At 45.5% G+C, this 288,358-nt stretch overlaps 2 protein-coding genes across 5 annotated transcripts; one reads left to right on the top strand and one right to left on the bottom strand.

Moving 5' to 3' along the window:
• Nucleotides 1–76,819: 76,819 nt before the first annotated feature.
• Nucleotides 76,820–137,382, bottom strand: RABEPK (Rab9 effector protein with kelch motifs). 4 transcript variants are annotated; one of them, XM_086920584.1, is made up of 8 exons: nt 137,125–137,382; nt 131,298–131,356; nt 130,911–131,068; nt 129,907–130,059; nt 124,385–124,546; nt 102,727–102,876; nt 94,126–94,275; nt 76,820–77,220 (listed from the first exon to the last, which is right to left on the bottom strand). In XM_086920584.1, exons 1-8 carry the CDS (start codon nt 137,125–137,127, stop codon nt 76,907–76,909), a joined length of 1,149 nt encoding a protein of 382 aa, XP_086776710.1. In that variant the 5' UTR covers nt 137,128–137,382; the 3' UTR covers nt 76,820–76,906. The 4 variants fall into 4 exon arrangements, with proteins under 4 accessions (XP_086776710.1, XP_086776711.1, XP_086776713.1 ...); XM_086920585.1 differs by having other exon boundaries at nt 137,189–137,337; XM_086920586.1 differs by lacking the exon at nt 102,727–102,876 and having other exon boundaries at nt 76,867–77,220; nt 137,125–137,337.
• A 234-nt stretch (nt 137,383–137,616) lies between these two features.
• Nucleotides 137,617–266,215, top strand: PPP6C (protein phosphatase 6 catalytic subunit). Its single transcript, XM_086924675.1, has 7 exons — nt 137,617–137,800; nt 196,594–196,689; nt 217,326–217,391; nt 238,018–238,159; nt 243,514–243,593; nt 250,880–251,089; nt 265,269–266,215. Exons 1-7 carry the CDS (start codon nt 137,726–137,728, stop codon nt 265,515–265,517), a joined length of 918 nt encoding a protein of 305 aa, XP_086780801.1. The 5' UTR covers nt 137,617–137,725; the 3' UTR covers nt 265,518–266,215.
• The last annotated feature ends 22,143 nt before the right edge of the window (nt 266,216–288,358 follow it).

The raw sequence follows: 288,358 nt of genomic DNA, 5'->3' as shown, positions 1-288,358 counted from the left end.
AAGATCCTCCTGCAATTTGCCAAATGAAATAAACCATTCGCCAGAGGCTGCTGTACACGTCTCGAGGCAAATCAAGCAACAAACTTCATTAAATATACATTGTCTCATGTCAAGCTACCATAAGGGCTGCCCATGTCTGACTATGGAATATGTTCAAGTCTCGCGATCCTGCTTTAGTCCTAGAAACCTGAAGCAATTCAGACTGAGGCCCACACCATTGTGCTGGCAGACCGTACCACCATTCCAACCATATACTCGCCAAGCCAGCCCACATAGACCAACCACAACCTGTGAAAATTGCCTGACAACCCTTCCAGAAGGGTCCAACATATAACATGGAACCAGCACCTTTCTCGCTCAAATACCTCCTCTGCACAAGAATGACACTGGGGCAGTGAATCTGCCATGAACTTGGAAACCACCAGCGAACAGAGGCCCTAAAATCCAGAACGATAACCAGATCACTCCAACTTATAGAATGAAAGCCTCTTTAATTACTTTGTCCAAATGCTGTGTTCCAAATGCTCTTTTGGTATTGCAATCCAGTAAGCAAGGAGGTGTGCAAACGTTTCAACTTTCTTCCTCCACTCCTACATTCAAGTAAAAACCAGCATTTGCAATGCAATTGGTCTCCAATTTGTGAGAGTTGGAGCTATTGGGGGCGTAAATGGGGGGGGGGGGGAGGGGAGGGGTGCCGCTACTGCTCGAACAGCCAGGTCTTCAGCTTCTTCCTGAAGGAGAGGTGGTCTTGGGTCAGGCGCAGGTCGGTCGGGAGGGAGTTCCAGGTCTTGGCGGCCAGGTAGGAGAAGGACCTTCCTCCTGTAGTCGCTCTTCGGATGCGGGGGACGGCGGCGAGGGCGTGGTTGGCTGATCGGAGGTGGCGTTTGGGAGCGTAGAAGTTGACTCGGCTGTTGAGGTAGCTCGGGCCTTGGTCGTGTAGGGCTTTGTGTGCGTGGGTGAGGAGGCGGAAGGTGATTCTCTTGTTGACGGGGAGCCAGTGAAGGTCTCTCAGATGTCCGGAGATGTGGCTGGTTCGTGGGATGTCGAGGATGAGTCTGGCTGAGGCGATTTGGATCCGCTGGAGTCTCTTCTGGAGCTTGGCGGTGGTACCGGCGTAGAGGGCGTTGCCGTAGTCCAGTCGGCTGGTGACGAGGGCCTGGGTGACGGTCTTCCTGGTCTCTGTGGGGATCCACCGGAAGATCTTCCGTAGCATGCGTAGGATGTTGAAGCACGCCGAGGAGACGTTGTTGACTTGCCTGGTCATGGAGAGGGAGGAGTCCAGGATGAAGCCCAGGTTTCGTGCATGGTCTGTCGGTTTGGGTGCGGTGCCCAGGGCGGGAGGCCACCAGGAATCGTCCCAGGCGGAGGGTGAGGAGCCCAGGATGAGGACCTCCGTCTTGTCCGAGTTCAGTTTCAGGCGGCTGGTTGTCATCCACTCGGCTACCTCTTTCATCCCTTACAGAATGTAAGCAGTATGGCTTAAAAAGACTACATCTCCGCACATTTTATAAACTAAAATAAGGAAAACTGCTGGTAAGGATTACATTAAACGTTTTCCAATCTACGCATCAACCAGGTATTGAAGTACCTCCAGGAATGGTGTACTCTACTCCCCTCCACCCACCACCAAACTTTGTAAAGTGGTGCTAATGTGTTTGGTTGTGAATAAAACCAATCGGGCCACTTTTTGTATTTTGAACCTTTTCTCCTTTCCGAGGCTGCACCTTGGAATAGAAACATTTCAGAAAAAGATGTCATTTGCAGCCAAAGTGCTCATCTTTTTTGGATCCATTTCTTGGGGGAACAAGTCAAGGACAGGAAAGAGGTTAAGAGCAGTTTGCTGAAGTCATGGTTTTCAGCAAGTAAGCTGAGGAGCAAATCTAATGTCGTTCGATATCCTCGTTGAAAAATGTTAGCACGCGAATTGCCACTTAAGAACTGGTGCTCACGTAAAGCGCTCCAGTACCTTCCAGTCATGTTTGCACTACAATTGCAAAAAAAAAAATAGCAGGAAAGCGGTGCACAGAACAGTTGTGCTGATTATAATACAAATGTCCTCGTAAGAAAATGTTTGCGTGGCGAGCTGCCACTTTGCAACTGGAGAACTGGTGCTCATTTAACGCATTCTAGTACCTTCAGGTCGGGTTCACGCTACAACTTCAAAAAATAATAACAGGAAATCGGTGCCTCGGTAAGTGAGCGTAGACATCGTAGTGCACTCAACTTTGCACGCCTGCCTGATTGCAAAGTGAAATTAAACACTGCTTCATATTAGTGCACAGAGAAGTCGCACTGATTATAATACAAATGTCCTCGTTGGAAAATGTTAGCGCCGCCAGCTGTCACTTTGGAAGTGGAGAACTGGTGCTCAACTAAAGCACTCTAATACCTTCAGGTCCAGTTCGAGCTACAACTGCAAAAAGAAAATGCTGATAGGGTGCAGTACCACAGGCTGTCACGAGGTGTCCCTTGGGACCTTTTTTCGCTCCACATAGTACTGCACTGTGCAACATGGCTAGGCAAAGGATATGGTGCAGCGGTGAGAGCTAGGGATCCGGTTTGAATCTGCTGTTGGCTGAATATCTTATGATAATGGACAGATTATTGAATGTCCCCAAGCCCATGGCTAGGTGCGCTATATAAATAAAAGCCTTTAATGTAAAATAACATAAGAATTCAATGCAGTGTTCGGGGGGAGGTGAGATGGAGGGCCTCAGCAGTATTAAACCAGGGCACTGCAGTGCAAATTAATTGTAAAGTAACCAAAAAAACTAGCAAAACAGTAGTGACCTCAGAAGGCTGGCGGGGGCCTGCGAGAAGTGTTGTGGGAGAGGTATGTAGAGCTAAAACTACGACAAGCAAATTATGCGACCCAAGTTTTATTGCACAAATAAAACCGTAATGAGCAGAGTCAGGACAGCTGAAAAAAGGAGTTCTCTCGAAGTATAAAAACCTGAACAGTAAGAACACATGTAAGAGGGCCAGTCCTCCTGGTAGGATCAAAAATTCTAAAAGGTGGGACTTTTAAGTGTATTCACCAATGAAAAGTCAGCATTTGTAAAGACAGCAACAGGAACCAATGGAAAAGGTGGGCATTTGTAAGCAACCAAGAAAGGGGGCCATAGCTATCCGCAGAGCCAATTGAAGAAAAGATGGCAAACTGCATTTTATACATGTTGGTAGATCTGGATATAGTTATAACAAACTTGTTTTTGTGAGTTTGTTGACAGTTTATAGGCTAAAGGTAGCAACATTATAGATTTTCTGTATTTGCCAAATAATCCGACACCTGCTGTATAATTTGCAGATTTTAACAAAGTGTATTTCTAGCTGAAGTGGTTCAAAAGTTTCTAAAGTAGTGCATCTGGTTGCAGTGCAATGAAAAGCCCTTTGCAAAGGTTGACTGGTCACCTTTCTTTTGCTTATTTTTTATATTTAGATGTTAAACTGGTACTAATGAGGTACAACCAAAGCCCAGACGGTGTTATCAGGTGTAAAAATTACATAATGCAAAAGTAATACTATTACAAAATGTGCTGCATATTGTCCCACATTTTCTTGCCTGGAACTAACTTTGCAAAGAATGGTTTTCGAACATTCAAAACACATAGAATATTTCATATGTGAGCTGTTGTGCAATGTCCGGCAAAGAGGTCACTCTGGAAACGGAAATAGTGCCTCTTAAAAGCATATAGTAGAACAATAATTCAATCCTGTTCTGATGCACATCAGCTCCCTGTGTAAGTTCCAACTGATGTTTTCATTCTATTACTATGTGTAGCATTCGCAGGAAACTTTTTAGTTTGATGGTAAGTATTATCTGTAAATCAAGGGCATGTCTAAGGAGCAAAGCATGCTCCTACATGTTGCCATTCTGTACCTAGATAACTTTGACAAAAAACTATCTTTAATGAAGAGCACACCTATTCTATGATTAGATTATTTCATGGGAAAGATGTATAGGCAATATATTGATATACTGAAGTAGTGTGGCTCACTGGTTAGAGGCGGCAGACCCGAGTGCAGAGGACGGCCCGGGACCAGGGTTCGATTCCCGGCGCGGCAGGTTTCTGGACCAGGGTCAGCGGACTCGATAATTCTCTCGCCTCGGTGCCCACTCTGATCAGCGATCACACTCGGCAACTCTGGGCATTAGCTTGCCTCATCTTCACTAACGGCCCCACCAGACCGCTGGGGATGCCTGGTCTCACCCTGGAGATACCCATTAAGGGACCATCTCTCAGGGAAGCCGGGAAGGGTTTCGCAGCGGTCGAAGCGCCTTGGGACCCTACGGGTAAGTAGTGCGCTATATAAAAAAAAAATGCCTATACATGATCTGGATGGGAGAATGCAAATTTCTTCAACCACTTTCCTTATGGTTCAATTGTGTCAGTGATGGAGATTGCCTGAGGTGCACAGGCAGGGAGTTCCAGGTCTTCGCACGGAGATAGGAGAAGGATTTTCCTCCAGACGTGGTCTTGCAGATGGTGACCAGGGCCAGTTGGGTCGAGCAGAGATGTCTGGTGGTAGTGTAGAAGGAGGTATGCTGGTCCGGCCTTATGGAGGGTTTTATAGGCATGCATAAGTCGCTTGAACAGGATGCTTTTGTTGACAGATAGCCATTGTAGGTCTTTCAGGTGGCCAGTGATGTGGTTGAGGCATGCAATGTTCAGAATAAATCCGGCGGAGGCGTTCTGGACAGTCTGCAGTTTCTGGGTAGTGCCGGCATTGAATACAATGCTATAAATGAGACTGCTGCTGACGAGCGCTTAGGTGACCATTTTCCTAGACACAGTGGGGATCCACTTGAAGATCTTACGAAGGAAGCGGATCGTGTGGAGCAGGAGGATAAAAAGGCAATGATTTGGTGGTTCATCGAGAGCGATGAGTCCAGGATGATGTAGAGGTTTCGTGCGTATTCCGTGGGTGTGGGGGGATAGAGTGCTGCTGGCCAGCAAGAGTCATCCCAGGCAGAGAGGGAGGAGCCCAGGAAGACTACAGTCATGTTTGAGTTAAGCTTGAGGCAGCTGTTCTTCATCCAGGTGACAACTGCCATCTTCCTGTTGTGGAAATTGCTCTTGGCGGCTGTGGGTTAGTCTGTGAGTGAAAGAATCAGCTGGGCGTCATCGGCATTGGAAAAGATGTTGAGTCCTTGGCTTATGATGGCTGCAAGCGGGGCAATGTTGATGTTGAAGAGGGTGAGGATCAGGGAGGATCCATGAGGCACTCCGCAGCTGATCTCTGTGGATTCTGAGTTGAACGGTGGAAGTCTGACTATGCGTTCGACCGGTAAGGAAGAAGCGGATCCATTCTAGGGCTTTGTTGGGGATGCAGGCGTTGTGAAGATTTGCGTAGAGGGTGTGGTGGGAGACTGTTGCAAAGATGGTTGAGAGGTCCAGGATAATGAAGGCTGCAGTCTTGCCTCGTGCAAGGAGATCTCCTTAATCTTGTGGTCGAAGCAGGTGGCAACTTTGTCGCAGAGGTCTTGATATAGGGAGATGTCTGCTGTCTGTGCTGGGTGTGGGTTTGAGCAGAACGAAGAGTTCTTTGCTGTTGTGTGCATTGGCGTTGGTGGGTTCCTCGAAGGCTGCTTTCTTTGTTCTTCTGATGAGGTGGTGGTGTGCGGTGATGGTGGATTTGAAAGCCGCGTGATCTTGCTGCTCCTCCATCTTTTCTCGAACCACCTGCAGGTGCGCCAGGACTCTTGAAGGGCGGGGGAGAACCAGCTCGTTTTCTTGGTGGGCTACTTCCCTGAGGGTTTCCTGAGGGGGCCAGTGTGTTGGCACAGTTGGAGATCCAATTGCGGAGATCGCATGGTGAGGTGTTGGTGTCTGTGGATTTCTGTGGTGGGGTCTTGCTGAGGGAGGTAGTGAGCTGGTCTTCGGTGACCTTGTTCCAGCTTCTGCGAGGATTGTATTGGGCGTGGTGGGTTTGATGAAGAAGTGGACGCAGTGGTGGTCAGTCCAGTGTGGCTTGCAGGTATGGCTGATGGAGATGTTGTTGCTTGCAGAGAAGATGGGGTTGAGCGTGTGTTATGCTGAGTGGGTTGACATTGTGACCAGGTGCTTGAGTCCGATGGTGGTGAGGTTCTCCAGTAGGGATGAGGTATTGTCTTCAAGGTTGTCCAGGTGGAAGTCGAGGTCGCCGAGGATAATGTAGTCTGAGTCGAGTGGGTGGTCGTCAGAGCTGGTTGTGAGGCAGAAGGTCTCTTTGTGTATAATTGCAATGCCTCCTCCCGGTTGGTTGGCACAGTCCTTGTGGATGATTTTGTATCCGTCGGGATGGTGATTGCGATTGCAATGTCTGGGGCTGAGCTGAAGTTCACCCAGGTTTTTGTGAAGGTGATATCGGGGGAGATGGAGTCGAACAGGTCCCTGATCTCCACGGAGTGTCTATTGAAGGAGCGGTGTTGAGTAGGATGCATCTGATGTGGTCAGGTCTGGTTCGTGAGGGTTGTGCGGTCGGTGGGTATTGTGGTTGACCAAGGTGCAGTCGGGTGTTGTTCGGCGGTATGAGTTGGCAGTCAGAGTGACATCGGTGTTGAGGGAGTGGAGGGTGCTGGTGTCGTAACAGTGGATGGTCCGAGCACCATTAGTGATGGGGCAGTCCAGGCACAAACGGGTTTGCCTTTGGTGTGCCTTTGACGCACCCACTGCACACTGCCGCACAGCAGCTGCCATTAAGTAGTGTGAGGGGTAGCCGGAAGGCAGAGAGGCGGGAAAGCGGCGCTGGAGGAGGGCGGGGCTACTGGGGGCAAGCAGCAGCAGGGACAAGGAAAGAAAAAAGGCGCAAAAAGAGAAAAAGTGAAAGAAAGTGACAAAATAGAAAGAAAGGTGAAAAGGAGATCAGAGGAGAAAAAGACAGAGGGCAGAGAAGCAGGAGAGCACTGGACCACCAGGGATGAGGCAAAGGTGGGTGCCTGCAGGTGGAGGAGGGCCTTGAACACACAGACCTGCAAGGGTCAGAGGCAGCAGCAGCTACCAGGCAGAGCTGTGCAGGAAAGGAAGCAGTTCACTGACAAGGTCAAAACGCATGAAAGTTATAAATCCACAAAAAATGCCAAAGCGGTCTTAAAAGTGCCATGTGTGTTATAGAAATGCAGCACTTGTTACTCATTTTCCTAAACCGGATTTGCCCACAATAGCTGAATTCTCTGCACTAGTCTATTTCTAAGTATCTAAACCTATTCTGTTTTGGGGACCAGACTCACGCTTCCACTGTCCGCTTTCTGTGAATTGTATTTGTGGTGTGTATGCAGTCAGCCGCTTAGACATATGTTGTCTTCTGATTAATAATTGTGAGTGTCATAAAGAACACTCACAATTATTATTGGTATGGCCCTGCAGAGTTTTCAGTACCTGGTAGGTGTATATACTCAGCAGGGGGGAAGACACACATTTATAAAAAGAGAGGTGGGGAGTGACAGGAAGGCAGGGAGACAGAATCTGGGTGTTGGACTTGGCCTTTTTCCCCCCAAAATTTTTCGCTTTTGACCCCCTTACCTAGGATGTCTCCCCCATGGGATTAAACCTGTAAAGGCCATGAGTGGTGTGAGACACTTGGTGAAAATGTAAAATTACATGTTGTTAAATGGTGTACAGAAAATATCCCCCATTTTAAAACTGCACCTGACTGAAATGTATTGTGTTTTAAAATGGATGCCATGGCCTGGGTAGTGCCACCTGACTGCGTTAGGTTGGCGGTCTAGTCATTAATACCCAGCAACCCCTAGCTTTTGGAGGGAAAGCCTGGCACCCAGGGTGCTCACCCCCTCCCCTAGAACCAGTTTAGGCTAGATGTGCCAACATTCTAGAAGGTCCTGGCACTGCCTGGGAGAAGGGTATAAATAGGGGGAAGTGTCACCAGAGAGTCAGTCAGCGCTGGGACAAGGAAGAGAGGGGACCTGCTGCGAGGTGCTACCGCCACATGGGCCTGTGAGCTGGGCCCTGCACCCCTAGAACCCCCCCCCCTCTGCTGTCCCCCGGGCCCCTGAGGAAGGAAGGGCCCCTACCCAGGACACTGACGCTGTTGGGACCTGGAACTGCGCCAGCGCAGCGCAACCAAAGCCCCAGGAGGTGAGGAGTATGCCCCTGGGCTGCTTGGAGGTACTGCCTATCAAGCCCTATTCTGGGGAGGTTGGTGCCCCCAGGAAGTTGTGGCCCCTCTGGAGGCAGTGGGCTGGGAGGATTGCGCCCTGCTGGAGGAACTGTGCCCTTTGTGTCTCAGGACCCTGGAAGTGGAGAAGCCCTGAGCGCTAGAAGATCGCAAAGTGCCCCTGCCAGTGATAGCGCTGTGCCTGCTGTGTGGCCTGAGGAAGTATCTCACTGAACAGCGCTGAGGGAGCTTACCCCTCGTTTTTGGTGCGCTTCCAGATGAATAAATACTTAGATAAAGGGAGCCTACCCCTTATCATGGCCTGATGCTGAGGGAGCTTACCCCTCGTTGTGGCGCGCGTTCTGCGTGAGGAGACACTGACCAGAAGGGAGCTTACCCCTTTATTGCTGTCCCGTGAAGTAAATAATTAATTAAAAAGGGAGCCTACCCCTTGTGACACCAAAATCACCGCCACAACCCGGCGCTGTGAGGAGACCTTCCCCGCTGGACGGCGCATCGTTGCAGCGATCCCCGGTGTCAGGAGGGGGCCGCCGAGGTGGAAAGAGGGCCGCGCCAGGCTCTGAGGCCGCTGTCTCCCGCATCACGTGACGGGGGCCTGACCGCGTCATCGGCCCGCCCCCGCCACCGCCGCGAGCGGATTGGCCTGCGCGGCCGTGACCCCTGGAGGCCGCGCAGGGATTGGCTGCCGACCGGCAGCCCGAGAAGAGGAGCGTCCTGAAGCCCTGGGTCCCCGTGAGGAAAGGGGGGAACCCAGGTGAAGCCCCGGTTGTCGAGGGAGAGGAGGGGGCATCGAGGCACACTGTCGGTGCCTGCCCCCCCCCCCCTTTTCGCGGAAGAGAGCCTAGCGCCGTGCCGGACTGAGGAGACAGAAGGGAGGGGGCCGCGAGGCACACTGTAGGTGCCTGGCCCCTCCGCTGTGGAGATCCGTGTTTGCCTGGGTGAAGAGCAGGGAGGCCCCGAGAAGAGCGCCAGAGCGGCGCAGGCCTCCCCTGACCGGCCCCCTCTCAGACGAGGGGCCGGCATTGAAGTAAAGAGCCCCCCGCCAAGGAGCACGAGACAGGGGGTGGTGTGGCAAAGCCCCGCAGGGAAGCCGAGAGAGAGAGTCCCACGACGCAAGTTCTGTGGGGCAAGGGCCTCGAGGCACATTGCCGGTGCCTGCCCTTACCTCCAAGGAGATCCAGAGGAGCCGGAGCCCCTTCACCCATCGCAGGTCTACCGGTGAGTGGGGACTCAGCCACATCGTGGGTTGGGGGTGTGTCGGGGCATATGGTCGGTGCCCGCCCCAAGGACCAGACTAATTTCCCAGGTGCCCCGTCTGGCAGTGGGCACCTGCAACGTTGGGTCCCAACAGACTGTGCCAGTTGTAGGGGGACCTAGGACCTATATCCAGCCCATAGGGTCACCCTAGGAGCTATGGAGGCTTAGAGGGTGACTTAACTGTTGTGCCTAGGGGATTAGTCAGGTGTGTTCTGCCCCTTGATACCTGTGTAGGCCTGATACTCCCCCTGCATGGGTACGCCCGAGGTTCATAGGCCTAGAGTCAGGTCCATGTTAAATGCATAAGTGCCCCCGGGTTCAATGTGATTCGGGCCTAGTGTTTATGTGACTGCTACCTGCCTGACCTCCCAAGTTAGGGCCAAGCCTTATGCTAAAGCAGGGTGCCGAGCGTACTGCGTCCCCTGCCCAGGATTGGGAATGTCTGGTGGCTAATGTGAATATGCTAATGTTATGCCTACACTAAAGTGATGCCCAGGTGCAGTGGGATTCAAGCCTGGTTTATATGTTGTTGATACCAATGCACTGCTTAATGTTTGTGTTGCACGTTGCAGGGGGGCTGAGGATTCATGTTCCTGTCTGGTATTATATGATGTTTTTCCCTTACAGGGGTTGGGTTGGCGTTGTCACGCATGAGGTGTAGTTACGCTAATATGCAACTTACAATTTCAGCCAACCTCCCAAGGATGAAGGCCTGAGTAGGCCCTGCCTGATGTGTAGTTCCCTAGGTGGAGGGGGGAAGAAACCTAGTGTTTTATTACAGGTGTTCCTGCCTGATGTTAATGCCGGGTGATTCCTATTCTTTTTGCAGGAGTCGCCAATGCCAGCTATTTTGGGTTCTTACCCCTAATGTTTGATTGCATGTTTAATGGGCGAGCACGCCAAATGAATTTGTCCCTTACATGGACGTCATTGATGATATGTGCCAAGTGCTAACCTTTTTATATTTCAGCTAGACACTATGGACTATGGACTCAACCCTTTTTGTCCCATGTAAATAATCCCCCACTGAAATACTTGGCTTGGGTGCCAGTTGGCGCCATGTTATGATTACCCGTGTATTTTTCCTTTTACCTTACAGGTTGGAGATATCACTAAACTACTTCTTTTCCAACCAAAGGTGGAGTTGCGTCTCTTTTGTAGTGTGCCTGGTGTGTCGTCTGTGGATACTGCGTGAATGCTTCACATGTCCTTGGAGTTTGGCCTGCCCGCTTGATGCCATGCTACCCCCTTGAAGATTTGGGTAAACCCCATTTCTTACACTGGGGTACAGAGAGAGCGAGAGAAAAGGAGCTATAGAAAAGACAGGCAAAGACAAGAAGAGAGGCAGAGAAAGACAGAGTGCAAAAGGAAGAGATGCGTGAGATTTTGTGTAGTAATTGGATGCAGTGGCGAACACAATACATCTCGTGATGTCAGAGAAGGTGATCTACAGAGCATGTCTGCCATGAGTGTCCTATATTTTGGACTCTACTTCTCTGGGCCCTGACGATCTTAGAAATGGTGGGAAAGCAGGGACTGAGGAGGCTCCCTTCAGGTGTAGCTTCATGGAGCCACTCTTTAGCATGCTGCGAAAATACATATCGACTCTGCAGGCTGAAGTGACGAAGGAGGTTAAAGAGCTGCCCCACCTCAAACTTGATGCCTACCTCACTCACCCGATTATGCCTGAACCCGAAATGTCATCATGAATTAACACCTTGTGACCCTGTCCCCCGATTGCTGTACTGAGGGTCAAATATCACACCTTGATGCTGCAGTAATAGTGGACCAGTTACTTTTGCCTGCTAACCCTGACCCCTAATGACCTCACAATAATCGTAAAATTCACTTGATCACTGGAATATGTACCATCTCCTTCTAGTATTTCTATACGCTACCCTAGTGGCGCCTTCCTCTTCCCCCAACACCCTCCCCCTCATTCTCCAACTATGGCAACTAATCGAGTTAAGACTGGCGTTAACTGTTTCAAGATCATTTATCCCCCTAATTTTCTCAAAGCTTCATCAAAATGGTTCAAACATAACACCCATGAACAATTTCCTGATTCCCTCTTTGTTGACCAATTCCATAGTAGTTGTTATGGGAGACTCAAAATGTACTTCATTTTCTTCACTCACGACATCCCTTCCTGGTCCAGCCACTTCTATAACTCCTTCAACGTCACCTCCTCCTCCTCTATCTGTGGGCAACAGCTGAAAATCTCTTCCACTACTTGTTTTAATTGCTCACTCACTATCTCACTTATTAACAATGGTTGGCCAGCAAAATGGGATCGCCCCCATCCCCCTACCTCTAAAACGTCCATAAAAAACCTGGTGGTCTGGCAGAACCAGAATCTAATGATGGAGATCCAAGCAAAAAAACGTTCAAGCACCTGTTTTGGGATACTCCGAATGATCAGGAAAATAATTAGCCTGCCCCAAGAAAGCTCAAGGAAGATGATGGTTCAAGCCTTGGTGGTGGTGAGGTTTGACTACGGCAATGCCTTATACCTGGGCTCCCCCAAATATGTCACAGACAGACTACAGGTAGTACAGAATGCAGTAGCCCGACTGCTCCAGATGATACCCAGGTATCAATCAGTAAGAGCCTCCCTTAAGGAGCTACACTGGCTCCTGGTCCAGTCCAGGATCAAATTTAAGTCCCTCTGTTTGGCCCATAGAGCTATGACCGGAACAGACCCTCGCTGGTACGAGATCTGATCTCCCAGTACTCACCTCGTCGTCATCTCAGATCAGGATTAAAGTTTCTGATGAACAACACCAGAATTCAAAGTCGTTCAAACACCTGGTACCCAAGCTGTGGAACAGTATGGACCCAGAGCTGCGAACGATTGAGAATGAAATGACATGAAAAGAGACTAAAAACATGGCTGTTCCCCTAAGCGATGTGCAGGATATCTCCCTGTCTTGTTTCATACTGGTGCTGGGATGCCTATGGGTAGCCATGCGCTTTACAAATCCCTAAACTTAAACCATAATCTGTCTTCTGCAGACATTGCTAATTTACTGGCTAGTTACAAGACTTCTAACACCATCCCCCGCTCCTCTCCAATTACGTCTACTCTTTCCCGACCATCTCCTCTGCCAGATCTAAACATCAGCCTGATTCTACCCTGGCACCCTCATACAGGAACATTATCCCTATCACCCCTATAAGCCCAAACGCCCCTTCACCAAAACAGTTCTGTCAGAGTCGGGCTGCTTGCAACACAACTGCAGATCTGCATTAAACACAAGCTGGAAATTTCTAACTTCATTACTCTTCACAATCTTGACATTCTCTTCCTCACTGAGACCTGGTTAAACGACACCTCTCATACTACTTTTCATCTTCTGCTACCCATCGACTACTCCCTCTTTAGAAACAATAGAACAGATAAAGTTGGGGGAGGCATTGCAATCATCTTCAGAAACTCCCTTCAAGTCAAGGTTCTTCCTAACAGCTCCTTTCATACATTCGATGCCTTTCTCTGGAGCTTCAAGTGCAACACTGCTCGCCTTTCAGATTTCTTGCCATTTATCACCCGCCCGGTGACTGCGCCTCTTTCCTGGAGGAACTCACTGACTGCGACAGCGACCAATACTCTCAAAGTAACAGACAGATTTTTCTGGGAGATTTTACTCTCCACTGGGGCTCATTGGAAGACTCAGCTGCCAATTGGCTTGCCATTTTTCTCTCAGTAAATGATTGTATCCAACATTGCACGGAACCAACATACTTGAAGGGCTCAATTCTTGACCTTGTTATATCCAAAGCAGATATGCTAACTGTTGCTGTCCTTATTCCAGTAGACTGGTCCGACCACTTCCTCATCCTCTTCTCTCTTCAGCTAACTCACTCTGTAACTCTTGGCCAACCTAAAAGGACTACTACATGGTTCCGTAACACCAAAAACATTGACCTTGACATTCTTTGCGATTCTGCCATGCTATCACTTCCAATATCCACTTCGATGCTGGTGACGGAACCATTCCGTCATCAGTCACGGTTGAGCTGTGCTGATGACGGAATGGTTCCGTCACGACCGCACCCTGTTCTGGAATGTCCAGCACAGGGGAAGAATCTGCACCGCACGGAAGCGGTTAATAGACCCTAATTTGGATGTCAACGATCTTACCGCCCAATGCCTCTCCAGCCATGCAGTTGAAATTGATAATGTTACTCCACTTCAAAGCAAAAAGAAAAGGCCTATTCCTTCTGCTCCACGGTTCAATAAATCCCTTTATACAGAAAGGAAGAACCTGAGACTCCTGGAGAAACAATGGAGACAATCACCATCCACCACTAATCTCTCTATTCTGCACTCAGCAAGATCAAAATACTACAAACACATCTTCCAAGAAAAAGCGTCACATTTCAGAACCCTCCTGGACTCAGCCTAAAACAGACCCAAAAAAACAATTTGATCTCATCAAAAATACAAACATCTCTCCCTCAACCTTCAAGCATGATAATCCTCCAAAGAAAGCAGCAGAATTCGCCAAATTCTTTGATGAAAAAGTGAAATCACTGGCGGATCATGTCATTCACCCTACCCCCTTAGAGGAGCTCAAATCCTTAGTCACTTGGCAGAACTTTGACGTCATCTCTGAGAGGTCCCCATCAAATGTGTTATTGAAACTAAACCCTCCAACCATTCTTCCAACCCTATCCCAAGTGACATCGCCATTAACGTTTACACCCACACTCTTTCCTATTGGACCAGTCTGGTTAACCTCTTCCTCAGCCAAGCCTCCCTTCCTGTAGCCCTTAAAACAGGACAGGTTACCCCACTTTTTATAAAATCCCTCCACTGGTGCGAATGACCTCAACAACTTCTACTCCATCACCAACCTCTCTTTTCTTGTGAAAATCACAGAAAGATGTGTAGCGAAACAACTTTCCTTACATATTAAGGATAATAATCTTCTCGACGAATTCCAATCTGGTTTCATGCAGGACTGGAGCACTGAAGCAGCCGTGCTGCAAGTGATCGACTATGCCCTGCGTGTACTTGAATCGGGGGAATCTTGTCTTCCAATTCTTCTAGACCTTTCTGCACCCTTTGACACTGTAAATCAAAACACTCTCCATAACACCTTAAAAGAGAGAATAGGCCTTGAAGGCACAGTACTTAAATGGTTTGCTTCATTCCTCTCGGACAGATTTCAAGTGATCGTCTTCAATGGCAGTAGGTCAAGGCGTCCCTCAAGGATCTATACTCGCACCCACTCTGTTTAATCTTTATTTGGAATCATTGGGTAATCGCTTAAGGCAATCTGGGATACTTTACCACCTCTATGCTTATGACACCCAAATCTACCTTAAGCTGTCTTCCTCACACGACATCTCAATCCTCAATTCTCCTCTCAACTCTATTCAAAACTGAATGTAAGCTCATCAACTCATTCTGAATCCATTCAAAACTAAATTCCTCCTCTCTACCTCACTCTTTCCTCCTCCTGTACATTCTTGGATGAATAAACTGAACTTTCTGAACAACAAACCTATCATAGTCAACACGGCCAAATCCCTTGATGTCGTTCTTGACAAAAGGCTCAATCTACACTCCCACATCAATTCCATTGCAAAGAATGCACGTTACCAACTGCACCTTCTCTGTGGGATTCGATGTTTATTTCCAGAACAAGACATTAAAACTTTGGTCCAATCTCTGGTCCTCTCTAGATTGGACTATCGCAATTCTCTTCTTGCTGGCCTCTCCAAATCTCACCTTTCCCCTCTCAAATCCGTTCTCCATTCAGCGACTCATTTTGTCTTTGGGGCCAAAAGAAGTGACCACACCACACCCAAACGTTTTTCTCTCCGATGGCTTCCCATCGAATCAAGATCAATCTACAAGACTACCTGTATCACCCACAAAACCTTGCACACTTCCTCCCCTCAATACCTGGCAAATAAACTTAAAATCTCTGGAGGCTCGAGAACTTCACTTAATGCAGAAAAATTACTGCTTGAGCTTCCCACCTTCAAAAGGGAAAGATCAATGGTTCAATCCTTCTCAGGCTATGCGGTCAGGATCTGGAAGTCGCTTACTCCAGTACTCCGTACCACCACCGCTACCCGTACCTTAAAAACTGACCTCAAATCTCTTGTCTTCCAAAGATACTTCCATAATTAATACATCCCTTCTCATGTCCCTCATGGAAGTTCTTACAATGTTGTAAATATGTAATCTTTGGCTGTATGATCCTAATCCTATTTTGTTTTTGATTTTTGTGTGACTGCCATCTATTGTTTTATTTCACTTTTTCATCTTTCTCGATGGTATCTGTAACGTGCAAGTATGTAAATTTCCTCATGTAATGTAATTGGTTCTATTGTGAAGCACTCTGACACCTTTGGATAAAGTCTGCGCTATATAAAATTGAATTACATAAATACAAAAATTCAATGTAGCGCTTGGAAAGGTGTATGAGCGCTTTATTTGCGCTGGTTTCTGCCAGTGTCCAGCTCTTACTAACCAATAATAAGAGCGTTGAGCCAGGTCCCTACTGCGCCATTTCGTCACAGTTTCTCCACTTAGAATAGAAATCCAGACACCAGCTAAAAAGAACAAGCATTAGCAAAGCCAATAGGTCTCGTTCTTATGAACCCCTGACATTGCCATTGTTCTAGCTGTGCTATAAAGCACTCCAGATGCTGTGCTATACAGCATGGCTTAAAAAATAAGCATTGGCATGGCCAATAGGTCTCGCCTTTTCGATCTTATAAGTGTTTAGCCATGCATTCCATTATCCTGCGTACTGTACCCCCAGGGATTGAAGAGCTATAGCAAAGCTGTACTGGTCACCTGTTTGCTTTTTATTGCTATATTTGGGTGTTAAACTGGTGCTAATGAGGTGCAACCAATGTCCATTCACTGTTACCAAGTTTAAAAAGGACAAAATAATGAATACTATTAAAAGATGTGCCAAATTATGCTTAATAAATTGACTTTTCTTGCCACATAATTTACTCAACATTGCCGCATATTTTGGCCCTCTCCTGCCGCATAATTCCAGTGGCCCTGCTCATACACGACTGCAAACCTGCTATTGACAGACCTATGCGTTTTTGCTTGGAGTGCAATTATGTAGCTGGGCGTTCACTGGAAAAGTATCATGGTAATAACAGATGCTGGGAGACACAGATAGTATGAGTGTTAAAACTAAAGAGAGAGAGCATCAAAGGAAAAGGAATTTGGATATAGCTCTACCAAGTTTGAGCATTTGAGAAGTTTAGAGAACACCTGAATGTTTTGTATGTAAACAGGACTCCGTATAAGAGTAAACTGACTACAGTTTAAACAGTGGAGTAATGCAAAACAACCTCCCCCTTACAAAATATGATGCGGGCTTGGTGGCGCCTGAATCTCCCATAGCTTTCAGATATTCATTGGCCTTGGGATGAGTGGAGGCCATTAGAAGGATGGGGGGTCCCCTGAAGAGTTTGGGGGACCCTGTCCACCACATGGGCTGTATGGCCCTGCGTTACACCTCTTGCTTTAAAAGAGTTACTTACATAGAGCATTGACAGCCCATTGGCCGCTTTAATTTAATGTGTACTTCATCAGTTTTTGAATTGCGTTCTGCTATAGATCTCTGTAAAGTAAAGTCATGGATGTAACTCCTGACTGAATCCAAGACCCTAAGGATTGCGCCTGCATAATGGAAGAGGTACAAAAGGGGGTGGTGGTGGTAGTAGTGAAAAGGGGGTGGTGATGGATTGAGCATCTGAATCAATCAAACACTCACACCCAGTCAAAAGATCTGGGTTTAATCCATCACCGTTCTTTAGCCCACTCTGCCACCCCAGTTCAGACATGGCTATATGCAAATCAGTCTGACCCTGTGCCTCATGGGAACAGTACAGCCCGAACTGCCAAGCCATGTCTTCCCTGGACCGGAAACAAGCTTCCGAGGACCGGTTTCTGGCATTCCAGCCGTCTTCAGCCCGGCTTGCTTGAATCCAGTGGCAAAGTGAGCAAGGGACTCACGTCTGAGTATACCCTGCCACACTTATGGCGGCCAAAAGCGGTACAAAAGGGGGTGGTGATGGACGGAGCATCTGAATCAATCAAACACTCACACCCAGTCAAAAGATCTGGGTTTAATCCATCAACAACCACATGCACCTGATAAAAACAGGGGAAGAAGCGGATAATCTAATTCTGAAGATTAGGAAAGAACAGGGATCAAAAGGTAGCGAATAGATGGGGATTAGGTGTATAGGATCCCCTCCATTATTTGCAATTTGCTGCTCGACTGATAAATATATGCTAAAATGCTGCAATATTGAGATTGAGATTGTTTAATGATAGAGCATCCGCAGAATAATTTGGAAATAAAAATTGCATCCAGGCAATGGAGCCTAGCCAAATAGGCTTAGCCTATTGGAAGGGTGGGTTCCTCGGGGGGGCAGGGCACGGGGGAGGTGGGTAGGGGTGGGGCTACAGGGGGAGCACTTGGGTGGGGAGCATAGGGATAAAAATAAAAAAAAATACTAATCTCGCTAGAGTCAAGGAATCAAGCCTGTTAGGGAATTGGATGAACAATGGGAGATCAAAGTTCAGGGAATAACCAGACCATTTTAACCACCTGGAATGTGAATGGTTTGCGGTGTCCTCGTAGGCAGAGGCTTATCCTAAAAAATTTGGAGATGTCAAGCGCCCAGATCTGTCTACTACAGGAGACCCATTTGAGTTTTGATGAAAGTCGATCTGTTTTTTCTAAAACCAAATGGGTAAAAGAGTTTGAGGTATCCCAGCAGACAACGCACAATAGAGGAGTGGCCATACTAGTGAAACAGGGTGTCTCCGCAACAATTAGGGGGGCTCATACGTTTACATCTGGAAGGTGGATAGTCGTGAAAATGGTGCTGAATAATATCGACATAGTATGTGCCTCTTTCTATGGACCAAATGTGGATGATGCTTCCTATCTTTTGAAGTTGCAATCTATATTGATGTTAGAGACACCACCCTATATCCTGGGAGGGGATTTCAATGTACTATTAGACCCCATCAAAGATAGGAGTAATGTGAGTAAATATGTAGGCGCACCAAAGATGCGACGTGCATTGCGGAATATGATGCATGATCTGGACTTGGAAGATGTATGGAGAGCCAAACAGGGTCCAGTTCAGGGGTATACTATTTATAGTAAGAAGTCAAAACACGCCTCTAGGATTGACTATATTTTCACGGATAGGCACTCAATTAAGGGTATCAAGAAAATAGAAGTGAAGCCCAGCCTCCTTTCAGACCATGCTCCCCTGCAGTTGGTATACGTGAATAGTGTCACACAGATGCAGTCCAGATGGACGTTAAAGAGGGCTATTCTTTCCAGTCCGGAGACAATACAATCTATCCGGGCCTTTACCACAGAATTTTTCTTATCTAATATGGGGTCTACCACCATAGACTATATTTGGGATGCTTATAAGGCTGGGCTAAGAGGAAAGCTTCATGCAATCAGTTGTACTAAGAACAGAATAGAGGCAGGAGAATTAAAGAAAATTGAGAACAGAATAGGGCAGTTGGAGCAAGATAGGATTAATGTGTCCAGTAGGGAGCATGAAAGACTTCACCAGATTGAGCAGGAGCTAGAGGTGGCGAAACAATCATATAGAGGGCATCTAGATGCTAAATGTAAAGCTCAATGGGACTCAAGTAGGATGGATAATTTCGAGTACGGTGAAAAGGCAGGAGCTCTATTAGCATGGAAGTCTAGAACTGATCGGGCTAGGAATTATATCATGGACTTAATATTTAACAACAATGGGGAAACATCAAGGAATATAGAGGATATGCAAAGCTGTCTCCTCTCCTTATTCACTGATCTGTATAGAAAAGATGTAAATCCGCCCACTGAAGCCCTACGTACATGGCTAAGTAATAAGAATCTGCCAAAATTAACTGAGGAGTGAAGAGATAGCCTCGATGCCCCCATAACAAAAGAAGAGATAGTAGCACATATTAAAAAATAAAAAAGCTGCTGGCACTGATGCACTGCCTAGTGAGGTATATAAACACCTAATAGATGAGCTATGTCCCTTTCTAGAAATCTTCTTTAACTCTATCTATTCATCTACAGGAAGGATCCCAAACTCCTGGAGGGAAGCTATAATTGTGCTGATTTTGAAGCCCGGGAAGGACCCCCAAAAAGCAGACTCATACAGACTAATCTCCCTGCTAAATGCAGACTATAAATTTTTGTGGGTATTTTGGCAGGGAGATTGGCCAAATTGACAACAGAGGGTCTCCAAACAAAAAATAAGGCAAATTGGGACACATTTGAATTATATGACCAGGAAAAGATCGCCAAAACGCTAGCGGAACTCAGACCGAACAACCATTACCAAGACCCTCTACCGGCAAAGTGCGTAAGAGAAATCAGCCACACTCTAGTTCCGATCTAGCTTAGGACACCCCCCGCGCCGCACGGCCACCAGCTGCTGCGTGTGCCTCCCGCCTGCCTCGCTGCCCCTGCCGCCGCCGGGTAACCACGCCCCCTGCCACCGAGCGGCGTGGTCTCCTGAGGTCTAGCGCTGTGCTCGCCTGATACTGCAGGCTCCTGTACCCCGTTTTCATTGCTGTGTGCCCCTCTGCCTGTTTAACTTTTATTTTGTATATTTGTATTATGCTTGCTGTATTTTTTCTCGCCTGTCCCCCTGTTTTCGCTCCCCCCGGTCTCCTCCCTCCCCGCTTCCTGCCTCCATCGCTTACCACGCCCCCTTTTCTTTCTGTGCCCTCCCCGCTCCCGCCTCCCAGCTGCTCCGCCCTCCCTCGCACTTCGCCATATATGGCAGCGGTCACGCGCAGCGGTCACGCGCAGCGGGCGCGCCGATTGTGCGCCAAAGGCGCGCCAAAGGTAAGCCCGTCTGCGCCCGTCCGCGCCTGGATCGCGCCCAGCGCCCGAACCCCTGGCTCCCGCAGAGGCCAGCCCACCCGCCTGACGTACACCGCCGCCACCCTCAACACGCTCAACACCGGCCGAGTCCCGGGATGCCACCGAGCCACCCCGAGACGCACCCACGGACCCTTCAGCTGCCACGCCTGCAAGTTCTCCTGCATCCGGACCTGCCTCGCACCAGCACCCGCCAAGCCGAACACCAGCAGCAACCACCTCAAGTGCATCCTGCTCAACACCGCTCCGTCCACAGACACGCCATCGAACTCTGGAACCTCCTCGACACCACAGCTCCTGACCTTGCCTTCCTCACGGAAACCTGGATGAACGACTCCTCAGCACCCGACATCGCCATCGCCATCCCAGAAGGATACAAGATCACCCGAAGAGACCGCGTCAAACAGACGGGAGGAGGCATCGCCATCATCCACAGGGACACCATCCACATCACGACCAACACCGACGACACCCTGACTACCGCCGAACACCTACACTTCCAGATCCGCACCGACCCGAAGACCACCCTCAGAGGCACCCTGATCTACCGACCCCCGGGACCACGCACACAATTCAGCGAGGACATCGCCGACTTAGTCAGCCCGCATGCCCTCCCCTCCGCTGACTACATCCTCCTGGGGTACCTCAACTTCCACCTGGAGAACAACAACGACCGCAACACCATCACCCTGCTCGACAACCTCGCCAACCTCGGACTCAAGCAGCTGGTGTCCACCCCCACCCACCTCGCCGGACACACACTCGACGCCGTCTTCTCATCCAGCAAAGACATCGCCTTCAGCCACGCCACTGGACTCCACTGGACGGACCACAGCTGCGTCCACTTCACCTTCAGAAAAACGACGATCCACCACCACCAGCAACAGGTTGCTCGAAGAAGCTGGAACAAGATCACAGCCGACCAGCTCGCCGCCTCCCTGAGCCAGCACCCTCCCGCCAGCTCAGCGAACCCCAGCCAGGCCGCCGACAACCTCACGAAGTGGATCAGCAACTGCGTGGACGAACTCGCCCCACTGAGGACCCCGCCCAGCAGACCCGGCAGCAAGAAGGCCCCATGGTTCACCGACGAACTCAAGAGCTCCAAGAAGAACTGCCGAGCCCTCGAGAAAGCCTGGAGAAGGGAACCAACACCGGACAACATGACCGCCCTCAAGCTTGCCACCCGGAAGCACCACCAACTGATCCGCGCCACCAAGAAAACTGCATTCAAGGACCGGCTGGACAACAACGCACACAACGCAAGGAACTCTTCAACATCGTGAAAGAGCTCTCCAACCCCAACGCCGGAAACAACGACATCACCCCTTCGCAAGACCTCTGCAATTCCCTCGCCTCCTACTTCCACAACAAGATCGCGGACATACACAACAGCTTCAGCACTCAACCGACGCACGCCACGACCGAACCACCGCCCCCCACCACCACCCTCCGCGCCTGGACTCCGATCAGCACCGAAGACACCGTCCGCATGATGAACTCCATCCACTCCGGATCTCCGACCGACCCCTGCCCTCACCACGTCTTCAACAAGGCCGACGCTGTCATCGCACCCCACCTGCGGGACATCATCAACACCTCCTTCGACACCGCCACCTTCCCGGAGAGCTGGAAGCACGCCGAACTCAGCGCCCTACTAAAGAAACCTACAGCGGACCCCACCGAACTCAAGAATTACCGCCCCATCTCGCTCCTCCCGTTTCCAGCCAAAGTCATCGAGAAGACCGTCAACAAACAGCTGGCCACCTTCCTCGAGACGAATGGATCCCTCGACCCCTCGACCCCTCACAGTCTGGCTTCCGAGCCAACCACAGCACCGAGACCGCCCTCATCGCTGCCACCGATGACATCCGAGCCCTGATGGACAATGGAGAAACAGCGGCCCTCATCCTCCTAGACCTCTCCGCGGCATTCGACACTGTCTGCCACCGCACCCTAGTGCAGCGCCTCAGCAACGTCGGAATCCAGGAGAAGGCACTGGAATGGATCATCTCCTTCCTCGACGGAAGAACACAGAGAGTCCGTCTACCACCGTACAAGTCAGAGGCCACCGAAGTCATCTGCGGCGTCCCTCAAGGATCCTCGCTGAGCCCCCACCCTCTTCAACGTCTACATGAGCCCCCTCGCGGCCATCGCACGCCAACACAACCTCTACATCATCTCCTACGCTGACGACACCCAGCTGATCCTCTCCCTGACCAACGACCCTGACGCCGCCAGAGCCAACCTTCACGAAGGGATGAAAGACGTAGCCGAGTGGATGACGACCAGCCGCCTGAAACTGAACTCAGACAAGACGGAAGTCCTCATCCTGGGCCCCTCGCCCTCGGCCTGGGACGACTCCTGGTGGCCCCCCGCCCTGGGCACCGCACCCAAACGGACAGACCACGCACGCAACCTGGGCTTCATCCTGGACTCCTCCCTCACCATGACCAGACAAGTCAACGCCGTCTCCTCGTCATGCTTCAACATCCTGCGCATGCGACGGAAGATCTTCCGGTGGATCGCCACCAAGACCAGGAAGACGGTCACCCAGGCCCTCGTCACCAGCCGACTGGACTATGGCAACGCCCTCTATGCCGGAACCACCGCCAAGCTCCAGAAGAGACTCCAGCGGATCCAGAACGCCTCAGCCAGACTCATCCTCGACATCCCACGACACAGCCACATCTCCGGACATCTGAGAGACCTGCACTGGCTCCCCGTCAACAAGAGAATCACCTTCCGTCTCCTCACCCACGCACACAAAGCCCTACACGATCAAGGCCCGAGCTACCTCAACAACCGCATCAACTTCTACGCTCCCAAACGCCATCTCCGATCAGCCAGTCACGCCCTCGCCGCCGTCCACCGCATCCGAAGAACGACAACAGGAGGAAGGTCCTTCTCCTACCTGGCCGCCAAGACCTGGAACTCCCTCCCGACCGACCTGCGCCTGACCCAAGACCACCTCTCCTTCAGGAAGAAGCTCAAGACCTGGCTGTTCGAGCAGTAGCAGCACCCCTTCCCCCCGCAAGCGCCTTGAGACCCTCCGGGTAAGTAGTGCGCTCTATAAATGTCTTTGATTGATTGATTGATTGATCTGGACCGAGATAATAAATGCTTCACTGGCACAAGGGACCCTCCCTGACTGCCTAAAAACAGGTCAGGTTGTGCCCATCATCAAAAAACCGACAGCGGATGCAACAGACCCGAACAACTACAGACCAGTGACCAACATCCCTTTACTGGCCAAACTTATTGAGAAATGCGTGCATGGCCAACTCAGTCAACACATTGCTAAGTTCTCATTACTAGATGATTGCCAGTCTGGATTCAGAACAGGGCATAGTACTGAAACTGCGATCCTGCATATTGTTGATGACGCCTTACAAGCCCTAGACCGAAATCAAGCATGCCTACTGATTCTCCTAGACCTGTCATCAGCATTTGACACAGTAAATCACGAAATGCTAATGACAAGGCTACAAGACAGGATGGGTTTGTCCGGAAACGTGCTGAAATGGTTCAATTCTTTCCTGCAGAATAGGACTCAACGATTCCTGGTCAACCAAGCAATCTCTTCCCCGCGCCCTAACGCAATCGGGGTCCCACAAGGTTCAACGTTATCCCCTGACCTATTCAACTTGTACGTGGAACCTCTCACAGAGATTCTTCGAAAATCACAGATATCCTATCACATGTATGCAGATGACACGCAAATATACATAAAGATCGCCTCCCTTGAGGACATTGACCTAATGAACGAGACACTAAAGAGAGCTCTGCAATGGTTAACCACTAACCATCTAAAACTAAATGCCCATAAAACAGAATTCCTACTAATTTCACCGTCAAGGAGCCTACCCGAGGTAAAGGAATGGACTAAATTGGTGACCGCGCTGAATTGCACCCCGACCCTAGTTAATTCAGCGAAATCACTAGGAATTACGTTAGATGAGAACCTCGACATGAAAGACCACATTAACTCAATGGCCAAGAGCGCCCGTTTCCACTTGAACTATTTAAGAAAACTGAAACCGTTTATCTCAGAGGCGGATCTAAAACTGGCTATCCAATCCCTAGTTATCTCGAGGATCGAATACGGCTGCACCACGTTAGCTGCCCTACCGAAAACATCCACAGCACCACTAAAAGCCTGTCTCAACGCAGCAGCAAGACTCATCAAGGGATCGAAGAAATTCGATCACATATCTCCTCACCTGAAAGCACTAAACTGGCTACCTTACGAGGCCAGAATTCAAATGAAGATGGCTTGTATAACCCACAAAGCGGTTCACTTCAACACGCCGAGATACCTAGCCAAGAAAATTAAGCTATCCGGAGGTAACAGACCAACTAGAAGCGTTAAGGAGTTGCTATTGAGGCCAGCCTTTTTCCGTAAGAAAAAGACCTATGACCGAGCGTTCTCTGGAGCCGCCCCTAGAGTGTGGAACTCACTACCTCCAAACATCAGGAAGATTCAAAATACTGTTACATTCAAACGGGAACTGAAGAGCCACATGATGAGTAAATACCTTACATAGAGAAGCCTATTGATCACTGATATGAACATTTACGCCAAAAAGAAGGATGGCCTCGTCAAGAATTTTCTGAAGATCAATATCTGACAAATGACTGATTCCACGTTCAAGCCTTCGGCTATACCCTTTACTACTACTTCACATCTATGTGATCTGATAACAGTATCTCACAGCCAAAACTATATAACCTCTACCTCACTTTGGTTTATCTCTGTGATCCTGGATACAGGCTAAGCCTTATTCAACACTTAATGCTAATTGCACATGTAATTGCACTGGTAATGCGATATATCCCTACCTCACCGAGCTTGGCTATATGCCTAGGACTCAAGCTAATACTTATTCACCTCGTAATGCTAACTGCACAGGTTTAGGAATATATATATCTAATCACCCCTTATAGCCTATCGCCTTCTACCTCATATATGTTTGTTGTTATAATTGCTATTATAATGTCTATTTGTAATCTACCGTCTATGTTAAGCGCTCTGATACCCACGGGTCTTGTCCGCGCTATACAAAACTCTATAAATAGATAAATAAATAAATAAATAAATACCTAAATTGATCCATGAGGACCAGAAGGGTTTCGTGGCGGGTAGACACATTGAAGGCAAAACACACCTGTTGTTGGGGAATATCGAACTAGCGGTGGAAAAATCAGAACCCTTGGCCGTGGTAGATTTATTCGATGAAGTCTGTTGGAAATATCTGTGGGAAGTCCTGGAAATAATGGGTTTTGGGCAAGTATTTATTTACACTCTAAAGAACTGCTATAAGGGTGCCTCTGCCAGGATCCTTTTAAATGGATCATTAACATCAGTATTTAATATTCAGCAGGGAACCAGACAGGGATGCCCCATCTCCCTGTTATTGTTAAACCTATACATTGAACCCCTGGCCCAGGCAATCAGGCTTGATACTATCTTAACACCTTTCCAGTTTGGATAGTATAGTTCTAAGTTAGCCCTATACGCAGACGATCTGATCCTGTATATGAGAGACCCAGCTATAGCCATCCCCAGGATTGAGGAATTAACAGCAGAGTTCGGGGCACTATCGGGTTACAAGGTAAATAGATCTAAGACCGAGGTTATTTGCTGGAACATAGATCACTGGGTGGGGACAGAGAGTTTGGAGTTTAGATACCTGGGGATTTATGCTGTGCGTGAACTGGATCGGATCCCTAAGATAAATTTAGATAGAACAACTAAAGAAATAGATCGCTTGTTTAATAGATGGAAGAACCTCCCCATATCTATTTACGGGAAAGTGAATTTGGTAAAAATGGTTATTCTCCCCCAGCTTTCATATTTATTTTCAACTAACCCTCTATCATTTCCAAAGAAAGATATAAAAAAGATACAGGGCAAAATTGGGAGCTTTGTGTGGGGGGACAAAGGGGTCCGTCTGACCTGGAAGAAACTTAGAAGGAGGAAACTAAAAGGGGGCTAGCCCTCCCTGATATTAGCCTCTACGTAGTGGCATTTCAGTTTAAGAGCCTACGTATGTTACTCGCTAGACCTGATGATTCACCCTGGGGCAGATTGTTGCAAGAAATGGTGAGAGTGGAGGGGGGAAATGATGAATTTATGTATAAATTTGGATCTCCAAGATTTTTCAAGAGGGTGCGACTGAAGATATTAAAAACAGCCCTAGAGATCTGGTACAGGGTAAGGATAGGTAGTAGGATTGAGTTCTACTCGGAATCATCTCCAATCTGGGATTCACCTGGTACTCCGGACTGTCTGAAAGATGCCCTGGCAATGCCTATTAGAAGAGCTGAAATCTTGAAATGGAAGGATTTAATGGATGAGGAAGGGATACACCCATGGGAGTATTTGAAGGTGAAGGTAGGGAATCATCTTTCAAGGTTTAAGTATCTTCAATTGGTGTCTTGGCACATAGCGGAACGGGGGGAGATGCGGAGCAACGAGGTAGTAGAAAGACTCAGTCGATCATCCATACCTATTGTAAAGGAAATTTCGGTATGGTACCAACAGCTTTTAAAGGGTGAAGATATGGAGACACCACCGGCTGAGGGGGTATGGAACAATTCTCCACTGGCATTACAGGCAGAGGGCATGTTTGAAACATCTTTGAAGATCTTATATAAATATGTTGAGCCTGCCTGCCTGAAAAAGAACCACTTCTTTGTAACTAATAGGCTCTACTATACCCCCTACAAAATAGGGAAATTTTCCCCTGTCCCTCCACCACAATGTCCGAGGTGCCATGAAGTGATGGCGGATGACATTCATATGTTTGTAGATAGTAAAGAGCTGGAGAAATATTGGAAAGAGATAGGTCAGGTATTGTCAGGTCTTATCAGCACTGTGATTAATGTAAACTCCTCTTTGATCATATTTGGGGATGATGGGGTGTTCTATCAGACAGTTACTTTGAAAGATAGAGGGCTCCTTCTCTACTTGATCCTACTAGCAAGGAGGGAAATTTGTAGGAGGTGGAAGGATCGCCTTCCCCGAGTAGAGAGGACTGGCTAAATGCATCATTCAATATGGCCCGGTTGGAATATGAGAGGGCAGAGGAGAAGCCGTCTAACATCTGGCACCCTCTAATAAGGTGGGGAAGGAACTTAAGATTGATCCGGACACTCCAAAGATTACACCATGTCCCCGGTACTAAAGGGGAGGAGGTCTGGCGACCCAAGTTAAAGTGTGGTCAGCCTGGTGGCCCATAGAGAGATAGTAAGGCTGTAAATGTTCCAAATCACCCCTTCGCGAGACCTCTGCAACTCCCTCGCCTCCTACTTCCACAACAAGATCGCGGACATACACAACAGCTTCAGCACTCAACCGACGAGCACCACGACCGAACCACCGCCCCCCACCACCACCCTCCGCTCCTGGACTCCGATCAGCACCGAAGACACCGTCCGCACGATGAACTCCATTCACTCCGGATCTCCAACCGACCCCTGCCCTCACCACGTCTTCAACAAGGACGCTATCATCGCACCCCACCTGCGGGACATCATCAACACCTCCTTCGACACCGCTACCTTCCCGGAGAGCTGGAAACACGCCGAACTCAGCGCTCTACTCAAGAAGCCATTGGCTGACCCCACCGACTTCAAGAACTACCGCCCCATCTCGCTGCTCCCGTTTCCTGCAAAAGTCATCAAGAAGACCGTCAACAAGCAGCTGGCCGCCTTCCTCGAGACGAACGGCTCCCTCGACCCCTCGCAGTCTGGCTTCCGGGCCAACCACAGCACCGAGACCGCCCTGATCGCAGTCACCGATGACATCAGACCGCTGCTCGACAACAGAGAAACAGCGGCCCTCATCCTCCTCGACCTCTCCGCGGCCTTCGATACTGTCTGCCACCGCACCCTAGAACAACGCCTCAGCAACGTCGGAGTCCAGGAGAAGGCACGGGAGCGGATCATCTCCTTCCTCGCTGGAAGGACACAGAGAGTCCGCCTCCCCCCGTTCAGATCCGAAGCCACCGAAGTCATCTGAGGCGTCCCTCAAGCCTCCTCGCTCAGTCCAACCCTCTTCAACATCCACATGAGCCCCCTCGCAGACATCGCAAGCCAGCACAACCTCAACATCATCTCCTACGCCGACGACACCCAGCTGATCCTCTCCCTTACCAACGACCCCACCACCGCCAGAGCCAACCTTCACGAAGGGATGAAAGAGGTAGCCGAATGGATGAAGAACAGCCGCCTGAAACTGAACCCGGACAAGACGGAAGTCCTCATCCTGGGATCCTCACCCTCCACCTGGGACGACTCCTGGTGGCCCCCCGCCCTAGGCAGCGCACCCAAACCAACAGACCACGCACGCAACCTGGGCTTCATCCTGGACTCCTCCCTCTCCATGACCAGACAAGTCAACGCCGTCTCCTCGTCGTGCTTCAATATCCTGCGCATGCTACGTAAGATCTTCCGGTGGATCCCCACCGAGACCAGGAAGACGGTCACCTAGGCCCTCGTCACCAGCCGTCTGGACTACGGCAACACCCTCTACGCCGGAACCACCGCCAAACTCCAGAAGAGACTCCAGCGGATCCAGAACGCCTCAGCACGACTCATCCTGGACATCCCCCGTCGCAGCCACATCTCCGGACACCTGAGAGATCTGCATTGGCTCCCAAGAGAATCACCTTCCGTCTCCTCACCCACGCACACAAAGCCCTACACAGCCAAGGCCCAGGATACCTCAACGGCCGCCTCAACTTCTACGCTCCCAAACGCCAGCTCCGTTCAACCAGCCACGCCCTCGCCGCCGTCCCCCGCATCCGCAGAGCCACTACAGGGGGACGGTCCTTCTCCTACCTCGCCGCCAAGACATGGAACTCCCTCCCCACCCACCTCCGCCTGACCCAGGACCACCTCGCCTTCAGGAGGCAACTCAAGACCTGGCTGTTCGAGCAGTAGCGGATCCCCACCTCCCCCCAGCGCCTTGAGACCCTCTGGGTAAGTAGTGCGCTATATAAATACGATGATTGATTGATTGATTGACAAAGACTTGACACAGTGAGATGAGGAGAAAAAAATAATAATAATAATAATTATGCATTTTGCGGAAATGAGTTTCCTTTGCATTGAAAAATGTGATTGGTTTATTGTATTCCATGGCTTCATTGTGATAGTCATGTTTTGTCTACTTTGCCATTTATTTGTCATTTTGAGAAAAAGTTCTGTCAAATTAAAACTATTAAACATTTTCTTACAAAACCTAGTGATAATATTGAGGTGTTTTCTACTAGATCCACAACTAAGTTAGATCTTTTAACTATATTATTGGGTTCTAGTTTTAGCAAACAATAGGATCCAAAAAGATTGCGAGCTAAACCAGAGAAGAACGAAAGGCTGAAGGTAGGCTTGAGCCTACAGTGGATCGCCCACCTCTGTTCCAAGCAACCTCCACTCTTACTACCAGAGTTTTTGTTTAGATTTTAAGTTTCAAATATTTTTTAGAGTTCCCATCTATCTTCACTCCAGTTGCAAAGTTTTCATTTAGAATCTTGTTTTTCAGTAATTCAGTCTGTTCCACTCACTCACCCTTTTTGCAGGCATGTTTCTCAAGTTTCAATATCCAACAGAGTTGCAACTGTTTTGTATTAACGCATTCTTTTTTTCTTTGAAGTGTATGCACTGTGTTATGTGCCAGGCTTCACTTTTAACAAGTTTGATAAAAAGTTGGAAAAAAAAGGTATCAATGACAAATGCACCTTGTGACCTGGTGTTGTCCTTTTACAGCACTAGTTCTGGGAACACAATCACATACAGCCGTAAATTGCAGAGGAAAAACTGCCTACGAAGGTTAAAAAAAACTGTTAACCAGAAGGCTACTTCTCCAAGGTGTTCTTTGGGCTGACCTGCTGTTGTGGTCTTGCCCGCCAGTTTTCTATCTAAATACAAGATTCCCACAAAAACTGTGACTTTAAGGTCCATCTTCAGGTTTCATTGTCAACCAGTCTCTGTGGCCTTTGTCAAAGTCCTCCAACACCAGCCACTAACTGCCTTTGTAGCATTAAATGGGTTTTATCTATTAAGAGGATTTATTACCATGCCCATTGGTGTAGACAATACACATATGGTGTCTCAAGGAGTGGCTTTACAACAAGATACCCCCACCCTCAAGGCCTGGCAATTGCCACTGGCCATAGTTTGTCTAGATGTTTAGAACAGAACAATGAAAGAACACAGGGAGGATGGACATCACACCATCCCTCCCAGGACCTTTTCCCTGGACCATACCATTTTTAGTCAATCAAATAATGGGCTTTGTCTTCAATTTTTTTAGCGTTCCCAATGTTCCTAATCTGGTATTCCTCTTGATTGCCCAATGCCCACTGTAGTTGGTGGTGTTCTTGCATTCCAGCATATTTGTGTTGTCTTAAACAAAGACGTGTGAAATACTGAGATGGACCTTTAGGGTCATCTCTCTTTTTCCTATTTGCTTGTTTTGTTTGTTTTTCTTTAGTTGCTTGGAGTTTCTTTGTCTGTCGCTGTCTGTCAAACTGCATGAAGTTGTTGTTCATAGTTTTGGGTGCTGGTACTCGTATTGTCAGTGATTCCAAGCCATTGATGGATGTTGGATGTTGACCAAAGTTCAGGTAAAAAAAACTGCAGCCCGAGGATGCACATGTAGCATTGTTGTGTTCACATTACACCATCCATTTATGGTCTGTCTATCTTGTTCTCACAGGTACAATCTCAGGTACTGTTCTAATTTCTGGTTAGTAGGTTCTGTCTGTTCAGTCCGCACGACTCGTCCTGGACGTCCCCCGACACAGCCACATCTCCGGCCACCTGAGAGACCTGCACTGGCTCCCCGTCAGCAAGAGGATCACGTTCAGGCTCCTCACCCACGCACACAAGGCACTCCACGACCTGTGCCCCAAGTACCTCAACAACCGCCTGACCTTCTACGCACCCACCCACCAGCTACGATCGACAAGCCTCGCCCGCGCCGCAGTACCACGCATCCGCAGAGCCACCGCCGGGGGAAGATCCTTCTCCTACCTGGTGGCCAAGACATAAAACTCCCTCCCCATCCACCTTTGACTGACCCAGGATCACCTTTCATTCAGGAAGCTCCTCAAGTCCTGGCTCTCCGAGCAGTAGCGGACCCCTCCCCCCCAGCGCCTTGAGACCCTACCGGGTGAGTAGCGCGCTATACAAATGTCCATGATTGATTGATTAATTTAACTATATGTTGTAAAAACGTTTGAGCTAACTTATATACTGTTGCTGTTGGTAATGAGAGGTTTAAAATGACAGAATTTCGTGAAAACATCAACTACAACAAGGATGAGGTATAGCCATGATAATATGGTAGGTAAACTACAGAGCCCATTGTCACAGTTTGCTAGGGGCGGTGTGGGAAGTGGCTTTAGACTTCACTCCTGTGTTTTTGCCCTGGCCGATGCTTCACAGATTTTGTTGGAGGCATAGGCCATCAAAATGATCTTTTGGTTAAATTAAGTCTTTTAATAATAATACCTATGTATCCAGGTGAAGAGCCACCATGATACAAAGCAATAGCCCTTGATTGTAAAACTGATGTGGGTAAATACTAAATATAAGAGCCCTTCACCATAAGGAAAGCATCTTCTTCAGCGTTGTTGTCCCTGATTTTAAAGTGCTTGCAAAAATCATAGTCAGAACAAAAACTATGGTGATCTAAGCTGACGTAGTGTCAAGGGTTGTGTTAACTTTAAACGCCTGCAACTTTTTATGAACTGTGTAAACTACAAATGTGTGCTTGGCACCTAATAAATAAGGGCACTGTTGGAAATTTGTCCGGTCTGCAGGGTCTCCCCAGACGCTGAACCCTATTTTGTTGTCATTAGGACTCTGCATACTTTAACTCTGCTAACCAGTGATAAAGTTCTTGTGCTCACCCTTCTAAACATGGTAATATTGATATACACTGGATTGGTACGTTTATTTACCTATACATTGCTATTTGATAGTACTACATGGACCCAGAATCTATAAATGTAATGATACTAGTGGGCTTCAGCACTCATTCGGCCTCGCACTACATGTAGCACAGCAAAAAAGCATGTCTCAGACCTGCAGTTTTAAAACTGCCATTTTGCCCTGGAATAATGAACTCTCAGGTACTGTTCTAATTTCTGGTTAGTACGTTCTGTCTGTTCATTTGTTTCAGGGTGATACCCCACAGATAATGTTGTGTCAGTCCCTACTTGTGATGCAAAAGCTCATCAAATGCGAAAACTTAATTGTGTTTTCTCGTCAATGATTAGTACAGCAGGAATACTATGTTGTTTAACTATATTGAATGTGGAAAAGCTGTTCCCTGCCCTACTATTATATAATTACACCATCATCTTTTGTAATGGCCCTCCAATAGCATGCATTAGAATCATATTTGGTACATTTCCAATCAATATTTTCTGTTGATGCACTTTCTTTGTTATAGGTGTAACCCATGTGGTTTAATAATTGCTTTCCATTGTGAGATGATATGTATTTGATATGCTCTGCCATTGTATTTGAATGTAGTGCGATAGTATAAATTAATATATATTTTTAAGTTTATATGCTTGTTATTTACATATAAATTTATGATAGATGAAGGATAGCTGCTTCAAGCTAATCTCAGAGAAGACTGAAGTCCTCATCCTGGGCTCCACCCCCTTCGCTTGGGACAACTCCTGTTGGCCCGCAGATCCTGGACCACCCTCCACACCGACAGACCATGCAAGAAACCTTGTCATCATCCTGGATTCAAGTAGATCTCCACTGAGTCCATAAAGGTGGTCACTCACACACTCATCAGCAGCAGACTTGACTATGGCCGGCGTCACCCAGAAACTCCTCAACAAACTGCAGAACATTCAGAATGCCTCTGCCAGACTCATCCTCAGTATCCCCTGCCACAGCCACATCATCGGCCACCTGAGAGACCTCCACTGGCTCCCAGTCAACAAAAGAATCAACTTCAAGCTCCTCACACATGCCTACAAAGCCCTAGACAATGAGGGACCTGCATACCTTAACCACGCCTCGCATTCCATGCACTCACCAGAGACCTCAGCTCTGCCCACCTGGCCCTGGCCATTGTCCCACGTATCCGCAAGACCATGGCCAGAGGAAGATCCTTCTCCTACCTCGCAGCAAAGACCTGGGGCACCCTTCCTCTCTACCTCAGACAATTATGTCAATGCCTCAATTCAGGAAGGACCTCAAGTACTGGCTCTTCGACTAAACGACAGCACCTTCGACGGATCAGCAGCGTCTTGAAACCCTTACAGGTGATTAGTCGTGCTTTACAAGTCGATTGATTTATGCATCGATAGTATGTCAATAGGCTCAGCCATCTTCTTGGACAATGAAAACTACCTCTATCCAGCAATCGCCTTTGGAAACAGGAGATGTCTGGTTGGTTTCCAAGACGATATGGGGGCCATCAAGTTTATCACAGTTCATATACACAAAATATTCAGCAAAGTATGAGCTTTGCGGTTGAGCGGAAAAGTATTGTAAGCATACAATACGGTATTGGAAGGATACAATGTGTATGTGTTCCATTATTCCGGTATAGCGCCCTGCATGTCTAGAGGGCACTTAAGGAGGGATATAGTGATTTGGATGTCCCCCTCCTGGGCCTGGCTGATTCACCCATCCAGCATTTACTCTCAATGGCAAACCCACCCAAGTATGCTCACCTTGTAGGTGAAGCTGTCCTCTAGCCTGCAGCAGTGAGTGATGGTCAGTGGTCATTCATATTCACGTCTAATACCATTGATACTTGATACGTTATACCTTTTCAAAGTGTATTATTTCAGGTGGTGCATTGACTGAGCGGATTCAAGGAGTGTTCCTCCAGTACTGGGGTTTCTCCCGTCATGTATCCAGTGCTTACTACATTATTAATATGGCACCCAGCTTTCCATTTTTACAGTAAAATACAGACTGAAAACAATATGTTTCCTGTCTGCATTTATTTTTAGAAGCGGAAAAATGCAGAAAATTGTGCTTCTTGCGAGTGACTCCCCATGACCTCAAGGCCAACAGCTGAACAGATGCACAGCATGGGGAAGCAGAAGAGAGGATGAGATATTCCTAAATACAGGGAAATGTTAACATACATTTTAATATAATGCTAATATTGACCTGTGGCTATAGTGCTTTGTAATATTTGGCTGCTTAATTTGCTAAAATGCGACAGGCATCAAAGTAGGAGTGCATGTTTTTCCCTATAAATATATGAGGAAATATACTATTATAGAACTCCATTTATTCTCAAATCGCAAAATAAATATTGATAAACTCCAATAAGACGGCTAAAAAATAAATATGGATGAATACAGATAGAAATGTTAAAAACCGTGAGCTCTAATTATTAAGCACCAGACATAAAAGCTTACAGGAGGCAGGTGGCTAGCTGCTGACATCTACCACCAAACTTTCTATCAATTTCTCCCATCACTGACCCAGATTCCACCTAATTTACTCTATTAGTATGCGAAAGCCCTTACAAGAATTGCAGGGTTGTGTGCAATGGTCATCAGCTTCCATCAAAGCTGGACTGGCCGTAATGGGCATTGGGCATTTGCCCGGGAGGCTGGAAGGTGGGGGGGGGGGGCGCTTTTGTTACTGGGGGCCGGTTTTATAGCAGTGCAGCAGTTTTAAAAACACTGCAGAGTTCCTTGTATATCCAACAGTGTTCAGGCAATCATAAATGTGCCAAGATAACTCTGGTAAATAATGTGTCTGCTGGAGAGGGATCAGAGTGTTGTCTAGTGGCAGTTTTGATTCATCTAAGATAGCGCAGAGGGTTAATATGCCTACTGCAAAGATTGTGTACATGCATATCACAGAACAGTATTTTATGTACATACCTCAGTGAGTTAATGCTTTTGTCAAAGAAAACATTTTGTTACGGTGCAGTTCATAATACTACAATCGTAATCTAGGTTAGAGAGTTATGTTTTTTTTGTCCCAGTCTTTCATTATCCTAATTTTGCTAAAAAGAAAGGGTTTGTTTTGGTAGAAATACATTCTTATTAGTAAAGTAAACCCTAACCACAGTGTTACATTCTGAATCCTGAGTTTGTGCTTTCCCAGACTAAGCACCCTCAAGAAATACCCACCAGAATACATGACATCTGAATCCTACACCTTGTATTCCCCTTTGTCTTATGTAACATTGTCTATACACTGATTTGCAGACATGTGATTTATTGTCTCTGTATGTGTTTGTGATGTAAAATTCTCCGACAGCCCACAATGGTATGAGAGGTGCTATAAAACGTATACATGTGAGAGGGGAGCTATGGAGCGATGAGAGGCACTGTTGGAGGGTGATAGTGAGGAAATCATTGAAGAGTCCCAATAAAGATTGATGTATCCTGGTCACCGTAAGGTCATCATTTACAATGCTTTAAAAACTAGTACAATTGAATATATAATGAAAAATTCACAATTTTTCCCAAATCTTCCTGTGGTCAGGCTCGCTCACTGCGCTCGATTGATATGCACCCTATGGGAACTGGTTTGACAAAATTTGCAAGGGCTGCTTTGGATTCCCAGTGCGGCCCTGGCTTCCGTGAAATGGACGCCACAAGGAAAGGGCTTAGCAGTTCTCTGCCAGCTCCACTGCCCCTTGTCATTGCGGCTTCCAGTTTTCTCCTGCTCTTCACTCCTTAGATCGACTCAGGATTTTTAGGTCATCCCAAATAAAAATCAATGCAGGTTCAGTACTTCTCCATGGACAGAAACTAGTTTCATAGCAGAAGAGTGGATATGATGTCTTTTATTCTGCTGAAAACTTCCCTGTGGTTGAAGAGCTGCTGATTATATTCCCTGTTAGAATTGCAACCAAAGTTGATAGCATTTTTTTCTTCAAATCTTTTGTGTAGTAAGGGTCTGATGAAGTGTCTGAATTTAAAAGGTTCAATTGCGGAAAGGAAGTCAGAGTATGGGGTCTTTCCTTTTTGGAGGGTTCCCCCTTTATCCTGGTGTTCAGATGAGAGCTGGTTGTTTTTCTTCAATAGATGGGCATTTGATGTTTTTGCTTTGAAACTTTATAGTTTGCGGGGAGGGTACTCTACCGCTTGATTTACAGACTGACAGACCTTCACTATGTAGAAGGAGCGAATAACCCTTTTCCACTGCCTATATAGCCCTCTGATGGCACATCAGTGGTTTGGCCATGTAACTATATGCCGTGTGTGTGTGTATATATATATATATATATATATATATATATATATATATATATATATATATATATATATCACGCTCCCTGTCCCACTGTAAATAAACAGCACAATGGAACTTAGAAATGGACAATGAATATTAACTTGAAAGCGTGATGGCAAAGTGTGCCTATTTGAAGGCAGAACAACAATATAGACATCAGCCTATTGGAAGGCGTATGATATAGTTATATTAACAAGTTGAATGAAGGACTAGTAAGATGCTCAATAATAATGAGTTTAAATTATTTTGTTTTGGTGCACTAATATGTTGGTATTTTGTTTCGAACAACTTGTAAAACTACAAGGACCAGAATCCCTAGTATAACATGTGACAGGAAGTTACATTATTTTGAAAATGAATGGTTATAAATGTACATGGGTGGGGCAAACCCGGTGATCGTGAGCAAGGTGGCGACACACTGAAACGCGTAGATCAAGTGCGCTATTTGCCCTATGTTTATTTGAAAAATAAAAGGAGATTGCTGTTAAAACTCCAGTTGGTTGTGCGACCCGTTGTTTCCCCCTTGGGAAAAGTTGTGGAGAGATTAAGCGGCGTGGTTCAGCCGCAGGATAACGCACATGCATGAGCGCTGCACAAATCCCGAGCAGGAACCGTTGTGGAGGTTATATATATATATATGTATATATATATATATATACAAAACTATCAGGTCGCCCAAATTCAAGGAAAACCACAGGAAGATACATGAAGTGTCCTTTATTTGATAACAAGACGACTTGCCAGCAGTCACTGCGCCCCCCAACTGGCATCTAATCATGCAGGCCAGACGCGTTTCAGGATCTTGTATCCTTTCTTCAGTGGCAGGCAGAAAGAGATGAAAGGATTCGCTGCGCAAGCACCTAATTTCACAACACCTGCCCTGGTAGGCGTGGCTCACCCGGAGCCTCCTGCTGTTTGTAGTCCGTGCGTAAATGTTCCCAAGTGGGTGCGCCTTCCACACTTTCAATAATGCAAAAATAAAACTCCAGTGAGACGATGCTTAGTCGAAGGGCCGTGGCTGCCTTGCTTTGCAGAAGTCCGTTGCACTTAATCAAGCTCCCGCCCTGAACGGCAACTTGAACCTTCCTCCCCATATTTCCGCTTCAGGCAAGAGGCTGGAAAGGGCCCGACTTGCAGTGGGTCTTTCTCACGGCTTAGCAAGCCGTACATATCCAAAACTATCAGGTCGCCCAACTTCAAGGAAAATGACAGGAAGATACATGAAGTGTCCTTTATTTGATAACAAGACGACTTGCCAGCAGTCACTGCGCCCCCCAACTGGCATCTAATCATGCAGGCCAGACGCGTTTCAGGATCTTGTATCCTTTCTTCAGTGGCAGGCAGAAAGAGATGAAAGGATTCGCTGCGCAAGCACCTAATTTCACAACACCTGCCCTGGTAGGCGTGGCTCACCCGGAGCCTCCTGCTGTTTGTAGTCCGTGCGTAAATGTTCCCAAGTGGGTGTGCCTTCCACACTTTCAATAATGCAAAAATAAAACTCCAGTGAGACGATGCTTAGTCGAAGGGCCGTGGCTGCCTTGCTTTGCAGAAGTCCGTTGCACTTAATCAAGCTCCCGCCCTGAACGGCAACTTGAACCTTCCTCCCCATATTTCCGCTTCAGGCAAGAGGCTGGAAAGGGCCCGACTTGCGGTGGGTCTTCCTCATGGCTTAGCAAGCCGTACATATATATATATATATATATATATATATATATATATATATATATATATATATATATATATATAAACAAATGTCCAAGTGGGCATATAAATTTGTTCAGAGAAAATGCCAAACAGGATTTAAAGGAGATTTCTTATAGTATAACCAAAAATCCTTGCCCAAGTGGGCATATTTTAAGAAACTCCGTACCATTTCCATTTTTTTTTTTTTTTTTTAAATATATTTTTATTGCAGGAATTAGTAAATCGTTACAGTATCGACCAGCTTTGTATCATAAGCAATATCAACAGAATAAGACCCACTGGTCCCCCACCGTCAGTCCCGAACACAGCCATCCGGCCCACAACCCTGGGGTCGGGCGGCGAAATGCAAAAGGGGGATCAGTAGGATGCTTGAGCTGGTCCGGATGATTCACTGTCCGTCATCTGCTTTTCTAAACAAGCCTATAAACCCAAAAGAAAACCCCCACCCACAAAGGACTACTAATCAAAAGAAAACCCACCCAACCCCACCACCAGCGCCAGGGAGCCACCTACACAGGATCTGCCATGGGACCCACGGGGAAAGCAATAGGACTTTCAGTACAAACGTTTACCGGGACTCGGGGCGAGTCGCTTCTTCACTTTCAGAGTCGCTGGGGGCACAATAATCCCTGAGGGCCTGCACCAACACTTCCCATTCCAACGCGGCCTCCTGCGCCTTCTCATTACGCTGCCTCCAAGCTAGTTGATATCTCAGCGCGCTCTCCCCCGCCGCCCATTTCAAAAGCTCACTGTGCCATCTGCTACCTGTCGGACCAACCCGAGCCTTCCAGTTCCTGGTCACCTCTCGTTTAGCCAGGAGGAGCCCTAGGTCGATGAATTTACTAGAAATTTTATTTCTGGGGGTATGGGGGAACCAGTGCAGGAGCCCCACCGCCGCATCGAGTGACAAGGCTCTCCCCGTCACCTCCTCCAGGGTCGTCTCTACTTCCCGCCAGTAAGATGACAGACCTGGACAGGCCCATAACATATGTAGGAGGTCCGCTTCCTGAGCCGGACACCTAGGGCATGCCGCCGAATTCGTGGCAAAATATCGCCTGATTTTCACCGGGGTCAGGTACGCTCTATGGAGAACGTAATAGTGGACCAGCTGAAAACGGGCGTTGCGTGTGCCCTTCCAGGCTCGTCTCACCAACTGGGACCAAGTCGTCTCCGGGATCTCCCTACCAATGTCCTCCTCCCAGCGGTTTCTGAGAGTGGTGAGAGGAGCCAACCCTTCGTTAATCAACCTGCCGTAGAGGCAAGTGACCGCCTTCACCGTGCCCGCCGACATCATCACGTACTGGCACACCTGAGATAAGGGGGGTTCCTCCTGCCCGTTCTTCCAGTGTGCCTGGATCGCTCGCATAATGGCCGAGTGTAGCAGAAAGTCACCACGGGGGATCTCGAAGCGGTCAATAAGATCTTGGAAGGACAAGAGCGCTCCGTCCTCGTACAGATCCCCAACCAGCTGTAAGCCGGCATCCTCCCAGGCCGCCAAGCGTGACCAATCCCCTCCGTGGGGGAGGGCCGTCAACATCCCCAACGGTATTTCAGGCGCATATGGAATCCTCAGTTGGCCCCGGGCGTGGGCCCGGTTCCAACACAGGCGGATAGTCCGCTCCTCCATCGACAAGTCCCGAAGGGCCAACCGCTGTCGCAGCGCTATAAAGGATAGAACATGCCTGGCCATGCCCGTCCCCCTCCCGTCTTCCGGGCCCCGGAATTCCCTGGCGATCTCCTGGGTGAAGGTCTGGAGCTGCGCCGCCAGATAATACTTTTCAAAGTCCGGCACCGCGAGCCCCCCCTCGTCTTTCGGCCTCATCAGGGTTTTGAGGGCCACCCGCCGGCGGCCCGATCCCCAGAGGAATCCGACCACCATGGAGCGTAACAGTCGAAACGTGGCCGGGGGGACCCAGATCGGTAGAGTCCGGAAGTAATATAATAGCCGGGGAAGCGCCACCATTTTAAGCAGGGCGATCCGTCCCGCCACCGAAAGCGGCAGCGTGGCCCAAAAGGCCATGCAGCCTCGGAGTGCCCGAATGCTGCGGGCAATGTTCCCATCTAGGAGGTCAGGTTGGTCGTGATAAACAAATACCCCGAGGTACTTAAAGCAGTCGGGTTCCCACCTAATCTCCCTACTGAGGGCAGGGGTGGGAGTGCCCCTGCGTATCGGAAAAAGACAGGTCTTGGGCCAATTCACACGGAGGCCCGAGACCTCCCCAAACTCTGTGAGCGCCACCGCCGCTCCACGTAAAGCGTCGAGCGGGTCCTCCAGGAAGAGCAACAGGTCGTCCGCATACAGTGAAACATAATGCGGGCCCGCAGGCGTCCACAAGCCCATATAATGGGCTCCCGATCGAAGGTGCAGCGCGAGTGGCTCCACCGCCAGCGCAAAGAGAAGTGGGGACAATGAGCACCCTTGCCGCGTGCCTCGTTCTACCGGATACCGCGAGGAAATCAGTGGTCCCGCCCGGACCCTGGCCGATGCAGAGGCATATAGAACCGTAGTCCACCTGATAAAGCCCTCCCCGAGGCCGAATCTCCGCAGCACCGTGCAGAGGTAGTCCCACTCCAGGCTGTCAAAAGCCTTCTCTAGGTCCACCGACAGAACGACCGGGGACGGGGCATCCACGAATGGTTCCCCTAGCAAACGGAACAACCTGCGGATATTCATTGTCGTGTTCCGCCGTGGGATGAAACCAGCTTGGTCTTCATGCACCAGGGAACTCATGTGTCCCAGCAGCCTCGAGGCCAAGATGCTGCTCAGTATTTTATAGTCCACCGTCAGCATCGATAGGGGACGGTAAGACCCCGGGTCGGACGAGTCACGGCCTGGTTTAAGGAGAGGAACCACCAACGCCTCACACATCGAGCTCGGGAGTCGCCCCAGCCTCTTCGCCTCCCTGTAGACCACCAATAGTCGAGGAGCTAGGAGGTCAGCGTAAGCTGCATAAAACTCCACCGGCAGGCCATCCAGGCCCGGGGTCTTGTTTCTCGCCATCCGTTTAATGGCCCCGCGGATCTCCCCCAACTCAATGTCGGATCCCAGGGCTTTCGCCACCTCCTGCTCCACCGTGCGGAGCTCCAGTGGACGTAGATAATCATCAAGTCGGTCAGAGTCTCGTGCGGAGCGACTACGGTATAAACATTCGTAATAATGCCGGAAGCAGCTAAGAATCTCCGGTTGGGTGTGTACCTCGGTGCCGTCTGCCTTTCGCATACTTGTCATCGATTGGGATTGGCGCGTAGGGTTTGCCAACCACGCCAACAGCGCGCTCGATCTGTCTCCCTCTGCGATGGATCGGACCGTGTAGGCCTTATAGTCAAAACAGCGGAGCCGTTCGACCTCTGCCGCCACCTTTTCCCTCGCCTCCGCCGTTCGTATTTGCAATTCGGGGTGTCCGGGGCGTCGAAGTTCAAGCTCGCGGAGTTTCCGATCCGCTGCATCTAAGTCAGCTAGGATAACGCGCCTCATGCCCACCTTCTTAGAAATACAGTAACCCCTCACCACTACCTTAAAAGCATCCCACTCTAACGCTCTGGTACTCGCGGTGCCGCCGTTGGATGCAAAATATTCCAACACCCTGTCCCCCAGGTCCGCCCTGAAAACACTGTCCTCAAGGGTCTCGGGTTGCAGCTTCCAAGTGGGCACCGCCGGCCTCCCGGGGAACCAGCGAAGGTCCAGCAGGAGGGGGTTATGGTCCGAAATGGTCCTGGACAAGTACTCGGAGCGGACCGCCGCCGAGACCAGCTCGGGCGATCCAAGAAAGCCATCCAGTCTGACATGTAACTCATGAAGGCTCGAGAAATATGAATAATCCCGAGATGCGGGGTGATGCGCCCTCCAGATGTCCGTCAAACCCCAGCGAGTCTGCCAATCCTGGCGACCCTTAGCTATGCGACGAACCGGAGAATCGGGAAGCGGTGGATGCGAGCGATCAATGTCTACGTCCACTACAGAATTAAAGTCTCCTCCAAGCAGAAGGGGCCCGGAGAAGAAGTGGGCCAACGAGCCCGATAACCTGGAAAGGAAGGCAGTCTGGTCCATGTTAGGAGCATACACACAGCAAATGTTCAAGTCCCTCCCTCCTAGAGTGCCCGAGATGGCCACGTATCGCCCCTCCGGATCTATCGCTGTTCTCGTGACCTGGAAGGGGACCCCTGCCCTGATCCATATTAGCGCCCCTCTGGCATAAGCGGAGTACGAGGTGGAAAAGACCTGCCCCCGCCATCTACGCTGTAGCGCCGCCCCTTCCGCCTTGTTCAGATGAGTTTCCTGCAGCAGCGCCATTTGCACTCCCCTACGCACTAAATAAGCGTGGACCTTGTGGCGCCTGGACATAGTATGAAGCCCCCTTACGTTCCAAGTGACACATTTCAAGTTAGCAACATCAGCCATTGTCCCATAACATTCTCGCACAGTCTCCCCATCCGGGTCCCCACAAAGAAAAGACATCATTCCTCCCAGCACTGATGGCGGCCATTGTCCCCAACCAAAACCAAACCACCCAAGAACGAACCAAACCCTCACCCACCCACCCCAGAACAGGACCCAAACTATACCATCTAGATCCCATCCAAACCTCGCCTTCCATCAACCCAATAACCCCTACTAATCCCACGGTCGCCACCGTGGGAAGGCCTTAAGGGCCAGGTGCGGGCCGGGCAGAGGCAGTGGGCCCTCGACGCTTAGGCCACCAGGACCATAGCAAGCCCTAAACAGTGTCGACAACCTCTCCCGGGGCAGAAACAGGGGCACCCCCCCCCTCCCTCTTTGTCAGCAGCTATGGACGGCAACCGCCTCCCCCCTGCCGGGCCCCCACCCAAAATAAGGCAGCACACCCCGTTACCCTTGTCCATCCAAAAGGTCCTCCACCGATTTCGGTGTGATCACCGGTGTATGGGCACTATCAGTCACTGAGTCCTCCGAGTCCGATGGTGCCACCTCTTCACCCAGGTTTTCCTCCTCCTCGATGGCTTCGTCCCGTGCACCCGACAACTCCGACAACACTTCCAGCACTCCCCTCCGCTCCGACGACGTCTCTGCAGTGGAGGGCCCTCCCGTGCAGCCGCGGCGATTCCTGATCCTCCTGGATCGCCGTCTCTGTTCCGGCTCATCTGCCTGTTGGGACGAGGAGCCGAAGCCATCTTTCCCTGCCCTATAAAGCTCGAGCCAGGCACAGACATCCTCCGGGGTGTCGAAGAACTGAGTTTTGTCGTCGACTATGATGCGGAGCCTTGCAGGGTAGAGGAGCGAGTACTGGATGCCCTCGCTCCTGAGCTCGCGCTTGACCGCCAGGAAGGAGAAACGCTTGCGTTGAGTCTCATAGGTGTAATCCGGAAAGATGTTCACCTGACTGTTCGCTACTTTAAATGGACCATTATGCCTGGCGGCGTTGAGGATTAAGTCCCTGTCCCGAAAGTGCAATAATCGCGCCACCACCGGCCTCGGGGTGCGTCCCTGTTGCGGTGGCCGCGCCGGGACTCTGTGGGCACGTTCCAGAGTGTAGAAGGAGGATAGCCCCTCCGGGGCCACCGTGTCACGGAGCCAGGTCTCCAAGTATGTCACCATGTCGCCATCTTCGATTTTTTCCGGGAGGCCCACTACACGAATGTTGTTCCGCCTGTTGCGGCCTTCCGCATCCTCCGCCCTCTGCTCCAGGGTCACAATTCGGGACAGGGCATCCTTCATCGTCGCAGCCAAGGTTCGCTGCGCCGGCTCCAAGGTTTTCACCGAGCTCTCCACTTCTTTGACCCGGTCCGAAAGTTTACCATGGTCCGCTCTGAGGAGGCCTAGGCTCGTCGCCACCTGGGCAATGTCCTGTTGGAGGGCCGATCTCGTGGTCGTTATCGCCTCTAGGACGCGGTCGAACTGCCGTTGCATCGACGCGCCATCAGAACTCTTTGGGTCCCCAAGCTCTTCTTTGTCCTGGGCTTCCGAGTCCGAGGCGGTCGGGGTAGGCCCCTTGGCTCCTCTAGGTTTCCCCATGTCGCCGGGGGCACTCCGTGAAGGTCCCGGAGTAGGCGTCTCCGGGTGCAGACGTCGACCACGACCCTCCCGGCTACTGGTCCTCAGGTCGAGTATGGGAGACCACCGTCTCCAGGGCCTGTGGAGACTTCTCCGCTTCGGCTCACGCCACCGCCACGGCGTCCGAGGGCACCGATGAGGGGGCGGGGACAACCGTCGTCGTGTCGGGCAGGCCCGCTCACCCGCTAGAGATCCCGGGTGAGGGTCTCCAACTCCACCGGACGATGTGTAGCGCCAAGGTGTCGCGCCTCCCATGGAAGTGGGCTGGCCGGGAAGACGTAGCTAGGTGCGGAGTCGCGAGACGGGCCACCGCCTGGATCGCAGGGCGTCCGCCCCCGGGGTCCCCTATAACGTGGGCATCCGCCCGGCCACCCAACCGAGTGCAAACTCGTTGTGAGAAATCCGATCCAATAGACAGCCAGTGTACAGAGCAGCCGGGGATGGCAAAGTCGGGCGCAAGTCGCTGCTCGCGACGCTCCTCCAAGTCAGTGGGTCCGACCAGGGGGACAAAGAAATCCGGGCGCCATGTTGGGTCGCACTCCGCGACTCCGCAAACTTCGGTTGCACTCCGGAGCAACCCTCGTCCGAGCCCCACCAAGGGCACCGGCAGGTCTTCGCCGGTCCGCTCAGCAGAATGCGGGGTCTGGGGTGCCCCGCAGCCTCCGATTTACAGGATAAATCCGGGCTCAGTCCCGGAGCCGAGCTCTCAGGCGACCATGGCCATCGGCGCCCAAGCCACGCCCCTCCGTACCATTTCCATGACCCTCAGCAACATCTATTTCATTAGTTAGAGTCCGTCAGAAGAAACCAGAAGAAGTGCCATCCAAAAAATAATGACAATAAAATCATTTTTAAAATCTAACAGATTGCAGACACTATTATCAATAACTTTTATCTTTTTACAATTACTCATGTAAATGAATTGCCAATTCTTCACTCATGTTCAACCCATCGGTTACTAAACAATTCAGATCTATAATGTATGGGGATTCAAGTTTCCTTAGAGATAATTCCCGATTACCACCTCTGACACCTAAATCAACACACAGTCAATTACAACCATTTGGATCAAAGTATCATCTTGTATGTGTTTCTCATGGCAATGTCGTGCTATTGGATACTGTTTATTGTGTTTACAAATTGCGCGCAGATGTTCCAACACGCGTTTCTTCGCCTCATGCTTCGTACTTCCAACATACCACTTATTGCACGAACAGATTAGAATACATACACTGTAAGGTGTATTGCATGTCAGTTTTTTTCTGATGGTAAACTCTCTCAATGATTTGGGTACTTTCAATTTTTTGCAATCTTTACTGTTCTTACACGCCTTGCAATTGAGACAACATCTGAACCCAGGTGTACTGTTGTTATAACTCCCTTCTTCTGTGGTTACATAGTTGTGGCTCAGTTCATCTCTCAATGATCGTCCTTTCCTAAAAGTGATCTGAGGGTTATCGTTAAGGTAACCCTTTAGATGATCATCAGTCATAAGGACATGCCAATGTTTTTTAAATATTCTACGTATCTCATGAGACTGTCCGGAAAAAGTGGTAATGAATCTGATGCTCTCTGACTCGTCCGTTACCTTTCTAGGATGTAATAGTTTTTCTCTTGTTTTTGACTCAACTCTCACCACAGCTGTTTCAATCACTTGTTGCTGTAGCCCCTGTTCAGAAATCTCTGACGCATTGTTACCTCCTCTTTTTTATAGGCTTCCTTGAAGCTACAGTTTCTCTTGGCGCATAGAAGTTCACCATATGGAATACTGTATACCAGGTTACGGGGATGGCAACTGGTGGTACTTAGGATGCTATTACCAGCTGTGCTTTTACGGAACAATTTGGTAGTCAGTTGGTTGTTGTCAACTTCCAACAAAACATCCAAAAATTCCATCACTTCCCTACTGATGTGTTCGGTGAAATGTAAATTCAGTGTATTCTGGTTTAATTTGTCAATGAATGCTTTTGCTGATATTGTATCGCCACACCAAATGAAAAAATATCATCAATGTACCGCAGCCACGAGGCCACGTTGTTAAATTCAGCCATTTCCATGACAACCTGCTCCTCCCACCAGCCCATGAATAAATTTGCGTAGCTGGGGGCAAAGCAGGTTCCCATGGCTGTGCCCTGTGACTGCCGGTACACGATGTCGTCAAAAATAAAAAAATTGTTTTCCAAGCAGCATTCGATCATGGATATGATCATCTGCGAGTGATGGAAAAAGGAAACAGAACAGGTTTTCAAAAAATGTTGAACAGCATCTAGACCCTGTTTGTGTTGGATGCTCGTATATAAGCTACTCACATCTAGGGTCACCAGTGTATAATGGTTTTCCCAGTGTACCCCATTGATTACTGTGAGAAAATGAGTGGTATCTCTTATGTAAGAAGGCAGGGCTACCACATAGGATCTCAAATAGTGGTCAATATACTTTGATGTATACTCCAATAGTGATCCTATAGAGGACACTATCGGACGTCCAGGGGGATTGTTTCGATCTTTGTGCAATTGGGGAAGTAGATATAAAATGGGAATTCTGGGATGAGCACAATATAGATAATGGTACTCCTCCCATTCCAGTAATCCCCTCTCTCTGCATTCTCTCAATTTGACTCTAAAAACAGTGTTCGATTTCAATATCTCATCATGATTGGTTTTACAGTAACAGGTTCTGTCATTAAGTTGTCTTAACCCTTCTTGGAGATAATTCTCTTTATCCAATACTCCGACATTACCTCCTTTGTTGGATTGTCGAATGACAATCCCATGATCCGATCTCAAATTATCTATCGCTATGATTTGATTGCTAGTGAGATTCTTCATGCTGCCCAATGTTTTTTTGTAACAAATTTTAGTCAAATCATGCAACACTCCCTTTTCAAATACTTCAATTGCTTCGCACTGTATATTAGGCAGAAATATAGATTTAGGCTTAATACTGGAGCCAGGATTCTCCCCCAACTCCCTTCCCCAAGCCCCCTAGTCCGGTGTAGAGCCCATATCCTGTGTCCATTTATCCAATGCATGTAACAATTCTACATCACACATATCAAGGTTACTTTGAGTCAATCTGTTACTCACAGTTCCAGTTTCTTTTGGTTTCATACAGAACCACTTCTTCAATTTCAACTTCCTAAAGAATAAGAACAGGTCGATTCTTGTCTGTGCAAAATTCATATTTGAGGAAGGGTAGAAGAGAGGATAAGAGCTAGGGTCACCATTTCATCAATTGAAAGAGTCCTCTTAGATAAGTTGACTACTTTCATGTTTGTTACTGTTTTTTGCTCCTTGTCTCCATTCCCACTGGATTTTTGGCGACGCTTGTTCCTCCTCTTTTTGGACTGTTGGTGCGCCTATTCCTCCTCTGATTCCTCGACCACGTCCCCTTTGGGAGACCCCCTCCTGCTGCATTTCTGTCCTGATTTGGCCATCATCTGAAATTGTAATAAAAAATTTGGTTTCTTTTTGGGATCATTTATTATCTCTTGGTTCAAGCCAGTGGTCGAGGTGTCTGACAAATTCCCATCCGATGCGTCACTCTCAATAATCTATCTCATGGCTCCTCCTGCCTTCGAAGTCGTAACAACAGCCCCTGTTTTCTTATCAAAAAGATGATCATACTTCTTTTGGAATGTGAGAGTGCGTCCCGATTGTTAGTCTTTATAGTCCCTCAGGAACTTTCTTCGTTTCTTGGCTGTTATTTCTTCATATAATTTGTCCATTTTAATCAACAATTCTTTCAGGTGTTCTTCCAGAGCCTCCTCTGACATTAGTTGACCAATTTCCGATGTAAGTTTTTCAATTTCCTGTAGTAATTTAAGTGCATATTTCACAATAATCTGCATCATGATTATTGAGCACGCAGCAGAATTGTCTGACCATTCCTCTAACATATCAGTGCTCGGGTCTTCATAAGTTGGTATGGTAAAAATGCGGAGACTTCTGGGGACACGTTTTACGTCTATATAACATTGTAGAGATTCGGCTTCCCACCACTTCGACAACTCCCTTCTGTACAATCTTTCCAAAATGTTTAACTGGGCTTGTAGGTTAATTTCAGACCCAATATTGGATGTGGGTTGTGTTTCGTCAGGGCTCAATTCTGTGTTGGCAAAAAATAATTTGTCTGCGGTCTGTTTCCGACGAGCTTCTAAACCACTTGCCATTGTATTCAATTGTGTATTCTTTTGCTGCTGAAGCTCTGCACACGTTCTCTGGCTTATAATTGTGTATTAGCTAGTCCACGCTCCCTAGGCCCCTGGGTTCATGCGTTTGAGCAGTTGACCGGTGTGCCACTGTACCACTCCACGATCCGGAGCCAGGAGTATCTCACCACCCGTCAGAGCATACTCACTGGCTTCTTCTCAAGCAGACAGTCCAGACACTCCTCCAGCCGCAACGCTCACAATCCTCGCCGGTATCAGTATGATCAGTATGATTCAGTTGCTTGGTTTCTTTTGGTTATACTATAAGAAATCTCCTTTAAATCCTGTTTGGCATTTTCTCTGAACAAATTTATATGCCAACTTGGACATTTGTTTTCTATCTGGATACGGGATTTATCTCGTTTAAGTTTGGCATGGATATGTGACTTTGAATATTGATATTATGCCCAGTAACCAAGCAACTGAATAACGGGATGTAAAGCCAATGAAATACGAAGTTGAATATTTCAGTTGCGGCCATACCAATCCAGAGTGATGTTACATTTTACTTTGATCATGTGTTTCCCAGTGAGTGCGCCTTCCACACTTTCAATAATGCAAAAATAAAACTCCAGTGAGACGATGCTCAGTCGAAGGGCCGTGGCTGCCCTGCTTTGCAGAAGTCCGTTGCACTTAATCAAGCTCCCGCCCTGAACGGCAACTTGAACCTCCCTCCCCATATTTCCGCTTCAGGCAAGAGGCTGGAAAGGGCCCGACTTGCGGTGGGTCTTCCTCATGGCTTAGCAAACCGTACATGTGTATATATATATATATATATATATATATATATATATATATATATATATATATATATATATATGCCCACTTGGACATTTGTTTATATATATATATATATATATATATATATATATATATATATATATATATATTTATATATATATATATATATATATATATATATTACCTACTGGCGGTCGCCAGTAGGTATATATAGTTAGGATTTTTTCCCTATGGGATTTCTGAAAATTCTATGTCTAATAACTTTGGCGTTTGTGGACGGAATCGGCTGAAATTTTCAGGAAAATGGCACATTTTGTTTCTGAGCAGCTCCTGGAAATTTGGGGGGGTTTCGTCAAGGGGGGGCTGAGAAAAAAGGGGGGTCCCAAAACGCGTTTTTAACATTGAGTTTTCCATAGGGCGGTTGGACTCACTTTTAGCTCGAACGGCTGAATGGATTTGCACGAAACTTGGCAAAATTGTAGGGACTGATAGCCCGATGTGCCTTTGCTAGGTCTCAATATATGTGCTTCAGTTGATTTTGAGAAATTAACGTTTAAATCAAGATATATATCTGTAACAGCGCTCCGGGCAGCGATCCGGTTCGCGTACTTTTCGCTTATCGGAACTTTGCGAAGCGAAGCTGATTGGCTCTCCGGTGTCTGTCAACATTCTAAACAGTCCGGTGCGGCCGCCATCTTGTCTCTCGGTAGGATCGAGAGACAAGAGGAGGCCAAAACAAAGGAGGAAATGAAGGAAAGGGGGCAAGGCAGACCCCTTCTGACCCCCTAGGATTGATGAGGGGATATTATAGAGCCACGCTGGGCCCGAAAAAAAAAAAAAAAAAAATCCATTTTTTTCGCCGTAGAGACGCGTCTTGGTACGCGAACCGGGCAGCTAACCGGGAAGCTAACCGGCAGTGTAACGGGAGTCTGACGAGTAGCTGATTGGCTGTCAACATTGTAAACAGTTCGGAGCGGCCGCCATCTTGTCTCTCGGTAGGATCGAGAGACAAGAGGAGGCCAAAACAAAGGGGGAAATGAAGGAAAGGGGCAAGGTAGACCCCTTCTGACCCCCTAGGATTGATGAGGGGATATTATAGAGCCACGCTGGGCCCAAAAAAAAAATTTCCGATTTTTTCGCCGTAGAGACGCGTCTTGGTACGCGAACCGGGCAGCTAACCGGCAGTGTAACGGGAGTCTGAGGAGAAGCTGATTGGCTGTTATCATTGTAAACAGTCTGGAGCGGCCGCCATCTTGTCTCTCTGTGGGATCGAGAGACAAGAGGTGGAAAAAAAAAAGGTGTAAATGAATGAAAGGGGTAAGGCAGACCCCTCCTGAACCCCTAGGATTGATGAGGGGGCTATTAAAGTTCCCTGGGGGGTGAAAAAAAAAATGCGATTTTTCGCGGTAAAGGTGCTTCCTGGTACGTTAACCGGGCAGCTAACCGGCAGCGTAACAGGAGTCCGACATATTGTGTTTTTTGAACGTTTGTGATATGTGCACGTGTGGATTTTGTCTAATTAAGGTTAAAAAAATATATATATCTTTAAGCGTGTTTTGGCGCGCTTACGTTTTGGGTTTGGTTTGCGCTGCAGAGACGATACGTCACGGTTATGCGATGCATCATGAGGCGTCTCACGGGCTACGTGATACGTCACTTAATAAAGAATATATTTTACAGCTATAGATATTAGCTTTTAAAAAACCAATGAAATTCACAGAAAAAACCATAGGTTATAGACCATATATAGTTAGGAATTTGCATTTACAAAACCTTGAAAATTCACTGAAAAAACCATAGGTTATAGACCATATATAGTTAGGGATTAGCATTTAAAAAACCTTATTTTATTTGCACAAAACCATTGAAATTCCATATATAGTTAGTTGCACTAACTATATATCGCGGACCCGCAATCCACTGCTAATGATGTCACATATTACATCATTCATGACATGGTCAGTGACATCACTGATGACATCACTGATGACATCTCAAATGACATCACTGATGACATCACTGATGACATCTCAAATGACATCACTGATGACATCACTGACATCTCATTTGACATTACTGATTACATCACTGATGATATCATTTATGTGATAATACATCTTCAGACTCTAATATAACCTTAGATACACTCAGTGTAAACAGGCACTCACAGACTGTCACACATCCATGGAGTTACTCACACACCTAGTCAGTCATGCAAAGCATCAATCACACCTCCATTTCCTCAACTATACAGTTATACACACCTTACTTATTCAAACATATACTAACACATATTTACTCTCTTATACAATCCTTGATACAAGTTCACAATGATTCATACAGCCACTCTCACATTCACTGGCTCTTATGTTCAGTTATTTATATATGTCAACTCTCACATGGAGTGTGTTTTACATATGTACTTACTTTGACATGTAGAACTGAGATATCCATTCACTCACCAATATACTCATGCACACAGTCAACTGTCCATACAGCTGTTTCTACATGCACTTTTGAAGCCATACACCTAGGGAATCAACTGCTCACACATCTATGCACAGAGTTATACACCTCCCAGCCACCCACACACATACTCAGTCTCCCATACAAATACTTGGGCAACCATTCAATAACCCATATAGTTACTGATATAGCTACTGATTTAAACATGCAGCAGTTTACAGAAGAACATAAATAATGATTGCCAAATTAAGACACTTTAATCACTAACCCATGCACTCAGTGAGACACATTTAATCATTCTCTCATACAGTCAGTCATGCACCTACTAAATCCTTCACCCAGACACTTATACATCCACTCATTCTTCAATATGTAAGACATATTTTAACTTTACAGAAACATACAGTCACTGGGTGTTGTCATCAGTGATGTCATCAGTGATGTCATTTGAGATGTCATCAGTGATGTCATCAGTGATGTCACTGACCATGTCATGAATGATGTAATATGTGACATCATTAGCAGTGGATTGCGGGTCCGCGATATATAGTTAGTGCAACTAACTATATATGGAATTTCAATGGTTTTGTGCAAATAAAATAAGGTTTTTTAAATGCTAATCCCTAACTATATATGGTCTATAACCTATGGTTTTTTCAGTGAATTTTCAAGGTTTTGTAAATGCAAATTCCTAACTATATATGGTCTATAACCTATGGTTTTTTCTGTGAATATATATATATATATATATATATATATATATATATATAAACAAATGTCCAAGTGGGCATATAAATTTGTTCAGAGAAAATGCCAAACAGGATTTAAAGGAGATTTCTTATAGTATAACCAAAAGTCCTTGCCCAAGTGGGCATATTTTAAGAAACTCCGTACCATTTCCATGACCCTCAGCAACATCTATTTCAGTTAGAGTCCATCAGAAGAAACCAGAAGAAGTGCCATCTAAAAAATAATGACAATAAAATCATATTTAAAATCTAACAGATTGCAGACACTAATATCAATAACTTTTATCTTTTTACAATTACTCATGTAAATGAATTGCCAATTCTTCACTCATGTTCAACCCATCGGTTACTAAACAATTCAGATCTATAATGTATCGGGATTCAAGTTTCCCTAGAGATAATTCCCGATTACCACCTCTGACACCTAAATCCACACACAGTCAATTACAACCATTTGGATCAAAGTATCATCTTGTATGTGTTTCTTATGGCAATGTCGTGCTATTGGATACTGTTTATTGTGTTTACAAATTGCGTGCAGATGTTCCAACACGTGTTTCTTCGCCTCATGCTTCGTACTTCCAACATACCACTTATTGCACGGACAGATTAGAACATATACACTGTAAGGTGTATTGCATGTCAGTTTTTTTCTGATGGTAAACTCTCTCGATGATTTGGGTACTTTCAATTTTTTGCAATCTTTACTGTTCTTACACGCCTTGCAATTGAGACAACATCTGAACCCAGGTGTACTGTTGTTATAACTCCCTTCTTCTGTGGTTACATAGTTGTGGCTCAGTTCATCTCTCAATGATCGTCCTTTCCTAAAAGTGATCTGAGGGTTATCGTTAAGGTAACCCTTTAGATGATCATCAGTCATAAGGACATGCCAATGTTTTTTAAATATTCTACGTATCTCATGAGACTGTCCGGAAAAAGTGGTAATGAATCTGATGCTCTCTGACTCGTCCGTTACCTTTCTAGGATGTAATAGTTTTTCTTATGTTTTTGACTCAACTCTCACCACAGCTGTTTCAATCACTCGCTTGCTGTAGCCCCTGTTCAGAAATCTCTGATGCATTGTTACCTCCTCTTTTTTATAGGCTTCCTTGGTGCTACAGTTTCTCTTGGCGCATAGAAGTTCACCATATGGAATACTGTATACCAGGTTACGGGGATGGAAACTGGTGGCACTTAGGATGCTATTACCAGCTGTGCTTTTACGGAACAATTTGGTAGTCAGTTGGTTGTTGTCAACTTCCAACAAAACATCCAAAAATTCCATCACTTCCCTACTGATGTGTTCGGTGAAATGTAAATTCAGTGTATTCTGGTTTAATTTGTCAATGAATGCTTTTGCTGATATTGTATCGCCACACCAAATGAAAAAATATCATCAATGTACCACAGCCACGAGGCCACGTTGTTAAATTCAGCCATTTCCATGACAACCTGCTCCTCCCACCAGCCCATGAATAAATTTGCGTAGCTGGGAGCGAAGCAGGTTCCCATGGCTGTGCCCTGTGACTGCTGGTACACGATGTCGTCAAAAATAAAAAAATTGTTTTCCAAGCAGCATTCGATCATGGATATGATCATCTGCGAGTGATGGAAAAAGGAAACAGAACAGGTTTTCAAAAAATGTTGAACAGCATCTAGACCCTGTTTGTGTTGGATGCTCGTATATAAGCTACTCACATCTAGGGTCACCAGAGTATAATGGTTTTCCCAGTGTACCCCATTGATTACTGTGAGAAAATGAGTGGTATCTCTTATGTAAGAAGGCAGGGCTACCACATAGGATCTCAAATAGTGGTCAATATACTTTGATGTATACTCCAATAGTGATCCTATAGAGGACACTATCGGACGTCCAGGGGAATTGTTTCGATCTTTGTGCAATTGGGGAAGTAGATATAAAATGGGAATTCTGGGATGAGCACAATATAGATAATGGTACTCCTCCCATTCCAGTAATCCCCTCTCTCTCCATTCTCTCAATTTGACTCTAAAAACAGTGTTCGATTTCAATATCTCATCATGATTGGTTTTACAGTAACAGGTTCTGTCATTAAGTTGCCTTAACCCTTCTTGGAGATAATTCTCTTTATCCAATACTCCGACATTACCTCCTTTGTCAGATTGTCGAATGACAATCCCATGATCCGATCTCAAATTATCTATCGCTATGATTTGATTGCTAGTGAGATTCTTCATACTGCCCAATGTTTTTTTGTAACAAATCTTAGTCAAATCATGCAACACTCCCTTTTCAAATACTTCAATTGCTTCGCACTGTATATTAGGCCGAAATACAGATTTAGGCTTAAAACTGGAGCCAGGATTCTCCCCCAACTCCCCTCCCCAAGCCCCCTAGTCCGGTGTAGAGCCCATATCCTGTGTCCATTTATCCAATGCATGTAACAATTCTACATCACACATATCAAGGTTACTTTGAGTCAATCTGTTACTCACAGTTCCAGTTTCTTTTGGTTTCATACAGAACCACTTCTTCAATTCCAACTTCCTAAAGAATAAGAACAGGTCGATTCTTGTCTGTGCAAAATTCATATTTGAGGAAGGGCAGAAGAGAGGATAAGAGCTAGGGTCACCATTTCATCAATTGAAAGAGTCCTCTTAGATAAGTTGACTACTGTCATGTTTGTTACTGTTTTTTGCTCCTTGTCTCCATTCCCACTGGATTTTTGGCGGCGCTTGTTCCTCCTCTTTTTGGACTGTTGGTTGCGCCTATTCCTCCTCTGATTCCTCGACCACGTCCCCTTTGGGAGACCCCCTCCTGCTGCATTTCTGTCCTGTTTTGGCGATCATCTGAAATTGTAATAAAAAATTTGGTTTCTTTTTGGGATCATTTATTATCTCTTGGTTCAAGCCAGTGGTCGAGGTGTCCGACAAATTCCCATCCGATGCGTCACTCTCAATAATCTCTCTCATGGCTCCTCCTGCCTTCGAAGTCGTAACAACAGCCCCTGTTTTCTTATCAAAAAGATGATCATACTTCTTTTGGAATGTGAGAGTGCGTCCCGATTGTTAGTCTTTATAGTCCCTCAGGAACTTTCTTTGTTTCTTGGCTGTTATTTCTTCTTCTAATTTGTCCATTTTAATCAACAATTTTTTCAGGTGTTCTTCCAGAGCCTCCTCTGACATTAGTTGACCAATTTCCGATATAAGTTTTTCAATTTCTTGTAGTAATTTAAGTGCATATTTCACAATAATCTGCATCATGATTATTGAGCACGCAGCAGAATTGTCTGACCATTCCTCTAACATATCAGTGTTCGGGTCTTCATAAGTTGGTATGGTAAAAATGCGGAGACTTCTGGGGACACGTTTTACGTCTATATAACGTTGTAGAGATTCGGCTTCCCACCACTTCGACAACTCCCTTCTGTACAATCTTTCCAAAATGTTTAACTGGGCTTGTAGGTTAATTTCAGACCCAATATTGGATGTGGGTTGTGTTTCGTCAGGGCTCAATTCTGTGTTGGCAAAAAATAATTTGTCTGCTGTCTGTTTCCGATGAGCTTCTAAACCACTTGCCATTGTATTCAATTGTGTATTCTTTTGCTGCTGAAGCTCTGCGCACGTTCTCTGGCTTATAATTGTGTATTAGCTAGTCCGCGCTCCCTAGGCCCCTGGGTTCATGCGTTTGAGCAGTTGACCGGTGTGCCACTGTACCACTCCACGATCTGGAGCCAGGAGTATCTCACCACCCGTCAGAGCATACTCACTGGCTTCTTCTCAAGCAGACAGTCCAGACACTCCTCCAGCCGCAATGCTCACAATCCTCGCCGGTATCAGTATGATCAGTATGATTCAGTTGCTTGGTTTCTTTTGGTTATACTATAAGAAATCTCCTTTAAATCCTGTTTGGCATTTTCTCTGATAAAAATGTATATGCCAACTTGGACAATTGTTTTCTATCTGGATACGGGATTTATCTCGTTTAAGTTTGGCATGGATATGTGACTTTGAATATTGATATTATGCCCAGTAACCAAGCAACTGAATAACGGGATGTAAAGCCAATGAAATACGAAGTTGAATATTTCAGTTGCGGCCATACCAATCCAGAGTGATGTTACATTTTACTTTGATCATGTGACACAGAGTTAAGAAATTGCAGAGAAAATGTATGAATTACAATTATATATTACAGGAAAAGGCTCTTGCAACTAATATTCTATTGTGACAGAGGCATATGACTATTATCTGCAATTAGGGCAAAAATGGAGTAAAAATACGATATTTGTAACACTCAGCCCATGGTGTATGACAAACAGATGCAAATTGGTTTCATATGAAAATAGTATTGTTTATTATGGAACATGCATTGCAACCATTTATTTTTATGTTCATTTGCCTATTGTAAGATGCCCGCCGTAACAATTTTCATTCACTGTGTGATTCACTCATCCACCCATACAGTCTTGCACACATGCTGTCTTCAAAACACATACAAACAGTAAGTCACTCATTCATGCATCTATACGCTAAGTAATATCTCCCACCGAACCATACAGACACTCATACTGATACTAAAAAAAACAACTAATAACCCATATAGACACTTATGTAGCTACTCACCAACCCATGCAGCCACTTATATTATTATTATTCTGAGTTTTGTATAGCGCCTGGTTACCAATAGGCATCCCCGCGCTTATCAGAACATAACACTGCTACAAGAATGCAAGGATTAAACAGAGAACAAAAAAGTTTTTAAAAGTTTACGAAACCTGAAGAGACTGGCTTCGGAGCGCAGTTGTAGGGGCAGTGAGTTCCACAAGGAGGCCACATTTATTGAAAACCTTCTGCCACCAGTTCTTGCCTTTTTCACCCTGCCAACCTGAAGGAGATGTTGGTGGTCAGAGCGGAGGGAACGAGAGGCCTTATAGGGCTGGACCATCTCCTCAAGAATAGGTGGACCCACCCCGTGCAGGACTTTGTGGGCGATGCAGAGTGACTTGAATTTCACCCGGTCCCTCACAGGGAGCCAGTGCAGTGCCCTCAACGCCGGGCGGGCAGATTGCCGCCTAGGGAGACCCGTCAAAAGCCTGGCAGCCGCGTTCTGCACTTGCTGCAGTCTGTTCAGGGTCGATTCGGGTGCGCCCAGGAATAGCGCATTGTTGAAATCCAGCCGCGAGATGATAAGTCCCTGGATGAGAAGCCTTCGAGTGGCCACTGGGAGCAAGGGCAGAATCTTCTGGGCTGAACGGAGCAGGCCAAAGCACACGCCAGCAGTCTTTTTGGCATGGGTTTTAAATGATAGACAGAGTGAGACACTGCTACAGATATTTACATATTTAAACATTACTCGCTAATACATGTATTCACTAAGATACACTTAATAAGTCAGTTATGCAATCATTTTTAAAAATAAAACCATCAATTTAGAAACTTATTTACCCATTTATTCTTCCATCAACCTTTAGAAATTCATATATAAAAAATATTTATTTTTCAGAAAGACACACATTCACTGGATGATGTCATCAGTGATGTCATTTGAGATGTCATCAGTGATGTCACTGACCTTGTCATGAGTGATGTAATATGTGACGTCATCAGCAGTGCATTGGGGGCGCGCAAGTTATAGTTAGCTGAACTAACTATAACGGGGAAATAACATGTGAGAAACCTATGTTTTTTTCAGTGAAATTCTAAGGTTTTTTAAATGCTAATTCCTAACTATAACGTGCCTGAAACCTATGGTTTTTTCAGTGAATTTCAAAGGTTTTTAAAATGCTAATTCCTAACTATAACGTGGCTGAAACCTATGGTTCTTTCAGTGAATTTCAAAGGTTTTGTAAATGATAACTTTTAAATGTATTAATTGTTATATTTTTTATACTACATTGTTTTAAAGTATTTATTTTTAGATATTTTATTTTTTAAATTACATTATATATTTGTAATATACATTGAATTATTTTTTTAAATATTGAAATTGTAATATATATTTTTTTATTTAATATTTTTTCAATTTATAAATATTTTATATAGCAGGCAATGATATCCTATGGAAGAAAATTCAAGTTACTGGTAAGTACAGTTAAATTTACTTTTCAGGAATAGAACTGAGCTGAAAGATGCAGCACTGAGGTCTCTCCTGATAACAGGTTAGTAAATTGGAATTCGTAGTTCGGCTGATTTTAAAGGAATTTTTTTAAGTTCCAGACTCCACACTTAGAAGAATTTCCAAATGAAACCAGTCAATGTTAGCCTATGGAAGGAAATTCAAGTTACTGTAAGTATGGTTAGATTTACATTTCAGGATCAGTAGTGGGCTGAAATATGCAGCACCGAGGTCTCTCCTGATAACAGGTGAGTAAATCGGAATTCGTAGTTCGGCTGATTTTAAAGGAATTTTTTAAAGTTCCAAAACTCCACACTTAGAAAAATTTCCAAGTGAAACCAGTCAATATTAGCCTACGGAAGGAAATTCAAGTTACTGTAACTACGATTAGAATTACTTTTCAGGATCAGTAGTGGGCTCAAAGATGCAGCACTGAGGTCTCTTGTGATAACAGGTGAGTAAATCGGAATTCGTAGTTCCGCTGATTTTAGAGGAATATTGTGCTCAATAGTGAAGGAAGGGGCTGGGGCCTGAGGTGACATGTGTGCAAATACGCCCTGTGGTGCGTTTTAGGTTGGGGAATTAATTCCTCTTCAATCCTGAGGTCCCACCAGGTACCTCCAGTATGCGCCAGGGAGCTGCGTTGCAGAGAGGTGTTCAGAGGGCACGCCCCCTTTTTACAACACTCTACAACGCAGCTCCGTGGCGCTTACTGGAGGTACCTGTTGGACTAGTTGGCCCCTAGGGGACCTCTGGATTGAAGAGGTACCGATGTGGTCTGTTTTTCATGTTTATCAGTACCTGCAGTGCCTGCATTAGAGGGAAGGGCTATATATACTTTTAAAATTTAGGCGCCAAATGGGATTGACAAAGCCTGCTGCGCAGGCGAAACGCGTCTCTCTATCTTTGTGGGGTCGTGGGAGACCTGAACCAATAAATTTGCCCTATTCCTACCGATCATGAGTACCTGCCATTTACTCTTCGGAGTTGGATGGATGTTTGGGATCAAATTGCAGTGCCGGCGGTTTGCGTTGCTTGCATACCACCAGTCGATTTGTGGCTCTGCTCTAGACCGCAACCTTTGTTGGATCCGCATGGTAGTGCTAATGTAGCAGAGCCCCCAAGGGATTGCACCGGGAAGTGGATTCAGGATGACTGGCGTGGATGTTCAGAGGGCGAAGCGGGGCGGTTTTCTAACTGCCAGCTCGCCTTTCTGTGTTCTGCGTCAAGAAAGCCCTTAACCAGGATACCGTGGCACTCTGGTGACTGGGCACCGTGGATGCTCACTGCTAAGCGGTGAGGTTGGTGTGGCATATTGAGGTTTATTCTTATCGGTTCTCTCCGACCCCTCATGTGCGCCCTTGACTTCAACACAGCAGCGTGTTTCTTGCACAGGAGGTTCGGAAAACGTTTTTTCACATTACTTTTGAACATTATGGTGGCAGCCCTGAAAAGGAATATTTTTTTAGGGTTTGAGCAGTGATCCGGATTCTATTCACTTTGTAAATTGATGTAAGAACTCTTGCACGGATTTTGATTGACAGTTCCGTTCTTGGGGATTCTGGACCTTGTAGTTCTACTAGCCAGTAGAGACTGCCCCGAGGCAGACATTCAGGTCGCAAGTGCACTCAGTTGGTGCAGTTCGAGCCCCATGGACTCATTACAAAACCGTTATCTCCCAAATGTGTTTCAGATGATTCATGTTAACAGCAATGACATCAGTTTTCTGCCATATTCGCCGCTTCTGTTATGTAGGGAAATGTGTTCCTTCTAATCAGTGACTAGATGTGTGTTTCCGACCTTCATGACAGCAATAACGAGCACGTCTTTTAAAGTTGCTTTAATTTTATAGATATATTGGATGGGCTGCATATTTTGAGAGCCTTGGTGCCGTATTTGTATTAATTACTAACTCGTTTAGGAATGTTATTTTTTATATGCCACTCTCCCAGTCTGATAATGCACTGACATAATGTATATGATAGGACATAATTCACATAATAGGATGGCTTTGCATTATGCGGCTTTTGTTTTTATTAACTTGCATTATGCACTTTACCTATCTAACATGATATGTATGTTTTTCCAAACAGGAATTTACCTATGTAGTCTGTTTTTCATGTTTATCAGTGCCTGCAGTGCCTGCATTAGAGGGGAGGGCTATATATACTTTTAAAATTTAGGCGCCAAATGGGATTGACAAAGCCTGCTGCGCAGGCGAAACGCGTCTCTCTATCTTTGTGGGGTCGTGGGAGACCTGAACCAATAAATTTGCCCTATTCCTACCGATCATGAGTACGTGCCATTTACTCTCCGGAGTCGGATGGATGTTTGGTCGCCAGTAGGTATATATAGTTAGAATTTTTTTTAATAGGGATTTCTGAAAATTCTATGTTGAATAACTTTGGCGTTGAAGGACGGAATTGGCTGAAATTTTCAGGAAAATGGCACATTTTGTTTCCGAGCGTCCCCTGAATGTTTGGGGGGGTTTCGTCAAGCGGGGGCCGAGAAAAAAGGGGGGTCCCAAAACGTGTTTTTAACATTGAGTTTTCCATAGGGCGGTTGGACTCACTTTTAGCCCGAACGGCTGAATGGATTTCCACCAAACTTGGCAAAATTGTAGGGACTGGTACCCCGATGTGCCTTTGCTGTGTCTCAAGATATATGCTCCAGTGGTTTTTCCAAAAATTAACTTTGAAAAATGTATATTGGGCTACATATATGTTAGAGCCCAAATGTAGCCAAATGTAGCCCAATGTAGCCCAAAGATGGCCACCAGAGACAAAAAAAAACAAATGTATCCCAAATATCAGCCAGATGTAGCCCAACTATAGCCCAATGACAGAATGTCCCAGAGTGTTCTAAAGAACAACTAGAACGCTAACAGTCTTACTTATGACAAAAGTATGGCACACCTGAAGTCATCTTGATTGGAATAAAGTGGTAACACTTAATACATTTAATTTGAAAAGGAACAAAATGAGGGGTTTCATTTTGCCATAGAAATTATATATATATATATATATATATATATATATATATATATATATATATATATATATATTCACTGAAAAACCATAGGTTATAGACCATATATAGTTAGGAATTAGCATTTACAAAACCTTGAAAATTCACTGAAAAAACCATAGGTTATAGACCATATATAGTTAGGAATTAGCATTTACAAAACCTTATTTTACTCACACAAAACCATTGAAATTCGCATATATAGTTAGTTGCACTAACTATATATCGCGCACCCGCAATCCACTGCTGATGATGTCACATATTACATCATTCATGACATGGTCAGTGAAATCACTGATGACATCACTGATGACATCTCAAATGACATCACTGATGACATCACTGATGACATCTCAAATGACATCACTGATGACATCACTGATGACAACATCCAGTGACTGTATGTTTCTGTAAAGTTAAAATATGTCTTACATATTGAAGAATGAGTGGATGTATAAGTGTCTGGATGAAGGATTTAGTAGGTGCATGACTGACTGTATGAGTGAGTGATTAAATGTGTCTCATTGAGTGCATGGGTTAGTGACTAAACTGTCTTAATTTGTGCATCATTATGTCTGTAAACTGCTGCATGTGTTGATCAGTAGCTATATGAGTAACTATATGGGTTATTGATTGGTTGCCCAAGTATTTGTATGGGAGACTGAGTGTGTGTGTGGGTGGCTGGGAGGTGTATGACTCTGTGCATAGATGTGTGAGCAGTTGATTCACTAGATGTATGGGTTAAAAAGTGCATGTGGAAACAGCTGTATGGGCGGTTGACTGTGTGCATGAGTGTATTGGTGAGTGAATGGATATCTCAGTGCTACATGTCAAAGTAAGTACATATGTAAAACACAGTACATGTGAGAGTTGACATATATAAATAACTGTGCATAAGAGCCAGTGAATGTGTGAGTGGCTGTATGGATCATTGTGAACTTGTATCAGGGATTGTATAAGAGAGTAAATATGTGTTAGTATATGTTTGAATAAGTAAGGTGTGTATAACTGTATAGTTGAGGAAATGGAGGTGTGATTGATTCTTTGCATGACTGACTAGGTGTGCGAGTAACTCCATGGATGAGTGACAGTCTGTGAGTGCCTGTTTACACTGATTGTATCTAAGGTTATGTTAGAGTCTGAAGAGGTTCATCCTATTATCACATCAATTATATCATCAGTGATGTGATCAGTAATGTCAAATGAGATGTCATCAGTGATGTCATTTGAGATGTCATCAGTGATGTCATCAGTGATGCCATTTGAGATGTCATCAGTGATGTCATCAGTGATGTCATTTGAGATGTCATCAGTGATGTCATTGACCATGTCATGAATGATGTAATATGTGACAACATCAGCAGCGGATTGCGGGTGCGCGATATATAGTTAGTGCAACTAACTATATATGCGAATTTCAATGGTTTTGTGTGAGTAAAATAAGGTTTTGTAAATGCTAATTCCTAACTACATATGGTCTATAACCTATGGTTTTTTCAGTGAATATATATATATATTTATGTTAATTAATCATGTGACCTGTTGTCCACTCAGTAGGTGGGGTGTGTGCACATTTGATTGTTAAAAAAACGTATAAAATTACAACGGTCGCAATACTCGCTGAATGTGATCAAGGGCTCTCGAAGCCCGAAACGCGTCGTTGCAGGCTGCAGAAGAAACACAAATAAAGTTTACATCTTGCCTGACTTGCTGTGGTGGTTCGAGTTCCTTCCTCGCCGCACGTCAGAAGTGGTGGAAATTGCTTGGTGCATATATATATATATATATATATATATATATACATATATATATATATATACATATATATATATATATACATATATATATATATATATATATATATATATAGAGAGAGAGAGAGAGAGAGAGAGCGCCAAGATGCTCCTTTCGGAGCGAATGTCTGCGCTCTATAAATACCCATAAATATAAAAAAATATCAAATATATATATATATATATATTTGATATTTAAAAAAATATCAAATATATATATATATATATTTGATATTTTTTTATATTTATGGGTATTTATAGAGCGCAGACATTCGCTCCGAAAGGAGCATCTTGGCGCTATATATATATATATATATATATATATATATATATATATGCACCAAGCAATTTCCACCACTTCCGACGTGCGGCGAGGGGAACTCGAACCACCACAGCAAGTCAGGCAAGATGTAAACTTTATTTGCGTTTCTTCTGCAGCCTGCAACGATGTGTTTCGGGCTTCGAGAGCCCTTGATCACATTCAGCGAGTATTGCGACCGTTGTAATTTTTTACGTTTTTTTAACAATCAAATGTGCACACCCCCCTCCTACTGAGTGGACAACAGGTCACATGATTAATTAACATAAAGAAAAGACTTCCAAATGCATGTACGTCTTATCTAGGCTGATTTACACATGTAGAAAACAATAATTCTAACTGCTTAAATGCAAGTTTAGATTCCTACGGCATAATGGTCTAATAATTGCAATCAAAAAGGCGAGTTAATATATATTATATCAATTTCAAGATAACAGGATAAATCCATGTATAAAATTGGAGAGCAAATTACCGCCGCCACCGCCGAGAGTCACTTACGGGCAGAGAAGGCAGCAGACGTTCCAGCCGCCACCGCCAAGAGTAACGAAGGCATCTGACTCCGCGCCGCCGCTCCGGGGGACTACAACACCCGGCAGGCCTCGCGGCGGCGTGTGCAGGGTGACGACAGACGTGCCAGAGAGCGCCACCGGGTCCAATAAAGAGAGGAGAATCCCGGCAGAGCGGGGGAGAGCAAATTACCGCCGCCACCGCCGAGAGTCATTTACGGGCAGAGAAGGCAGCAGACGTTCCAGCCGCCACCGCCAAAAGTCACGAAGGCATCTGACTCCGCCCCGCCGCTCCGGGGGACTACAACACCCGGCAGGCCTCGCGGCGGCGCGTGCAGGGTGACGACAGACGCGCCAGAGAGCGCCACCGGGCCCAATAAAGAGAGGAGAATCCCGGCAGAGCGGGGGAGAGCAAATTACCGCCGCCACCGCCGAGAGTCACTTACGGGCAGAGAAGGCAGCAGACGTTCCAGCCGCCACCGCCAAGAGTCACAAAGGCATCTGACTCCGCGCCGCCGCTCCGGGGGACTACAACACCCGGCAGGCCTCGCGGCGGCGCGTGCAGGGTGACGACAGACGCGCCAGAGAGCGCCACCGGGCCCAATAAAGAGAGGAGAATCCCGGCAGAGCAGGGGAGAGCAAATTACCGCCGCCACCGCCGAGAGTCACTTACGGGCAGAGAAGGCAGCAGACGTTCCAGCCGCCACCGCCAAGAGTCACGAAGGCATCTGACTCCGCGTCGCCGCTCCGGGGGACTACAACACCCGGCAGGCCTCGCGGCGGCGCGTGCAGGGTGACGACAGACGCGCCAGAGAGCGCCACCGGGCCCAATAAAGAGAGGAGAATCCCCGCGTCGCGGGACGCCCGGGGCTAAGCCCGGGCAAAGGGCGGGCCCTCTACGGCCCTCATCGGCAGGAGGAGGCAGGGGCAGGGCCAGAAACGCTGCATGAAAAAACTCCTGTGATTCATCCCTCAAGTAAGTCTTGCTTACTCAAGACTCTATTAACTTTATTTGTTTGTTTTTACAAGATTAATTTTGATCATACTCCCAAATATGCCTAAAAAACTTTATGAAGTCCCGCTAAACACTATTGACAACTACCTTGTTCAGACTGTTAAGAAGATAAATATGCAAAGGAGGGAGTCATTGGGGCTGAGCCAATCCCCTGACTTACGATGTTTGTCCCCTTCTACATCTGTATCTATCTTGAATGATGACACCCAGCTGCAAGAAGCTCACAGTGTGGTCACTATCATTGACACTACTTCCCAAGGAACACCTGGCACATCGGATAACGTAGCCCCGGCCTCTGAGGGACCTAATGTTGAGGCTGAGGGTGACACAGACATTGATACTGAATTTGAACAAGATAATCAGCCTCATGTCTCTGCGGATGAGCAGTTTCCTATAGGGCGTGCCGCCAGGCCTAAACGAATCCTCCAAAGCGGGGTGGGTTACGCTCAGGGACAAGACGGAAGAGGGCTACTACCCCAAAACCTAAACAAGCGAATAGTGCTGAGGATCAACCTAATTACACTTTTGAGGAGGCTTTTTTTGAAAAAATTGCAGATTTCCTCGAGATAAAAATCAACACTATTATCAAACCTCTAATATCCAAAATTGATAAACTGCAAGCAGAGGTTAAGAAGCTGGGTGGACTTCAGAATTTGGTTGCAGGTGGTGTTGAAAATATAAATACGATAGTCACACATCTGAGTAACAATACTGGGGGAAATGTTGTTGGAGGTGATGTGGGTGAAGGAGATGGAAATCAATTGCCTGGGGAGAACTCATCACCACATCTATCAACTTTGACTGCTACTAATGAGGGTCCTATAGTAGCTAATATTCCAACAGACCCTACCCCTTCGGTCAATATCCCCCCAGTACAAGCACAAGCTTATTCAATGGATCCCCTGCAATTCATAGTCGAAGCCACACCTGTGGTTTTAGTCCTCGCAAATGTCCCCCCGCTGGAAGGGGGAACAGTGGAAAGTCCCTCTTCTCTTTGCAGCAAAGCCCTACATTGGCTAACTAGCAACATGCGGCTTGCACCAGGGGGAAAGCATCATCTGGCAAGCGTAATTAAGTCAGCAACCAGGGTTTCCTGGCTGGGTAATCGGCCGAAAAAGTTTAAAGGGGACTGTGTGGCAGTGAGATTTGCAAATCAAGACGTTCTTCCGAATATCCTTGCGAACATTTTCCCTCCCCAACGAAGAAGGGGTACTGTGGTTCCCCTAACTTTAAAATTCTTTTATGGGGAACAGCAGAACGTTACTTACCCATGGACCCCTGCCCCAGGATGGGACAACAACTGGCACTTTAACTTCAGATGGGGGCAAGATACAAGGCACAACGTAGCAGCTCATCGTCACCAACCATTACTGCTTAACCCAGCTACACAGCCACTTGAACTGTTCAATCGCTATGCGCCGTTATCTTTTATGGATCAAAATGATTGACTTTTGCCAAGACAAAATAGTGATGTCGATGGACCCCAGCCTGTTTCTGGCACCTCAGTTCAGCATTCTGCAGGTGTTCATGAGCTGGAATATTGCTGGCCTTAGAGCCAAATTTAACGACAAGAACTGGCTGGACATAATTAGATCCTATGATATTCTTGCCTTTCAAGAAACATGGGAAACATCAGATGGATTGGCCTTGGATGGTTTTTCTTACTTTAACGTATCCGCAGACCCCAGTAAAGCAAGAAGAGCAAGGGGGGGGGGTTTGGCCATATACATTTCATTAGATGTCCAAGGAAAACCTAGACATATTAAGTCCAAAACCAAAAACTGTTTAGCGGTTGAACTAACTACATCAAATTCCCATCCCATTTTATTTGTTAATTTTTATAATTCTCCTGTCAGTCAAACTCCAATCGAGCATTTGGTAACCTTAGAGGAATTCCTGTCTACCTATAGTGAGAACAGTGACCACGAGCATGAGGTGATCCTTATGGGAGATTTTAATATTCACCCATGCCACGTGGATTGTCATGGGGAATATGAGGAATTCCCCCCCTATTCCTCCCCACCGCATTTCGAACACACACCACGCGGTGAGGCTTTGGAATTGCTCTTAGCTACCTTTAATCTTTATGAATCAAGTAGTTGCCCCACTGGTCCGAGGTTACCAACATATGTGGGCAATGACTCGGGCACAATTATAGATTATATCTTTTTATCTCCTAGTATTCTGCCTGAAGTAATTAATTATAAGGTAGAAACTACAGTTTTTAGCGACCACAATCCTGTAATTTTAGAGATTATTGCTCAGGGAGTCTTGGGAAAAAGGAAGATTGACGCTTTATGCGCGACAGAACTAGTTCTGAGAGATCAGAATCTGAGGCTGAAATGGGATCAAGTCACCCCAATCACCCCAATCACCTTCTTACAGGATACTTTGGCTAAAGTCGAGGGGGAGGTCGCCATCTGTCTAGATAATAACAACTCTAGCGCCACCATGGTTGAGGCCTTTAATGTCATTTGCCGCCAGATCAATTTAGATCTGACTGTAAAGGCAAAGCCAAGTAGGCTAAAGGGCTCCAGATGGTTTGACACAAACTGCTCCAAGGCCCACTCAATCCTCCTAAAGGCACTAAAAAATAAACCTAGAGACAGAGAGCTGATAGCGTCATTAAGGAAACAATATAACCAAGCTATCAGGACGAGGAAATCTGAAATAAAAAACGAGGCGTGGAATGATTTATTATTGCCTGAAACACAGAAAGACAGTGCAAAATTTTGGGAAGTTATAAATCACCCATACTTCGTGGGATTAGACAATCAGAGAGCAGACTGCATTATTCCAGATGAACAATGGGTGAAACATTTTAGCAACATCTATAGTTGTACTCACACTACTCTGGATCGTGAATTGCCTCCCACACAACCGATAACTCCCATCTCTATTTTTAGCCAAGATGAGGTGAAAAAAGCAATTAATGACACACTCTGTAAAAAGGCACCGGGGCCCGATGGGGTCCCCGCAGATTTTTTTAAGAGTGCTCCTGAACTAAGCTCCAAGATTCTTACTAATGTTTTTAACGCTACAAGGGAGTTTATTTTTCCCTCTAGCTGGCCAGGTCGACCATAGTACCAATTTTTAAAAAAGGACAGAGGACAGACCCGGCCTGTTACAGGCCAATTTCCCTAATCGACTCAAGTGTTAAAATCTTGGGAAGGGTCCTCCTAGGAAGACTGACCCAGATTTTAGAAAGGAAGGGTGTTCTATCCAACGCACAATATGGCTTTAGAGCCAAAAGAGGAACCTTAGATCAGTGCCTAAATCTAGAATTAATCTTAAATAAATATGTAACCGCGAAGGGGGGCTCCCTGTACATGGCCTTCATGGACCTCTCATCAGCTTTTGACCTGGTCAACAGGGCAAAGCTGTGGAGGATCCTTTTGGCCATGGGCCTCGACCCCCCATTGGTTGGATACTTAGCTGAGCTACATAAGGACCTCGTGACCTCGGTCAGAGTAACTAGGGAAGGAAGATGCACTTGTCACTTTAAGTCAGAGAGGGGGGTTAGGCAAGGGTGTATACTTCCCCCCTCCTCTTTACCCTTTATATAAATGACTTGGAGGCAGTCATGGCAACATCCCACATTGACATCCCGCGTGCGGGCGAGACAAAGATACCCGTCCTCCTGTACGCGGATGATGCTGTTCTCCTGGCACGCTCCGGAGTGGCGTTAAATAAACTCCTTCTATCCTTTGGTGACTTTATGTCCTCACTGGACATGAAAGTTAATACAGAGAAATCTCACATAATGATTGCCGGAGCCGCAGGCAGGAAAAGAAAGTCGAAAACGTTTTACTGTGCTGGTAAAGAGGTTAGGAGAGTCCCTTCCTTTCCATACTTGGGAGTGACCTTCGACGAAAAGGGCACTTGGGGTCCTCAGCATTTAGTCAAAAGCAGCGCTGTTGCAAGAGCGGCAGCAGGGCTGCTTGGATTTGCTAAAAAACTAGGCGCCCGCCCCATGGAGAGCATCATCAAAGTCTATAAAGCAAAATGTTTGTCCGTTGCCCAGTATGGCTCCGTTATTTGGGGGTATACTAGTTCTGATAAAATACAGAAAGTAGAAAACAAATTTCTGAGATCCCTGCTTTCTGTCCCCCAATCGACTTCGACCTTTGCACTGCATACAGAGCTAGGACTGGGCTACATATCTGACATTTTAAAACTAGCCCCAGTGATTGGTTGGTTGAAAACTTCGCTTAACCAGGAGCTTACTCTGAATCACACCATTTTAAAAGATTGCTTAGCCCTGGATAGAGCCCTTAACATCCCATGGGTAAGACACGTACAAACGCAGCTAATTCTAGCTGGACGTCCGGAACTCTTTTCATCTCCAGATGTGATAAGTTATGAAGACCTTAAATCAGTTAAAAATACCCTGATAAATCTATATGCCCTGGAGAGGGAAGCTATAGAGCTAAAAAAAACCATGGTGAGGAAACACTGTATGTTGTCATCTGTTCCAGGAATGGAACCATATATTTTCCTGGTAACTAATTCTTATCATCGTTTCCTCCTAACGAGATTTCGTTTTGATTTGATTCACTTTGTCCTGGGCAATTTTAGAATCTGGAATAGACCCGATGATGCTGAACCATGTGATTCTGACCATTTTTCCACACAGGACACGATGCACTTTATCATGTTTTGCGGACATTATAATGAGATTAGAAAAAGATACCTGCTTCCAATCTTACGTAATCAAAGCTTTATTCAGGTAAAACCAGCCTTGTTGTTCTTGCAACTCCTCCCTAATGTAAAAGTAGCTTTTTCTGTTGCTAGTTTCTTAGTTGCAGGAGCACGTTTAAACAAGCACCGCATAAGATTTAGGCACCCTATCCCTGAATAATGATTCTCCTCTATATCTCAGTTACTCATATGTTGTGTGTTTTAACAAGCCCCTCTTCTTTTATCTTTTTATCATTTTTAATATCTTTGTATGATTCATTGTGATTTTAGTGTTTTTAAAATAATGATTGTTTGTTTTTAACTTTGTAACAACGTGTGCTCTGATGAAATGCTGTTATGTAACTATGCTCGTTCTTTTATGATTTTTAATAATCAAATAAAGATAATTGACTGACTGACTGTTTCCAATAAAAAACCCACTATGGGTCATTTGACCAGCCTCAAGATAATACTGCGTTGGCCAACTAACTTGTGCCTTACGTAAATAATGCCTTATGATTATGTATTCGGGGTTCAAATAATGTGATTCCCGTAAAACTGTGCAAAGTTCCGAAGAGTTTCTGCATAAAGTAGTGTTACTTGTGCTTAATGGTGCAAAAAAGAAAATTAGTGTGAGGTGTTCAACATGTGATAAAAGATAACATAAACAGGTCAATTATGAGATTATTTTCTATAGCTATACATTCCTATAAACGCGCAAACATATAATTTCACATAATTCATTAGTTCAATTAGAATTAAAATTTGCCAGTGTACCTATTACATCTGGAATGAAATCACATAATATATGTTGTGCATGTAAAAAGCTAGTATAGACCATTAGAAGAACAGGAGAGAGTCATGGGAACGGTCATGGCAGAGAGAATGTGACATTGTGTAATTGGGCTAACTGCTAGGTACAGAAATAGCATAATGTTGTGCAATATACAGTCATAACAAAGATCTTATGGATTTTACATTGGCAAAAGAAATCATCATATATAGATGTTTAAAAAGGCACAATTTCTTAGAGATATGTGTACATATCTTCCGAATTATTAAGACCCCTAGGCCATTTGCTGTCTAGCTAAAGTATAAATTTTGTTTCCAACTGTCTTAATTTTCTCTCTCTGTTGCCCCCGCGTTTGGATTTAGAAACTGCGGCGATGACAAAATAAGAAAGACAGTTGATATCTTTGTTGTGACATTTGGCAAAATGCCTGGCCACAGGGTAGGCAGCATCGTTGTGAAGGATGGCCCTCAGATGTTGTAGGATCCTGACATGCACCTGTAGCTTGGTGATTCCCACATAATTCAAGCCACAGGTGCATGTCAGGATGTAGACAGCGAAGTCCGTTTTACAATTAAAACTCCCCTTGATGGGTATTGGGGATGTATTGAAAGGGGTCTCATATGAAGACTTGTTACAACCAAATTTGCACGCCCGGCATGTGGTGCATTTTTTAAAACCTTTTGTAGGTTGCAGCCATATCGTCGGTTTTCTAGTTTCTGGAGAGTTTTTGTCCATATATATATCCAAACCTCTGATGTGCTATCAGAGGGCTATATAGGCAGCGGAAAAGGGTTAGTCGCCGCCGTCTACATTGTGAAGGTCTGTCAGTCTGGAAATATATATATATATGCTGCCCATCTGGTTTAGAGTGGATGGACTCATGGACAGTTTTTATTTTGACAAACTGCCACCCAAAAAACATGGTGATAAGCAAAATACTTTTCAATGCCACCCCTCGCCATGGGAGAAAACTCTCATGGCGAGGGGAGTCATTGTTTTTTTTTTCTTCAAAAACAAAAGCTAAATCCCGCTTTGGGATTTTGTTTTTGAAAATAAAAAAATAAAAGTGTGAAGTGCGTCATATTGACGTAGCTGTACTGCACATTTTCAATACATTTACACAAACCGCAGTGATGGCGGTTCCTGTAAATGCAAGTGATGTCTGCTGGGCCAACAGACCTCTCTAAATTTGGCAGGCAGGGTACCCTGGAAACGGTACTAACACTGTCCCGCAACCTTCAAAGCAGCCCCAAAGTAAAATGCCATTATATCACCAGTCATCTGATTGAAGGGCTAACACAGATGTATGTATAGGTGTATGTGTGCATGCCCTAAAGCATGTGCACATAATGCTAGAACAAGTGAACTTTTCCAGAAGGTGGGAAGAGAGGTTGCTGTGCAAGTGAAGGGAAGGAGACTTTCCACAGCACTGAGCATATTAGGGCAGTCCTGATAGGACCAGGCATGTTGTTCCAAATCCAGGAGGAGCATCACTGGTGCCTTTTTCATTTTGTTTTGTTTCTTGATTTCCAGTCTGGTGGTGTCCCTACATCAGCGGTTGTGTTGAGAGCCACTGAAGATGCTGAGCTTGTTAGTTGTATATAAAGGGATGCGGCTTGAGAATGATTTGTAGATAATAGAGCTGGTCTTGAAGATAGTGCGAGCTGGTAAAGGGAGTGAGTCGGGATTCATCAAAATGAGGGTGTCTTGGTTGAATTTCTGCAGGCCTTTATGATGAATGCTGCAGCTAGTTGGACATATTTCAGGGAAACCAGTGCGGTGTCTAGGAGGCCATGGATCAGGACATTGCCGCTATCCTGATGCAAGACTGCGAGGGCTGGTTTGAAGTCAATTTCTGCAAGTGGGTACTAGCCTGTCGTTGGATTTCTTGGCAATGTAATCCTTGAAGGTGAAGTCAGTATTGAGGTTGAACCTGGATTATGTGTATTGATCGATAGTTGGTTCTTGACGTTGAACCATATTTGGAATAGTTGTTTGTTCTTGTTTACAAATAGGAGGAATTCAGTTGTGGTGGGGTTTCAGGGAGTTCCTGGGATTTCAGCATAGATAAGAAACAGTTCTAGAGGCATTCATTATCAGGGGGGAGAGATTCATGTACAGTTGCGTGTTGTGCGCATTTTGGTCAATTAGTATATTGCTGTCAGTGAGGAGAGTTCCATTTTGCTCCATCAGGAGCATGGGTTTTCGCAAACATTTTCCCAGGGGCCACAAATTATGATCTGTGGTGTGCCCAAGGGCTGCATTGATCCCAATAGGGTGTGGGGTCAAGTGGACTTAGTGGAAGCAAAGCATGTGCATGGTGTGGTCAGTGAGTTATGGAGTTATTTTGTGGGTTTCATTATATACTGCCCTATAAATTAATCCCCTAGTCTGTAGCAGAGTCATAGATTTGAAAATACTGTGTTAAGCCGTATTTGAATCGCTATCCTTCTACCAGCCTTCTTTTCTTGTTGTCATTACTCAGGACAGTCAAGTGTAAAAAACAGAAGTAACTTCACCATTGAACTGGAATGAAATAGAATTGCACAATGTGATAGCAAAAAACCTACAATCAATCCTAGCTTCCCGACTTGACCAAATTGTGCCATCCTAGGCAATTGTTTTAGTTCACTTTGACTCCTTTTTCGTCACTTCACATGTAAGAGCACCTTGAACTATACGTGTTCAGGATATGCACTGTACAAAAACATCTCGTTTGATTTAATAAACTATAATGTTGCCTATGTATAACAACAACCCAGGTCACCCAGAGGGTTTGATGAGACAACTGACTTGCCTCTTAGGGGCATATGTATCAAGCCCTTTTTCTGTTCGCAAACGGGAGGATTCTCAGAATCGGCCCGTTTGCGAACGGGAAAAGGCGTTTTGGGATGTATCATCCAAAAGGGCATCGCAAATTAGAAAATTGCAAAATTGGCAATGATCTATTTTGCGATTGCATTTAAGGAATCGCAAATTGTGATTCCTTGACTTAACTTGACTTGATTCCTTAAATGCAATGTAGGAAGCTCAGAAAAATTATGATTTGGCCTCAAGGAATCGCAAATTACCACCAACTTGAAGTTGGTGGTAACTTGCGATTTCTTTGAAAAATGCACTTTTGTGCATTTTGCAAAATGCCATGTGGCGCACATACATGCCCTTAGAGACATACATGCCCTCACTATCAGCATAGTAGCAATCTTCACAGTGGCCCCACCTGGCATACAGGGTAGCCAACTTGAAACCGCACACTGGTATGGCCAGATCAGCATGGCAGTAATCTTCACGGTGGCCCCACCTGGCAAAAGGGATTACCGACATAACAATGACCATGGGCGATGACCGGTTCGGTGTAGCAACGATCACAGCTCACTTCACGGCAGGCCTCTTTTGGCATGAGAGGGTCAGTGACTTATCCCCATACATGGGAAACAACCCGAGTGATACAGCAGCCATTTCCACACACCTCGCTATGAGGAACCACTTGCCAGAATTCCACTACTGGACCTCGCTCACTGCAACGCTCTCCTGCACACAGCAGCGGAACTTTAAACGAGTGAGCCTGTAGGCCTCACTCCAGTGACGTAGGCAAAAGGGACCTGCTCATCCCTACTGATTACTACACAGTAGGCTGCCACCACCACACTCATGCTGCTTAACTCCTGGAAAAGACAGTAGCGTTTCACCAATATGAGTTTAGTGCTTTGGGCGCCCCTATTGGTCCTAAAAGACTGCAATGTCATAGCATTAGGGAACGAGACATCATTACACTTAGGGCAGGGGTGCAGGTCTATCTAAATGCAAAGGACGTTTCAATCTTAACATGTGGTACTGTCAGTTTCATTTATTGTTCTGTGGACACAAGAGAAATATGTTGTAATCCGAGAGCCACACATTTCTGCGGTGTTCACTATTCCAGAATTAGATACCTGGCTGGGCTTACTGCGTTCATAGCGCCAAGACACCCCTCGGTATTTGCGCGCTCAATACATCTCACTAACATTAACATAATGCAGCATTACTGCACTAAGATACGACCAGCAAAAGACTAATGGTAATGGAGTGCAAATCATTTGGGCAAAACGTGGAAATATTTGTTCAACAGCAGCAAATGTAACACTTTTGCAAGGCTTCTATATGTATTTTTAATGGTGCACACAATATAGGTCTGGTTGTATGCGAACATGGTTATTGTTAGTGTATTACAGTGCATGATGCAAGTAAAGGGTCCTGAAAGCAGGGTTTTTTACTTAAGCAGTAATGCTCATAAAATGTGTGCTTGATTACCATTTTTTAAGACTCGTGTTAACAAGCCAGAGAAGGAAAAATGTCCATTCTGGGATGCACTTCTATTCTAAGGAGCACTGCTCACTATCCTATGTAACAAACTGGCCACACCTCTTCATTCCATAGAGCACCGTACATAGGAAATGTATGTAAAATACCTGCGAGGGGGAGGAGTTAGACACACAGACCAGTTGCTGGTGGGATGCTAAAACATGGAGTTCCTCCTCAGGCATAAGGCCACGCTGAGGTATGCAGGGAGGCTTTACATGGCTTGGCATATCATAACAGGCTGTACAATTATGTTGTAAGACAGCTAATGGTAACTGATTTAGATCTCGGCGGACGGGTTACTCGTCACAAAGGTGACCGATATCTCGTCTGCCAAAATACTAATCCCATTATATCCTATGGGATTTATATTTCAGCATTCGTGATGGAGTAACACATTTGCGAGCTCTAAATCAGGGTCATAGATATTTAGACTGTCTGGAAAGGGTCTGTCACAAACCGTGACTGGGGCTGATCTAACCCTCGCTATGTTATTTACAATCACTGTTGGGTTACTTTACTCTGAATACAGGGAGCTTACCTACCCTAGATATCTCAGAGTAACACACATTACACCACCCCACAATGTTGCACAAGTGAGCACTGTCACAACTTACTTCTTTGTGGGATTGGGATGAAAGTCCAGGAATACGCTTGCAAATGTATAGCTATAGCAGGATCTTTCAATAGAACATACTGATCGGTTGGGGCGGAGGGTAGGAGGGAAGTTGAATTGGGGTTTTGACTTGTTTTGTTATAACATAAAAATAATCTCACTGACTATGCCGCCCTTCCGGTCAGGGGTACTAGGTGGGTGTATGTCCTCCTTTTTAATTTTTTACTTTTTATATTATTTCAATAACTAGAATGCACATGTTTTGCAGAAGAATAGCGTCAAATAAATAATCACATAGAGTAGTATCCATACTGATTTCTGGATACTGGGCGGGGCTTTAAACACCTCCTACAGAGAAGAGATTCTCTGACTGGTTTCATCTGACTCCTGCCCAGGGGCTTAACACAGTCCCCTATAGCCCCAGCGGTGAGGGGCACCCCAACCTTTCAACGGGACCCCAAACCCTTTGGGGGGACCCCAAAAGCTTCTGCCAAAAACCCTTCAACAGTCTGCAGACGGGCCACTACTCCCACCACTCAGGTAAATGTAAATGTAAATGTACATGTACTTATATAGCGCAAATCACCGACCCGGTATCTAAGCGCTTGCTTAGGGAACCCATCCTGGTATTCCCCTGTGAGATAACCCCGGCAGGGTATCCACAAGGTGAAAGCCAGGCATTCCGCAGCGAGGGGCCTTTGTGGAGATTAAGCAAGCTATTGCCCAGAGTCGCAGAGTGTGAACCCGTGAATCGAGTAGGCACCGGAGCGAGAATTGTCGAGTCCGTGGAATTTTTGAGCCGAAGACCCGCCGAGGCGGGGAATTGAACCCTGGTCCCGGGCTGACATCTGCTTCCAGGTCTGCCTCCTCTAACCAGTGAGCCACACCTCTCCTTGAGCTTAACTCAATAGGAAAGAAGTGAGAGACGCATCAGTTTTCCTTTTCTCTGTAAAGGTCATCATTTCTATCTGGCGCTCGGGGAATCTCCCTGGTGTGGCCCAATAACTTGGGGCTATTCCAACAGAGGTATTTCCACCCACTGTTCTGCATGTATTACCACATTCTTTTTTCCTGAACTCTAAAGTCAGAAGAAATCCCTCCACAGTCACCGCAACAATTACATTCAAAAGAGAGATCATAAAAAAACCTAATGTAACTAGCAGGAGTAAGACATTCAGCATATTACAACATTTTTACTTTAAAACCTTAAGGATAAAATATTCTTTCAATATATTGATATTTCATTAAACAAAATGTAATTTATTTACAGAAATACTGATATTTATTGCTCCAACAAAGCGACACAACAATCGCTATAAAGTTCTCCTTCAGTGTTCATGCCACCAAATATGAGGCACAGCTGTACAGATCGTGCTTCCTTGTGTCCAGGGCCTTCTTCATTTTGGTTGTCACCGCCATCTTTCACGTAGACTGTTTTGCAGCCCTCGTCTTCGCCTTTATCGTGGTCCCCTGTTGCATGCGTAGATAACACTGCAGGATCTGTACGGACTCTCCACGGAATGATGCACATTGAGTGGTCTAACCTCCCACGTGGCAATGGGGAGTCAAACTTTAATAGGGTCCAGGACTGATCCTCTGCAATTGGGGAAAAGAAAAAAAAACGTATTTTTCAGTGACCTGCATGTTCACAGGAATAAACTGAACAAAACGTTAAAGGATCTCGAAAGGTAAGATTTCATAACTATTCACATTCCACATAACCTGTTTGATGCCCTTCTAAATGGCACTGTTTCTGAAGACTGAAAGATCAAAGTTAGTAAAGGGAAAGCCTAAAGTGATGAGCACCCACCATCCTGATCGTCAGCATTACCAACAGGATTAGGGGCTTTCAAAACTGCTGTTACTTGTTTTCTTTGGAGGAGTTGGCCCCGCTTCAATGCGCTCAGCTTCATCAAGGCACTTGAAGCAGAAGCTGCTGTAGCATCTTCCTCAGCCCAGGAGCATGCAGATGAATTAGGCCACACAGGAGCTGTAGTCAAACACCTCTTTATTCTTCAGCATACAATCACACAGTACGCATTATCTCACACTCAACATTAACCACACCCATGCACCCCCCGCATATGATGTAGCTCCTGTTCAGAGTTTGCCCCAGGTGCACCCTGATCGCACAATGGTGACATATGCCTCGGTGTTTGAGCCAGGCCTGGTAGTAGTGCTGGCTCACCCATGGTTTCAGGACTCCAAAAGTGTTGTGGTAAGTGTTTGAAATGTGGCGTTTCGCAAGTGATGGATTGTCCAGGACAATGAGCTGTAATAATATGTCCCTTGCATGCCACAACCTGTAGAGGCTCAGCGGCAAAAAGAGTCTGTTTTCCGTCTTCATTTCTGTTTACCCAATACTCAGTCTCTGTTAGACCTGTCGGCCCTTTGGGTGGTCCCTCCTATTATTTATTTATTTTGTTCCCTTTTTGCCTCCAAAGTTTTCTATTTTTTATGTCCACTGGACTTTTTAGTGTTGTCCTGGGGGTTAGGTGCTGCTTTGTCCCTATGAATTTTTGAGGCCTTAATGCTCTTGGTGGAGGTGGTGAATGCAGAAACACAAAATGGTGGCTGATAACTGCCATAATTTTTTACCTCAGGATTTGGGGCCATAGGAAACTATGGGGAAGTTCTAGAACCTTCCAGCTGGTTCTGGTAGCCAGAGCCCAGCCTATAAAAGGCCAGAACCAGGGCGGCCATTTTGTAGTGACCAGGCAGAGTCTAGAGAGAACCCGGTGCGGAGGGAGGCGATAGAAAAGGGAGAAAAGCACACTGATAGAGGCTAGATCGTCCCCCGGGCCGGCTTTCTGTACTGAGGATGTCACCCCCTAGCTATTGACTGAGCCCCACCAACAGCTGTTTGACTTTATTGCACATAACCTTTGTGGTGCCCTGGGAACAGCGTCAGTGACCCCACTGTGAGGAGCAGTTAATCGTTGCTCTGGGAATACCTCTGGGAAACCTCCGATCTGGGAGAGACTGTCTCGTTTCTTTTCCTTCTCTCTCATCGATCGCTTGAGAATAAAACCTGTATTGAGCATGACAGGTGAGCGACCGCTGACCCGGGAGGAGTGATGGATTGAAGGTAGCAGGGTTGACACAGGATATGGCTACAACCCCGGCTTGAGTACCCAGCCACTTTGCTGCTGTCCATAGAGAGGAGGTCTAGTCACTGATAAGTTCCCCTTTTTGGCCACACTCTAATTACCCAGTGGACCAAGTAGGAAGGAGAGGGGGGGGGGGGGGGGGGAGTTAGTGAAATCCCCGCCACTGGCCCAGGACTTTGTAATTTGAGGAAAGAAAATTAACCCTACCGTAAGGCGACTGGGCCACTGGGTTCTCGCCGCTGAACGGTGCTCCTGCTGCAGATCAGCGGTGTCCACGGCCCCCCTCTCCTCGCCGAGGAGATCTAGAGGTAGAGAGGTAGGGGGCCCAGGTCAAGTCAGCCGAGTGTTTGGTTCACTGAGGTGACGTTGCTAGAGAGCGTACGCCCTGTCAGGAGAGCGCCGGAAGAAGAGGGCGCGAAGCTGAGGAGGCCGGACTGCGGGCGACACCCACCCTCTCTGACATGCGAGAGAAGGGCGGAAATCGAGGTCGGGAGCAGCGTGAGGGCTGGAGTCCGACTGAAGGGTCGGAAGTGCAAGCGGAGAAGCGGACCTAGAATCAACGCCGCAGTCTCTCGGTAAGACCGAGGAGGTACTTTGGGGGCCCTCATTGCCGCCTCTGGAGATAGTAAACCCTGCTGTCAGACCCTGACAGGAAGGGTGGGGGAATTGTTTGAACCTATTACTTTCCATACAGTACTGCGAGAGAGGAGAGTTAAGCGACAGGGAAGTGCCTATGGAATGAGAACTGTTGAATACATCGGGGCTTCATCAAATGACTGAAAACAACGGTCCACCTGAGTTAGTGTCCTGGAGGGGTTGATTACCCGAGGAATTTAAACGACTATTTACCTGGAAATGGACCTATAACTGTGTGGAAAACTCGTGAATACTGATGGTAGAGGCTTAATTGGTGACAGAACATAATAGAATTGCTTAGTGCCTGTTTCTCTTTCAGAGGAGGGAGGGGGGATAGTAAATTGATTGTAACTTTTCTGCTATCCTACAGAAGTCTGATTAAGCAACATTTATCAAAGAACCAAGATTCTATAAAACTGGGGAACGTTTACACCTGCAAACACAAGACAGGCCCTCTCATCCTTAGAAACAGGATTCAGTTCTACGCTCCCACCAGGAACCTCAGCTCACAATTCTCGGCACGGGCAAGAATCCCCCGGGTAAAGAGAGCCAGGATGGGTGAGCGAGCCTTTTCCCACATCGCTGCAATCAAGTGGAACGAACTGCCCATGGCCCTCCAACTCACAGAATGCCACTTGGTATTTAGGAAACAACTAAAAACCTTCCTTTTACCTCACTTTGACTAATCCACTAAACTATGCCCACTGCATTCGCACTTTAGTAATCACAGCGCCGTGATATCCCTTTGGGATGATTGTTAGCGCTCTACAAGAAATTAAATAAAAAATAAAATAAATAAACAAGTGAATTTATGCTATGACAAAAGTGTAAATGTGACACAGTTTGCAACTAAGAGAAAAACCAAAAACTAACTAGGAAGATATAACGTTTTTCTACTTTTCTAAACATGGTGTAGAGTCCTTCTTTTTAGTGGATGGGCGCTGAGTTACTGAACGAGGTGTGATGCAAGTGTAACACAATGTGCCTCTGAGTTCAGTCTTACCTACTCTGTGTCATGCTATCCTATGTGGACTGGTAAACCCAGGTCCAACAGTCTCCTTTGTCAAAGACTGCCTCATGAGCACGATGACGCTGATCCGCATAGGTTTTCATCTTCTTTTTTCCAAATTGCATTGGTGTTGCAAACTTGGCCAGTATTCACTGATCGATCCGAGGGTCACTGAGGTTTTGTTCTGATCACTTTCCCAAATAGCAAGGTGCTGGGCTCTCACCAGTTGTGAAATGAAATGAAAAATTGCACTTATATAGCGCATATCCACCCGGAGGCCTCGTAGCGCAGTTGTGGAGTAAGGAGTTGATCGATAGGTTGGACAGTCTGACAATTGGCTTGGTTCAGATCAAATTCTTTCATGGACACTCGTTGGATGACTATCTTGAGGCTATCCATGAATCGTTCAACTACACCACTGTCTTGGGGCCAGAAAGGCGTACTCTTTTGGTGTTTGACATTGAGTTGGACACAAAACTCTTTGAACTATTTGCTGTTAAATGGAGGGCCACTGTCATATTTGAGGATTTTAAAAATGCCCTTGTTATAAAGATGTCATCAAGTCGCTCTCCGAGCTTTTCATGAAGTGTCGAAGATAGGTTTTCCACCAAAAGAAAATGTGAATATTCATCAAAGACTACCATGAGATCGTGTCCATTTCCTAAAGGTCCAAAGAAGTCAGCTGCAACTCTCTTCCAGATGAGCAGGAATATTAGAGATTGTCAGTGGGTATTTGGTTACCTTAGGAGATAAGCAATTGCAAATGTGGCACATTTTCAGCTCCTTCTCAACTTGCTCATCTAGTTGAGGGAATCACATTCGATCTTGTAGGACTTTTTGGTGGCTACAATACCATGGTGTCATTCATGGGCCACTTCGATGACCCAGCGATCTTAAGCTTTTAGGTAGGACGATTCTCAAGCCTCTCAGTATTATGTCTTCTTGAATGACAGCAAACTCATTCTCCAAATTTTTTAACTTTTGGAATTCAGCATCATCGGCAAGAGGCTGGATACTTCTCAATGACTGCGTAGAATAAGTTAACGTTGATCATGTCTTTATCAGCATTGGTGACAGCAATGATTTCTTCCACCGTAGAGCCGCTAATGAGCTGGATCTCACAATATAATTGAGATATGCTCCAGCTTTTTTGCATGTCGAACTGTGACGATGTAGCGGCACTTATGAAAAGAAATCTGCTGGGTTTTGATCCATCCCTGGTTTGTGTACAGTTTCATAGTGGTACTCTTGCAGTCTTAACCCCCACCTCTCGATGCAAGGGGGTATATTAGCCTCCAGGTTCCCAGAAATTGTAAGTAACGTCTGGCGATCTGTTGATCTGTGATGAAACTGAGTTGTTTTCCATAGAGGAATACATGAAAATGTTTGCAGGCCCACACCACAGCCAGATTCTCCTTCTTCAGGCTTCGATTGGCACAGGCCATAATGTGTCTCAGAGTATTCAGATGGCTATTGGGTTCAGCAAGGATCACCCCATGATCTACTGGGCTTGCATCAACTGTTATTTCAATATGTAACTTAGGGTCGAGGTAGGCCATTTCAGTTGCATTTTCAAACACATTATTAATGTCTCTGAAATTCCTGTAGCATTCTGGAGACCACTGCAATGGTACATTTTGCTTTGTCAAGTCTCTTAATGGGACCCTCACAGTAGCAAAGTTGTGAATGTATCTTGAGCAATAACTGGCCATACCTAGAAAGGATCGTAGCACTGTAACATCTGGGAATGGCAAGTGGATGATAGTGCTTGCATCTTGTTTGACTCTCGAGTCATTCTCACATGAGAGAATATGTGCCCAAAAAAGTTTGGTTTTGTGGACCTCGCATTTTGCAGCATTAAGAGTGAGACCAGCAACAACAAGTCACTGGCACACTTGGTTAAGGGCTTTATCATGTTCTTCTTGTGTTCTACCAACAACCACGATGTCATCACTGAAAGTGAAAGCATGTGTAACAGGTTGGATAACTTGGTGAATAACATCCTGAAATATCTCAACAGCCGAGGATACTCTAAAATTCTGTCTCTTATATTTGAACAAACCAACATGAGTTGAAAAAGCAGTAATGTACCTGCAGTTCTCCTCCAGTTCAAGTTGATGGTATCCTTCATTCAGGTCGAAACGGGAAAACACATTGGGTCCGTTCAATTGCATGATCATGTCCACTATGTGTGGACTAGGGTGTATCTCTCGCTTGATGGCTTTGTTTGCCTGGCGCATATTAACGCAGATGTGCACTGCTCCACTACTGTCCCCTTTTGGTACTACTACTATGGGCGTTACCCATGGCGTGGGGACTGTGGAACGTTCAATAATGTCATGCTAGGGAGAGGTATGGTGCAGCGGCCCAAGCGGCTGACTCCGGCGCGCGGGGATCACGGTTCGATCCTTGGCGCCGGCAGCAGCTCAGCTCAGCATCATGTGATACTGGGCAATAGCTCACTTAATCTCCCGGACTGCCCCCAGCGCCTTGAAACCCTTAAGGGGGTGATATGGTCGCGCTTTACAAATAGGAATTATTATGCTTTAAAAGCGCTTCCATCTGTTTCCCTACAGCTTTCAATAAATGGAAAGCAACTCTACTGAGTCACTGTGCAACAAGGTGAATGTCTTCATGGATATGCAGCTGTACTTTAATTTTCTATAGTTTTTCCATACCACTAAACAATGGAAATTGGCTTGTGATCTCAGACTGAGCACAGGTTGTAGTTGAGGGATATTAACCTCATGTCAGCAGTAGTGACAAAACTGAGCAAACAGGTGCTTGACAAAGTCTTTTGTAGAAATGAATAGTGGCTTGCACCGATGTCTTTTTGTGTTGCAGTGTCGTTGTGAACGACTCTTGGCTTTGCAGGGGCTCAGAAGCGGCCATACACCTTCATGCCTGGTGGAGTGTGGCGAAGAAGAGGAGATAAGTCATTGAACTTTTGCACGGATATGATATTACTTGACGAAATACTGTCTATGATAAAAGTTATTGGGTGATTGTTCACTTTCAATGTGATTTTGGGACAATGTCCAAATGAAGTTTATCGCTTTGTTTGGCGAGTTTTCTTTGAGCTGCAATCTTCTTTACAGGCAGCCAACCCCACATGTGCACGCCTTCCTTTGTCAGACATCATCAGCGCACACCCATTTTCTTCTCTGGCACACTTGATAGTGACGTTGAAGAGCCTTTGTACGCATGAGATTGATGACAATTGATTTCACCTGGTTTCCATTAGTCGTAGCTGATATTGCGTTTTGTGGCGTTGTGAGAGTGCTTCTGAAAATTATCACGTCCATCATTTCTTTCCATCATGAGGCACTTGATTTTCTTTAGCTCGACACACAGTTATGAAATTATTCTTTTTTCCACAACTTTTGCAGACCTGCACGATGGTTAGACCTTCACTTTCACGGGGCAACAAATATCCATATCAGAAGCATAATTTTGATTTCTTTAAAGATTTCGACTTAGGTGCATCTTGTTTTTGCTTGTGCTTGCTTTTCACGGACAGGGCTGATTCATTATGGGCTGTTTCTGCTTCCATGTCAGCAGCTTGCCGGTCTGCTTGTTCAGCTCTATCAATGGAATTAGCATTTTCTCTAAGCTGTGAGATTCTCTCAACATGCGCCTTCTAAACAAATATGAAAGGTAGCCATCAATGGCTCTGAGGTGCACGGCTTCTTCGATGGTGAAATCACAGAACTGGCAAAGTTTAATGAGTGTATCAAGTCATTGTTTCACCAAAGTGCTCGTTTGAAGATATATCTTTCATAGGTGAAATTCAGCCTCCAACGCTTCTTTTCCTTTTTGGTAGATGTCAGAGGGGACACGGAGGGGACTCCGTGATGATGGACCCTTTACCTGTACACACGGAGGGAATCACATGGGCCAGAGATCCACCAGGCAATAACCCGGGTAACTCTTGGTCCGGGTCCTCTCTGTTACAGGAAGCAGAAGGCGATACCTACAGGAAGAACCAATCATGGCCTGAGTGGCGAGGAGAAAAGGAGGAACCAGGCGTACAGCGAGGCGACGTCATCGAGTTCGGAAGAAGACGCCGAGAGGAGCAGCGCGGACCTGAGAAGACCGAGCCGGAGGAGACGCAAGACACCGCAACGGAGGAGCCCACTGAAGAAGTCGGAGACGCCGAGGAGTGGTCCGAAGACTGGTGGATCCCGCCTCCCCACAGGAGGGCGTAACCGCCGCCGTACCTCAGGAGAGTTAAGGCTTGGACGGTGAGTGACTCTGCATACGGGGCACAGCTGGGGAGTGCAGTGAAGCGGGAGGGACGTCGTGGGAGGAGGGAGGAAGGGTAAAACAGGGGCACTGTACATAGAGTTCCTCACACTGTTCCCGTTTAGCTCAGTCTGCATAATTCCCTGAGCACTCCTTCCCAAGACCCTCACTCGACCTCACACGACTTAGGAAACCGAGGCCACAAGAACCTGACATAAATATCTACAGTTGTCTCCATTCAAAAGGGAGTTCAGATATTCAGGGAGCCTTCCTTACCTTTTGGGACCCCACGTTATTGCACCAGGTGTGGTGAAAGGGTGCCAGCTTAATCCACATAGCCTAAAAATAGAGTAGTTACCGTCCTCTTTATCTCTTTCTTCAAGCATCCTGGGGGTCGGCAGACACTGGACAAACCAAGCTACCTGAAGAAAGAAGAAGGCTCTGCGTGCACCATCCCAAGAACCCTAAAAAACCGTCAGAAGAAGCATCCCAACCATCCTGCTTTTCTTTAATAAATCTCACAATTGACAAACTATTAAAACCTCCTAGCTTCTATTTCCGCCCACCCCACCCACAGGATGATTTTGCATCAGTCTATGAAGCTTTCCTTAGCACTTCTTTCACTCCATTGCCTGTAAGGTTTTTCAAATATTTTATCTTCTTCTTCTAGTGCTTCTAAGTAAGACATCGAATGTTTCAAACCAAGCAGCCTACCTGGCACCAACATTCTGCTTCTTAGAAGTGTCGAAGGGGGGTGCTGGTTTCAAGAACACAGCCGCATTGTACTTTGTACTCCCTTTTTCTGCCGTTGAGGGCACGTGCTGTTAAATCGGCTTTCACTGTACCCAGCAGCCCCTGCAACTTCTGCAAGCAAAAGCCCTTGCACTTAAATTTGGGTCACCATGCTCGATCTAAAGTCGTAGAATGTTTCACTTGTCTTTGACAGTGGGTAAATTCTCTGTTTCTCATACCTGTTTGTCGCTGCCATTATCTTTCTGCTTTGAGTAACTGTTCCGTATTCAAGGTGTAGAACAGTGTCTCCATTGACCGCTTTGCAGGGGTTTTGGTGGGCATTTTGAATGAGCTCCTCTACAGGGCTTTCACTTTCTTCTTTGGCCATGTATGGGCTGGAGCAGGGCTTTGATTGCACATGTACCAGTCGCAGACTGCATTGCATCGAGACACACGTGGCACGCACGAGCAGTTTGCCCTACTATTGCAAACTCTAAGGGAGTACAGCCTTATTTTCTTTAGGGCACGTATCCCACTCTCATCGTGAGATGTAGTGTCTACACCAACCCTGGAGAATGCAGATTAATTACGCCACATGCGAGCTGAAGTCAAATACCCCTTTATTCTTCAGCATAACTTCACATTATCTCATACTCAACGTTAACCACACCCTAACACCTCCACACATATGACGTAGATCCTGTTCAGAGTCTTCCCCGGAACAATAAGGGTCCTAGTGCGTATACCAACAATATGCTACAGCGGCCATGTTACAGAAAACCCTTTGTGGCTCACACATTATTACAGTTTATGTATGCATGTTGTAGTTGTGTGTGACAAAGAGCGTCCTAGGCATGGAGGCGAGCCAAAGCGCTGCACTCTTCTGCCCTACCTTCCTGACCTGTCCTTTTCCAAAACCTGTGCCAATCTTTCGAGATTGTCCTTAAAGTATTGTGTTGCAGCAGTATAGCACAGTGAATTGCTTTCAGCAGATACAGACTGCGAGGCTGCACAGGAAGCACCACTTCTGGCACCATACAGTGGCACCTCTGCCCCTCCAACACTCATGGGGCTTCATCCCCTGCCTTTGGCCTGCTCTCCGCCTGAGTCCATTCTGCACTGGTATCCAGCATCTAAAAACAAATACTGCATCTTTAATGGGTGGCACCTTCTGCCTGAAGCTCAGTGACCACCACTGACCCAGAATAATACCCCACTGATCCGTGGCACCCGGATTGGTGGACAGTTTCATTTCAAAAGCGGACTCAGAGAACTGTGGCTGCAGCAGCTTCTGATGTGACTCACAAAAGAGAGAGACCTGGCCTGTTACTGCCTCGTAAGTGCCTCACTTCCAGTGACATCTTTATATCTCCAGCCTCTGCCCCACCTTCCAAAGCACCAATACTGACTGCCTATGCCCTGCCCCCTTCATGTGCAGTAGCCGCCCTCTGCAGCACCAGTCAAGATGGTCCCTCCTAGTCTTACAGTCACCATCTCGGCTCCACACTGCCACCAGGGGCTACTAAGATCGCAGTGATTTCCACTATGTTCTATTTAGAAAGGATGTATCAGCAGTGCTTTAAACAAAATGTAGTAGTACTGGTGCTCACTGTCCAGAGTACCTGTTTGCTCTTGAAAAGCGCTCACCCTCTCCCAATAAAGTTATTTCCAACCCTGCTGAGAAGTGCAGGTACTCTCCCTTTCAAATTTAAGAAGTGCAGGTGCTTAGTACCAGAGACCGCCTGCCCATTTAAGAGCACTGAGCATGAGAAAGTGAGAATGACAGTGAGTGCGTGAGAGAGGGAAGTAAGAGGGAAGCTTGCACTGGAGAGGCTCATGTGTGATCTATTCTGTGTGTTGTATGAAGCTTGCACTGCTGACGTCTGTGTTGCACATGTTCTGCATGAGCAACAGAGGTCTGCACCTGCATTACAACATGCATTCTAGGCCTACTTTGCTGGTTGACAGCACCAATCATTCAGGCTTTTTTTATAGTGAAAAGATGATCACCAAGCATTACTACTACACAAGTGCATGAAGGGCAGCATCTGTAAACAGGACCCAGCTATGTGTGCTACATCACACACAGAGCAGCTAACAAGAGGCAGGCGTATACATCTGCAGTGTCCTGGTTGGGGAATTCAGCATGCAGCACTGTCCCTTATGGGAATCAGCTGTTTACACTATGGCTCGGAGGGTTCCTGATGGGGCATCCAGCATGCAGCCCTGCCCCTTAAAGAGAATCAGCTGCTTGCACGGTGGCTCGGAGGGTGCCGGGTGGGGCGTTCAGCATGCAGCCCTGCCTCTTATGAGAATCAGCTGCTTGCACGGTGGTTCGGAGGGTGCCTGGTGGGGCGTTCAGCATGCAGGCCTGCCCCTTATGAGAATAAGCTGCTTGCACTGCGGCTCGGCAGGTGCCTGGTGGGGCGTTCAGCATGCAGCCCTGCCCCTTATGAGAATCAACTGCTTACACTGTGGCTCAGCAGGTGCCTGGTGGGGCGTTCAGCCTCCAGCCCTGCCCCTTATGAGAGCCAACTGCTTACACTGTGGCTCGGTGGGTGCCTGGTGGGGCGATCAGCATGCATCCCTGCCCCTTATGAGAACCAGCTGCTTACATGGTGACTCTGAGGGTGTCTGGTGGGGCATCCAGCATGCAGCCCTGCCCCTTATGAGAATCAACTGCTTACACTGTGGCTCGGTGGGTGCCTGGTGTCGTGTCCAGCATGCAATCTGCCCCTTATGAGAATAAGCTGCTTACACTTCGGCTCGGCGGGTGCCTGGTGTGGCGTTCAGCAGGCAGTCCTGTCCCTTATGAGAATTAGCTGCTTATACTGTGGCTCGGCGGGTGCCTGTTGGGGCGTTCAGCATGCAGCCCTGCCCCTTATGAGAATCAGCTGCTTATACTGTGGCTCGGCGGGTCCTGGTGTCGTGTCCAGCATGCAGCCCTGCCCCTTATGAGAATAAGCTGCTTACATTGCGGCTTGGCGGTGCCTGGTGGGGCGTTCAGCAGGCAGTTCTGTCCCTTATGAGAATCAGCTGCTTATACTGTGGCTTGGCGGGTGCCTGGTGGGGCGTTCAGCCTCCAGCCCTGCCCCTTATGAGAGCCAACTGCTTACACTGCGGCTCGGCGGGTGCCTGGTGTCGTGTCCAGCATGCAGTCCTGCCCCTTATGAGAATCAGCTGCTTATACCACGGCTCGGCGGTTGCCTGGTGGGGCGTTCAGCATGCAGCCTTGCCCCTTATGAGAATCAGCTGCTTATACTGCGGCTCGGCGGTTGCCTGGTGGGGCGTTCAGCATGCAGCTCTGCCCCTTATGAGAACCAGCTGCTTACATGGTGGCTCAGAGGGTGTCTGGTGGGGCATCCAGCATGCAGCCCTGCCCCTTATGAGAATCAACTGCTTACACTGTGGCTCGGCCGGTGCCTGGTGTCGTGTCCAGCATGCAATCCTGCCCCTTATGAGAATAAGCTGCTTACACTGCGGCTCGGCGGGTGCCTGGTGGGGCGTTCAGCAGGCAGTCCTGTCCCTTATGAGAATTAGCTGCTTTTACGGTGGCTCGGCGGGTGCCTCGTGGGGGGTTCAGCATGCAGCCCTGCCCCTTATGAGAATCAGCTGCTTATACTGTGGCTCGGCGGGTGCCTGGTGTCGTTTCCAGCATGCAACCCTGCCCCTTATGAGAATAAGATGCTTACACTGCGGCTTGGCGGGTGCCTGGTGGGGCGTTCAGCAGGCAGTCCTGTCCCTTATGAGAATCAGCTGCTTGCACGGTGGCTCGGCGGGTGCCTGGTGGGGCGTTCAGCATGCAGCCCTGCCCCTTATGAGAATCAGCTGCTTATACTGTGGCTCGGTGGGTGCCTGGTGTCGCGTCCAGCATGCAGTCCTGTCCCTTATGAGAATCAACTGCTTATACTGTTTCTCGGCAGGTGCCTTGTGGGGCGTCCAGCATGCAGTCCAGTCCCTTATGAGAATAAGCTGCATACACTGTGGCTTAGAGGGTGCCTGACGGGGCGTTCAGGATGTAGCCCTGCACATTGTGAGAATCGACAGCTTACATTGTGGCTCGGCGGGTGTCTGGTGGGATGTTCAGGATGAAGCTCTGCTCCTTAGGAGAATCACTACTTACACTGTGGCTTGGAGAGAGGTACTGCACAGGACAGCTTTAGAAGCAGGTTTGCTTCTAGAAAAGCTAACAAGGAGGGAAGCTAACACCTGCAGTGAAACAATCTTACACCAGCAGGGGAGAAGCTCCCAGTCTTTAATGCAGCCGGGTGGTCCATTAATAGCAAGACTGATTTTATAATGACCTGCCCACCTTGGAGGGACCAAGTACAAGTAGCACTGCAGGATGTCAGAGGTGTGTGAAAATCATCTGCTGCGGCTACTCTTCTTCTACCTCCCCTGTGTTTTACTCAAGCTTGCAAACATTTTAAGTTTACAAAAGCCACAACTATTGGAGGTGCCAAAGCATACGCCTTTAGCCCCATGGAAATCTTTTTTCAAGACCTTATGGAGATGTAAGAGGAGTCCCAAGGACGAAAGAAAGCTATGAGCAGAGCCTGGTACCATGGAGTCTGCACTTCTGAAGGCTTCAAAAGCTGATTTATCCCCTCTCTGGGGCTGTCCTACTGAGATACTTTCTTACACCGTAGACAAGGAAGTTAACTTACAAACATGAGGCTGAAGCTGGTACCTGGCGGTGCACCCTCTCAGGTCCCCCACCACCCATGCCTGCCACATCACTTGACAGGAAATAAGGTTGAATAAGGTGACCTCACCATTACCGCGCTCATTGTCCTGTCCTCCCAGCTCCCACAGCACCATCTTGCAGTGGCCTGGACCGTCCCTCTCAAGGAGGCTCTTCTCAGCCCACCTTCTTCTCCCATTACACTGCTCAACCCTTATCTTCAGGTCCCTAAATCGGGCGATAACTACCCTCAAGTGTTTTCCACCCCTGATACTGCTTCCGACCAACAGGTAGCTCACCCTACCAATAACTGAAAGTTCAATGTGATTTTAGCCTTAATTTAATTCGTTTCCTGTCAAATGCAAAGACGAGCTATTTAGCTAGAAAAATGTGATATTGTTGCAGTGTCACATGTACTATGTTGACCGCAACATATTTAAAAATTTTTTATATCAAGGGTACTTAATTGCTAAATATAATCTGGAAGGCTGAAAGGTTGAATTAGCCCAGCCTGATAGGCCTGTATACACTCGCTGGCGACAGTGCACTTTACAAATACACATAACATGACATTAAAGCGCGGACACCCAGGATGGACATAGATCTCAGCAGCGAGTGTTTAACTCACTGAGCTATCTTACTAGTTATCCATTGCTATACTTCTTTCCTCTTGGAACATAACATTTGATTATAGCCCAGACAGAGCAGCAGGGGGTACTGTTCCAAACATGGGGAGTGTGCGGGTTAACATCTCCCTGAATAGAAAGGGGATATATGTAATTACAAATGTCAAATAGATTGCATTCCTGTGCCCCAATAGAGGATCTTCCACATTGAATCTCCTGCCTCCCTGGATGACAGACATGCCTTTTGGATATAAAGGGTGAAATGTCTCTTTAAGTATCAGGTATGGGATGTACTTTTGTACAGACTCTTGGGTCAAGGGAACCTGAATGCAGAGTATACAAACAAGTGGTAAACAACATGCAGAACAACATGTAGCACTGTTTGAAATATGGAAGTGCAGATACTCACTGTTAACAGTTCCTGTTTGCTACAGAGAAATGTCAGTCCTCTCCCATTAAATGAATTACAGCAGCGCTGATATGTGCTGGTACTCTCCCAATAAATGTACTGCAGCAGTGCTGATATGTGCTGGTTCTCTCCAAATAAATGTACTGCAGCAGCGCTGATATGTGCTGGTACTCTCCAAATAAATGTACTGCAGCAGCGCTGATATGTGCTGGTACTCTCCCAATAAATGTACTGCAGCAGTGCTGATATGTGCTGGTACTCTCCAAATAAATGTACTGTAGCAGCGCTGATATGTGCTGGTACTCTCCCAATAAATGTACTGCAGCAGTGCTGATATGTGCTGGTACTCTCCCATTCAATGAATTACAGCAGCGCTGATATGTGCTGGTACTCTCCCATTAAATGTACTGCAGCAGCGCTGATACATGCTGGTACTCTCCCAATAAATGTACTGCAGCAGCGCTGATACATGCTGGTACTCTCCCATTAAATGAATTACAGCAGCGCTGATACGTGCCAGTACCTTCCCAATAAATGTCCTTCAGCAGCGCTGATACTCTCCCAATAAATGTACTGCAGCGGCGCCGATACGTGCTGGTACTCTCCAAATAAATGTAGTGAAGCAGCGCTGATACGTGCTGGTACTCTCCCACTAAATGTACTTGGCAGCGCCAATACGTGCTGGTACTCTCCCAATAAATGTACTGCAGCAGCGCTGCTACGTGCCAGTACTCTCCCATTAAATGTACTTCAGCAGCGATGATACGTGCTGGTACTCTCCCAATAAATGTACTGCAGCAGCGCTGCTACGAGCCAGTACTCACCGATTAAATGTACTTCAGCAGCGCTGATACGTGCTAGTACTCCCCCAATAAATGTATTGCAGCAGCGCTGATACATGCTGGTACTCTCCCACTTAATGTACTTCAGCAACGCTGCTAGATGCAGGTACTCTGCAACATCACAAAATAAAATAAGGGGGGGGGGGGGGTGAGTGCTGAAACTTTTCAAACACTCAATCCCCAGCCAAGACTGATCTGCATATGGCTGGGTCCAAACTGGGGTGAAGTGGTGAGCAAAATAACTATGGATTAAGCCCAGATCGGTGACTGGGGGTGAGTGCTTGAGAAGTTTCAACACTTAGTCCATCATTTTCATTTGTGAGGTTGCTATGTGCGCCCTAAGAGGCTACGGGTATGCCTAGACGTGGGTCCCTTGCTCACTTTGCACTGAATTCAAGCTAGCCTGGCTGAGGAGGGGTGAAACTCCGAAATCCGGTCCCGGGATGCTTGTTTCCGGTCAAGGGAGTACCTGGCCTGGCAGCTTGGGCTGAACTGTTCCCATTGGGAGCAGAGTCTAGACTGATTTGCATATGGTTGGGTCCAAAATGGGGTGACGTGGTGAGCAAAATAAAGTTGGATTAAACCCAGATCTGCGACTAGGGGTGAAGGACTCAAAAGTTTCAACACTCTGTCCATCATTTTATTTTGTAACGTTGCTAAGTGACGATACGCTACCATTAATTAAATGTATTGCAGCAGTGCTGCAAAGTGCAGGCACTATCCCTTCCAAATTAAAAAGTGCTGGTACTCAGTACCGGACAGTACCTGTCCATTTAAAGCACTGATTATAGTGTGAATGTAATGGGCAAGTTGGGTTCATTTTAACCTGCCTACAGTCACTGGAGTGCGTTGAGAATGTATTACACTGCATGGATTTAACCCACTGAGGCATCAAGGTGTAATGAGATTTCCTAAATGAGGCCTGAGACGCGTATCACGTGTCCCGCTTTATCTGCGCTTCTACCAGCGCTTTCACCTGTGTGGTACCTGTATATGGTGTTCAGAGCCACCATACGTGTCCCGCTGTATCCGCGCTTCTGCCAGCACTCTCACCTGTGCGGTACCTGTATTTGGTGTTCACAGCCCCCATGCGTGTCCCGCTGTAGCTGTGCTTCTGCCAGCGCTCTCACCTGTGTGGTACCTGTATATGGTGTTCACAGCCCACATGCGTGTCCCGCTGTAGCTGCGCTTCTGCCAGCGCTCTCACCTGTGCGGTACCTGTACATGGTGTTCACAGCCCCCATGCGTGTCCAGCTGTATCTGCGCTTCTCCCAGCGCTTTCACCTGTGAGGTACCTGTACATGGTTTTCACAGCCCCCATGCGTGTCCCGCTCTAGCTGCGCTTCTGCCAGCGCTTTCACCTGTGTGGTACCTGTATATGGTGTTCACAGCCACCATGCGTGTCCCGCTGTAGCTGCGCTTCTGCCAGCGCTCTCACCTATGTGGTACCTGTATATGGTGTTCACAGCCCCCATGCGTGTCCCGCTGTAGCTGCGCTTCTGCCAGCGCTCTCACCTGTGCGGTACCTGTACATGGTGTTCAGAGCCACCATGCGTGTCCCGCTGTATCTGCGCTTCTCCCAGCGCTTTCACCTGTGAGGTACCTGTACATGGTTTTCACAGCCCCCATGCGTGTCCCGCTGTAGCTGCGCTTCTGCCAGCGCTTTCACCTGTGTGGTACCTGTATATGGTGTTCACAGCCACCATGCGTGTCCCGCTGTAGCTGCGCTTCTGCCAGCGCTCTCACCTATGTGGTACCTGTCCATGGTGTTCACAGCCCCCATGCGTGTCCCACTGTAGCCGCGCTTCTGCCAGCACTCTCACCTGTGCGGTACCTGTATATGGCGTTCACAGCCCCCATGCGTGTCCCGCTGTAGCCACGCTTCTGCCAGCACTCTCACCTGTGCGGTACCTGTATATGGTGTTCACAGCCCCCATGCGTGTCCCGCTGTAGCCACGCTTCTGCCAGCACTCTCACCTGTGCGGTACCTGTATATGGCGTTCACAGCCCCCATGCGTGTCCCGCTGTAGCCACACCTCTGCCAGCACTCTCACCTGTGCGGTACCTGTATATGGTGTTCACAGCCCCCATGCGTGTCCCGCTGTAGCCGCACCTCTGCCAGCACTCTCACCTGTGCGGTACCTGTATATGGTGTTCACAGCCCCCATGCGTGTCCCGCTGTAGCTGCGCTTCTTCCAGCGCTCTCACCTGTGTGGTACTTGTACATGGTGCTCATAGCCCCTGCTGAACCCATTCCACCGAATATATAAATGTGCTTCCTGCAACTGGCAGCGGAGTGAGCAGCGCAGCCTGCTGGAACGTCCCCTTTCACCTTTAACCTTTGCCACTTCATGTCATCTGCAGAGAAACAAAAGGTAAAAGCGTTGTTAGGTTACTGGAGCTGTGATCTAAACAGGAAATATCATATAGCGCTTTCGGCGAGAGAACTTTTTAGCTACGCGCTTCCTTTCTAAAGGATCCCTATTGATATACAGGGGTGTATGTATTTGTTTAGCTTATTCTGGTACCTACCAGGGCTGGAGACATTTCTGTTTTTTTCAGGAGACAAAACTTGTGCGACGAAAATATCTGATGAACAAATCGGGAAAACAAAACCGTTGGAGCAAAAATAAGATAGAGTCCAGGTGAATGTCAGTGTGACAGCTGCATTTACAGTAGATTCTTCTCTCATCCCAGCCTCCCCCAGGAAACAGAGAATGCTTGGGGCCGAATCTTACTGCTTGTCCCACTAGCTAAAGGATGGTGCCTGCAAATTATCAAGCACTGATGAAAGGAAAGTGAACGCCTCAGTTGTGGAAGAAGATCTGTCCAAAACAGGCATGGATTGAGCACATGTTACAGAAGTAAGTAAGTAAAATGGCTTATATAGTGCGTAAATACCCAAAGGTGTCTTAGCACTGGCTGTGACCCATCAGGTGGGGAACTATTATAGCCTAAAACTAAACTGCTACATATAAAAGAAAGATTCGGGAAAGAGCCAGTGCTTCAATTGTTTCCTGAATAGTAACAGGATTGGCAGCGTTGGGTTAAAGGTAAGAATTCCAGAGATTTCCTGCACAGTAGGAGAACATTCTTCCACCCCATATTATTTTCTTTATTCTGGGAACGATTATCATTTCAGCTGAACTAGATTTTAGATGCCTGCTGGGGGTATACCACGCAAACAGATTGTGGAAGTATACAGGGCCTGCACGGTAAAGCACTTTATGGACCAGGCAAAGTGCCTTAAAAAGGATCCTATACCTAACAGGTAGCCAATGCAGGCGTTGCAATGATGAGGAGATAGACGCAAACGTTGGAATTTTTAAGAGCATTCTGGCTGCTGCGTTCTGCAAGGATTGAAGTTTTTTTACCAGTTGCTTTGGGGCACCTAAATTTAGGACATTACAGTAGTCAATCTTGGAGGTGATAAGTGCCACCATCACTGTCTTTTGTAGGTCCTGGGGGATGAATGGAAAAAACTTCTCAAGGGTCCTAAGCAAAAAGAAACCTGAAGAGGTGATTTGATTTATTTGTTCAGAGAATCCAAGTTTAGTATCTAAGATAACTACCAGGTTACTCGCTTTTTGCAACGGCACTGGAAGCGGGCCAAGATCATCTTGCCAAGATCATCTGGCCACCAAGACGAGTTCCAGAAGGTGCTGTCCTTCCAAAGAGCAAGACCTCGATTTTTTCTGAGTTCAATTTCAGGCAGTTCCTCTGCATCCAGCAAGCTACATGGGTCATGTGGTTGCCGAAGTTGTTTGCTTCCTTTATGGTGTCAGAAGACATAGACACCACAATCTGCGTATTGTCGGCGTAGGAGAACACTGCAAGACCATAGCTTCGGATGAGATTGATCAGGGGGTACAAAGATGTTAGAAAGTGTAGGGCTGAGCGAGGAGCCCAGAGGCAGCTTACAGAGGAGGGAGAAAGGAGCGGAACTCACATCACCTATCTCTATTCGCTATTGCCGGCCATTTAGAAATGAGCTCAGCAAAGCCAGAGCTGAGTCCTGAAAGCCCAGTTGCTGAAGCCGGTTTATGAGGATCAAATGATGGGCCGTTTCAAAGGCAGTGGAAAGATCTAATAAAATCAATGCGGTGTTGCCTCCCTTATCAATCACCATCTTCAGATCTTCTGATGCAGCTACCAGAGCTGATTCTGTACAGTGGTTGGCTCTGAAACCGAACTGTGAGGGATCAAGGAGCTGGTTTGTATCTAAAATGGCAAGGATTTCCTAATTTGTTGCATTTTCTAATGTCTTTGTTGGAAAAGGAAGGCAAGATATGGGCCTGTAATTCTTTCATCGTTAGGGTCCAGCAAGGACTTTTTCATCAGAGGCAGGAGGGAGGCCTTCTCCCATATGCCCGGCAACTGCCCTACTATCAGTATTTTATTTAATACGGCTGTGAGTCGATCTGCAACTGAGCTAGAGATTGCATTGAAGACCTGTGTAGGGCAAGGGTCTGAAGGAGCTCCAGATTTAAAAAACTGACCAAGGTTGATCAGCTTTTCTTCGGTTAAAATGGTGAATCTTCCAAATTTGTAACTGTCTGTACACTTATAACTATTTAATGGGCCCGTTCTTCTGTCAGGGTTAAGGCCCCTCCTAGATCCCCTGTCGTCTGAGTTAGATTACAATCATAAAAATAGAGTTAACTTTAGGCTGGAAGAATTCTGCCAGCTTATCACAAGAAGATTGATCAGGGTTGAAAGTGTTCCTATTGCTCCAGTTTGACAAGGACTTGACAGTTTTAAATAATTCCCTAGTGGAGGTTTTTGCAGTGCCAAATGTTTCCGCAAAGTGTTTGGACTTTTGCGGCTTTGATTAGCTCCTTATACTCCACCAGTAGTTCTTTATATTTAGTCTTTTCCTGTTGGCTGTACTGCCTTCTCCACATACGCTCTTTGGATCTACGTTTCACTTGGAGGGTTTTTAGTTCTTGAGTATACAGGAGGTTCAAGGTTTTTTCCTGAAACACTTTATTGATTTTTCTGGCACATGCCTAAGGATAGCTGAATCTTGCGTAGATGTTATGTTATGTTATGTTAGTATGAATGTGTAGAGCGCACGTTCACCCTGGGGTTTCTTGGAGCTGTGTACCGCTGGGGAACCCATCCTGGCTTTCCCTGTGAGATGGTCCCTATTGGGCATCCCCAAGGTGAAGCCAGACATCCCCAGCGGTGATGGGGCAGGAGTGGAGATTAAGCAAGCTATTGCCCAGAGTTGCAGCGTGGGACCCATGGATAGAGAGGCACCGAGGCGAGATTTATCGATCCCGCTGACATTGGTTCCGTACCCTGCCGCGTCGGGAATCAAACCCTGGTCCCGGGCCGACCTCTGCTTCTGGGTCTGCCGCCTCTAACCGGTGAGCCACACTTCTCCACTCTGGGATGGATGCTGCAATGTCCACATTTTTGTCTAAAATTGAGTTTGCGTTAAAAATACTATTCCTCAGCTTGACCACATTAAGCATTTTCCAGGGTTGCATCTTAGAGGAACTAAGTTTATTTGTGCCGTGGCCACTATTAGGGGGAACTTTAAGTGAGAAAAAGATGTCCCTGTATCCGACCAAACTGTGGGTAGGACCTTATTCACTCTTAGATCTGATTATTTGTAAATACTCCATCCAATGTGTGGTTTGCTATGCAAGTAGGTTCCTCTATTAACTGCTTTAGGTCAAAACACCTAAGATTGTCTATCAGGTCATTCGAATCCTGGTTATTTGTGAGTTCAAAGAGAAAATTGAAATTGCCCATGATCATGAAACTAGTATATTCAGCACATGATGCCATAAAGTCATGGATCTTTTGGATAAACGTTCCTCTAGGGCCTGGTGGTCGATACATATCAATAATCTCTGAAACGCAAATGTGTTACCCTGTTTCAAATTGAAACTGAGTGCCTCACACTCAAGGTAGAAAATGGGCTGAAAGTTTGCTTGGACCAAATTAATATAGACAATTGCAATACCCCCTCCCTTTCTGTCTCATCGATCAAATCTTTTAATATTATAACCCGTTGGAATTGCAGTATTGAAATCTGGGTCAGAGTGATTGTCCGCCCAGGTCTCTGTTAGAAGTATCATACTAGGTTTGTGTTGAGTTAGAAAGTCTGCAAACTCATATTTATGTTTAACAATGGCTCTTGTGTTAAGCACTATACAGCAGAACTCCGTCCTTAGAGTCTGTCTCTCAGTGGACTCTGCCTTGTTTGTCTTGTAGGCTGTATAGGGCCATGACGGATATAGGGGTCTTTGTTAAATATGAAATTACACCTTTGACATTTAAAACCTTCATGGTTCATGGCCTAGTCATGGGTCTGACAGAGATTCCGATTACCGGTCATGTTTAAACCGAGAAGGGCCTCTCCGAGGTAGATTTGCTCCGTGGAACAAGCAGGGGGTCTGCCGCCTGGCACCGTCCAGGCATGGACGGGCACAGAGGGCCTCCCGCGCCCGGGACGGCATCTATTTTTATATCTGTGGCGCCGTACACTAGACCGCTGACCTTGGTTATGGATGGCGGGGGAGGATGCAAGTGGAAGTAAGGTTTCCAACCTTTGGCTTTCTTCGCACAAACAGGCGAGCCGGCAGAGGACTGGAAAGCTAAAGTTTCTGGCGAGGAAATGCCTTGAGATGTCCTGCAGCACACCCGGTAAAAAAAAGAAACTCCCCTGCTCTGGGAACGCTATAAGCATGCAGCCCAACTACTGATTAAAAAATAATAAAACTGGTGTTCACCTTACTGCGGATCCGACCTGCTGCCTCTAATGAGATCACTGCTGGGTGCCCAGATCTGCCTCTATTTTTATATCTGAGGCGCGGTACACTAGACCGCTGACCTCAGTAATGGCGGCGGGGGAGGATTGCGAGTGGAAGTAAGGTTTCCAACCTTTGGCTTTCTCAGCACAAACAAAGGAGCCCGCGGCGGATGGGAAAGCCAAAGTTTCTGGCAAGAAACTGCCCCGAGAAGTCCCGCAGCACACCCGGTAAGAAAATAAACCTCCCGGCTAAGGAAGGCCATAAACGTGCAGCCCAACTACAGATTAAAATATGAAAAAAATATAAAAAATGGTGTTCGCCTTACTGCGGGTCCGACCTGCTGCCTCAAAAGAGATCACTGCTGCGTGCCCGGGTCTGCATCTATTTTTATATCTGAGGCGCGGTAAACTAGACCGCTGACCTCAGTAATGGCAGTGGGGGAGGATTACAAGCGGAAGTAAGCTTTGCAACCTTTGGCTTTCTTCGCACAAACGGGCGAGCACGTGGCGGAACGGAAAGCCGAAGGTTCTGCCGAGGAAATGCCCCAAGAAGTCCTGCAGCACAAATCCTCTTACAACCTCACAGGTCCAAATAATTATTGCCCAATTGATGGATCTGATCCACTCTACTGCTATAACAATCTAGAAATCTGGGAAATCCTTAGAGTAGGTTTCAGCTTGGAAGAGGGGTTGAGTTGGCGTTGATGGACGGGATGTGAAGGACTTTGAGGACGGTGATCAAGGCACCAGCATAACTGATAGTACTGATAAACAGTGGCTGGTGTAGCTGATGTCACAATTAACTGAGTTGCATCTTTTTTTTAGAGCATAGACTTATTCAAGTAACCAGCGACAGAGTGACCAACACTTCCAATGGGGTTCACATATGGAGTTCGACTAATGCAGACCAACGTAGAGTTTTATATAAATGCAGACAACACAAGACTGGTGTGAATCCTTATTAATAATATCAAATAGGGTACAAGTCCTAAAAAAAGAAGTGGAGGGGACTCACTAAGTTACGCAGAATGGATGTGAAGTAAAATACTGACGCAACCCCTGTGCAGGAATATACAGAGACCCTTTTTGCCAAGATGAAAAACAAACAGCCTTGGATGAGCAGGAGCGACAGGTATGCTAATAATAGTGATTTGTGATCTTCTGAGGGCAGTTTTACCGATTATACCTTATCTGACTTGGGGTAACTTTTCTGACACTCATAATAAGGCTTTCTGTCAGGGGGTACCTGTCGGCCCGGGAGGGCTTTAACGCTTGTTCATTTCCGCCCCGAGTGCAGGACGGCCACGGTCCCTTTAACGCTGCTTGGACCCTCCCGGAGCTGGGAACTCCGCCAGTGACGCCGTCGGCCGTGCTCCTATCAGGAGCGAGGGAGGAGCTGAAAACGCGATACCCGGAAGAGGGTTAGTCATCATCGACCGCCGAAGCAGCTGTGGAGAGGGAGTCGACCGTTGCAGCCACGGAAGCGTTCCACCCCGAGGAGACGGACGTTTCAGGAGTCGCACAACCTCAAGAACGGAGAAAGCCAGGAGGCCAACGAGACAACGAGCCGCCCCGCCACGCTTCAGGAGAAGTGTGGCTCCACAAGGTACGGGCCTGCACAAGGGGACTCGTGTTTGCACGGGGAGGGACTGCGGAGGGGAGGTTGAGGGAGGTCACAACACAGGTCTGCGTGGTAAGTTCCGGAAGTCGCATCCTTTCCTTTTCAATCACTAAAACCGCCTTGGTAGTTATCGTGTGTTGTGGTGGCAGACCCTGGTGATTCCTCACTCCCCGCCCCCCTTCTGTCAGAACCGGAACCCCAGTACAAGTCAGTAACCAAGGGTTTTGTTTTTCTCTTCTTTCGAGTGCCTTTTTCGGACCCCTGACGTTAAAGTACCTAAAAGACCCTGACCCTTGAAGCAAGACAGCCGTCAGCTACCATATCGACAGCATTGCTAATTCTGGGATAAAGACGATTCCCTGTTTTCTTTGTTTTGAACTGGACTTTGGAGCTGGACTTATGAGCTACTAAATAAAAGAACACTCCCTTTCAAACGTACTCGAGTGGTAGTACTTCGTTTATGGTTCCCCCACTCTGACCCAACCATCACACTTTCCTATGTTTGATCCAGAAGACAGACATGATGCATTAGAGAACTGAAGAGTAGAGACACACCATTGACTGCCTAGCATGCAAATGCATGTATTCCAGGGATGACAGACCTAGAGGTCAACAACGCCCTCAAAGATGACTGCTCGGGATTGTGGTCATGCAGACTGCAAGAAGGGCCTATTTTCATGAAGCTCAGTGAGCGACCCCGATTTTAAAAGATCCCTCGCCCGGCTGGAGATACAACTTTGTCCCATATTTCATGGAGGTATTGATGAGAGTTGACGGACACATTTCAGAATCAATGACTTAAAAGGCTTTAAGACTGCGTTTAAAGAGAGCTTAGGGCAGGTGTCCTCATATGAAGTATTCCTAATGACAAACAATTCTGACAAGGACTTTGAGGACATTGTTGATAAAGGAGCGATAATGCAAATGAGCTATCATCACAAAGGTTTTCATAGCATTTTACATTGTATGGAAGAAAATAAGATAATTAACGAGTTAATAACCTACATCTGTTTTATATGGGCGGGAGGAAATCTACCTTTTGAGAGACCTGATTCTCCTCTTAACTGGGTATCTCATCTGTCCCAAAGTGTGTCATCGAGAATCCACAGTCCGTGCTAACAGTTGCAGAGCGGTTAATAGGATTGTTTAACCAGAAGATATGTTTTTCATCTCTCATGAAGTAGGCACCCCCAGAATCAAATAAACTGGGCTACCACACTTTTCCAAGATTAAGATTTCTGATCAGTTTTATAAGTCAAGCAGACTTCACAAACTGGAATTGCTGGATTTTTCGTGGCACTGTTTCTGTATTCCTTAACTTTTCAATGAATGAGATTCCAGTGAGAATTCACTTTTATATAAAGGAAATATACAAGATGCTGTGCCACATTTATGCATCTGTCCACTACAATTCGCTACAAAATGTGAGCACCGGTCATGTAAACACAAGCTTTTTACATTACATAATCTCTTTTTCTTTCCTCTTAGGCAAGTATGGTGCTACTATGGTGGTTCAACATTGATTAGTTCGAATGGTTTGAGGGCACATTAGATATTGGTATATAGTTAATTTACAGACTACTGGATTGGGGAACAGCGTGTGCCAACATCTCCATATACAAATAAAGAACAACATGCAATAGACGCAGTCAGCATGCAGTACATGCATTTAAGCCGCAGCATGTACTTAATACTATCTGACAACATCTGTACATGCTCATTGGCAATAACCTTGATGTTCCTCTTACCCGCCCAACGCTTCTTATTTCACTAAGAAATGCATATCTGCAATGGAAACCCTTAAAATATACTAAGGACATGATACTCCATTTGAATGGTCAGAGGAGGAATTCTCTATTCACATAAATAGTAGTTAATGGCATCTCCTTTGCTGAAATGAGTCTCACACTGATCCATCATTGAATTATCTTCATGATAAATAACATTTAACGGTATGGTGTTTCAATCCTCCGCATTGATCACACCCAGAATGCTGCTGGGGTGATGTGCTAATTTGATTTCAATTTGTAATTGTGTCTGTATTTTGTATAAATGGATCTTGACATATAAAGATCCTGCTTTGTAAAAATGGCTCCAGGCAGGTGGTAAATGCCTGTGAGGACTCCTGTGCGGGGTGGGAGGAGAGGTTAGTGAAGGTGGACATGGTGGGGAAAGCAGCCGGGGCGATTTTATTGTTTAATATTTTATCCTTTGATTCTGGGAAATGCAATTAATTTTTGATTAGCTTTGGCTGACATTTTTAAACACACAACAATAATGATAACACCAGAACGACCCATTGCAACAATTAAGAACATTTTGGTTCTTTGAAACTAAAAAAATAAAGCTAAATCCCACTCAGCAAACCTCAAAGTCCTTTCACATTGAGTGTGTACACATTCCATAAACTCCTCGTACCTACTTGTGTCAATGCAGCTCATATCACTATAGAATTCATCCCCCGACATTCCGCCGTGCACGAAAAGCGTGGTCCCCACTGCAACCATCACATGGCCATGTCTCGGTGCTGGAGGTTTTCCGGATACTTCTGGTTGTGTCCACGTCAGTGTTGCTAAAACAAACAGACACATTTCCTTATATATACATAGGATGAACGATTCCCAGCACTGCTTTTGCAACAAAGGCACAGAGGTCCAGGCCATAGGCTTATGTTTCTGACACTCTACCACTGGTCTACACCAAGCTAGTTTGAGGAAATCATGACAGTTGCTCTGATGTCGTTGTCCTAGCTTCTAGAGACAGTCTGCAGCATTTTAAATGGTAACTGGTTTGTAAGTCCTATGAGAAGAAGCTCAGCAATGGACACTGGGGAAAAGAGGGGCCATACCAATTTCCAGCGAGGGAAAAGAAGGGCTTACAAAACAGGAGTGCCAATTGGAGACTGAAATAAAATCTTTGGCCAGAAAATTAATAATTAATTGTTTGGAATATGTTACGCACAGAACATATGGATATGGCATTCTGTTAACGAAGGAAGGCATAGCCTGGCAGCTCCCAATGCAGAATTTCTATAATGTGACAACCTAACGTGTATTTGTAAAGCGCACGTTCACCCTTGGGTATCTTGGCGCTGAATAACAGATGTTCCTTGTTACCCAACTCAATGGCCCACGCCCGTACGGCCCCAGTTTACATAAACTCCATGATTACCCCTTATCTCCCTTGCCGCAACCTCCGTACCTCAACCCAGGCGCTCCTCAGTGTCCCCCGCTTTTGAAAGTCCAGAGTGGGTGGCACTAGGTTCTCCACTCTTGACCCCCGCTTCTGGAACAGTCTCCCTTTGACCATTAGGTCTATCACCGTTTACCAGCACTTTCGTAAAGCACTCAAAACCCACCTGATTGCCCAAGCCTTTTTTCCTACAGTAATTTCCTGGTGCTTCCCTCTTCCCCGTCTGTCAATCTCTCAGCGCCAGGAAACCGCTTGGTAACAGAGCACTTTACAAATCCTTTCAACTTTCAATGGTACTCATTTTATCGACCTCAGATGGATAAAAGGCTGAGGATTTGAACCTGTGACCATGAGGTCGAACACAGGCCCCGGCAGTGGATGCCTTAGTCCACTGAGCTGCCCACCACACCACTGCAGTCATAGGAGCTAGCGGACACATGTATACACCTGGAAAGTTACAGAAGCCTTAGCTCTGCTCAGATTAGAATTGAGGCTGTTGTGAATAGGTGTGTGCTTGTACTTCTTGGCATGAGTTGGAATGATGTCACGAATGCTGAGATTTCTGTTGTGTATGTGGATCAGTGCAATCTGTCAATGTAGAATTTCACTTACACGTTATCAGACAGTACAGATTGGCAGCCAAGGAGATATTGCAGTTAAAGTGGCTGATACGGTTCGGGAATGATCTTATTCGGTACAGAAATAAACATGTTAGCTAGCAATCTGGGATCCGGTCATAGTTTTCTTTCTTTTTCTGTCAGCCTTAATCTTTTTTAATAACCTCAACAAATATGATAGATTTACCCAACCAGATTTCCCAATACAATTTCTACAGTACTACTCAATAAATACCATGTGCAATAAGGAGACATTTTTTTTTGTGTCATAATTTTATTGAAAACGTCTGGTGAAAATCTGCCAGATACCCATCCGCGCCAGGGGGGTTCTTACTTTTCATATACCTAACTGCACATCTTTTGTCATCCTAATTAATATGAAATTCAACACGTTAAATTTCTACAAAAGTTAGCTTTTGTAGGATAGCTTGATAAAACAAATACAGCTCTTGCCTGGAGGGACCAGCTCCTCGGCATGTGAATTACTGTGAAATATCTGTAACGCCCACTTTATTGGAAAATCGAAAGCCGCGTGGACCTCAAATGCAGTGGCGGCTGGCTCGCGGGTGGGGAGGCTAGTGCGGGGGTCGCAAAGGAGAATGGGGGTGGCGGGTGGTGTTACATGGGGGCATCCCTGCTCCTGCTTTCCTGTCTCCGACTACAGTAACAGGAAGCAGGCAGCCAGGCTCCCTCCCCTAAGCCAATCACAACGCTGCAATGCAGCGTTGTGATTGGTCTGAGCAATGTGACACAGCGCTCTGCCAGGGGCTGGAGGGGTGGGCACGTTTCCATGCAGGCTGTAATGCAGCCTGCATGGAGAACAAGGAAGTTCGCATGAGTGGTTTGGGCGGCCCGAGAGGGTCGACCAAACAGTCACTGGGCACTTAGGAGTGGGCAAACCATTCCTCCCCTGCCCAGCTCCGAGAGCAGAGCAGCTACGCCCACTCACCCGCCCGCAAAGCAGCAGGACAGGTCAAGAAGCATAAAATGATAATAGCTTAAAATTATTATCATTTTATATTTCTATTCTTCACACTGCTTAAAAGCAGTGGGGCGTAGCTTCTCAGCCATAGCAGAGGATGATGAGAGTACCACTGGATTCAAGATAGCCTGGCTGATGAGGATTATGAATCCGAAAACGGTCCCAGGATGCTTGTTTCCGGTCCAGGGAAGACATGGCTTGGCAGTTCTGGCTGGACTGTTCCCATGAGGCACAGGGTCAGACTGATTTGCATATGGCCATGTCTGAACTGGGGTGGCTGAGTGAGCTAAAGAATGGTGATGGATTAAACCCAGATCAGTTGACTGGGGTGAGTGTTTCATTTGCTCAAGTGCTCCGTCCATCATCCCCTTTGGTATCGCAAATAAGAGTATATTCTTTTTCTTGAGAATGAGTTGTTCTACACACATCTACTAACACCAGTACTTCAACTACAGCAGTCAACTCATTAATTTGATGATTAGACTTCCAACTAAAAGCTAGACAAATGTGAATGAATGAATGAAATATTATTTATAATGCGCAACTATGCCCAGTGGGCGTCAAGGCGCCTAAACCAAAATAAAAAGCTGATCGCAGACAGAAACAGAGCCTACTGGTATGCCTTAATAAAGAGCCAGGTTTTCAATGACTTCCTAAAGAGGTCGAGGGAAGGAAGAAGTTTGATTTCAAGGGGGAGTGAATTCCACATCAGAGGTGCCAATATGGAGAAAGCTTTGGACCCCCATCTAGCCTTCTTGGCTCTGGGAATTACCAGTTGGTGTTGCTCGCTGGATCGTAGACATCTGCTCGGGACATATCTGGTGAGTAATGAACCAAGGGCATCAGCCGAGCCTGCAGTTAAAGCCTTATATGTAAGGCAAAGGAGTTTAAAAGTGATCCTTGAAGGAATGGGGAGCCAATGGAGGTTCTTCCTCGCTAGGGTCATAGAAGCCAACCAGGGCAAAGCGAGAGCAAACCGCGCTGCAGCGTTCTGTATGACCTGCAAACGCTGAAGCAGGCCCTTGTTGGCCCCGGCGTATACTGAGTTACAGTAATCAAGCCTTGAGCCAACAAGGGCAATAACCACCTGTTTCCGCGCCTGTGGGGACAGATAGTGCACAATCCTTTTCAGGGTCTTGATGACACCCCAACAGGTCGCCACCGTTCTGTTAACCTGTAGCTCAATGGAGAGCTGGGTGTCAAAGATGACGCCTAGGTTCCTGGCAGATTTGGTAGGTATAGGGCAGCTACCTAAAGAAGGAGGCCACCAGTCACCCGACCATATGTCCTGGTCCTTGCCAAAGACCAGGACCTCTGTCTTGTCCCCGTTCAACTTTAGGGAGTTGGAGACCATCCACTCTGCAACAAGTTGCATGCAGGCCCTAAAGTTAGAAGCAGTTTCACTAACAGAGTGGGTCAGGGATACCATAATCTGCGTGTCGTCAGCATACGACACTACCTCCATCCCCTGAGATCTTACAAGTCTTGCAAGGGGGGCCACGTAGATGTTGAACAGGGTCGGACTCAATGCCGACCCCTGTGGCACCCCACATTGCAAAGACTTGGCAGGGGAGAGGTATTCACCTAGCATGACACGCTGCTCTCGATGTTGTAAAAAGGAGCTCAGGAGGCTAAGCGCCGGACCAACTACCCCTGCCTCCCTTAACCTAGATGTTAAAGTCAGGGGAGACAGGGTGTCGAAAGCTGCTGAAAGATCAAGCAGCACCAGTACGGTGGTGAGACCCAAATCTACTTTTCTGCGGATGTTGTCCATGACTTTCGTCAAGGCAGACTCCGTGCTATGTAGCTTTCTAAAGCCATGTTGGGACCCATCCAAGAAGCCAGAGGTATCAAGGAAGTTTGAAAGATGGAAATTCAAATGGGTCTCCAACATCTTAGCAGGGGCTGGCAGCAGAGAGATGGGTCTAAAGTTCTTCAGCACTCCAGGGTCTAAGGTGGTCTTTTTCAGAAGCGGCTTTACGATGGCTCTCTTCCAGAGTGACGGAAAGATGCCCTGTTCCAAGGCTCCATTCATTACCTCAAGCATCGGGGGAAGAATAATCTCTCTGCAGTTCTTAAGTACCTTAAGGGGCACTGGATCAAGGGGGGATGAAGATTTTGTTTTATCCAGCAGGCTATTGAGATCTTCTAGCGTAAGAGCCGGGAAGTGTTCAAGGGACTGAGGGGAGTCTTCATTCCAGGCTTCCAGTCGTGTAATTTGCGAGGAGTCCTCCGAACTGAGCAAGTTCCTCTGCGACTTTAGGGCTATGTAAATATCGTCTATCTTTTTATAGAAAAAGTTCGATATGTCATCACATAGCTCCTGGGAAGCAACTACTGGGTCAGGAACCTGAAGAGAGCAGAGGGAGTCTACAATTTTAAAAAGCTCTTTGGAGGATGTTAAAAAACAGGTTAGGTTGGAAAAATAGTCCTGTTTTTCCTTAATGACTCTCTTTTTATACTCCCGTGGTAGACTCTTATAGCCTTCTCTATCTTTGTGATCCCAAGATTTACGCCAACCACGTTCCTTCTGTCTACATTTTTGTCTGAGCAGCCTCAGATCGGCAGAGAACCAGGGGGCAGATGGCTTCTGTCTAGCTGCAGATTTCAAGGAGGGGGGGGCTAATTCATCAACGGCTCTAATAATGGCATCAGTGAGATCTTGGGCCGATTCATCCACCTTCTGCTTAGTTGAAATACTGATGTTGCAAATAAAAGGGGCAAGAGCCTCCTTGGTGAAATTTTTGAAGCTCCTTTTAGATTGTTTTTTGCCAATGTCCATCGCAACATCAGGACAGGGAATGTCTAAAGACAGCGGGACTGCTAGATGGTCAGACCAGGTAATTGGTAACGGTAAACCGACTTCTAGTCTGGAATCGTTGGAAAAAATCCCGTCAAGGATGTGCCCCGCCTGGTGGGTCGGGTGGAGAACGAGTTGGACAAAATCACATGCCTCCAAGGAATTAAGCAGAGAGGAAGTGTCTTTTGAAGCAGAATCCTCTAAATGGAAATTAATATCGCCCAGAATGGTAAAGTGAGGCCTACCAAAATAAGGTTCTAAAATTCTAAAAAGTTCTGGGCAAAAGTTGGCTCTAGACCCAGGGGGCCTGTAGAGTAATATGCCGGAAAAGGAACTCACCGGAGTGTGCGTAATACAAAAGTATAGCGCCTCAAAGGGATCCGTAGAGACTGATAAAGGTTTTATTGTGCAGGAGAGAGTAGATTTAAAAAGAATGGCTATTCCACCTCCTCTACAACGTTCTCTATCTAACCTTAGGAAGGTGTATCCTTCAGGTATGGCCAAGAGCAAATCATGGCCAGCGGACTCAGAAGCCCAAGTTTCTGTAACAAAGACCCAGTCAGGATTCCTCAGACTGACAAAGTCATGAAATTCGATCCCATGTTTAATCAGAGAACGAGCATTGACCAAAAAACCCTGTTTGGGTTGAGAGATATGGCTGGTGGAATGAGGAGGGATAGCATGAATACGGGCCTGAGTAGGACGAGTAAAAGAACTGTTGCAAGAGGGACATAAACGGGCCCGGCTCAGAACTTCAGGTCTAAGCCGATGATGGCAACAGAGCGCACGGGGTCTCAGGGAAAGAAGAGTACCGTAAAGGTTCTCCAGTGAAGGGGGAGGATGTGCGCCGGAAAGCCCAGGGTCCAGCCCGTCCTGCAGCGCGTCCTCAGCGCGGACGGGCGCAGACGGGCTGAACTCTGGCGTAACTCCGGCGTCAGTCTGGCGTCCCCGCAGCGCGTATCCGCTGCGCGTCTGCATGACTCTCTTAAGTATCCGCCTAGCGTCCTCCTGGCGACTAGAGCGCAATACCAGCCAATCAGCGCTAATGCTCGACCATCCCCATCCAAGATGGCGCTAAAAACGGACCTGCGCCGGGAAGCGGACCCGCCAAACAGCGGTGAGTGTCCCAAAGTTAAATGCAAGTGAGGGCCAGGCGCTGTCAGCGCTAGTTAAAAGCAGGGGATAATAACTAAAATCTAAAATAAATGAAAAACAAGGTAGTATTAAAAGCGAGCAGCAGCTCGGTTCCTGAGGTGCAATAGGCGCATGCACAGATCAACTGCCAGCTGTAGAGGAAGAGCAAGAGATTTACCTCTCTTAAGTATCCGCCTAGCGTCCTCCTGGCGACTAGAGCGCAATACCAGCCAATCAGCGCTAATGCTCGACCATCCCCATCCAAGATGGCGCTAAAAACGGACCTGCGCCGGGAAGCGGACCCGCCAAACAGCGGTGAGTGTGTTGTTGTTAAACCTCAAATCAATAATGCATTGTAGCAATCCTTCAAAAAATAATCAGTCTGCACACTTGGCACACAGGCGCTCCTCGAAGTTGGATTTTAGTATTTTTAAAAATACTCTTTTGTTATATATATTTGCAAGTACATCCTGAACCGCTGGATTAAAATGTAAGTCCTCATATCAGAGCTTAAATCTTAAAACGTATAGTTACTCCTATTGAAGCAAAAGGAGTGGATACTTTTTTGTTGTCGGCTTTGTTTAAAATTTAGACTTTTTATGACTTTATTATTCATGATTATATTTATTATTTGTTTACAGGAAAATCATTTTTCTTTTTTCCACTTTTTTTTCTAATATGAAGGAATTGTTTTATGTGGAACCTAGCAATTCAAGGTCATTGAAATCCATTTCATAAAAATGAATGGTCCAATACTCGCAACCCATAGAACAGTACACAGAAGCAGCTTCAATCTACCAAGTTTCAGTTTTATAACCTACAGGGCTGCACAATAATATTTTAGTGCAACTGTCTCTTCTTGAATTCAGCTAGTCTTCTCATTCAGCTGACTATATATAATATTTGTAATATTCTGGACTATCCAATGAGGGGAGAGCAAACTATAAAATCCCACAAGTTTAGTAAATAAGCACTTAGGCCCCCATTAGGATGGCGGGCGGACTTTGCCCGCCCGCCATCCTGACGGTACTAGGGTCCGCCCACTATAATCGCGGGGGACATTAGAATGTGCCCGCCACAGTAGCGGTCGCATCCTGCATTCCTACCATTGTGGTGGGCGGTGCACTCAGTACAGCCCGCCACAATCGCAGGAACGCATGCAGTGCATTTCCATGCACAGTATGGCAGGTAGCGCGCGGTGCCTGCCATGCTGTGCATGGAATTGCTGGGGGGGGGGGGGTACTATAGGTACCCCCCCATGTGCACCCACCACCTCCCCCAGAGTCCATGGGGCCCGCATCGGGCCCCCAATGCAGACTCCGCATGCCTGCCGCCATGGAAAGGCATTTAAAAAGACCCATCCTAATATGGCTGGCGGTGTCTGGTAGACACCGCCACCATAGAAACCCTTTTCCGCCCCGGGCATAAGGCGACCGGGGCGGAAAAGCGGCGGAGGTCTTTCCGTCCGCCACGGACCCCCCAGCCATATGGATGTACGTCGTTACAATGCATGCTTTTACAACGCATGCCTTTACGACGCAACTTTTACAACGCAAGTCGTTACAACAACTTGCGTTGGGGGGCGCTGGATAGTGAATAGTTTAATTTACTATTCCAACTCCAGTCCCCGTGTTTAGTAGGGAAGGTGTTGGATAGTAAATTAAAACTATTCCCTATCCTAGAGCGCCCCCCAGCGCAAGTCGTTGTAATGTAATGTAATGTAATATTGTTTTTATAAAGCGCGGCTTACACTCCACGGAGCATCTTGGCGCTAATCATTCGTGTCACAAAGAGATAGCAACCAGGGCCAATAAAAAATCAGTAGGGAAATGTCTAGTAAGTCTGGAAAAGGGGATTTAAATTAAAGCAAAACAGAAAGTGTCAGTGATTTTAAAAATCCAAGTTTTAAGCGCCTTTCGAAAAAGATTCTCTGACGGAATCTGACGCGGTTGAAGTGGGAGTTTGTTCCAAGCTCTGGCTCCTAGTACTCCAAGAGATTTTCCTCCTTTTGTGGCGAGCCTAAATTTAGGAGTCATGAGTAGATTTAGGTTGGAGGATCTAAGTGAGCGAGAGGGTGCGTATCTTCCAAACCTTTTGGACAGATAGATAGGGCCCAACTGGTGGTAGGCCCTAAAGGTGATCACTAGGATTTTAAATAATACCCTCTTGTGAATGGGCAGCCAGTGCAAGATCTTGAGTGCAGCCGAGGCAGATGACTTCCTAGGCCATCTCAGCACAAGACGGGCGGTGGCGTTCTGGACCATCTGCAGTTTATGCAGTACAGCTTTGCTGGAGCCTGCATAAAGACTATTGCAGTAGTCCAGACGAGATGTGATAAGGGCCACTGCTACCGTCTTCCTGGCTGTCAGAGGGAGAAGGTCAAAGAACCTTCTAAGGCCCTTGATTATATTAAAACAGGACCCCGCCACAGTGCCTGCTTGTTGTCTGAAGGATAAGGCATCATCAAACCGTATCCCAAGGTTCCGGGCCGTCATGATGGTATTCGGGGGGGACTTCTGCATCTTGAGGCCACCAGTGTTTGGGGGAAAATAAGTTTTGTTGGCCAAAAGAGAGGATTTCAGTCTTGCCTGAATTACATTTGAGATGGTGATTTCTCATCCATTCAAAGGTTGCGGCCAGACAGTCTCTCAGATTTTCCTCTGCCTTGGTGGTGTTATTGTCCAAGACGAGGATGAGCTGAGTATCATCAGCATAGGATATCGTGCTGATGTGGAAGGATGTAATCAGCTCTATTAAAGGGGTCATGTAAAGGTTAAAAAGTATTGGACTCAAACTGGAGCCCTGTGGTACCCCAGTTTTTAACACTTTTTCATCTGAGCGATGGCTTCCTAGTATCGTTACTTGCTTCCTGTGGCTGAGAAAGTTTTTCAGCCATTCAAGAGCAGTTCCTGCTATTCCTGATTCTGCTAGGCGGCCAATTAATACGGGGTGTGAGACTGTATCAAAGGCCGCCGATAGATCTAGCAGAACCAGGACGGCCTTTTTTCCTTGATCCATTGCTGTCTTGAGTGTCTCCACCGTGTGAAGCGATGCAGATTCCGTGGAGTGTTTAGATCTAAAACCCGCTTGATTGGGGTGTAGAATGTCGTTTTCCTCCAGATACCTAGTAAGTTGTTTGTTTACTGCTGCTTCCGTGAGTTTAAAAAGGAGTGGGAGCAGCGAAATAGGGCGGAGATTAGAGAGTGTAGTGGGATCGGCTAGGGTTTTTTTTTGTAAAGGTTTTACAGCGGCTAGTTTCCATTCAGATGGAATGGCGGCAGTGGCCAACGAAGAATTGATAATGGCATTAATGCTTGGATTTACAGTATTCACTAGAGCATGTAACAACAGAGGGGGGCAGGGATCAAAAGGGGAGCCTGACTTGCTGGAGAGGATAGCCTGACGGGTTTCATCGAGGTTAACAGGGGAAAAAGAATGTAACTGAGTTTTGCTATTCATTGAATTTGTGTTTTCAACAGACAAGGGCCCTAGGGGGTCTGGGAAGTCTTTGGTAAGGTTAAGTATTTTCTGTTCAAAATAGTTTGCTATGGAGTTGCATAGTGAAAGCGAGGGCGGGATCTCTTGTCGAAGGAATCTGGGATTCATAAAGTCATCAACTATTTTAAAAATATCTTTCTGTTTGTTGTTAGAAAGGTTGATGGCTTCTTGAAAATGATCTTTTTTAGCGTTTTTTATCATTATGTGATATTGTCTCCTAGAAGTTTTATAGGCAATGAGTTCGTCTGTTTCATAAGTACGGCTTGTAATGACTTGCGTTGTAATGGTTGCGTCGTAAAGGTATTGCGTTGTAAAAGTTGCGTTGTAAACGCTTTTCCCCCAGCCATACTAATATGGCGGGGGGGTCATTCCGGGACGAATGGCGGGCGGTTTGCCTACGCCAGGCCGGCGGTGGCTACCGCCGGCCTGGCGGGGGCGCTCCGCCCACCATCCTAATGGGCCCTTTAGTTAGGTAAATCACACTTTCAATCAAACTAGAAATTACACCAAGCAGCTGGCCTTTTACCCTGATAAACATGTGGTAAATTATTTAAGCAGCACCAATATAAAAATAAAAGTCAGAATCAAGCCACTGTTTAGTAATGGCCGACTTGAAGGCCCTTTTACTTTTTATTTTTTTTTAATGCAACCAAAAGATTTTGCAATCAACAGTGCAGGCAGCCTCAGGAGACACCAAAAAGGACCACTATATAGCCCACTCCATCACAAGCCCACACTTAAAGAACTCTATTACAGCTATGAGAGAATACAGGGATGGAGCTCACTGAACTATACGAAAGTCTCTGTCAGAGTTCATGCTTGAGAAGGAAAGTAAGGATGTCTCCCAAAGACGGAAAGGTTCTCTGATACATTGTGAAGTGCAGATGGGAAATTACCTTCAGAAAAATATTAAATCACATGCCATTTGGAGGAGGACTGAACTTCATTGAAGAGATTCACAAATTGTTCTGTTCTAAGGTGGCTATGATTAATGGTTACTGCTTTGAGGAACTGACAATCTCACAGGAGATTCCTTATATTTGAGGAGGCCCAACTGAAACCTTCAGAGAAGGGCCCTGGCTGTGAATCAACTGATACATAAGAGGTCCTGGATGATCTTGCCATCCCATAGAAGGTCTTGCAGAAATCCAAGAGTCCAAAATGACCAGTCCAACCAAATACTACAGGTTCTTTATTCTAAGATTATTTCATTGCTTCATGACAAGTTTAAAAGGCAGTGTATCTAATCTTGTATGATTTACCTTTTTGTGCTGAGCACATATATGAGCAATTTCCTTTCCACAAACATAAATCCCATATTATACATTAATACCTCATCTCTGTGTACGGAGCAGAGTACAGAAAATTATAATGGAATGCTCTTAAACACAAGTCGACACCGCTGGCATACATCCATTTAGTCATTATGTATAATTAAAACACTAATCACTATATTCACCCTTCCTGAACTTCATCTAGTTATATTTTTTGTACAGTCGATTCTGTCAAGTAATCTTTGGCAACTGCATGCAACCCTGTTATTCAAAACAATGATGCGTCACATTGCTCTTAAACATGTGTACACCGCTGGCATAAATCTATTTAGTCATTATGCATAATTAGTATAATGACATAGTAGCCACAATATACAGCCTCTTCAGAAACCCAACTTAGTTGTATTCTAAATGTTTTTTTTCGTCAATGAAGTTCTCTTTCGTAGCCATGAGCAATACTTGATGTGTTAAGACATTATTACTATTACAGAGCACTTCAATCACGGACCATGTCTGGGATGTCACCCTATGAGTAACGGACATTCTCATTGCTCCATATACATGGATTTGTCCCTCTATTACAGGGGTCTCCAAACCGGTCCTGGAGGGCCAGATCCATGCCAGATTTTTAAAATAACTACATGTATCTCAATGGGGATATGCACAAAATCTGGCATGGATCCGGCCCTCCAGGACCGGTTTGGAGACCCCTGCATAGGTCAACAATTCATCTGGATGAGAATATCTGATCTTTTGCATTAGTATGGATAGGTATGGATATCTTCTACTGTCTAACAATTGGAAATAGACATCTTAGTGATATGTTTCCTCACGCAGAAGGTATCTATAAGTTGATTTCCAATATAAAGATGATCAGTGAGTGCCCTTGAACTCTATGGTATTGGCTGATGATTTACAAATCGTCTGATGACACGGTAAAAATGATTGGCATAATGTTCCTCAATGATCATTTTCACAACACTCTGATGAGACTTATCTATCAGCCTACCAGCAGAAAGACCACAGCGTCTAGCAACAACTCCTTTGCTACACGATAGCCGAGAGGGCTTGGACAATGACTTTATAGATGGGAGATGGGAAAATGCCACATAAATGCTGGGATGGTTTTGAGCTTATTGTCCAGGAGGACGTCGAACTGAGCCATGCATCTCACTCGAACTTGCAGTAAGCAGTTCGCCCACCTCTATTGACAATAAACTGACACGTGAACCGAAGATAAAGAAATTGTACCTTAAGTATGTGGACTTCTTTCATTTGAAAACAAAGAGTATAAATTCTTCACAGCAAGAATGACATATTTTTAATGGGGAAGTGCCAAGTGATGGAACAACCTTCCAGCCCATATTCAGTTCTGCACTGATTTGTAGCTTTGAAAGCAACGAAACGTTTTAGCACTGCATTGAGAGAAATGATCGGGGTCGCACCCAATATTCCCTTCAAGACGTATTTAACTCAGCTCAGGTTTTGACCCAGCACTTTGAGACCTTCTTGGAATAACGATCAGTTCAAAATAAGCACAACGATTTGGAATTTATAGCATAAGAGAATCCCTCTCAAATGTGAAACATCAATCTAATTCACTAGTTATCTGCAAGTTCGATAGAGGAGCAGGTAGACCTACATGCACATTGATGAAGCGTGTACACCTAACGTTGAAATAATGTTTGAGTTCGTCATTCCACAAGATTTAAAGCTACACTAAATCTGAAACAAATGTCTTGTTGTCTCTATGTCTCCTCTGTGCCTCGCACACATTTCTTCACCATTGTGCCACTGTTTGTGGTCTCATGGCTCTCGTTCTGATCCGTTCCCCTCTGGATAAAGCCCAGTATTTATAAATGAAACCACCCCAAAAGGCTTCTCGACATCCCTCCACAGGACAAAGAGACCTAGCACACACTGTACAAACTCGGGGTATAACCACCAGATGAACTTCACGCACCTCCCAAAGATGAAGCCACAAAGCCACTCCAAGCAATAACCACTCCTCCTACAAGTGAGATCTAGAGCAAGAACTCGGTACAAACCGAAAAGAACTTGCTCTCAGAAAACAAACAGCGACGAAAGGCACGTCACCCGCAAGTTTCCTACGAGACCACGGGCATGAATGTTTACCTACATCAAACATGGCCACCAAAAGGACAGCAATAAGTTAAACCCGTCGTCTAGTGTTTCAGTTCAAGAGACCAGAGCTTTGTATACAGCTGCTAGGACCTGTGTGCAGGGCGGTGAAGGGCAAAAGTTCTGCCTCCTCACGTGCTGCCTGAAGAGAACTGCCGCAGGTAACGTGCAGGTAAGTGATGAAGCCGGTGTGATTGACAGATTGCGGAAGGTGCCGGGTACATAACGCAAAACTTATTTGCAGCCCAACACAACTAATATAAACGCCTGCAAACCCCGTTCAACACAGTTGTCGTTTCTGGGGCGGAGCCGGGCCTGTATGCGTCCAATCACCATAGCAACAGCAGCGCATTCCCGCTGTCACATGAGTTCAGAATCGTGTGTATGTTTCAGCATAGTTGGGAACAGCTGGACAGCAATAGAAGGAAGAATAACTTTCCAATTATGAAACAAGCCTTGATTAAATCACCCATTTTCTCATTTATTTTCAAACTCCTTTAGCTTCAGAGCGCTCGCCACTTGAGCAATAGTGCGGGTCACACGTGCCTTTTGAATAGGTACAATGTGGGCCGTAGTGGTAAATATTTCCTGATGTAAAGTGAGAGGTACACCGCATACACAACAGTAGTGCAGCTCCCCTCATGCTTTAACCAGCAAGTTCCATGTTGACTGGGAGATAAAAAATAACGATAGGCGCGAGCCATGTGGTTTCAATTATCGCACCCGAGTCTGGGCAAGATATTTGAAACCCCATGGCCGCCGTGCGGGTAACCGCCACCAATAGGCCATGGGCGGAGCAATGCGCCCGCCTTTGGCCAATTGGGTGCTGTCTTTGTTAAAAAGACGCACGCAAAGGCCAATAGCGTAGGACAAAAGAAAAGGCACACGCACAAGCGTGTGCAAGTGTGAGGGCAGGTTTCAAAAGGCCCTACATAAAGTCGTTTCCAGAACAGCACATTTGCCCTGTTACAGGCTCGACCTAAAAAGGGGTAGCGAATGTAGATCAGGTCACAGCAGACCGGCCACCAAAAGTCAGTGTCAAACAAACCGGTAGGGATCCCGTAATCAGAACAGTCAGAGCCAGCTTTCCTCACAGTGTCAGGTCACAATTGGGGAAGGAAAGGGTCCGAGGGAGGGGGTGAAAAGGGTGCCTCACCATGATCTGTAATTCGACGACATAGATTAAACACAGAATGGTTACAAAACTCCATAAAGAACTGAACAAAAGAACCACGGTCAGAGCACAATATACACAAAATTGGAGGTCAGGGTCAGTTACCTTCCAGGCTGGTACTGCCAAATATTTTCAATCTTCTGGGCGTTCTTCTGTGGGTATTCCAGCCACAAATCCAGGGTAAGACAGACCTCTTTGCCTCTCCAATTTTGGCTACAACCAAGAGCTGCAGTTTCTTCAGATGCCAGATGACTTCTTCCTGGCCACGCATGAAGCTCCCAGGCAGCTGGGTGAGCCATGAAAGGCACATGGCCACAGTCAGAAATAGATAGTAGGCAGGTGTAACCGCTCCTCCGAAAATTCCCACCTCTAACTCAGATTTCCTTTGTTGCACTTCCTATTGTTTTACTGTAAAAAATCCCAGGAAACCTTGCCCTGGGTCGGTGTGTGGAGTTCTTAATTCTCAGCCAGTGGCTGTCATATTGACATGAAGGAACTCCCTTTGAAATCCAACTATGTTTGGTACTACGGTTAGGTCCCCGCCTGTAAAGCGAAGACAGACTGACTGGGATTAAACCACAACCAAAGGCTTTCCTCGTATGTAGACCATGCTCTCTATTAACACCCCAGAGAACCAGGCCCGATCCAGGCCATTGTCATCTGCGGCTCATTATTACTATCCTGATCCACACTCCAAAATAACTGCAAGTGGATGGAAGATAATTAACTCCTGCCAACCCTCCAGGTGACAGGCCATTGTGCAATGCATTGTAACTGTGAATTCCCAGGGATTCTGTGTCACAGTGAATAAAAAAGAAGTTATCGGGGGTTCTTGGAACATCACCTACAAGAGAGGATATAGGGGTGGGAGGGGGTTGAGGGGTGCATTTTTACCACGAAAAATAAAATGTGGTATGAAGTTTTGACCAATCATTGACAGGTCTGCCCATGTATTCACAAATATCCAGTGCTGACATTTTGCATGTGTATGCTTTGTTAATCACACTCAGACTTGTAGTAATAGGAATAAGAAACCACTCATTCAACACATAGTTGCTTCAAAGAAGCGTCCTGGCGCTAAGCAGAGTTCGCAACATTGGCAGCTAGGAACTGAGGAGGAACCTATTGAAGAAGAAAGCTCTTTAATTTAGTTTAAAAACGAATATCGTAGGAGTCTTCCACAAGGCTATGGGGAGATCTTCCTAAGTTTGGATGCAAGATAGGCAAAAGATCTGCACCCTTTTTAACTTTGCGTATTTTAGGAACCTGTAACAGCAAAAGATTGTTCGATCTCAGCCACCTAGATTGATGCTAAGGCTTAAATCTATTCCTAATATAAACCGGGCTTTGTGATAAAAAGCTCTGTAGGCAAGGAATAGCGCCTTAAATTTGATGTGTTTAGAATTGGTAACCAGTGACGAAGAGGAATTCGCAGAATCAGTCTAGCTGCTGCATTCTGGATAATCTGGAGTCTGTACTTTAAGTTCACTGGGAGTATCAGGTACAGGATGTTAGGATAGTCCATCCTCGATGTGACTAGTGAATGGACAATGGTCTTCAAGGTATTATCCCGAACTAGGTGAAGCATTTTCTTTTTAAAGATTTAATTTTCATGAAACAGACAGATGAGATATTTTGCATTTGAGGACAAATGATAAATTGGAGTTGAGTTTGATGCCCAGATTTCTTGCTTGAGAAAAGGGCATGCGGCATAGGTGCATATCATAATTCTTTCTTTCACCATTTAATAGCCTCTGGGGAGGCCTTTTTTTTAACTGAATTTTATATAGCACAAACTTGACCCGATATCGGGTATCAGAGCACTTTACATAGCACCAGTTGCATTACATGAAGACACATTCATTTTTGCTAGGCACGGGGAGATAAAGTGATTTACCCAGAATCACAGGATGATCAGCGTCGTTGCCGAGATTCAAACTCAGTTCCCCAGATCCGAGGTCGACCTCCCTAGCCATTAGGCCAACTCCCCTCCCCAAGAGAGAGCCTTTGTTACAAATAACAGAATTTCATTTCTGTTGAATGTCTTTTTAGTCCATAAGAATAGCTTTTCCTGATAAACTGGAATAAATGGCCTGAACTTTTTCATTGAACTAAATAGACAAATCGTAACACAATTCCAAGGTAGAGGTAACTTTCTTTTCTAAAGCTTTGGTTAATAGTAAGGATTGGACTCATTTTGAGAGCTATCGCCAAGTATTAGAAGCTGTTGAATTATGTGCAGGGAAATAATCAGAGTATGCCTTGTGTGTAGATTTGCGAAAATTCATGAATGTGGATTTATATATAAGTTTGTCATTGGTATTATAACGTTTTCTCTTCAATTAATTGCAAAACATTTTCTTTTCCTTTAAAGATAGTGTGAATTAAGGAGGCATTGATTTACTTCTTTTTGAAAACTTAGTTTTAAGGGGTGCCATCCAGAATGTTTTACCTTGGTGGCCACTGAATCACAGTTCACACCAAGACTATGGCCTCGCTCTCCCTCACAGATTAAATAATCTTGTTTCTTACACACTTCAGAGAGGAACAGCTCAACAGTCAACAGAGTACCATGGCTACTTTAACATTCATGTAAATGTCCTGTTGCTCAGAAATCAGGCACCAGCACCCTAAAATGACATATGACACCAACACAGATTATCTCGGTTAGATGACGATCTCCAGACCCAAACTGAAGACACATATAACATATGCGAATGGGACTTGCCAATAAGTTGTAAGGGCCACCTTCCTGACTTGCCTCATGGAGCATAACTGCAGAGAGTTATGCCACTGAAATAATAGCCTCCACACTCACAGCGGACTGGGGGGGCAATCGGGTGACCGAACAACGCCATCACAGAGATTCTCCAAAAACAAACTCCACAGTCACAGATCAGCTCCTTAACCATTCAAGTGTAAAGCTGATACATAATCTGTCAGAACAGTGCTTTATAAAAAAAACATGTAGTCTAGCAAAATACAGTACATTTCTACATATGTGGTAAAATAAGAAAGTCACTTTTTATAAAATGAAACTAACTTATAATATAGAATTCTTCAGATGAGTTTGAAGATTGCTGGATAAATCTTGTAATACGTTATTTTGTATTGTCAATTCTGTTAACTTTTTAAATTATAATCTTCTAGCAACTGATCCTTTATTTAGATATATTACAATAATTATTTTGATCTTAGCTTCTCCATATGATAAGCAAATTATCTTCCTTGATTTTTGCTAATTATTTATTTGCTGAGCTTTACAATAAGGGGTTTCAGATTCTGAACTTTGGTTTGATGTTAAAAATGTATGTGCATGCTCTATCTCCAACGCTGCTCCTTGAAGAAAATGAAGCAAATTAGATGTCAGTTATAGAGAGAAATCAAAGGGAGTACCACATATAACTCCTTGACAACCTAGACCACTTTTTTTCTCCTCAAAAGCAGTGTTCATCTTTTCACACCTTACTGTTTGTTTTTCCAGTGTTTATTAGAATTCATAAATATATTCATTTTTCCAAGCCATTACAACTTTGATTGTCTTTTACCAGGACCTCAGTACCATTTTAAAAGCTAACTGTTGATATAATGCAAGGTTTTACTATTTGTCTTATCAGGAGAGACCTGTGGCATAATTTCTAATAATTATAATCTCTTTTTTTAAAAAACCATCCTCCTTCATCCCCCTTTTGTTAATTTTGCTGTTTGGTGAATAGATTCTTGTGCCATTTCGATCACCCTTACTCATTTCTACTGCTCCTTCCTTCTTCTCTAAAAACATTAAACCCCACACTAACGCCCTTGTACTAAAGAGCCTTGGAGTTTTGCAGCAATCCCTGCTGCTGGCAGTAATAAAATCACAGCATATCCTTTACAAGATAGAATCTACATGGCTGCAATTTTCATTAATCAAGGTTTTGTTTCTGATGGCCATTACATCAACCTGACAAAAATAGAAGGGGTAGAATTCTTCTCAGATGTATAACATATCTAACAATAATTCCTGAAAAGGTTGTGCAACAGACGGGAATTGATGTTCTCACAAAATGTGCTTGTAAGTGATCATGGCAGGGCACCACACTTGTCATTTTTTTCTGCCTCATTTGGAAACAGAGAAAGGTAAAGGCTAGAATATGGATGCCAGTTATGACAATTTACGAGCCTTGGCAATGCTACGTTTTACTACTTCCAGGACATTGATCATATGGATACTAATGCAACTTTGCTGCTGACATGGCACTTACACAGACCCAAAGAGGAGGTTAGTGTCAACACTGTCATTCAGGTAAATCAAGTCTGCCATGCTTACAAACTAAAATTATCAGTCGCCTGGGTTTACAGACAAAAGCCGTGGTGCTCCTCAGGAAGTGGAACATAGCCCTCTAAATGTTTTTTTATGAGACGCATACGCAGCGAGGTCACGGTGTAGTACAGAGGTCTTCAATCTGTGGGGCGCGACCCCCAGGGGGGCCCTGGAGCCCTGGGAAGGGGGTCGCGCATTTCCAGGCCTCACTTCTGCCTGGAATTTAAAACATGCTCTACTTTTTGAAAACCGGGAAGCATTGTTAAAATGCTACAGCTGAAGTTAATTGTCTCCTGTGCTGTGAAACCAAGAGGCTGGGCTGGGCCTGAAACAATCCTTCGTGCCAGGGTGCCTGCTTAGCTGAATCAAATGCAAATGTGTATTTTGAGGTAATCTACAAATGTAAATGGTGAGTGGGAGTGGTTCTGGCTTTAATTGCTTTGTGATGGCAAAGATATTTTTTTTAGTGGTAGCAAGAAGAGTTAGAAAGTGGCCTGTGAAGTGCATGCTTTTAATTGCTTAGTACCTCTGAGGTGGTGTTAAAGGGATAGTTATGCAAAAAAAATACATTACTTATGGTCTGGTATTACTAAAATCTACACTTTGAAAGCTCCATTATATCCTAAAACTATTTGCACAGTTTGTAGCAGTCTACCTTATAATGTGTGTGAAACAAGAATAAAATAATGACTTACACTTTTACAGTGCTTTCTGTCACAGTCTGTGACCTCGTAGTATTAAAATTCAACAAGTCAGTGTTCCCCAGTGCACCAACCAAATTTAGGGGCAGATTTACAAGGAACTGGCACATCTGCATAGATGCGTCAGTTTCCTTGCATCAGTGCCTAATGTCCTTGCATAACCATTGATGCGCTGTATTTACAATACAGTGCTCCATGGCACAAAGATTAACAGATGCGTCAGAAGTACTGACGCATCTGTTGGCACAAAAGTGACGCGTCGCTGGAATTGCTCATAAAAGTGACGCAACTCCAGCAATGTGCCACAACAGATAGGTGAGTCTCACACTCATCAACCATTACACCTGGTCTGAGCAGGCGTAGGGATTTTGAAGCAGTGAAGGCATATAGCGACGCAGTGGAATGTTGTAAATTTCACTGCGTTAGTTCTACATGGCTTTTTGCGTGGGAACGCCTAGCCTGCATACATTATACCTGGTGCAGGTATAATGTGATGCAGGGCTTTGCAACGTGACGCATCTCCCTAGATACATAACATTGTAAATTGCCAAATTGTTTGCGCCGCCTTTGCGTCAAAAAAAGTAATGCAATTGTGGCGCAAGAAGGCACATGGGGCTTGTAAATCTGCCCCAAAATTCTGTGGCTCTCTGGATACAGACACAGACCTCTGCAGTGCATTAACCAATAGATGTTTCCTAATGTACTACAGTGCCTTTCCTACTGAGTAACAACTTTTAAAATGTATTTTTCATTTAAGCTAGCCATAATTTTATATGTAGCTACCTGATGGTGAAAGACCTAAAAAAATAGCAAAATATTTGGGGGCTGATTTATGAGAGGCTTGAGCCGCCGGAGCATAATTTTTTTAAAGCTCCGGCAGCACAAGCCTCGCAATCATATCTATGAGGCAATACAAAGTCACCCTGCATGGCTATGAGTGCCCTCATACATATGGAGTAAGACAAAGCAGCACAAGTCGCTGCCTAGCCTTAGTCTGTCAAGTAGGAGTTCCATGGGCGCTGCGGTGGGTGTTCCCACGCAACACCCATGGATTCTGACGCTGCCCCAGATTTACCAAACCATGTACACCTGGGGCAGCTCCAAAACCTTACTTTTCCCCACAGCAGGCGTAAAGAGGAGACCTGTTTTCATGTCTCCTCTTATTTGTTCCTCTTTCCGTGTGTGCTGCATTCTGCAGCACACATGGAAAAAGGAAAACCCCTCTCGGGGCACCTTCCTGCACAAAAACAATCCTGTCTACGTTGGTGCTAGGCAGCAATTTATGCGTCAACGCAGGTGGAAAGGACAGGAATGCACCATATTTCATAACGAAGATGCATTCCTGCCCTTTCACATTGGCGATGGCCAGTGCAGCAAGAAGACTTGCGGCGCTGCCCTGGGCCAATTCCTTATAAATGAGGCCTTTTGATTTTAGCCACACCTTTGAACACGCACTCACGCTCACTGATCTTTCATTTGATAAACACTGTTTAATATTATTTCCCCACTGTAAAAATGATTCGCTGTGGGAATTTGGGGCTTACATGGTCGTCGTTAGTTGTCAATGATGAGGAGTACCTAGTTCTAGAAATTTTTGTCAGGAGGGGGTCCTTACGCCTAAAATATTTTGACAGGGGGGTCTCGGCATCAAAAAGTTTGAAGACCTCTGGTGTAGTATAAAGAGCAATTGAGTTTATATTATGCAGCATAATTTTCAAAAGGTATGATTGATTGGTCATAGGTACAGCAAGACGTTTTGAAGAGAAACAGGTGGAATAGTGAAGTACTTCAGAATGTTGAAGAGTGCACAGGAGCATTATTTATCTGCAAATCATATGTGTAGCAAGGAGACAATCGGGTGCTCCTTCAGCAGGGCTGCATTCAAAGCTGGAGAGATCAGCCATTCCAGAATACAACTCCATTGCACCCACTCAAAAGCCTCCCCCACTACATCCCACCAACCAGTCTGGCACAAGGGTTTGGGCAGGGATTCTGAAATCCATATGGCTAATCCAGTATATGATGGCCAAGACACAAGACGCCATTTTAGGAATTCAGACTAGTCAACTTACTTTGTGCTCCTGGATCTACCTTCCTATAATATTTGCAAAGGCAAAGAAATATTCAAGTGTACAACATGCTAGTAACACTTGCCAAAAGTAGAGAACTGGGAAACTAGAAAATGAATCCCAAAACAGAAACAAAATCCAGAAAGAAGTGCCACTAATAGAGTTAAACAGTTCACAAGATGTTTTCAAGTTACCTGAATTAAATACATGAAGCATTGTGTCCTCAACTGGCTCACTTCCTTTTTCTCCACCTCCAAAAACATAGAGTTTATCCCCAATAGACGACGAAGATGTGTGGAATGTCCTCGGTGATGGAGGCGAACCGCTGACCTTTGGACTTTTCCAAGCTCCAGTTTCTATTTAAAATTAAATATATTTGTTAAGTAACTTTAGCAGAAATGTAACCTTCGTGCTAGTATTAATTACACCCACCAGGTCACAATTTCATAAGTTGGAGCTGAAATTTAAAAAACAAAAAACAATCCAGTAAGAATAAATAATGCAAAAAAGACAGCAGGCTTTACAACTGAGCCAGGAGTGCATGGCTGCATAGTTAAGGGTGTGGAGGATAAACTGGCAGATGTACAAACCCTCTATTACATTACAGAGCTCTGAAGTTACTTTTTTTACGGCTGTCCACGAAAAACACTGCTGTATCTTTTGCATATTTAATTTTTTATTAATTTTCTTTTCTTTTTTCTTGTTCCCTTTGGTCTACTTTCCAAATTTTCATTCTGACTACTATTTTCCGTCTTTTATCCTCCAGCCCTTTTCTCTTTCTCTACTGCTTTTATTTTTGTTTATTTTCTTACTCACTTGTTTTCACTTTCCACGTTTCTGCCTTACAACATTATTTTGCCTTTTTTGTTTTTCTACTTTTTTTATGTATTTATTTATATTGCTCTTTTATGGTAATTTTGAATTCATTCATGTATAATTTTAATTAGCTTTTTCCTTCGGTATTTTATTTTGAAGTTTTTAATAGTGGATTGTCACTTGAAAGTGTATTCGTGATATATGCAACAACGTGAATTTAAAATCTTCCTGAAAAAGACATAACCCAACAAGCCAGTGCAAATAGGGGGTTGCTTATAGGGAAAATATGATCTGAAAAGCTGGGTCCTTAACAGTTGACAAAAAGTTATTAGATTGAAGTTTATTCTTGAGTCACCTAAAGAGAGTTTCAGAAGGTGGTGGCAATCCCTAAACGTGGCTGGTGTTGAGCATGGGAGGCACAGATTTGAAGACTTTTGAAAAGTGTACCCCCGCTTTGCAGATCTCATTTGCTGCCAGAGACTTCAAGTCAGTGCCTGAGATTTGAGAGCGAATTGAGATATAGGGCATTGTAAGAGAGAGAGATCCCAATTTGAACCTCCCTCAACAGGAAACCAGTGTAATTCGGCGGAGTCTAGCTGTGCAATGGAATGTGGCTTGTAAATGTACACATTTTGTATGATGTATGCTAAAATCGAAATATCATGTTTCAATTTCAGATCACTGTTAGAATTTGTATATGTAGAAAATGACACCGAACATTACTAAAGTGCAAGACAGTCTCTTCTGTCCTGTCTTCCATCGCTGCACCAGAAAGATAAAATCCATAAATGGGTTAATCAACTTGTGAGTACAAATGTCGGACAAAATTCAAATAAAAAAAACCTGAAAAGACAGTCATCCATTGTAGTAGGTGTATACGTGGCTGCTCTTATTGCTTTTAACTCTGTAGGCTCTGTGACATACGAGCCTGCCTATAGAAAGTCTTTTAAGATAGTATTGATGTCACTAGTGCATGTAATGGCATTTTGAACAAGGATTTACTAGAGTTCTATCACAAACACTCATACTAAGTGTGTATTATACTTTAGTATGCAGCATATGCAAATGAAAAACAAAAAACACAGACCCCGGAAAGCAGTAGACTGAAGATACAGACTCCTTGAAAATTACCTTACGCGTGCTTCTGAACTCCATTGTTTTTTATACTTTATTCACTACAGTATGCCAAAGGATACATATCAATCCCAAAGTGTAATGTAGTGTTTTTAGGTCTCGGCCTAGCGTACACTGCGCAGCAGTGTCGTGCAGCAGAGATTTTCTGATCTCCAGTAGTGGGGCTTGAACCCGCCTCTCTCTTCCATTGGCTAGCTCCATAAATGGAGGCTAGCCATTGGAAGAGATATGTGTCAATCATTCTTGGAGCAGATTCGTGGGCGTTTCTGTGTTTTTTTAAGCTCCGCCCCTTTTCCATCATGCAGCGGTGGGCGTTTATTTATTTTTTTCAAGTCATGTTTTTGTCATTCCTAACGTGTCTGTTGCAGAGGTGGGCTGCGCGATTTCTGTTGCCGGGATGGATTTATCTATTTGCGAGCCGGTAAGCAGCATTTTGTAATATTTTTTTTATTTACTTTGTACGTCTACGTGTCGTCTCCGTGTACCGTCGTCCGTGGCTTGTCTCCGTCTTCCGTTTTTTTGTTGTTTACTTTGTAGGTCTACCCCTTGTCCTAGTGTTGCCGCTCCCGGTCCTCTCTGAAGACCCCCACGTCCCAGTCCCGCGTGGTTGTATCCTGCCCCTTCCCGCTGTCCGTGTCTGCCCTCCTCCGTCGCAATCTCGACTCCCCCGCCTCCCTCTGCTGCAGCACAGTGCCCCTCCCTCCACAGTGACATGACATCCTTGCGCAAAAAAAAGGGTTTGCAGGTAGCGAATTTCTCTCGGCAATTGTCTGTGTTTTGTTTTTTGCCTTTTAGTAGCCCCTTAGGTTTGTTGTTGGTTTTTATTTTTGTACACAGCCATAACTGGTAATGGACCACCATATTACGTATTTTCTTGCAAAGAAATGACCCGCCTTATTTAGAGTAAGTTAGTAGATGTAAATCTAAAGATTTGTGAACGAAGTGCAAAATACTCCCGGGGAGATTCCACCAACATAAATGACCTTCTATCTTCCCAGAGGCTGTGTAAACCGTTGCTCTCAAGCGAGGTTCAAGTCACACACATACACTTCACTTACATTGGTTGTACTATGCCATTAGTAGGCTTGACTTCAATAGGCCATTACCTGACTTTCCCTTGTTAGGCGAGTTCTGCGAACACCTAATTCTAAATCACAAGCCCCTAGTCTTGGGAGTGGGTGGGAGGGGGAGGAGAGCTCACACCCACACTGAGTATTGTAATTGCCTTCATATAGAGTAGTAATTTTAGAGTGTTGTTCATAAAAGGAAATCAACTTGCTTAGGATCTCGGGGCTCACTTGCCTGCCTCAAGCATGGAGTATTGTGACAGGCAGTATGCAAACTTGTCTGTGGGCGTGTCAATTATGCCTTGCTCAGAGTTCTATATCCAGTGGCCTAGATCGGAAGCAGTTGGCTCTTAATGTGATTGTTTATTAAAGCCTGGCCCACAACAATATGGACGTCGAGAGTTCCCGCAGTTCAGCAGCTGTAGTTGTGTTGAGGGTCAGGTAATGTCGGGGGCTCACCACAGAGCGAATTACAAAGCGTTTAGGGTTAAAGTGGACGTTGGGCGAGTGCTAGATAAGTGGGTTGAGAGGTACTCAACCTCAGAAAGGTGCTTTCAATTCAGTATTGTAAACACGCACGCATGGCTTGTTTCAATTTATAAGCATTGTATTATTGCCTCATTTTGTATTTTGCCACACTTTTTCTACAGTAGTGTGCAGTACAGAAAGTACCTTATGATCGTGCACAGTTCTGCCTAGCGCAGTCTGAGAGTAGGGGCTCCAGGCGCTTTACCCTGGAAAGTTTTGTGCTGTGCATCCGTCTGGTTACTGTTCCCTTGCACTAGGCCTGGCTAGTGTTTGGCGTGGTGCTTCTGGTGTGGCTCTCAGTTTTGTACGGGTGGCTTGTTCACTGAGCTGCAGTGTGTGTTGGGACGGTGCGGCCCTGGGTTTGCTGGTTGTGTAGATACACCCCACACCAGTGAGATGTCCGTCCCTGGCAGGTGGCAGTACAATGGGTGCACTGCCGGTGTCTGCGTGCTGTGGATGAGGGGTGTTACACGTGTGTGTGTGTGTGGTTCTGTGTCTTTGAGATGGATGTGTGTGGTGTTGTGCCTGATGAGTTGTACGTGTTTGTGAGTCACTTGCCTCCACAGTGGTTGCTGAGGTGGGCGTGCCTTAATTTCGTGTTGAATTTATAAGATTCAGAATGTTCTGTTAAGAATTTTTCTCTGTCCTTGTTATAGAGAGAAAGAGTGTGTCACGTTGTGTTTCTGTGTTGCTTAATTTAGTGAAGAACTTCACAACTGTTCTTATAGAGTTGTGCTTGGTATGCGGCGTTTGGCTAGTGTGTGGCTCTGTCTGTGTGTGTGTGTGGCTCTGTCTGTGTGTGTGTGGCTCTGTCTGTGTGTGTGTGGCTCTGTCTGTGTGTGGCTCTGTCTGTGTGTGTGTGTGGCTCTGTCTGTGTGTGTGTGTGGCTCTGTCTGTGTGTGCGTGGCTCTGTCTGTGTGTGGCTCTGTCTGTGTGTGTCTGCCTGTGTGTGTGGCTCTGTCTGTGTGTGTGGCTCTGTCTGTGTGTGTGGCTCTGTCTGTGTGGCTCTGTGTGTGTGTGGCTCTGTGTGTGTGTGGCTCTGTATGTGTGTGGCTCTATGTGTGGCTCGCTCTGTGTGTGGCTCGTGTGTCTGTGTGTGGCTCGCTCTGTGTATGTGTGTGGCTCGCTCTGTGTGTCTGAGGCTCACTCTCTGTGTGTGTGGCTCGCTCTGTGTGTGTGTGGCTTGCTCTGTGTGTGTGTGGCTCACTCTGTGTGTGTGTGGCTGTGTGTGTGTGGCTGTGTGTGTGTGGCTTTGTGTGGCTCGGTCTGTGTGTGGCTCTCTGTGTGTGGCTCTCTAGGTGTGGCTCTCTGTGTGTGGCTCTGTCTGTGTGTGGCTCTGTCTGTGTGTGGCTCTGTCTGTGTGTGTGGCTCTGTCTGTGTGTGTGGCTCTGTCTGTGTGTGTGTGTGGCTCTGTCTGTGTATGTGTGTGGCTCTGTCTGTATGTGTGTGTGTGTGTGTGGCTCTGCGTGTGTGTGTGTGGCTCTGTCTGTGTGTGTGGCTCTGTCTGTGTGTGTGTGACTCTGTCTGTGTGTGTGTGGCTCTGTGTGTGTGTGTGTGGCTCTGTCTGTGTGTGTGTGTCTCTGTCTGTGTGTGTGTCTCTGCCTGTGTGTGTGTGTGTGTGTGTGGCTCTGCCTGTCTGTCTGTGTGTGTGTGGCTCTGCCTGTGTGTGTGTGTGTGTGTGTGTGTGTGCGTGTGTGTGTGGCTCTGTGTCTGCTAATACTCTCTACTTCTCTCTAATGCTCACCTATTGCCATTGTAAATGACAATACCATTTATTTATGTTTTTTTTAAAATGAAGAATGAAAAAAATGCCATTTACCATGCCAATAGCTCTAACTTTAATAAAGCCGAGACCATTGCATTGTAAATGCTTGTTATATCTCTAATCACTGTATTAGGATGTGTTTTCTTGCATCTATTAATATTCTCATCTACCCACTACTATTTTTCCATTCCTTCCTAATTTTAAACCTAAAATATAACACAAGAGACTTCATATAAATGTACTCCGGGAAGGAACGGTCAGGCCTATTCCCTTTGCCATTCTTCTCAGTGAAGAGGAAATATGTGGCGTTCGGATTAACCTCGATTTATTGGCAACATTGCTTCTCGAGGTGTATTCCAGCCCTCTTGCAGAACAGAGCCATTATCACAAACACTTAGGGGTTTACCTTGGTGTAAGACTTGCACGCAGTTTCTATTTCCAGACTGTTCGGCACCTCCAAACACCCAAATGTTGCCAGTCTTGCCAGCTGGAATAAAGCTAGCATGTTCGTAACGTGGCAAGAGATTGTCCCAGTCCGGTACATCCCATTCATGTAAGTCTAAAAAACAAAACAGACACCAGCTGCAGACATCGGTTTGTAATCTGATGATCGCAAGATCATTTCCCATTAGGGCGACAGAGGCTATCATAGTGCTAATGTAGAAGAATTAAGTATTATAGGGTTAGGTTAAGAAAAACTACTACTTAAATGCTAAGCGACAAATCCATTTCTGTTGAGAGGGACATAAATAGCCACTTGTATTTTCAGCTTCTCAAATACATCGTCACATTTAAAAAGAAATAGAGAAACATATTGGTTTGTATCTGTATTTATGTGTAAACAAAATCAGTAAGAACAAAAAACTGGAAGACTTATTTATTATTACTACAAGGGACTAGGCAACCACAACCTTCCATAAACAACACAGGTCACAATTGCCACGACAGAAACCTTTTCCATAAGATCCGTAACAGGTATGTCAGCATAATGGGACCATTAGAATCTAGTACCAAAGTGTATTCCAGAAATTTCAAAACAGGATTGGAGCTATTGTAGTACCAACTCAAACTCAGTATATTGCTGTTATGAAAAATGTAGTGCTTAGGCTTTCTTATGTAATCCTGCTTAACTGAGCATCAACATGATTTAGCAGGCGTTCTTGCTGATATCCACTGTGCAAAACTCTCAAGGACCAAAGAATGTCAATTCCTTAGAAGTATGAAGTGCATTTTACATTTTCTTTTGACCCATCTCAACCACAAGCAAAGGTATGGGAATGTCATTCAAACAAGCCTTTGTTAAAATAGATTTGACAACAAGTTGAGTTATGTCCAGATGCATTTTATTCAGCTAGTTTTGGCCACTAAAATGCAAGGGCCTTCAGGATAAGACTCCTTCCCTTTTCTTACCAAGGTCTATAATGTAGGCATCTGAAAAGCTTCCATTGGGATTAGCTCCGCCAACAATAACCACTTTGCCTTTTCTGCCATCTTCCGCTGGAGGCAAATACAAGCAGTTGTGTCCAACACGTGCACTTGGGCACAGTCCACTGGGAATCAAATCATACCTTGAATGCCACAAACACAAACAAAACTAATATTTAATGTATGGTCATAAATAAACAAGTAAATGAGACATTCCAGTACCTTTCATCCAGGATATGAAATCCAAAGTGGTTTCACAGTGATAAGATATAAAATACAATGAGGTCTGAAAAGAAGACAGCGGCACGCTCTGCGAGACCACGAGGACAATAAAGCATGAACCCTTTTATGTTCACGTATCCTAACACTGACCATGTTGACTTTTGTGGGTTATCTTCTGGCTCCAAAACTTGCAGGCGTTCCATACTATCCTAAGAAGACAAAAGGGATAAACTAATAAGTTATATTTTAAAAGTAATGGGATTAGGCTGCTTAAAGTTCATTTACTTTTATTTTGTTATTCTCTTTTCTTCTCTTGGCATGCCATTCCCACACAAATCTAGGTTTACCCCTCAAGCACCATGAGGTACCACTTTGCTGTCTCCCATGCTGTTGCAGATTGATCCCATTAAGGATGCAGAGATCAATTCACCTCCACATAGACCCTAATGAGGCAAATGAGTTGGAATATATCAAGACCATTCAGTTAGAATTACCTTGGCCTTGCATATCAGGTAAATTACCCACACAGCAGGGAATATAGACACATTTTCTCACTAATCACTTCACGGGTATAGTCCATAATCAAAAATCAGTACAGAAATATCTTCTGAAACTGCTAGAGGGTATCTGCTGGGTAATTTGTTTATGTAAACTTTATTGCTTGGTTTCTATGAAGTCCCAAACAACCAAAAATGGGAAAACTCTATATTTAAATAAACTCTGTAACTAGAAAATGTGCAATTATTATAATATGATATAGACCACATCACTACCATCTAAAACTAAGAATCTATGGGCCCGATGTAGGTAAATGGCATTTACCGATTCGTAAATACCAGATTTTAACGATTCGGTATTTACAAAACGGTAACTGCTATGTAGGTACTTTTACCGACTTCTTAACCGAATCTGTAACATTCGGTAATTACCGAATCTGTATTTACCGATTCGGTAAATGCCATTGAGCCAATGTCAATTACCGAATCGGTAAATACCGATTCGGTAAAATTACCAAATTTACAAGGGGGACAGGGTGTCACTTTGACACCCTGTTGCAACCCTGTTTCAGGCATGTGTGCCATGTGACACACATAGATGCCCTGAGGGCATGTATGTGTGGCACAGGTGTACATGCACAGATGTGCATGTACACAGGAATTCGTTATTTACCATGCAATTGTATTACATGGTAAATAACAAATTGTTAGGGGCCTGTGGCACTGTTTCCAGTGCCACCTACATATAGATTTACCGAATCGGTAAATTTACTGATTCGGTATTTTACAGAATCTGTAAATTTCCCGAATCAGTAAATTTACCGATTCTGTAAAATATAGGCCCCCACATCTCAATCACCAAATACTGGTCTCACTTTCAAGGAAAGACAATAATCTTCAGCATAAACAATGAGGTAGCCCTATCTAATATCAATCATCGGGGGTAGGGGGAAATGAAGGGTTTGGCTCATCTAGCTGAAGAGATTGTTTCCTGAGCAGAGATCCACCTGCTTTCTCTATAATCATTGTAGCTTCTGGGAATGGAGAATCATATGGCATATTCTTTATTCTGAGTGTTTTCTCCTTCAATATCATACCACATATTTCAGGAATCTTTTCAAATGGTGATGAGTCTATTTGGGTCTTCCTTGATTGAACCTATTCCCTTTTTAAAAACCACTCTTCTTCCGAAGTTTCCATTTGGTGACCAATTGTTCATTTTCCTCCCTGTGTCTTCCTAATGTCTTGCAAGTATACAAAATCCTCCTTCTTTGCCTTTATCTCCTGCTTCTTTATCATGACTTTCAGCTAAAGCAGTCCTAGATGCTGTTGAGAATCGAGAGATGGATTCACTTTATTCATTGTTTGTTGGACGTGCTTTACTTGGCTATTTAGATAGGACCAATACGTTCAGAAACGTTGTACCCTTTGTTGGTGCAGGTCAGGGGAAAAGCCTACTACAGCTGTCTTGCTAATTTCCAGTGCAGTCTAATAAGATAAGGTGAAGTTTAAGTGGAACTAAAATAATTTGATGTATACTTTGGCCTAGAAAACATATTTTAGGCAGATACAGGCGTAGTAGATTTTTCAAAATGTGAAAATGTCAGGTGAAAATTATTTATGACGGTTGTAATGATGCCTAGAGTTGTAAATGTTGAATTAATTATGTTGCACTTTAAAGGAGAGTACTGAGTCATAATAAAATGTATTACAATCAGTGAAATAGTTGTGCCATATTTTCTCTGGGATGCCATTTATTTTAATATCGATGCAGTTTCTGGTGTTCTGTTCATCTTGCTTCTTCTCATTCCTCCTCACAATCAGTCTCTTGTTGCAAACCATCTCTCATCTTTTTCAGTGGAGCATTAAGTAAATTAGGTCAAAGATTCAAAAATGAACTATTGTATTAGGAAGATTGTGAGTGAAGTTTCCACTGTGTACCCAAAGTATTATATTTAAAAACTTCCCCTGGAAGTTCCACTAAGACATGCTAATTCTATGACCCAGTGTTTAGAGAGCTTTGATTTTGTATTGATCATCTCCGGAGCACAGTTGCCGAGAGAGTAGGTGGAAGATTTCTCTTACCTTAAGAAATTGGTTAGTGCTAAAAACGTTTTAAGTTGCTATTTTTGATTTACCAATACCACCCTAACTATGATCATGCTATGCTAAATTTGCATAATCTATTAATAGAAAGTATGTTTTATCTATAAAAACTGTTGGGCTTTATTTTCAGATACTACTTTGACAGCTGTCACGAGGACTGCTGTTGCTAGGGGATTTTGTCATTTTTCTACGTCCATTTGACTTATATTTTCTTATGAGGATGTTGTCAGTACTCTGTGTGAGTTTTAACTTGAGTTTTCTTAAACAAGCGTAGTTAGGGCTACGTTTGATGATTTTGTATTTCTGTAATTGACACTTCATGGCATTTCATGCATTTCCTTCTGTACTGCATTTTTCTACAACTCTGTAATGCGTCTATTTCTAACCTATTTTTGATCTAGAACTCGGTTGTTGAAATTTCTTCATTTATTGAATTAAACTTTGTTGAAATGTATATTTTTGAAGATGAGTTTAATCTCTAACCACTTGATCTATTGGAGGATTTCGGAGCCAAATTAATTGGGTTAAAATCAGGATTAAACATATTAGCGGTCAGATTACTGGGGTTCAGCTCCCATGTATGGTGACAGCACATTAACAAGGAAGCGTAATATAACAGTACATGCATCTAGCAACAGCAGCCCTGCCAACTAACAAGCATATGGGGGTTAGACTAACGCATTTTAGAGTAGTGGTCAGCATCACTAACCTAAAATGAATTAGTCATGCTTTTACAGCTCCTCTGATGAATGAGCGAGGTGTGCTACAGAATGATTAACAATAAAAGTGCTTAGGGTGATTACTGTGCGGCTGCCTGCAGTGCCCTAGGCAATTTACTTAGCCTGGCTCTGCGCTCACCACTGCTGTATGGTGACCAAGTCCTACTGTTATACACTGTTTCTCCTGTGGCGGGCAGGAAGAAAAAAAAACAAGTCATGTTGATATGATGTCCCAACTTTAATCTCAAAAGAAGGCACCAACGGATCCACGTGGGCTCAGCCTAGTGAGCACTTGTCTTCTTTTGCTTTCCAAGCAATAGGGAGCGCCCCCCAACACTTGATGCCACAGGCGGCAAGAGAAGCCTGGATTAAAAAAAAAATTCCTCACCTTGGCACTGTGCAGGAACTATGGTGGATAACGTGGAGCTCTGTGCATTATGCAGCCTGGCAGGATCTGTTTGCCCATGATGCTGCCACCTCCAATCACATGGCTGCTCACTCTGGATAGCCCACCTGCTATTAACCAGCCCCCTAACATTGTACCTTTGACAGCCGCTAGTTCCTCTGGCTCTTCTGGATGGTGCTGGCGGTCTGAGCCGTGCGTACGCTCACAGTCACAAGGCAGGTCATCAGGTGCCTTGTACTCAATACAGAGGCACCAGACTTATGTTACGGGCACAATGTCAGGTGTGTGCTCAAACAAAGCATTCATTCTTCAGATACAGATTAAAATTGTTGTAAAAACATAAAAACATGACGTGCAAGTCAGCATATATTTATACACTGTTTTACTGTTATTAAATTCTATTGTTAGTAACAGCGTTGCAGCACTCCGATTTTAGCGGCACAGACCGGCCTTCACTCTTAGCAGCACTCAGCCCAGTGCAGAGGAACCGGAGCAAAACATTTTCTGGGTAACATTTTGTTTACAATTATATAAAGCGTGAACTTGACCCAAAGGTATTGGAGTGCAGTACATGAACACCAGTTACATTATATTAGCACACATTATTTTTTTTTCCCAACATTAAATTGGAAAGCAACCTCAAAGGCAAAATCAGTACCAGGCTGCAAAACTGCCTGATCAGGGGAGAAAGAAAGGTAAGAGGCACAACCTAGCAAAGACTTCCATTCCCTAATCTGAAGTTCATGTTGCTAGCATAACCAACCCCTTAAGGAACTTATCCTGTTTCTACAAAGCACACAGTTTTTTAGACGCTCCTAGGATCCGGCACCCGCCCGACCTACCATTCCTGAGTGACCTTATAATCAAGGCTACGTACCAGCATCAAATGTTGCAGAGCCTTGACCCGAGATCAGTAATGACAGCTGGCACATAAGGTACAATTGGCTTGAAAGGTAGTTCAGGCCCCATATTTGCGGCCTGCCTGAGGTATGTCTGGCTATCAGTGACTGCTACTTTTTGCAAAGAAAAATAACATGCATTTGAAACAGTTTAAAGGCTCAATAATATACTGAGTCACTCTGTTGTATTATTGGGGTTTTTTAAACATAGTGCTCCTCCCAAGATGGCATGCTTTAAAACTCATTTATGAGAATTTTAGACAACTCAAAAACACTGTTGATCTATTTGGCGCCGAGGGTTTATGTTTCAAGGGGAAAAATATGAATTCAGAAGGGTTTGCTCCATTTTTACCTGCATTGGCCTAAAAATACCTGGTGAAACACGGGTGAAATATTGGCCTCGTCTTAACCCTAACAATGACATCTTTCTGAGTAACCACTGAGAGGTTTGTCTAGCATACCATCATCACTGCAGAATAAAGGTCTGATCAGTTCTCCCAAAAAGGGACCAGGCAGCATTCAATGTGTCTAGGCTCTTTCTAGAAATCACTACAGTAATATCACTATAGAAAGGCAAAATCCGTTAGGGACCCTCCTTTTCAGGGATTTTACAGCCGTTTCTAGGTCTTCTGCATGGTTTCCCACTGCTCAAGAGGCGGCAAAGTCTGACATTTATCTCTTTAAATAAACCTTATTCCTTGGTTTCACTTGTAAGAAAGAGTCCAACAAAATATCACACACTTGGCACTACAATGTCACTCATAAACGCACGAATTCTTGGAAATATCACACATAAGCAATCTGGAAACTTAGCAACTATGCAAAGGCCATTCAGGATGTCCTTATTTTTGGAAGATGTATCTAGGTAGATAATCTATGTGAAGATACAGATGATGCGAGTTGAGTATGAGATCTCCCTTTGGTATGTAGAAAAAGATTGTGATCCAGAATGTGCAGTACTGCAAATGCAGTGTGTACTTATTGGGTGGGAAATGTTGGCTACTCACCCAAATATTGCCCTTGGTCTGCTAATTTCTCAAAGCCTTCGTGTTTCCCAGACAGTTGCCCAAAATGTGAGAATGGGATAAGAGTGCGTGGTATGTACAATATCAAATTGTGCGTGGTATGTACAATATCGTTACAGGTTTGAACTATTACAACTCATAAGACAATTATTTTACAATAACGGAGGGATGTTTAAAATGAACAATAACAGAGTTTATCATCTTCATGAGCACGACTCATAGGATCACATAAAACATGCAAATGTCACTCATATGCAAACACGAAGAATGGAAATGTCTCTTATAAGCAAACTGAGAAGTTGGTAGGTGGTAAAAACCCACTCACCATGAAGTCTTGTCAATAAGAACCTCTTCTGCCTCTTTTTCGGCTTGAGCATCAACAATCCTACCTTCTGCCAAACAACGACTGGAACCCTTCAATTGATCTTTATTATTTGATTTATTGTGCAAGCACAATGAGTATGTAATTAGAGTAAAGGTCTTTGACTGACTCCCGTTGTCACTCGGTGAAGCTCTGTACTAACATGCCGTTGCTACAGGGACAACACAGATAACCAAACACAGAAAAAGGACCAACATATCTACCGCCGCGGACAGTGACGACGGACTATCAAGAAAACAAGTGTCAAAAGGGGGGGGGTTAGGCGAGGAAAAACACAAATTCGTAGGATAGCTGGAAAGGTAGAACCAGTACACATATTTTCTAACATAAAAATTAATGTTCAAGCTTTAGCCTTTCCGTTTATTGAAAGAGATCCAAGTCCCTTTTCTTTATCCATCGCGCTGTCTTTCCTCTATGTTCATGCCCCTACTAGCTCTGGTAATTGAGCAGTTGACAGCCGGTGACCCGGTTCTGTCTGTAGCCGTCAAAGGAAGTGACGCCTGGCCGCTTCCGGCTTCGGCCTGCAACAGTCTGTTTTCATAAGATGGCGCCCCTAGACCTGGATAAATATGTGGAGATTGCGCGGCAGTGCAAGTACCTGCCCGAGAACGACCTGAAGGTGAGGTGCCCGGGAGTTCCCGTGGTGGCGTGGGTTCGCGGCGGCTGGGATTGAGCGGGTAGAACTGGGGCTAGGAGAGACACCTCTATAGGGAAGGATTTGGTGGCAGGAAAGGGACGAGTGTCTGCATGCATGACGGGCTGTGATGGGTGCTTGAGGGTCACTACAGCATATATGGAGCGGGGTTCTTCCTTTGGTATAGATCCTGTGAATGGGTGGATGCAGACGGCAGGGCATCTCTGCTACCCTGGGAGTTAACTGGACGGTGGTTAGAAGAATATCCCGGTGTCAGGTTCAAATTTACCCCTCAAGTGGCTGGCCAGATGGCTCTCCCTGCTCACTAGTCACTTGGTATATGAGGAGCAGGGTCATACTCTTCTTGAGCGGCAATCAATGAAAGGGGATTGCCCAGCCGCTCCGGTCTCCAAGAACAGAGTAGTCTGCGGTCACTGCTGACTTCACCTGGATAGTAATGGCCATCACGTGCATGAGGGTAGTAGAGTTGATCTGTTACAAGTAGATTGGCAGTAGTCTGCAGAGTATTGTAAGGAGTCTGAAACGCCCCAGTGAATGTTCTCGTATGAGTGTTATCTCCCTATTGTAGGCAGAAAGGACAGGGTTTTAAGTGGGATGGAAAAAGTGGATTCTGTAAAAGGGGTGTAATCAGAGGCGTGGTCTATGCAATTTAGTGTAGGTGTAGGTTTTAGGCTGATGTATAATTGGCGCCTTTCAAATTGTGCTCTTGAAGTTGTACACATTTACTATGATGGCATGCTATCGACAGCGCTGTTACTAATTTGTTTTGAAAGTAGTCGCATTTGATTTTTAAAAAAAAGGGTGTTTGACCTAAAACATGTGAAGTACAACCCTGTGCTTCCAGGAGAGGATGTGGCACTAGAGCTACCGATTTGGGAACCAGTTATAGTCCTTGCGTCAGCACAACATCCTGTAATTTTTGGCAAGCCTAACTGTGTCTTTAAAAGGAAAAAGTGTACTTGGGTAATGTAACTGGTGCTCATGTAAAGCACTCGGGTCACATTCATGATACATAAAACTACAAACAAAGAAAAAAATAAATGACACCTTACCAGTATTTCGAATCTCTTTTTAAGCTTTCTTTTATTGCATCCAGACCTGTCACAGTGTAACATACATGCACCTAAAACAAACTAGAACTATTAGCCTTGCCAGTGCTTGCTGGCAGCATCAGATAAATGAATAACAATAATTTTTGTTGTGCATAATTAGAATTGAAAATGTTTAACTCTGAAAATGACTGTGAACTGAACATTACCTCCTTGTCGGTCTTCCTCGCCACAGTAAACACCATTGAGCCTCCGGCTCCCACAGAAACTCCAAGTCAACTTTTACATTCTAGTCTCCCTCTCCCAATATGGCCTCAGGTGGTGACAGCCAATCCCATAAAGGGATACAGAAATAGCAAAACGCCCTGTTTTTTAGTTTCGGTGTATATTGGGGGGATTGATTCAATTTAGGAGCTCAGAGGCTGGAATCTATAACACTATTTCAAAACAAAAAATACCTCTGACACCATAAATAGCACTTTTTCTTTTTAACACAGAAGTCCCTTTTATTGACTCTGCGCTATTTCACATTTAACTTTTTCTTTGTGTTTCTTATTGTATATTGGTATCTGCATTCATTTTAAAGCTCTCCTTTATACAAATCATATATTACTGTCAACAAACGAAATACATTTAAATTCACAATACATTCAACTATACACAATACATATATACTACACAATACATATATACACTATAGATGCAACTGATTACGTCGTTATGTACATTTTCATTTGTTGATTAAATCAAGTCATGTGTAAAATGTGAAATAGCGCAGAGTCAATAAAAGGGACTTCTGTGTTAAAAAGAAAAAGTGCTATTTATGGTGTCAGAGGTATTTTTTGTTTTGAAATACTGTTTTTTAGTTTCTGCACTACTCCGAGTGCCTGCGATGCAGGTGAGTGGGGCTGGGTCCGGCGTTGGCTGGACTCTGGTTCCTGTGGGGTTTGGTGTCGGGGAATGTTGGTTATGTTTTGTGTTTCTGTCCCCCCCCCCCCCCCCCCCCCCCCCCCCCTAATCTGCCTCTTCTCTGGGTCCTGCTCTAGCGGACTCAGGGTTTCGGGAGGATTGGTTCGCTGGAGGGCCAGACTCTGTTGCGGGTAAGCACGAGTCTTGACCTGCTTTAGCGGTCTTTTTTTGTAATCATGCTGCCTTTCTCTCGGCGCGCGTCCTGCACAGCGGACATAGCGCGGTAGTGGAGTTTGCTTTTCTTCCCCCCATTGGTAGGCGGTGTTGCTGAGCTTCTTCGCCTTGCCTTACCTGTTTCTTTGGTCCTCCGCTGCATGTTTCTTTGTAGGAGGGTTCTGGCGGCTTCATAAGAGAGGCGCGTTGGACTTCCTCCGCTTTTGTATTTGTGTTGGGGGCGTGCAGTGGGAGGGTTTGTTGGTTGCCATGGCGACTTGGAGCCTTTATCTCCTGGTCATGTCTGGGTTCATTTGATTTTGCTGGTCATGGAGGGTGGTTCATCTGCTGGGTCTGCTCCTGGCTCCTTGGATGTGAATTTGAATTTACAGAAATTTGTATAGCGCACATATACCACGCGGTTTCTTGGAGCTTGTAGGATGCTAAACCCATGGCTGGGGTGACAGAGTTACTGGGGTGGGAAGGCGTGAGAAAATAAGAAGGAATTAAGTGCCCTGCAGAAATAGATCTAATATGGAGGGGAAGAGAGTTCCAGAAGGTAGGGGCAAGGACAGTGAATTTCAGGTCCCCAGATTTCTTTTTCTTGAACCGGGGGACAGAAAGAAAAAATTTAGTGGAAGAGCGAAGTTCTCTATTGGGACAGTAATTACTAGTGGCTTCTGGTTCTGGCATGACACTTCCTTCTTTGGATGTATTACGAAGGATGATTGATTCAGCGGTGGCTGCTGCTTTATAGGACAAGGTAGCTGTTCCTGCTACTAAAAAGGCGAAAGCTGATGATGCTCCTGCTCTTGACTCCGAGACAGAGGAGGATGTTGACGTCAAGGGGCGTTTTGTGCAGGGTGCCGACCTTAAGGTGGTGCTTGGTCACATTCGCAAGAATTTGGTTTTTCCTGATTCTGTTGTGCCTTTGGAGGATGATTTATTTGCGCAATATCAGCGTCCTGAGCTTGAATATTTGCTCCTTCATTCTTCTGTTTTGAAGGTTTTGGAGACGGAGGGGAAGGATGTGGACAAGGGCTCTTTTCCATGTTTTTTGAATAAACGTTAACCTTTGCAAGACTGTTCTGTGAAGTTTCCTTCCTCAGTTAAGGTTGATTCCTTGATGGCTAGTATGTCGTCTCATGGGACCATTGTTTCTGAGGATTCCTCTCCTGCTGACCCGGTGGATCGTGGATCCACCGGGATCGTGGATCGTAAGGTGGATGGTCCGGTGAAACGCACTTTTGCTGCTGCTAACTTTTTCCATCCGGGCGGCGGCCTATTCTTCTTCGCCATCCAATCTTTGCTTAAGGACTTTCAGTCGTTATCAGAATTGTTGGACCAGGGGAAAGATGTGTATTCTACGCTGGCTATGATGGAGCAACAGGTTTGTCTGCTTTCTGACGTGTCGTTTGATTCCTTGGGGGCGGCTGCTTCTGCGGCGGGGTCTTCTGTCGCTGCGAGGAGGCTGCGCTCCTGGAAGGCTGATGCTACGCAGAAGGGTCTGTTGATGAAGATCCCCTTTACTGGTGTTAAGCTGTTTGGTTCCCCGTTGGATGACATGGTTAAGAAAACGGTGGAGGACCGTAAGCTGCTTGCTCCTGAACGGGCTGGTCGCTTCCATGCCTTTGGTTCACAGAGGGCTTTTGGTCCTTCACAGAGGGGCCGTGTGAGTCAGCCCTTTCGTGGGAGGGGGCGTGGCCGGGTTGATCCTTCCTTTGACAAATCCCGGTTCTCCGGCGCTTCTGCCTCCTCCCCTCCAGCTTCAAAATCATGACTGGGTTGCTCCTGGAGTGGGTCCGGTTGGGGGTCGGCTGAGTTTCTTCCGGGACTCTTATAGCGAGACTGTTTCGGATCAGTGGGTCATTCAGGTGGTTTCCAAGGGTTTTCGTCTTGGATTTACCCAGACTCCCTCAGACTGTTTCAGGTCCACTCCTTGTCCCAGAGACGCTCTGAAGAAGGTGGCGCTTTTAGAAGGCATTGAATCCCTAGTGCGAAAGAGAGCGGTGATTCCCGTGCCAGGGGATCAATTGGGGTTGGGAGTTTATTCCATTCTGTTCCTGGTGTTCAAACGCACAGGGGATCTCAGACCTGTGATGGATTTGAAATGGGTGAATACTTTCGTTCCTCATCAGAAATTCAAGATGGTTTCTCTCCAGGTGATCCTTCCTCTTGTTTCTCAAAGGGACTTTCTGGCCTCGATAGACTTACGGGATGCATATCTCCATGTGCCTGTACACCCAGACTCTCAGAAGTTTCTGCGGGTCTGCGTCATGGGTCGGCACTATCAGTTCCAGGTATTGCCTGTTGGGCTCTGCTCTTCGCCCAGGGTTTTTACTAAGGTTCTGGCCCCTCTTGTTGGCCATTTGCATGGGGAGGGCATTAGCGTTTTTCCTTATCTGGACGATATTTTGATTTCCGCTTCTTCTCTTTCTAAGGCGGAGTTGCATGTCCGGAGGGTGTACCATGTCCTGGAGAATCACGGATTCCTGGTGAATGTCCAGAAGTCCTCCCTGGTTCCTGCACAGGAATTGACTTACATTGGCACACATGTGCAGGTCCAGACGGACAATCATGTGGTGATGTCGTGTATCAACCATCAGGGGGGTTGCAGGGTTCTTTCCCTCAGTTGCCTCAGTCGTCGGATTTGTTCTTGGGCGGAGGTACACCTGGCGTCCCTGTCTGCGATTTATCTGCCTGGTCGGGAGAACACTGGCGGACTGTCTGTGCCGTGTGTTTCCCTCCATGGGTTCGTTGTTCCTGACGCACTTGATGTTCAGGAGATTGGGGCGGATGTTTGGGTCTCCGGTTGTGGACCTCTTTGTGTCCCAGTCCAATGCCAAGGTCCGCTGCTTTGCACAATTATGCCTTGCCGGGATGCTTGGAGGGGGGATGCTCTGTCATTCCGTTGGCCGCGGGGCCTCTTGTATGCCTTTCCCCCTGTTCCCCTGATAATAGCTGTCTTGCAGAAAATCAAGAGGGAGGGGTCCTTCGTCCTTCTTATTGTCCCGGGGTGGTGTCGTCGCCCTTGGTATCCCCTATGGTTGGAATTGGCTGTGACACCGGGGTGGGCGCTCCCATTCGTGCCTTTCCCTCTGTTGGGCCCTCTACTTCTGCTTCCTGTGTTCCGATCCCTGGGTTTGCGGGCCTGGCTCGTGAGAGGGAATCCCTGACTGTGATGGTTGTTCGATGGCTGTTGCTGGTGTTATTCAGCAGTCCCGGAGGCCTTCTATGTTGAAATCCTATACTAAGCATTGGGACAACTTTGCTTCTTGGTGTCTTCGTCATGATCTTTCTGTGGCTTCTTTAGACCCGGCTTGCATTCTTGATTTTCTGAATGACGGTTTTGAGTTGGGTTTAGCCATTTCTACTATTCGGGCTCAGTGGGCGGCCATTAGGGCATTTCATGTCCTTCCTTTGGTTTCGGTGGCTCCTTTGGTGGTGCGTCTTTTTAAGTCTCTGTCTTTCCAGCGGCTCCGTCCTATCCTGTGTCCTCCTCCTTGGGACCTTCCTTTGATATTGCGTTTGTTGCAATCTGCTCCTTTCGAACCTTTGGAGACGGTTGATTTGACATTTTTGACGCTTACGGTCGTCTTTCTTGTAGCTATTGCTTCTGCCAGGCATATTGGGGAGTTGGGGGCTTTCCTGCGGTCTGCTCCGTTTTTGGTTGTTGTGATGGATCGTGTGGTCTTGCGCCCTCATCCTACGTTTGTGCCGAAGGTTGATTCCTTCTTTCATCGGTCCACTGAGGTGATCCTTCCTGTTCTTTGCCCGGATCCTTCCTCGGATGAGGAGTGTCTTTTGCATCTGTTGGATGTTCGACGTGCCTTGTTGGTTTATTTATCCCGCACGTCTTACTTCTGTAAGGTGGACAATTTATTTATCAATTTTGATTTGTCCCGTCAGGGCTTGAAGCCTTCCCTTTCCACGATCAGTCGTTGGATTAAGGAGACTATTTTGTTGGCGTATGGTTCTGTTTCCGAGGTTCCCTCTCTTCCTATTCAGGGACGTTCCACCCGTTCTGTTGCTGTCTCTTGGGCAGCGTTTTAAGGGGGTCTCCATGGAAGATGTTTGCAGGGCTGCCACTTGGTCGTCCCCTCATACCTTCATGTCCCATTACTGCCTTCAGGTTGGGGGCTCGGTTTCCTTTGCCTCTTCTGTACTGACTGCTGGTGTTCCTTGAGGGGATTTCTTTTGTTTATCTGCCTCTTGTTAATAAACTTGTTGTTTCACTGCCTTAGTGGTGTAGGCTGTTTTTTTTCTTTCATGAAGCTGATATGCTTTGGTATCGGCTCAATGGTGTTTACTGTGGCGAGGAAGACAGACGAGGAGGTAATGCCCTGGTTACTTACCAGTAATCTTCATTACTCAGAGTACTTGTCTTCCTCGCCACAGTATAGTTTCCCTTCCCTCCCGGTCCTCTTGGTGGCTTCATGTCTGCGGCTTGGTTTTCAGGGCGTTTTGCTATTTCTGTATCCCTTTATGGGATTGGCTGTCACCACCAGAGGCCATGTTGGGAGAGGGAGAGTGAGACTAGATGGTAAAAGTTGACTTGGAGTTTCTGTGGGAGCCGGAGGCTCAATGGTGTTTACTGTGGCGAGGAGACAAGGACTCGGAGTAATGAGGATTTACCAGTAAGTAATCGGGGCATTACTAACACCTGTGGGAAAGTCTGTCACTCCTGTTCTTAACTTTCCACCACTTTTCTCTGCAGTCTCTGTTTAACAGCTAAAGCCCCTCTTCCCCCAAATCTTTGTGAATCCTCATGTGCATATCTCACACCTCCTCTCTTTCCTCGTCAGCAAGCTTGTTTCACTGTTCCCAGCATGTGCTTCCTTGCATCTCCTTCACTTCACCACACACAGTACACCCACTCATCTGTAATTACAGCTTTTTCTTTTACTTACTTCCTGTTAATATTTCTACAGCTGAGTATTGCTTTCACAAACTTTAACATATAATCTGAGTTAAAACTGTTACGCTTGACTTTTGCTCTGTGCAGTCTGCAGACAGGCCAACAATTGGATGAACATGTATGACCTCCAACAGTCACTGTGAGAAGCTCATAGCGTTTACCTTACTGTTTTTTACTTTCATTGTTCAGAAATAGCCAGTGTTTTTGCCTGTGAAGTTTAGGACATGAAAACTGGGACCAACGATAGTGACCCATTTCAGCATTAGTTTTTAAATACTTCTGGTTTGTAGAACTGGATGTACCTTCCCCTCTTAAAGCCCTGAGAAGCAACATCAATACATTTGATCCTCCCGAAGAAGAGGTTAGTCATCGTTGCCCAGTTTACGTTTATGGTTACCACGAACAGGGCCAGCCCTATTACCTGAACCAGAGGCAAGGTAAAGACTAGAATCCTAACAAGGGTTCAAGTAGTATATTCCATATAACGTAAATTGCGCAAAAATATAGAATATAGATTTCATAGAACAAAACAAAGTAATAAATATATACAGTATAAAACTCTTTAACAAGTAAAACTCCTACACAAATTCAAAAATATAAAAAATGTAATAGGACAGTAATGTAAAATCAGAAGACAATGGCGCTCTATAAGTTACACAAGAAACCATAAAGACGATAAACAGTGTAAACCTAAACAGTGGCTGCGGAAAATTATGACACAAACTATTTAGACAAAACAAAAACAAGAATAGCAAAGACTCTTCTACTAAAGTGGAGTGCATACTCATAAAAAATGTCCTCACTTGTATTGCGCAATTGTGCTTGGACCTCATGCCATTGAAATCTACTATTACTATTTTGGTTTCAGACTCCTCGTGACCAGTAGATTGAACCAATTTTTCTATAGGACGCTCTGTTATTGAATAATATTTGTCCTGATGAAGACCACCCAAGTTTAATGGCATTGAAAATGCCGTTGACGCCTACATGTGGCTTTGATTGAAGAGCACGCAATCTTTGCTATTTTTGTATTGTCGAAGCAGTTTGTGTAAAACATTTCCTCAGCAATTGAGAGTACTTGGCAGGTTTGTGTTACATTGTACAGTTAAAATATTTGCTCAGAATTATACAATGTTTTTTAATGATTTGCCGAAGCATCGATTTTAAAACCCAGATCTTAAGATTGCAAGGTCAGCAGTTCAGAAACTAGATTAGCTCTCCTGCCATAAAATATTCTGGGGAAAAAAACTCATTGTTTTGAAGCAATGGATTCTAGAGGTGGTGGCTTTGGGGTGAAGTCACTGAAGAGGTGGCAAAGGGCACAAACTACACGTCTAATGAGCACCTAGTAGATACTGGTAGATAACTAGTGTGAATTAATGATGTAAAAACATTGTAATTATTACCTTTATCCCACTACACTAAAAAAATAATCCCTCAAACGTCTCACCTGTGTTGGAGAGGGTGTGGAATGCTAGGCGATTTTAGACATATCGGGTGGGACTGCCCGACCATTCGCCCTTTTTGGTCTGAAATTCTAGCCCAACTGAAAGATTTTGGGGTATCTGGTCCCTAGCGACCCAGGCTTTGCACTGCTAGGGTTGAGAGAGGACTCTCTAAAACACCAAACGATTGGGGATAGGTCGGTGATATGGCTCTGTTTAGGTGCTGTGAAGATGGCGGTGGCTGCCGAATGGAAACTTAAAGAGGCACCCTCACTGACTCAGTGGCATGTAAGGTTGTCGCTAGTAGTCATGTTTGAGCGCATGGCGGACATTTTATCAGACACCTATAAACATTCTGTTTCAGTTTTAAACAGGTAGCATCCCTGGTGGCCATGGGGGAGACTGGATTTCAGGCCTCACTGTCCTCGTACTCCTTGTATGTTCCATTGGGGGAGGCGAAGAGCCTTTCTGTATTATAAAAGACGTCCCTACGTACCATTAGTTAGTGGTTTATAGTTTGGGGGAGGGTATGCATGCTAAATGGGTTGTTATATCTGTTTGTTCTCAGTGTGGGCGATTGCATGATACTGGGAACTACTCAGTGTAAAAGCTGTCTTCCTAAATGGCTGTCTGGTCACGTGAAGGAATTGTACTACACGTTTTATCCTTCTGTATGCCTGCTTACAAAAAAATCAAGACCGTCCAGACAAAAAAAAAACAGTTGGCTTGCAGAGAAAATCCACCTGGAGCGTATGGAACAAAATCAGATATTTAAGAGGACATAGAAGTAAACCGATTTCCACTCGTCAAACAAAGACCATCACTTAAGATTGTCTGTGTGAAACCATTGTACATGAGCTGATTTGTTTGCCAACCTTTCAGATTACCCAAATATCTAATATATCCAAAAATATATTAGCTTTGTATTCTATAATGTACTTTTAACTCCGCTTATCAGTCAGTGTATGTGTTGTCTGGTTTGTAAAATTATAATGCAAACAAAAATTTGAATTGCAATGTTAAGTAAAAAGTATTTATTTTAATTGATTAATATTGACCTCTTCGAATCACAGCTTCTTTCTGAGCTAAGATGATGTTTAGATCATAGCCATAAATGTGCAAAATTATAATTTACGCTGGGGTTGAAAGTCTAGGTCCTCCACTTTTCAGTGGTTGGGTAGGGTAGGCCATTTTTCTGCCACTGAAGTGAAAAGCAGGTCTTTTTATCATCTAGAATTTTTACTTTGTCCAGAAAGAGTAGCATGTCTCAAAGTCTGAGTTTACATTTGTGACGGAAAGAGCTTTTCCATTGCTGTACAACTGTAGTGTAGTTGGGAAAGATAAGTCCCTTGCTTCAAAAGGATCAACCTGTCTTTTTTGTGTGCAAGAACAAGTCATGATCTCTGTATTTAACCAGACCAGTCACTAACAGCAGAAGAGTGCCACTGGTGCTAGAGACATGGTAGCAACTCTGTGTGCTCGTTCTACCAATGTTTCTGAAATAATTTTAACTGCTTTCTCACCACATTCTCAGGCAGTCCCACTAGTTTCACATTTGTTTTCTTTATGTAGATCAATTTTCTTCTTTCTGTCTGCTATTCAGAAATCAAAGCTCCTTAGTCATTTATCAAATATTTTCCCATAACACCTAGTCTATGGCCACAACTTTTTCAATACTCATTGATTTACCATCACCCTTTCAACCAGCTTGCTTTGGTCTGTGCCCAGTAGCCCAAAATACAAATACACTGAATTAATCTTATATTCTAATACACGCCTAATGTGTTTTATTGTGTTTAATATAATGCCCAATTTATACTCTTGAGTTTGACCAACCTTAGTTTCCAGTGTTGCTGATTGTGATTTCAAATTATGTCTCTGTGCGGTTTAACTGCACATTTAGGGATAGAGAGAGGTAGGGTGCTTTTTTGTGCAGCACTGGGGAGTTCTACCTGGCTCTGCATATTTCTTTTAGCCCTCGTCCTCTCGATGTCGGGGGCCTCTGAAGCATGGAAAGTTCATTTGGAGCCAGCTGCTAGTCACCACATGCTTCTTTTTGTACCTGTTTTCTCTTGTAGCTGCAGGCAGGACGCCACCAGAGGCTTTACAATGATCTTTTCTCTCCTGTCCCACTGCAGATTTTCCTTACCTTTCCTAGTGTCAATCCTTTGGGGCAAAAGGAGTTGGGGAACCCTACTCTCATTCTCTTACCAAGCAACTGATGTTGTTCCCACCTGCCTCATTGCCACTGTTCTCTCCCTCTTACGTTTTTAGGTCTCGCCTAGGCAGCGCGCATGCGCTACTCTAGGGGATGATCTTTAGAAATTGGTCAGCTCTTTTCAAGTACTTGTGCTGGCATTTACCTTGCGGGAGCGAGCAGCGGTGCATGTGCGCTAATTGAAAACAGATGGCCTGCGGGCTGCTGCTCGCTCCCTCAAGGTGGATGCCGGCACAAGAACGAGTGCTTGAAAAGAGCAGCAGCAGCACAGCCCGCACCGCTCCTTTCTTCACTGCGGTCAGCTCTAGTCCTCGCAGGGCTCGCGCTGCCCCACGCTCCCGTCACCTAGGGCACAGCCTCCCATCTCCTCTCGCCATTCACGGGGTCTGAGAGCTGCCGCTGAATGCAAGCAGCTCACCTCTTGCCGCCGGACCTGCTCACACAATCTGCTCACTCTGCTCCGACTCGGCTAGCTTCCCTTGGCAACGAAACTGGTGCTCATGTAAAGCGCTCTGATACTTAAAGCTTGGCTTGGTTGTTGCCGCAGGTTTATGCTCAGTGAGAAATAGCGTTACGCTTCCCAATCAGTGCGCTTTCCACTAGCGTCCCTCTGTAGGTTTGTAAACACTAAAGTGAGCCTCACGCTCTTGATTGTCTCAATGCCAAGCACCCTGAATTCTTTGCTGAAGATACATCCACAGCACTTGTACTGAAAACTCATTATCAGGAAATAACCTTGAAAAATATTTGTATAAATAAAAATACATAATATAAAAATACATTTAATTTACAAGTAATAAAGTGCCTCCATCCGTTTCTTAAAAGCTTGCTATATGGACAGCAACGCCTGTTTTTATTTAGCAAACCATTCATAATGGCTTAGATACAAAGCATTATCTATATTTAGTAGTCTAGAACAATATACTTTACTTTCATATTGGGGGAGTTCCTTTAAAATGACATGATAATTATCGGTGTCTTATAATCCATAAATGAATATTCTATTCTTCAAAAAATCGTCTGAAAGACGAATCTCATTTCAGCTCTTAAAACAAGCATTGGCATAGCCAATAGGTCTCGCTTTTGGGAGCTTATAAGTGTTTAGCCATGCAACAGTTGATGTTGTTCCAAGGATATTGTGCTGCATAACTAAATACGTATAAGGTCCCAAAGGCTCGACCTATTGGCCATGCCAATGCTGGTTGTTGTTCTCTCCAAGATGCCTTACTCCCAGCCAGGTGTCATCTTGTGGTAATAGAGAAGGTGTGAGGATCACCTCCTACTTCCCTCCCATCTTCCCAACAAACTAAACTAGCCAGGAGGTCGGGTTTGGAAAGGAGGCACTGGGATTGTTCTTGCTCTCTTCTCTTCCAATCCCCACTCCCTGATACATCTTCACACTGCTCTTTCATCTCCCAATGAGAGGCATTAGGAGACAATGGAGCTGTGTGTCTGTGCCCCAGCAAAGAGCCATCCATTGTTGGAATTTTCTTTAGCCTAGGAAAAAATCAAAACCAGGTCGGACTCCTTTCTGCACTTTGTTCTAGCTGTAGCCAATCTGCTTTTCTGTACATTTTGAAACCTTCAAACGAGAATAATACCCTTTTTCCCAGTTTTTTACACAATTTGTAACACTTTTGTATTTATTTTGTGTTAATGTGTGTTAGAAATCGCCACCCTGTGACAAAAGTGAAATTGATATACATGAATACACTATAGGATCTTTCTGCACTGAAGGACTGGGTTTTCTTAAGACCCAGCGGTGCCAGGGGACAACACCTGAAACCTTCGTGGGTAACCTGTTCCGGCGTACAAATGACAGAGACACGGGACACTTCCTTCGGCGTCAAAGATTCGAGGTTTATTACTGCAGGGAACACAGAAGTCACGAGAAGTACATAACGTAGGTTCACGGAGCCTGATTCGAATTGCTACTGTGGGTCGCTCCTTTTATACACATTTCTCTCATAGGTTAACATGATACACAAAGGTTTACAACTTGGTTCCCATCATAAACACCAGAAGAGGTTGCTTTCATGTATTCAGGGCCCGGAACATAAGTACGGAAACATTTGGTGGTTCCCAACTGTAAAAACCCATCTTCCCACCATTAGTACATTCCAATTGGCAGTAAACAGATCGAAGAAGGAACAGTAACAGGTGCATAGGAAGGCAGAAACAGTGGGGAGATCGGAAAGGGTGTAAAAGGGGTGGTATCGGGAAACACGAGCTGCAGGCATCAAAGGGACGTGCTTAATGAGATGCACGGCTAAGACAACAGACCGGCACGGCAAGATGAGCCTCGAGCGGGGCCATCTGCCTTACAGTGCCATCCCCCTCATCATAAAGACACTTTCAAAGGAAACGTGTCTTCCGCGAGAGTCTTGGGAATCCCAGGGTCGCGAAGCGGACAGCGTCCGTTCGCTGGCTACTTGAGGGCAAGAGACAAAATGGATGCCGTATCTAAGATGGAACCCGTGGGTACAGATAGATAAACCCACGAAACAGACGAACGGTTTAGGTTAGTACAGCGAAACTGCGTACACCCACTAAACTCATCATTTGCGGTTCATAGATACCAGACTCGACCATATTCGTGCGAGTCGAAAACACTCCTTACGATCGTCAAGGAACCTCAGCACAACAGGATCTGGTATAATAGAAAACAACTCTTATAATTTACGCATTTTTGTTACAATCCCAACAAAACCTTTTAGTCCCAATGAGGTCCATTATTAATACTTTTTTGCAAGGTCCACAAATAAGGATCATAATGGATTTGATTTCTCTATTCACTGCTTTTCTCAGACTGAATTCAACACATTTCTCATCTATTTTGGGATGCATTTGGCTGCAAGACCTTCTTCATAAAAACAGACCCATGTGTTTTTATGTTAGTGAGGAATAATATTCCACTGAGGCTCTGTTTTAGGGAGATTGTTCATATTTTTCTCTGGACGTAAAGGTTTTTTTTGCATTTCTATAGGCATTTGTTAACGGATGATTGTAGGATGGACCATGGTTTTAGGGTAGCAATTTAATTGGAAATGTTTGCGTTTGTCTTTTCAACAGTCTGAAAAATATACATTCACGTGTTGTTTGATAGTGTACGGGCACTTTATCTGCACACTTGCATAGGGCAGAGTCCTGAATTGGTATATTATGGCTACGAAAATTTACATCAGGACAAAAACGTCATCAACTATGCTGCAAAAATGTATTAATTTACCTCCACCACCTCATATCCATGACACAAACTACGTGAAGGACATATACTGCTAGGACACATTATGGAATAGGTCTATCTGAGGCTTTGTTTGTATTATCATGGCTTCACCACTCTTTATGGGCCCCATCCATTATCATATAGTCACATTTTTTCTGGTGCACAAATACTTACTTCCTTGCCACAGCAAGGAACAGAGCACTGTTTAAAAATATATATATATATATGTGTGTGTATTTATGTATGTATATGTGCATCCATTCTCGCTCACATAGTAACTGAATATCCTGAGCTGCTAGTAAGTGCATGAATGTTTTGGTTGCATATGTATTGTTTAGCTAATCTACGGATGCATATGTGAATATCTATAATTATGCGTTCAGTTATTCTTTAATTTTATTAAGCTTTGACTGTAAGGGGCGTGGAGCTAGATTAGGCATTACAAAAAGTAGGAAATGATTAAAAGATTCGGGTATCTGCATACACATGGTACGATAGATCAAATGAGTCCATGTGAGAAACTGAAAGGTCCAAGGCAGAGTCCCAAGACATGCCCCTGGTAGTGAGGTGGGTGTTAATGAGGCTAAAAATGAGCAGTCTGACACGTGGGGGTAATCCATTATGTGCAATGCCTTGTATGTTGAGAAGAATGTATGGTAGGATTATTGCTTGCATCAAAATCAGCAGACCGATGATACATCTAGAATTATCAAGATGGAAGAATGGTGATTGTGATGAGCAAATAAAGTTAAAGTTCAAAGGGGCGCCAAAGGAATGCCCGTCTGCGCCCTGACGGGCCCCAGGGCACGCCATGCTATAGGGCGGATTACCTACTCCCGTGAAGAGCTGCTGGCCACCAACAACGGCCAGGGCCACCTGAATGAGCCATCACGCAATCGAGCCCAGAGATTAGGGCTCCTAGTCAATCGCTCTTCCATCCTCGATACCGCCATCACGACTCCTGTCGGCCCCATTAATCATACAGCGTCCGACTCTTGTCCCCATTCCATGTCTATAGCTTATCTAAACACCCGCTCCATGGTGAAACACAACCTGGACCTCTTTCTTTTACTAAATGAGGACAATCTCGACATCCTTTTACTTACCGAGACTTGGCTCAGCCAATACTCTGCCCCAGATATAATAGCAGCACTGCCACCCAACTACCGTATCATTCATGCGGATCGTGGATCCGGCAAACCTGGCGGGGGAGTGGCAGCAATCTTCCGCCATGACCTGAGCGTCACCGCCTTAACTTGCCTGAATCTCTCAGACACTGAAACCCTGGTTCTAAAAATTGATACTTCCTACATAACTAAGGCATGCGTCCTCCTTTACAGACCCCCTAACAACATGCCATCTTTCCCTTTAGCGCTCAGTGAACAAATTTCCAACCTAGCCATTGATCATGCCAGGATTCTACTGGTGGGGGACCTTAACTACTGGTTCAACGACCCTCTGGAGGGTCCTCAGTCGCGTGAACTCACTGAGCTTCTTACAAATCTAAACTTCGAACAACATGTACGATCACCAACTCACTGTAAAGGCCACATTCTGGACCAGGTCTGGACCAACTCTCTTTTAGTTACGACCCGGTCACCTTCCTGTGTCTTCCCGTGTCTATGGTCGGATCATCTTCTTCTCAAATTTAATCTCATCCATCCCCCCTTAAAAGACCATTGTTACAGCTATGGGTGGACGAGCTAGGAACTGGAACTCCCTAGACAGGCCGGAATTCCTACAAACTCTTGCCACTTCCATTCCTTCCCACCACCCTGATATCAATATAGCAGAAAACAATCTCTCTCTCTGGCTGCAATCAGCCAGCGACGTCCATGCTCCATACAAGACGATCAAACTGGCCCGGCGCGCCGATGCCCAAAAATGGTTCTCCCCTGACTTAAAAGCAAAAAAAACTGGCCCTTCGACAACTTGAGCGACGTTGGCGTCGTAACTATGACGCCCCTGACGCTAAAACTCGATACATCTCTGCCAGGCTGGAATACATGAAATACATCAAATCTATCCTAGTTACTAAAACTGCTTACTTCTCTTCCCGTATAACCAGTGCTTTAAATGGAAAATAATAAGTGCAGGTACTCATTAATGAGTTAGAGGCGACATATGATGATACATAATGCCTTGTATATCAATTGCAGCAACTAGCTGATGGAATTAAGTTTACTTATTTCAGAAATGCCTTCACAGGTAGCTGGCGAGATATATGGTAAGGCTTGTATAGGTACATGCTGACTGTCACATCCCTGCATCATATAATTAAGTGCAACAAGCTCTTTGCTGGACAGCACCAATCAAACAATAAATGCCAATAAAATAAATGTCAATAAGAAACAGGAGGTAATAAACCCTTTTCCCTCTGTATGGGAAGAAATGTTTAAAATACACATCAATGCATATTCTCAAGCAATGTACACCACTTAAGCCGGTCCTCGGTTTAAAATGTCAGTATTTTGATACGTTTTGTGGAACCACATCTTAGAGCAAAGTTTTATTACTATACGAAACGCTTGAGTAGAGCTGCTTTATTGGTCTCAACTAGGAAGAAGAGTGTACAACGAATATTTAAATTCTGTTGAGAAACGAACTTCTGTCTACATGTACCAAGACTGCAAGGTATCGCCACAGTAACTAGAATACCAACTCAGCGATCAGGACCTTCAAGACTACGGCCCTCTCCGCCATACTACACATTCACAAAACATTTCGAAATATGAGCTCCTTTGCAAAGACCGCGCTCTGTCGGACAGCATCCCTAGCAACAATCTCCTTCTGATCCTTCAAACTTTGAATTATCGAAAAGAGCACTCTCGCTATCTAACTACAGACAAATCCATTGACCCCAAGTGCTGCCTTATTCAGCTAGAGGACCAAAGAGGCAGAAGCGCCCCGGTATCTTGCGCACAATACATTCCTTGTAACCTTGGCAACTCCTAAATATGCTAAGACTGCTCGCAATCCTACAGACTTAATTAGTACTAAACACCAAACACTACCCAAAGTCTTGGACGAAATAAAGCAGCGATATGTGCCAAAACACCACGACCTTCTAGTTTATACACAACTCGCTCTACTCCGCTCGTAACCGTACATTTTCCAAGGCACAGCTCTACAAGTTTTCTCACTTTAAACTATGATCTTGCCTAAATCAGGGCCGTGAAATGACCGTCTCTGTTTCTATAAATGCACAGCTAAGGTCCTTTCAGTTGTAGATCACCCAGTGCCATCTTTACTTCCTCCTCACGTCTTACCTGAACTTCCCTCAGTTCCGGTCCCAACCATGTTTCCGGGCGACTTCGCATCCTCAACAGTGCCATGCTATACACGACCCTTCCCACTTGTGTTTTTGCTTAGACAATATCTAGTCCTGTTCGTATCCCTTTCTAAGATGACATACACATGCACTGCCATGATACACGGACACCATCTATAACGTGCAATTGTGGCGACCACCATCGCTATGCCCACGCCCCCAACTTGTAAATAAGGCAGATGTTATCAGCAGAGGGTCTCCAGGGGTCTGTCACGCCTTACATTTCTTTAAAGCGTATGCTCCGAAGAATCTTCTGATGATCTCTCACACTTTCACCTCCCTCCCTGTTTGCTGCCCTTCTGATCGATTAAAGGGTTCAACTGCCCTCACACCCGTCGCCAGACAGTTCTTTAAATACATTTTAAACAATTGCCAGGATCTTAAAGGAAACTGCCTTAACTGCATGTTCAGTTCCAGTTAAAATAATGCAAAGTACTTGCTCTGCAGCCCGAATTTTTGATGTGGGTTTTAGTCATTTAAGCCAATTATCGACCTCGTGGAAAGATAAACACCTGCACTGTTAAGCACAGCGTGAGGCACAGCAGGCCCTCTTAGACCCCTGCAGTCTGGGCCATTCACATGGACGCTGCTGAAATCTCCAACAGAGACTGCAGGAGGCTTGGCGCCCTTACAAGATCCTGAGAGACAGGGCGGCATCTAACCTGTGTTAGAGGAGATAAACAATCGGAGCCTGCAGTGCAACTATTAGGGTACCGGTACTCTCCCTTGGCTAATGAGAAGTGCCGGTACTGAGGGCCCGAAAATTTAGAAGTGCCGGTACTCAGTACCGGTGAGTTACCGGCCAATTTAAAGCACTGCGTATAACTAACTCAACCAACAAATCTAAGGATATCTTCTCTATTCTTAATGAACTAACCAACCTTGACAATGTCCGGCCCAGCTTGCCCCTGACCCAGGCTCTCTGCGATTCACTGAACGTTTTTTTTACAGAGAAAATCACGGCTTTCAAAGCCAGTATTCCACAAACCCAAAGTCCTCCCCTTTCAGTTCCTAGCCCCAATACTATCGACTTACTTAGCAGTTTCCCTCCCATCACCCCAGAACTATTTCAGGAATTACTGGTAAGAGTAAAATCTGGCGCCCCATCCGACAGATGTCCTTATATCTTGAAAGACTGCCTATCAGCTATTCCGGCTCCCGCTTGTACCCTTCTAAACAACTCATTGGCCACTGGACAAGTTCCCCTCTCATTCAAAGAAGCTATCGTAATACCCCTTCTGAAGAAACAGGGCGCAGACCCGACCTGCAAGGCAAACTATCGTCCAATCTCCCTTCTTCCCTTCCTTGCAAAGGTGTTGGAGGCTCATGTTGCCAACTGCCTGTCCAACTTCATAGAGACATCAAACTGCCTTGATCCACATCAGGCGGGCTTTCGCCCAGTCCATACAACGGAGGCGGTGGTAGTGGCAGTAATGGACACCCTTAGGGAATGTGCAGACAATCTCATTCCACAGGCTCTAGTGCTCCTGGATTTGTCAGCCGCATTTGACACGGTCGATCACACCATCTTGATCGACCGGGTCTCTCGGGCTGGCATCCGGGGCACGGCAGCCGGCTGGCTGAAGTCCTTTTTAGTAGACCGTTCCCAGGCAGTTCGCCTAGGCAACTTAGCTGGCACCAAGAAAGCCATCACGTGGTGTTCCCCAGGGCTCGTCCCTGTCACCCCACCTGTTTAACCTCTACATGTTCCCTTTAATCCAAGCTCTCAGAGACAAACCGGTAACAGTGCTGAACTATGCGGACGACCTACAGCTCCTATTCACAATCGACAACTCCGACACGTCCATCTCCTTTTTCCAATCAACAATGAGGTTCATCCAAGCTTGGATGAACCAAAATCATTTGAAATTGAACCCAGGAAAAACCGAGCTGGTCCTGACTGGGGACAGCGCTAAATACTGGGGCCCACATTATTGGCCAACAGAAATGGGTCAAGCTCCGATCTCTTCATCATCGGCGAAGACGCTTGGCATCACCTTAAACAGCGACCTCTCACTTAAAACGCAAGTAGGCCAGGTGGTTTCCAAATGTCTCTTCCAAATGAGAAAAATCCGGAAGGTTCGTCGCCTTCTGACCCACGAAGCCCTGATACAGGTGGAGATCGCAACTGTGATCTCTCACATAGACTATGCTAACTCGATATATTTGGGCCTCCCCCAGTTCCTTTTGAAACGACTTCAGATGGTGCAGAATAAGGCAGCAAGACTGATTTTAAACCAGCCTAGATGGCATTCTGCCACCCCCCTTCTTTAAACACTTTACTGGCTCCCGGTCGCCCAGCGATGCACCTTCAAAGTCAGCGGCATGATCTTTAAAGCGCTCTACTGCAAAAGCCCCAATTTCATCACAAAACTCATTATAAAGTATGCCCCGTCCCGAAGCCTACGCTCGGCCCACCAATGCCTTCTACAAATACCATCCTTTAAACGTAAACGCTCATGCGGCTTCAGATTTGGCACTTTGGCACCTCGTCTGTGGAATGCCCTCCCCCTTGAGATCCGGCTATGCCCCAATCTCATCTCATGTCATTCAGGAAATCCCTAAAGACCTGGCTTTACCAACAAGCATATTACTAAATCCGCAGGCTTCCAACTCTGACTGCCCTCTGTCTCTACAGCGCCAGGAAACCAACCGGTGTCAGTGCGCTATACAAACCATTGTTAACATAACATAACTATGCATGTTGTTTGCCACTGTATAGTTAGGTAATAGTTTCCACAGGAAGAGCGTTTCTTGTTTGGCTACAAACTTTGGTGCAGTTTGACGAATCTGAATGAAACATTAAAAAAAGATTTGCTCCCGGTCTGTGACGCAGGGTCCAAGAAAAGGTTAAATGTTAATTATCCAGGTTAATTCTCCCTCGCAAACTTTGCTCTTCGATACAGAAGAAATGGGTGAACAGAATTGCACCAAAATTTGGTAAAAAATGTAATTTAAAGTTTGATTTCTAAATATTTGGAGTAAAAAATCCTTTCAACCGTTTTCGAGAAATTCACTTCAAAGAGGTGCTTGGGTTGTGTTTGAAGGGGTTAAAAAGTTAGTGTATCTGGATGGTTGATCCTTCAGTGCCTAATTTAAATTAAAATGTTGTTCTCCCATTTGCCGTTTCAGTACTGTGGGACCGGTCCTGCATTACAGAGCGGTCTGATTGGCTTGCTGCAACCAAGGAAAATAAATGTTGTGGTAGCCATTACATCCCTTGGTGTCTCATTGCCCATGTCCTCTATATTTTAATATTTCCAGATCTCAAGAAGGAGATTACCTGTGCAGTAAGGGATTTAGTGTCCCGAAAAGCAGCTGGTGAGAAAGCAGTTTCATCAGAATTTTATAAAACATTTGCAACTGTATTGACAATTATTATATGGAAGGTGATAAAATAAATCTAACTTAAAGAATACTAAAATCAGGGCAATAGACTAATATTGTGATTACTGAACATAAGATAAGCCTGCAGATCAGTGTAGTTCATATTGGCCAATCTCTTTAATCAACACTGACACTAAAATAAACTCTAAGAGTCTTGCTAATCGAATTACTAAAATTATTGAACAATTGGCCTTCAGTATCCAACATGGCTTTGTCCCAGCTGTGATACAACAACGCATATCAGTTGTGCATTTGGCATGCTTGATGTAGCTGAATTCACAAAAACAGAGGTTGAGATGTTATGTTATGTTAAAATGCTCTTTTATAGCGCACGGCTACTCCGAGGAGTGTCCCGGCGCTTTGGCAAAGAGCCAAAGGGATAGGTGAAAAAACACAGCACAGCATACATGAAAAGAGAGAAGATAGAAACCAGTTCCTGGGTAAAAAGCCAGGTCTTAAGTCCCTTTCTAAAGGAAAGCAAATCATCGGTTTTCCTGAGTAGAACAGGGAGACCATTCCAGCCTTGAGTCGCTAGAAATCGAAAGGAACGTCCTCCGATTCTGGTCAGACGGATAGAGGGAATCGAAGCTTTGGAAAGAGACGCAGACCGTAACGTCCTACGAGGCACATAGAAAGACAGGCGTTTCTGAAGGTATTTGGGGCCTATTCGATGAAGAGACTTGTAGGCAAAAGTAAGCGCCTTGAAAACAATCCTTTTGGCAACTGGAAGCCAGTGCAATTTCTTAAGCAGCTCTGTGGCTCCAGCTCTGCACTGGAGACCAAAAATGGCTCTAGCTGCAGAGTTCTGCACGATTTGCAATCGGGCCAAAAGGTATTTCGGCAGGCCAAGATAAAGAACGTTCGCGTAATCAAGGCGCGAAGCTATCAAGGCCTGCACGATGTTCTTTCTATGCTTCAGCGAAAGCAGCGGAAGAAACTTCCGCATCATCTTTAAAAGGCCGAAGTATTTGCCAGTCAGTCCAATGATCTGGGGGCCAAATGTAAGGCCATCATCCACCACAACGCCCAAGTTTTTGGCTTTAGAGGAAGCGACATCCGGTGGGAACATGTCTGATGGCCACCAGGTCTTCCAGCCGAGATCCGGAGGACATCCAAAAAAAAGCAATTCCGACTTGTCGGAATTGCATTTTAAACTGTGGCGCTGAAACCAAGCAAAGACAGCACTCAAACAGTCTCTGATCCGTGAACCGTCGAAGTCCCTGCCCTTGGTCAGATGTGAAGAGCAACTGGGTGTCGTCAGCGTAGGTTATGATGATATTGTTGCATGTTGAAAAAGGGTTCAACAGATTTTTGTGGCATTTCTTGGGGAGTGTTATGGCACGTATGGGCTTTGGGGATATACGTTTTATACTCTAAACCGTATGCTGGGTTGTACTAGCAGGGAATGCATGTCTGGATATTCTGATTACACAAGGGACTAGACAGAGATGCCCTGTGTCCCTGCTAACTTTCACATTGTGATGTGATCAGTGGTTTGCAATTTGTTGGAACTGAAAATCTCCGCTTATGCTGACAACATTGTAGTTTACTCAACTGAGCCATATATTGCATTTAAGGTGGTAGAAGTGGATGAAATTATTGGACGATCACCTGATATAAGCTGAACAGGGACAAGGCCCAGATCGTTATGAACATGCAGCTGAGTGCAGGGCAGGCCAAGCAGTCACTTCTGCAAGATACTTTGGAGTTCAAATCAGCAGTAATTCAGAAAGTGTTTGCATTAAATAATACTACACTCTTGAAGAAATGCGTATATCTTTCATAATTGGCATCGCCTACCTATTTCACTGGTAGGGAAGTGTAATATATTTGAGATGCATACGTTTCCATATTTGTTCGGATCTATACCCCTCGTGATTTCAAACGTATTCTTTTGCAAACTTGATTTAGCAATATGTTTTATATGGGTTTTTCAAAAACCTAGAAAAGCAATCTGATTTTTAAAATTGCCTGAACAAAAAAAACAGTGGGGCCTTGCCGGACTTTAAATTCTTCTACTGGCCCGCTATGATACAACCAGTGTTGATTGATGTAAATACCAGCACACTGTTTTCTTCCCATGTTTGAAATGATTACATCTGGGGCTAGGGTGATACTCAGCAAAGTATTTTGACCCAAACTATTTTAAGAGGGTCCAATTTGAGTTGACACTTGTCGATCCATCTAGTTCATATGGTGCTGTATGTATGAATCAAACTAATTAATAAGTACACTCCATTCGAGGGTAAATTCTCTTTTCAATAAACATTCAGAGACAATGTTACTATTAGATGTGCTACTATGGGACTCCAGAGTGGAGAATTTTTTTGGAATGGGATGCTCAAAGTTTTTAATGAGCTTCAAGAGGAGTTTAATTAGGCAAGTAAAGAATTTTTCAAATACTTGCATAGCAGAGATTTTGTTCAGTAAGTTTGAAAAAAGCCAATTAGAAATTAAAAAGATAGATGCGATTTAATTAGCACAAAATATGGAGAGGTGTTAAAATCGGGGCAATAAATAACTGCTTCTTCGATAGCATAAACGGTGATATGGCTCATATGACTGAGATATGGTCTAAGAAATTGGTAGTGGAAATTCTTTGAAAAAATATTAAGATTGCCATCGATGCTTTTAAAGCGGTTTTCGAAGCAGTCAATCTGCGATTACAGCCATTTAAAGTAATTCGTAGATTGTGTTATTCACCAATGAGATTACATTGTGGGGCATTCAGGTTTATTCCAAATGTCCCCAATGCTAAATGGAGAAAGTGGATGACATTTGTACATTTCTGAGCTATAATAAATAAACAAACTTATTTCTGGGTGGAGGTAACCAAAGCAGTTTGGACAGGAATATAATGTGGTTATCTAGGCTCAGAATATTGTCTTTGGCACAGGTGCATAATCCTGTGGCAATGTTTGCTTTCACAGCAATCTGTTTTTTTTTTTATTTTGTCTTATACAACAAGAAAAAACAGATCATACGTCAGTCATGAGCACTAGTTACACATATCGTAGAGTTCCATCATGAGATCTAAAATGTAATACACAAAGTGAGCACAGTGTCATAAATATAACACAAGCATTGATCTTAACAGTCAAATCATATTTGGCGATGATAACAGATGGTGAGGTCCAGGGTTGGAGCGCGGTGTCCGAGACCGCTGTTGTCCGGTCCGGGTTGCTACGTAGATAGTCAGAGAGCGGTTCCCAGATATCTGATGGTTTAGACTAAGTTAGTAGGCAGCTCCTCAGCATATATTAGAAAGTTATCTCTACAATAAGCAGCATCAACCAACCAATCCCTAATCGCTGGAGCGCGTTTGCTGTCCCAGTGCATGGATAGTCTACGTTTCGCTAACAATAATAGTATGGAAACCAGTTTCTTTCCCTTTGCCTTTAGTGGCACATCAAGGCCAAGCAGGCACACTCTGTGTGTGCATGGGATGTCACATGACATCAATAGTGACAGAGTGGTGATCACTGCAACCCAGTACTGCCTCACCCTCTCACAGCACCAAGCAAGATGTGCGAAATCCGCCTGGTCTGTCCCACACCGCTTACATCTTGCATCATCTCGCAGCTTGAGTTTGAACAATTTTAGATGAGTGTGGTATACTTGATGAATATATTTATAATGAATAAGACGTAGATTCCCATTGTCAGAAGTGTGATCAGCGTGCAGCTCGCTGTCCAGTCATCCTCTGAGAGAGGTGCATCCAGCATAGCAGACCACTTGTTTCGTACCCGGATTGTGTCAGCTCCTATCTCCGCCTGCACCTGCTTATATGGTCTGGATATAATGTGTGCATGACTGGGTGAAGTTAGCAGCAATTGCAGTGAGTGCAGAGTGGGGAGTTCATCAGGGAAGGAGGTGTACAGTTCTCGAGCAGCCGCCTTTAGTCTATGGTACAGAAAGCGAAAGAGCAGTGTCTGGTTGCTGACATATGCTAAGTCCTCTTGTGTGATAAATGTGCCGTTCGGGTATAAGTCTCCTAGCTGCGATATGCCCACTTGCTCCAGAAGCGCCATATTGTTCTTTTCCATCGTAACCGATAATCTAGAATGATAAGCTAATGGAAGATTCGGGGCGTAGATAGGGCTCTTATGTGCCAGCTGTCCGAGCCTCTCCCATGCCTGAGATGTGGTGCGTACAGTGTTTATCTCCTGCAATGTGAGGTGAGGTCTGGTATGTGACATGATGCTTGTGAGTGGTATTGGATTAGCATCTCTATGCTCCACCGCTAAATGTGGCAGATACAGCACTGGGTGATGCCAGTAGTAAGCAAAATGTGCTTGCGCGCTGAGGTTCCGTGATAATTGTAAGTGGTGTTTTCGACTCGCACGAATATGGTCGAGTCTGGTATCTATGAACCGCAAATGACGAGTTTAGTAAGTGTGCGCAGTTTCGCTGTGCTAACTTAAACCGTTTGTTTGTTATGTGGGTTTTCCATCTGTACCCACGGGTTCCATCTTAGATACGGCATCCATTTTGTCTCTTGCCCTCAAGTAGCCAGCGAACGGACGCTGTCCGCTTCGCGACCCTGGGACTCCCAAGATATTTGCGGAAGACACATGTTCTTCGTAAGTGTCTTTATGACGAGGGGGATGCTACTGTAAAGCAGATGGCGCCGCTTGAGGCTCATCTTGCCGCGCGGACTTATTGTCTCAGCCATGCATCTCATTAGGCACGTCCCTTTGATGCCTGTATCTTGTGTTTCTTGATACCTCCCCTTTTACACCCTTTCCGATCTCCCCACTGTCTCCGTCTGCACCTGTCCTTGTTCCTATTTCGATCTGTTTTACTGCCGATTGGAATGCACTAATGTTGGGAAGATGGGTTTTTACAGTTGGGTATCAGCAAATGTTTCCGCACTTATGTTCCGGACCTCATGTGTATCAAAGTGACCAAAGCGACCCCTCTGGGGGATAATGGTGGGAACCGGGTTGTAAACTTTTGTGTGCCATGTTGTCCTATGGGTAAAAACTGTATAAAAGGAGCGATCCACAGAACCAATTTGAAGCAGTCTCCCCGAACTACACTCGATGTACTTCCTGTGATTTCTGTTTTCCCTGCAGCAAATAAACCTTGAATCTTTGACGCCGCAGGAAGTGTCCCGTGTCTCTGTCATTCGTACGCCGGAGCAGGTTACCCACGAAGGTTTCAGGTGTTGTGCCCTGGCACCGCTGGGTCTTATAGAACCCAGTCCTTCAGCGCATAGATAGTAGAGAGAGATATCTGGAACCGTGAAACCACCTGCATGATAAGGGAGGGCGAGTGTTTGGAGACTAATCCTAGTCTGCTTCCCTGCCCAAATCAGCCTCACAAATATTGTGCGTAGCCTGGCGAAAACTGATACAGGAGGGGTGATAGGTATATTTACGAATAAATACAATAATTTCGGAAGTATCACCATTTTTAGCAAGGAGATCTGATCAGCCAGGGATAGGGGGAGTGCTATCCACCTCTGTATCTGCCCTTCCATGCGGTCAATATTCGTCCCATAATTTTGCCTGATCACTAGTTCTGTGTCCCTGTGCACCCATATCCCCAAGTATTTAATTGGGTCAGCTTGCCACACAAGCGGAAGTCCAGTTGTGGGGCTCTGGTGCTGTCAGTCAGAGGGATCACTGCAGATTTACTCCAGTTTATATGTTGGCCTTATTGTCTACTGAATTTCACATATTCGGGTAGCACAGGGGAGAGGTTAGCCTCTGGGTCGTATGGGCATATTTGTGGCGTATTTTACAGGCAAGGGGTTCCAGAGCTATTGAGAATAGTAAGGGAGAAAGCGGACAGCCCTGTCGCGTGCCTCGCTGGATGGGTATCGGTTCCGATATATAGACATTCACTTTAATATGGGCTGTGGGGTTCGTGTATAGTAGGTTAATCCATGTCAACATTCGCAGGGGGCGGCCAATACGCCTTAAAATAGCGAACATGTAGGGCCACTCCACTGAGTCAAAGGCTTTGGCCGCATCTAGCAGCACAGCCACAGCTCTGAGTTCTGGGTTTAACTGACGTAGCAATGCAAATATCGTGCGCAAGTTATGGGTGGTGGACCTGTCTGGGATGAAGCTGATTGATGTGGCAGGATGATCGTGGACATAAGTGGCTGGAGTCTTGTGGCTATGATTTTGGCTAATATTTTAACGTCTGTGTTAATTAAGGACAAAGGTCAGTATGATTCCGCCTTTGAGTCCTTATCAGGTTTTAGAAGTGCTACTATGAGCGCTTCTCTTAGCGTTTGCTGGAGGGTGCCGTTGTTATGGGCCTCTTCATACATGCAACCTGGCCGTCCTCCTCACCTAGTCTGCGTGCTCTGTGACGCTTGGATGTGTAACGTATTTCCTCCTCCACTAAGTCATTATATCGTGTGACCGCCTCACGTATCGCCCCAGGGTAGCTGCATCATGCGTGGCATCATAATCGGCCTCTAATGTGTTGATGTCACGCTCACAGTTCTGTATTTGCGTCCTTATGTCCTTTAATATTCCTGCAGTCATGCCAATACAGACCCCACGTATCGTTGCTTTGAAGGCCTCCCAGAGTGTGCCTGCACTATCTACCGATTTACTGTTGATGGTAAAAAAATCCTCTACGGCTGTGTGTGTAGTGTTTCTTTATACAAAGGTCCAGCAGTGCCATCGCATTAAAGCGCCATATAAAGGGAGGTGGCACAAATGTGGGGATATCCAATGTCAAAAGAACTGGTTTATGGTCCGATAACGTTTTGTGGAGGTGTAATATGCCAGTAGCCCATGTGGACGCTCGGTCAGTCAGTAACCAATAATCAAGCCTCGACCAACTGTTGTGTGCAGTGGACGAGTGCGCGCTTTCACGTAGTGTGGGGTTCTCTCCAGACATCATGAAAGCCAAATTCATCAATGCCAGTGAGAAGAGCGTCTACTACTCGCTTGTGATGTTCAATCGTATCATTAGATCGGTACAAAGTGGAATTTAAAGTAACATTCAGGTCCCTGCCCCAGATCCATTCTACTGGTGGCTGATTGCGCAATTTATCAAATAAGGACATGTAAAAATCAGGGTCGTCTACATTAGGTCAACATGTATTAACAATACCCACTCTCGTGCCCCTCAGTGTGCCAGTAATAATAATAAACCTGCCCTGTGGATCCGTATCGGTATGATCTAGTTGGAATTGGACCCCCTTGCATATAAGGAGTGACACCCCTCTGGCATAGGAGTATGTGGCCGATATGGAATGTTCTGCCCATAGACGTCAGAGTGTCCTAGCTTTACTGGGAAGCAAGTGCGTTTCCTGCAGAAGCGCTATGTCTATAGCATGCCTATCTAGGTACGCAAATATCTGACGAATTTTCTGGGTACTGTTAAGTCCTCGGACATTCCACGTCAATAGTTTCAATTGCATACCCATCGCCTCTTAACATCCACCGTGCGACATAGAGACACTTTGTGCACTACAAACGGGTATAGAATCTACTAGATCTACAAGTAGTGATTTTTTTTTTTTTAACATCATTTTTATTGCATCACCAATATAAATGTACAGACAAGATATTCAGCAAAAAAATAGCACGACATGAACCGATTCGATTGAAGGCATTCGATCTTCATCCGGAGGGAGCACCCCGCTCTTGACGCGGGTGGCTTCATTTCCGTTCTGGTCTCGTACTTCTTACATTGTCTGACCGCTTCATTTTGCACATAACCCTGGAATGCTTTTGTGATTTACGCCCCTCCCCCTCCCCCAATTTCGGTACCCCAACATCCCTCCAAACCAGCTTCCTACCAGCCCTCCCCCGTGGTCGCGCTGCGCTTGAGTAACCATGTATTAGTGCCCGGTGTGTTGTAGGAGGAAGCAAACAATCGCTAAGGTGTGTTCTCCTGTATAGTGTTGGGGTCTGCTCCAGCTAGTTCGCTCTCGCCTTCCTGCCCCTCATCGTCCACTTCCCTGAGCGCCTGCACCATCACCTCCCATGCAGTCGCCCTTTCCAGTGCTTTCTCGTCATTCGACCTCCAAGCCATCTGGTAACGTAGGGTACTATCACACGCTGCCCATCTCAGACACTCCCCATACCATCTTTTATACGTGGGCCCCACTCTGGACTTCCAATTTCATGTGATCTCCCGCTTGGCCAAGATAAGCCCTAAATCTATAAATTTACTTGACATCGTATTTCTAGGTGTATGTGGGAACCAGTGAAGGATGCCAACTGCTTTAGTATACTGGATATCCCTGTCCGTCGCGCCGTTAAGGGCCCGCCCAACTTCCTGCCAATAGTCGCCTAAAGAGGGGCAATCCCACAGCATATGACATAGATCCGCCCCCGCTGTATTACATCTGGGGCAAGCAGCGTCGGTCGCCCCAAAGTACTGTTGGATTTTCCCGGGCGTGAGGTATGCCCTGTGGATAACATAAAAGTGGATCAATTGGAACCTGGCATTCCTCGAGCTCTTCCGCGCCCTCCTCAGCAGTTGGCCCCAGGTCGTGTCTGGTATCTCCACCTGATGGTCCAGCTCCCACTTGGCCTTCAGGGCTGCCAAAGGTTGCAAGGCCTCCCGCTGCATCCTCGAGTATAGGCACGTGACGGCCTTAAAGGTTCCCGCCGCCATCATGGCGTACTGGCAAGCCATCGAGGTGCCTGGTTCCTGCAGCCCTTCCCCCCAGTGGGCTCGCATGGCGCCCGTGACTGCCGCGTGCAGCAGGTAGTCACCCCTCGGTAGGTCAAATCTCTCCTGCAGGTCCCGAAACGGCAGCAACACCCCATCTTCGTAGAGGTCACCCAGCACGTGCACTCCCGCCTCCTCCCACCCTAGCAAGCGTGACCAATCGCCTCCATGTGGGAGGGCAGTGATCATTCCCAGCGGTATTTCGGGGGCATACATAAGGCGGACACCCGCCCGCTTACGGGCCCGGTCCCAACATAGCCGGAAAGTCTGTTCCTCGACCGTCAGGTCTCCCACTCGGAGTTTCTGGTGCAGCGTAATATAAGCCATAACGTGTCGCGGGGTGCCTTCGGCTCTCGCGTCCTCGGGACCTCTATAAACTCTCGCCACCTCCTGAGTAAAAGTCTGCAGCTGCGCGGCGAGGTAATATCCTTCGAAGTCCGGCACTGCCATACCTCCCTCATCTTTGGGGCGTAACAGCGTGTCGAGCGCTATGCGTCTCCTACCCGTGCCCCACAGGAACGCTATAATCAGTGACCTCAGGCGTTTGAAAACCGAACTCGGGATCCATACCGGCAGTGTCCTAAAATAATACAAAAGCCTGGGCAGAGCTATCATTTTAAGCAGGGAAATTCTACCAGCCAGGGAGAGCGGTAGAGTCGCCCAGAAGTCCATAGATCCACGCAGGGCGTTAATACAGCGAATTATGTTGCCATCCAGCAGGTCGGACGGGGCGTGGTAAACATAAACCCCTAGATAATGTAGGCAGCGCGGCTCCCACCGGAGTTCCTGAGCAGTGAGTGGGCACGGCTCTCCCGGCCTCAGGGGAAACAGACAGGATTTAGGCCAGTTGACCCTCAGGCCCGATAACCTACCGAACTGCTCCAGTAGCCTCCGCGCCCCCTGAAGTTCGGCGCCGGCATCGGCCAAAAACATCAACAAGTCATCCGCATATAGGGAGATGAGGTGTGGCCTCCCCCTAAAAGGCAAGCCTGCGTAGTGGCGGCCCAGTCTGGCTACCGCAGCGAAGGGTTCCATTGCCAACGCAAACAGTAGCGGGGATAGGGAACAACCCTGTCTAGTGCCACGCCTAATCGGGTATTGTCTTGAGATCAGTGCGCCCACCCGGACCCTTGCTACCGCCTCAGTATAGAGGACCTTGGTCCACTGTATATATCCGTCTCCCAACCCGAAGCGACGCATCACTTCATACAGGTATCCCCATTCGAGGCTGTCAAATGCCTTCTCAATGTCGATGGACAGGACAAATGGGGAGACGGTGTCTGGCCAGTCCGCACCCATCAGTCTCGTAAGTCTACGGATGTTATGAGTGGTATTGCGCGTCGGTATGAAACCGCACTGGTCACCATGAACCAGGCCCGTCATGTGCACTAGTAATCTGTTGGCCAGAATTTTACTGAGGATCTTGTAGTCCGTCGTCAGCATAGACAACGGGCGATACGAGGACAGCGCCGCACCCTCTCTGCCCGGCTTCAAAAGTGGGATCATAAGGGCCTCGCACATAGAGCCCGGGAGTCGGCCCTTCTCCTGCGCCTCATTGTATACCTCGCGCAGCAGCGGAGCAAGATGTTCTAGGTATTTGCCATAAAATTCGATCGGTAGACCGTCAAGGCCCGGGGTCTTGTTTCTAGCCATCTGTTTTATAGCACAACCTATTTCTCCTAGGGAGATGGGCCGCCCTAACTCTTCTGCCTCCGAGTCCTCCACTCGCGGCAACTCTAGCCCGTCCAAGAACTCCTCAAGCTCCTCCGTCCCTCCCGTGTCACCACTCAGATAGAGCCCTTTATAATAAGCTCGGAACTTGTTCAGGATCCCGGGTTGGGAGTGGCAAGGCTCCTCCCCTGGCTCCTGGATCCTCATGATCGGCCCTCCCCCCCGGATAGGGTTAGCAAGCCAAGCCAACATCGCCCCCGCCTTATCACCTTCCGCATGCGCCCTCGTCACGTACGCCTTGTGGTCGAAGCTACGCAGCCGCTCCAGCTCCACCGCCAGCCCCTCCCGCGCCCCGCTAAGCCCCTCCTGCAGTTCAGGGTGATTCGGGCGCCTCTTCTCAAGATCCCTCAGCCGTGTCTCAGCCTTGTCCAAGTCATCCAACAGAGTCTTCCGCGCCCCTGCCGTGTGCCCAATACAGTGTCCCCGCACCACCACCTTGAAAGCATCCCATTCAACCGCCCTCGTGGAAGCCGAGCCACTGTTCTCCTCAAAATACCTCTCAATACGTTCACTCAGGGCCTCCCTGAACAACAAGTCGTCCAGGGTGTCAGGTTGCAGGCGCCATGTTGGCACGCAGTTAAGTCACCATCCATTCCAGAGACATCAACAAGGGGTTGTGGTCCGATATCGTCCTGGCCAAGTATTCCGCCCCTCCCACCGCGGGGAGCACACATTCCGAACAAAGAAACGCATCCAGCCTCACATGTAAATCATGCAGGTGCGAGTGAAAGGAGTAGTCCCTAGTGGTGGGGTGCAACGCCCTCCATGCATCCGTGAGGGCCCAGCTCTCCTGCCATTCTAATCTACGCTTGGCGATCCTATGTGCTGGGGACGCGCGCAGCGGGGGATGGGACCTATCAAGTAGCACATCCTCAACTGAGTTGAAGTCCCCTCCCAAGAGGACCGGCCCTGCCAAATAACCCGCCAATTTGCCCGAGATGTTAGACAAGAAAGCGGGCAGATCTACATTAGGAGCATACACATTACAGAGAGAAATCATCCTGCCTCTCAGCCTTCCTTCCACCGCCACATATCTGCCCTCTGGGTCTATCGACGACTTCGAGACCTGGAAGGGGACCCCCGCCCGTATCCAAATCAATGTCCCCCTCGCAAATGCTGAAAATGTCGTGTAGAATAACTGCCCCCTCCAGCGCCTTTGTAGAGCCGCCCCTTCCTGCTTATTGAGGTGCGTCTCCTGCAAAAACGCTATGTGAACCCCCCTACGCTTGAGGTACGCTTGAACCTTATGTCTGCGCGTCATGGATTGCATACCCCGCACGTTCCAGGTCACACATTTCAACGCTCCAGTACTAGCCATTCCCCCCTACACAACCGGACCCCACAGCAAAGAACAGTGTTCGTATAAGTCCCGCGACCACGGGCCCCCCCCCCCACCCTCTCCAAACAGGAAGCCAAACCCCTCCAACAACTACAACCCCCTGAGCAACCCCAACTGCTCGCAACTCCCACCCCCCCAGGACAGGCCCCCCCGCAACTGGAAGTACCCCCATCCAAACCAACACTCCCGACCACCCCTCAAGGAAAGGTGGTAATATTCGCAGTCCCCACTGCGATGACCTTAGGGGCCAGTAAGGCGCGGCTCAATGCTATAAGACCTCCAACAAATCAGCCCCGCGCGCTCCACCCCACAATCCCCACATTACAGCTCCCCAAAACCTCAATCAATATCTTTCCACTGCTGCGGGTCCATCGCCCCGGTGTCCAACCAGCGAGTCCATTCCGCCATACCGGTTCATCACGCCTCCAGTATCTCTCCCGAGGTCTGCGGCGTCACAATAGGGCCCCGGGCTCCACCAAATTCCGATTGTCCTGTCTCTGAGCCCGTGCCCGGGGCCTCCGAATCCGTACCCTTCCCAGACTGAGTCCTGGCGGCTCTAGATAAGTCCACCACCGCCTGTAGGGCCGCCTGCCTTTCCGCCTCCGTCTGCGACATCGAAGGTTTCCCGGTCCTCTTGCGGTTCCTTCTGATCCGTTGGGACTGCCTGATCGGCTTTTCCACCTTAGCCTCTTCCTCCCTGGCCTTAGCACCGTCCGTTCCTGCCTTATAAGTGTCCCACCAGTCCCATGCGTCCGCGGAAGTCGTGAAGAATAAAGACTTCTCATCCACCACCACTCTTAGCTTGGCAGGAAACAACAGGGAGTACTTAATGCCTTCCTGGCGGAGCTCCCGTTTGAGTGACAGGAAGTTTGCCCGGAGTCGCTGAGTCTCAAACGTGTAGTCCGGGAACATGGTGACTCTGTTGTTTTCCACTTGAAAGGGCCCTGCCTCTCTCGCCCTCTGCAAAAGCCAGTCTCTGTCCCGGTAATGGAGCAACTTGAACACCACCGGGCGAGGAGGAAGGCCCAAGGCTGGCGGACGCGCCGGAACTCTATGTGCCCGCTCCAGGGAGAAGAAGGGGGACAGACCTTCTGGTGCTACCTCCGTCCGCAGCCAGTTATCCAAATAGCCCACCATGTCGTCGCCTTCAATTTTCTCCGGCAGGCCCACTAGGCGTACGTTGTTGCGCCTGTTCCTGTTTTCTGCATCCTCGGCCCTCCTTTCCAGCACCTTCAGACGGTCCATCACGTCGGCCATCTGGGCCTTCACCGTTGCCTGGGCCGGGGCTAAGTCCTTAACCGTGGACTCCACGGATTTCACCCTGTCCTTGAGTTTGTCGTGGTCGGCCTTCAGGAGGCCCAAGCCCGTTGCCACCTGAGCTATATCTTGCTGCAGGGCATCCTTTGTGGTGGCGATGGCTTCCAGGATACGATCCTGCATCCTCTGTAACGCCGCTTGGTCTCTCTCCGCTCCTTCCGCCGCCTCAGTGTCGGTCGCGCCATCTCCCTTCCCCTTCGGCTTCCCCATCTGGGCCGGGATGGGCGGTGGTCCTCAAGTGTGTACTTGGTCGCCCTCCGAGCGTCGCCGGGCACCGTCCTCCGGCCGGGTTCTCAGGCCCAGAAATGTCACCAAGAAGCAGGAAGCACCGAGCGGTCGTGGCCCGGCCAGCGCCAGTTGCGCCAGAAGTCTGGGGTCCTCGTCTCCGGGTCACTGTCGCACCGTTGTTGCCCCAATCAGAAGACGGTCCTCAACCACCGCCCAAGGGCGCGCCAAAAGTCCATCCGGCACCTGGGGAGAGGCGCGACTCGGCCGCCAACACCTCTAGCGTGTCCGGGAGTGGTCTTCAGTGGGTCTCCGGGCAGACGTCTCCGTCACAAGCTATCCCATGCCCTCGCCTCCATTTTGGGGTCCGCGACTTCTCGGCCGAGTTCAGCTTTCAAAGTTGAGACACTGCTGTGGGAAGGCTCGGTGTCGTCCTCCGTGGGTCCCGGACCCTCCGCAGTACCGTCCAGTACCGGATAGTGTCCTTTATCTCGGGGTTCAAATGAATTTTCAGGATATTTTCCGGGATCGGGCACGGAGCTCCGAGCTCACGCTGCCTACCTCCTCGGCATCCAAGCCACGCCCCTAGATCTACAAGTAGTGATGTAATAACAACGTGCAGTGACTGTTTCGATCTCAACCAACTCCCCGCCCCCTCCCCCCACCCACTTAGCCATCCCAAATATGACAAAGCCTAATCGCCCGATCTTCTGCCCAAAACTAAGAGAACTACAAGTGAGTACCCATATAATTACAAATTGTCCATACATGGGTCCCTCAAGTAGGGCAGACAACGTGGATCACACAAGGGGGGGGCGTTAGCTGCCCGCCATAAACCCCAGCATCGAAATGCTCGGGGATCAAGCCTTACTCGCATCAGCGCAAGTGAATAGTAAGTGGTTAGTATAGCGCATAAGCCTGCATGTTCAGTCAGGAGTTTTTACCGAACTATGCAGGTATGTGATCATGTCCCATAGTTCTCTAACATGCTGCCATGTTCATATACATGAGGGAATAAAGACTTTTAGCAAAGGATATACAGTGAAGAGAAAAAGATCATTCCATAGACTATCCGCAGTCTTCCTGCAATAACAATCTCAGTCTAAGGATTTAAATCCAAGGACGGTAGACCCTCATTCTACATCCGAGAGGGGGGTCCTGCTCCATCTGTTGGCCCCGCAGTGATCTGCGTCTCAGTACATGGGGGTGATTCGCCTGCAGATACTTTATCACTTCTTGAGGAGTGTTAGAGATCACGCTCTTCCCTTCCAAAATTATCCTCATTCTCTCTCAATTTCCGCTTGATATCTAAGAATGTTTTTCTCGCCTCTTGGACCTGAGAGGTAAAGTCTGGGTAGATGGAAATGTTTATGCGTGAGTGTCCCAATTTCACGGGCACGTCTTAGCGCAGCGTCCCTGTCTCTATAGTTCAAGAGTTTGGCAACAATAGGACGTGGTTTTGCCCCGACCGCCGGTCGCGGCGCCAGCGTGCAGTGCGCTCGCTCCACTATGAAGACAGGAGAAAAGGTTCCTTTACCAAGGATGGTGGTCAGGAGAGTTTCGACATAAGCCGCCATATTGCCCGTGCGGGTGGTCTCCACAACACCTAAAATGCACAGGTTGCAGCGTCTGGACCGCGCCTCCAAGTCCTCCGTCTCGGCAGCCAGGCTCTGCAAGAGTTTATCTACTTTTTTTCTGTTTTAATTCAAGCTGTTGCGCTGCATCTTCTGCGTCGAATATGCGGCTTTCCGCCATGTCGATACGTTCCGTATGCGGTCCACCCTATATGCTAAAGAGTCAATCTTACCATCAATATTGGTTAGGGTGGATTGAATAGTAGTAAACATCGCCTGCACATCCACTGCAGTCTGCGTAGTGGGGGAGGACGCGGCATCTCGGGTCGGTGTAGGCCGGTCAGCAGGCGGTGCGGTTACTTTCCGCTGGTTATCAAATGGAAGCTTCAATTGTGTTTTCTCCGGTTTACCCATTCTCTCGCCGTTTATTAGAAATATTTAAGATGGTATCTGCCAGTGTCCAGTGCTCCGCAGCGCGATCACAGTGCAGCGAGGGAAGTAGCCACAGGAGCAGCGCGTGGCAGGGGCCTAGTAGGCCTCTAAATTGTAGTAGCAGATTAGTTGCACCGTCAGCAAGTAACAGAGTGTCGCCCCATGTCGTACAAAGGTAGACTCTAGTTGGGTCAGGTGTGCACAGCTCTTTCATCTTCTCCCACGTCCCATTTTAGCAGGATGTTCATGAAGATCGGAGGATTGGTCTATCCATGCGGTTTACAATACCGGCATCTCTGGAGCCTCGCAAGCGTTCGGGCCCCGTAGTACTCCTCCACTCCTACCTCAGTGGGCCTCAGTTGTTCCGCAGCGCAGTCAGGTCAGTCAGGGGGAGCAGTCTGGTTTTTCCTTGCGGCAGCCGTCAGTAGCAGGGCTCTGGTCTCTGAGGCCCGTCGCGGCCTTGTCTCCACTGCCGCAGCCGCGGGCTTGCGTAACGGCAACGCCGTCACGCACAGCAGGGCAGGATCTCCAAAGCTCCCGGTGTGTGCTGGCGCTTTCTCTGCAAAGTCGGCTGATCCGCTCAGGAAGGTATCGGTGGAAAGCACAGACCTTCCTCTTGCAGGGCGGTCAAAAATTATCAGCAGCTAGTGGCTATTAACCCAGGATTATTGCAGGATAGGGGCTTGATCTGGAGAGCTCGCCTACGGAGCGGCCATTTCCTAGCGCGGCTAGCTCCGCCCCCCTGCTTTCACAGCAATCTGTAGTGTTAGATTATGTATTGCCCAGGAGTGGATGAGCACGATTCAGCCGAACATAGATAAGTGGTGGGGTCAGCTCTGGAATTATGATGAATTGGAAGGAACATTGCAAACTGAATAGAAACATTCTGGGGGATGCCCTATTATTGTTATTTTTTTTATACGGGGGGCACGGCATTAAAAAGTTTGAAGACCACTGCTCTAGGACGGCTCAGTCTGGTACAGCACCATCCGCAGGGGGCATGGGGCAGCGTCATCCTGTTCAGGTGCTGTATAAGCTAGATATGGTTTGGGATAGAGCCAATAATGTGCGAACTGCGCCTGTGAACTGTAACAGTAAAGGCCCATATCCGGTGCAGCCAACCCGCCCTGCTTGAAGGTGAGCGTAAGCGCCTCCCATGCAATCCTAGTTTGTTTCCTCGCACACACAATTGCCACCAAATGCGACCCGAGATTCCGCTTAAAGTAGAGCGGAAGATCCATGAACAGGTAGAGAAATTTGGGCAATGCGATCATCTTGGCCAGGGCCAATGTGCCAGACACTGAGAATCGGAGTTTCACCCAGACATCCGCCCGCCCGTACAACCAGTCCATCAGAATACCATAGGTGGATCGCCAAAGGATATCAAGCAGGCACCGCAAAATCTACCTGCCCGCTCGCAATTGCAGGTAAAATTATCTTAGGTTGAGGTATTTTTAGCACCTACCAGTCCCATCTGGAGATGAAATTTACGCTGGAAAGGAACAGGTGTTCTGTTCATTCAGAAAATGAATGAGCCAAAAAGCTGCCATTAAATCTTGTTTTTATCTTGATCCATTTGCTGTCTGTTCAAGGTAGGAAGTCCAACGTCAATTTGTCTTTTAACGAATTGCTGCTTGGAAAATGTATTTATTTTTCTCTCTTACTAGAGTAAGATGTTTTTGTCAGGTGAGCTGTCTGAAGATGTCAGTTATTTTTCTCTAACACATAACATTTAAATAAATAGCCTGTAAATCAATATTACAAATATTTCAAAATATATCGGGAATCGTAAAAGCAGTTTTTTTGTAATTACGAAGTGTGAGTCAAACAAAGAGTTAAAAATGGAGCAAAACAAACCAGAACACTTTACTTGGTGATATGCAAACGACACATATTTGCAGAAACTCTATTTCCAAACATTGCTTGTACACTATATAGTATTATCAGTAAAGATGCAGGTCAGTGGGAATGTGTGGGGGGCGTGGCCAAGCCTGCTACGATGGCGGACACGTTCTGCTGAGGCTCCGCGATCGACCCAGCATATTGCCCGTTTTCCGGCGCTGTTCTGGGCTGCTGATGCGATACCCAAACTTTGGAAGCCAAGCTGCACCCAACGGTGCTCTTAAACCTCGACAGTTGGGGCCCTTCCAAGGGAAAACTGCGGGAAACCTGACCCAGGCTCTCGGCGACAAAATGGCGCCCGCCCGCTCCTGACAGCAGACCCCGAGTGAGTGACCCTAAACCACGGGTCGAACACCAGCGACGGGACCAGCAAAACAATGGCAGGTATTGCGGCGACAGAAGACAACCCCCACATTGCCGACAACCGCAGCTAACCGCAGAATCCCGCAGGAAAACTAACATTGAACGCAGCGACGGGGTCCTACGCACCATGTTAATCGCATCGGCTGGCATATGCACTGACCCGCGACGCCTCTGTGAGGGGATCCGAGGCGCAGATCACTACCTGCTGTGCCGATGGACCGACTGTCACCCCCGCTCCAGCAAGGTTCCACGGGATCACTCTGCGCCGATGCTGCCTGGACCTAAAATGACGCTGAAAACACACGATGGTGAGACCGAACCTCAGGAGGCCTCCACGGACATCCAGCGACAGCGAAACCGAGATGAGCGGACATATCCCCCGCAGGCGGTGGCAACGCAAAGGTGGAACCCCCCCTCCTCCAACTTCGGCAGGACCTTCACGCACCTAAGAGGGACGCTGCCTGACTTTAAAATGGCGGCGCAGTAACGCTCACCCGCACCAGCCCACATACTCCGCTGAAAGCAAAGTGCGGTAACCGATCGTCAACTCACCCTTCATCCGAACCTGCAGGGGGATGAACTGGACACTGGGGCGGTCGGACTAGAAGACTTATTTTTCCCCCCCTCAGAGGCCCACCGACACCCCGCCCCCAGTCTTCTCCCCCACCAACATCACGAGCAGAACCCCAAACCTTTCCTGGAAACGCCCACCCTTCATCCAAACTTGCAGGGAGGTGGACTGGCAGCCGGAACAGGAGCTTTTTCCACCCCGTTAGAGGCCCACTGACCGCTACGACTCAGCGTCTCGCCAATCGAGGATCAGCCTCTCACTGGGACCAGTAAATCCTAAATCGGGACGTCACAAGGGAAGGTCCCACACCTCATAACACTCTACAACGCCTGGGACAAGTGGAACTCACCTTGTCACAGCCATGGGAAAACCACGAGCATCCCAGCAAACCGCAGTGCCAGAGACCGCCCCAGAAAGCATGCCCAAATCCCGGACATGGGTCGCATCTAATGCATCCCAGCATGACTCATCAATTTCGGGCAAGCTAGATCAGGTACTAACGCCTATTGAACACTCAAATATTTCCATGGAGAAACAACTGGGCACCCTTGCGACGGACATCAGCCTCATACGGGACGACCACTGCAAACTTGCCGACAAAGGGAAGGAGGGGGAGAAGGACCTAGCCGAGCTACAACCTACCGTCAAGGTGCACCAGCAGGCACTGCAAGACGTCCTGAACCGCCTGCTCACCATGGAAGAAGGTATGAACGATTTGGAAGGACGCTATGCTGCAACATTCGTGTGCTAGGCCTTCCGGAGGGAATCGAAGGTTCAACCCTGCTGGAATACATAGAAACATGGGTGAAATCCTTCACCCCCACGACGGATAGGACGGCATTTTTCTCCATTGAACGTGCCCACAGAGATCCGGCTCTCAAACCCCTGCCAGGAGCCCCCCTTAGACTGATGCTGGCGAAATTCCTACACTTTCGAGACCGGGACGCAGTACTTTGAGCAGCCAGACAAGCAGGCCCTCTGCATGTTGAAAACAAACAAATAATGATATTCCCGGACTATGCGCGAGCAGTGCAACAACAAAGATCTTCGTTTCTGGAAGTAAAACGACGACTATGCATGAACATACAATACTCCCTCCTGGCCGCCTCAAAATCCTCTACAATGGCTCCGCTTCTTTTTCACAAACGCTTAGGAGGCACATGAATGGGCAGACCACCACTGCAAACAACAATCCAAAACTGAATCCACGCGAGGCCCGACATTCAAATCGCCACATGCTAGGAGGCGCAATTCGAAGCAACAACACAGGTAGACTAATGGAAAGCTCGGACAGGCACCCAAGACTCCCTGGACCTGGAACAAATTATGAAGGCGAGACATGAGGTCTTACAGGCAGTGATTGACCTACAGATCTCACACCCCATACGGAGGACATAGACCGGGCCCCACATATCTTCTCATCAGAAGGGGAGGACAACAGTGACTGAAAACTCTCTGAAACAGATTCGATTACACCCCCCTTGGTCACCCCTCAGACAGCTGACGGTATGTTGGATGGACAAATGAACTCCCTCCCAGCATGAGATGGCCCCACCGACAATCCCACATGATTTATGCAGCCTGAACTCACTCACTCAATCAATCAATCAAAGACATTTATAGAGCGCACTACTTACCCGGAGGGTCTCTAGGCGCTTGGGGGGGGGGGGGTGCTGCTACTGCTCGAACAGCCAGGTCTTGAGCTTCTTCCTGAAGGAGAGGTGGTCTTGGGTCAGGCGCAGGTCGGGAGGGAGGGAGTTCCAGGTGTTTTGGCGGCCAGGTAGGAGAAGGACCTTCCTCCTGTAGTCGTTCTTCGGATGCGGGGGACGGCGGCGAGGGCGTGACTGGCTGATCGTAGGTGGCGTTTGGGATCGTAGAAGTTGATGCGGTTGTTGAGGTAGCTCGGGCCTTGATCGTGTAGGGCTTTGTGTGGGTGAGGAGACGGAATGTGATTCTTTTGTTGACGGGGAGCCAATGCAGGTCTCAGGTGTCCGGAGATGTGGCTGTGTCGTGGGATGTCGAGGATGAGTCTAGCCGAGGCGTTCTGGATCCGCTGGAGTCTCTTCTGGAGCTTGGCGGTGGTTCCGGCGTAGAGGGCGTTGCCGTAGTCCAGTCGGCTGGTGACGAGGGCCTGGGTGACCGTCTTCCTGGTCTCGGTGGGGATCCACCGGAAGATCTTCCGTAGCATGCGCAGGATGTTGAAGCACGACGAGGAGACGGCGTTGACCTGTCTGGTCATGGAGAGGGAGGAGTCCAGGATGAAGCCCAGGTTGCGTGCGTGGTCTGTCTGTTTGGGTGCGGTGCCCAGGGCGGGAGGGCACCATGAGTCGTCCCAGGCGGAGGGCTAGGAGCCCAGGATGAGGACTTCCGTCTTGTCCGAGTTCAGTTTCAGGTGGCTGGTCGTCATCCACTCGGCTACGTCTTTCATCCCTTCGTGAAGGTTTGCTCTGGCGGCGGCGGGGTCGTTGGTCAGGGAGAGGATCAGCTGGGTGTCGTCGGCGTAGGAGATGATGTTGAGGTTGTGTTGGCGTGCGATGGCCGCGAGGGGGCTCATGTAGACGTTGAAGAGGGTGGGGCTCAGCGAGGATCCTTGAGGGACGCCGCAGATGATTTCGGTGGCCTCTGACTTGTACGGTGGTAGGCGGACTCTCTGTGTTCTTCCGTCGAGGAAGGAGATGATCCATTCCAGTGCCCTCTCCTGGATTCCGACGTTACTGAGGCGCTACACTAGGGTGCGGTGGCAGACAGTGTCGAATGCCGCGGAGAGGTCTAGGAGGATGAGGGCCGCTGTTTCTCCGTTGTCCATCAGGGCTCGGATGTCATCGGTGGCGGCGATGAGGGCGGTCTCGGTGCTGTGGTTGGCTCGAAAGCCAGACTGTGAGGGGTCGAGGGCTCCATTCGTCTCGAGGAAGGCGGCCAGCTGTTTGTTGACGGTCTTCTTGATGACTTTGGCTGGAAACGGGAGGAGCGAGATGGGGCGGTCATAGAGCACACATGACATAGACATGATCCAGTACGCTCCAGATGATGCTCAATGATCCTACCAAGGCCCAATCGACGGAACGCCTTGCATGCTCGCACTGCCACCCCCACCATGTATTGTTGTACTCTTCCCTTTTTGAAAGTGTAGGTTTGGATGCATCATGGACAGCGATGGATCCTCAGCATTGGGAATGTTTCCCGACCCCAGTTTCACAGTTTATTGCCCTGTTCAGAAACACCCCACCCCCTCATGGAACCTCACATAACCGGGTGCTTGAAACATGTATATGGGAAACCGGGGGTATCATATGTGTCCCTCACACAATGGGTATCCTATCAGTCGCTATACTCCGGTTGTCACAATCCATTCAGGCAAACACTGACATCATCTCATGGCTACGACGACACAGAATGCTGACATCGGCCCCCTAACGCTCCATGCCCGGGGCATCCATACACCGAGCAAACGTTATGCCGTATACAAAACGCCCGAATTGTGTTTTTGCAGAAAACACACCTTGCCAACACTGAGATAAGCAAGCTACATACCAAATACCAAATGGCGTGGAACCATATGCTCCACATCCTATTCTGCCTATGCCCGTGGGGCACTAATATGGGTTCGACCAGGGACCCCTTTTCAGGAGCTGAGACGGGTGGTGGACAAAGAGGGTAGATGTGCCCTACTAGAGGGACTCCTAGACGGGCACTCTGTGCTATTGGGTAGCATATACGCCCCGAACGTGGAGCAGGACACGTTTGGGATAGTCTCACTGGAGTGCTACCCCAATTTGCCTCCATCCCGTGGATTTTAGGGGGTGACTTCAATTGCACTCTAGACCTCACTTTGGACCGCTATCCCGCACCCACCCATACACTGCCGCCCCGAAGCTGACCGAATGATTCAATGCCTGGGTCACACACTGGGCGCTCACTGACGCATGGAGAATGCACCACCCACAGACTCGACTGTACTCGTTCTACTTCATCCCACACAACCTACGAGTCCGACTAGACAGATTCTTATGCTCAGCGGCGGTTCTTCCCCAAAGTGTAACACACAGACTACATGGCTAGGATCCTATCTGACCGTGACGCCCATATTATGCAACTAAATTGGAAACCCCCCAGTTTCCACATGGCGACTACCACAGGACTGCCTAATGGACCCAGTTTTCAAACATGAACAGGGGCAAAGTATACAGGACTACTTCGCTAACAACGCAGGGACCGCGTCCTCTGCATTGGTGGAGTAGGACAGATTCAAGGTATGGGGGTATAGGGGGCGGTATCAAACAAATAGTGGAGGTAAAACAGACCCTAGAACTGGCACTCACTAAAGCCGAAAAACAATTAGCTACCGCCACTTAACAGGACGATTTCTCAGAAGAAGCGGCGGCACAGATAGCCAGGGCCAAGAAGGAATATCTAGCCACATGCGTTGACCTACGTCGATATAACTTTGCAACCTGGAGGCACCTTATTGGCATGATTAGCCAAACAAGACACCGATGTAAAGCCCATTACAGAAGTGATAGACCCCCATGGCAATCTAATACGGTCCTAAGATCAGATCCTCTCCGCATTCCATCAGCACTACTCGGAAGTCTATTGTCACACAACCCCAACCGAGCAGGGCACAATAGACCAATTTCTCGATTCCGTAAGATAACGAAGGTGGATAGCACAACATTAGATGCGACGATACAATCCGCGGATATCACTCAGGACCTCCACACCTTCGCCCGCAACAAAGCACCAGGGCTAGACGGGCTCCTCTTGGAATACTACACGACCTTCTCCCCCTTACTAGTCCCCCGATTGGTGGCAATGTTTACCACCGCATTGGGAAAAGGGGACCTACCGAGATCCCTACGGAAATCCATTATCGTGACCTTCCTGAAACCTAACTGCGACTCACATCTGTTGGCCTCTTACCGCCCCATCACGCTCCTATCTACCGACTGTAAGATTCTAGGGAAGATATTAGCGGCTACGGCCTCTAATCCATCCTGACCAATGTGGTTTCGTCCCGGGTAGGAACACATCTCGGAACATACGCCGACTATTTCATGTCCAAGATCAAGTAGGGGACCCATCCTTGGGAGGCCTGCCTTATCCTGGCCTCGAGAAGGCCTTTGACACCCTCACATGGCAGTATCTGTTCTCTGTCCTGCGACAAAGAGGACTCTGCCCTACCCTCTTGGCGTATACCCGACTCTTATACACCAAACTAACCTCGCATGTTCGAATAGGACGCTACATTTCGTAGGAAATTCGCGGTGCAAAAAGGCACGAGGCAGGGCTGACCACTCTCGCCTCCACTCTTCTCTCTTGCTTTAGAACCGCTGGGCATACGGTTGGGACAGGAGGGAGAACATTGGGGCATCCCCATAGCAGATACTGTGCACAGTGTTTCCATGTATGTCGATGATCTTTTTATATACATCTGAGACGTTACCAAGGATCTCGCACCTATCTGGGCAACACTGACAGTTTGTGGAAGTCTCCCACCTACGAGTAAACTGGGATAAATCCACAGTGTATCCGTTACATCCGAACCTCACTCCTGGGATATCAGGCTGGGCAACCAGAGCATAGCCTGGAGTGCAGACGCCACTCGATACTTCTGGAGCCGCCTCTACCACACCCCGGCCGACCTATATGAAGGCAATCACTGTAGGGCACTAGCCAGCATCAGATCATCAATAGGCTTCTGGAGGAATCTCCCACTAGTCCCGATCGGCCGTGTAGCTCTCGCCAAAATGATAATAGTCCCACGGTTACTATATTACTTCACAAATCTACCAATAATTCCGCCCAGGACATTCTTCCGGGACTTAGACTTACTCCTCAGCTCACTGATATGAGGGACAAACAGACATAGGATAGAATTAACAAAGCTACAACTACCCACCGCACAAGGCGGACTGGGCGCCCCATCCTTCGAATCCTATTTCCTAGCAGCGCAACTACAGTGGCTCTCCTACTGGACGGCAGGCAGACACATAGGGGAAACATCCACCACGACTGGTCCAGTACCCATCCCTGAGCTCCGTCGTTTACTACTAACAGACACCAATCCCAGACGTACACACCCCCTACAAGTAGCAGTAGCGTGCAAATGCATGCAAAGGATACACCGTATATCATCAGGGAGACCCTCGTACTCTCCACTGTTTCCGCTGGTTGGCTGGCCCAAACGAGAAAGATCTTACACATCTAACACGCTTCATACATGGACAGAATGCGGCATCACCGAAATGGAATCACTATTTGAAGACTGACAACTGAGACCATTCCAACAACTTATAGATGACTATGAGCTCCCCCCCTGGACAGTTCCTACTCCACCGCCAACTCCTTGAAAATTACCGCCAGTACCATGACCTCTCGACAGGGGAACCTGCTACACATCCGGTCATACACATAATCTTGTACATGGGAGTGGGACGACACTTGACCACATGGCTCTATAAAGCCATCAGGAAACTCATGAACAGATCCCTATAGACCCTGCTGACCACCTGGGAAGACAAATTAGGACGGCTACTACACGAGAAAGAGGGCTCTCTCCCATTCTAACACCCCAAGAAGGTGTCTCGAAACGCACAATTCAATAATATACAAGACTACATCCTCCATAAGGCTTATTTGACACCAGCACGCCTCCAGCAATTTTATCCCAACACCCAGTTTCTATGTCCCAGATGCCACTCACAAGCAGCAGATTTTAATCATATGTTCTGGAGTTGCCCCACATTACAACCATATTGGCAGCACATTCATAAATCACTTAGGGATCTTACCGGGCTCACATAGCTAACCACCTGGGAGGCCTGCACATTCGGTATCTTTCGGAAGCGGAAACCACACAAAGTGCCCCTCAAATTTACCTCACTGGCCATTTTACTAGCCAAAAGGAATATAGCCATGCATTGGCGGTCCCCCAACAGGTCCTCCGATCGCAGCATGGTAGGGGGCGGTACACAAGTGGGAGGAAGAGTAAGAAGCACTACTAGAGGAAGAGGTGAAAGGAATGCGCAAGCATCCCATATCTATGGAATGGGCTCTAATCTTGAATCACTTCAAACAATCAATACACCACGCCGACCCAGAGGGTGACCCACCTTCCCCAAAGGACCCACAATCACAAGTGCAGGCCACAAACACATGTAGCAGATCTCCCCCCGTAACATACACCTAATGCCAATTGATACCAATACCGCACAACAGGCCCTACTCGACAGCCAGAACCCGGAGCAAGACCGATCACAGTTCACGCCCCTCCCCCCTCGTCCCCAGTAACTCAGGAATATTGTCAAACAAGGCGCATATAATCCTACTGCCCCATCTGACACCCGCACCCAGAACTCCATGAACTCATCCCCAGTTTTTACCCCAGTTCTATATAGAAATTATGGTTTAAGGCCTTATTTGTGGCAAGATATTTGTCTAATTACTGTGCGGATGGCAATGTCATATGGTTTAAATGTGAGAAATGCAAATCGACAAACTGTATTCAAATGCACTTTGATACTGTAAACTACAAATGCCAATAAAAATGTTTTTAAAAAAGTCCGTGGGAATGTTTGTGGCCATTTCAATGTAAAATCTGCTGATTACAACTAAGTGTGCTACCACTTTATGCTTTAGTTATGTATTTATCAAAAGTGAGTTTTAAACATGATTTGAGAAACATTCCTGCCTCTGCCTGACAATGCTATTAATGAACTAAGAGGTAAGTAAGGGGTCATGTGTATTCTATATGAGGCTAGATTTGTGTTGTATATGGAAAAAAGTTTAGTCTATTAAATCAAACGGAGTTTTTTTGTACAGCAGTCCAGCTGATTTCACACATTTGAAGGTGCTCTCATGTGATAATAAAGAAAATGGTGGCTCAATGAATTGCAATATTTGTCCAAAATCACATAATTTGAAACCAGTTTATGGGTCAAGAGCTTTACAAATAGGTTGAAAATATTATTTAAGTCACTAGACCTGCATGCCTAGTAAAATATTTATGATTTTTCAAGGTCTGTCCAGGTCACGGGTCAACCAGACACCCAGGTACTTATTAAGGGAAACTCCGAAGCAAACTCTTGGATCAGTGTCATAAGTGGAAATATAACTGATTTTGCAAAGTGTATGATAATTTCAGAAAGCCTACCACATTTTTCATAAGCAGCTTTATACGTGATTCATGGGAACGTGAGCTAGGCAGCAGCATGTCCAGTATGCAGTACTTTCTCTAGGTGTTTTATACACAAAAGCCTTGATACAGATCCAATCATATTACAGAGTAGATGATTTCTTCATCATACATGATGAGTTGTTGACCAAAGGAGACAAAGTTACAGAAGCATTAAACGTACAACTAATCACATTGGAATAGCATCTTGTGATAGAAGTGTTATACAAGATGGCGGCAGGTTTCATGTCCACATGCTCGACTGTTGGGACCATCCAGTGCATCAGCAGACAGTATTTGTACAATACCTGTCCAATAAAATGAAGGCACTTGACCATAGCTATATGTGGTCATCAATATGAGATGCTGTAGCTTGGTGAGTGAGGCAATGCGAGTCACATGAGGTGTACTTGAGCAAGCCTTGCATTAAAAGTTTTTCAGCAGGGTACGTTCATTTATCTATGGTCATCAGACCTCCTCGCACATTTTGCAGGCCTTGTCATCATTAAGTATCACAGGACAAGACAAAACCAAAATGGATTTCACACCCTCTTAAATGCATCACATGATCTGCAGTTTTAAGTCCATAGGTTTGCAGGTATACATTAGCCACTGAAAAAGCACTTTCTTGTCCGGTCCTGTGAAAAATCTTTCTTAGTTGAGTAAAATACACTGCACACATTTCTTGGATGAGCACTCTGGCTTACAACCTTAGAGCCATGATTACAATACCAGTGTAAGATTAACCACCTCTAAGTGAACGCACCTATAGTCCACATTATTCACCAGCCTGCAATGCCTCAAAATCTTCAGCGAAATTCTGTAAATAAACATCCACAGCCTCCTTGCAACATAGAATATATTTATAAAATGATATTTTTTATATTAGTAAATGTTTTATATATGTATCCAGGGCTTGGATCCGGCTCTTCTGTCTGCACCCGCTGCTGTGCTGCGTGCATCAACATTTGAGATCACATTGCGATATATAATTAAAAAAATATATATATATAATTTTTTTATTATTTAAAACTGAATCAAAACTATATACCCACTGGTTGATAATTTGTCAACAGATGCTTTGGCCTTCCTCGCCGATTTTCTTTTTTTGGGGGGGGGGGGGGGGAAATAGACTCTGGCTTTAAGTCTTTACCTAGTTTCAAACATACCTCCGCAAACCACATCCGGTATGCCCAGTCTTTACCTTGTTTCACATGAAGTAACCCCAAACTTTATCTTTAGTGACTTGTAAATAGTTCCCCGTATAGCTTTCAACATGCACAACTACACTAAACTACAAGACTTAAGATATTTCCATGTTATGAGACCACATTCTGTGCTGTATGTAATAGCTATCAGTAATGTCATCAATTATGTCATTTGAGACGTCACCATTGATGCATTAATAATGCCATATAACATGTTACTGTGATTTAGTATGTTAAGTAATAAGCACTGCATTGATGGGGCGCACAATCTAGTTGGTCAGTAAACTATAACTGGTGAATTTCAATGTAAATTTTTTGTTTTTAAACATTCGTTTTTATCTTACTTCAGCACCTAAGTATAATGTCACTTTAACCTTTGTGTTTTATTCAGTGAATTTCTTGGATTTTTTAAATCTCATTCCGGCAACTCCTCATCTCCCATCCCTCCGAGGGCCTTGACTCATGCTAGGCATTGCATCCAACCCATTTTTGACACCCAACCAATATTAATGTTATTTAAAAACAAAAAATCCACGTACTGCGGTACTCGGCTCTCAAGCTTCACCTCCTTGGTACAGTGCACAATTCACCTTCGGAAACTTGCATGGTATTGTGGCACTGTGGGGGTAGTGTTGTGGGGTTACAGCTTGAGCGGCGCTCTTGCAGGAGTACTGTGGTACCTCATAGGAGGTGCTGTGCTGGGTCCTGCTGTACCTTTTGGCAAAAAGGTAAATCTCATATTTTGGCCACTGCGGTGGTCCCTCTGAGTCACCCACACCCCCCAAAAGGTTCAGGGTGTCCCTACCATTTTTCTTTCTGCCCTAGTTAAACAAAAATAAAATTCAGGACAGAGTTACTGAGTCCTCTAATGGCAGCCGCAAAATCAGTTACGCAAGCTAATTGGTCTGCTCTGTACCGCAGGACTGTTCCCAGGGTACCGAAATGGCAGATAGGAGAAAAATCTCCCTCGGCCATTCGGAGGGTGCTCTCTTATTGCCAATGTTGGTGTAGATCTGTTTAGGCCTTTTTAGGTCTCGGCTAGAAGCGCGTTCTCGCAGAGAACCTATAGTCGTCTGCTCAGCCGACAAAGGAGTGGAGACAAGAGCTGGCCACGCGCCCAGCATTGTCAATGGGAGAGGGAGAGACGAGAGCTGGCCACGCGTGGATTTGGTCGCACGGGAGCCAGTCTGCTCGTAGCAGCCGATGTGCACGCTCACGGCGATGGTGTCTCGTGCGCTCCCATGGCGCTTTCAGTTTCGCCGCCGCCAGGAAGATCCTCAGCCACTGCACACGCTCCCCATGGCTTCCTCGTCATCGCAGCCGACCGTGAAGATCCTCAGCCACTGCACACGCTCCCCATGGCTTCCTCGTCATCGCCGCCGCCGTGAAGATCCTCCGCCACTGCACATACGGTCTGATATTTTCAGAAGTGCGTGTGCGCGTCTGCGTGCCAGAGCTTATGTGCTTGTCAGCGTGCGCCGCATGCAAATGCCCCGCCTGCAACATGTCACTCATGTGCTCACCTTCCCCAGGATTTGTGTATTGCCCTCATATCTCACAGAAGTGCAGGATGCCTCGAGCTCATCACTTGTTCATCCAGCACCTTTCGTTGCCTGTTTGCTTTGGCCACCGGTTCGAGGACGTGCTAAGTAAAACCGCAAAATAAATAAATAACACGCTGACCAGTGTCTATCTCTGACATGCAAGGGGTGGTAAACAGCAGAAACTAGGGTGCCCTGTCTTGTGGAGGTATTCAATGCATGGGCCGTGTGGTAGTGAAGTTATCCTAACAACCTTAACAGTACCTGCCAGTTTATTCTTCGTTCTAAAATCTGTTCACGAAGCTTTCAAAATAAAGGAAAGGGGAAAACTACAAATCCCTCAATGCCCCTGGTTGCTTTTGGACTCCAGATCTGTTTTGTAACTTACATTTGGGCTAGTGTTGTAACTCAGGTAGTTGGGCGTGGTTGAGAAATGGAGGTTGGGTTTGCACAGTTGTACCCTGCAGCGCTGCATGACCCAGACCAGTTTGTCTTCATTAATAGGGCATGCAGGGAGAATTCTTAGAAATGTGTTTTGTCTCCTCTGGACTGGGCTGGGGAGGAACTAGTACAGAGGTAAGGGCAGACACACAGAGAGGGCATTGCTCGGACACCGTGTCTTCCTGCTGTACTGGGAGATGATGGAGTACAGTAGTGCCCTGCGGGAGTGGGTGGAGTTTGCCTCCTGGCCTCCCCGTTCCCTGTCCCTTACTTATTGTTTTTGGTGGCGAGTACAGCCAGGACAGAAGTCTATTTACATCTCTGCATCCACCTCCTCAGTCCTCGCGCCTCCATTCTCCTCAGCTGCTGCCCTAGGACAGTCTAAGGGGCGGGGCACCTCCTTAACTCACACACACTACCTCCCCTGCTCGGAACTCAGTTCAGGATCTGCTCTCGGCCCCGGCAGGACCGGTGGAGAGGGGGCGTTAGCTTACACTAGGAGAGGAGGTGAAAGTGATACCTCTCCCCCTGTCTCCCCCCTCACCTCTGTCTCTCCTCACCTCTACTTCTGACTCCCTTCCACCTCTGTCTGAACTCACCCTCCACCTTGGTCTCTCCTCACCCTCCACCTTGGTCTCTCCTCACCCTCCACCTTGGTCTCTCCTCACCCTCCACCCCTGTCTCTCCTCACCCTCCACCCAAAAGCAATCGCCTCGGCTTGGCGAGTCCCGCATGAAGCACATTTTCTGCATCGAGTATTAAGCCGCCCCTCTGACGTGAATTCAAGCCCCCTTTACATACAATCGTATCTCTCGCAGAAGCAACACCTGTTTCACTTCAAGAGGCCCCACACCCCTGGAAGCGCCCTCTTCCTGCAGCCCCTGGCAATGAGAGCCTCGCCACACTGCTCTCCGTCCTCACCCAGGCCCCCAGCTGAAGAACGGGCACCTGCATCCCCGAAAGGCTCCTTCGTCCAGTGCACACCCCAGCCTCGAACCTGCTGCTTCCCCATGCAGAACAGACTACCTGTAGCAGCAGGACTCACATGACCCCTCCCGCCCCCCCCCACCACAACACACATATCAACAACCCCCCCCCCCCCCCCTCCTCCCCAGAGCCAAGAAACCACTGAGGCCCCTTCCCCTGGCAGAAACAAGAAAGGAGCAGCCGAGGTGCCCCCCACACTTAAAACAGCACCACCCCCCTTACACACATACTCACGCGCACACACACACATACAAATGCAAACATGCACGCACACACACCCACACACAAACACCCAAGCATGAACACACACTCACGCAGGCACACACACGTGCGCACACGTGCATGCATATACTCATACACACACCTCCACAAATTAAGCAGGGAAGCTTCCAGCACGAATAGGCTGACAGCACTGCAGAAGAGTACGTTTTACCACCCGCGAGAGAGTATGTGTCTGTGTGCATACCCAGAGGCGCACACTGCACCAGTGCACGCGCCTCTCCTTTTATTTAAAAGCAGTCCCAGCTCGAGGCGCACATGCACTCCTGTGATGTGAGTGCCTCCCGGGTTACATGCACTCTGACACTATGGAGTCTCAAGGCGAAAGCGGCATGTCCTGTGCCCTGCCCCGGCACAGTCAGTGTGTGTTTGTGTGTATGTGATGTGAGAGTGTGTGTGTCTGGGTGTGTGAGAGAGCGCGAGAGAGTATGTGTCTGCATACCCAGAGGCGCACACTGCACCAGTGAACGCGCCTCTCCTTTTAAATATCCCCGCACAGAGCGAGATCAGAAATCACGGAATTGTATGCAAGTTTACTTCTATTCTGGTCATGCACTGACTGCTCCGTCAGCTTTGTTCTAAAAACGCATCTGTTGTGTAGGCTGTACGACAAACCCGATTTGCTAACAAGCAATAGAGCAAAAATGCTTACCTTAGCTTACAAGATCACGACCCGCGTTTGTTTTCGGCATTCGCACATTTTAACGTGGTATTAAATTTAGAAGCAGATAGCTCCTTCCTTTCAATATACTGCTGCGTGATGCTGCTGGGTGCTAGGAGACGGCAGACAGGCGGTAAGTCTGAACAAATCATATGTAATTCCTGCTTAGCTCTAATTACTGTTAGGATGGTGTTTGAAACTTGATTCCCGAGAGACATCACAGCACCGTACACCTCCTAAGAGGCAGGCCGTGCGCTTTGACAAAACACTGCCGCTGTGTATCTTTGCGCCCATGTGATATACATTTTCCATTTTTGTCCCGTGTGGGCGTAGTTCGGAGTAGGGAGACTGCAGGAGGTTTGCCACAGTGGGAATTACTTTTAATGTATCCCCATTAAAAGAGCGTTACAATACGAAATATATTTCTGTAGTTGTGGTCGCCATTTCACCAAGAAAACAAGCTGGTCGGGTTGACTGCGTTTCTCGGAGCTAGTCCTGCTCAATGATTATTTTGACAACAATAATGGCACAACCCCTGCACGCTGCTTTCATAGAAACCGTGCTTCCCTTTGCCTGGAAAGATAATACAGTGAACATTTGGCAGCGTAGCTTAAGTAGATTTAACCATCAGTAGATTGTTTTCTCTCCTGTATTTTCCTTTATTCCTCCATAACGCTCTTTCTGCATTTATTGTGTTAAAACAGAAAATAATGTGAAATTGTGTAAAGAGAACATTATGTGAAGAGCAGATTTCCCCATCTATATCCTTCCAAGCGCTGCTGCCAGTGCTTATTTGTAAAAAAAAAAGTGCCAGAGCTCTCCTCAGGAGGCCATATCTATCTATCTATCTATCTATCTATCTATCTATCCATCTATCGCCCTCACTCTATCCATCTGTCTATCTATCGCCCTCACTCTATCCATCTGTCTATCTATCGCCCTCACTCTATCCATCTGTCTATCTATCGCCCTCACTCTATCCATCTGTCCATCTATCGCCCTCCCTCTATCCATCTGTCGCCCTCCCTCTATCTATCTATCTATCTATCTATCGCATTCACTCTATTTATCTATCGCACCACCACAGCATCACTCAGCACCACCACAGCATCAATCAGGGGCACCACAACATCACTATGCACTACCACAGCATCACTCGTCGCCACAACTACATCACTCCGTGCCACCACAGCATCAATATGTGCAACCATTGAACAACAACTGGTTCAAATATGTTCTCTCATTGTTTCACGCTTTTTTACAAATGTCACAAAAAGATGTTAATATTTCACTTCTGTTCATGGTTTTTCATCACAATAAAATACACTGAACATAATCTTCACAAAAGTTATTTACAAAAGTTTAAGCTATTGCCATTATAAATTACAATAACTTTTATTTAAGTATTAATTATTAAAAAAAATTAAAGCCATTATTTGTAATATCAATACATCTAAGTCACGTAAATACAACACATTACATTACAAATGCTATAGGTGTCACATTTGCGAAAGTTAAAACTATTGGCATTGTAAATGACAAAGATATTAATTTCATTATTTTCAAAACCAACACATAAATAAAAAAATTGCCATTTACAATACCAATAGCTCAAACTTTCCTAATGCGAGACCTATTGCATTGCAAGTGCTTGTTTTTCTAGGCCCCCACTTCACACATCGGCACAAAACGTTCCAGAAAGGAGTTCAGGTGGATGAGTACTTTTTGGGGAAAGTTTTGTGAAGATTTGTCAAACTGCACCAAAGTTATTAGCTAAACAAAAACACTCTTCCTATGGGAATTCTGATCTAACTTTAACCTAGCTAACTTTAACACTTACTTGTCGTAATCACCATACTTCCATCTTCTTACGTCTGCGAACTTCTAAGTGAACAATAATCCTACTTTACCATCTTAGCTCACAAAGCACCTGTTACAATATACTATACCAATAAATAACTGGGGACAATATCCTGACTGCACTGAAAACACCCAAAGTGATCATGTCTTCCTTTATAGTCTGTTCAAAGTCCCTCTTGCTTTGGTGGAGGTTGCAGTTTTTGAGAGCATCTCAAAGTGCATGATTATAGTACCACAATACAGCTGAAGAGCTAGCCGCTTTTAATATAGTGAAAGATGTCTGGCAGGTTTTCCTGCCCAGGGAAGGCATGTGTCTGATGTTGCTGGACTAGGCACTGTACATATTTGCAGTGGAGAGGACTATGGAGTCCAGAGTAGGATTGTCTTTCAGGAGTTTTGGATCCGATTCAGCTATTATGTATTTTTTCTGATTTCTTCTTAAGTGGCTGCACAGAGATGTGAGTGATGTATTGATTTGAGAAGATAAGGTCTGAGGTGTCTCACTTATTGGCGGGTTGTCATTTATAGAGTTAAGATTTCAAACAAAGTCCCCTAAATGTTAAGTTAACCTTATGAAAGGCTACTTCTTCATCCACTGGCAAAATCCTTATTGCGATGCAGCCTAGAGACTTAACCGAAATGTAGCACTTCTGGGAATCTGTGTTTTTGCCTGTGGTGTTATCACATCTTTGAAGTGATGTAACCAGAGTAACTTCCTTCACACTTGTGGTTTGCTACTCGTTAAGATGACCTTCAGGAGGCTCTAATACCTGGGTGGTCTTTGTCAATCAAATGCATCCAATACAGGACTTTCCTCTCTAATGCATTCTCTTCTGACAACAAAAGCCATTCAGGAGCAAGTCTCCACTTTCTCAGTCTTGAGGGCACCCTTTTCAAATACACCCATGCAAAGCCATGTTTTTCGGCATGTTTGCATGATCCTCTTCAACCACTAAATGTAATGAGTAGGTCACAGTAAAATAAATACCATCAGAGGGAAGAAAACTCACTAAACTTCCCATCTTAAACAACTCCTTCCCAAATCTCCGGCCACGTGGGACATTTCTGTCCACGCCAAACTAGTAAAACCTCTCAAACCAACAAACTTCCGTTTAGGTTGCTCCATTCTTGAAAATATGAAGGTGAACATCAACATTTTAGCTAATTTCAGGCTTTGCCTGGTTTAGGAAAAGTCATTGAACAGTGTCTCAACTAACCAAGTATCACTTTGGTTTATTACCTGATCTCTGCATGGAGATGACATCCCTGAAGGTGCACTTCATTCTAGATGGGGTGAACCAATTGTACTAGTACTGCTTGTCCTCTGTATGATGTTCAGCAGGGTCGATTCTCACAGGTTGTGTACCATGCTTGAACAAAGATTAAACTTCTATATTCAAGTTCTAACAGATCTGTCTCTGGTCTGCCCTTGCATTGCAATTAGTTGGTCAAGATTAGAAACAATTTTTCAGATAGCTCACCAATAGCAAGTGGTGTCTGTCGAGGCCTAAGTTTGACGTGGACAATGTATATAACCCATATCTCAGGACTTTCAGCCCTTCACTGATATACTCCGGTGCCCCCAGAAATACGTCTGCAGGCAAGACACCACTCTTCTCAAAGACCTTTGTCATCAAAGACGTTTCCGTCCTTGCATCTCTTTTGAAATTCGACCAGTGACTTAACAATTTTCCTTGGCTAAATTAAGTTAATTAATTTCATACACCAGTTCTTCATTCCCCCTTGATCACAACGTATATGTTTTTGCCACGTTCTCTGCCCGGTAACGATCATGATTACCATTGATCCTACCTCCCTGTTATTTTTACCATTCCATGTCAAGGTTAGCCATCGTTGTTCTTTATTCTCATAGGAAGATCAATCCCTTCACATTAGAGCTTCTTCTCTAACCAAAGTGTTCACAGTCTCCGGTGGACAGTGAGTTGTCAGGTGCCAACTGAAGTGAATCAATCCATCTCTGGTGCTCTGAACAGGTTCTAGAACTGTTTGATCTAAACCTGCTGTGCTGAATAAAAATTCTGAAAACACATCACCTCAGACTTTTCATTGTCATCTGTCTATCTCACAATGTCTCCCTTACCCAGCTGTAATTCCCTAAACCATCTTAGTTGCCCACTTTTCTGCATTTCATAGTTTGGGCTTCTACAGTAATGTGTTGTTCTCCATGTCGCTGTAGCCCTACAGAACCCTTCTGACTCACTTAACGCAAGTTAATATTCTAATTTCTTTCAGCATAGCAGGGCTAGAGAAGAACATTAAAGAAAAAAATGCATATAATTCTAAGAGGATCCTCTGTTGGTTGATCCTCTCTGGGTCTCATGTTTTTACTCCAGGAGAGCTTGCCTTTTCTTGATATTCTGGTAGAATTTATTTTGTGTCTTTCTTCTCATTTGCTGGGAAGTAGCCTGATAGATGTGTACAGGACAGCAGAGGTATGTATGTGTATGGTAGTTGCATTGCTTCTGGAGTGCCTTGCATAATGCCCAGTGAAGAGGTGCTGTGTGCTTTCTACACAATTCTAATAATCGGAGGAATGATTTAGGGTTTGTCTGACTCTTTGAGATGAGGGCTAGGGGCGACATGGTGCTTTCAAGACAGGAGGAAGAAAAGGGCCTCATTCATCCCTTTAATAACGGGGTCACTTCCTGTTTGTTTCTAAGCTAAACCTATCTGCTTCTTAGTCACCTGCAAGAGATCTCTAGAAAGAAGTTGCCTACATTAGTGGTGTAGGAATCAAGAAGGCAGACCACACAGATCTGGTATTCATCCTTTGTGGACATTACCCAACCACTGGACGGACACTTTTAAAAAGGCATAGTGTAAGAAATGTGATCATTATTTAGAGTGGCTGACTAACCACCTCAAGTTACAATCGCAACACTCAGAAGTTGTTAAATAAATCCGAGCTCAACCGACTGGTAGCCAAGGCATAGAACAGATAGGTATAAGTTAATTTTTTTTTAATGCAGTATCAAACACAGCAAATAAGAAAAAATGCCACACAATAAAAATCCCTAAGTGAATTAAAAAAATAAAATAAAAGGGCAAAAATCCAATAAGGGGATCCGAAATTATTTTTCTGGCATTAATTGTGATGTAGCCCAATACGTTCCTATGGATCATCCTGTAAAAATAGCTTTTGGGGCTTTTTCACTGTACATGTTTAGCATTAAATTCCTACTTCTAATTACCATTCACATTCCCTAATGGGCGTTAAGGCCTCCATATGGGTAACTTACAAACATTTATAAGGAAGGTGTTGACTTGCCAGAAGGGGTTATTTTAACAGGTTGAATCTGCAATTTAAAACTGCAGCAGCCAGGCTACAAATGATCGGCCTGCAATCCTATTTGCACTGTCACTGTAGTGGATGGCACACTGGGTGCTGCAGTCCAATAGGCCACGGGTACCCTTTTACCCTTTGTACCATATAATATGGATTTACTGGTAAGATAAATATGCCAACAAGTGGTATGCCAACTTCACCATGTGGAAAGGGAGAGCACAGAGTTTCACAGCTATGAAAAATATAAGGTCCACCAAAAAGCAGAACCTCTAGGTGACCCAGCCGTAAGGGCACATTTTCTACACATAATGATTTGGGGCAGATGTGAGCAAAGAAATGCCTTCATTGAATCAAAGAAACAAATACTCCTATTGGTGTGAATGTAAAAAAATTAAAAAAACATCCAGCCTCCAGAGATGTTCAATGAATGCAAGAAACTGAGCTAAAACCAGAGTTTTCACTCCAAAAAGTCTTAACAGTTGACCAATGATCCACATAAAAACAAATTGCTTAAACGATTCACTGATGTGCCTACTCTGCATTAATTAATGCTGCTTTCTTAGTTCCTGAAGTGGCAGGGTTCAGCTTTTTAATCGTGTATGGTCTAGGTACAGGAGCACCATTCCCTGCTTATTTTAAATTGATAAAATCTAGTCCCAGGGTGGTGTTTCCAGTCTTAAGTAATTTTTATTTTTTTCACAGTATGATTTTATTGTTGTCGGCCAAGACAAAGAGGATGCCTCATCTACGTAATATTATGATTATAAAAAACTATTTAAAAAAAAATGGATCTGGCATATACATGTAATTAGTCTTGTTATATATGAATATCCGAGGTACACCCATTGTAAACGATTTTTCTTTTTCTTTTTTTAAATGGCTGCATGTAATGCTGCACTGGGCATTGCAGGTAGAAGCCTTAGTAACGTTCTGTATATCTGTTTTTCTAATAGAGAGGCTTGTCTGAATATTGGAGGGTTGATGTGTTAGTGCACACCTTATTATTTAGACTGCTGGCTGATATCTGTTCATTAGGCAACAGTTATTGTGCACAATAGCTGGAATATTTTGCCCAAAACGCTAATTCTACTTATAAGCGGTGTTGTGGAGGTACGGGGGGCTAAATCTTTTTTTATTTATGGGTAAAACTGAACTTGAAACTACTAATCAAGGGAGTCATGTTTTCTTTAGCTAGTGAATCCAAACTTGGGCGGAAAATGGTTCTGTGACCTTGGGAAACATTCCTCTGCACATTGTTTCCCGTAAATATAATCAGCAGAGCTTTATGATAAAGACATGCTTTAAGTAGAACAAGAGGTTGTCACAAGAATAAAACCTTTCAAGAAACGGCCAAGAAATCCATTTAGTGTGGCTACTTCTGCTGTACATTAAGGATATCATTCCTGTCTATTTCATGTTTCTCTATTTTATGTTTTAGAAACTTGTTTTAGAAACTTAGATTTCCAGTAACCACTTCAATTTGTTTTCCCTCTAGCGATTGTGCGATTACGTTTGTGACCTCCTGTTGGAAGAATCTAATGTGCAGCCTGTTTCTACACCAGTCACAGTTTGTGGTGACATACATGGACAGGTAACACTCATTTACTACGCAACCATTGAACACAAATCATTATTCTTTTTTTTTTTTTTGGGGTCAGTGAGCTGCACTATGCTTTGAATGTTTGAGTAGTGGGAAAAGTACACTTCAATAAAAGAATGAACCCACATTGTAAAAATATAGCCAGGGCTATTGTACTGTACTGCATTGCTTTTTCAGTATTTACATTGCTCCTTATAACTCTTACCAGATCCTGAAGTACTTCTGTGCAGTTGGGTAAGAGGCTGCTACTACCTTTGTTCATGGTTCTGTGGTTAGGTGTGGTGCTCCAAGGGTCTCATGGTAAACATGTTGGTTTGCTTGGGTGTGGCATAGAGCAGAGCGATATGGTTGCAATATGCATTCACTTTACATTCTTACCATCCACCGATGAATGGGCAGGAGTGTTTCCATATCCTTCTGTTTGGTTAACAGGGTCTGGTCCAGTTGGTGGGTCTTAGAATAATGGAACATCTCTTGTATGTTGTTTAATAGGACCACCCAGGAATGGTAGAGAAGCACCCTGAGGTGTGGGTGGTGTAACCTACAGTGAATAGTAATTGCCACATGCTGCGGACTGTATTAATGCCTCCATTACCTATTGATCAAAACATAGTTGTTGCATTTTTCACTCCTTTAAAAACGCACTTCTAAGATGCACCTCACACCTTGTTAGAGGCCTTGCTCTGGTAAGGAATTTGCATCTCAAAAGATTAAAGCTTTGTACTCCAACTTTTGTTAGGACTGGGGTTCTGATGCTGAACCTAAACTTTTCTGCCTCCTGTACTGCTACTTTCTCTTTAGTCTTCTATCGCGCCAGGCACCAATTTCACTGCATTGCCAGATTTGGACACACATTGTGCCCTTAAAGCCTCCAATTTTATCTTGGTTGGGGTCCTTTATTTTTGTGTTTGTGTTCCAGTATATGTATCAGGCCAGGGACATTATCAACCTCATCTGCATTTCTCAACACTTTCACAGTCTTCTCTAAAGTCTTACAGTTTTGGTACCTGATCAGGGGTTTGTTAATTAATTCCTCACCTTTAGAATATTCCCCAAGTGCCAGAGTGTATAAACCTTTTCATAGCAGTACTCCCGCCCACCGGTAGGTGGCACTGTGCAACTCCACCTAGGTTCTTTCAGCCCTGGAAGTGATAGAACTGAGCTTCATATAAGCGCCACCTGTGCACATTGACGCCAGTATGCCATCAGATTCGGAGCACATTACAGTTGTCGGTACCAGTGTGCAGACTTCTAATTTGGAACTGTTTTAGATGGTAAAAAGAGACCACTCCACAGAACAGCAGGTGGGAGGGCTGGGGGCAATCCACCAGAAACAGTATTACTGAAGGTGAGTAACTTGTTCCTATGATGAATACTTCTAACCACAGATTTAGAATAAATACCAAATCAGGGCCTCCTGAAGATGGAGAGTCTGTGGAGTGGGTTCTAACCCGAAAACTTGCAGGACCTGATGGTCGAAATGCCCGACTCCTCAGACCTAATTGTCAAGGCAGTGGTGCTTCGCAGTTGACACAGTAGTGGCACCCTAGCCTTATTGGAATTCCAGGGACTGTTTTTTTTCCTTCTTGCCAATGTGTAGTTGATCTTAATGCAGAGGACTGTCCACCTCAAGAGTCTTTCTGCACAACATTGCCTTTCTTCACCACAGAGAACCCCCCTTTCTTTACCACAGAGAACCCCACACAGGGGTGTGGAATTTTCCAAATAATCTAGTTGTCCAAGGGACAAAATGCCACTGAGATCTACATGTCCTGTAAAATCCACTTGTCCCACCTACTCCCGCCCCACATCAAACATAAGGGCTCCGGCTGACCGAGAAATATTAATATATTTTTGCTTTATTAAAATCAGTAAAGCTGTGCAATAATAATGCTAAAGGAAAACTTGACAAGCGATATTATCCCTTTTATCCAAACATATAGAAATTGAATAGAAATACAACAATAAACGATTATGCATGGCAGGATGCTCTAATATTAGCAATACTTCAACAGTTATGATAGATGTGGCCTTTTATGTCCGCACACATGCTTTGTGCCTCCTTTTGTAAGCCAGAGATCAATAGCTCTGCTGGGGTCATAATCCTCAAAGTTGGGTCCTTCTACCTTAAGAAGCATTAGGTCTTGGAGAACATCTTGATTTAACCGTGTTCTTAGTGGGTTCTTAATGATATTCATGGCAGAAAACACACGTTCAGCTTCTGCTGTAGATACACTGAATGTGAACATCATCTCCACAAGCTTCAATATATTAGTCAACGAGTAAGGTTTTGTTGCTAGCAGGGTGGAATATGCAGGCAATACAGGAATACCTTTGTTCTGAAAGCTTTTCATATGGGTTTTAAGTCCACAAAACTCCTCTACAATTGCCAACCTCTCGTCTGTGGTGAAAAGTACCTCAAAATGTTGTACAATTGCCTCAATATCAGAGAGCCCATATGTATAGAGCTCCTCTCTACTTTCTGGCCACAGTGTATAATCGAATGCCTGAAAACCTTGAACCGGCATGCAATTAAAATTTTCAAATCTCTTATCAATGTACTTAACCATACTGTCAATGAGCTCACTGTCACTTTGGATTGTTGCTGCTGGTGGGCAGTGTCCTGATAACTTTATTTCCCAGCCATCAGTAGAAATGTGTCCAAACTTCTTTTCTTCCGGGTGGTACAGTTTTTTAAACTGCTGCATATATTCACCCAGCTCACTCTTTAGGCCTACTAGGGTCAATGCACACTTCTCTACAGCAGGTGGTACATGCAATAAAAGCAGTTCATTAGACTGAAAGAATTCTGAAAGCTGAGACACTGGCTTCAGAACATCTCTCAGACTGTAAAGGTTTTTTATGAATGTAAAACTAGTAACAACTGAGAGGTACTTTTTTGCCTTAGCAGCAGAATCATCACTACCAGCTGCGACCTGTCCCAAGTGTAGAACCACTGTCTGCAGGTTTTGTTGCATGGCTGCCAAAGCCCTGGTTTTGCTGGATAACCATCTAACCTGTTTAATATCAGTGAAATGAGCAAAGTTTTCATCAATTATTCTTGAAATTTCTTTGGCATCTCTTCGCCTCTTAGGACTATACCAATAGAATTTGAAAATCCATTTCAAAGTTTGCTCAAACTGACAAATAGAGGGATGGGATTTTACAGCATCTAGAATCCCAAGCTGAAGCTTGTGAGCTACACAGTGGAATGGGAGAAGAAAAGGAATGTCTTTCTTCAGGAGTGCTGCAACCCCTCCCTTAGATCCCATCATAACTGCAGCACCATCGAAATTGACAGCGATTAGTGATGGACCCGGATGTTCTGTAGACCTCATATCTACTAAATCCAAAGATAACCTTTTGATTCCTTTAACTATACCGTCCAGGACTCCTGGAGCATGTGCATGTTCAAGTGGAACAAGATCTGCAAATAGAGTGTAGGGTTTTCCACCATTGACTACTCTGACCAGTACAGTTTCCTGTTCAGTGATGGCACTATCTGTGCTTCCGTCTGCAATAATGCAGATGAAGCGAGAATTTGAAACAATTTTTTTGATGTCCTGTCGAAGTATATCCGCCTCACATCTAATGAACTCTGAGGCTTTTTCGCGGTTTGCATAATTTTCTCCTATATCTACACCTGCTTTCTTCATAGCCCTACATAAGGTATCCATGTCTGAGAGTGGCTTACCTTGTTTTGCAATTAGGTAAGCATTGTTAAACAAGATGGTCAGTTTCTTTCTTTCTGTTTCCTTCAGTTTTTGCAGTGCTTGCATGATGAGGGGCTGCTCTGTAGGGACACTGGATGTTGAGGTACTGGCTGTAGGAGTCTGACATTGCAAAGTGGTTTCTTTCATTTCCTGGCGGTGCCATGAAACACATGTCATATGTGCCGTACTAGTTTCATGAGCTCTGATTGGTTCAATGCGCAACTGGTCACATCCACTTAAGAATGCATTCCTACCAGAACCCGAATAGCTGACTGCTATAGTAGGATATTTTTGGCAAATAGTGCAGTACATTTTTGGTCCTTCCCCCTCTGGACTTTCCTTCAGGGCTAGCCATGGCCAGGATTCCACCCAGTGTGACTGAAAAACTTGTTTTCTTTTTTCAGCGTCATACTTTTTGTTCTTAGTTATGTTAGGATTCTGTGCAGTGGTAGGCCCAACTTCAGTTGTTGTTTTTTGGTTTCCTTCTCCTGGACTATCTTTATCACTGTCTTTATGTTTTTTGAATCCAAAGCTGAATAGACTTTGTTGAGACATATTTGCCTGTCAACTGGACAAAGTAATCAAGTATGAGACTATACTTAATTCAGTTTTAAACTCACTGTCCAGAAATGTTGAGCTTTTTATAGCAACAGACTTTTCACAGACAGGAAATTACACTAAATCTTGAATGATGCAGGTTTCCTCCTACACTTGTCCAAACTCTTCGAGAACCAAGGGTTGCGGCTGCCTGCTGCAATGAACCTCTATGCTGCCTCTACGCTTCGTAGTGATTCTGTTTCAAGCCAAGGTGTGAACGCACAGCTGGTGCTACACTGGTTGGCACTCTAGACCTAGAAGCCAAGAAAATATGTAACACTAAGAACAAGGATTTGAGCTTTGGAAAAGTACAAGCTTACATAAAGGTGATTCAAATCTACCATCCATGTTACCAATAAAAAAATCAATGAAAAACATTAGAAATCGTGTGTAACTGACTGCTCGAGAAAGATGATTGATGGATAAAATAAAGGAAATAATGAACAGAAAGGAATAAAATGAAAGGTAAAAGAAAATAAGGCTAAAGGAAAGAAAAATAAAGAATGAAGGAAGGTAATAAAGAAAGGAAAGGAAAAAGGGAAGATAAACAGGAAAGGCAGAAAAGAGAAAGAAGGAAGACAAAAAGGCAAGAAAGAAAATGGAAAAAGGGTACTTAGTATAAAGAAATATTGGATACTAAAAACCAAGTTACATACCCCACCTTTATTTCAATAAAACGACAGAAAATTAAACACCATAAAATGTGTTTTTTCCCTGGGCAAAAGTTGCAAATAACCACTGGTGAAAGAGAGTCCGGGAATGCCATGAAAGAACAGCAGTCCACTTCAAAAAGCATTTACAACAGCGCTGGAAGGAGATAGAACTGATAAAGCTGTGAAATATGCCATGGGCTCACTTCAAATGTGTCCTACGATCACATCTGGGAACACTGGTACTAAAGGAAACTCCTTGAGTGTGGATGTGCACCTTGTGAAAGAGAAAAATGCACTGCAGCTACTCAAAGTGACTTTAACCAGAGGATTAAGTAATGATGCTGACCCACTTCCCCATGCTGTATGCAGTAGTGGGCTGAAGCAAAATGGGAATGACACAACAACAGACCAATGAGTGAATAGAGGTGGCGGAAAGCACCATTAAGTAATATCATACATATTTTAGTAAAATCAAAAGGTCTTGGCTAAAGCCAGACCTAAAAGTGATGACGCAATCACACATCACACCACTTACATATTATGCATGCTTGATGATCATGTACATTTATCAGAAAGCTGCACGAGCAGAACGACTTCAGTGCCATTTATTTTTATTTACTGCTTGATCAGAGAAGGATCTTGGTTTTCTGACCTATTGGTTTTGCCAGTGCTTTTAGCCCATGCTGTGCAGAATTTGATATTATTAGTACACTGAGGCAGCTACTGTGTTCTATGGAAAACAACGTTCACTTTTCGAAATAAATGTCTTTTTCACCCACATTCAGATCTGGGTCTGAAGTCATGCCATGGCGTTTTGGGTCTGAACAAACAATGAGAATGGTGCAATTTACGCGTCGTGCCTCTGTTCCAGACTGACAGGACCCTCATCAAGAAAATCATCATAGTGAGTCCCGCAAATGCAATGCCACCTTTGCGCCTCCCTCTAGGGTACCTCCTTACCCATTATCCAGTAATGCCAGTGTCCTTTTACAATTCTTTAGCAAGCGTGGCAGCTCAGGAATGATAAATTGCAGTGCTGAGGCTGAGGCGCCGCCACAGCTTAAAAAAATGTGCACAATGGGCCAAATTAAGCTTGAAAAATAGAAGGCACTGGTCAATTGAGTATTTTCTCGCACAAATAGGAATAATATCACCTATTTGTGAGGGAAATTGCCCAATCTGGCATCTGTCACACATCTGGTGTGAAAGGGAGTCTGAATCTGCTCTGCCCACCAATGGAAAGGTGCGCTGTAGGCACTACTCCAATAGCCCGCGCTTCCTGCAGCCACAAGGGTCTCTCAGTACACACAGTCCGTCACAGCAGGCGCAGAAGTTCTATTCTATTCAGAGTGATCTGCTCGAAAAAATAACCTTTTTGAACACTCTAGCAATGCTTTAAAAAAAATATGTAATCACTGTATTAAGAACATTATTTACAAGAGGTGAGATTTACAAAGACTGTCCACGATTCTGAGAAGTTCCACAAAAGCAAAGGTCCTTACACCTGAAAATGGACATTACCAGAGATGAAAGGATTTAAAAAATGAAAGTTAAACCTCTCCCCTTCCAGTAACATCTGATAGCGACTTTGACACTTCACAAATAGGTGGTGTCCCACCTCATTGAGAACACCCCTCACACAGCTGCATGAGCCAGTCAGGAGAAATGGTATCCCTGTATGGCAGGCGCGCGGTGCAACGCTGATTGGGATCAAAGGACTTAAAGACTCCACTCCCACACACCTCCCCCCGCACCCCCCTTGTGTATGTCAGCCTGGGCTGAGACAGCTTAGCACACACGCAGCTGCAACCAAGTACTTCACAGGTCTTTCAAAGACCATTCGCTTGTTAACAAAGCTTTTTATTATGTTTTCACCCCTTCTTAGAGCCCCTGCATCGCCACTCTCTGCCTATAGTTGGAAAATTAGCCCGCCACCCCAAATGGGCCTCAGTCTAGTTGCGTCTCTGCTGTCTGGCTTATTGACTTTAAAAAACATTAATCCACTATGCAGATGATCAAGTGCGCTATACAAATATGTATTTATTTTACATGTTTTAAACATTTTACCAGTACCTAACCCTCGGTGCACAGTGTAGTCATGGTATCCCGCTGTATATATCGGTGAAAAAACAACAGCTTGCAAAATGCAACCCCAAGTTTCACACACACTAACTTTGGTCAGGCCCAGTAGATAAAAACTTGAAAACATGAAACCCGTTTTAATACAAGTGCTTAAGCATGTTACTTTTGAATATTCCTGTGTAAAACTCACTTTTTTTGCAGTTTTTCTTCAGGCCATACAGCACCCTCTCTTGCCAGATATCGGCTGTATACATTCAAACACCAACACTTTCCGGTTTGATTGTTTTGTCCATGTTGTGGCTATGCGGGCAGTATCTGCTCCATTACTTCCTTTGAGGAAGAAGGAATTCAGTCTGGGTACTTCAAATTCGAGGATGAGGTCACCCCCGCTGATTTGCGGCTTTGGGTAGCAGGAGGCCTTTGCCTGGGATTGTTTCAATTAAGTCGCCTCTCTCAGGGTGATTTTTGCTGGGTATGTCAGAGCCTTCCCTCTGAAGACTAGATTGATTACAACCTTGCCTGCAGAAAACCCGTTACTGAATGCACCGACCCCCATCCCAAAGCTGGCAAATGAGTCATCAACGTCCTTGTGTTTTTTATGCTCCGTGCACTGTAGAACGCATCAAAAGAATTTCGGCCTCTGAAGAACTTTGAAAACCTGACTCGGATCACAGTGTAACTGAATGACGCGTCCACCGAGCCCGCCACCCACGCCCTTCATATTTATCTTCACTGTACTTCTGTCGAAGAACTCTCGTTATTTGGGGTCACTAAACACTTCTGAAGCCTCTGCAATCACCATTAAGCTGTCCTAAGAGGCTGGCTCCTTATTTTTGTCACGGTGGTGGCGCAGCGCGCCTGCTTGCAATACGCTTTTTTGACGTCCTCTTCTGAGGCGCCACGGTGGGCCAGGCCTAGGCTTTTAAAGTAATTAATCTTTTTACCCATTAGTTAGAAAAAAAATCGCACCTCTGTCACAATTTCACACAATCAAGTACAGATTAGTTTAATGCGAGCATCCAACCTCACACTTTCAAATACGAGCAATGCTGAAGCGGGCAAAGCTGCTTAATTTACCTGACTGCGAGCTGCGCGACGGCCACGGACTTCTGTGCATAGGCTGAGTGACGTTTCACCCCCCCAGCCAATCACTGGCTAGAGCCCTGTGATGGACTGCTAGCCAATCAGATGCCTCCATAGACTATCTGCACGCTTCGGATTGGCTGTGAGCCCCAGAGTGCCCACAGCCTGTTGTATTAACGTGATTTAATGTCTACATGTCCGTCGGACATAATAGACAATAAATCTTCTTGCCCTGCAATAAAAACAACATGGTTCGGGCGTCGGGCGATATGATTCCCCCACCCCTGCCCACAAAACACTTATCTCCACCCCCTTCTTTTTGGTACAATCCATTGGAACTTAAAGATCTATTGTGGCCCAACCGATGAAACCTCACTTCTTGTTTTGATGCATGAGGCTTGGTAAAAACACTGGTCATGTTTTTTGCCAAGAAGCCTCCAGAGTACTCAGCACTATTTTTTTCTGGAAAAAGGGTAGTGTAGGGAGGTTGTTCCAATAGAACCTAGAGTTCTCGTACCGGAAGAGCTGAAGTGATCACAATGAAGAACACAGTCTTTAAGGTCCAAAGATGCAACAATCAGTTGCCGAGGAATTTGCAGTTACAGTGTCCACCAGAAAAAGTATTACAAAAGGTAAGAAACTCCTTCTTCTGCAACTCCATTAAGATGGTAGCCTAAAGTTTCCAGTGACAATCTCTTGACTGCATTTGGCTAGTCACCCGCACTGCCTGCTGATTTTGCTGTCAACTCCTGTCTTTTCTCAGGCTGATTGAACACCATTTTGGATTATATTACCGTCTTTCTAAGTTCGAATTCCTTTTGATCTCTGTGCACCCTGGTTCCAGGGACCTCTCAAAGATCTTAAACTTTCTACAAGAAAGCCGAACTCCACTGGCATACAGTTTCTGTAACCAATCAAGAGTTACATCTGGGCTTGAAATACATAAAAATCAGCATTTTTTTAGGGGCAGCTTATTCAGTCTTCAGGACGTCAATCAATCAAAACATCCAGTTCCTGAGAATTTTAATATTATGAACTTCTCAACTCCAGTACACATCCCTGCAAGTGAATATCTTTGTCAAAACATCTCTCAATTTTACTTTTCCAAAATTAAATTTATTCAGAATGAAGTGAGTTGTGTTGGAGTTACTTTCTTAAATTAGATTGCAATATAGACTGGCTGGGGGATAGGGAGAAGGCTTAAGCAGAAGGAGAACCAGGCCACTTATGTGATTCCCCGAAGAGCGGGAAATTCCAGTACTTCTCGAGCATACCCTATGCACTGAAAAAAGAGTTCAGTAATATATGGAGCTATATTTTGAGCAAATCTTGGGTCCAGTGCATCTCTCCTCAGAACCTGGTAACACCAGGGTCTCCAAGAATGGGCACCACCAGAAGCACACTATGTGATATGAACTCCAGCCTCCAAAGTGGAATGAATTGGGGATGTGCTGTGGTTCTTTGTGCTTGTCCATAATTCAGCACTACAAAACAGGGTCATCAAAATAGTGCGCACTGCAGGATAACGGGACCCCCCCAGTGTATGCTCGGCATCAACATTTAAAATCTCATTCATCTAATTAGGGTAGGCCCCTGGAGTCCTTAAAGAAACCGTACATGGGCATTAAAGTGCTTCTTTAGGGCAAGACACTAGCACCTCAGTACAGCAGAACTAACATGACGTTCATGTGCACAAATCATTTCAGGTAAGGTCAATTCTGACTTTTCTAATGGTTGCAGTGTCTCACATTATTATCCCATATGTATGAAGTCTGCGTCTCTCCTGGTAACATGGGTATATGTTTGTGTTGACTCTTAGTATAAGACTTCAGCCAGCTCGGTGCGAGGTAGGTGTAGTGTAAGTAATTGAAATGTGTATATTTAGGTCTCATGTTTCTTGAAACGCTCTGGGTATAGTTCATGGTGTTGACCTACTTCCTCTTTGTAAGGTTCCAACCAAGGTTCCGTTCCCACCTGTTTTTGGCCTCCCGTAGTGTGGTCCAAGTCATGTGTATTTGGGATTTGTAAAACCAAGAAACAATTTAGTGCTATCTCCGTTTGCTGGGTTTCTTGACCCTGTGTTCTACATCATCTAAGCCGCACATATCTCGAACAGTCTTTCAGAGTGGCCCATAGATTAAAAATTGTGTTTGTGGTAGTTTCATTTCATAAGCTATCTCCTCCGTTGTCGGCAAGTTCCCTTCCTTATAACCATCCCCTATGGTGAAAGGCCCTGCGCCCTTCCAAAGGTGTAAGTGATTAACCCATTCTGGTGACTTTTCCCACCCTAGGCTTGAATTGGTGATTGTAAGGGCATGTAAAGGCACCATTTTGGTTTTAAAGGCCCTTCTATGTCAACATTTGATAGCTACTTTCACCAATTTGGGTAGTTGATGGAGGCCTACGGTCCAACACAGGGCATGGGCTATCAGATCATTAATCCTCTTGCTACTCTCCATTTGCACCAGCTCCCTTCTATGTCGCCCTTCTAGCCACGGGGATAACCACTGTACTTGGCAGGCCAAGTGGTACGCCTCGAAATCAGGCACCCCTAGTCCACTCTCCTTTAAAGGGGCTTTCAAGATTTGTGTTTTTACCCTGTGTTGTTGCACGCACCAAATAATGTCTCCTAGGAAAGCGTCCCAGTATTTAGCCATTCGGGCTTAATCCACTCTGGTAAATTAACAAACCAATAAAGCAATGTAAAACGCTTTATAATTTTGGAAAGTGCCATGCTGCCAATCAGTGAGATTTGCAGGGTTTGTCAAAAGGTGATGCTACCCCTAAGGGCCCGCAGTGCCACACCCACTTTGCCCTCCGGTACATTAGTTTCGCTGTGGTAGATACGCACCCTGAAGTACTGGAACATGCAGGTGCACCACACGACGCACCTGAGAAGGCACATGTTCTCCTCCAATTAGTGTGAGGCGGTATCCCTGCTGTCACGCAACTGTATCCATATCCTTCTGTTTGGTTAACAGGGTCTGGTCCAGTTGGTGGGTGTTGGAATAATGGAACATGTCTTGTACATTGTCTAATAGGACCACCCAGGAGTGGTAGAGAAGCACCCTGAGGTGTTGGTGGTGTAACCCACAGTGAATAATCACACTTCTAAGATTCACCTTACACCCTGTTAGAGGCCTTGCTCTGGTAAGAAATTTGCATCTCAAAAGTTACCCACGCTTTGTACTCCAACATTTGTTAGGACTGAGGTTTTGATGCTGAACCTACTGCCTCCGGTACTGCTACTTTCTCTTTGGTCTTCTATCACGCCAAGCGCCAATTTCACTGCATTGACAGATTTGGACAAACTCTGTGCCCTTAAAGCCTCCAATTTTATCTTGGTTGGGGTCCTTTATTTTTGTGTTTGACTAAGGTTGTACGGAGGTACCAGTCTTCTTTATGCTTCTGCTGGAATTTGTGTAATACCGGAGTGTTCGAGTCTATGCATCAGGCCAGGGACATTATCAACCTCATCTGCATTTCTTAACACTCTCATAGTCTTCTCTGAAGTCTTACAGTTTTGGTACCTGGTCAGGGATTTGTTAATTTGGATATGCAAGTCATTGCTCAACATTCTGCAATCTGTTCTTGGAGTGCTCTCTGTGGCCGCCCGGCTGGCCACAACCAATGTCTCTTGTAGAAGTCTCAGCCTTACTTAGTTCCATTTAGTGCTGCCTCACTTATTGCAAAGTTCTACAAGTCATCCACTGAATGAAGGTGATGACAAGGTTATTGTTGCCCAACAACTGTTGTTCAGAGATGTGATTGATTCTGAATACCTCTGATGCCATTCTGTCCAAGCTTGAGGGTTTATCCTGCCCGTCTAGTAAAGTCCCTACAGACCAAGCCACTTCCTTGCTCTGTTCCTGTTATCTTGTTAGGTTCTTTGTGCGTATGCGGCAGCTTTGGGATGAGCTCCTTCGCTTTGTCCTCACTCTCTCTCGTTCGTTCTCCCACTGTCCTGAAAGCCCTGTATTTTTTTTGAGCCGAGCCAAGCTGCTACGCCTTTTGGTGAAGAAGTATAATTTGCGGCCCAGCACCACTTTCATTCTGACTGGTTATAGCATAATGTACTTCCGTTCTTCGTCCCTCAGTGCTCTTCTTAGCTTCCACAAATTACTCTCTCAACCTCTGTACCACCCGTGTGTAGCCTGGGAAGATAATTACATTGTGGTTGAGAACCACAAAGTATCCATCTTGTCTGGCCTTCTGGAGAACTATGTCTCTATCCCTAAAGTGCAGGAGGCGAGCAACTATGGGCATTGACTCCGCCCCAGGGGGCAGTGGTCACCTAGTTGGTACACAGTGTGGTCTGTCTAGTGCATAGAACTTCAACAATTCCTCAGGTGGTATTCTCTCTCGACCAGGTTTCTATGTAATGCACTATGTCTGTGCCTTCCTCTCCTTATGGTACTTCTACAACTCTGATATTGTGTCTCCTGTTGTGGTCTTCTGCATCTTCTACTGTTTACAATACACATATGGTGTCTGCAAGGGCCATCAGTCTTATCTGAGCAGTCTACTCTAAACCGCTGTAATATCAATTTTTGCTTCTAGTGCCGCTCGTGATGCAGCAATGGCCAAGTATTTTGTCTAGGCATGCCTTCTTGGAGATGGGTGGTTGAGTCTCTGCCTCCTCAATGGTTCCAGACATTGTGGCCATCCGCGCTGGGAAGTCTTGGGCAGTGTCTGGAGTTCATCTGTGCACTGATATGGTATAGTGTAGCAATGAAACCCCACTTTAGGTAGGCCTCACTATACCCTCTGAAGTTATCCCCTTCGGATACTGTATTGCAGTTTTTCCCCTTGTCGCTGACCCTGCCCCTTCTGGGTGCCTCCCATTGTCGGCTGTGCCTGTGTCGGGACAGTGGGATCAGGGTTGCAGTCTCCCGTTCTGTTCACAGGTGCCCAGGCCGCCTGTTATAGTCTTGGGAGAGGGGGGAAGCATTGGTCTAAGTCTACCAGTGTAGTCACTTATCGGTCCGGCTGACAACCTCTATCTCCAGGTGCATTAAACCCTTTGTGAGGTTCCCATCACCTAGCACCCATGTGATAAGCCTCCCGGAAAAGGGCTGGCAGACACAGCGCTCAACCCCACTCAAATCCCACCCTCTATCCCCTCCCATTCTCAGCCCCCACTACCACCCTCCAACCAACCTTGCAGAGCACACCACATCCATTAATTTAACTCCCCCTCCCTACAACAGGACCCTTACTAATCCCATTTCCCCCCCCCCACTCTCAGCCCCTACTACCCCACCTGCTCCCCCACCGCCACTAACATACACTCAACCCCCACTCGGCTCTCTCCGCCCGACACTAATGCCCTCATCCACAACACCAACCTCCTCCCTACGCCATCCACACCCATCCCTCCCAACCCCTCTCTCCGATCTAACACCAACACGCACACCGCCACCATGGAGCCTTGCGCGAACACCAACCCACCCCCTCACCCGCATGCTAACTCTCAGGTCAGTCACTCACCCATAACCTCCATCCCAAACACCAACATTTATCCCATACTGGACAATATTATTTCCACCCTCCTCGAGCTCAAAGAAGACATTCACATCATCAAAGAAGACACTCACACCATCAAAGAAGACACTCACTCCATCAAAGAACTACTCCTCACACACCCCAGACAAGCCTCACACACCACCCCCCCCCCCCCCCATCTGTGCCCCACCCTTCCGGACGACTCTCCCACTCTGCACCCCTCACACCGCCGGACCGCGATCCCTGTCCACAATCGCAACAACCGCCCCCATCGCCCATGCAACCCTCTTTCAGACCTCGACACACTCGCCCTCCTCCGCTCCTACGACCCAGTACCCCCAAACCACACCACCGCCACACACCTCTCCATTCCCACGATACTCAAATCCCCGTAGACCCCCCACTCTAAACAACAGAATTTCCGTCCCTGAGAATCTCAGAAAAGTCCCCCTCACCCTAGAACCCTCTACCTCCCCTGTCACACCCCGACTCAAGTGCACTCTCCTCAACTGCAGATCGGCCTCTAGACACTCCTCCACCATCGCTGATCTCATCTTAACATTGGACCTTGAACTAATCATCCTTACTGAAACCTGGCTTACGAATCTTCTACACCTATAATGGACATTTTGGTTCCCCCCCAATTACCACATCATTAGACTCGACAGATCTGGCAAGACAGGTGGTGAAATTGCATGCATATACAGGAACAATCTTTCCGTTCTGAAAGTCACCGCACCTTCCTTACCCTCCCCAACTTCCTATGAATACATATGCCTCGACATTATCAGTGAGGGCAAACCGATATGCTCTCTTCACAGCATCTACCACCCACCCAGGGACAACCTCACCTTCGCCCAACAAATCATGGATCTGATCTCTACCAACTCCGGATGACAGGTCACTCAAATTTACCTTGGCGACTTCAACCTCCACTGGAACGATCTCAATGATGGGGTGGTAAACAGTTTTAAAACCTTCCTCAATGCCCTTGACCTCACACAAGTATGCAACAGCCCGACCCACGAGAAAGGCTCTATCCTCAACCTTATCATCTCCAAAGAGGACGCTATCCAACTTGAGTCTATTCAACCCTGTGACTGGTCAGATCATCATATCGTTACATTCTTCATCAAGGAGAAAGTCAAATTGAGCAAGGTTCAATCCTCCAAGCCTAAAGTCTGGAAAAGAGACCTGAAAAAACTCAACCCAAACTCCCTACCCTCGAACAGTCATGACCTCCTACTCCCTCCGACTGGCGCCACGGACGTCCAATCCTTGACCGACCACTATCTCAACGCCATGACCACAATAATTGATGAGGCTGCACCCATGCAGCTAAAAAGAGTCTCCGCCAAAATCTCCTAACCATGGTATGACGGGAGTCTTAATGAGGAGAGACGAACCATGCGGTTGGCAGAGCGCACTTGGAGAATGGCCCCCTCTACACTGCACCTAAAAACTTTAAAGGAAAAGAGAAACGCCTACTTCAGGAAAATAAAGCGCTCAAAATCAGCCTTTTTCAGCCTTCAGCTCGACCAAGCAAAAAACCGCCGACAACTTTTTGAGCTAATCAGAACACAATCTAAGGAACAACCCCAACCACCCATCACTGTGCGCAAAGCACCCTCCTGTGAAGACTTCGCTGCTTTCTTTACCCAAAAAACTGACAACAATAAGAGCGATCTCCTCATTGACGCAAGCCTTTACCCCAAACCCCACTGCACTGCATCCACTGAACCAAAAAACAATGCTACATGGTCATCCTTTGACACCTACTCTGAAGAGGAAATTGGCAAACTGCTCAGCACCTTAAAGCCATCCAATCACCTCACGGACCCCCTCCCTGCTAACGCTGTCAAAGACTTCACCCCGCTGCTCCTCCCACTCTGGACTAAAATTATCAACGGCTCACTCCAACAAGGAACCATCCCTGACACCCTCAAAGTCGGACAAGTGACACCATTACTAAAGAAACCTACAGCCGACCCATCTGATCTAAACAATTACCGTCCCATTACCAATACTCCCACTCTCGCCAAACTCCTGGAAAAATGCGCACAACTACAACTGACCAAACACATTGATCAGTTTGATCTCCTCAACTCCCACCAATCCGGTTTCCGAGCAGGACACAGTACAGAAACCGCTATGACTCGCATAATTGACGACGCCCTTCAAATCCTTGACCAAAATGATACCTGCCTCCTCATCCTTCTTGATCTCTCCTCAGCATTCGACACCGTTAAACATGAGAAACTACTCGAACTATTAAACACAAGAATGGGTATATCTGGAAATGTTCTCAAGTGGTTTGCTTCCTTTCTACACAACAGGTCGCAGAAATTCAAGTGCAACAACCTTTTGTCCTCGCCAATACCGGTGTCGTTAGGCGTCCCCCAAGGATCCTCCTTATCCCCAACTTTGTTCAACCTAGTTATGGAGCCTCTCACCACCTTGTTACAAACATCCAATGTATTCTTTCACATGTACGCAGATGACACCCAACTATATCTCAAAGTGCAATCCCCCAAAGACATTGTTCGCCTGAACTCAACGATCAGAAGCACCCAATCCTGGCTGGCCGATAATCATCTCAAACTCAATGCTTTGAAAACAGAGTTCCTTCTGATCGCACTTCCCGCAAAGATCTCTACCACTCAAACTTGGCTTAAACACCTAACTGCACTCAATGTCCAACCAACCATCGTGGACTCAGCAAAATCTCTGGGCATAACACTCGACACCAATCTCGACATGCAGCAACACATCAGCAAGGCAACGAAGGGTGCGAACTATCATATCAATACACTGAGGAAACTCAAACCCTTCCTCCCAGCCAAAGACTTCCAAACTGCAGTACAAGCACTAGTCATCCCTCGAATAGAATACGGCAGCACTGCCCTCTGCGGTCTCCCTCTAACTACTACGGCACCCCTAAGAGCTTCTCTAAACGCTGCAGCGAGACTCATCACTGGGTCAAAAAAACACTCGCATATCTCCCCTGACTTGAAAGCCCTGAACTGGCTGCCTTTTGAAGCCAGAAAACATCTGAAAATCGCTTGCATGACACACAAGGCTGTTCACCTGAGCTCACCCGGTTACCTCGCCCAGAAGCTGACAATCTCTGGCGGCTCTAGAAACACTAGAGGCACAAATAATCTTCTGCTAAAACCCCGAAGATTCCGGAAGGAAAAAACTTATAAACGCTCCTTCTCAGGAATGGCACCCAGGATCTGGAACTCACTCCCTCCTGAAACTAGACTCATCCCCTCCATCACACTCTTTAGGAAAGAAGTAAAAGCTATCCTCATGGCTAAACCCACTTGATCTATTAACGTGAATTTTAAAAGTCTCTGCACCGATCTGTATTATCTATGATCCCTCGATTATTCGTATTACTTGCATTACTGAATTACCAGACTGTCTATGCTTACAACAATTTTTACTACTTGCATTATTGATGTACCTGTTCACTATGCTCCCCCATGTACATACCCCACCCCACCCCACCTATACCTACAACTGTGATGTACCCTATGGCCTGTTATTCACCCTCCTGGTGTTATTCTATGCTCTGTAAAGCGCTCGGATATCTGCAAGGATCTTGTTCGCGCTATATAAAACTTTTAAAATAAAATTTAAAAAAATAAAAATAAATAACCCAACGAGGCGCGGGTTGGCCGCGTTTCACTTCCCCAATACCTGTAGCCGTGCCCGTCTAACCTAGTGCCCCCTCTAGGTTCGGCTCCGCTGCTTCAGATTCGCTCCTCACCTCTGGAGCGAGAAAAAGTTCCTCCACTGTGGAGGCAAGTGAGCATCCCACGTCATCTCTCTTCAGGACCGAGATTGGCACTGCCGGGCTCAACACTGCATCAAAGCCCAGCGGTCGCCATTTTTGGCCCGCACCTCGCTCTCCGTGCATGGCCAGGTTGTGCCTCCGCAGCAGGCTTCCAGCGGTCCCGTGCCAGACCAGGTCAAGAACCGCAGAGTCAGCAGGTGGGCCACCATTTGCCAGCTCACTTTGAAACTTTCTGGTAGACTGGGACGTGTTGATGGCTGTAGTGATTTTGCCCACGTTGGCTAGGCAGGTGGGTTATAAGTTTTCAGCTTCTTTTGTTTATGCCTTCACCTGACACAGCTTGTTTTCCAACACCTACTTCATCGGTACAGTCTTGAATACGCATCATAGCAGTATCATGTGTGCTGGATGTTCCAGACAAAGGAGAGTTATCTTCAAAATTATCAAGAGCAGCAATTGTAAATCCTTTCCTGGTAAAGTGACTTGGTAGTGGTGTGCTGTCAAATTCACAAGATTTTACGGCATGAGTTCCTGCTCTGTCATTAATAACTTGTTGATACACCAGTCCTCTTCATTGAAATGATTAGCTCTCTACTTCTGCACTTGTCATAGATTGCATGGGTTGTTTTTTGTTGTTGTTTTTTTTGCTGTAATGTAATTCATAAAACATGATTTGGAAAAGACAGTACATTTGCACAGCCTAAGCCTGTCGGTTCATGGGATTGTCTTCCACGCCTTCACTTATATCTTCAACGCCATCATCAATATTGTCTGCTTTTGTTCCGCACTGAAGATCTTTAGTTTGTAACCGATGTGCTTTGCTGATATTAAACAATGATGTAAAAAAAATGTTAAGACCACATTAGGCATTCGTGTTGACTCCCATGATTTGCAGAGCTCTGGGGCATCACAACATTTGTCATGGATTCCTAAAGCTAAATCTGTTAGTTTGTCCCTCACAATGTTCCTGCTGATTTTACTGCATTCTGTGATCTTATTTTGGCAGCAAGAACTTCAGGAGTCAAATCAGCTGAGAACACCATAATTGGCTCATTCTTTTGTTAGACCAACAAAAACGAATTCTGTCATTGTACATTCTAAACAGAAAGGTCTTAATTTCATTATTATGATCAATGCAGTTCCCTCAATGTTGACCATCATTTCTGTGATCTCATGGAGTGTGAACCCGTAGCCTGCACTCTAGTGGCTTTAAAACTTATATTGCTTTTTCAAAAAGTGCTAACTTAACTGCAGACTGGTGTTTACGTTGCTGCTGGGAGCTCACCTTCATATTTTCAAATGTATGCACGCATGCAGTTCGTGTGGGCATACAAATCTGCTATAAATACATTCACCTCCCTGTTTAGATAAGCTACTTGGCTGAAAACTTCGTCTTGGAAGTAACTCCCTGCAGATAAAAACATGTTTGCCCTTTTAGACTCACACACTCTGTACATTGTTCTTTTTTTCAATCTCTTTGGCCCTTATTCTAGTCTAAACTACAGATAACACATTGACAATCCTCTGCTTTTCTTCAGTTGTTGGAGGTGAATCTGGGGTAGCAATCGATCTAAGTAGATGGGCATTGGGTTTGGTTTTCCTCTCTTTCTCAGAAGACTTGGATTCTTGTTGTGATTCACTGGTTTCTGCTATTTTTCCCATTTTTTTCCTCCAGCTTTTTTTCCATTGTATGTGATTGTAGCACTTGTTGTTACAATGATAAAATATCTGAGCCTCTTTACCCATCAGATTCAATCTTTTATGAACTTTGTCTTGCCATATTTCTGCAACAACTCGTACTCTCTTCGGTACGGCCGCAGTTGATGTCTTTTCTTTCGTCTTAGTTTGCATATGACACATTTTACTTTGTTGAAAGAGTCCTCAGATTTTGTAGTTGGCAACATTCTGTCGGTAGGCAAAGATCCACTCCTACCACTATCTTCGCTCACGTTTATGAATTCGAATCATTGGAAAATCTGAAATAAAAATTATTAAAATAAATTACCAACATGATGGTTAAACACATCATTATTGAGCTGCCATCTTGGAATGTGGTAAAAGGGTTGCTCTGAGGAGTTATTTTCTGTCTTGATAAGACTACTCAACCCTCAAAACCTATGCTTTGACACCAAAATAAAGTATATAGGTTTCATAGTTCCTGAAATATTTCATCATCACTGCAATAAAACTGCCATTTTTAAAAATGTCATCCAGAAATATTCGGCCTGGATTAGCAATGTCTACCAATGCTAAACTATTTATCTAATGATTCAAAAACACTAATCAAAAATGAAAATCTCTGGACAACAATTTTTTTACAGAGATATAGCAAGGGGCCAGAACTAGAATCGCGGGGAAGCGAATATTGTCCCCCTTCCAATAGTACCTTCCCCCACTGATAAGTGCTCGCGGGGCAGTTATGTCCAACAACAATCGGAGTGAAAGCACACCATATCTAATGCCACCATCGACTTTCTTATTGTTTACAGTAACGTGCAGCTGCTAACTTTACAGTAAACATACAAAAAAAACATTCTGGACACGACGAAAGATGTTCCATTGCATCCTGCCTTTTTTCCTTCTCCACTTTTTAAAAATATTTGTGAAATATCTTTCCATTCACTGTTATTTCTAGTGACTATTTTTGTACATTGAAAATCGGTTTATTTTTTAAAGTAGTCGAAAATTGGCCAAAATAGGCTTCTTAAAATACTTTAATTTTTGATAAGACAGATTTTTTCCTAATAAAAAAAGTGTATAATAATTTTGGAAATATATATATATATTTTTTAATACATGCTCTAGGATCTTGCACGTGAGTGGGACAGTTCAGTATAAGATTCCCATGAATGAGATCCAGGATTACAGGTAACTAACTATTCTTTGCTGGTGTTAGTAGTTTGCACTTCCAGTATAAATTCAGAGACTTCTTACTTCCAAAGTAAATCCATTTCTGCACTGCTGTAAACAAGTGTGAGAAGGAGCTATTGTGTCTCAGACCACCATCCATTCAGCATTAAAAAAGTAGCGTTACATAGTACCGTTCAACTACATTGTGAAAAAGTCCAATTTGTTTTCTGTTGTAACCTCACACTATAATGTACTCTTAAATGCAGGTCTTAAAGGAAACTCGTTCTAGAGGCTGAACCCAGACACTGAGTTAAACAGTTTTCTTTGTTTTTTCATTTCCAGTTTTACGACTTGTGTGAATTGTTTCGAACTGGAGGCCCAGTTCCTGACACAAACTACATATTTATGGTACGTTGTTATGTTATTTGATTACTAAAAAATCATGATTGAGCTTAAACTAGTTGAATTGTTCTGGTGAATAACAGATTGTTGGTCTAATAATGTAATCCTTTTTTGTTTTCCCCATTGCATATTCTGGTGTCCTGTTAACCTCAAGTTTTGCCACAGATAATGTCATGCTTACATAGGTGACTTTATCTCAGTCTTATCCCTAATTTTAGTCTGTTGCTGGTTTTCAAATTTAATACATAATTTGGGAGTTTTTTTTATTTATTTTTTTAACTTTTTGTTGATTGGCTTTTTAACATGTTACACACAATACTTGTCATTCAAGTTTCAATTCTTGGATACATATACTTAGATCGCTGTGATATACATTTTCTAGTTTACACATTAGGCAATGTTCGCCATATCCTTTGCAAAACCAGGTTGTCTCCACAATAGTGAGCCGTGGGCGCTCCTAAAGTTCTATCCCTCTGAGTATATTGGCACCCCCGTACAGTTTGGCGTTCGTTCCCTCCCATAGTCTCGATAGCGAGAGTGACAAAGAACTTTTATCTCCTCCACCCAGCAATTAGTTGTGCTGCCCACTAATACAATTTTACCCTGGGTAGGGCGATTCCACCATCATACCAGAATCGGATTAATTTGGAGTGCGCTATACGGGCCGGTTTACTGTCCCATAAGAGTGCAGAGATTTCTGCGTCTATTGATTTTAAAGTATGTGAGAGGGACCGGAAAGGCTGTGTTTTGTAATGCATAAAGGAATCTTGGAAGTGATAGCATCTTAAATAGTGCGGCCCTCCCCAGCAGCGTAAGCGGTAAAGAGCGCCAATGCGTTGCATCTGATTTTAGTCTCTGTAGGGGTTTCATTAAGTTTTCTTCTACGAATAGTGATTCCTGTGGTGTGACGTATATCCCCAGGTATTTAAAGCCCCTGGTGACAGTTTGTAGGGTGCAGTCCAGGGGCAACGTGGGTGTTTGGCCTCGTAGGACATTTAAGCGATTTGACCCAGTTAATGGTGTATCCTGACACCTCACCGTAGGTCTTAAGCATGTCCATCAAAGCTGTCGGGAACGGGGTAGGTGACATTAGATAAATAACACATCGTCCACGTAGCGGTAGATGTGATCCTCCCATCCCGTCCCCCACGTGATTCCCCGGATTATAGGGTCCACGCATATCTGCACCGCTAGGGGTTCCAGTATAAGCGCAAAGAGAAGCGGGGACAAAGGGCATCCCTGCCTAGTTCTGCGCCCCAGTGTGAATGTGCGGGATGTATGGCCATTGGCAACCACTTGTGCCATTGGTGCAGTGTAGAGGAGCCTAACCCAGCTACAGAATTTAGGGCCAAAACCCATCTTCCTGAGGACTGCGAACAGGAATGACCATTCTACAAGGTCGAAGGCCATCGTTGCATCAAGGGAAAGGATGGCCGCGTCTTCCCGCAGCATGGGAATGCAGTGTAGGACTCAGTTAATGCGCCTTAGGTTAAGTGATGTGTTTCTACCGGGCATAAAGCAAGATTGGTCCGGGTGTATTAGGTCTGTGAGGTGGGGCTGTAGTTGTAGTGCAAGGAGTTTCGCTAGGACTTTAGCATCCACATTCATTAGGGAGATTGGCCTATATGAAGACGTTTTGGTCAGGTGGTTTGCCAGGTTTGTGTACTACAACAATGGTGGCTAGTCTTTGGTCAGCCGTGAGTTCGCCTCTTGTCAGGCAATCGTTATACATTGGAAGCATGTAGGGGATTATCTGTCGCGCCAGTGTTTTATAAAGTTCTACGGGTAGGCCGTTAGGTCCCATTGCTTTTCCAGTATGCAGTGCTCCTAGGGCCTTCCCCAACTCCTCTCCTGTTAAGTCGCCCTCAAGCGTTTGTGCGTTCTCCTGGGATAGCGTGGGCAGGGGTATATCTTGCAGGAATTGCATGCTGTCGTCTTCCGTCCTCCCACCCCGTGCAGTGTATACGGTTTCATAATATGTGGCCAATTCTTCCACTATTTGTGGGGGAGAAGTCGTGTGTGTACCATCTGGGAGCGCTAACGTGGCAATCAATCTATTGGCCCTGTCCTTCCGTTCAAGCCACGCGAGCATTCTCCCAGTCTTGTCACCTAATTCGTATTATTATTATTATTCTATAAATTTATATATCGCGCTACTAAGCCCAAGGGGCATCAAGGCGCCTAACCAAAAAATCTAGCAAAGGCAGAAAGCGATTATTACAAGTAGGCCTTGATGAACAGCCAAGTTTTGAGCGCCTTTTTAAATAGCAACAAAGGTTGGGCTTTAATCTCTAGTGGGAGTGAGTTCCATAGTCTCGGGGCTACACTAGAGAAAGCTCTGCTGCCCCAGCGAACTTTCCTGATTCTGGGGACCACCAGTAGGTCAAGTTCGGATGATCTAAGAGTTCTGCAGAGTATATGGCGAGTTAACAGAGAGCCCAAAGGGCTAGAAGAATCATCTGAAAGAGCTCTAAAAGCCAAACACAAGATCTTAAAAGAGATCCTTTGTTGTATCGGAAGCCAATGGAGGCTTCGTAGACTCTATGCAGTGTGTCAGTCAGTCTTGTTTTGGTCATTTCCTCTACATACGCCTTGTATTCCTGTGACGCCAGTGTTAGCGTGTGGGCCGTGTCTTCCGTGTGATCTGAGGCGTGGGCTAATTCTGCGGTCTGAGCACATGAAGATTGTTCGTGAGGGTGAGACTTCTGTGTCCGCTGCCGTTCCCTCCCCTCAGAGTACTCGTGCAGTGCCAGTCTTAACTATTAGTCCTACCTGCATGGGTCTCGGCGTGCACGACCAGAGTCTCACCATAGTTTGCCAGCCGCAATTGGCGGCCCGCCGCCTCACCTTCTCCCTGCATGTCCGGCAATTTCATCCTATTGAAGAAGAGTGGGCTAATGTCGTATTCGAAAAATAAAAGGTTTAAAGGAACGGGTAACCGTGTCTGAGTTTGTAGTGCGATGATCATGTTCAGTCTGCGTCGCCGGTTAGCCGAGGGCTTCTATCTCAGTGGTTCCGTTGCATATCGTGGTTCCTCGGACCTCTCGCTGGTCGCCATCCCTCCAGCCATTCCTGGGTCGCTTGCGGTGTGTCAAAGAACCATGTTTTTCCTTCGGATTCCACGCGTAATTTTGCTGGAAAAAGCATAGAGTATTTCAGCTCCTGAGAACGCATTTCCTTCTTGACTTCCGTGAAGCCCCGGCGTTGTTGAGCCAATGCCGCTGTGTAGTCAGGATAGAAGTGGATTTCTGAGTTATCAATTTTGATCGGTGGTCGAGTGCGCGCTGTTTGTAAAATGGCGTTTGCTTTCCTCCAGGTACTCGATGGGCACGTTCCACCGAGAAATAGTTCGATAGTCCTTTGGGTTGGAGCTGCTTATTTATGAGGTCCTCAACGTAGAGGTCCAGGGCCGGGCCGCGTTCAGATTCTGGTACGCCAATCAGGCGCACATTATTACGCCTCGAGCGGCCTTCCTGGTCGTCCAGCTTTGCCCTCAGCATGAGATTGTCGTCTTCCAACCTTTGGACTCTAGGCTGTAGATCCGATGTGTCCCCCACGAGGTCAGTAGTTGTCTTTTCGACCTCCACAAGGCGGTCTGACATTTTTGCAAAGTCCGCTCTAATCAGGGAGACTTCTGTTGAGATCGCGCCCATCGAGGATTGCATTGTCTTTAGGGTCGCCATGACGTCGTGGAGAGTGATCTTTTCTGTGTTACTCGTGTCTCCTATGGACTGGGGTGGTGTCCGAGTTGGATCCCCTTTCGCATTGCCTGGTGGGTCCCTGTTATATGCGTACTTCTCCAGATTCGAGGCCTGCTGGCCCCTTGTCCCCCTGCCACTTATCACAGCAGTCGTCGTTGGTAGGGCATAAGAGTGTAGGGATTTTCTAGTGCAATGTCCCATTGAATAGGCCTGTCGAGAGTTGAGCTTCACTGTGGTTGGAAGTGTTGCGCGATGCTGTCACGATCTTTGCCAGGCTGTGGCCTTTGCCTTCCGACCAGGTCCGTGAGGTGGTGGCTGCGAATGCACCCGGGTGAGCAAGGGTGGGATCGGAGGCCTCAGGACTGGGGCCGAGCCGCGTCGCGGCTAGTGGGAAGCCGGAGAATGAGCCGCTGGCGTGCGCTGGCAGCACAGTGTTAGAGCAGTCCCCTGCGATCCGCGTCGGAAGCGTGCTATGCCCCCCTTCTTTGTGTTCTTTTCCGCCCCCCGGGTGCATAGGTAATAGGCCTGTGAAATGGAGCTGTAATGGCGCCCAGGTGAGCAAGGGCGGGACCGGAGGCCGCAGGATCGGGCTTGAGCCGCTGCGCGTCTAAAGGGGAGTCTGAGATGGAGCTGCTGGCGTGGGCTTGCTGCACAAGATCAGATCAGTCCTTCGCGATCAGCCTCAGGAGCGGCTACGTCTTCCCTTCTCTGTAGTCTTCTCTGCCCCCCGGGTACGCCGATAATTACAATTGCCTGCCTTGTTATCCTCGGAGCTTACGTGAAAGATATGGTCCGTATGGGACTCCGGTAATACCTGCAGATAGTGTGTGATTGTTCCCGTCCGTCCGTCTCAGGAGGCTACCGACAAGCAGGAGATGGCGGGTGCCGCTGTGTGTGAGACCCTTCGGATCCGTCCCGTACGCAAGTCCCAGGCTCCTGGCGCCAGAATAGGCCGCAGTTTTCAGCACGACGTAGCGTCTCCGGGGAACCTCGGACAAAGATGCGGGCAAAAGCAAAGTGCACCGGAAGGTGAGATGCTTCCGATCCTACAGTTTAGCAACTGCTAAATGGACGGATTAATTATCGGATTTCGAGAGGAGGGCTCGTCAGTCACAGAGCTCTCTCAGATTGCGGCCATCTTGGCTGGTGGTTAGCCCATAATTTGGGAGTGTTAATGAAAATCTTTTTCAAATGATTTAACATGCTTAAATACCAATTTTCCTGGCTTCCGTATGTCTTTGGAAACGGGCAATACAGAGCTCAGAGGATGCAATTCCACATGTAAATTCTACCACTAATAAGCCATGGCCGCCTAGTAATTGTTTATAACTTAATCTTAATTTGATATGTTGCAAACATCAATGATAATACAACTATATGAAATTTGACTTTGAGCTACCAGCCAAAAAGGAAATGTAAGTTTGGCAGTAAGGGATGCTCAAAATTCAGTCCACCTGTGACTGTAACGCCTACTGGAGTGAGTCTTATGCTCACTTTCCACTAGGGACGTGTTTAATGTAATCAGGATGGACCAGAGAAAGAGAGGATGACTGGTGAGTTAACTAATTGTGCAGGGTGGGTATCACTTGGTGGTTAGACAGTGCCTTTTTATCTGTGGAGGCCCCCCATTGCATTTCTTTAAGATGCACTTAAACTCTTGAAACAGTTAAACAGGGTTCATTAATTGTGATTATTTAGTGGCAGTGTTTTTGACATTGAGTGGTAATTTCTGAAGAATTGAGGTACTGGATTTAGTTAAAGATTTAAATCACTCCCTACCAAATTGCTTTTTTACTTTAAGATGTCATGGAGGAGGTTGCTGTGTGGATCACACTGCCCTGCTTGCTGAAGAGCGGTGATCTCTCGGCTTAACAAAACACCCTTGAGCAGTAAAATATAAAGTATGTGTGTTCTGCTAAAAACTGCCATGGAGAGAAATGATCTATTGTATTATACCCTTGCAAGGGAAGGATGCCCAGTCCCATGTAAAACCGACAGAGTAAGAGCTTTATTCTCTAGGTGCTAGTTTTGTGCTGATATTTCTTTGTAGTTTTTATGTTTTTCTTCGAGCTCTGAAGAGTTTTATCTTGGTAGAGAATGAAATGGAGTGCGTTGTGCAGACTTAAGTGACCAAGCTGCGATTACTTTCCAAATATTTTGGAAAGGTTGTTTTAAACCATTTGATAGGAGAATTCCAGCACCAACCATAAAGAGAAGGAATGGTATAGTCCTTAAATGGGCCAAGATAAATACAACTGTATTAATACCTAAAATCGTTGGGGTAACACAGCAGGAATAATGAACCTACCTAGATTTCTAAAGCGAACCATCAGATATAGTCCAGGCTTTTGTTCTATTGCTGAATGCAGTGGAAAGCAACTTGCGGACCTCTAAGCGGAAGCATCAAACCTCAGCCCTCCTTTGGATTGATACTAGTTGCACCAAGGCGCTCAGTAAATTAAATATGGCATTAAAGGAAAAGCAGGCATTGTTTACTTTCCTCCGTTCCCAATACATGGAAAGTAGGAGGTGTAGACTTAAAACTGTAAAGGAGGATGCATGGGATAAACTCCAACTTGCAGCATTCTTAAAAAACTCGAAAGAATTTTGGGCCATGATTAATACACCATTCCTGAACCAAGATATAGGGCCAACTCGAGATGCTCACATGGGAGAGGATGCGTGGGTTGATTATTATTCAAATATGTTTGGGTCAGTCTCGGAAACGGAAATTTTAACTGTTGATGCTCTGACCATGGACCCATACATCCCTATTATCTTTTCTATGGCAGATGTAAAAAGTGGTCTGTTGCAATTTAGCAGCTCTAAAGCCACCCGCCCAGATGGGGCCCAGATTGACTTCTTTTTTGAAAACCCTGAACTCTGGATCCCTTTTTTAACGATCGTTTTTAATGCAATCACGGTAGTGGGTCACCCAGTCTCATGGAAAAAGACAATCATTGTACCAATACATAAGAAAGAGGACAAATCCTTGCCCATAAATTATAGGCCCGTCTCACTTTTGGATGGTACAGATAAATCAAAAGGTCCGTCTGTTATTAAACAGACTACAGGACTGGGCTACTGATAAATATATACTAATACTGGTTCAATATGGTTTTAAAAAAGGGATGGGGACTTTGAACCAGTATTTAAATAAGCATTTAATTGCAACTAAGTATACCCAAGACAAGGAAGGAAATATTTTTATGGCTTTTATGGACCTCTCGGCAACGTTCGACTGTTTCTCCCATAGTAAGCTATCCTCATGAAGGATATGGGTGTGGACAAAAATATAATAATTTTAATATGCAATTATACTCCCAAGCCTCGACGTGCGTCAAATATGGTAGCCAGGGGGAATGTACCAGGTGATTTCCTATTCTTCCAGGTGTCGGGCAGGTGTGTCCTTGCTCCCCTTTTGTTCTCACTTTGTACTAATGGTGTATTAGAGCAGTGGATCAATTTGTAACTGATGTCCCCTAGGTAATTAAAAAACGCACTCCCATACTGCTATATGCAGACTACGCGGTACTGATAGCCAGGACTGGTCTACCGTTACAAAGGCTCATTGATAACTATGCGTCTTATATGGCTTCATTGGACCTTCAGGTTAACAAAGCAAAAACCTACATTTTTATTATGGGGAAACAACCTGAATGATTACCCACTTTTAATATTGCTTCTTGTAGGATCGAAATAACAAATACTTTTTTTATATTTGGGTGCTTTTGTTTAACAGTTAGGGTACATGGTCAAACATGATAATGAATAGAGGCAATGCATTAGAAAAGAGCATCGTTGTTATATTTTCTTTAATGAAAAAATTAGGTGCTAAGCCCCTGGAGCCAATCAAAAGGATATATGCTTGAAAAGCTATTGCATCAGCTATATCTGGGGCAGTGATTTGGGGATGAATGAAGGCTGATGTATTACAAAGGTTAGAAGATGGTTTTTATAAGAAACTTTTGTCTCTTCGTGAAAGCTGTTCAAATTTTAACATGCATCAAGAATTGAATGTTCCATATATCTCAGATTTGATATCCTTTGCCCTTTCACTACTATGGCATTCTATTCGGCGGAGGGGCACAGTCTGATTAACCCAAAACATTGTTATGGATTGTTTAACCCTTGAACAGGCCCATAAGGTATCATGGCTTCAATATGTTAAAGAAACCCTGTCAATATTGGGCTTTGATTCCCTCTATAGTTACCCACTCATGTGTCAGTCAATTCCTAAAGCTGAAATTAAATCTCGCTGTAGTTGGCACTGGGAAAATCAAAGACATGCACAAAATTGTGTCCAAACCATGGTAGCTATATACCTGGGGCTCCCCACAATTGCTAATGAAGTACATTGATATCTGTATTTCGTAACAAATAGCCGGCATCAATATATACTGGTGCGACTTAGGTTAAATCTTATCACGTGCATGCTGGGTTTTCCGGCGGGTGTGTATTCAATTAATGATCGTAAAAAGTATATTCGTCCCCTCTTGAGGAAATATAGCATAGAACCATATCGCCCAGCTCTGACTTTTTTTTTTTTTTTTTTTTTTTTTTTTTTTTTTTTTTTTTTACAAATGCTCTCCGGCCCTTATGTATGTTTCTCTCTTGCATCTTACTTATGTTTGTCTTTATCAACTAAGAGATCGATTGCCTTCTAACTCTATTTTAAACAGACTTGGCGTTTTTTGCACATTTTATTGTGGTCTGGATGAATTTAGTATGGTGTAACAGTTTATCTTCAGTCTTTTTACATATGGTTTTTTGTGTGTTTACCTGTTTTTAAATCAATGGGATCTGTAATGTATGAGTTAATATGTATTTTAATGATGCATTGTACTTTTAAGAACTTATTCTCGAAGATCGAAGGGAGTTAAATTGATTGATGGTAGGGAATGCTTTCACGTTTTGTTAGATTGACTAAAGTTGAGGTAAAGGTAAAAAAATAAGGGGGGAAAAAGCCATGAACTCTGCATCCTATGCCTGTCTAACAACTACCACCTCTACAGCGTCACTCATTTTTGAAGGTGCCAAAAAACTCTGAAAAGTCATAAGAGGATTAAACTCTGAGGAGGGGAACATTCCAACTTCTTATGCTGCTGCTGCGGCACCAGGGCAGAAGGAAAAGTCAAGGGGAACTTCTGCCTACACCTATGCTCTTTCTGTGATCTTATTACACTGTTATGAAATATTAAGGAAGAAACAAATTGCAGGTCTTGTCAGGATTGTCTTTCCATAGACTATAGAGGCGCTAGGTTCACAATCAAGATCAGATGTTGAGGACCCTGACTTCCACGTGTTCCGTGTCAAGGAGGCCTCAATCTTACTCCTGGACATTTTTAACATGTATGCTGTATACTTTGAAATTCTGATCATGTTGCCATCAATCTTTGTTGTCTGTGTATGGCGAAGATGGGTTTGACTTTAAGACCTGATCTGTGGCCAAAACGAAAGCTGCTTCCCTAAACACTCTCCTTTATCAGCAGCTTCAAGCATGTCTATACCGAAGAGACAACTATAGATAGTGCCAGCTAATAGGATTTTGACTACTGAGGAATCTGGGCAGCAGACCACTCTCTCACAAACACCAATTAAGCGTAAAACAACTCCTGCACAATCTGTGCTGATTATTATATCCAGTTGTTTGCCGCCCTGCCCCCATCGGTTGGCAAAGTAGTGAACCTCATAACTTGAAATTTGATAAACCGGGCCCTTGAACCTTCGGATGGGGAGTACTATGACCTCTCCATGTCCAAGTGGGGTCATTTGGAGCGGTTTCCTCAGGTATTGACACCGCGGCCTCCTCCGCAAATTCAAAATATTCTCCTATCCTGGTATACATTTTTTAAAGCCTTCTTTAGGTTCCTCCTGTAGGAACTCTGTGGTGAATCTGTTTAAATGTTACTGAAAATTAGGATGCCCCTGAATGGTGTTCTCTTATCGCCCAAAATTGCTTATTAACACAGAAGCCAAAATATTAGTTGAGTGATTGATCAAAGTAGTAGGTACTCTGGTCCAATACGGGTTAAACCCGGGATTTAGCACATACATTGTTACTTGATTTTGAGAAGGTATTTGATTCAGTGAGATGGCCATCCTAAATCAGGTTTTGGGCAGGAGGAATTTCAACCCTCACTTTTTCCAATATCTTCAGGTCCTTTATTCCTCTCCCTGGGCTCGGGTCTGTGTTAATGGTGGTTTGTTGAAGCCATTTCTCACGGAGTGTGGCACTTGACAGTAGTGCCTTCTGTCCCTTCCTTGCTATTTGTTCTGCTGATCAAGGCAGTGGTCGAATGACTATGAACGGTACCCTGCTGTGGAGTTTTTGATGGGAGGGGGGCATTAGGGAGTCACACCCTGCTGTATGGACAACACACCATTTTAATAGCAAACCCAACTTAGGTGGATCTGGATTAAAGCGCATTCTAAATGCGTGCGCAGAGGCCTCAAGACTCTGGTCAATTGATTAAAGTTTACACTGGTGCTGCTACAGGGAGGCCTGGCAACTAGCTGGCAAAATATAATGTGAACTCAGAATATTCAAATACCTAAGCATGTACGTCTTAGGTGACCCTTAAAGTGTTGGGTACTCAGTATGGTTATACTTGTAGCAACAATCCGGGGAGAAATGCAGGATGGAATACTTTGCCACTCTTGGTAATTGGAAGAGTGGCTACTAGGTTATTCAATATGATACAAGTTTACTAATATAAAATTGCATAGGGCTTCTTTCAGGAATCGCATGCGAAGGCCTCAAGTTTCTTGTTGGGAAGAGAACAGCCCAGAATATTCTTTAATACATGTGTTTAGTCAGTTTAATGTATGGTGAATAGGCTGAGAGTGACAGGTGTTCAGCTTTTATTACTGGGCTTCACAGATGTTATTCATTAGTGACTCCCTCCTTGGGGACCGAGATGACCTGGCTTAGTGACTTCAGGTCGACTTATTGACCTAGTGGCTAGTTCTGCTATGTGGTGTGGTTGCTCCTCTCTCACTCCCCTGCCTCATAAGGGTCTCCTTGCAATGATGGTGAAAAATATTGAAATGGTTTAAATATTACAGTAATTCCATAGGGAAGATCTCATTATGGGAAGGAACGCAACTTTTCCACCAGACGAGCGCTGTGGTTTCGAGCAGTGGGACCTTGACGGGATCTAAAAACTTGGTTTGTGTCGACTGGGATTCATATGAATTCTTTTTTGACGAGCTAAGTATTAATTCACACTTTAAAACTCCAAGTCCTATCTTTATTTGCAGTTGCAATATGCAGCAGAGGCACAGGAGCGGACACTTCACCCCCATTTGACTTGACACTTGAATCTGAAAGAAACAGTCAGTTATAGATTCCTTACCTTAGAATTACCCCCAGGCGTCAGACTGGATCTGGTAAGTTTTTCGTCAGCAGTACTCCTGCGCGTCTAAAGGTGACGTCGTTTGGCGCCGCATTTGTCGTTAGTGTCGTGGTCTCCGGGATGACGTTGCGGTAGCTACTTGGACGCCGTCCTATCGCGCTGACGTCAGTACTTTCTTTTTCCGCGACAGCCAGCGCAGATCCGGAGAGAGCGGTACCTCCAGTCACTTTTTGACTGAGTTTTTGCAGACTTGTCGACACAGTTTATGAATCTTCGACTCCTGGTGCCCATCGGGGATGTCCGGCTTGAAGGCTTGTGGTTCCTGATGTCGGTGTCTGATCCACACCGCGTGTGCCTGTTCTGATTGCAGCGCAACCATGACCCAAGTCGTGCTCAGACTGCCGTGCCATTAATCCGAAGTCTTTGTGGGAGCGGTCCGAAAGCTTCTTGAGGCCCAGCAGTCTGCTCCGTGCCGTTTTAGGTCCCAGTCACGTGGGAGGTCGAGGGACCGGTCGCGGAGTAATCATCCTTATCATCCTAATCATCATCCATCATCTTCCAAGTCTTTGCACTCCAGGTCAGGTAAGTCGAAGCACAAGAAGAAGTCGAAGAAGCAACTTTGCTCTTCTACTTTTCCCCCTCAGTCGGCCGACATGGCGAGGGATGCAGGTTGTGCCTCTCCCGCTGCTCTGCATGCGGAGCCCAAAGGGTCCACTACGGGCTTCCCTCCCTTCCCTGGACCTGGAGTGACCCATGCCCAGCTTCGTAAATTGTACGAATCAATGCATGCCATCTTTAGGCGGCCCAACTTCGTACCCCGCAGACTCAGTTGGGGGCCCTTGGCCTACGCCGGCGGCTCTGGCACCGCAGGGTAGCCTTGCATCCAGGCCTGATCCTGTCGACCTCATGACACCTCCCCCGGTGCCAGGTCTGCAGCAGATGCCGGTGGTGTCCCCAGCCAACGTCGAGCCCTCCGCTCCTCAATCTCGATGCAGACACTGAGACGGACCTGCGCAGGCTGGTACCTTCGTGCTCTTGTTATACCCATGCTCTTTTAGACCAGATTGGTAGCCAGGGCAGGGTGAGGAGGACTGGGAGGGGTCTGGAAACCCTTTAACTGACCAGTTGGGCTATGAACTGTACTGGCGAGAGGAACTGGGGACGCCAGTAGTTTGGATGCCTCACTAGACCTTGGCATGTTGTCTCCTCCTACCGTGGCTACGGAGGACGGAGCATCTTATGCTGTGGTGTTGCGTATGTGGCTGAGGCTCTCCACCTTGAGCTATCTACGGTGGCAGTCCGGACTAACCTCCTGACGGGTGCTTCAACCGGCAGCGAGCTCTTTGGAGCATTTGCTACTATTTCATGAGACCCTCGCTGACATCCTTTTGGGCACCTGGTCCAGGCCCAGCACAGGGGATCCAGTGGATAGGATGATTGCCAGACACCTCCGCCGGGCTCCGAGCGACTCCACCTTCCTCTCCCAACACCCCACCCCTGAGATGTCAGTGGTCCAAGCCTCCATCTCCAAAGGCTCATTCCCTAACGCACCACCTGATCGGAAATCCAAAAAGCTGGACCATCTTGGGAAGATGTTTTCTTCCTCCAGCTTGGGACTGCGGTCGGTAAACTTCTGCATCTCTGTTGGGCCGTTACACCCACTTCGTGTGGGCTACGGTAGCGCAAGTGCTGCCCCAGTGTCCGGAGGAGGCCCGAGCCGCGCTCTCCCTTTCAGTTGCCGAAGGGAGAGACGCAGCAAAGTTTACCATCCGCTGTGGGCTGGTTACCGCCAACTCACTAAGCAAGATGATTTCCACGTCTGTAGCCCTTCGACGCTACACCAGGTGGAGGTCAACTGCTTTTTCAGGGGATGTCCAATCCACCCTTATGGTCATGCCAGTTGAAGTCTTCTATACCCCTTTCCGCCTATACTACTTCTGCCCAGAGTGCTGAAGAAGATCATGCGTGACCGGGCCCAACTAATTATTTTGCCTCCGGATTGGGCACAAATAGTCTGGTATCCCGAACTGTTATACACGGCCATCGATCAGACTGCCTCTTCGGGAGGATCTTCTGTTGCAGCAGCAGGGGACGATCCTCCACCCGAAACTGTCCAGCCTCCACCTCCTTGCGTGGAGATTGAGCGGCGGCAGTTGAGGTCGTTTGATGTGCCTCCCTAAGTCAGTGATATTATCTTGGCAGCCAGGCGTCCCTCCACTAAGGCTGTATATGCCTGTAGATGAAAACAATTGTGGCTTGGTGCGCAGCAAAGGCTGTGGATCCCCTTTCTGCCCCTCTTTCTGAGGTTCTCTTGTTCCTTCTTTCTTTGGCCCAGCAGGGCGATACTCTGGACACTCTTAAGGGCTACCTCTCTGCCATTTCAGCCTTTCTTGGGCTTCCTGATCAGCCTTCTCTTTTCAAGTCCCCTGTTGTAAATCATGACTTAAGAGAATTACTCATCTATTTCCTCTTGTTCCATTCTTAATGCCTCAGTGGGTCTTGAACTTGATTCTTACATATCTTATGTGCACACCCTTTTAGCTGCTACATAACTGTCCTCTTAGGCTTCTGACCTTAAAAACTGCCTTTCTGGTGGCTATCACCTCTGCGTGCAGGGTCAGTGAGCTCGAAGCACATTCTTCCAAGCCTCCTTTTCTGACTGTTCATCCGGACAGGTTTGTCCTTTGAACTCGTCCTTCCTTCCTTCCCAAAGTGGTTAATCCTTTCCATATTGGACAGACCATCACTTTTCCCACCTTCTTTCCGCCTCTGCTTCCATCCAAAGAAGAAGAGAGGCTCCACCGTCTGGATCCAAAGTGTGCGTTTTACTTTGATTGCACAAAACCATTCCGGGTAGATGACCTGCTCTTTGTTGGCAACGTGGGCGCCAAAAAAGATCAGGCCATGCACAAACTGGCCATTTCTAGATGGGTTGTTTTGTGCATCAACATTTGTTATGTTATTCCTTGGCAAAGAAGGAGCCTCCAGTGGGTTTGCACGCCCATTCCACCTGGCCGGCGGCAGCTACCACTGCTTTGGGACGTGGAGTCCCCTTTAATGACATCTGTCAGGCAGCCACGTGGACATCGCTGCACACATTCACAAGACACTACTGCCTGGACAGCCAAGTCCGGAGAGATGGCTTCTTTGGCTGGTCTGTTCTCCAGGACTTTCTGGTGTGAGCTTAGTTCGCAGACCCACCTCCGGGGTTGGTATTGCTGGGGTATCTATTCTAAGGTAAAAAAATCTATAACTGTTTGTTTCAGATTAACAAATTACTTATCTTCAGTAACAATATATCTGTAAGAAACATAAGTTAGTTATAGATTCTTACCACCCCGCCCATTCTCCCCGTTCTGCGAACTGACTTCTAGGGTTAAGGACTTCCTTTTAGGGCCCTAGTTTTTTGCACCAGTGGTCAGTGTCTTGCATGGCTCTGCGCTTCTGGCGTGGAAAGTCGTGTAGAGAACTGACATCAGCGTATGAGGGCAGCGTCTAAGTAGCTACATGGACATCATCCAGGTGACCACGACTCCAACGACTAACGCGGAGCCGACCAACACCACATTTTGACACTCTGGGTACTGCTGAAGAAAAACTTTCCAGATCTAGTCTGATGCATGGGAGTGATTTTAAGGTAAGGAGTGTATAACTTGCCTATGTTTCCTACAGATATACAGTTGCCAAAGGTAAGTAACATGTTCTGAGAGTTCATGGGTCTGCTGTATATAATCACTAGCGATAATTACCACTTACCTACTACATGACTCCAGAGACCATTTGTATTGGGATATCGGCCCCTTTGGAAAGGAGGTCGCTGGCAATTTCAACCATTTGTTGTAGACCCAACATAAATGTTTTAACAGGGTCTGCAGTACCCTGGAGAATGTGGAAGATTAGTAAGAACTCGAACCCGAATATGTATTAGATGCTATAGCACAGAAAAAGTCATCCACATTTTCTGGGTTTGCCCAGTGAATGAAGTATTGGCTGCAAATGCTGCATATTATGGGACGGTGTTGGGACTATCAATTGACTTGGACTCTAAGCTGGGACTTTTGATACTAATGGATTAGTGGATAGTTTATTGATCTGGATGGGCTAAATCCTGGCAAGAGAGATAAATATTGGTCCTCCTTGTGAAGACAGACATGGTTTTCTCCGGAAGCAATAGATGAAGGAGAACTCGTTTTTAAACAAATAAGTGCATCAATGAATGTAGTGGATCTTTCCGCATATGGTTGCCTTGCCAGAGCTGCTCATCATTACTGTGTTTCACATTTTTAGGACCCGATGCACAGTGGTATGTTTGAGTTTACTGATTTGCCAATTACCAGCCACTCACTCATATACCCTACTTTGCTAAGCTCATCAAACAAGCAGTGGCTGCACAACTTCAGAGTCACATCAATGCCAACCATCTTGTGCACAAATATCAGCTCGGCTTCAGATCATACTGCAGCAGGGTGCCCGCTATCTTACAAATTTATAAAAGACCTTCCTGACCACAGGAAAAAGAGCACTCCTAAGTATATTACTGGACCTCTCCAGCCTCTCTATGAAACTCGTGGGGAAATACTTGCCGATGACGACATCAATGTGTCCAGTGACACCATGCAATCGTTGGTATATCGATTTTTGTTGCGAAAGCTTAGCTCACCAGACCACAAGACAAAGGGATAAAGTGCATTATGCTTAGCAACTTACACAAGTGTTTGGATAGCATTTTTCCTAAAGTGCAGAAGACCATATCCGGGAGCTTACAAACCCTGTCATACACTACACGTAGCTAATTATTGGAAAGGCCCCCAAAAACTGTAATTTTGTCTGCCAGCAGGGTGCAGCAAAATCTCAGTCCAGTGGCACTGTGCCATATCATGAGCTGATGACACACAACTGTATTTGACGGTCTCCTGTGTGGCAGACGTCCTTTGCTCCATTCTTCTGATTCGGATCCTGAACTGACATGAAGCTTAACCCAACCAAAACAGACTAGAGTTCCTGCTGTTAAGGAAGAACAATAAGAAACCACAAGACCAAGTCTTGCTCAATAGCATGAACCTGGAAGGATTCGAACCCTAACTTTTCCCAATGCCAAGCATCTTGGATTCTTCCTGGACAACGATCCCACGCTAAAGTAACTCATTAACCAGACTACTAAAACAGACTTGTTCTTTCTGCTGAAGAATGTGAAACCAGAAAGTGACTTAAGAAATGCTGTTCAAGTCCTGGTACTCTTGTATGTGGATGGTGATGTAAGCTCTTACTCCATGGCCTCACAAAGTCCATGTTCTCCCCTTACAGACTTGCCACATTCAACAGCATGCCTCGGAGGCCTTATGAAATACGACCTCATCCCCACCCTGAGGGAGCTCCATTGGCATGTTGTTTAGGAGCCCACATCAGGAACGTCTAGAGAACTAATGGGATCAGTGTTCTGGAAACTAGGATGGGCAAGTTGACCTTGTCAGTGGCAACTTTGCAATCCTTTGATAAGTTGACAAAATGCAGCAGTCTGAGAAGATATTAATACAGAAGTTACCTACATAGACGGTAGTCACTGATACTTGCTCATAAGCACACTTTGTAGAATTGCAAAATCCAAGGACCTAGTCTCACAAGTAGCCAAACCGCAATATTGACATGTTGGAGCTCTGAGAAGTGCTTTTTTCTGAAGTAGTTTGTTTTTTTTTGGATACTAAGTATGCTGATTCAGACAGACACTACAACAATTAAGTATTACCTTGGCGACGAAGGGACGGGCCCAGGGGTGCTGTCAAGGAAAGCTCATGCCATATGGCAGTGCCTGTTAAGGAATTTTCAGCAAACCAGTTAAGCAGATGTATGTCACAAGGCCACAAATGGGTCGGTCAATGAAGTTGTGCATCAAACTTCAGCAGATGGGGCTATTTGGAAGTGCATCTGTTCTCAAGTGTAGATTACTCAAAATGCTGGCCCTTTGCATTCGGTATCAAAATACAGGATTTCTGGCAATTGCAGATTTGTTAAGTTAGTGAAGGCATTTCCGTACTTTTCACCCATCCATCTCATCCCAGAAGTGAACATCAAGCTGATGTAAGCCCAAACAATATACAGGTGGTTCAAGGGAGGCCTCATCAAAGATGGTACACAAACTAAAACCGTGACTGCTGTGTAGAATAGATATCTTGATATGGTACCACAGCTTGACATTGCTGAACTTACCAGAATGGCTAATGAATTCATACAGTGTTGAAGTTTTAATATTTGTTCTTCATCTGGTGGCCATGAAAACCACTTTTTTCAGATGTTCTTTTAAAATCCCAGTAAACGAATATTTTCCAGAAGGTTTTAAAGTGTGTTCAAGAGTCAGACGTCTGTCCCCTCCATGGGTTTTAAATGTAGTGCTGGCTAAGTATATGGTTCCTCACTTCAATACTGTGTGCCATTCATCCTTGCAACGTCCATTATGGGAGTTGGCCTTTCTGTTGGAAATTAGTTTTGCTTGTAAAATGAGTGAGATTAAAGAATCTGAAAGAAAACTGGTCTCTTAGTAGCACCAGGTTCATTCAACCAGGGGAAAACCTGTGTCTGCATCCTTCTTTGTCAATATTTGCCTGTTAGAAATATGTAAACCACTTACTTGCAGGTTAGTACTAACATTTACAAGACTGCTATCAGACTTTCATTCCAGAATAGACACTCATGAAAGTTGTGCATCTTTGCACAATCTATTTGGTTCTTTCTGTTTGGGCTGCCTGTTGTTTTACGATCTGATGACTTTACATTGATCTTGGTTTTTACGGGCTCGGCGACGTCACCACGAAGTGGGGAGGAGCAGCGAGCCGTATTGTAGCGGGTTTCGCGTTCGTGCTGGATAAATTTTTCTTTGCTCGTGCATTTTCAGTGCGTTTTTTTTATTATCTGAATGGTGATTGGTCGTCCCGGTGGTGTGTTTTTAATAGTCTGGATGCGATAGGGCTATTTATTTTTGGTCCGCCATTTTTGGCATATTCTGTGCGGTTTCGCGCACTGCAGTCCATTACTTTTAATTAGGAGCTGTCAGGGTGCCCGTGTAATGCATTCCAGATGGTGTGCGCGCGTTCACCATTGAGCAGTGCGTTTGTCGGGCGCGCGTTACGAATTTCAAGCAATGAGAAGCTCAGGTGCGTTCGCGTGTTTTAGTTAAAAAAGAGATAACTGTTAGCCATTAATATTATGCCATGGTGCGCTCTCGGGCTCTGCTAATGTTAACAAACCAGATGTCCTTGGTACTTTTGTGTAACACAACGAACTCCTCAGTTGGCCTCGTAGCACAATTTCCTGAAAGTAAACTTTTCTAGTTGTGTTCGTGAGGTATTAGCATGCCCTTGGTGCCAATGTGTTTGCTTGACTATGCGTTTTATACCTTATCATTATTATTAGTTCACATTCACATCCTTATTAACAATTCGGCAATATGAAATCTGAGTGGCGGTGAGTGCAGGGTGGCGGTGAGTGCAGGGTGGCGGTGAGTGCAGGGTGGCGGTGAGTGCAGGGTGGCGGTGAGTGCAGGTGCAGAATAAACAGTGTGTGACTATGCAGGGTGACCTTGGGAGTGTGCGGGTGAGCAGTGTGTGAATGTGTAGGGACAGTGTGTGATTGAGCAGAAAACACCACACACACATACACCACACACACATACCACACACACACACCATAGACCCATACACCGCATACACACACCACACACACATAACGCACACATAACACACACACAAACCACACACCTCAGTCTCTCAACACCACACACTCGTCACCACTCAACACAACACACTCACCACCACACTCACTCCCCAGGCTCACCCCCACAGACTCACCGCCACACACTCACCAGTACACAGAAAACAACACACAGAACAACACACCCCCAGCCGTCAATGAATGCTTTCACCATGCACAAACACCAACAACTATCAGCCATCTGTGCACGCTTTTACCAAGCACACACCCACCAGCCGTCAGTGCACCCTTCCACCAGGCACACACACCTCCAGCCGGCAGTGCACTTTTCCACCAAGCAATCGCAGTATGGTACACTTTACTTTTAAACATATTCATATAAAACACAGCATGCCACCATTGGTAAAATTACAATCCAACCCACATAATTCCACTACACACCACATGCACACACTCCATAACACATGGCGAAAAGACATTGGCATTTACAATGCCATTTTAGCTCAAACTCAAATAAATCCGAGCCCGATTGCATTTCTAATGCTTGTTGAGGATTGTGATTGGTTTTCTTTTCAGTTTCATGAATATCAGCTCAGAACCAATGAAGTTAGAAAGTTAGTTGTAATCTTGGTTCTCCATCATAGAAATGTTTGTTGAATTCATGATCAATCCTTTTTCTTCGCTGGGAATCTGAACTCCGATGGAATTAAAGACTTTACATTTGAAAGCTTGTATGTGTTTCTTCTAATTTATTTTGAATTTTTAATATTATCAAAGAGAACTTATTTTCTGTTTTCTAAAATCCATTTATAAAATATTTTATGGTTTGTTTGTTATTTTTTTCACTTAAATACTATGACAAAAATAAAACAAATGTATCCGTAAGATAGTCATGATTAAGTTATACATTTGAAATGTGTTTTTAAGAAAGATTTCTCTTGTAGTATGTGTCCTGGGTTCCGAGGTAGAGGCTGCAATATGTAGTGATCACCCATGACATGAAATCAGCAAAGATTCCTATGATGGAGAACAAGCCACTTTATGCATTGAGGAAGAACAAGTCTGCTCTCTATTGCTTTTTGTTTTTTGTCATTTTATTCCTGTATTCTGAAGCTACTTGTGACATCTGTCATGTTAACGATCCAATTGTTTAAAAGAAAAGGCTGTATAACCTCATTGACAGTTTAATCATTTATTACAACTCCACCTGTACCAGGAGGATTTGATAGACCACGTTCCCTCCACTTCCAAACAACAAAAATCTGAGTTGCAGTAAAAACATCAGTAGCCTCATCTGCTGAATTAAGACTATATCACAGTCTGAAGTGGAAACCTGCCTTTCTAATCCTCAGTGCACTGTTAAACCTGTGTCGGAATTGGCGTTTTAGAAACATTCAGCCCATCTATTCTTCTTAAAGCAAAATTCCTTTTTTTTTTTTTTGCTGCATTTGTATCCATCTCTTGAACTTGAATTTCTTAGACATTTCATGATGGTTTCCAAAACCACTTTAGCTGTTCCGAATGACTCAAAGGTAGCATGAAGCACCCAAGGTATGTTAATATCGGACATCAAAGGCATACCGGGTTCGCTTTCTCCAGACCCATATCATTCTGTTGGGCATGCTAGACTACATCACGGTTTACTTGTCCTAAAGTCGTTTTATTTGCATTCTTAATAGTAAAATACTTCTGCCTCTTAAATGGGCCAAGCACACACTGTAGAAAGAGAAAATCCTGTTATTCACAGTGGCACTTGGAGTTAGTGGTATTGCTGTAACGATAATTGTATCTAACATTTTAAGTATTAAATTTAAATTGTGCTATATTCTTGAATTCTTATTTTGAGGTGTTTTTATTATTTTATTTGTCTAGGGGGATTTCGTAGACCGAGGTTATTACAGCCTTGAAACCTTCACATATCTTCTTGCACTGAAGGCTAAGTGGCCTGATCGTATAACGCTCTTAAGAGGGAATCACGAGAGTAGACAGATAACCCAAGTTTATGGGTTCTATGGTAAGAGTTTTCTTTTCATTATTTCTGATATTTGCTGTTCCTTATTAATCCAGTTATACTCTGATTGTTATTGGTTCATACAGGTTGTTTGTCATTGTGTGGTTAAATTATGCGAAAGGGTTTCCAATTATGCCCAGTCACCACACATGTCTGTGCTTGCTCTGGTATAATTTTGTTTTCCAGCATTTCTTTATTGAGTTTAATCAACTGCGCAGTAGGATTACTAAACATCACGTATGCCCATTTGAAAAGCTACAACACAGCGTCTCTGCATGCAACACTATGCCTGGCGTCTCGCCATCTGGCATGAAAAAAGAATTCACTGGGGATTTTCAAAGGTCTAGGAAAAGGAAGAACAACAATCTGGTGCGTCTAGCATCCAATCCCACAGATGGGTGGTTAGTAACATGAAGTAGGTTTCCTACACTTGATGCCGCAGGGGGTGATCCCTTTTCTGGGGGGTGGTGTGAGGGTTATAATCCTGTATCTTTCAAAGCTTGCTGTAATGTCATTATGTAAGTAAGTAAAAATGTATTGTTCCCAGTTATTTACGAACATAAAAATATATCAAGAGAAATTTAAAATAGTCTGAAAAAGAATGGAATTGTAAATGATCACTTCAAAGCATACGATTGCCCTTTATTTTGCACAATATCGTACAACCGTCTGGCAACTACTTCTACACTAATAAAATTACATATGCAGAGACCTATGCAAGATGAAAGGCATTGTCTTTCTATTTTTCCATTCAATATGAGAATCCCACTATGACTAACTTTTAGTTAGTAGAGTATTGTTCAACCAATTTTGACATTCCACAGCGACAGTTAAGAGCAACAGGACAAATTCCGTTGTACATTAAAAACGTACAAAAGTTCTAACATTTACTAAATTGACAAGAGAGGAGATGTGTCCAGTGACACCATGAAATCGTTGGTTCATAGATTTGGGGATTTCATAAATAATCACCAATTGTTATTCTTTTGTTCCGAAAGCCTAGATCACCGGACACCAGACCAAAAGACAAAGTGATAAAGTGCATTGTGAGTTAGCAGCATACACAAGTGTTTGGATAGCATTTTCCAGACGAGCTCATAGTACATAATATGATATCAGGGAGCCTACATAACTTGTCATGCACTAGACATAGCCAAATATTGAAAAGGCCCCATAAATCTGTAATTTGGTCTGCCAGCATGGTGTTACAAAATCTCAGGCCAGTTAATCAAATGCACTGTGCCATGCCATAAGCCGCTACACCAATCATCAACTGTACATGGGCTAAATTTGAGGAGGCGAAAACAACCTGCAACTTTAACCGCCCACCGTAGTCATGTTCATTATCTTGTAAACTTCGCTGAGCAATTTCCCAAACCTGTCCGAGAGCTGTACATTTATTCTTTTAAGGCACGTGGTTATGGCTTTTTTACATTGGTTTATGCCTAAATGAAGAAATACCGGTTTAAACCTTGGTGTCAAGCGACAGTTTTTGATTTTTGCATTTGCATTCATTTCTGCAGTCCTATTGAGCAAAGTAAATTATCAGCTTCATAATGTATTATTCTGGTTTGAAAAAAGTGCATTTTTTTTAGTTTATTTTCCCATCTACAAGTACACAATCAAAGTTTTGGAGCTCATTTCATTCCAGTTAAGACTTGTTAATTAGTAGTGTTTTGGGCTGCCCAGAGGCTATTTACCCAGGGTGTGAAAACCGTTTTCTAGAATGTTTGTCTGATATGCAGACCCTTCGGTCCCTGAGGACCTTTTCGGTGGCATGCTACATGCTAACTCTGGCACATGCTAACTCTGGATCATGCTAGTCCCAAACTACAGACTTATTGGGAACAAATGCATAACACACTGGGTGTCATGATGACCCACTTATTCCTCATGCAATTATTTCAGTAAAAGCAGGTTAAAAACATCAAATGGCATCACTGACCAGCACAGATGAGTTGTACTCGCTCAATAGGTACTCCCACTTACAAAACTGTTAAATAAGCTGTATATAAAAAATGTATTTTGCTGTTCATTGTCACTACATCTAAAAATCAACCTTCTAATTATTTTGTCTTCAGTTTTTGTAGAACGTGGTACGTTCTTGTCCATTTTTCAAAGCAAACAATCTGAGTTGATGAATGAACAACATTAACCCCTTTCGTGCGGGGCTGTTTCCCCCGCTGTGCTGAGGGGCGCGTACAGTGCCCCGGTGCTCATGACGAGGTCAGCTTGTCATGAGCTACGGCGCACCAGTGCTCATGACGAGCTGAGCTCGTCATGGCCACAGGGTAATCAGCCCAGCGTGCGAGCGTTCCACGGAACGGGCACGGTCATGACGAGCTCAGCTCGTCATGAGCACCTGAACGCCATAGCTCATGACGAGCTGACCTCGTCATGAGCACCCAAGGTGCTAATGAATCCACTCAGCACTAATGCACCCGACTTTAGCAGTTTCCCATTTACAAAAGATGGCTAACCATTCCCAAGCATCTCTAAAAGGATATTCATTCTACAGAAATCTTTAGCTAAATAAAATTGAACACACAAGGTCTTATATGGGTCATTGCCCATCTTTTTAAAAGTTGGTCCATGCCTGAAGAGGTTTGCATGTTCAGAGTACATCCGCATCGGAGGGGGTGAAAAAATGAATCACTGTCTTAGAATCCATGAAGCCAGTTCTCTTATTGGTGTTAATGTAATTAACAAAGGCCTCCTAGGTTCATTGTAAAACAGCATGATGTTCACAATATATTCAGTTCTTGCCAAACCACGAGGCCAAATTGCTGATGCCTTGGACTCAATTGTTTCTTTAGTTTCTTTAAATGGTGAATAGTGGATACTGTTTTAGTGCTAACCTGGTAAAGAAATGTCTGCCTGTAGCTTTGGAGTTATTTCTTAATATACGCTCTGCATGCGAAGTATGATATCTGAATACATGTCTGTATAGTACAGTGGTCTTCAAACTTTTTAATGCTGCCCCTCCAGTAAAGAATTCAAGTTAATCGGGCCCCCCCTCAGATTTTTCACAATTCTATTAAACTGTCAATGTTTAAATATGTCTCTACTTAACCACGAGATCTATTTAAACATACATACCAAATATGATGACCCCTGGTATAGTAGTATACTTGATGACTTTGATATTATTTAGGTTGAGCCTTTAGGTTAAATGGATTACCATTTGGATTAATTTGGTGTAATTTTTGCACACTTTGGATTATGCAGTGTGTCCCAGTGTTGGATCCGATGTATCCTTCAACCTTCCATCAGTATTTTCAAATACGTGGTTCCTGGGCATACCACGGTCTGGCTGCACGCTACTAATTCAAAACAAGGATAATCTATGGGAAAAAATACATAAAAAACGGAATGCACTTGTGAACCTTTCTTCACGAATTTATACATGCTAACTCTGGCACATGCTAACTCTGGATCATGCTAGTCCCAAGCTACAGACTTATTGGGAACAAATGCATAATACACTGGATGTCATGATAACCATAACACTTATTCCCCATGTCAGAGGTAGCACTACTGGGATACACTGTATATTTCCCTTAAATAATCAGGAGGTTTGCTGCCGTTTCCTGTTAGCTAAGCGGGAAATAGCACTGTTATGGGGCCAGCGCTCTGCCCCAACCCTGCAGGGGTGGTTGCGAAGTTTGGCTTACTGCAATTTTAACTGTAAGATCTACGCTATCCCTTATACCTAGTTCATCACGTCCTACGGACATTTGGGGTCCATATAAGGCATATATTGAAACCATGTGTCAAGCCGCCGCATCCCAAGTAGCAATCTGCTTAGTTCCACAAGGAGTGAGGTGAGGGGACACGACTCCAACCATTACACTACCTTCTACTTAGATGCGCATCTAGGATATCAACTCCATATTGCGCAGCTGGTTTTTGGTATCTGTGGAGTGATGTTGTACAGGGGTGAGGCAACATAGCCCAGGGAGGTAAAAACAAAAAGACGGCAGACTAAGGGTAAAGTGACAATCTGTACAATTGCTGTGATATCTTTTTACTGTTGTATCCAAGTCCTATTGGTCAAAATGTTTACATGTGATGATTGCTACGTGATATGTTCTTAAGCAGTTGACCACTCATTTTAGTTGATCGCTGTGACAGAAAATTTGAAAATAAAGATTAAAAAACAAAAAAACTCTGGATCATGCGAACTCTGGTTCATGCTGTGTTTCCATTATACAACAGCATTAGGCAGTTTGTACCTTTTTGCGATCAATTTCTCTGGCGTGCCAAGTAAGCCACAAACTGTTTCTGTTGACTGCATTAAATGCAATCTGTATGTCAATGAACACCAAACCTGGACAACCCTCTACAGCAGTGGCAAACGGTTTGCTTGGCTGCCTAAAAGAGAAATTGAACGACAGTGTGATTGGGTTAACCCTTTTCCTATTTTTAAAGACTTTTTGTATCGCATATCATAAACCAATCCTAATGTAGCTCATCTTTTTTTCTGCTACTTTGAATGTGGTCATAGTAGTGGAAGTATGTCCTTTGTGAGCACATTTTATTTTTTGGCTGTTTCATTTTACGAGACCTTATTAGAAATTTACTTTTTTTTCTTTTTACATTTTGCTGGTTTGTTCTAGCTTAGCACAATGCTTTTCGATTGTTTTACAAAATCCAGGCTTATTATTGGACTGCAAATGTGCCCATTTACTACTCTATTAATTTGCGATATGGCAAATAGAGAATTTATTATCTAGGCTTTGTTCAATGGGTTATGCTTTAGCAGATTCATTTTATTGCTCTTTTTGATGGTATTTTGCAGTGTTTTCCCAGAATACTTCAAACGTAGCATCCGTATCTCACGATGCTTTTATTTTTCTATAGCAATGTAGTTTTCCAGATCCTCAACCAAAGTTTTTCAAAAGTTGGTGTTGCAAACTCTGTATAAATTAAATATTAAAACTTGGTGTTCTTCAATTAACTTGAGCGGTCCCTGTGGCTGCGATTCTAGCTCTCCATTTTGTATTTTTATGTAAATATTTTAGTCACCCTAGGAGGCAGTTTCTCCAACCCTTTTTAAAATCTTTAAAGTTCAGGCAAGCCCAAGTGGCGCTTAAGTACGTGTAGCTCCTGCCCAACGAACATACCCTTTTTGTAGTCCCAAACGTCCAGCGGGGCTGCCTATTGATCAAGACAATCAAGACCCGGTTGGTCGTGGTGTGGTCTTATTTTCCTTTATTTTGTTTTTAGCCAAATGTAATCATGAGTCTTTATTTTTAACTATTTAGGGAATTGTAATGAATGTATTTTGTACCATGATTTTTTCTTTTATGGCTGTGACCGCATCCGAATAAAGATTAATTTAATTTACTTACTAGATGAATGCCAAACGAAATATGGAAATGCAAATGCATGGCGGTACTGCACAAAAGTGTTCGATATGCTCACAGTAGCAGCTGTAAGTACATTTTCCTTTATTCCATATACTCACCAGACTTAGTGGGCTTTATTAAGCCCTTTCTCTCTGTAATTTACTGTGTTTTGCAAAGTCTGTTTTTACTGTATGTTCTATTTTCTGTGGCACTTGTCTAGTTACACTTTATTGTCCATTCATGCCAACTGGTATTAGTCTATCCATTCGGTCTTCTACTATTTCATTTGAAGTTGTTTTCTTTTGCAAAGGTCTCTGAAATGTTTCTTCAATTTACCTTGGTACTTCACATTTGAAATTGACTTGGCCTCAGTCCCTGATGTACCTGACCCCTTCTCTGGAAGTTGGCCTGATGGGTGGTCAAGTCTGCAAAAATCACTTGTGAAGTTCACAGTACATTTTTTAAAGATAGGAGTGCAGTTAGTATCTAACTGTTGGCATCAAACCCAATGAATTCAAAAAGTGGATTTAAAATTAACTTAACCATTCTAGCTAAATGTGGGTAAATGTGGAACAGCTGACTGAGTGTTTAACTATTACAAAAAGCACACCTATTTTAAACATTTGTTTTCTGTCTGTATTCTGCTAAATCAAGAGCACATCTAAGAAAACCAAAGAATAGTGACAATCCTCTGTTGCTCCTTTTCTATAGCGTAAAATTTTGGATATGGTCCGTGGATTCCAGAAATTAATTGTTGCCACCTCACCACTACTAAAACTTGTCTACCACCAGCATCCTTTGTAATCTATATGGTTGTTTTAAAAATCACTATTGGAGTGTAGTGTATGCACTATACATTACAATTACATGTACCACATGTATTATAAGTGCACTTCAAGGCAGCAGCAATATATTCAGTAAAAAACTTTATTAGCATTTCTGTTAAAGGTATTCAGAGTATTAACTATATAATTACAGTTGTTGATCCACACTCTTCAAAACCACATGCATCTTCTACAAAACCATCATAATTGGCATTCACCCAACCTTTAGTGGCTCTAAGGACTGCTGCAACAAGGACCGTTTCAAATTGGGGTCAAAGAAGTGCAAAAAAAAAAAAGACCAAGCAAATGGCTTTTTCCGTGTATGCACCTACGATGTTAATCAGTATACTTGTATCCCACAGGACTGTCCCCAACCCCTTTCCAGTTTAGGGAACAGCAGAAAACTCACCTCATTTTAAAGAACACAAAATTTCAACGCAATAACTGTGCACTCTTAGTCTCAGGATCCAGCTCCCATCCAAACTCTCACTGACTGTATTTTTGCCTTTACCACATGCTTTTTTGTGTACCTTTCAGCTAAATCCCCCCCACACGCACACACACATATATAATTGTGTGTATGTATATATACATATATATATTTTCACTTTGAAAAGCCAAAGGTTACAGGTCATTATAGTTAGGGAATAAAATTTCAAAAATCCTGAGAAATTCACAGAAAAAAAACAAAGGTTACAGGGACGTTCTAGTTTAGCACAGAATTCACTCATACAAAACAAGTGATATTCAGCAGTTATAGGTACTTGAGCAAACTATAACAAACTCCTCCCCAATGCACTGCTTAGGCACTCACATATTACATCACGCATGACATGGTCCGTGACCTCACTGATAACATCATCCAGTGAGTTTAAGTCATTTGTAAGAGTATGGGTGTTAAATATGTATACAAACTTACTTACAAAAGTTAAATTAGTATACTAGGTGCACTACTACTGAGATACTATTTCTAACATACTAAGTGAGTTGCTATGTGACTATATATCCTTGGGTGTATGGGTGTGTGAGTGGCTGTATGGGTGTGTGAGTAGCTTTTGTGTGGGTGAGATTCTATGTGACTAGGTGACTGGGTGAGTAAGTGGGTGTGTCAGTGGCTGTATAGGTGAGTGGTGGTGTGAGTGGCTCTATGGGTGAGTGGGTGGGTGTTTGGTTGAGTTGGTGTATGAGTTGCTGTGTGTGTGTGTGTGTGTGAGTGAGCGGATGTATAAGTGCTTGCATCAAAGTGGGTGTGTGGGAGAGCTTGTATGCTGAGTGGCTGTGTTGAGAGGCTGTATGGCTGAGTGAGTGGATGTGCGCGAGTGATTGTGTAGGTGAATAAGTGGGTATGTGAGTAGGTGTATGGCGGTGTGAGTGGCTGTATAGACGAGTGAGTGGCTGTGTAGGTGAGTGACTGGTTGTATGAGTAGCTGTATGGGTGAGCGAATGATTGTGTGAGTGGCTATACGAGTGAGTGAATGACTATGAAGAAGTGAGGGTGTGTGAGTGGTTCTGTGCATTCTTTCATTAGTTATGTCACTGACCATGTCATGAGTGATGTAATAAGCAGTTATAGTTAGCCCAGGTAACTAGAACTGCTGAATTTGACTGGTTTTGTATGTACGAGTGAAATCTGAGCCTAATCATAACGTTCATGTAAACTTTTGGTTTTTTTCAGTGAATGTAATTTTATTCTTTTTCTTTATCCCAACTAGAAAGACCCTGTAAAAAAATGTTTAAAGTGAATTTCTATGGTTTTTTAAATAGTCACGTTTGCAGATTGGTTGAGAAAAGGGGCGAGGCCTCCGACCAGCTCTGAGGAATCCTGCTGTGTTGGACTTACTGGGGGAATAGGAGGGGTTCTGGTCCCCCTAGAACCTGCAGTATCCAAGAGGACTTCATCCCCCAACCAGTGCCATGAGGCGCGTTTGCATAGTGGCGGATAATGAGGCATGGTTTCCGAAGACCTCTCAGCAATTCCGCTGTGTGAGACTTACTGGCGAAACAGGAGGGCTTGTTGGCCCCTAAGGACACTCTATAACCAAGGGGACTAAATCCTTCAATCAGCAGTGCACCAGGGAGCTCTTTGCAGAGTGGTGGAGAAAGGAGGCATGGCCTTTGAAGTCCTCTCAGCAATTGCGTGGACAAAGTCGTCTTAGGCTAAAACTTCAGAGAGCATGTGAAGCCAGCTGTTTCACCATATGTAACCCCTTGAATACCAAATGAAAGGACACCACACAGGTTATATATAAAATATATATGTATTTATTACTAACACAACCCCTCTGAACTGTTTGAGGTCAGAGGCACAAGCACATAACAAGATACTTAATTATCATACAATAAGTTGCACAAGATACAGTCGAGCCCTAGGGGTGTTGCAAACCATATATTAAAATAGTGGTATAAGAACCACGTCACAAACAAGGAATATGCCTAGGGAATCGCTGGGGCTTCACTGAACTACCAAAGGTTAGGAAGCAGGAGGCCCACAGGAAGTGTGTGCAGTGTCTAAACACACACACGGGTTCTCATAGGGATACAATGGGAACGAAAGAATTAGAAACTAGTTGATGTAGGACACTTCCGGATGGACTAGGAGAAAGCTACTGAAAACTAGGACACTAGGATAGTCAATACCCACAGGAGCACCGGAGTACTCGCGCTACCTCACCCACAGGAGCCGGGAGCATGGGTGTCAAAGTGTCTGGTTTCTTCACTGAATCCTATGGAAACCTGTGAAAAGATGCTGCAGGAGACCAGGAGAGAAGTGTCTGGTTGGATCCAAGGGCGAATCGAGGATGAAGAGTACCTGAAAGCAGAGGGGACAGAGTCTGGGTCACTAGCCAGTGACCAGGAAGGAACCCGGCGATGTCGTGAAGCAATCAGGTGATGTCGTGACGCTTGTCTCTGCAGCCAAGTGGACCAGGGGACGTCAACGATGACCAGGAGCTGGATACGGACTGTCCCACGAAGGATCTAGTTGTCGGCTTTCGGATTGGAGTCAACAAGCCTTGGCTAAGGCAACCCACGCAGGAATCTAAGATGGCTTCTGTCGCAGACCAGCAAGGTCAGGGGGGGCTTCTCCTTTTCAGGGAAGCAGGGGCCAACCTGGAGCAACCAGGCCAGTGGTGTAGATTTAAAGGTTTGTCGTCACAGAGGCCACTAGCCAACGGGCGAGTGACTCGACAGACGCTTCGAGCACAAAAACACTAGCAGGCCCCACGCGGCACCCGTGGAGTGTGGAGGGCTGTGCGTCTGTGTAGAAGGTGCTCGGGGCTGGGGCTTCTCAATCCCCAATGCACAACTTCGAGGGTGCCTCAGAATCTGCACAAGTAGCAATGAGCAGGTTTTTCAAGATGGCCGGTCCTACGTCTCTCGTCGCCTCCACGGGTCTCAGCTTTGCTGTGGCTGTGGATCGGGCTCAAGGAAGTCTGGAAGTCTTGTTCTTGTCAGGCTCTGTGCTCTGGCTCGTGCGGTAGCGTCAACAAAGCAAACCGCAGATCGCTGGTTGGTGCCTGTTTGCACAGGGTGGTCACTCCTTGACCACAAGGGAGATTCTTCAGTCTTCTAGTTGCAGTAGAATTTCGAAGGTCCAGAGTTTCCTTTCAGGTTTCAGTTCAGGATAAATCGAAAGTCTCTTGACTCAGCTCCTACCTATATACTAGTCAAAGGGGCTGGATTACCTGCTATGTCACTCCTATTGGTGGGACCAGGGAAGGGGATGGTTACACCCCTTTCCCTTTGTCCAGTTTCGCGCCAGAGCTGGGGCTGAAGTGCCCCAGCAACTGGTTTCAACCAGACTATGCATGGAGCACCTTGTGTGCCCCAGGCAGTGTCTCATTTCATTCAGCCCTCCCTGCCCCAAAACACTATGGCCTGTCTGGGGTGGTGCTAGCGCCTCCCAAGACAGGGAACCTATTGTCCAAGCCTCCCTCGCTGGAAGGACTCCCAGCAGCAGGAGGTCAGACTTGTGCCTGTGGCAGCAGCATCCATTTTGTGATGCTGAGGCTCTTAACTTTAACCGGGATTAACAGGAACAACATGTCTTCTCCCTCTAGAAGGGTGGAATGCTACCCCCGTCGCCAGAACTGGCAAGGGGATAGTATTCCAAAGCGTATGACACCTTACATGACATGTTTTGATAAAGCCAAACCAAAGTTAGCATTAACCGCAAGGATTATAATGCATTTAAGATTATATGGTATGGCTATATCATAGAACAGCTATAAGGACATGGTTCCGAAAGCTGCAGACAGGCTCAGCTCATGCTAGAGCACCATCTCACATAAAACAAAGCACTCTGCCTCCAGGATTGTTTAGGCCTGCCATAGGAGTGACTTATAGGTGTATATGTGTCTATATATAAGATTAGATATAGGTATACTATATCTAAAGCAAAGGGTGATTACACCACCTTGCCCCAGCTGAATGATCAGCCAGTTGTTTCAATTTGGATGGCCAGCCAGTGGTGGCATAATACATGCTGCAGCCCCTGGTAGACCTTGGCTGCACCTATGCCCTGGGTACCTATGGTACACTATACAGGGGCTCATAAGGAGACCCAATGTCCAATTGGAGATGTACCTAAAGTACATGGAGTCCATTTTACAGTGAGAGATGATAGCCTGGGGCCCTGATTAGCAGGATCCCAGGCCAACTAAGTCGAAAACCAGCTAAACACTAGGCAAAAAGTTGGGGTAACCATATAGTCAGATATCCACCTTCCTACACCGTGGAACGATCACACGCGGGGATAATTCCGCTGCTGTGTTGAACGTTCCACAGAAATGGGTGTTGTCATGACGAGCTCAGCTTGTCATGAGCACACGAGCACTGTGCCTCATGATGAGCTGAGCTCGTCATGTGCACGGGGGCGCTGTGCGCGCCCCCAGCACAGCGGGGTAATCACCCCTGCTGCAAAGGGGTTAAGGGAGGTGAGGGCCGCCCCCCTCCCCGGCCCATTTTCAGGCCCGGGGACCCTATACTCGAGGCCCTGCCTTTTTATTTATTTTTAATTAAGGAAGGTGGGTCCCTCCTGGTCTGATTTCATCCCCTGGGGTCAGGCTCTCTTCTGGGTGCCTTGGTCCCACCCAGGCACCCCATTACTTTTGTCGAGGACCATAAGAGCAGCCTGAAAGCCCGAGCGGTCGCTGACTGCTCCACCCCTGCTGCTCGCGCCATCATTGCTTTTACACATTGAAACCTGCCCCTTCCTCTGTGCTCTACTTCTAGCAAGCAAGAGTATTTTTAATGCTCTCGCTTGCTAGAAGCAGAGCACAGTTTGCTATGGCTTGGTGGGAGCTATAAAGCTCCTGCCCAAGCCATAGCAAAAGCTATGTCCCGGGGTGGGCACCCTGGGACATACCAGGAGCCAGCCTGGGGGGTGGCAGTCCCTAGGGCCATTTATGACCCCAGGAGTGAGGCCATGCGGCCCCCCTCCTTTTTTACAATCCAACTCGAGGAGGTGGTGGTCCGCAGGGCTGTGAGGGTGAGGGATTCCACAGGTACCCCGCGTTTAAATTTTACAAAAGCACAAGCGAGGTGGCGGTCCCTGAGGCTGCATTGGGAGGAGGGGTGTCCTGCCCCCCACATTAATTTAAATGAAAGCCCCAGGGAGGTACCGGTCCCCGGAACTGGTTGGGTGGTTTCCCAAGAGCCGCTCCCCCACCCACACCCACCCCCCAAACATCCCCCCCCCCCCCCCCTATTTATGATAAAAAAATTATCGGGGAGGCTCTGATCCCCCCCGGCCAACAATAAACCCCAGGAGGGTGTCCCTGGTGCCCCTCCACCCCTACTTTATTAAAATACCCCTGGGACCTGGGCCAACCGGGGGCCAATTAGTAACGAAGTGTAAGAGACCGCGCTTCAAATTTTCTCTTCAATTTCCACATGCAAATTAGCGGCAAAATAGAATTAAAAAAAATGCTTTTAACCCTCAAGGGGGTGGGGAGGGCGGGGGGGGGCTTCAAGCTGAGTCACAAGATAGCTGCCAACACTTCCTGGTTGAAGTGTTGGCAGCAATCCTGTTTCAGCACGGGTACTGTGGATCCGAGATCTATATTTTTAACCTTAAATATCTCTAAAACTACTGAATGAATTTACAGCAAACCACAAAAAACATGCTTTCTGGACCAACATCTAGCTTTGTGCAACATTTGGTGTAATTTCTTTCAGCGGTTCGGGCTGTAGTTGTGTTCTAAATCCCTATTGGGAAAATGCATGGGGAAAATTTGTTTTGAGACCCCCCCCCCCCCCCCCTTTTTTTTTCTCAGTCCCCGCTTGATGGATTACACCGAAACTTTCAACATAACAGCTGAACCGACTAAAATAAAAGTTTTGAAAATTTTGTAAAGATTCCTCAAGCGGCGCCAAAGTTATTGGCAAAACAATAATGCTCTTCCTAACTACCTATTACCGTTTGCCCTATCTATCTATCTATATGTCTGTCTGTCTGTCTGTCTGTCTCTCTGTCGTTTAGCAGTCTGAAATGAATGACTCCTACTTGGTCTATTTAGCAATTTGCAATAACATTATACTTTCTTTAGTTAATAGATGAGCAGATACTGTGTGTGCACGGAGGTTTATCACCAGACATCAAGACGCTCGACCAGATCCGAACGATTGAACGCAATCAAGAAATTCCTCACAAAGGAGCATTTTGTGACCTTGTGTGGTCTGATCCTGAGGATGTTGATACCTGGGCAATAAGTCCAAGAGGTGCCGGCTGGTTGTTTGGCGCAAAGGTCACAAATGAGGTAATATGCAATAGTAATAATACTTCAACTTCTAATGGGTTAGGGTTGGATGTCAAATACTTCTGTCTTCATCATTTCAACCAGTGCATCTATCATGTATTATGCAGTAGTAGCATTCTTAGCTTTCGTTATTTCATAGTGTGAATAATAAAAGCATTTTCTGAAATTGCAAGGAGTTCATCTGGTCACTTGAGTTCTGTCCCGATTAATTCTTTGAAAATACTAAACTGAACTCCCTGGGAATTCTAGTAGTGAACATAGAATGGAAGGAATGTAATCCTTATTAAATATTGTTCTTGCATTTATGGCAGGAAAAGGGTTTGAATTAATATACTTACTAGATTATAGACTATATGTAGCCTGATTCTACAAACAATCACTGCATGTGAGACTCTAATTAGAAAGATTGATTGTGTGGAAGAATAAGAAATATTTTGTTTGAGGCATGTGTGCTGTAGATACACATGCTTTTCATACTCCTGCCATCTAGTGTTTGGTCCGGATGTTTTCAAAATGTTTTTTTCTGAAGAAGTCTTTTCCAGTCACGAGGTAAGGTGACCCCTCCTTTCGGTGATAGTTCGCATGTGCATCGACTCTATTAGATTGTTTTCTTTCTCCCATCTGGTTCGGACGTGTATTGCTGTGCTCCGGTACGAAACCATCTTTCGAGTTCCCCTTGGTGCGCAATCCACTGTACCCATGACATTATTGTTATCGTACTCCTTTCCATATTCTCCGAGTATCAAATCGCTCGGGAAGCTCTCCATCTTCGGTCGAAAACATTGTGGGCGGCCTACGGGCCTAACCACGTCTGTCCAGCCTTCTGCGATGGAACGGACTCCGTTTCAACTTTGTCCTCGGTACCACTCCAAGTACCCTTGCACCGACCTACATAAAGTCTGTAACTTGTGCCTCTCACTGGAGCACAAGGAAGAAGATTGTGAGGCTTGTCGGTCGTTCCGATCGAAAAGAATCTGCGGGATCGTCTGGCTCGACAAAGAGAAATGCAGCGACAAAGCATCTAACAAATACCAAATATCTTCGGAGAAGAATCCGAACATGAGGTCGAAGCGTCGGAAGAGGAAGAAGCCTTTTCTTTCCCAGAAACTGACATATAGCTGGAGTCTGAAGACGTGCCACTTGTACAGGAGGGGGTGTACTAAAGACCCTTTATCTCACAAACTCTCTTCGACCAAACATAAGGCTTCTGCTTTTGGGCCCTGGTTTGAACCAAGACGATGTTTCCGATGCCTCAGCCTTTGGCCCAACACCGAAACAATCAGTCAATCCTTCTAACTCTGGATCGAGTCAACAAAAACAGTCTTCAGAACCAAAACCTCTTGCCCCGAAAGACAATTCTGGTTCGGAACTGAAACCTTCTGCCGAAATCTGAACGAGGGCCTTTCAGAGTCTCCAGAACCGATCCAGTACCTTATGAAAGAGAGATAAGAACCTAATCAGAATCCAATCTACATCAATCCAGATACTGGATCTATTTTGGCAGAACTACCTTCCAAAAGGAAATCTAGTTCAGAAGACACTACTTATAAAATTCCTCTTAAGAAAAAGAAGGACATAGCAACAAGTCCTGTTCATACTAATCTGCAATCCCCTCCACCTCTGCCATCTTCACCACTACCACAATTTCCAGGCTCAGATCCTCTACACATAACACCATAGGGTCTCCTCATACACAGCCTGATATAGGGGATGATGATGATTACAATGACAATAGTCATTTACCAGTAGATCCATGGGATGACTATAATATTGCTCCACCCATGGATAATGATCCAGATTTATAGCCTGTGAAGCCATTACCTCCAGATGATAATGTAGCTTATCAAGAGCTGATTGCAAGAGCAGCAGCTTATCATTGGGTTACATTTTACAAAGAGTCTTGGGAAGAAAACTTTTTATTTGAGACGCTAGGGTCTACACATAGGACAAGTCTGAGTCTTCCTATGCTAATGGACATGATGAGACCTGCTGATGAAATATTTAAGGACCCCGTACCGTGCCCGTATCCTAACACCTAGGGTTGACAAAAAATAACCCCCCCCCCCCCCACAATCTGATCCCATTTTTATTGAGGAGAAGTTGCATTTAGAATCACTAGTAGTCTAATGCTCGTAAGAGAGTAAACTCAGACCTCTGCAGATGCCCAGTCCCCAGTCAGAGTGGTGATCGATGCAACTGGTAAAAGGGTGGCTGCCCAAGCCGCTAACCAATGGCGTATTGCCAACACTCACGGCCTACTAGCTAGGTATGACAGGGCACACTGGGATGAGATGAGAAGAGCACAAGAAGAAAGCTCTGGAGTTAGTACAAGAAGGCAAACTAATATCAAATTCCTCCCTTTGATATGCTTTAGATGCTGCCGACACTGCACAAAGGGGAATGAACATCAGCATTCTCCTAAGACAACATGCTTGGCTTAGAATGTTTTTTTTTTTTTAAACAACTTTTTATTGATAGATTGCACACATAGCGCAGCACCCCGCACTCCGGAGTTAACTACTAATCAAATACACAGCATCAAAGAATTAGCAAACTATGCATCGTTTTGAGTCCAAAATTAATATCAAACTTAACAAATCTACACCCCATCCCCCCGTCCCCAAACTCCCCCACCCGGATCGCACCCATCCCGATCGCACGACATAGTCTCACAGTTCCTACAAACCAGTCATCGTTCTGATAATGTACACACACCTTTCATTTTGACCCCTTTTTGCCACCTCCAGAGCAACCTCCCGTTCCAACGGAGGCTCCAGCCACAGGCCCCGAGAATTTTAGGTTTTCAACCTGAGGTTCTGCAGTCTATTTTAAATATCCCTTTTAATAAACATCTCTTTGGACCTCAAGTAGATGAGGCCCTAGAAAAAATTAAAAAGGACTCTGACACGGTGAAGTCCGTGGGTGTGCTTCAGTCCCCGTCAAACAGATGCTCTTTTCACAGCTCATTTTATAGAGGAGGGTCCAAAAGTACATCCTCGTACCCTGATGCTTCCTCCTATAAATCAAACACACAGCCCTCTCCCTGCAGATGTTTCCATAGAGGAGGAGAAAGAGGAAACCATTTCAAGGGGGTTAAGAGCACGCCAACGTATAACTCCCCTTCCCCAATAGGCAGTGACTTGCCTACATTTCCCCCCAATCGTTGAACACCTGTCTGGGGAAGACTTCAACAATGTGTTCCCATTTGGCAATCCATAACCTCAGACAAATGGGTACTAGATATTATCCAACATGCTTATTGCCTGGAACTCGCCAGCAATCCTCCCAATTTTCCACCTCGCACTCACAAACTCTTGTCCGAGCACCTTCAGCTCCTCAAACAAGAGGTACAAGCTCTTTTAACAAAGGGAGCCATAGAACCAGTTTCATTCCAGTACCAAGGTTCAGTGGTTTGCTCTCTGTACTTTCTAATCCCCTTAAAGGACGGCTCCATAGGACCAATTCTGGACCCAAGGATGTTAAACCTCTGCATACTGTCAGAACATTTCCATATGGTTACGCTTCAGCAAGTGCTTCCACTTCTACAGCAAGGCGATTTTATGTCCACACTAGACTTAAAAGACGCTGGGAACAGCACCGACACCCACCGACCATGCACGCAACCTAGGATTTATCCTCGACTCCTCCCTCTCCATGTCTTAACAGGTCAACGCCGTCTCCTCCTCCTGCTACAATGCCCTCCGCATGCTCCTCAGGATCTACAAGTGGATCCCGAACGAAACAAGAAGAACGGTGACACAGGCCCTCGTCAGCAGCAGACTGGACTACGACAACGCTCTCTACGCGGGAATCCCAGCCAAACGCCTACGACGTCTAAAACGCATCCAAAACGCCTCCGCCTGACTGATCCTCAACATCCCCCACTGCAGCCACATCACCCCCCACCTGAGAGACCTATACTGGCTCCCAGTCGACAGAGGATCACCTTCAAGCTCCTTACCCACGCACACAAAGCACTCCACAACGCCGGACCAGCCTACCTGAACAGCAGACTCCACTTCTACACCCCGACCCGCCAGCTCCGTTCCGCAAGCCTCGCCCTCGCCGATGTCCCCCACATCCAACGAACAACCTCCGGCGGCAGATCCTTCTCCTACCTCGCCGCCAAGACCTGGAACACCCTCCCTACCCACCTACGTCAGACCCAAGACCTACTCGCCTTCAGAAGACTCCTCAAGACCTGGCTCATCAAGCAGTAGCGGCACCCCTTCCCCTCAGCGCCTTGAGACTCTCACGGGTAATTACCGCGCTTTGCAAGTATTCTGATTGATTGACGCTTACTTTCACATTCCAGTTCACCCAGAACATCGCAAATATCTCAGATTTGCAATAGCAGGAAAACACTATCAGTTCAAAGTACTTCAGTTTGGAGTAACTACTGCTCCCAGAGTGTTCACAAAATGTCTAGCATTAGTGGCAGCTCTGCTCGGAAGACAACCAATTCATCTCCTCCCATATCTAGACATTTGGCTCATCAAAGCCAGCACACAACAAAAGTGTTTACAACACACTCCACATTAGACCTGTCCACCAATTGAGTTCCACGGTTAATACGTAAAAGTCTCATCTTCAGCCATCGCAGATGCAGTCCTATCTAGAACCGACTCTAAACACTCACACAGCTCTAGCCTCTCCTAATCCAGCCAGAATTCGAAATATTCAAACTCTGGTACTGCAGTATCACACTAACCAATACTTAGCAGTCAGGACTGTCGTGCAACTGTTAGGAATGATGGCATCATGCTTTGCAATAGTGCCACATGCAAGATTATTTATACATGCGTCCCCTACAAGAATGCTTAGCACATCAGTGCAATCAGTCTCTGGGTCAATTATCAGATCTAGTGTTGGTAGACAGCCACGCTTATCGTTTTCTGCAGTGGTAGAACACACAAAACTTATCAAAAGGGCATCCCTTCTTCGACCCTGTTCCACAGATCGTGCTAACAGGAGATGCATCTCTCACCGGTTAAGGTGCCCATCTCCACAATTTAACAATTTTTAGGGTCAATGGCACAACAAGCACAGACGTCTTCACATGAACTATCTAGAGCTCCTAGCTATGTATCTAGCACTGAAAGCTTTTCAGTCTCTCCTCATAGGGAAAATTGTATTAGTCCGCACAGACATGTTCTACACACAAAAACAGGGGTGAGACACTCTGCAACTGTCACACCTATCTCAGACCATTGCTGACCTCCTTAGCAGGATGCGGCAACAAGTACATGAGTGGGAACTTCATCCCCAAGTCTCCATCCATAGTTTTAAAAATGGGGATTCCCACAAATAGATCTGTTCTCCACAGTGGACAACTTAAAATGCCCAAACTTCGCCACCAGTTTCCCACACCCTCTATCCAAAGGCAATGCCCTCTGGATGAATCGGCCAGTGATATTTGCCTACGCTTTTCAGACTCTCCCTCTCCTTCCATTTCTGGTTCGGAAGCTTCGGCAAACCGCGCTCACACTAATCTTAGTGGCTCCCACATGGGCCGTCAACCGTGATTCCCCAAACTCTTGGAATTATCAGTGGTTCTACGTCAAAAGCTGCATCTCATTTCCAGCCTTCTCACTCTGAACCATGGAGAAATCGGACACTCAAACCCCAAGTTACTTTATCTAACGAGTTGGCTCCTGAAGTCCTAGAGTTTGGAGACCTAAATTTGCCACCAGATTGTATGTCTATTCTTAAAGAAGCAAGAAAGCCTACTACCAGAGCATGTTATGCAGCAAAAAGGAAAAGATATGTTGTATATTGTAACAACAATATTGATCCGCCAGATGCCTCTATCCAAAATAATATTTGTTAACTTTTGCGTCTACAGCAAGCTGGTCTAGCTTCCACATCCATTCGATTGCACTTTGTGTTAGTAGATGCATATTTGCAAAATAGACGACATTTATCTTTTTTCAAAGTTCCAGTTATTAAAGCCTTTATGGAGAGCCTTAACAGTGTAATGTCACCCAGTGTACCTCCTGCACCACTTTGGAATCTGAACATTGTGCTTACAAGACTCATGGGTCAATTTTATGAGCCATTACACAGTTGTCCATTTCAGTTTCTTTCTTGGAAGGTTGCCTTCCTCTTTGCTTTCACTTCAGGAGAGTTGGTGAGCCACAAGCATTAACCTTAGAAGCCCTTCTTTCAGCTTCATAAAGATAGTTATTCGCACCAACCCAAAATTCCTTCCAAAAGTGGTTTCTGCTTTTCATAATAATCAGTTGTTACCTGTATTCTTCCCCCAACCTGATTCTGTTGCAGAAAGAGCTCTTCACACACTTGATGTCAGGAGAGCGTTATTGTAGAATGTTGAAAGGACAGCAACATTTCATAAGACAAAGCAACTATTTGTTGCATTTGCTACACCTCACAAAGGCAATCCTATCTCTACATCTGGTATTTCAAGATGGATTGTTAAATGCAGTCAAACTTGCTATGCTAAAGAACCTTTATTTATACATCCAAGAGCACTTCCACTCTTAATTCAAGAGCATCTTTGGCCTTTTTAGGTAACATTCCTATAGCTGACATTTGTAAGGCAGTAATATGGTCCACACCACACACATTTACCAAACACTAGAAGAAGTGTGGCTCCATGGTTAGAGCGGCAGACCCTGATGCAGAGGTCGGGCCGGGACCAGGGTTCAATTCCCGATGCGGCAGGGTCTTGGGCTCAATGTCCACGGACTCGATCATTCTCGCCTCAGTGCCTATTCTAATCATGGGTCCCCACTCTGCAACTCTGGGCAATAGCTTGCTTAATCTCCACAACGGCCCTAAAGCGCTGGATGCCTGGTTTCACATTTGGGGGTGCCCAGTAGGGAGCATCTCACAGGGAAAGCCAGGACTGGTTCCACAGCGGTATACAGCGCCAAGATGCCGGTCAGGTGATAGTGCGCTTTACAAGTATACATACATTTACATTTACACTATTGTGTGGATGTGTTAGCACATCAACAAGCCAATGTAGGGCAAGCAGTGCTGAAGACACTTTTTCAAACAACTGCAACACCTATCGGTTAACCACCGCTTTGGGAGAATACTGCTATATAGTCTATGCAAAGCATGTGTAACTACAGCACACATGCCTCGAACGGATTAGGTTACTTACCCCTGTAGATTCACCCTCCCACCTCCCCAGGCATCTGTAGTTGCTGCAGTTCTCATTATTTACATTATATACTCATGTACATCTCTGTACTACACTCATTCCATTCTCACTCTCTTGCGGGAAAACAATTGAACAATGGAGTCCATGCCTATGCGCACAATCACCGAAATGAGGAGTCACCTTATCTCGTGGCTGGATAAGACTTCATCGAAGAAAAACAACTTGCAAACATCCGGACCCAACACTAGATGGCAGGAGTATGCAAAGCATGCACATTTACAGCTCTACATGCGAAAAACAGATGATTACTGGGTAAGGAATATAATTCTTCTGTTGGAGGCTAGGTGGGAGGCTTGCCTTACAATGGTTTTCCAGAGTGTGTTCCATAGTTAAGTCCTTAGTCTCCCAAAACTGCATTATCTTTGGTGCCTTAGCTTATTTCAGGACTGTACTATGGTTTTTAAGGATGGGTACTGGATGGACGTGGGAGGTGTCTAACTTAATTGTAGATGTAACGCCTGGCGCTGTGTGAGGCACAGGGTCTCAAAGGTGGTTTGAGTATTTAAAGGAAGAATATTTTTAAGCATCTGAAGAAGCAAGGTCATTATATTCCTATTGCAGCTTCTTTGTTCATCACTTTACAAGCATTTGAAAACCCGATATGAAGAGCTTGTAACATGTATCTTGTACACTTTATGAGAAATGTATGAAGACTGTTTCATCAATGGGGAGTGTGCAGGAAATGTGGCTTCATGAAGGCAGTCTTAAAAAATAATAATAATGTAATAAAAAAAAATAGAATGACAGCTATTTGCGGGTGGGGGGGGGGGGGGGTAAGTGGGTTCCACTTCCAGAGTAATTTATTTTGTGTCAACAAAATCGAAGAGGATGTAAGAGTGCTTTATAGTCAACAGGGTACATTAACTTGTTGTCTAGATTTTAAGAACTGTAACAATTCCATTTACACATTTGTACTAGCGATTACCATTGCAATGACAATCGAACAGTCTTTTGCAATGGGCCATATATTAATATGCTGTGTATGCATTTTTAACCCCTTGAATGCGGCGCAAATTCCTTTGCGGTGCTGGGGAATTAATGAGTGGGCGTGTTTCGGACGGCCCCCGGCCATCCTCCGCACACGCCCACTGAGCCGTCGGACGGCCGTGGGGGCGTCCGACGCACGCAGCGAGTTAAGCGTAGGGTAGGATGTCTTGTGTCACAAGATGATAGTTTGGATCTGAGAAGCAGGAATGCGGAGTTCAAGGTTTTCTTTTTTTGTTTAGTTCTCATAACCTCTATACATCGACGCACTTTATGTGGTATTGACTAACCCTAACAAAACCTAGCTATCCAATTTGCGAATAGGTCAAAAAGCCGGTGCCACACTACCTCCGCTCTGGCCTCTTCATCTGCGTTCATCCAGACCACGAAATTCAAATGGGTTTAAATCCCAGGACCTTATTTTGGGATTCCAGCCAGTCTATTACTTTTTGCCAAAAGTAGGATCTTTCAGAGTTGCAACACAGCTCGTCTTGCAACCTAATTCTATGAACAGCCAACTGATCATTCACCTTTAGGGGGTGGCGTTTTTCAAGCCAGTTCTTAAATATCATATATCTGGATAGTGAAGTTAAATAATAAAAAATGTGTCATCATTCTCTCCCAACATGTTGCAGATCCCAAATAGAATGATGGGCTTACCTTGAATACTCTATTTTGTACAGCAGACAAGATCCTACTTCCATCCCAAAATGTATGGTAAGCAGGGCAGTCGGCAAACGTGGATATCCAAGAGCCCCCACCACCGACATCCAGCCTTCCTCTTTTTGCCATTTTTCTTTGCGTCCAATAGTCTCTGTGCAGGTGAAAGAGATGATATTTTTACAAATTGGCGGGACTGACAATATTATAAAGTGTAGCTAAGAAGACTTGCCAATCATACTTGACCTCCTTATCCTGCAAGAATCCTGCCCAGATTTCCTATGGTGCCTGTCTCTTCAATTCTTCCACTTCACACAGATAATCATTCCAGAGTCTTATTTCTCTCTTTGTACTTGTTTGTACTTGTTTGTACTTGTTTGTACTTGTTTGTGTATGATTGTCCTTGGGGAAGCCCTCAATAGTCGAAGGTGTCCACGATTGTGCCTTTTACCATGATAATTGCACAAATGTAAACCTTGTAAAGGAACCTCCTGTAATAAGCTATAACTTTTCACATATCCTCATTGCCTCATATCCCAATACAACCCCCATGTAGATATTGCTGCTTTATTATTGGGATGCCCAAGGCATCCTTTAAACACTCCAGAGTTCTTGACGAATCCCAAATCGCTGCAGTGTCATTGTAGTAGATGTTAAATTTAATATTGAGCTTACTGCATCACAAATCCGAAGCCTCCAGGACCTTTAGCCTTACCTTATTAAAATATAAAGGTGACCCAAATTTGTGCATTAACCCCTATTTTATTTTCCTTCGTTTCTTCCAGCTCATGCATACTGCTTTAGAGGCCCATACAAAAGAGTTAATATCACTATGAGTCTTAAGAATTCAGAGTTAAGTCAGTGGAAAGCTATAAAATAAAGTTAACTTTGGTAAAACACACCTTTTAATTAGGTTTATCCTACAAAATATTCTCCAAATAAGGTGATGCCCTTTTTTAGCTGTTCTTTAATCTCTAGCAACACCCTCTCAAGGTTTTTTCTGGTATCTGCTCTAACTTCTCGAAATATCTATTGCCAAATATCTCCTCTTTTTCATGCCTGCCACATTCCAAGACATAACCTCAGTTTTGTCACAATTATTTGAATAACCCAACAACTTCCCGAATCCTCCAGCTACCTGTTTGTATCGCTTCATTGATAACTCGGGGGCACTAGTGTAAATCAGTAAGTCATCCGCATATAGAGCCACTTTTTTACTTAAAGCTCGGGTTTTAAAAGGGGTAATTATATTAACCAGGCGGAGCATTACTACAACTGGTTCCATATATAAATCAAATAAACTTATAGATTGAGGGTGAGTACAAGGTTGAAGAAAAGGGAGTACAGATGACACTATCTAGAAAATATATATAAAGGAGTCCAATTCCTTTCAACTAGTAATACAGTGAAGTTCAGATGGCCAAACGTTCAGAGAGGCACTGAAGAGCAGGTAGCGTTTTGGGGAATTTTATTTGTTTAGCAAAGCACTGAAAAGCGAGTTGAATTTCTGCATGAATTTTTTAATGGTATAGTTTTAATTGAATTGAAAATGGAGAAGCAGAAACATTAAACCAATCTGATGCTTCTGTATTAGCCTTGTCAACACATATAAAGGCATTGAGTCGTAGAGAAAGTTGAATGGGAGTAAGACCTGAGCTAGTGGTTTTTTAAGAGGCTTTTAATTAGAAGCCAGTGTTTGTCCTTGTCCTATACAGAGCTATAAATAGTCACCAGCTTCTTACAGGTATGGTGTTGAGTGACAGTGTGGATCACCTGCAGAGGCTGAGTGAGGATGCATGCTGACTGGAGGCTGTGAGAGGGAGAGGGAGAGGTGGCTTCTGTGCTGCTATTCTGCTGTGGAGTTAAGATGCTGTATCTCCCTATCCCCACTTAGATCTGTCCTGGTGATGGAGCTACTAGTAAACCGAATTAGGCTTGGGTTTATGGCCTCTCTTTGGTGCTCCAGTCTCAAATAGTGTCTCTTTACACAGATAACTCTGTATGATGTCTCCCAGTTAAGTTACAAAACATTGAAGACTGTTTTAAGATTGGCAATAACCTGAGTAAAAATCGCCTATTGACTATTTTATGTATTTCAGTGCTGCCTAAATGTGATCCTTAATTCAAGGGTTTTGCATGTCAGGGAGGGTGCCCAAGACGACATTACTCTCTGGGATCTACATTGTTGGCAGAGTGGGAGTGGGAGTGGGAGTGGGAGTGGGAAGGCTAAGACTCTGAATGGTACGAGTATGCGTATCCACTCCAGTATGCAGTAGACTGGTTGTATGAAGAGGTTTATTCTAGAGAGAAGTGTTATTTTGCAGTCCATGAGAAGGCACTTGTCTCTAGAGTTTAGGTGTCCATGCTAGACGTCAAGGGAAACCTGTTTTCCTAACTTCTGTGATACAGCAGCCATGGAATGTTGGAGGTTACATTGAAGAGCATGCAGAGGTCCCTTATTGCTTTTTAGAGCATGATGCTTTTTGATTATACTCATGGATGGAAGAAAGGCGTGCTTGCCTTTTTTTTCCTGCCACTCACCCTACCTCCCTCCATGTCCTTCACCGTCTTAAGGTACCAGTCCCCTCTACCTTCCCTTGCCTCGAGATCCCATCAAGGGGGTTTTGTGTGCAAGAGAACTGCTTACATATTGAAACCAGGGTCTGGAAAAAGTGTATAATTTAAGCTTATCTGCACTGGTCTCAAATCTGCGCACATGTGCAAAGTTGTTTGTATATAAACATGGATAGTGGTCCAGAGGGATAAGTTCATGGCTCCCCACAAATGTCTACCTGTTGTCAACAGTGTGTTAATGAATTATTAAAAATAGAACTCGTTTTCACTCAAACATCTTGTATACCTGACCCATATAGAGGCACTATGTGCTAATGTCTGACAAACAAAATCCCAGAATAATATTTATCCAAATTCTAGTAGGCTAACATTTGAACCCCCTTAAAGGGAGTGGTCGCCATCATAATGTCTTGTACTTCGAAAGTGCCATTGTTTTACTAAATTTCAAGTAATGCTAACAATAGCGGACAGATATTTTAAAACCATGATCTGCTTGAGAATGGCACTTATTTTGGTGCATGGCAATAGCCCGGTTAGGGGGAATCCTTTGTATCAAAGGGCTGCAAAGGGACAACAAAGGGACAACAAAGGGGCTAAGGCAGAAAGATTCTGCCCAATGTGGTATCTTAGCACATTCAGTGTAGTGTGTGTGTGTGTTTTCCACACACTATTGCTTCAAAGATATATGTATACATTGACTTAATTTACATTGGAGCTTTTAGTAGTCGCTTATTTGTATGTGATTAATTAAATTATTACAATGAGATATCAAAACAGTTTTTCCTTTTAAAATGCTTAATATACACCATAAGATTATCTGCAAATTCTTAAAATATAGCTGCCACAATTCCAGTTGTAACAGTCTCAAGTTCATCATCAGGCATGTCAATTAATGCCACCCTTTGAATGTGTGCTGGCTAATCCAGTGTCAATCGACCCTCAGCGGTGTTTTAAATATTTAAGATGAATATACTTCTGCAGTATTCCATTAGTTGAGTAACAATGCCTCATTAGGGATATGCTTCCCTTTCTGTAGGCAAATAAGCTGACCGAAATTCTACACAACAGAGTAGGTGTGTGATGGATTCTCTTTTATAGTTACAAAATCTACATATGTGATTCTAGACCTTTTACTCCAGTTTGATCTGTATTCATTAATAGGCAGTATCCAGAATCTAGCTTGCATGATGTTTCTTCTACAATCCCAGAATTACATATGTGTTGTATCATGAGAAGGAAGCAGAAGCCTAAACGGTTTGTATGTTGCTAAGGATTCAAAGTCCCTTTTCCTTAATAATGCCACAAGATGTCTCTTCAGGATATTCAGCACAGTAAGAAAGACTTGTGCTTCATAAGGCGTCTATATCCATGTCTAAATCACCACAGCCCGTTTCTAAATGTATGTTCAGTCATTGTCTGCGCCATAAAAAAATCTCTTGTAATACCCTTTTAGTGTCCCATATTTGGTGTGGCTTATTTTTGGCACAGCTTATTTTGGCACCAACTTAACCTTTATTACCCTTATAATGGCTTCGGCAGAAGGGCTGTATAAGTACTTGTTTAGCTGACAAAGGGCAAATAAAACATTTCTAGCTAGTCAAGTGGATTAGTCAGTCAGTCAGTCAAAAGCAATGTTTATTTAGACCTTGGTCTTTAAACTGCAATACCCAACAATATAAACATTAAAACAGGGATAAATACGTATTCAGTAACAAACAATAAGAGACAACATATCCATCAACACATTCTTATTCCTGGATATGCTTTTTGATGACCAAATCCAATCTGGGGCTCACAAAGTAGATACAATACGTACTTACTCATTAACATTCTACAGTGGATTCGTGATTTGCTCATATCTGCCAGCCAAATGCCCAGATAATTATGTGAGGTGGGAGTAATCAATCTTGGCTGTTAGCAATTCCCACAATCTTTGATTTTTCCTTGTATTTTCCAAAGGCCATTATTTGTGTTTTGCCTGCTTTTCCTGCCAGCTTGTTCGGGTTGGATTTTTAAAGCTCTTCTAGAGATTGCTGTAGTCCGTTGTTTGTTTGATCCAAGATGACCAAGTTATCTGCATATTATAAAATTAAGAATGTATGCAGACCAATTCTTGAAGGAAATTACTTCACCTTTTTTACACGCTCCCTAGATCATTGCATTGGTATATAAATTGAGTAGCAGCGGGGCCAATACGCATCCTTGTTCGATACCGCTATTTGTAAAGTTTTTATTTCTGACCTTTGTCTCCAAGGTCAGCTTGACGAGCACCCACATATCTGAATAAAGTGCAATGATTGCATTAAATTGTATTTGTGGTATAACCTAGACAGCTGGTTTCCTCCCATTATATTTGGCAATCCACACCGTCAAAAGCTGCTGAGTAGTCTACAAAGCAAGAATAGATGGTTGGCTAAGTGGGTCGATACAGACATGTGCCAAGTATGAAAGGGCCACGATTTTGTCCATAGTTGATGCTTTCAGCCTGAATACCGTCTGACCCACGCATTAGCTCCTGCAGCGTACAAAGATCAGCCAGGTCCATTGTCTCCATGGCCAGCAAACCGTGAACTTTTGCATATTCAAACCAATGGTAATTAAGTAATAGCTGTCTGTGAAGAAATCCCATTATTTCTTTTACCCCTGCCAATGAAAAGCGTATTCAGAAAAGATTATAATTAAATAAATTAGACTTCAGATGGGGTAAATATTTGTTCATTGGATAACGAATGCAGCTTGGTTATTGACAAACTTCTTTCTACGTTTCAGTTTGTTCACATCAACAATTTAAAGCTCATCTGTAGAGCACATCAACTGGTACACGAAGGCTACAAGTTCATGTTCGATGAGAAGCTGGTGACGGTGTGGTCGGCTCCCAACTATTGCTACCGTTGTGGGAACATTGCATCAATCATGGTCTTCAAAGACGTAAACACAAGAGAGCCAAAGCTGTTTCGTGCTGTTCCAGATTCAGAACGCGTGATTCCACCTAGAACTACTACGCCGTATTTTCTCTGAGGCCTTTGTCCCTTTCTCCCTTCGTCACCTGTTCCTTGTATTATCCCCTGTCTTTTTTTATTTTTTATTGAGCACTTGCTGCTGAAATGCTGCCTCTTGCCTTTTTTATTTTTAAATTATCTAAAATATATTGTGGATTATGGTGTTTATATCAATTCTTATTGATTTCCTTTATCCCTCGTACTTTCCATGCCCTCTGCAGCACATTTGAATGCCTGTGAAATGAAATTGAAGTGGTACAGTATAATTGCCTTTTTATGGTCTTGGAGTGAATGAAAACATTTCTTTTGAATACTGTCTTGAAAACCTTCGAACCACTCATAACATTTGATCTTGCATTTTCTTTTCACTTTAAATACTTTTAAGAAATTTCAGCAGCAAAGGTATTCAATGAACACAGTGGACTGTACGTTTATCGTTGTGCGCACGTCCAAGATGTAAAGCTTAAATATCCTTTTGTGGGACGTTTTAAGTGGATGTAAAATAAAGTGGTCTAGTGGCCTGCACCTTTTCTGTTTTTATTTTATTTTTTAAATATCAACTGAAATACAGAAAAAGATATATAACAGTTGCATTTGTACATTAAAATAATTGTACTGATCTCTTATTTCTTCAGATTACTTGTATTTTAATAAAGTAAATATCTTAAATGAAACCCACATAGGTTCAATATTAAAAATAAAAGATATGCATTTTGATATTGTTTTGAATGTGTGTTTTATTCTCTTAAAATAAAGAAGCCATATCACCCTTTTGAAATTCAGTAGTGCGTGAGCTGTTCGTGAAGAACAATGTTTATTTTCTAGATTGCTATGTCTTCATTTTTTTATAGTTAGTAGCTTGTCTTCCTATATTCTTGAATTAAATGGCTGCTCTTAAAACCCTTATGTAGTATATAAACGTAATTAATGCGGTGTATTAACTTAATGCTGAACTTGGGTGGAGAAAGATATATACATTTGTGGAATAATATATATATATATATATATATACACACACACATACAGTGGTGCATGTGCGCCCTTGTAGTAAAGGTGGATGCCTCAATTCATAGGAAATCCCATTTTTGAATCCTTAAAATCTGACCAATTTGATCAAGCTGGGGGGCGGGGGAGGATGCATTTAGAAGGGTATCTATGAGCGTGCAGAATGGTTAAATGGTTAAGTAATAAGGGGGGTGCCAAATCAGACTATAGTGCTGACGAAGTTTATGATAGTACCTCTTTCTTGGTGTCGAAATATGAAATCACGAAAGGATTACTCACCAAATTCCGTTGGCACAGCTGCCTTTTTGACATTATTTACCTTTCTCGGTTGGTGAAAATCTGTTCAGCTATTTGGGAGACAATAGGCAAAATGTGAGTGTTGTGCACTTGTCAGAATATGGATATTTTGCAGATTGTTTCCAATATACAAGGTTGGGGACAAAATGACACACGCCAACACTGTGCATTGTGCAATATGCACTGTGCGTGCATATTGGATACTCGCTGTGCCGTATTCTACCAATGTTTTTCTTTAATGGGAGGAAAAAAGCAAAACAATAAAGCACAGCAAGAGAGCCAGTGCAGCGTTATTCATAACTGGGCGTTTCAGCTCGCCTACTTAGGAATATCTCTCCCTAAAATGTTTGACAGCTTGTGGATATATTAAAAAAAAAAGTAGTTTTAGCTCCGTAGCTGTTCTAAATCTTAGTTGCAGTTGCAGTATACCTCCCCCTCAAACCCTCCACCTTGCCCCAGGACACATAGAAGCTGCCCTGCTCCTCCTTTGCCCGCACAGTCCTACAGGTGAGAATGGAGCATATCGGCTGCCTTCTGCAATTGTGAGGACCATGAGGAGTGGTGTGCTTTTTTCCTCTACTTTTTTTCTTTATTTTTTTGGTCTATTACATACCCCACCCTCTGAGCATGTTGGGATCGTAGGATGTAAAGCCAATTGTGTTGTAACACTATTGTAATCGACACCGCCCCCCCCCCCACCCCCCCACACACCACCACCACTACACCAATCCCTGGCTTAATAATTTTTTTGTAATCTCCCAAAATTCACAACACCAGGAGAGTTGTTGTTCCGCGGTTGGAGGGTTTTAGAACTATACCAATATAGATCTGAAATCCCCAACAACAACCTCTTCTTCTGGTGTTGCAAACTTTGGGAGTGATTACAAATATATAGATATTACTCAGTGGCATAGACAGAATGTTTTGGATTGCTAATAACTTTGACTAGCCTTCACAAAACGTTCCATTATGAGTTTGTCCACCTCGCTTCTTCCTGTAAAGTTTCGGAGTGGTCGGTCAAGTGAGGTCTGAGGAGAAAAGGGGAGGGGGCAAAAAACAAATTTCCCAATGCATTTTCAATAGACTTTTTTTAGACAGCACTACTGCAAAACTGCTGAACAGATTCACACCTAATTTGGCATAAAGCTAGATCTTGGTCTATCGAGCATGCTTTTTGTGATTTGGTATGAATCCATTCAGTAGTTTTTGAAAAATAAAGATGCAAATATATTTTTATATCTGGATTGAGGGACTATTGCGTGAGACCCTAGAACCCACAATTTAAAAAATGGAGCCTTCTGATAGGCCAGGGGAGCTTTTTCCACCTAGGGCCATCTTGCTCCTGCAGGAGCAAGGCTCTGATTGGCTGCCAGCCGTTACAGGACTCAGGGACTTAGTCCTCTGTTGTGCAATTGTTTTAAAAATATGAGCGCACAGTAGGGACTCCCTGCTCCCCTAGTCCTAATGGGGTGGGGGGCAGAAGGGAGGGAGCGGTTCTAGAGGGGCACCCCAGGGCCCAAAACAGACATTTTCTGCTGCAATCCTGTGGGACCATGGCAAAAAATTAAAAATAAAATGCCAGCTTACGCACAGTGTTCACATAGATGCCATGAGGGTTGCTATGAATGCGATGATTTAACATGGTATAAATGAGGTAATATTAAAAGGTATAAGCTGTGCATGGTAGTTGGGCGAGTTCTAGTTAATGTAGTCTGCCTAGTGAGTTCACAACACTATGTACCAAGGTCTGCGAGTTATATGAAGTTTTGTCCCAAGCATCAATTAGAAGTTTGTTATAACTATAACTCTAGAATTTCTAATGTTCGTGTGGTTTTAGTTTTGTGTATAGAAATAATAAATCAAGTTTTCCTAACTATTACTAAGCATTAACCTTTGGTTTTTTATTTTTTATTTTAATTATTATTTTTTTAAAGTTAGGAAAAATTGTTCTCTAACATAACACAAAATAAATAAGTTTTTCAGAACAGCCATACAGAAATTTGCCTGGATTTTGTAGAAAACCTAAATAGATAGAGATGATGAGGTATAATTTTCCACTTCTCTGGTATTTCTTTTAAAAATAAATATCAATTGATTTTCAACAGTCCGCACAGTCTCTATGGTTGTTGGTGGTATTTAGTATTAGTTGGCTGTGTTTGTAGTACATTTCGTCTTACTTTCAAACAGTTATCAGAGCTTCTAAGGTTGTTGGTGGCATTTAGTAGGATTAAGCTGTCTTAATAACCACTTCAGGTTATTAACAAATAATGTTTTACTTATTTTATTTCATTCGAAATGTTTACTTAAAAAAAAAAGCAACATAGGCTGTTAGAAAAGCCACCCTGTATTATGTCTGCTATATATATATATATATATATATATACACTTGGGATATTGGAAGCACCACAGTACTTCTAACGCACAGTCCCCATTGGCTTAGAACTCAGTCTATTGTAGGAAGCAAGAAGTTTACTCCTCCTCCTCCCCATTAATTTGTTATCTTTAAAGGTGACTGTTGTACTGTTTCTCACAAGGAAAATCTGGTGTTTAGTCACCTCTGATATTTTGGTGATTTCCAATGGTGGACAGCAACATCTTGTCCGTTTGAGTGGGAGGAAGAAAAGGTGGAGCAAAGGATACAGGAGGAGGAACCGGAGGCCGAGCGCAGGAAGAAGCTGAAGGAGTCTGTGTGGGAGTTTTTCTCCTTGCCAGCTGGAGAAAAGGTTAACGGCAAACTGGTAACTTTCCAAGAAGGTCATTTCCTGCGGCAATATCAAACAGTACTCTTTTGGTATGACAGGGATGTAGAGACTCCTGCAGGCGAACCATTCAACCAGGTTGGCATGGGCCAAAAGAAGGCATGAGAAAGAGTTGAAAGACTGCCACTCTGGCTACTGCATGACCTTTCATTTCAGCAGCAGTAGATCGTTACCACAGCCCACCATGTGTTCCTCCAGCACCAATTTCAAGTTCTTAAGCTCCAGCACCTCCACCCACTGCATCTGTCCTGGCATCAGTACCTGCTCCTGTTACTGCAATGGCAGTAGAGCGGTCAAGTCAAAATTGACAAATTGTAGAGCTGTATAGCTGTACTGCAACATACATACTGTATTTCTGTGCCATACAGGTCTTGTTTTGGGCCAGAGATTTAACCGTACAACATGAGATTGTCCTGGGTCACCAGTGCCTTCCCCAACACCCTTATTTTGTTTTTTATTTTCCCCTTTGTTCGCCTGTTTTCTGTAAAGACTTTTTTTTTTGGTTGGTCATGTTGACCTGTGAAGAACAAATAAACTTCCAGATGTATTTATTTTTTTAAAGGGGAAAAAAAAGTTATTTTCAGAACTAACCAAATAACATAAGATAATGAGCGTACACCAATATTGATTATATATTTTTTTAGTTATCCGAAATACAACATTGTCATTAATACAGAGATAAAAGGTAAGATTAAGTTATACATGCCTTATGGTGGCTCCATAGTACATGGTTAGTATATAATACACTGCTATAGTGTATTTGATTGTATTTAGAGTGGCATAAAAGTGGAGTGTTGTAGAGTGAGGAGAGTGTTGTGGATTTGCATAGAGTGGAGTTGTGTACAGTACAGTGAAGGAGAGTGCCCTACATTAGAGTTTTGTAGGCTGGTAGAGTCATACAGGGGTATAGAGTGGAGGGACCTAGTCTTGTACACTATTGTAGAGTGGCGTTTCATAGAGAGGAGTTGCATGTCGGCGGCATTGAGTAGAGTTTGGTAGATTGAAGACGATTAGAGTGTTGTACAGTGGAGTAGAGTATTGTGCAGTGGTGTGTCGTAGAATGGTGTACAGTGTCATAGAGAGGCATAGTTTTGTAGCATGGAGGAGCGTAAAGTGGAGCGGAGTATCGTAGAGTTGTGTGGAGTGGAGTTTCGTGGAGTTGTAGGTCGTAGAGTGGTGGCATTGAGTGGAGTAGAGTTTGGTAGATTGAAAGAGTGTAGAGTATTGTACAATGGCATATAGAGTATCGTAGAGCGCCATACAGTGGAGTAGTGTCGTAGAGTGTTACTGAGTGGATTCGTGTAGAGTAGCATAGAGTTGAGGACAGTTTCATAGAGTAGGAAAATGTGGAGTGGCATACAGTGGTGTGGTGTTCAGTGCAGCGGCATGTGGCTGATGTGTGTAAGCGAGGGTGGATGTTGTGTGATATAGCCCTTTACTGCTTGGGCGGGGTCCGGTATTTCGTTTGTGAAATCTTTTGGCTGTACTAATAGTTGTCGTCTTTAGCTTAACTATCTTTCACACCTTTGGGTAAGTAGCCGGGCAGGTCCCAAAGTCCTAGTAGTGTAATTACTTTAGCACTATTCAACTTTTAGTCTGATGTATTTCGTGCTTTTGAGTGTGCTCAGATAGCATAGATATGGTGTAATCATTTTGTATATGTCAACAAAAAGCTTGGGCCGGCATGGTCTACAAGTGCTGAGTTCTGTTATTTTGATTCTTGTTGTCAGAGGGGTTGCTGCTTAGGCTGTTTGGGCTAGGTTTTTGATTGGCTACTAGGGCTGGGGTTTCCTATTGGACTTTGGTATTAGGGCTTTGGCTTTGATTGGCTGTTAGAGCTCATCAGCCAGACTCATACTTGACATCCCACGTAAAGACCACATCTCCAGTCACCTGAAAAAACTCCACTGGCTCCCCGTCAATAAGAGGATTACTTTCCGCCTCCTAACCCACGCACACAAATCACTTTATGAACTCGGACCCGATTGCCTTAACACTCGACTTTCCTTCTACACAGGCCATTGAGAATATCTGGGGCTATACCTATCAGTGTCTTGTGCATGATACTGAGTGTCTTAAAGCTTATCCGCTGCTCAATCAGTAGCCAGTGAAGACGATGGAGGAGGTTGGAGGCTTGACTGAACTTCGGTATAGCAAAGATAGCACGTGCTGCCGCGTTCTGGACTCGTTGCGTTCTCTTCATCACAGATTTGTTAGACCCGAGGAGGAGAGCATTGCAATAGTCCAGGCAGGCCAGGATAGACGCCTGAACAATCGGCTGCCGTGTTTGAGCATCAAAGAGACCTGGAATCGGTCTCAGACCACGGAGTATCCCAAGGCATTTTCCGGCCACTGTTTGTGCATGCGTTTCAAAGTTCAGATCTTTATCTAATAGGATGCCCAAGTTTTTTACCATGGTTTTAGGATCCGGGGGGTTACCTAGTGCCGGAGGCCACCATTCATTAGTCCACAGATGGGAATCTTTACCCATTAAGAGGATTTCTGACTTGGAAGAATTCAGTTGCAAACAATTGTTAGTCATCCATTCCGCAATAGCGGAAATATCCTCTTTGAATTTGTGTTTGTCTTGGGTGGGGTTGTTGGAGAAGGTGAACACCAGTTGGGTGTCATCGGCGTATGACACCAGGGACATACCTCTAGCCCTGAGGGACCCCGCATCGAAGTGTATGGGTATGGCAGGCAAAAGGGGGAGCTGTCACTTGGAACGTTCGTTCCGATAGGAAAGAGGCAAACCAGGCAAGTGCCGTATTTCCTATTCCAGGCGTTGGAGAAGTATTTCATGTGACACTGTGTCAAATGCCGCGCTTAGATCAAGCAGCACCAGGACAGATGTGCTGCCTGCATCCAGCGCGGATTTGAGGTGTTCAGCCACCGTTAACAGGGCTGACTCGGTACTATACCGGGAACAGAAGCCATTCTGTGAGTTGTCAAGAATGTTATTAGTGTCTAAAAATTGCGTAAGTGCAGTGTTCACATAGGCTTCCAAAATTTTAGACATAAACAGAAGCAGTGAAATAGGACGGTAGTTTTCTGCTTTGGAACCATCAAGTGTGGGTTTTTAAGGAGGGGTACTACTTTAGCGTGCTTCCATGTTTTTGGCACTGACGTAGTGGAGAGGGAGTGATTAAGTAATTCTAGGCATGTAGGCAGAAGATCTGATTGGATTTTTCTAAAAACTTCACGGTTAAGGGGGTCAGCCGGAGTGCCAGATTTGATTTTATTAACTAGTTTCTCTAACTCATTAAGGGTCATAGGGAGGAAAGATGGTAGAAGAGGAGATTCAGAGTCTGGATTCATATTCCTACTCCAAGCATTAGGAGCAATGTTATATCCCAATTTTAGGTATATATCTTTAACTTTCTTCACGAAGAAAGTAGCCAGGTCCTCACAGTGTGAGTTAGAGGCGATAGTGTTACCAGATTCTGCTGGAGGAGAGGTCAGGTACTTCAGTAGCGAGAATATGGTTTTGCTCGGATTCGTGCTGGTCTAGATCAAACTGTAGTAGTGAGCTGCTCTTGTTTTACGAACCAGCTTACGGTATGAGTTAATAGCAGTTCTATATAGTAATTTAGCTTGTGTATGATATGTTTTTCTTCAAGATCTTTCCAGAGTCAAAAAAAAATGTGTCAGCGTAAGTTCTTCATAGAACCACGCTTTGGCACGGGTGCTTTTGGCGTAAGTGAGTTTGGTGGGGATGCATGTGTCTAGTGCCTGGATAATCCATTTTTGAAAGAGTGCATCTGCCTCGTCCATATTGTTGGATTGTAGCAGAGGTTTTGCTCTTAAAGCTGAACTCCGATCTGTTTCCTTAAGTTTGTGCCATGGTCATGTAAGTGAGGGCAGCTGGTTGGGCCGAGATTTGACGCCACTTATTTTTAACCGCATTGGGATAAGGAAGTGGTCGGTCCATATCATAGGGAGAGGAGTTAGTTCTTCCAAAATCTCCAGATTTGAGAATATTGGATCTAGGAGGTGGCCTGCTCTGTGTGTTGCACCGGGGTTCAGCTGAACCAGCTGACACGCTGCCAGATCCCCAATGAAATTGAGAATCTCCGGAGCGTTCTGCAATTCTAAGTGAAGATTAAGATCACCTATGATGAAGTTGGCAGTGTGTAAAGCAAGGGCTGTCACCATGTTAAACAAGGCTTCTCGGAAGTGCTTAGAAGGCCCGGGCGGGCGGTAGATCAGGAGGCCGGAGAAGGTAAAGTTTTCACCTAATGTGATTTTAAAGAGTGCACTCTCGCAGTCCGGTAGATCTACACGGATAGGCTGCACGAGTGGGCTGCTTTATATATGATCGCAATACGACCTCCTCTCCCCCCCCCCTGTTCTGTCCATGCTTTTTATGGCATAGCCAGTTGGCGGAGCCAGAGCTGGTATGGCCACCGACGATGCACATAACCACATTTCCGTTAGGAAGAGAATCTCAGGAGAGTGGTCCTGAAGGAGGTCAAAAACCTCCTCATGGTGTTTAGATAAGGAGCGGCAGTTTATGCTCAAAAGGGTATATGATGGCATAGTATCACTATAAGGAGTAGAGTGTATCACTCGGTCCGGACTGAAGGCGCAAAGCTCTCATATAGTGGGGTTCTCTGTTGGGGCCCAATCATGGGTGTTACAGGTAAATGTCCTGTTAAGTGCTCTTAATTCCTCCCCCGAATAGCAAAGTCTTAGGGTATTGGAGGGGCAGGGTCCCTGGGGGCGGCCCGGCGCAGACGGGCTTGACTTTGGTGCGCCAGCTGCGCACGTCCGCTGCGCGTCCTGAAGCCGGTGTGCATTAGAGTGCTCTGGAGACAACGAGCTTCGCCGGGGCTGTCCGCTGATTGGCTAGCAATCAGTGAATCAGCGAGGGTAACAGGAATTATCTAATGGCAGCAGCCACGCGAACAAACAGCGTGTGAGCCGAGTAGCAAGTAAAATGAGAGTGAGTGCGCAATTTAGAGATTAGTGGGTGCAATTTAAAGGAATAAAAAGGTTTTCTCAGCAATTGTCCCCCCAACAAATTCCCAGCAACATTCACCACAACAAACAAACCTCATACAGATTTCAATGTGTATTGAGCCACTACAAATCCCCATAAACCATACCTACACACAATTCTACCCAAACTACAACAATATGGCACCTACATTCTCACAAAACACAACTGTCCTACAGCACTAACGCATCCCTAACAGTCACATTATTACTTTAATGCATCCAGACACACATTCCCTGTTTACACAACACCAGCTCTATCGTACTTGCTCCTAGCAGATCCCCTTTTATCATGACAAAACGTATACTCAGCCTTCCATCACACAATCCAACAACACGCCCCCTATTTTTACCAATTACACACAACCATACAATGCTTGCATGCCACTCCACCACACACATTACCTATTCCAGTGATCAAATCTAACACGAACACTCATACCTCTTGTCCGTCCCCTCTTACACGCCACACTCGTCTCCAACACACATCACCACCCCGTACTATTCCAATACAAGTCACTAGCAGTACTGCATATACAGATCACAGAAAACTACTACGTCAATATCTCCTCTCACTACTCCACAAAAAAGAAAACACACCTCTCAATATTATATTCCTTACACATATATTCCATTGCTATGTAATGTATTTATTTATTTATTAATTTAGTCCTGTTTTTCTAAAAGAATACTCTTGAAAGCTTTACTCTGTCCTACCATACCCCTACACATTTATCAATGTACTATCTTCACTCGCTCATCCCAAATCCTATCTACTACTATGATCTCCAAAATAATCCTTCCTAGACTCCTTCCGACTCTACACCTCATGGCTCACCCCAACCATCGGTTTACTACTACGGTCTTCCAAACAACCCTACTATCGTCTCACTCATGTAATCTCTCCTTTGACTCATCCTAAACCTAATTTTTCTTCTAATTCTTTCTCTCTAATCCCTTTCTAGAGGCTCTTTACTCCTTTGTCCCCTTTTTACTCATCCCAGAACTCCACTTGCTACTATGAGCTCCCAATTAACACTTCTGTTTTTTTTCCATCTTCTATCCCTCCATTACTTAATCCAACTAACAGGCTTGCATATCTTCAGCTCAAATTAACTAGTACCTCCCTGTACTAATACTATTTTCCCATCCTAATCCACTACTAATCTTTTGTGTTCCGGAGTAGTGTGCTACTAGCTGAAAAGCACTGTGATGCCTTGTCTGGGGTAGTATGCGCTATATAAATACAATTACAATACAATCTCGTACAGTGTTGTAGAGTGGCATACAATGGAGAGACATAAAGTGCAGTAGAGTGTTGTACAGGGGAGTGGCATCTCACAGTAAAGTGGAGTGGTGTACAGTGGAGTGGCATATGTAAAGTGGAGTGTCGTCTTGTCGAGAGGTGTACATTGGAGTGGTGTATAAAGTGTTGTATAATTGAGTAACATAGAGTGCAGTGGCGTGTTGTAGAGTGTCTTAGAATGGAGTGGAATACAATGGATTGGCAGGTTATACAGTATTGTGTCTTAGAGTGGAGGGACGTGTCATCTGTAAAATAAAGTGGCATGGATTGTTATAAAGTCTAGTGGCGTCTTGTGAAGTGGTGTCATACTTTGGATGTGCATAGTGTTGTATAATGGAGTAGCATAGTGCAGTGGCATGTTATACACTGTCTTAGAATGGAGTGGTGTACAGTGCATTAGCATGTTATACAGTGTTGTGTCTTAGAGTGGAGGGGCCTGAAGGGTTGTCATATAGTAGAGTGGCATCTGTATAATCGAGTGGCATGGAGTGTCTTACAGTCTAGTGGCGTCTTGTGAAGTGGTGTGCGTACAGTGGAGTAAAGTGGCATAGAATGGAGGGGCATAGTGTTGTACAGTGCAGTAACGTAGAGTGCAGTGACTTGTCACACTGGTGTGTCATAAAGCAACTCTGTGGAGGGTTGTAAAATGTATTGGCATCTTGAACAGTGGAGAGGGTTGTGGCAGGCTACAGTGGAGTGGCGTGTCATACAGTGGAGAAGTGTCGTACTGTGTAGAGGTGCAGTGGAGTTTAGTGGCGTAGTGTGGGGTGGAGGGGCATAGAATGGAGTAGCATGTACTAGAATGGAGTGGGGGTTTCGTAGACTGAAATAAAGTGTTGTTAAAGGAACTGGTTAAGGTGGAGTGAAGTTGTGGACTAACAGTGTCATACGACGCAGTGGCATGTGGTAGAGTGGAATCTTGTTGTACACTGGAGTAGTGTAGACTTGTGGAGTGGCATGTTGTGGAGCGGACTCACGTGTCATACAGTGTGGTAGAGTGGACTAGAATGGCATAAAATTGAGGGGCCTAGAGTGGAGTGGTATGTTATAGATTAGAATATTGTACAGTGTGTTAGTGAGGTGTTGTACGTTGTGTTTGTGGGGCATTGTACGTTGTGTTTGTGGGGCGTTGTACGTTGTGTTTGTGGGGCGTTGTACGTTGTGTTTGTGGGGGGTTGTACATTGTGTTTGTGGGGGGTTGTACGTTATGTTTGTGGGGTGTTACAGTGGAGGGACGTAGAGTGTCATGTGGTAGAGTGGAGTGGTGTGTTTAGAGATGGAGGTGATCAGGTATAAATTTCAATCTCTCTGGAATGCCTGAAGAAATAGATGATGTATTGCTTTCCAACAATCAGATTTTCTAAAGTTGTTGTTTTTTAGTAGTATTGGGCTATGTTTATTGCCCACTTTGTGTTAATAACCAATCACAGAATGTTATACTTAATTGTATGTCTTATCTTTTTTCTATTGGTTTTCATGGCCATGCGACCAGAAATGGGTGTTTCAAATGCTTTTCTAATACTTGTGAAGCTTCATTACTACAGACAAGTTTCTTTTCTTTGTATTTAAACAATCATTTTCCTCCTTTCAGACTGAAGTTTTTAACATTATGTACTTTCCTACTGGCCAATCATCTGTGTGTTCCTCATTCTTGTATGCCAGTGCATGTGTAAGATAGTTTGTGTTTGGCTTCTTGGGCACAGTTTCACTTTTTGGGCCAGAGAGCATGCCAAGAAAGCAGATTTGGAAGCTAATTTAGGTTTGAAAGGAGTAGAAGTAACATGGATTGCTGGAAGTGGTTTGAGATTGAATCAGTTGGTGCATGTGGCCATCCCAAGTTTATGGGTTTTCACTCTGATGGCAATAATTTAGGCCATTTAACCGTAGTTAGAATGGAAATAGACATTAAGGAAAATATCTTCCTCATCTCTGTTTCTGAACACACATCTTGTCTTCTCTAACATTTGTCAGAGACAAAAGTGGAAATGGTCTAGATTAAAAGCTGCTAAATTTAAAAAGACTTGACAACATGTCAATATGCAGTCCCAGCATTCCTTCAAGATTATGGAATGTCTTTAATTTTTCATTTGGATTTCTAATATTCCAATGCAGCACTGTATCGTCTGTCCTGATGGGGTCCATTTTACAACCTATGTTTAGTTGGAAAAAACGAACAAAGGCTCTTTTAAGAGCCACGCTATATTGTGTCAAATTTAATTTTATCATGTATTACTTTTTTTCCAGATTTCATTGGCTGCCACTGTACTTCCTAGATACATTTGCAATAGTACGAGAATACTCTGTGAACTTAAAAAAAACAGTTAAACTACATTCCACTACCTCTACAGAGTTTGCTAAACTGGTTTATTGTTTTACTACGTTAGTCGTTAGTAATAACCAATATGCTTCATTGAAGCACATAACGCAGCAAAAGAGTGGTCTAATCAATATGGCTGCTTTTCCATTTTGCAAGGACTTTAACCAGTCATATTGTGTTTGGTCATTGTTGGGTACTGCAGTCCAAATAATCCTAAGTGTGTGTCTCTTATAACTGAAAAACAACTGAATTAATATATGTCTATCAAAAACGACCCTTTTCACACCATAATCTATATTTCTGCCAAATTTCATAAAAATTCATTCAGATATTTCAGCGCTACGTCAGGCTAACGGGTCAATGGAAAATGCATTGATGGGAAACCTTGTTTTGCCCCCCCCCCCCTTTTTCTTTTGTACTCCCATAGCTAATTGTCACACAACTTTGCATCATCAGCCATTGTAGACAAAAGGAAAATGTCTGCAAAGTTTTGCAGAGATTCGTCAAACAGTGATAAAGTTATTACCACGCACAACCAGGTCAATGCCAGGTCAATTGTTAAAAACAACATTGCTTTTCACGAGTTTGTGGCAGACAGACAACCCGATTGGGTGTTCATCACGGAAACGTGGGCCACCGAGTCGTCAGGCCATGATTTGCTTCTTGCTATCCCTGAGGGTTACAATTTGTTGAGGCAGGATAGACCTAAACGTAGAGGGGGTGGGTTAGCTATCCTATGTAAAACTTCGATGCCCTGCTCTATTACTGCCCTCTCGGTTGTCTCAGATCCTTTCGAGGCCTTGTATTTCTCTATCCTTTGTGCGCCCTCTGACTCTTTCTCAGGTATCCTCATCTATCGGCCTCCTGGCCCTAGGGCCAATTTCAGTAGTGACCTGTTGAGAATTCTTGAATCCTACTTTGGTAAATCCCATATTACCATATTGGGGGACATGAATTTTCATTTGGATAATTTGGGGGATCCTGATACTGTCACGCTGACTGATGTACTTGGAGCGTGTGGCTGTATCCAACTGGTCCATAGCCCCACTCATCGGGCAGGCCACATCTTAGATGGGGTGTTCACTAATGATCCCAGACTATCGGTGGGCCCTGCGGTGCCCTTAGTTTGGTCTGATCATCTGGCTGTACCCCTCGAGCTAGCAGCTGGTGCTACCGAGCTGCAAGATCAGAGAGTTCATACTGGAGGCCCCAAAAGGTGCTTCAAAAACATCACTAATGAAGCCCTTGCCCCGTATCTGAACGCCTGTGATTACTCTTCTGTGGGTGAAGCTAATGACGCCGCTCAAAATCTTGTTCACTCCATTGCTAAGGCCGTTGATGAACTCGCTCCTTTATCATACAGGTACTCAGCAAGACGTAAACCGTCTGCCCCCTGGTTCTCAGAGCCGTTGAGACTCTTAAGACAGAGGTGTAGAAGACAGGAGAGGAGATGGAGGAAGTCATGGGACCCTTCAGAAAGAGACATGTTATGTTATGTTATTAAATTATTTATTAAGCGCACTAACACTGATTAGTTTCTTGGCGCTGAGTTTGACAGTAACACAACAGAGGTAAAAGAGTAGAATTTAAAAAGCTTGTCTGAAAAGCCAAGTCTTCAGTGCTTTCCGAAAAGGTAGAAGATCTTGACGGAGCCGAATTTCCAGTGGCAAGGTATTCCATAGGCGGGGGGCAAGTGCTGCAAACCTACGTCCACCAGAACGTTTAAGCTTGAACAGAGGGATCTGAAGGAGGCCTAGGTGGAGTGAGCGAAGGTTGCGGGGGGGAACATATCTGGTGATTATTTGATTAATGAATTTGGGGCTTTTGCCATGCAGTGATTTAAAAATCATGCAGCCTGCCTTGAAGGCACTGCGTTGTGTGATCGGGAGCCAGTGTAGTTTAGTAAGAAGGGGGGGTCGCTGCTTGCCACCTTGGTTGCTTCAGTATCATCCTGGCAGCATAGTTCTGTACCATCTGGAGACGCTTGAGTAGAAAGACTGGGAGACCCAAATAGATGGCGTTCGCGTAATCCAGATGGGACAGAACAGTGGCGATCACAACCTGGGTAGTGGCCTCTAGCGTTAGTAATCGCCGAACCTTCCTGATTTTTTTTAGCTGATAGAAACACTTGGAAACCACCTGGCCCACTTGTGCCTTTAAGGAAAGGTCACTGTCCACGATGACGCCCAGCGTTTTAGCCGATGGTGATGGTTGTGGGGCTTGACCCAGGTCTAAGGGCCAGTAATGAGGGCCCCAGTGTTTAGCGCTGTCCCCAGTCAATACCAGTTCTGTTTTTCCCGGGTTCAATTTCAGTTGATTTTGGTCCATCCAGGATTTAATAAACCTCATGGTTGACTGGAAGTGACAGACGGATTTTTCAGAGTTATCAATGGTGAAGAGTAATTGCAGATCATCTGCGTAGTTAAAGACTCTCACCTGTTTGTCCCTCAACGTTTGTATCAGGGGGAGTATATATACATTGAAGAGGTGAGGTGACAAGGAGGAACCCTGTGGCACTCCGCATGGGGTAAGTTGTTTAACGCCAGTTAGGTCCCCCAGGCATACCGCTTGTGAGCGGTCCTCCAAGAAGGATCTCAACCAACAGGCCGCTGTGCCCTGTATGCCGGCCTGTCCGACACGGTCGACCAGGATGTTGTGGTCGACCGCGTCGAACGCGGCCGACAAATCCAGGAGCACCAGTGCCTGGGGAGAGCGTCTGTCTGCGCAATCTCGAAGAGTGTCCAACACCGCAGTGACTACTGCCTCCGTAGAGTGTGCAGGCCGAAATCCAGTCTGATGGGGGTCAAAGCAGGAGGACTCCTCCAAAAAGTTGGAGAGGATTTTCGCCACGTGTGCCTCTAAAATTTTTGCCAGGTAAGGCAACAACGAGATGGGCCTGTAGTTTGCTTTACATGCCGGGTCAGCCCCAGGTTTTTTCAATAGGGGTATGACCGTTGCTTCTTTGAAAGCAGACGGGACTATGCCCGACAATAGAGAGTCATTAAGGAGAGCAAGAACAGGGGTAGGTAGGCGGAAAAGCATTCTTTCAGGATGCGGGGGGGGGGGGGCAGATATCTAATGGGGAGCCAGATTTAACTCTCGTCAGTAGCTCCGAAAGCTGGTCCTGAGTTATGGGTAAAAAGTTGGTGAGAGTGGCTGAACCGGTCTTAATTGCCATGCCAGTCATGATTGGGGTTTTTGATTGGGGAATGCTAGCTTTTATATCCTTGATTTTGTCACTGAAGTAAGTGTTGAGTGAGTCACACAAACACTGGGTAGGAGTTACTTTAGGACGAACATTCTCCAAATTGGTCAGTTCATTAAAAAACGAAAAGATATCTTTAGATTTGTTTGTTGATTCTAGGATACGAGAAGAGAAATACTCTGTCTTCGCTGCAGAGATGACATTCATGTATTCCTTCCTTGCCCTAGTATATTTAATTTTCCCCTCTGTGTCATAATCACGGCGAAGGGCCAGTTTCCTGCTTTTCAAGTCGGCTGAGAACCATCTGTTGGTGTCCGTACGGCGTGCTAGTCTGATTGTTTAATAAGGAGCATGAAGGTTACTGGCCTCTTGTAGCCAGTTGGTTAGCGTGGCAACTGACAGATTTATGTTGTTATCCAAGGAAGGGACATCCTTGGCTAGTGACTGTAGGAAAGCATCCTTATCCATAGCATTCCAGTTTCTGGCTAATTTGCCAGTAATTGGCACCGTAGTTCTGATATACTCAACACAGATCTTAAATCTGAGAATGAGATGATCTGACCATATGCAAGGCAAGGTTAAAGGAGATGACACACACGTAGTGTTAGACCACACTTGGTCTAAAATGTGTCCTTTAACGTGAGTGGGAGAAAGCACCAGCTGCTTAAAGTTGAGGTTAGAAAGAAGGTCAGTCAGTTCTGCCGATTGAGAGCCCTCTGCTGGGTCTTTGTACCAATAGTTGAAATCGCCGACTAATATGACCCTGGTATGATCCAAAGCCAGATTGGCAACTTGCTCACTCAGAGACATGGGAAACAATGGCATTGAGTGCATAAGCACTTGCTTAAAGAATATAAGTCTAGGGTAATTAAAGAAAAACCGGAGTTCTTTGGGAATCCCACCACCTCTCTATCCTCGGCTAGAGAACTCTTTAAAATCGTTGATTCTCTTTGCGAATGCCCGATCCGGTTGTGACCTCGCAAGAGCTATGCAACAATATATCCGACTTTTTCCACAAAAAGATTGAGGACATCTATGTTGCCCTGGAGATTCAGAGGAATACTTTGGGGGACTCTTCTGCCCAAACCCTAGCCAATCTAGAAGCCCGGTCCAGTGATCCTGCACAGACCTTCTCTCAGTTCCCCCCACTCTCTCTTGAGGGGCTAGATCTCCTGTTGGAGCGAACAAAATCAGCCTCGCCCTTGGATCCCTGTCCCCTGAAGATTTTGAAAGCCTGCAGGCAGACGCTCTTGCCGCCCCTGCTGGAAGTGATGAACGGGGCCATGACCCAAGGCATCTTTCCCTTGGTGTGGAAAAAGGCTATAGTGAAGCCCCTTCTGAAGAAACCCACCCTGGACCCAGAACAGCTTAAGAATTTCAGGCCTATATCACTGCTGCCAGCTCCTGCAAAAATGCTCGAGTCTCACCTGAATACACATCTATCTGCCTTTATTGATTCCTCTGGTTTCTTAGATAGTTCCCAGCATGGATTCAGAAAGGCCCATAGCACGGAATCTGCCCTGACTATGGTTGTGAATAATATCAGGATGAAGGTGGACTCGGGCCAAACCACTGTGTTGGTATTGCTTGACCTCACAGCAGCGTTTGACACCCTGTCTCCCTCTACGTTAAAATCTCGTCTGAGGGAGGCTGGGATTACAGGGCCTGCCCTGAGCCTTCTGCACTCTTTTCTCCATCTGAGAGAGCAGAGGGTCATGCTTGGAGAGTTCCTCTCCCCTGCTAAATCCTTGCAGTATGGGGTGCCACAGGGGTCGGCTCTGAGCCCGACCCTATTTAACATTTATGTGGCCCCCCTGGCTAGGTTAGTAAAATTGCATGGAGGTCATCTCATACACCGATGACACGCAAATCATGGTGTCTCTGGCCCACTCGGTCACCACTTCCGCCGTCAACTTTAGGATCTGTATGCAGATGGTCTCGGAGTGGATGATTCAGAACTCCTTAAGGTTGAACGGCGAGAAAACCGAGATCCTGGTCTTTGGCAAGGACCAGGATATTTGGTTGAGTGAGTGGTGGCCTCCATCTTTGGGAATGTGTCCATCTCCTTCCCAATCGGCCAAAAATCTTGGCGTTCTGTTTGATACCTCCTTGTCCATGACCCTACAGGTTAATCGAACAGTGGCCACGTGCTGGGGAGTAATTAAGATCCTGAAAAAAATCGTGCACTATCTCTCCCCTCAAGCACGCAACCAGATAGTGGTCGCGTTAGTGGGTTCCAGGTTGGATTACTGCAATGCTCTTTATGCAGGTGTCAACAAGGGACTCACACAGCGCCTTCAGGTTGTCCAGAACGCTGCTGCCCGCTTTGTTTTAGCTCTACCCAATGTATCTTCTGCCACGACAGCCAGGAAAAGCCTTCATTGGCTTCCGATACAACAAAGGATCTCTTTTAAGATCCTGTGTATGACTTTCAGAGCTCTCATGGATGATTCTCTAAGCCCTTTGGGCTCTTTGCTAACCCGTCATGTACCTTGCAGGACTCTTAGATCATCGGAACTTGATTTGCTGGTGGTCCCCAGAATTAAGAAAGTTCGCTGTGGCAGTAGAGCATTCTCTAATGTGGCTCCGAGACTATGGAACTCTCCCCCCTTAGAGATTAAAACTCAACCATCCCTGTTGCTTTTTTAAAAAGGCGCTCAAAACTTGGTTGTTCATCAAGGCCTATTTGTAATTATCGCATTCCAGTCTGGCTAGATTTTTTGGTTAGGCGCCTTGATGCCCCTGGGGCTTAGTTGCGCGTTACAAATTTATGTAATAATAATAATAATAATAAATCTGAGGAAATCCTACCTTTTCTGAATTTTAACAAGAACTACAGAGTGGCTACTGCCACCACTCTGTAATAAATTATTATATATATATATATATATATATATATATATACATATATATATATATTCTCCATACAAAAGGTTGCCCAATTTGAATGAAACCACACAGCCAAAGATTCCATAAAGCAATTTATTCGGGAGGAAAGCAGCAGCTTATAAACCAGGGCGACGACCTCATTTCTTGTGCCCGACGCGTTTCGTGCTTCTGAAGCACTTGTTCACGGGCTGGTTCTTAAAGGCAGTCCCAAGAGTCAATGAACAGCACCTGTGTGCTTTCACACTCTCCTCAGTGGGTGTGGCAGCTCAGGCTGCATGCTGGTATTTGTGGTGCAGGAACAGTGTTACTCCAGTGAGTGGCTCCTGGGGTGCCAGATAAAACCAATTAAAAAACCCCAGTGGGTTGAAGATCAAAGTCCTGCGCTTAAGAGTTGCTTCATAGCGCTTGCATCCCCGCTCCTCTGGCCCTTGTAGTGCTGTCGTTGTAAGCGTCAGCCAAGACCGCATACGCGCTGGGGTTTCTTTCGCGACCGGACACAGCCGCAGTAACATCAAACAAAAGGTTGCCCAATTTGAATGAAACCACACAGCCAAAGATTCCATAAAGCAATTTATTCGGGAGGAAAGCAACAGCTTATAAACCAGGGCGGCGTCCTCATTTCATGTGCCAGACGCGTTTCGTGCTTCTTAAACCCTTGTTCACGGGCTGGTTCTTAAAGGCAGTCCCAAGAGTCAATGAAACGCACCTGTGTGCTTTCACACTCGCCTCAGTGGGCGTGGCAGCTCAGGCTGCATGCTGGTATTTGTGGTGCAGGAACAGTGTTACTCCAGTGAGTTTTATCTGGCACCCCACAAGCCACTCACTTTAGTAGTGAAGGGGACTTCATCCCCCATCCAAGAGCGCGCAGGAGGCGCGTTTGCAGAGTAATGGAGAAAGGGGTGAGGCCTCTGGCGAGTTGACGGCTTCCTTTCTTTTTTGTAATTCAGGAAGGGGAGCTGTGTGGCCTCCCATCCCTTTCACCCTTTTGGACCCCATCCCCCGGGGCCTGACCCATTTTTTAAAACTTTATTAAATTAAAAAGTGAGGGGGTTGTGCATCTCCCCTCCACAGGCCGATTTCAGCCCAGGGGACCCCACCCCCCGGGGCTAGGCCTATGCTTACATTTTAATTGAAAAGGGGAGGGGAGTTGTGCGGTCCCCCTCGCCAGACCGATTTGTGCCCCGGGAACCCCATCCACCGAGGCCCGGACAATTTATTTTTAATTTTATTGTTTTAAAGGAGGGGAGCAGGGTGGCCCCCTCTCCCCAGGCCATTTTTTTTTAAAGTAAAAAAAAAAACAAGGGAGGGAGGCCGAGCAGCACCCCTCCTGGGCCTTTTTCGGCCCCTGGGATCCTCTCGGCCCCTGGCTTGGCCAGGTCATTGGGGACCGCAGGGGGAGCCTCAAGACCCCCATGGTCCCTGCCGGCTCCCCGCCACCTGCAGGAGCCGGAATTGCTTTTGGACAGAGGGAGCTGCAAACATGCTCCCTTTGCCCGAAATCAATTCTGCTCCCTTTCATGGAAGTGAGAGCATTTTTCATGCTCTCGCTTCCATTAAGCGAAGCAGAGTTTGCTATGGCTTGGCAGGAGCACTGCTCCCGCTAAGCCTTAGCAAACTGCAATGTCCTTGGATGGGCACCCCGGGAAATTGCTGGAGCCGGCCCTGTGGAGTGAGGGTCCCTGGGCCATTTACGGCTCCAGTAGGGGGGACGCATGACCCCCTCCCATCTTTGAAATAACCCCAGGGAGGTGGTGATGTCCGGGGATGGAGCCAACCAACAAACATTATTTTTAAACATAGCCCTGGGGAGGTAGCAGTCCCAGGGTTGCGGGGGGCGCACGGCCCCCGCATTTCACAGTATCATTTTTTATTCAAAACAACAAAGGTTAAAGTAATGATATCATTAGGTGAGAATTCCAGTGACAATGTAACATTTTAAAAGCACAAAACCACTGAAATGTAGTAATTCTAGTTTGCTCTGGTAACTATAACTCATGCCCTAAGTTAACTACAACTTGTGCACAGTTTTCTCATCAATAATTTAATTGCGAATGTTGCAGTGATATTATCACATATGTCATGAAAGATGTCATGAGTGATGTAATATATGAGGTAATTAGCAGTGCATTGCAATGGCACAAGTTAAAATTAAGGGCATGAATTATGGTTACCAGAGCTAACTATAACTTCAGTGGTTTTCTATGTTTAATACGTTACATCGTCACTGAAATTCTCACCTGACTATAATGTTACTTTAGCATTTTTTTTCAAGGAAATTTCTAGGGTTTTTTAATGGAAAGTGATATTTTGTTACCGTATCAATCAATCAATCCGGGGTTTATAAAGCGTGCTACTCACCCGTGAGGGTCTCGGGTCCCTGGGGGAAGGGGTGGAGGGGGAGCAGCTCCGGATCAGTCGAAGAGCCAGGTGTTGTGGTCCTTCCTGAACGTGTGCAGGGTCGGGGAGCGTCTGATGTTCACCAGGAGCTCATTCCAGGTTTCGGCTGCGATGTAGGAGAAGTCTCTCCCACCTGTTCTGTTTCTATGGATGAGAGGGACCTCTGCCAGGGTGAGGTTGGCGGAGCCGAGGTTCCTCTTGGGTACGTGGAAGGGTATTCTCTCATTGAGGTATTTGGGTCTGATGTTGTTGAGGGATTTGTAGGCGGGGTGAGGAGTTTGAAGGTGACCCTCTTCTCGACGGGGAGAAAGTGGAGGTCTTGTGGTGTTGGGTCATGTGTTCGTGACGCGGTGTCCAGAGGATGAGTCTGTCTGCGGCATTCTGGATGGTTTGGAGTTTGTGTAGAAGGGTTCTGTTGATTCCGGTGTATAGGGCGTTGCCGTAGTCCAGTCTGCTGGTTATGAGAGCGTGGGTGATGGTCCTTCCGCAGTCAGGGGGATCCATTTAAAAGTCTTGCGAAGGATTCACAGGCAGTTGAAACTGGTGGGGGCGACGGAGTTGATCTGGCCATTTATGGAGTGGGAGGAGTCGAGGATGATACTGAGGTTTTGTGCGTGGCCTGTAGGGGTGGGTGGAGGGCAGAGGGCCACCAGGCATGGTCCCAGGTGGAGGTGCAGGGTCCAAGGATGAGGACTTCGGTCTTCTCTGAGTTGAGCTTCAAAAAGCTGTCTTTCATCCAGGCTACCACGTTCTTCATTCCTTCTGGAAACAGAGTCTAGTGTCTGTGGGATTCTTCATGAGTGACAGGATGAGCAGCTGGGTGTCGTCGGTGTAGGATACTATGCTGAGCCCAAGCTGTCTAACGATGGCGGCGAGGGGGGCCATGTAGATGTTGAAGAGCATGGGGCTGATGATGATGATGATCCTTGGGGTGCTCCTCAGTTGATATTGGTGGGAGCGGAGAAGAAGGGAGGGAGTCTGATCCTCTGGGTTCAGCCAGAGAGAAAGGATTGGATTCAGTTGAGGGCGGCTCCCTGTATCCCAGAGTTGTGAAGTCTGCCTGCGAGCGTGCGATGTAAAACTGTATGTAAAGCCAACCTCCACTGCACACGGCCTTTGCCAGTGTGTGGTGTGGGAGTTGGCCACAGGGCTTGGCTGTAGATAGCCAATCCCATACCACGCACACAAAAGGGGATGGGATGAACATTATTATGGGCTGGGGACCCAATCCCATGGAGCATGACATTAAAAAGGAGAGGGGACCACGCAGCCCCCCACTTGGGGTTTATTAGATTCCAGGAAGCCCATCCCAGGACCAAATTCTATAATTGCATGCAGGCCCTCCTCACCGACCTGTTTTGGACCCACAGGCGAATGCCCCAGTGCCCATCGGGGCCATCCAAAAACCTCAAATAAGTTGCTGAGGTGGATCCCCAGGCCCCTAAATTGGATTGAATGGGACCGTGCCCCGGGTGAATAGAAAATTTGCTCTTTGTTGCGTGGACGGGGGCATTGTGCTGTGATGGCAGGAGATGCGAGGAGGGTAGGGAGTGGATGGGGTGTTAACAATTATGATGAGGTACATTAAGGGCTGATTACAAAGTCTTTAATGAGACCCCATTGAGACCAAGTGGGATGCAGGATGTGCTGTATGCATAACATTAAGTCAGGCAGCTCCTTGCTGCAA

The sequence above is a fragment of the Lissotriton vulgaris genome, chromosome 5, assembly GCF_964263255.1.
Source record: "Lissotriton vulgaris chromosome 5, aLisVul1.2, whole genome shotgun sequence".
NCBI lineage: Eukaryota > Metazoa > Chordata > Amphibia > Caudata > Salamandridae > Lissotriton > Lissotriton vulgaris.
This window is presented reverse-complemented; position numbering and strand designations above follow the sequence as displayed.

What these genes read in the sequence shown, in the direction of transcription:
- RABEPK (XM_086920584.1), bottom strand. An exon ending in AACCCACAAAAGTCAACATG is followed by an intron (nt 131,069 to 131,297) that starts GTCAGTGTTAGG and finishes GTGGCATTCAAG; the next exon opens with GTATGATTTGATTCCCAGTG. An exon ending in TGCCTACATTATAGACCTTG is followed by an intron (nt 130,060 to 130,910) that starts GTAAGAAAAGGG and finishes TTTGTTTTTTAG; the next exon opens with ACTTACATGAATGGGATGTA.
- PPP6C (XM_086924675.1), top strand. Translation starts at nt 137,726, where the DNA reads ATGGCGCCCCTAGACCTGGATAAATATGTGGAGATTGCGCGGCAGTGC. An exon ending in GTGGTGACATACATGGACAG is followed by an intron (nt 196,690 to 217,325) that starts GTAACACTCATT and finishes TTTCATTTCCAG; the next exon opens with TTTTACGACTTGTGTGAATT. An exon ending in ATATGCTCACAGTAGCAGCT is followed by an intron (nt 243,594 to 250,879) that starts GTAAGTACATTT and finishes TACTTTCTTTAG; the next exon opens with TTAATAGATGAGCAGATACT.